This window comes from Misgurnus anguillicaudatus, chromosome 13, assembly GCF_027580225.2.
Source record: "Misgurnus anguillicaudatus chromosome 13, ASM2758022v2, whole genome shotgun sequence".
Classification (NCBI taxonomy): Eukaryota; Metazoa; Chordata; class Actinopteri; order Cypriniformes; family Cobitidae; genus Misgurnus; species Misgurnus anguillicaudatus.
Window position 1 is genome coordinate 1,219,420 of NC_073349.2, and position 288,358 is coordinate 1,507,777.

General features: G+C 38.0%; 4 protein-coding genes and 2 long non-coding RNA genes across 7 annotated transcripts; 5 read left to right on the forward strand and 1 right to left on the reverse strand.

Annotated features, from left to right (window-relative positions):
* The first annotated feature begins 10,504 nt into the window (after positions 1–10,504).
* plcg1 (phospholipase C, gamma 1) lies at positions 10,505–62,936 on the forward strand. Of its 2 annotated transcripts, none has more exons than XM_055189448.2 (33): positions 10,505–10,746; positions 11,354–11,631; positions 28,693–28,845; positions 29,016–29,109; positions 29,296–29,343; positions 31,644–31,728; positions 32,283–32,366; positions 33,255–33,277; positions 35,130–35,199; positions 35,459–35,560; positions 39,321–39,439; positions 39,932–40,017; positions 41,629–41,749; positions 41,917–42,085; positions 42,159–42,281; positions 42,374–42,475; positions 44,602–44,789; positions 44,996–45,196; positions 46,863–46,982; positions 47,156–47,336; positions 49,526–49,603; positions 49,701–49,807; positions 52,255–52,348; positions 52,546–52,612; positions 54,155–54,318; positions 54,551–54,647; positions 55,492–55,716; positions 55,824–55,972; positions 58,035–58,149; positions 58,666–58,827; positions 59,089–59,195; positions 59,282–59,526; positions 60,847–62,936. In XM_055189448.2, the coding sequence occupies exons 2-33, from the start codon at positions 11,418–11,420 to the stop codon at positions 60,884–60,886; spliced, it is 3,933 nt and encodes a 1,310-aa protein (XP_055045423.2). In that variant the 5' UTR covers positions 10,505–10,746; positions 11,354–11,417; the 3' UTR covers positions 60,887–62,936. The 2 variants fall into 2 exon arrangements, with proteins under 2 accessions (XP_055045423.2, XP_055045424.2); XM_055189449.2 differs by having other exon boundaries at positions 49,704–49,807.
* A 31-nt stretch (positions 62,937–62,967) lies between these two features.
* Positions 62,968–81,416, reverse strand: zhx3b (zinc fingers and homeoboxes 3b). The gene is made up of 3 exons (XM_055189450.2): positions 81,162–81,416; positions 67,089–70,384; positions 62,968–63,595 (listed from the first exon to the last, which is right to left on the reverse strand). Exons 2-3 carry the CDS (start codon positions 70,222–70,224, stop codon positions 63,585–63,587), a joined length of 3,147 nt encoding a protein of 1,048 aa, XP_055045425.2. The 5' UTR covers positions 70,225–70,384; positions 81,162–81,416; the 3' UTR covers positions 62,968–63,584.
* A 3,209-nt stretch (positions 81,417–84,625) lies between these two features.
* On the forward strand, positions 84,626–88,224 carry rab5if (RAB5 interacting factor). The gene is made up of 4 exons (XM_055188238.2): positions 84,626–84,881; positions 85,314–85,417; positions 85,513–85,642; positions 87,583–88,224. Exons 1-4 carry the CDS (start codon positions 84,774–84,776, stop codon positions 87,622–87,624), a joined length of 384 nt encoding a protein of 127 aa, XP_055044213.1. The 5' UTR covers positions 84,626–84,773; the 3' UTR covers positions 87,625–88,224.
* Positions 88,225–89,549: 1,325 nt separating this feature from the next.
* On the forward strand, positions 89,550–137,477 carry dhx35 (DEAH-box helicase 35). Its single transcript, XM_055188239.2, has 21 exons — positions 89,550–89,686; positions 90,105–90,232; positions 91,505–91,597; positions 91,759–91,836; positions 91,920–92,024; positions 93,390–93,451; positions 95,087–95,156; positions 95,242–95,301; positions 101,451–101,563; positions 107,812–107,908; positions 108,211–108,369; positions 114,183–114,393; positions 115,434–115,558; positions 115,637–115,691; positions 115,770–115,960; positions 116,137–116,214; positions 116,445–116,574; positions 118,062–118,143; positions 118,327–118,398; positions 118,510–118,621; positions 135,923–137,477. Exons 1-21 carry the CDS (start codon positions 89,647–89,649, stop codon positions 135,959–135,961), a joined length of 2,100 nt encoding a protein of 699 aa, XP_055044214.1. The 5' UTR covers positions 89,550–89,646; the 3' UTR covers positions 135,962–137,477.
* A 108,847-nt stretch (positions 137,478–246,324) lies between these two features.
* Positions 246,325–246,941, forward strand: LOC129430886 (uncharacterized). Its single transcript, XR_008639666.2, has 3 exons — positions 246,325–246,422; positions 246,544–246,643; positions 246,862–246,941. It is a non-coding gene; the product is annotated as an uncharacterized lncRNA (long non-coding RNA).
* A 32,573-nt stretch (positions 246,942–279,514) lies between these two features.
* Positions 279,515–281,223, forward strand: LOC141369358 (uncharacterized). Its single transcript, XR_012373031.1, has 3 exons — positions 279,515–279,762; positions 279,977–280,043; positions 280,149–281,223. It is a non-coding gene; the product is annotated as an uncharacterized lncRNA (long non-coding RNA).
* Positions 281,224–288,358: the final 7,135 nt, after the last annotated feature.

The following is a 288,358-nucleotide window of genomic DNA, read 5'->3' on the forward strand; positions in this document are numbered from 1 at the left end:
CAGTTTGATGATTTTCCTTGCTGTTTAAAAAAGAAAGAAAAACGAACAAAAAAGGCAGTGCACCGTGTGGCATGTCACTTATACCAGAGCGAAGATGGATGCAGAGGAGGTTGACAGTGATCTGGTAGCAAAAAAAAAAACTATGTCTGTTGTATGGCAGTATTTTGGATTTAGGATTACTGACACTGAGCAGTTGCTACATCATGTGGCAATACGAAAACATTTCTAGTTTTGCAAATACACATTTTAGCTAAACTGTTTGTGGATTTTCCTTAAAACCCATCAAGTTGACTCATGATACCATTTAGTATAATCGCAATCGCACATCGCAATATTAGCAGCAATAACCGCAATGGGAAAAATTACCCAAATCGTGCAGCCCTATCCAGAACCACCTCCTACTCTTCTTTTCTCAACGGCGCAAGGTCGCAGGGATCATCTTCCCTCACTCACCGGACTACATTAACCATAATCTGTTGCACCCCCACAGCCATTATCCTTAATTATCGTCTACACCTGTTCCCCATTACCTGGATACTCACTATTAGGTGTGTTCGAGATCATCCGGCACTGCGCAGACCGATCGGCGAGGTTGGAATCGAGGTAGGAGCTAAAGACGAAGCCGTCAAGCCGGACACCTGCTGCTTGCTGTAGTGACGTGTGTGCCGTGATTCCTTTTTTAAAATCGTGAATTAAGTTAATTAGATGGTGAATTTTTTAAAAACACATTTTAATAAATAGTTTCAACCAGAAACATTTTATATTTAATATTTATACTGTATCCCCGAAAATAACGGGAAACAAGCCTACATTATTAAAATACCAATAGAGTTTGGTATTTTCATTTTTATTTTATTACACGACACAATATAACATTTATGCATATTAACATGTTTTTCCTGTTATAAAAACATGAATTTATAATTTTTATTAGTGGAACTGAAGGTTGGATTAAACTTAAAATGCATGTGATCGTTGTCATCAGTGAGGCGACCAATCACGAAGAGCTGTGTCGTCATCACAACTCTTTAAAACCAAATGACAGAGTCACGTGCCATCGGCGGCAGCTCAAGTCGGACAAAATTACTAACCGACATGCACTGCTTCAAGTCAGCTGGCGATCGGTCTGCGCACCGCCGCATGTAGTCGAACACATCTAATGTCTTTATTCATTGTCAGTTCTCGTCTATGTTATGTGTATTTACCCATAGTCTGTCGAATAAAGTTTATTTAGTGTTACCAGTCATCGTCCTCCTCATCCTTCATACACATACTGTGACACATATTACAAAATGTCTATGCACACCTATAGTTCTTGGATGAGTACATGTCAGCCAAGGGGATGGGTATTATTTTATTATTTAAAATTTTAAAGCAGTAGGTGTGCACACAGTCAACATCCAGTACCTGAAAAACTGTTGATGTCCAAAACCTTGTGTAGTATATTTGGTGGTAAGACCAGATTGAACTGTGGCCTTAAGAAGTAAAATAGTACACATGGGGCCCGTTTCAATAAGGAGGTTCAATCAACTCTGAGTTTAAACTTGAACTCTTAGTTGACTTACTCTGAGATAGGAAACCCTGAGTTTTCGGTTACAGATCAGCTGATCTGAGTTAGTTCAATCGACTCTGAGTAGGTTGACTCTAAGGCCTAGTCCACACGGACACGGGCATTCCCACAACCGTGAGTTTTTTCACGCGGTTCGGCCGTTCGTCCACACGAAACCGCAGTATCAGGACACTGAAACCGAGCATATTTGAAAACCCCGGCCAGGGTGAGCTTTTTAAGAAACCCCGGTTACAGTGGTGTCGTGTAGAGAGTAAAACCGAGGGTTTTGCCTTGCGACGTCAGAATGTGCGCCGTTATCCACTGTGTTTGACGTCAAGATTGTGCGCCGCTGACTGCTTTGTTGATGATTCTGTGCAATGGAGGACGTATCTTGCTAATAACAACTGTGCTAACAGGGCTTCTAACATGTATACAGATAGATGCTCAGTTATCTCACTATATTGCGGAACACGATTTTGGTTATATCCCCGCCTGCTGGTGTGGCATGCTCTTGACAGCGCTTGATAGCGTGCTTTTGCTTGATCGTGTGGATGGATATTTAATTTAAACCGAGCATGTGTGGACGGGATTTTTTTTTAGGGAAAACTCCGGTTATAAATATACCCGTGTCCGTGTGGACTAGGCCTAAGGCTGCGTTCACACGGTACCATAATACGGTTGTCAAACCCGTATTTGACTCCTTAAAGGTGCCATTTGTAATAATTGAGGTAAAAGATTTTAGAAAATTAGCTACACGCATCAAAAGAATGAGAAGAAATAAGGGCAAAGATGTCATTAAAAAATGACAAGGTATAGTGCTGCAGAAATATCAATCTGAATTAGCATGCTAAATTACTAGCTACAGCCCGACTGGTGTTGTAATACCAGTTTCGACCATGGGAGGCGGTATGCAGGCCACGCACATAACCGCAGGCCAAACTGCAATACACGAATAAGTCGCGTGTGTGGGAGTACAGCCCTCTACTACTACCGCTGCGTCCGAAGCTGACTTGTTGACTTAAGAAGCATGAAGGCAGCTCAGAGAAATGCAATTCGGACAGCCATGGATTCGGACATGCCTTCCTGCCTTGCAATAGGGTTTTCGGACGTATTTCAGTTAAGGGAAGAGTGCGGAAGAATGGCTAAAGCAAGAGACATTTACCACCACCACAACCATTTGCTGCAGGGAACAACGTTACGCGCTCGGAATCACAAATAAAATATGATAAATAAAGGAACCGAACCAGAGTAAATACTGGCACTGCTTTTCATGAAAAGACAACTAATGGACATGAAAGAAATGAGGTTCGACTCCGAAATGACAACATTTCTTTTCGATTGGTAAGTAAGATGCTGTTAGTATTTCGCTAGAAGTTCACTTATAATAGGCATTGCGATAACCTATGCTCAGCTTGTACATGAACTACGGCTTTGTGCAGTAAATGTGGCTCCATCTGAAAGCAGCTAATGGCGATTCACTTTTAATCAAGAAACCGGCTTCACTGACGAGAAGCGCAATGACTATCACATGCAAATTATCGCACATCCTTAGCTGTTAGCGTTTAATAGTTAGCTCTACGGATCCGATCCGGTTTTCACCCGTTACCTACCAAGCTGATGCTAAAATGTAACATTAGCTAAGAAGCTTGAAATGTCTTCGATGATAATGAACACCAAATGGACGCACGAAACGTAGCGGAAAACATTGCAATTTTAATGAGACCGAATGTTTTTTTTTTGTGACTAATGATAACTTAGTTGCTAATGTAAATCAAACTTGATATATGCTGCTAAATTTGCAGCTGTTAAATTAAAATAGACCAACTCACTTTCTGGAGGTATAGCCTACTGCCCCCGTCTGTTTGGAGTGTGGAGTATGAATAGATTTTTTTTTTGGCGGATATTTTAAATGGTCCCTTTAATGGTGCATTTACACCAACCGCGCTAGAGGCGTGAAGCGCGAGTGATTTCAATGTTAAGTCAATGTGGAGACGCGTTGATGCGCGTCAGGAGGTCCCGCGGCGCGGAATAGGCGTTCGGCGCGGAGCGGAAGACGCGTTTAAGGCGCGAATTGAGCGTTGTGCGCGGTACACGCGAATGTTGCTTTTGTGCATTTTGCGGTTCACGCGAATTTGCGGCTGACGCCCGAGTTGAAAAATTTGAACTTTGGCGGAATTTCACGCCGCGTTAAAGGAACATGCCCAGATTTTGGGAATTTATCTTATTCACCGTTTCCCCCAGAGTCCATACATACATTTCTCATCTCCGTGCGTGCTGTAACTCTGTCTGACCCAGCCCCCGCTAGCTTAGCTTAGCACAAAGTCTGGAAGTAAATGGCTCCAGCTAGCAAACTGCTCCCAATAAGTGACAAAATAATGCAAACATTTTCCTATTTATGTGTTGTGTACAAATAACAAGGTCATATGAGACACAGCGATCTTTTAACAGTATACATACTGGGAACTTTATTCTCTGAAGACGAAGCACTGCTACATGGGCGGAGTGATGTGCACAACTCTGACCGAACTCTCTGCTCCCCACCAGGGGCTTCTCGGATGCTGCGAGCAAATCACTCCGCCCAAGTAGCAGTGCTTCGTGCTTATTGGGAGCAGTTTGCTAGCTGGAGCCATTTACTTCCAGACTTTGTGCTAAGCTAAGCTAGCGGGGGCTGCGTCAGACAGAGTTACAGCACACACGGAGATGAGAAAGGTATGTATGGACTTATCTAACTCTGGGGGATACGGTGAATAAGCTAAATTCCCAAAATCTGGGCGTGTTCCTTTAACCAATCAGGAGCCTGCCTGCTGCTGTGGTGGCAGCCCCGCCCAGAGTCACTCATTCAAGCAGTCACTCGGAGCTATATGACACAAGTTCTTAATTCTATAGGATACAGGAATAAAAAGGACCTCGCTTTGAAGAGTGTCGGTAAGGACTTTGGGCAACCTGGTAAGTTGTAATACACACTTTACTTTTGAGTTAGGTTACGTTTATCGACCCGCGCCGTTTTTTTCCCCCCGATAGTAAGGTTACCCAATACAAACTGGTAACTCAACATCATGCACAATCAACATCAGTCATCTTGCAAACAGACACTCGCACAGCAGTTGCCCCTCCCACAAGAAGCGGAGTTTGCCTCGGACGCGCGTCAAATGCTTGCTTTTTCCGCGCGTCTACTCCGCTCTACACGCGCGAATGCATTCAAAGTGTTCAAGCTGCAAACTAGGCGCGGTAGACGCGATTTTGACGCCCAAAACGCGTTTGGTGTAAACCCTGCATAAGACGGTTCCGTTCACACGCAGTTCGGTTATTTACGGGTTTGACAACCGCATTCTATAACCGACCTCACACCCGTAACTTTTCCATTTTTACAGAGAAGCTGTGCCGTGTGAACGGAATCGCACTGGACAACCAGTTGTCTGTCACGTCATTCGTTGCTCTTTGTGTTAAGATAACGTTGCAGTGAATGAAAATGACTGCAAACTACGTAGCAGAATTGCTCCATAAGGTTAATGTGATATTATATTAACTTCATAGACGCCACAGAACATATACATTACGCATAAAATTGCGTTGTGAAGCAAATCGGTCGGTTTTTGCAGGATATTGAATGTTATTTACAACATTATTAGCATCCATACAGAACTGTGGCAACATATAAAGTGCGCTTTTTACACTCCCGCTCTTTAGGTGGCGCTAAGAAGCTGGTTTTGCCTGCAGTTGGTAAACCATACTCTCTGCGCCACCTACAGAGCGGGAGCGTAACGCACTTCCTATTTGGCTGCGTTAATGCTTTAAATAAAGTTCAATTTCTTGCAAAAACGGATCGATTTGCTTCACAAGTCATTATGATTACTTTTGTATTGGATATATCTGCTTTGGTAAAACGTGCAGTTGCTGAAACTGATTTTATGTTCATTCATTTTGGAAATTAAAACTTTAATAAGGAACCACCCTTGTTTATTTTTCTCTGCACAATGGTAAGCGTTACACCAGCCAGCTGTTTTTGTTAATTACATAAATAAAGTTTTGCCCATTGCATAAATAATACTTTTTTTTAATATTTAGTCTGTCACTATGGTTACAGGCGCCGCGTGTAACTGGCATACGGGTTTGAGGTCGGTTGCTCGTTCATACAGGCAGTGTTCTATTTGTGTCCTTAATTTGCTGTGAGTCTGGAAGGACACTTCCAGACTCACACCTGTAAGTAAATACGGTTTTCACATCCGAAATTTTGTCGTGTGAACGCACCCTAAGTGAAGTCACTTAGACGGTCTCTGCACCTAAGTATATCAAATTGGCTTGATAGTCATTTAAATATACTGTTTAATTTTTTTTCATTTAAGTGTAATTTATAAAAATAAATAAAGCACTAAGGTAAAATTATTTGCACTGGTAATTTGATTATAACTTAAAGACAGCTAAAAAATATTTTACAGTGTACGCAATTAAAAAAGTGCGCAAAGACTGAATGTAATAAAGCAACTAACAAAATTAAACACCGCTACTCCTTTAACCCCATTACTGTCACACCACCCTTTTGAGTGGGGGGGTGAAAAGTTGATTTGCACTTCAAATGAATATAACTCTGGCATTTTTTGGGCTAGAAGCCTAATCTTGGTCTTGTTTTAAAGAAGACAATTTAATGTGACATGTGACATATAGTAGGATTATCAATGTTTTAGGCGCACTCTTATCATAAATTAATCAATTACTCTCCCTACATAATTTATTTTATAAAACACTGAAAATATCTGTATTCTAGAGGCTTAGACCTTTCCAAAGATATATAGTTTGTCACGATTCGATAAACATTTACATCAAAAATATTGAAGTAAAGTCAGGTGTTCCTCAGGAGGAACGGTGACAGTAAAAGGGTTAAAAATGGGGAGGAGACCACAAAAACTATGAGTTTACAGGCTAAAACCTGCTCCCAACCAGGTTAGGTTCACAGAGTAAGTTACTCCGGAAACAGACACTGGTCAAGGACAATAAAGAAGGAAGGAACTCAACATCCCTCCACGTGCGCAGAAACAAAATGCACACCATAACATACGCAAAAAATACATTATGACCATTATTTAATTCTGACGGACAATTTAGATTTCAAATTTAAAATGTAAACATTTGACTAGTAACAGAAACCATGTTTAATTAAATGGGTTGATAAATGTTGAAAGCTGTAACAAGTAGCATTCCCTTACTTTTTAAATCTGCAATAATTTTATTTTGCAAAAAAAAAAAACATCTGTGATTCATAGTGATTCTGACCATCAGTCGCAAGGCCATACAATTTTAAGTTGGCCTTGCAATAGGGTGGACCTGAAGGCCTACATATAATTTAAAATGACTTAATTTTACAATATAGTACTGCTTAAATGAATTACATTATGGTTTTTGAGTCATGGGTTGAATAATTTTCAGATAAGCAAAACAGTGATGTGGGAAAATAAAATAAGAACAAATCAAGAAATTACAGGCATATTAAATAGAAAAGAACAAAGTTACAAATAAATTAAGATCTAACAGTATTGATTATGTACAGAAATAAAATCAAATGAATAAAAACACGGTTTTCATTCTATAAATTAAATATAATTGATCTTTTTAAAGCTATAAAAGTGATTTTCCTTTTGTCTTTTGTAGTTTGATTAACATAATGACTCAAACATAAGCATTTCTTAAGCGGAACTGTCCAGGTGGAGAAGCGCTGATAGTACACTGATGATCAACTGCTCACTTATAATAAATGACAAGCCCAAAAAAATATGCGTTTGCATGATTTTTGAAACGCGCATTGGGCGTGGGCTTTTGAGTTTGGCACGTATACGCACTGAAAATAGTTCACTTTAGCATCTTTGTCGCTCAAATAGTCTAAAATCACCTAAATGTTACTATAAACGGTAAACTTTCTTATTAACAGTATTAGTAAAAGTATGTCAGTATGTTCTTATTACAGCATTTCATACAATATTTTGTAGTTTCACCATATCTACATTTAAGTACTTACAGCCGTAGACTAATAGACCAATGTGACTTACAAGCGAGGAGTATGTCCATAATTTGTTCCAATCCATTCCAACAAAAAATCTTTTAGGCCTTTTCTCAGTGTCAGTTTGTGTAGATATGTTGTTTTAATTGACTGATGCCTTAGAATTCTACAGTTATAGTTTTACAGCGTTTTCTGTTGACTTTACGTCCCGAAGGCAGTCGCTCTACGCATCTTTAACAAGCGTGTATGATGAAGAACACAGAAATGCGGATGACATCACAGTAGCGCGAGAGCCATTCGAAAGCAGACTTCCTTATGACTTCTCGATTCACTCTCGTGATACTATGATGTCAACTACCTGCCTGTCGGTTTTTGCAGCGCAGCGCAGTTAGAATGTGTTGAAGCATTGAACATAAATTATTTTTGTCCAAAAATAGCAAAATTACGATTTAATTTAGCATTGTCTTCTCTTCTGGTTCTGTTGTGAACCACGTGAAGTCACGTGACTGTAATGACGCGGCTGACCTGTTACCTCAGACATGTTTGTGTGATCTGAATGGTAACACATGTGAAAAAAATTTCACTTTAAGCACCTGTGTAGAACCATAAATGTAGAACAATAAGTGGTGCCATATTAAAAATGGTTCCCCAAGCTTTTAGTGCTATTAAGCGTAGAGTGTAGAGACATTAATTAAACAACACAAAATGTAACAAAACACTTTATGTGTGTAACTGATAAAAAATGTAAGAGGAAACGTAATTATTTAATCAAATATCACACGTGAAGGGTCACACAGGGAATTGTGGGAATGTCCTTTTATGTTTTTCCCCATACATTTTTTTGGTGACTTGTATTTTTAACTTACAGAAACCGTCATTTTAGTAATGTTTTACGGCAAAAGTACATTTTAATCCCATTTAATATTATAGAGATTTTTACCATTAAATATATGGTAATTCACACATTTACTTTTAAAAACTGTACATTTCCCTTTATATTACCATAAAATTAAATGTAATGTTTTGTTTTAATTTACCACAGTTTTATGTCAAGTTTTTTTTAGAATTAACGGGTTTTATCGTGGCATTAAAAATACAGTTAAAATTACAGTGTTTACAGCGTCATTTTATTAATGCATGTTTTATAATGATTACTATGCAGATTTTTTGAGTTTTTTTTTTTTAGAATTCCTGTTTTTATGTTTTTAAATCATCCTATTATTATTTTATTATTACATTTCTTTCTGTTACATTTATACTTTAACAGTCTAAAAAGAGCTGTCCAGACTTACATTTCTCTGCAAGTTGTAAGATGTGTATGTGACAAATTAACAGATTGAACTGAAAAATGGAGATTATAAATACTTACAAAGCTTGTTTATTCTGTGGATACAAAAGAGGAAGACAATAAATTTTGTTTGGAAAATGTTTCTGATCACTGGTATAAATCTACTTTGACGGCATTTAATATTAGGCCTCTGTTTGCAATAACAAAGTAAAAATATGACACTTTTAAAAACACATAAACCTTCCACAACTTAACAGTACAAGCCCAAGCCCTTGTCCTTTGTCCTGACAGTTTAATCATAAATTCAGTCCTTCACATGCTGCCAAAACAGCCTCAATAAATAAATAAAATGGTCAGGTGGTGGATAAAACACTGTTGATTATGTCAGTATCACCACAATTTAGTAAAACTAATAACATTAGCCCTTTTGAGAGACAAACAGGCCCCCATGTGGTAAGGAAAGCATAATTCAAAAATATTTTATTCACCTTCTATAGAAACACACACACAAAAAATAATAATCTTGAGGGTCTTACTTGTAAAAAATGTACTTCCCGAAACTTTAGGGTCATATGCCCTGTGCTCTGAACATGCAATGCTATGTGAAGGCAGCAGTCTGCACTTGTGGTTTTGGTTTATAACATCGTTCTGTAAAGTAGCAGCAGAAGTGCTGTGACATGTATTCAGCACAATAGAGAGACAATGTGGATTTATGAAGAATTTAGTAAGAAAACTGCAGAACAGGGTTTTATAGGTAAAAAGCTTTCAGAGTCAGACAGGATCTCTTAAGCAATGTGGGTGTTGAGTACCAAAAGGTTTGAACCAAGGTAAGAATTCCAAGGTAAAGATGACAAACCAGCAAGCAATAGCTGCCATTTCACCATTTAGCAAATACATACAAAAAATAATCAGTGCTCAAAATTCTCTTTACTCAGATGAACAATGGTAAACTCATAACAATGATTTATAATTTAAGCTTTGAGGTACGATTTCCCAGGAAATTGTGTCATTAATGTCATTTGACTTCAACCAACTAAAGAAAAGTACATAATGTAAGCTGCATTTTTTCCCTTTAAACAGAGATGGCAATAGAGAGGCAAAAAAAAACCCCCAGATTGCAGCTTTATCATTCTTATATCAAGTTTCTGTAGACGTAAACTTATTGTTCAAATGATTTTTTATAACTATTTTACAAAAAAAATGTTTGAGATTAAGCAAAAAATGCTGTTCTGCTACTGTACAACTTTGAACTTAATACTGCATATTAAAATACCATTATCCTCACATACTGTAAAGCAACAAGGCAGGTTTTACAATTGGCTTGGATCCGCACATTTAGCATTCACTGTGTGACAATGTATTACTTGCTTAATAACATTTTAAATATAAAATTTGATTACAAATCCTACCAACAATTTTTTACATGTAGTATTGCTGTCTTCTGAATATAAGGGACAATGAAGATTTAGAAAAACTCCTTGTTCTAAAACATTTTCTGTAAGCTGTTTCACAACAATATAAAAATAAAGTTGGATTAACTAAAATACCATGCATCATTTAAATTATTCATGTACTATTTAAAATATAGGGCTGGGCAGTATATAGTGTTTTAGGCGCAGTATGCAGTACGCCTGTGCACGGGTGTAGTTAAAATGAGACGCTGTATCTTTAAGAGGCCGTGTGGTCTTGGTGTTCTGTAGGGATCGGCTGATGGGGGAAGGGCTTTCACACATCGACTCATGGCGGAGAGGAGATATCAGACTCGGTTCGATCATACCGCCGCGGCCGCTACTTAGATCCGCTAAACCCGCGTCTGATTATTCCGAGAAGACGACATGAGCGCAGCTGAGATTGCGGACAGACTGCATGTTGTGTTTCTGCTTTTATTGAGTCAGAGAAGTCCGGCTGCATCCATACACGGTACGACAAAACAATACAATACATGTGTTATTATTATCAACGTTTAAAACAAAATATGATCACATCTTTATATTACATACGTAGACTTTCCTGTCTGATCCAAAACAATGTAGACATCTTTATTCCATGCTATTGATAATGCAAATAGGATAGTGATTTTTTTTCATTGGATTTATTTGTATAAAGTGATTTTATGGATTGTATTCCACTAAACGAGATCAGATCCCGTTTAATGTATTCTAATGAAACATATTAAACATTAGATTACGGCATAAATCTCAGAATTGGTTCTTGTGATGTGCAGTATTTGTGTATCTGTAATAATTTGACATTTGCGTCAAATTATTACGATATGTATATATCTTACATTAACCGTTAGACATCTGTATAATCGATAATCTTTGCCTATATATTTACCTGTCCAACCTGTACATGTGCATGTATCAGGCCTCTCTCTCTCTCTCTCACTCACTCACTCTCTCTCTCTCTCTCTCTCTCTCTCTCTCTCTCTCTCTCTCTCAGTGATGTGTGTGGGACATGCACAGCTACCCACTCCTTTTGTTCTTTGTTGTTTTTCTGATGCACATTTTCTTCTTTATTTTCATAGGTGTCCCTGTTAGGCCAGGGAGGGTGTGAATTTTCTAAAAGGAACTGAACAACAAACAGGGGAAATGACTGCGACTGTGGGCTTCTCCAATGGACCTGTTCCTTGGACGATGAGCGACACTGAAGTGAACGGTATCTACCGTGACCTAGAGCTGGGCACTGTATTGACTCTCTTTTACTCGAAAAAGTCTCAAAGACCAGAGAGAAGGACGTTTCAAGTCAAGCTAGAGACCAGACAGATTATCTGGACCAGAGGAACGGATAAAATCGAGGGCGAAAGTAAGTGATCATTTCTTTAACTCCAGGTGGATTAAATCCTTGTTCGTCACGAGAGGTTTAGAGACTTTGTGTGAAAGTTTATATTCCTTCAATAAGTCTCCTAAATAATTCTTTTTTTGCAAGAGAGGTTGGTGTCACATTAAAAAGCTATATTCTGCTTATTTTATCAAGTATACATTTTGTGAACCTCCATTGTCACTGAATTATTTGCTTACAAACTACACTTATTAAACAACTGCTCTGTAGTTTTCATATCTGACAATTACAACTTGTACTCTGTTTGTGGTACATATTGCAGGCCTAATAATCTTGCTTGGTTTGATATCTGACCATAACCACAGTTCTGGCCCTCACAGCTTCATAACACACTTGGCTTTATCCTTGGTCTTTAAAAGAGTTGAAAATGACATTTGTCTTGGGACACTAAAACATAACAAAAATAAAAGACTAATACAGATGTGTGTGGTTGCTCTGTAGGTCTAGGTTAGGGCTGATTGGTTTTGTGCTAACATGTATAACAGTCGTGTGCTGCTCATCTTGGGTCTGATCGGAGCGTAGGCCCATCTGCACTGCTGTTCTCCTGCAGCAGGAAGCCTCGAACACAGCTGCGCTCTGCTCCGGATGCACCAGCCACGCGAAACAGTAAAAAAAACACCAATTGAGCTTCAGTGTGGTGTGATTGTGTGCATTATGTAACTTTTTAAATAAGACATTTACTAGAGCTCCTGTCAGGACGGATCTAATAAATGGATCAGTTTGATATAAGAAGAGGTTAAGTTATTTGATTTCAAGCGAGGTCAAATGGGATTGATTTATTCTGCGCTAAGAATTGTGCACACATGTTCATTCCTGCTGTCCTCTTGATAAGACGTTACATGATCACAGGAAATTTGCAGCTTTAGGTGTGCAGAAACCTCATGAGATTAAGACTAAATATTGTATGTCTGTTCATGGAAAACATGGACTAAAAGGAAATTTTCAAAATTGTGACTTTAAAAGTTATAATGCCATGCATGGATCAGTTTCTCTACTTTATAATATTTCCTTAGTGTTCTTCTTATATAGTTGAAATTATGATTTGATAATCTGATGCGTTCAGCAGCAAATATATTCCTATATTAGCCAGATTATTGTATTGTAACCATTTAATGTTGTTTTTTAGTTTATGAAAGCAATATTAACCCTTCTCTTTGATATTTAAGGATTTTTATTTAAAGTATTTTAACGGTATGCTGTACACACTTTGCACACTTTTTTTTAGTTTAATTGTAATGTTTTGTCCTCCAGAGCTTATTGTTTTCAGAGCATGTCACACAAGACATATCTTTACAACACAATCAGCTCTTTTATTTGTGTTAATCACATGAATGTATAAATCATTGGCCTACCAGACTATGTGGATGTTAGGGGTGGCACGGTTCACAAAACCCTCGGTTCGGTTCGTATCATGGTTTTATGGTCACGGTTCTCGGTTCAGTACGGTTCTTGTTATTATTTTTTCTTTTAATTTTATCACTCCAGAAATGTATTATCTTATTAATGTATTAATTTTCCATAATTTAGGATACAGTATTAAAAAAGTTATATCATGTAATCATGCACAAACTGAATTTGACTTTAAACACATTATTGGGACCATCTCTGAGGAAAGCCAGGTGAGATTTTGATACAGCAAGAGGGAAGACATTGATGATTTCAACATGCTTTTTGTTTATTTGGCAAAAAAGAGAATGTGTATTGCCATTAGGGGTGGGAATCGCTTGGACCCTCGTGAATCGATCCAGAATCGATTCTTAGGTCCCGATTCGATTCAGAATCGATTCTTGACGTACTAATTTGTATATCTGTGACGTCATTACGTCACATTTGCTCTCAAAGCCAGGTTAATGTTTGTGCTTTTGCTACTAGTCTCTGAACTGTCATATACTGTACTTTAATGCAACTAAGGGATAAATAATGTCATTCTTACATACATATATGTCCTGTTTCTGTTGTAAGACATTAAAACCAGTAAAAATAGTAATTAAATGTGACATATTAATTCTATATGTTAACCGTCATTAACTTCCACGAACTGACGTGCTTCTAGCATCATCATTATACACAGTGATCTGTCATCATAGGTAACATGAAATAAAAAATGTTTCCACACACCAAACTTATACGACACTGGTGCATCCCCCAACTCCGGCATACTTCCTTATCTCTCCCACTTGCCATTTCTACACGTAACATAACCTGCAGTACTACACTCCAAACCAGTCACCTCTTCTTTCGCACGAAAGGGAAACACGCTATCTGAGGTCACACAGGGCATGAGGCTATAGCGCATACCATGAACCGTTGAACCGTGCGACGCACACGCGCTCCGAACCGAGACAAGCGAACCGAACGGTTCGGATTTTTTTCATGAACCGTGCCACCCCTAGTGGATGCGATCTAGAACTTGCAGGGCATAGTGATCTAAAATGTCAAATGTGCCAGGTTATTCTTTACGCTTTGTTGATCGCATTTAAACTTTGCATTGTTAAGTCGGACACCTCATTCTTTATCAGTATGAATTAATTTTAAGCAAGATTATCAGATAAGATTGGTTTTTGGTTGGTTGGTGAGCTAGAATGAAACTAGGCCAAAACTAGTTCCCATGACTCCTCACCAAAGTTACCTGCAAAAAGGCAATCGTTTATCATTGTGTCAGCCATTGATAAAGTTTGCTGTGTGTGCCAGTGAGTACAAATTGTACTCACAACACCCAGGTTTAAAGTATTACAAGCTCTGGTGTAGTCATTTGGACATTTCTGATGGTCCCGTTTTTCCTGTGTTTACGATGCGCAATATAACATGTGTTCATGTTTCACGTGTAAATAAGCCCATTATTTTTGTTTTCACGTGTTTGCACTGTTCTCAAAAACTCTATGAAGTCTCTCCTTTAGAAATACATAACGAGTTTTGATTGTGTAGCTAGTTTAGTGTGTTGTGATTCGACAGCAGCTTAGCTGGCGACTGACGTATTCCTGTGGGTGGAGGTTAGAAAAAAAAACTCTTAAATTGACGTCATATATATGGGAAGTAGAGGGCTGTAGTCCAATCCTGCCGTTCTCTGTAGTCCTTGAAAAGCTTATTCTGTTTATTTAGAAAATATATCGCTTGACTTTGAACTTTAAGCTTTATAATTTAGCAGGTATTATTTGTGCTCTAACAGCAACATTACACACTAACTAAAGTTTGATAAATGGGATCCAGAAAAACGGCCGCTTTAAGGTGGTTCTGTGTTATGGCTGCATGATGTATTGGTTCGCATTTTGTGATCTCGATGGAGAAACATGTAGAACATGCAGAGAAAACAATTTCAGTCTTACACTATATGAGAACAGTTAGTAGACTTAGTATCATTTCACCTAGCAAAAACATGCTGGTAACAATTTAATATGGTTTCAAAGAAGGTTTTAATAACATAATCTGCTCGCTTGACAAAGACATATGTAATGCTATCTCACAACAATTTTCCTCAAGTTGTCATCCCAGAGCTATACAAGCTATACACTTGCTGCATCCCTTACACAAATGAACCATGGTTTTATTGTGGTAAAAGTGTAGTAACACAAAAGTGTGTTTTTTTTTGTGTTAACTGTAGTAAAACCATGGTTAATTTCCGTAAGGGATTTGCAGCATGTACTGTGCAGCTTACCAACAGCACAAAAACTTCAAGTTAACATTACTTTATTTTACATAAATATATGCGCAAAACCGCTTGAAGACTCTTTTTGACTGTTGGTGCAGTTTATATAACTGTAGTTTTTCAATACACATTGTTTTCGTCCAGTTCTGGTGCATGTTCTGGTCACAAAATACACGCAAGACATTACCTTAACAGTAAACTCGGATTACTCATGAGATGCGAGTATCTGGCAAACGTGAGTGTCTCTTTTATCATAAACCCTTTAGACGCGTCTGCAGCAGGCACTTATTTTGACAAGACACATGATGCACACAGGATCTCTCAAAGCGCAGAACACATATTTTGATAAAAGGAACCACACATGACGGGCTACATACATGTTGTGACGAACTTTGCATCGAGCGCCCTAGGAAAAAAGAAGTCACCGGCCGCCACTGGTTAGTGTGCGAGTAAATGCATATAAACAGCGCTTTGTCAACAGCCATTTCATAAGCTATACAACAAAATATGAATTATTCTGACATTAAATACCAGTTAAGAAATTCAGTGACATTTAAGCTGTTTTGTTTGTTACTTTCCTGACAATATTATTCCAGTTATAATATTTATTCAATTCATATTATTCTTTACTCTTTCAGACTCCTATTTAATACATTGTATGCAAAGAGGGAGTGATTGGTTTTTAAAAAAATCAGTATCGGTTGATCTCTAAAAAACATAAGTAATAATTTTCCTTTTTTTAACAGACTTATTACTTTAAATATCTCTTTATTTTCTTTCTTAATAACTTGCACATGTGTGAGTAAATATATATTTTTTTGTGTAATCGGCTTGAAAAAACCTGCGTTTGCCTGTTTTGATTTGAACACCATAGTTAGCATTATCAAAACGATGACATAGAGAGTAGCCTAGTGTTTATCTGAGAGTGTAATGGCTGTATTTCCACACTTGACATTTATCCAATGCAATATTTCAAAATTTTCACTATATCTAATGATAGCTATTTCACGCTATCCTGTATTCCATGCAATTGGGCCATCTTCTCCTGCGAACCCGTAGTGGAAAATGTGACAGTGAGACAGCGCTGATTAATTTTTTATGATTTTTTTATTTGAATGATTTTTATTTAAGATTGGATTTTACAAGAAGATGTTATAGCCTATATGAATCAATTATCACTCAGTACAAGTGCAAATAACTGCTGGATTTAATCTTCATGATAATGTGTATTTAACGTATGATATGGAGTGAATTTGTGTGTGTGTGTGTGTGTGTGTGTGTGTGTGTGTGTGTGTGTGTGTGTGGCATCTATCCTTGTATACAATACTATACAGTTGGTCTATCAGCTAGTTTATTTCTGCATCAAATTATTTTTACTGAACATGGATTGGATCTAATTAATATTGAAACTGACCAACATAATAAGAGAGGCACAAATTAAGCTAAAACAAATATAAAAAGGCAACATGACAACCTTCAAAGGTGGTTTTTGCTATTCAGCATTTCTTTTATTAACGACATTAACTCATTTTTTACATATAATGGATTTCTTTAATAAACATAAATAATGCCAGTGCTATTGCTTTAAACAGAGTATAAATATTGCTACTTCAAAAAAAGTTGGACTTCTTTCCCCCACTAAAGTGCAGTCCGTTTCTTTTATTGTCCAAGACATTTGAGCCAGCTCAACAAAGGTTTTCTGTTGGTGCTTAAGTATAGTGCACACCAGAACATTAAAACATTTTAATTGAACAACAGACATGCAACACATTCCCTTTAATTAACAAACTATCGGTATCGGCTTTCTCATGCTATTTTTAATTCATAAAAAATCGGCCGATAAATATCTTCAATCTCACTTAAGTCTAAGAATCACCATCTGTGTCACCAATTCCCTTTGTCTCCAGTTACGTTTTTTTAATAGATCATAACCTTTGCCTGGGAAGTGCCGCACGTTTTGTGTGTATGCACGCTTTATAAATGATGCCCCTGGTGAAGTCATCCGGTATTTCTCCTATCCCAATGAAAAACAAAATATCACAACATCAGTTTTTACCTGATATTGTGCAGCCCTACTCTGCGTGTATGTCTCAGCGGTCCTGCTGCTGCGTGTTTGCGAGACAGGAAGACACTCGGTTGTGCCGTGCAGTCTTGTGTTTCCTGCTGTGCTGTTTGGGATTGTCAAGCTGTTCTCTTGCACCCAGCCCGAGCTCCTATCTCAGGCCAACTGCCTTTGTCCTGTGTGTGTTTGTCCCAGTCAGAGCGGCTTCCTCCTCAGGATTGTTGTGTTTCTACTAGCAAACTTTTTTATATAATAAGTAACCGATGGGGCGAATGTAGATGCTGGTTACTAGCCCTAAAGAGGTCATATTTTTTGGTCTTATTCACATACTTTGATATGTTGCTCTGTTTGAAAGAACAAAATACTTTTAAAAGTTTTAAACAAAGCAACTACTCTGTTTCTTGGGTCTGGGGTTGATTTTTAGTGGAATGAGTTTTTTTTTTAGAGGGACACATTTTAATAAAAGCAAATAAATTTAAAGGAATAGTTCACCCCAAAATAAAAGCTCTTTCATCATTTACTCACTTTCATGTTCTGATGACCACATGTAAGATATTTTGGGGCTGCTTACACTTGGTATGAAGATGTGTTTACATCGATCGGATCACAAGTGGACGAGAGAGACACATTCTGTTTACACCTGGTATGTAAATCCGTCTCTTTTGTCCTCTTTTGACTGCTTCTGTCCTGTTTACTGTGAGGGGATGGTCTGTGGAGACGGTGGGCGAGTCTCTCTGCTTTATTTAAACACGAGCGGGAGTAATGACGGTTTTAAATGGACACAAACTAATATTATGTCAGAGTCCGCTGCTTGTGTTGTAAGTAAACATGCTGCACAGTGTTATGTATATGTTAGAGCTTTCTCTGATATTTTAGCATACGCTCGCAAAATGAAACCAGTGAAATACGCGGAGATCAGCCGCTTTAGTTTAATCAATGAAAGGCTAAAAATAGCGCCGTACACTGTGTGTTTGTGCCAGAAGTCAGAAAAGATGTAAAACATTGTGTTCAGTACCTCAGATTAGATACAGAGAAGGAGATCTCGTATGGCTGCTCGTATATGCTTCAAAAGCAATCCGATCGAAAGGGTTTTCGACTTCCTCTGAATGTGGTTGAAAGTGGTCGAAAGTGGACGAGCTCAGGACATTTTGATCCTTTTAAATGGTCAGATTCACACAATTATCGTAACTGCATGGGAATTATGGAAGTCATGGAAATTAAAGAGTAACTAAACCTCTACTCAGAGTCTGACTCCACCCACTGGCAATATTTGAAAAATGCAAGAAAAGTGGGCAGACCCCAACAGAGATAGAGGGATGAACTGAGTACGTGCCAAGGGTGTGGTGAGATCGTAACAAGGGCGTGGTGAGATTGAACCTGCTTACGAAGGATCGTACCGCTTACATCACGCAGTACCGCAACATCCAACAGGAAAATTCAACTGCAGTAGCCACTGTTCAACCTGAAGAGGGCAGCACTAAGACGTTTTACACCATATATTGTAGCATTGAAACACTTTATAGCCAAATGTCAAAAAAGTTACTCAAATCATCAATGAACGGCACTTATAAAGCCCCATTCTTACAGATCATTAACTAAAAAAAGTTGGTTTAGGGTTTAGTTACTCTTTAAAGAGGTTATTCTGTTTGTTTATTTTTACACTAAATGTGCATTTATGATGTTAGTGATTTTTGTTTGTGTAATTATTTTAATATATGTAGTTTTAGTTATACATGTACATGAGTACAAAACAGAGAGGGATTTTCTCTTGAATCTAATATGTTAGATTAAGCATTTAGGATGGTACACCTCTCAGAAAATGTACAAAGATGTTTAATGACTATTTAAATAATTGAGATCGCTAGATGACGGCTTAATGTGCTTATTGTTTATAAAAACCTCAATTGTGACCCAAATTGACACATTTTCTTTTGCCTCTAGCTCAAAATTAGATGGTGCGCATTTCGACTTATTTTGCCAGTATTGGCCACATGTTATTGAGAGTTGAATTGGGATACTGTAACTTTAAGATGTGAGAGAGATCTTTGCTCTGTACTTGTGCTGAATGAATGTCTGAGTGTGTGCATCTGGTGTGCGAGGACAAGACCATGGTAAAATGAAAGTTTAAACTTTCAAAACTTTAAATGCATGCAAAAAAAACAACAACTTTCGGCATGAAGATGCATTGTCTGCAATAGATATATATGAAGAGCTTAGTTCCAAAACGTGATAACCGGCATTTAAAAAAAATTGTTATGGCAAAAAATCAGTATTGTATCACGTCAGTATTAAAAAGTAAATGTCTTTTTACGCAAAATCTGATATCCGCCGTGTTATTCTGTCATCTTTTCTCCCTTTTTTCCAAACCACGACAAACGCCAGTTTTCCTTCTCTGCAGAATGCAATAAATCCGCTTAACCAATCACAGCGCATGTTTGTCCACACAATGTTAACAATAATGTCGATGCTTTGAATACACACAGAATCCTAGTTTTCCTCATCTACTTTGTACTTCGTGATCAACAAACAAACAAAAACAAAATAGTTATTTTGATGGCATTGATAAACCTGTTTCACACAACAGCATGAAGCTTCTGTCATGCTAACACATTGACAGCAGGGGACCTTATGAAAAACTTTTCATTATTTTACTTCAAGTCAATGAAAATTGAGCAGGACCAAAACATTTTACAGCTGATCGCTGTAAAAAAGTTTAAAGACAAATAGAGCTGTCGCGATTGGTCAACACAATCGACTGCGTTGACGCTGATAATTTTTATATCAAACATTTTAATAAATTAAAAATAATAATAATAAATATATATATAAAAATGTTTAAAAAAAATTATATTAAAAATTATAGTCGATTCTATTATTTTACCTTTTAAATGTTGTTCTCTAACAACCGTTTCCTCCACACCACTAGAAGGCGTGAACCTTATGTCTATCGTCGTCTCCACAGTGGGCTGACTGGGCTCAGTAAGCAACAGTTTCCAAAGAATGAAGGGGGGTCGAGTGCAATGTCAAATGAGTTAGTAAGGAAAGTTATCAAAGGCCGAAGGGGTCTATGGGAGTACTTCAGATTAGCTGGTAATAAAAGGCTGGTTTGTAAACTCTGTAAGGTTTCGTTGGCATATCACAGTAGAACCAGCTCGATGCATGAACATCTGAACATCTGGAAAATGCAAAACTACCCTAATTTTTTGGTTAATTAACTCATCCGTTTAGGCAGAACTAATAAAATCTGCTGTTCTTTTTAAAGAAAATGATCGCAAGGACTGGAATGGATTGATCATCTCGATTGATCTGTGCCTGCGTTTGATAATGTTCAGGCATCTGCTGCGCCCCGGCCACCTGACTGCAGATTGATCCGCAAAAAAAACCCATAAAAGTACCATGAGAGCGATTGGAAAGCATGCGGAGCAGTCTGCTCTCATGATGCTTTGATATCATACGCCATCCGTTTGTATCGTTACACACATCACAATTAATGGACAGCTATTCCTGTGACGACACAGCATTCTGTCTTCAAATGGAAAAGAAAAGAAAATGAAACCCGTGCATCACTTTCAGGTCGGTTCACAAGCTTGTGAAAATGTATAGCTTTGACTGCTGACACCACCAACTCATAATTTATATCATGTAACTTCAATTGTTTTAAATGACATTGTGCTGCGCTGCGTTTTGAAGCATGGTAAAATATATATATATGCTTAAGAGACATTTGTTGTTTTGTATATGCTAATAATTACACTTATTTATTATTTAAATTTACAAAACCTGCTTAACTGAATGCTTGAGTGTTAAATCGATCAAACACATAACCATACACATCAACTTTTGCTTTTGTTAATAGACATCTGCTGTTTTCTTAAAGCTGACTTTTAATTTACTTACAAGACATTTAGTAATTTTCTAAAATTGCTTGGATTTTTTACTGACATGTAAGATCATCTTTGTCACATTAGATTTAGCCATTAGATACACAGGTACAGATAGGCTATAATATATTATTGCATATTTGTAGTTTGTTATACAATTATAATTTATAACAGTAGCATTTTAATAAAGTTTTATTTTCACACATACTATATTTGTGTGTGATGTTATTTAACTAAAGGTGCACCACTGTAAAAGTCCACTTGGGCACCCATTTGGCCTGCAAGGGCCCTGATCATAAATACACACAGATATATACTGTAAATAAATAGTATGTATATATTAATTAGTGTATACCACTAGACCACTAAATGAATATAACATGGCAAAGATGAATGCACATTTATATATTGATTCAATAGGTTTATAGCATTTTGAAAAGAAAAAAAAACTTAAACTGGATTTATTGCATTTTGCGGATAAAATAATCAGTTTTTATAATAAATCTCTGAAAATCAAATTATTTATTTGAATTTTTTATGTTATTATAAACTAAAGATATGTGAAAGTTTGTAACAGAAAATAGTGGTTCTCATCTATAATGACAAAAGTGCTTGGTTTCAACAAATCTTGTGAGTAAATATATTTTGAGTTCTGTTTTATTTTATTGGTCAGAATATCAAATCTATAACAGTCAGTCAGACCGCAAAAAGCCAATAACAGGTGTGGTTTGACTGATATGGGGGTTTAATGGCCGACATACAGTAACTTGAATGTGACATAAAAGGCCTCAACAACCATTAAAGTAAATTTGGTGTTCACTTTTTCAAGAACATTATGATTTGCCCTGAGAGGAAAAATTACATGCTGAAATAAAAAAAGAATATAATAATTCTGTGGATGCAGTTCTTTTACAATCAAATCCTTTTTTGAATCTTGACCAAGTAACATTTTAATTCAAGAGATAATCACACATGCTTTAATGCATTACACCAACATTTCTTAAACATTTAAACTACATACATCAAAATCTGCAAACTCAAAACAGGGGTTTGTTGTGTGTATTCACTTGTTTACCTAAAAGTAAGAGCAATACACTGCTGTATATCACTTCTTCAGGTTTCAGAAGTTGGTGGGCAGCGCAAAATAAATGATGACTCTCTCTAACCATAATGTACATTGTTAGATAAATAAATGGGAAATTACTGCCGCAGTATACCTTTTTATAAATTTTGTAACCGTAGTCAGATTTTAAAGGTTAGGGTTAGGGTGTTAGGGTTTTTTCCACAGTTTTTCCACAGTTATGCTACTGTCTCTGACGCAAAACATCTCTCCATCCTTTTTTTCATATCCCAGACAGTCAAATTCATCCCTCCAGCAAATGGAAGATTTCATATCATTTTTTCAAAAAACTCTCTCTTGGTTCTTTGTTTTTGAGTTTGTGCTTTTTCGCATGTATTGTTCCGGGTCATGGAGGCCTTTTAGGTAATAAAACAATGTACTTTGCTGAAGTTGCCTGATGGAAAATTGAAACGGATTCTGATTGGTCAGGGTTTTAACTTTTTATTTAAAAAAAAGTGTGTATTCCTGCAGTTTTTGTTGTATGTGGCAGTGTGGATTTGGATGTAACGGTCTATATAACAAACAGAAGTTCTTATTATTGTTTTTGACATTTTCAAGTTATTCGTTCAGGCATTTCCAAGACAAGTGAATTTTACAAGTCTTAATGAGCCTCAATGAGCCTTGTAAACTTAACTTGGTCTCGTGAAGGATATTTACAATTTATCGGTCACTTATTCAGGACTTTTATCTAATGTCACACATCTAGTCATGTGGAGGACGTCTGTGGCAAAATTTATGATGCATTCCTTTCCAACAATGCAGTTAAATTTTGCAAAAACTGGTTTAAAATATTTGGGTTATTGAGACATGTACTTTTAGATTGTAGGAATTTGTGAGATTAAACTTAATTTCATATTTTTTATTTAATTACTAAATGAAACCTTATAGTAAATTTATCTTTTATTAGTTTTTAATTTATAAACATTTTTACTTGCACTTTTGAATGTATTTTGCCGGGCCATTGAGGCTTTTTAGGAAATTTAAACAACGTACCTCACTGGAATAAAGTTAAAACGGATTCTGATTGGTCAAGTTTATCCCAAGCATAAAAGTGTAATGATTTGAGAGATTTAGACAAAGTACACTGTAAACAAAACGCAGCATTTTTGTCAAATCAACGTATACTTTTTGCCACTTTAACTTAAAAATTAATTGAACATTGAATTGACTTGCAAATGACATCTAGGGCAGAATTTGTGATGTGTTGCTTTCCAGCAACAAGGCAGTTACATTTTATGCAAAACTGGTATCAAAAGAAGTTTCATCTTTATGTTGTAGTAATATCTGTGAGGTGCAACTTATTTTAATAAATAAAATGGTTCAGATTTTTACTTGCTTTAGTGCCACAAAAAAGCACTAAAATGAAACGGGCCTGATTATTTGACCCATTTAATCTTAATAGATAGGGTAATGTTAAAAGTTGTCAAAGTAAACAGTCAGTAATAAAAAATGAACAATAGCACAAATAAATACAGCAGAGAAAACATGCAAATGAAATAATGTTGAGGTTTTTGTGTTGATCTAACAGTACTGTACTTTCAGGTACAGAAATGGAATAAAGTGGAATGTTGTCCGTTGTTGTTGTTGTTGTTGTTTGATGTAACATTAAAAACAAACAGCAGCAGGTTTATTTGGGATGCTGTCACTAAGACGAAATACACAGGTCCAATACTGTTACACATGCGTTTTATTTCTGAACTGTTCACATTCCCTAGACATAACATCCTACATTTAGGAGGATAATTGAATTAATCTGGGCTTTTTGAGAATTTTGTATAAATAAGCACAAGAAAGTGCTGTCTGAAGCCCTAAGTTGTGGCTTTCCGGGTGTGCGTGCACACAGAACTTCTCAAACAGGACGCAAGAAGTGCATTAAATTCTTTGGCATCATCTTTACTTGAATATTTAAATTGGCAAGCCTAAAACACATAAATAATAAATGAATAAACTTTTGTGATGATGCAGCACTGGCACGATCAGGCATGTGATCGTTCTGGTAACTGGCTATCAGGCACTCCTTATTGTTGAGCCCTGCTCATGTAAGACACATTTGACTTCATAAACCACATTTCACACATGGGCACTTCCTGTTCCTCCTGATGTGAGAACTTTTATAGTTAACTACTCTTTAAAGGAATAGCTCACCTCCATGAAAATCAGTTTATTTTGACTGATTTAGGTTAAACTCAAAAGAAGTAGCAATGCTTGAAACCGGGGACACCAATTATCTACTTCGTTCCATCTGAACCTGAGACAAAACTAACCATTAAAAACATTGTACTGAGCAGTTCATCAACACAGTAAAGGTGCACACAACACATTTAATTAGGATCTTTCACGGCAGTATCCTTTAATGTTATTATATAGTGCGAACGGTGCTGTATTTAAGGCCCTATCACACTATAGACTTAAAGCACTGCAGTGTTTCTGATGGTGCACTGATTTAAACAATAGTGTTGTAGACACATTGGACAGCTATATAGAGACAGCCAAATCTTTTTGCAACACTGCAGTGCAGAAAACAAAAATGCTTTTAAAGTCAAATTCTTTTCCGTCTGCAAAACAATTTACAGTAGGGTAGGCCTATATATGACCATAAAGACAACTTTGAAATGACTAGGTAACCTATTAACTTTCTTCATGACAGCATTTTGATGGATAGATGTTGTTAGTGGATTCTAATTTAGAAATATTAAAGCGGTGCGCTCAGACTTGCCTTTTAAGGCCCAGTATTTCTTCTCATTTACAAGGCTTTTTATGTTACATATACATGGTTATCTGACTGTAAAAATAATAATGGCCTGATCAGACCTTATCTTTAAAGGTGAATATCCAGTTGAGCTAAAAGTATTTATATTAAACAAATCTCACCTTAGCTGACAAGGAAATGCATAGACTGGACCTCTTGAAATTTCAATTGAATACCTCAGCCTAAAAATGCTGTTTAAGGATTTTGGTTCGCCACTTGGAACAAAAAGATACATTGGTGAAATTGCTCCTCCGGATATAAAAAGAAATCTAATTGATTGACCCATATCATGTCGCCCTTTGTATTGTGATGCATATTGTATCATGTATTTGTTGGTGATACACAGCCCTATTGTTAGTAATAAAATATTTATATTTCCGTAAAGCAGCTTTGCTACCATTTACATTGTGAAAGCTACAAATAAAATTGAATTGAACTTTCTTGATTTGTTGTTACAGTTTTGTAAATATGCATGTGGCATTTTTATCAGCCTACGTATACATAGATTTAGAATAATGAGTGTCTGTAACTGTAATAAACACACTGGAAAACAACTAGATTGTCTTTCCCTTTTAACATGTTTAGATGTTCTGTATAAATTAAACAAAGCTTCTTTGACAGAAGCAGGTTATTTTACATAATCATTTTACTCCACGTAAATTTGTTTGTGTGCTATTGATATAAATTTGAGCAATTGATTTGAATTTTCACTGTCAACGTTTGCTGTTTTTACTATATTATTTCTCTTGTTATACCTGGCTTGTTAAAGGCAGGATAGGCAGGAATTATCTAAAAAAATTTTTTCCAAATTAGTTTAAACTGTCTTTATATACCAATACACAAGTAAATTGTAAGTACTCTGAAAAAGAGAGTATAAAACTCGAGTGTCTGTAGACCTGTCACGACTGTTTTAAACACAGATTATTTCCATTCGGGACGAAACAAATAATTGGCTTGCGCGACTATCACTCTCTCTCTCACGACCATGGCACCACCCCTGTTGCTACAGGAACGCCCACATATGCGCAAACCCGATTCATTTGAGAAGAGTGCACGAGGCACTCTAGGAAGAGCAAAAGTAAGGCAGAGAAAGAGCATTCAGAACTCACAGTACCTACATATGCAGTCAGCGAAGGCAAAAAAGGCAAAAAAAAGGAATAAACGAAGAAATCAAACGAGAGTAAATATCGCGTGGCTTTTCCTCGAGTCGACGATGCGGTAGCGACATTGTCTCTGGAGTATAGTCCTCATCAGAGTCAACAATACTTTAATCACGGAAACTCTTACATACAAAACGCCGTATATGTTATGAATCTTCCACGAAATTCACCTTCATCACAGTGTAACTGATGGTTATCAAACGTGTATCAATGCAACCTGTTTTGAGCTTTGTCTTATAAATATAACTAGCTCGTACCGAATCAAACAAAATATATTCTGGTTCTTCATTCTTCATTGGTTGAAACGCGTTCTAAGCCGTGAAAAAATACCACGGTAAACCCACGGTTCAGACCGCATTACATAAGGATCACTGCACCACTGTTGCTGCATACTGACTTATGAAATTTTTAATTTGTCTACAATTGCACAATTATGGCGATATCCAGATAAATCCAGAGGGGGTGGAGTGAATAGAAATAATTAACTGTGCTTAAAACAGTCGTGAAAGGTCTACAGACACTTGATTCTTATACTCTCTTTTTCAGAGTACTTACATTTTAATTATGTATTGGCATATAAAGACAGTTTAAACAAATATGGGAAAAAAAGTGTTTTAGACTTTTTTAGACTTAAACCTGCCTACTCTGCCTTTAAGAGTTCAGTTCTGTTTTTATTGACACCAGAAAGTGAAAATCGGAAGTAGAAATGGTGCTGACATTTCTTGTTCAAGAAATGTGGATTAATTATATTTGGTGTGTGTGTGTGTGAGTGTGTGTACCTGGTAATTATCACGTTGTGGGGACCAATTGTCCCCACAAAGATAAGAATACCAGTATTTTTGTGATTTTGTGGGGACATTTTGATGTCCCCATGAGGAAACAAGATTATAAATCAAACAGGATGATGTTTATTGACAGGATGAAGTAGCAGAAGGGTTTCTGTGATGGTTGGGGTTAGGGAATGGGGCGGGTAAGGGAAATAGAATATACAGTTTGTATGGTATAAAATGCATTACGTCTATGTCCCCATAAAACATGGAAACCAGAATGTGTGTGTGTGTGTGTGTGTGTGTGTGTGTGTGTGTGTACATTTTTTGAAAATATAACCTTGATATTTAATATTGACTGATTAAGGTCAATGTGAAATCAATAATTGAAATCAATTTCTGATGCTCCAAATCTTATCATTAGATTATGAGACTTTAGCCTGGATTTCACTTATATTCTTATGTTTCATCAAACGTGTTAGCCTGACATTGTCATACTCAATTCTAGTCAGAATTTGAGTCTGATACCGCTCCATTGAGCTAAAATTATGAGGCGTGTCTCAACCGAAAAATGCCTCTCCACTCACTTGGATAGACCTACGACCAATCAGAGCAACGGAGTGTGTGACGCATGTTGAAATGTCGTCTTTTGCAGCCTGACCGAACTGCTAGTAATTTCGCTACAATGAAACTAACATCATTGTGATTATACTAAGTCTGAGTTAGCGAACGTACATCAACACCTACTATGTTTACAACATTTCATTTATATCACAACATTAAGTATTTACTAAGTCATACAGTCAGACTATCTCTTACCATTTGTACGTTAGGTGAACTTCATCCACGACGATAGCTACCCATTACGTTGGCTTGAAAAATATCGGAGCCTAGCATGTCCCTCCACTTATTCAGCAGTCACGATTCCAGGCTTCCGAAAAAGAAGCTGGCAACGACCGCTAATTATATCCATCTCGTCGTGCACGCCGAGTTGCATCACCGTGATACCCATTTCAGTTGCTTCTTTAACTTTGTCCTCCATAACTGCGACCAACTTTTGCCGAATCCCGTAGGAATGACGGCGAAAACATAAACAAATGCATTGATCGCGTTTCTCTGTTCCTCTTTTAAAATCAATGCTCTGTCGATATCTTTTAGAACAGACTCAATGTCAGATTCCACACATCTGAATTCTCCAGTGGCAGCCATTTCATTGTAAACAGATTGAACACACGCGCTCTTTGGTGACGTGTTTGATACGTTACTGTTGATCATCTGTCCATCATCGTATAAAGCCCGCCCTCACAATTTGATTCGTCGGCCACTTTTGGGACTCGCATAGTAGCTCCTCAACGGAAAAACGCCAGACCGATCTTCCCGTTTTTCAAAATGTGGTGGGCGGAGCTAAGATCGTCTGGCACCCAGGCTAAAAAAGTGTCAGTATGCTTAACAAATTTGGATACTGCATGGTACTTGGAACTCCAAGATATTTTAAAGATTACTTTTTTTGTGAGGTTGTAAAATATTTTTGGTAATGTATCAAGCATTTGTCACTGTGTTTCACTGTTTAGAATTAAATACTTTTTCTGAGCACTTTTGCAGAACACTTTTGATTGAATGTCTGTGCTGTCTTTGTATTACAGTTGATATTCGGGAGATTAAAGAGATTCGGGCAGGGCAGAAATCACGTGACTTTGAGCGATATGTGGAGGACTCGACTGCCAGGCCGGACCAGGCCCACTGCTTCGTCATTCTCTACGGCACGGAGTTTCGGCTCAAAGCTCTCAGCCTGGCAGGTACCACACACACACACACACACACATTACATATAACACAAGTCTGCAGTGTTATATTGTTTACTGTATGATATAGTATTCACATAACGTGTGTGTGTATACACAATTGCAATGAAATGCAGCATTATGCTTCAACACGCACCCTTTCAATCCTATCTTTTGTTTGGCAGCTACCTCTGATGAAGAGATGGTCATGTGGGTGAAGGGTTTGACCTGGCTGGTGTCAGATACATTACGCTCCCCCACGCCCCTGCAAATAGAGAGGTGACCTTTGACCGTTTTTTTACTCTTTTCTAGACCCCATTAGGTATTGATTGATGATATGTGATCTATGCGATGTGTACACATATGTCAAGTGAAGTTTTGGCCTATGATCAAGTACAGATATTTTGAAAATCAAGGTTATTAATGGTCAACATTTAAATGTTTTTTGTCATTGGACACATGCAGGTGGCTAAGAAAACAGTTTTATGCAGTTGATCGCAACAGGGAAGACAGGTATGTTCACAAGCATCAACTTTATTGTATTGTATTGTATTGTATTGTATTGTATTGTTTTGGACCGTCAATTTAGTGCAATTATTGAAAAAGTTTAACGCTCGACCTTAGCATGAGACACTAATGATGCGAGTCACAACACAATAACAACACAAATTATTCATAATTGGCAAAAGTGGAACATGCCATATGCTGTGCCATAATCCTAAAGAGGGATTCTGCATTTAGAGAAGTTGCTGGTACAATTGACATGAAATCCAGTTTCTACAAATCTTCAAACTACATTCCTATGCTACACATTGTTATATTGTAACGCAACATTAGGTGTTTTCAACTTCATGCAGCACAATGCAGACCGATTAGTGTACAACTGCGAGAGAGAATTATACAGAGTGGTCTTTTTCCAAATTAGCAAGTTTTGCAAGTGTTTTTTTTTGTGACGAAAGAAGAAAATGCTTCTGGAACACAGATCATCAGTCACAGTTAAACTTTATCAGATTAAAAGGTGCGTAATAATGTTTGGAGATGTGTAAACATGCATAGATATGTGTGAAGGAATGAGAGGCTAACATGGCACAGTGGATGCTCTGCATTGGAGATTTTGATGTTTTCCTGGTGCACAAATGCTGTTTGTTTCCTATCTGTGCGTCTTTATATTTTGGTACTTAAATGTAAAGAAATGGCTGACTCAGAGGTAGTGGGCCTTATCAGTTGAAAACACACACTCGCACACAAACACACTCCTGTTGGGTAAATAGAGCACAGAGACGGCACATCCTGCGACAGGAAACAACATGAGAGCGCGCGCGCGCACACACACACACACATAGAAGGTAAATACAGAGAGACACCGGAGGGGTGGAGAGTATCAGTTTGAGATATATTCAAAAGAAACTTGAGGTTGCTTGTAGATGTGACGGATTAGAAAACATCAGTGAATAAATCAAAAGGAAAAGACAACATGTGCAGTAAAGGTGAACGATCCTAACCACTTACAATGGAAAGTTACCTCAGCAATACAAGCATCATACATCATACAACCATCATACAATGTATATGTGTATATTATGTATATGTATGTGTATGCATCATTTAAAAATGCGCCATTAAGATGAAATAACATATATAAGTCACAGTAGACTATACGTCACGTTTATTTAGATAATTATTTCACAAAATCCAAGCCGAAGAACAGACATTTAATCTGGAAAGGCAAGTTATTCAACTAAACAATAGCAGATAGAACAGCAGGCTGAATAGATGTGTGTACGTTAAAGTAATATTATCAGTTATTTAAACTATAAACCATAGCATACAGAACTTACCTGGAAGGTTAAATAGTCTAAATTAACCGAACAAGCCAACTAGCGTGAAGTTCACATACTCGTCATTCCACATTACAGAACCCATTGAATTACATAAATACAGAAGCAACATATGACGGACTCTCACAGCTGTAGACGGTAATGATGTCTCTTGCCTCATAAATGTCAACATTAATTCATACTGACTTACAAGGCACACCTGACTATATGACGCAGCACCAGGCAAGTCATGATAAAAACCGTGCCTTATAGACCGGAAAATACGGTATTTTGTTTGTTTGTTGATCACGAAGTACAAAGTAGATGAGGAAAACTAGGATTCATTCTGCAGAGGAGGACTGGCGTTAATCACGTTTTGGGAAAAAAGGGACTAAAGATGACAGAATAACATGGCGGATATTGGATTTTGCATAAAATGAAGAATTGCCTTTTAATACTGACCAGATAGAATACTACTTTTGGCGGTAACTTTTTTTTTGGAACCAAACTCTTCATATATATAATAGAGATAATAGATGATTGATTTAATAGATAATTGATAATAGATTTGCACTAGTTTTCTCTGCAGTGTTAAAGATTAGAAACCACTGCATATTTTTTGTTATTTTGATAATGTTTCCTTATTTTAATTTAAGTAAATTAATGCAAATAAAAAATGAAACAAAAGTGACCATTTTACTTGCATACATGCCTATAATTAGTAAATCTAGAAAAACTGAAAGGGACCATTAAAATGATTTTTTTCTGCAGCTATGTATACACGTGTGTATGCATACATGCATATAAGTATACAACATGCAACATATCACAGTGGACATAATCAATTTATATATTAAAAAAAACTCTAGGGGACCCTGCTTTATAGATTTTTGAAAAACTTGAATGGTAAAAACCGATGTGTTGAAATTATTGTGTGTATTCATTGTATTAAACTCTGTCATAATTACTTTCACCTTCATGTGTTTTCTGTTACAGAATTTCTTGTAAGGATCTGAAAAGTATGTTGTGTCAAGTCAACTACAGAGTTCCCAACATGAGGTTCTTGCGGGAGAAACTTCCGGTAACACAAGCAAATCTGGATAAACTGTTATATTTTCATTATATTACTATAAAATAGATATATTACCATACCATATTAGTATGCCCAACTGACAGAGGGTATTATTGACTTAGTCAAAATAATTACCTAAAATCACCCAAATTGTAGCATCTCAGTTGCACATGATTCGTTTTTAGGATATATTTATGTAAATTATTTGTTACATTGCACATTTTTCCAGTGTTTTTCATCGAGCAGAGTAAGTGATATATCGAAGTTGTCAGTGTCTGCTACACGAATGTAACTCATTCTGTGTTTAAAAAGGATGGAAACTTTAAATAAATACGCTGCATTTGCATGCTTAGGACATTGCATTGTAAGAATGTACCGGGAGACTTCAGATAAAAAGCATTGATTGGTAAGGTACTATTTGATCATGAAAATCTGATAACTTTTATATATTCAGTATTGTGTTTGGGCAAACCAATATGGTGGAGTGGTGACTTCTATATTATGACGTCTAGTTCTTTATTGTAGATCACTGGTTGTGACGTGTTTTTAACATGAATTTTTAGGACGGAGAGCTGAGGAATGGAGACGTGTCGTATAGTCATTTCGCCCAGCTGTACCGCAGTCTGATGTTTGACGCTCAAAAATCGGTAGGTTACACATTTGTGTTATTTATGTGTTGGTGAAATGGGGTGAGATTTGAACCCTTCCTCCGTGAGCTCTGAGCCACTTACACCCAAGCAATCATTTGTCCTGCTTCTCAAATGGCCTTTTCGTCAATACTCGCCTCTTTTAAAGATGCTGGATCACTCGGCTAAAAGCCATTAGACCACAGTAACCCCCCCCCCCCATTCACACAGCACAGTTGACCCTTGCTCTCACATTTTGTGCGTGTTATTATTTAAGTTACTTTAATCACTCACATCAAGTTTATTTTATACAGAAATGAATTTATTTGATCTGATAATATATGCAATATTTCAGCACAAATTAGTAATCACTATCGCATACCTTTTCCGGATCTGTTTCACATCTGTTGCGACAAGATCTGCTGACTCTGTAGCCATCGGCTAAAAACCCCTTTCTTCTGCCAACACCTCACTTACTAATACAGAGTTTAATATCTTTTTCTATCTTTATCTTTTAAAAAAAAAAAAAACTAACCCTTGGCTATGTATACTGTGTTAGACCTGATGAGACTATTTCTAGTGCACTTATGTATTGCTGTTCTTGTGTTGTACTAATTGCTTTTGCATTTGTAAATTGCTTTGGATAAAAGCGTCTGCTAAATGACTAAATGTAATAGTTCAATACAAATTAAACACAAGTTCAATCGTTCCTGATGAGTATTAAGTATTATATTATATTTATATTATATTATATTATATTTATATTAATATAATATAATACTTCATATATTAGGTCTGTTGTTTCATTGTTTTCTATCATTTTTAAGTGCATTGAGTTAAATTATCCTGTTTTAAATGTGGTACTCCCCTAAATAATGAGTTTTTTAATGTTTTAATGTTTTTGTATAGATGGAGATTCCACTGCTACAAAGGTACATGCTCACTTTTTCACTCACTCATTAGGTTATGTTGTCATTTAGGTTTTGTTGTATATGGTCTGGGGCATAAATCCCGGGGGGACTGGTCCCGCCCTATCTGCAGGTTGTCCCCCTTAAAAATACCACAAAATACCAATTTCATATTATAAAAATATAAAGATATGTAGTTTAATCCTGTCTGTAGTCTGTTGAATCCTGTATTCTGATTGGTTGAAAAATGTTCCGTTGGTATGCATTATTTTATTTATAACCGTACGCCTAACTGGTCAAATGTCTTAAAAATAGGCACCAGAGCAATGTTTGTGGTAACCGTGGTATAAGAGAAATAATTGACTTCGGTCCTTTGAATTATTTGAAAATAATGCACACCAAAGGTGGTAATGCGGCACGACGCGGTTGTGCATCATTTTCAAATATAATTCAATGGCCCGTCTTCAATTATTCCTTACTTAAACAATGCAAATGTAGCAAAAATGCTTTTTAAGTTTATTAAACATTTGAGTGCCCCCTCCTTTCTCTCATAGTGGATTGGTCCAAAGCATTCAAAACTGTACATTTCCCCCTCCAAAGGGAGAATGGTACGCCACATAAAGTTTCCCAGATAAAGAGAAAGACGTTGTTTTTCATTACGCCAAGTGTATTTTAATCGGCCACACTATGACTATGAGTCCGTCTTATTCATTAAGAGTTTTGATCTTACAAGAGAAAAGGACATAGGGAGGATCAGTTGCGACTGGAATTCACCCACACACTAGCTCGGCAAGAGACAAAGTTCATAAGTAGTTCTAGTAAAACTCCAGATGAATTGATTATTTTTTAATAGAGATGATGCCTTGTGTATTATGTAAGGAATAATTGACGATGGGCTATTGAATTATTCAAAATTAATGCACACATAAGGTGGTAATGCGGATTAAACCGTTAGACCGTGGGTGTGTAATATTTTCAAATAGTTTAAAGGACTGAGTCAGTTATTCCACTTATACCACGATTACCACAGAAATTGCTAAGACATTACTCTGATGGCTATTTTAAGACATTTGATCGCTTAACTTCCGGTAAACTTCTGCATAGAATCAATTACAACAGAGTCCTTTAAGAGAGTCGTTTATTTTTGATAACATGATAAATAAATGACATCTAACTCGTATAAACTATAACACTGAGCTAACATTACAGTCTAAAATTAGTGATGATCTACAGATCCTTGAATTCTCAAAACCTCTCACACAGCGCTGAACTTAGCTCACTATCTCCTCTCGTCTTAAGGAAACCAAAACATTTTATTTTGGATGAGGTGTTTGTTGCAGAGGTCAGTTTAGCCACTAGCCATACTGATAAACACGTACAGAGCAGAAGTTAATTTCGGGCCAGCCGCGTAACCGCCACAACTCACAACTTTTTGACGTTATGGACTTTAAAACAGCTACCTTAACAGCTTTGATGTAATCTAAGTAATTCCTAATGTAAAACATTCAACTGGGATCTGGAAGTCTTGAGCATAATCTTTTGCACATACACGCAAAGCATAAAGGGTAGCTTTACATCTTGTGAAGAAGGCAAATTGTTTGACAGTAACAATTTAAAATTGGCAAAATAAAGGCATTTACCTAAACATTATGTGTTTGGTTGAAACATGGTTGAAGTTTTTTTGTTTAATTTTTTCACTTGATACACAGCAATGCCAGTGACATTTATACTGTCTTTTTTCTTCTGGATTGCTTTTTATTTAGTTTATTTTATACAAATATTTTTAACATAACAAACTAAACTGAATTTAAGATGACGTTTTATTACCTTTTGATGTGGTAAAAAAGTTACATTTTTTCCTCTGAATTTCCTGTAGGTTTATTGAGAGGCCTGAGCAGAAAATCTCACTGGAGGACTTTCAGAACTTTTTAACTGAACATCAGAAGGTAAGCATGTAGTCCATCATTGTGTAGTAGTATAATTATTAATGTGCAATGTGCTTAAGAATTGATAGCCATTACATTATAACCCTAAATGTCTACTGTAGCTTGTCGTTTCTTCACAAAACTTTTTCCACACATAAAATAACATTTAATGAAAATTAATTTTGTTTTTGCACATAAAAATCCATAAAAAAATAAAATGTTGCTACAGATGTATGCTGCTTACTAATAACGGCAATGATTTTTGTGTTTGTGTGCTCAGGAGCTCTGGGCCACGGACAACAACAAGGTTCAGGAGTTCATGTTTCACTACCTGAAAGATCCTCTCCGAGAGATAGAACAGCCATACTTTCATCAAGATGAGGTTACTTTTTTTCCAAAGTGATTTTAAAAACATTCAATTTTGAAACTCTGGCATCAACCATTTATGCTATGAGAATTTTACACACCACTTGCTTTTTTACCACAGTGCCAGTGACGTTCAGTGTTTTTTATATTCTTGAGTCACACATTCATTTGATAACCTAATCTGTAAATTGAAACAGCAGTGTGCAATTTGCAAAAACATACAAGTATTGGAGCCTTGGAACAGTCAGACTCTTTTTCATTAGGACTCTTTATACAGCATGGTGCAATCATGTTAATGATCTTGTCAATTTATATATACTTAAATTATAGTGTTCACAGAACTTGTTACTAAAGGCATTTGCTGTATAATGTTATGTACACACCAAACACGGGGCATCGTTTTACTCGCTCTAGATTACTTGCGGGATTTAACTTCGTGTCATGCGAAATTTTTCGCTCGACTTGAATATTTTCAACTTGGGCGAAGACGAGTTTGAGGTGAATAGGCCCATATCGCGTCATTTGCATCACCCCACGCGAGGACGCATCAGACCGCGTCTTTGCTTTGACTTTGTATGTAATCTACTCGCCCAAATCGTTGAACTCGGGTCTGGTGTAAACCGTCTGTTGCTTGCAATCATTTTAACATGTATTCTGGCATATTTGTTTATCTTATGAGAACCTTAAAGGCGCTCTAAGTGATTTCACTCGTTTTAGACCCTAAAAAGACAATTTTTTGTTACAAACAGCAAACATCTCCTCACTATCTGCTTGCTGCTCGTCCGCTGATCAAACTGTAAAAAAATGCGATCTTTGTAGACAGCCCAGGCTCTACAAACTTCAATATAAACACAGTGGCCAAACCTGCACCACCAAACAAAACAACGTGTTCCAGCCAATAAACGGCAAGAAGGATTTGGGGGTTGGGTTTGGGCGCGTTCAGAAAAGCACGGAAGGGAGGGGAAGGGGGAGGAGTTAACTACGCTCAGTTTGTTTGAAAACACATTTTAAAAATCAACACAATGATTCGCTTAGAACGCCTTTAAACATAAAAATGTGTTGTTATCAAAATTATAGCAGTGTGAAGTTTAATTCGAAAATAAGTTAATTCTGTGAAATAGTGCTGGGCGGTGATCAAAAATTTCTATCAAGGTTTTTTTTTTCAAAAATATGACGGTATTAGTTTTTCCATGCGTGGCTGGTTGTTAACCACATTTTCTACTGACTGAGAGAGGAAATACTGCAGTAGATTGACTATTTTACTGTCATATGATGAGTGAATATTGTAAAAAAATAACTAATGAATTTTTAAAATTACACTATTAGCCTTTTCACACAGAGATTACGGAAAATACACAGATTTTTGGTTCAGAAACCACGTGCGTGCATTTTTGTTTATGATTAGATCATAAGGAGCAAGTGATTCACTGTTCTGTTATGCTGGTGAATGATCTCAGCTTTAGCACAGATAGTGACGAGCCCCTTGATCTCTGCTTCAGACCAGCTTGCAGACATTTCTTGTCGTGTTTCAATCCCTGTGTCAAAGAGCTGAACCATAACTTCTGGATACGATGACATGTGGTTCCTCACTACGGCACGCCTCTTACGCCATTGTTTCTGCCTCTTATCCACACAGAATGCTTTCTGTGAATGTTGCGGCAATGTTACTACCATAGGTCCTCTTTACGGGAGCAATCCCAGAACATTTACGGGACGTGTTTGCGTTCACAGAGAAGACTCTGACCATTTTTACGGAAATTTTCTGGGACCAAAGTGCTGTGTGAATGAGGTTTGAAATTCTATTGAAGTGAAGGAATCAGAACGCATGACAGTTACTATAAAAAACACATTTTACAAGCAACTTAAAATAAACAATCCCCTTCTGTTTTAACTGCAATGTTTAGATTTCTTTAACAACTGAACAGTATGCAAAGACAACTTGCATACATAACATTTAACCAAATAAATAGAAAAGGTATGATACTTGCATTAATAACACTAATGCTTCAAGTTCAAGCCCAGATAAACTCATTTCTAATCAGTTCTTGTGTTTGACCACTGTATATGTTCATAGATGCGCATTTGGCAGTTCAAGAAGCGCAGCTGATCTTTTTACAATGCATACTTAAGTTGCCTGTTTGTAGCATGCATTTTCTTGGGTGCTGATGTTGACTTGCTAAAGCATTCACACTACACATGCGAGCAGCACATTCTTACATCACTGAAGTAAAACGGAAGCAGCTGTTCTGTGCATCATTTCAGTGCAGAGTCGATCCATATATAATATATATGCCCTGATCCACACGTTCAACTGTGTTGATGTGATTGGTTTCATGTTTGTGACGTAGGAAACCAGGGCGACTACTATTTTTAGTCTTTCTTTTTTTGAAAGCTGCAATTTTAAGGAGAAAGTCTTCAGCAATGATGTTTAATGAGGAGTGTGCACGTGGTTTCTCTTAAAGCATATTATAAACTAAACACCACATTTATAGACGGTTTCAGCAGTAACAACATAAACAAGCGGTTGTCGCGGTCCGCACGTAACTTCCGGTAAACTCGCTAAGAATAAATAACAACAGAGTCCTTTAAACATAGTTTATTTAGATAACAAGCAAAAAAGAACTCATAGATTACCTAGGAAACCAAAACATTTGTTATTTTCGACGAGGCATTTGTTCAAGAGATCAGTTTAGTACGGAAGCCGAGAGAGGACATGCACTATTATTATTTTTGCTTGCTTGTTTTCTCGTGATCACGACTTAATTTTTCGTTATCTCGAGAAAACAAAAGTTGTTTTTTCGTGATCTCGAGATAACGAAAGTTGTTTTCTCGTGATCACGACTTAATTTTCTCGATCTCGAGAAAACAAAAGTTGTTTTCTCGTTATCCTGACATGATAATCCAAATGTCATAATGTAATTTCCTGTCAATATAATATTGAGTGTATTTTGAAGTGGACTGCTAATGTATATGAGTTTGGGTCTTCGCCGTAACCACACGTGTAGCTGTGTAGACTTAATAAATAAATAAAGTTGGACGGTTCATGTTCGTGAGGGACCATCTCTAAAGATACTGTACACGTTTGTATCTTCAATAGTATTTAACAGTTTATTTAAATAAATATCAACAATCTAAAAAGTGTGCATTATAGCTGACAACCACATAAACACGTGGGTTTTGTGACTGTTTGTTGACTTTCAGTCATTCCATTTAAATGCTGTTAAAAGTAGAAACGTGTATTGAGTAACTTAAAGACGGTCCCTAAATTCACCACTGTAAAATTGAAAATATTGACATCTAATTCCGCTTGAGCGAATCTTTGATCCAAGTAAAATCTTGTTTGTTCATCAATGCTAATTTAGCAAAATATGCTTTTGCTGTTTACAAACAAAACATCGAGTACACGTAAGCTTTAATCACATCACAAAAATACAACTTTTGTTATGTCGAGATCACGAGAAATTAAGTCGTGATCACGAGAAAACAAGCAAGCAAAAATAATAATAGTGCATGGCCTCTCTCGGCTTCCGTAGTTTAGCAACTAGTCAGACCATTAAAAAAAACAAAACCGGAAGTAAGGTTCGGATCCAGACGTGGCGTCAGCGCACGTGCGTCCGATGAAACCGTCTATAAACAGTACTTAAAACTTGTTGTACACTACAAGGGGACCATAAAGATTTTTTTTTTTTTGTGAGTGCAGAGTACTTATTTCGTCCACTGTTTTTAGTTTTGTGATATTGTTTTTAACGCAAACCTTTATGTTCCCTGGTTCTTAGTTCCTTACATATCTGTTCTCAAAGGAGAACACAATCTGGGACTCACAGCTTGATCAGGTGCGCCCAGAGGACATGAACAACCCCCTGTCTCACTACTGGATCTCCTCATCGCACAACACGTGAGTAAAGCCATGATCATATACAGTATACAGATGATGCAGAATAATATGTGCACTACTAGAATCAGCAACTAGTTTATGAATGTGAAAAGAGCAGAAGTGAATGTTGATACATGATGTCTCATATAAATAGAGATTATTGTGTACTACAAAGAGAAGTTTGAAATGTGTTGTATTTATGTTTCACTGGCTCATTGATTTTAAAGAATCACACTTTCATATTTACTTCTCTTATTCTGTTTTCTCTCTTGAAATAAATGGTAGATTATTGTTTGAACTGGTATAACAAGATTATACAGCACTTAGATTAAGAGACAATGAAAAGTACTCTAAAGAATATTTGGGTAGACACGTGATTTCCGTCTGCATTGTGTTTCATGATCTTTATGTAAGGTGAAGGGTGATTGATCTCAGAGCGAAAGGTGTGCGTGTTGTAAAGTGTATAGTAATGCAGACTGCAGACAGGTCCTGACGTGTGTGGTTTATTTTTAGCTATCTGACAGGAGACCAATTCTCCAGCGAGTCTTCTCTGGAGGCGTACGCCCGTTGTCTCCGAATGGGCTGCAGATGCATTGAATGTGAGTCCATGACAGTCGATTGTTATTATGCACCACCCTTCATTACACTGTAAAAAAAATGCAGCATGAAGTTAAAAAGTCAATTCAACCTACTGGTTTAAGTTTTGACCTGTGATAAGTTGACATAACTTATAATAAGTTGAAATTGTCACAACTTAAAGTAACACAAAAATATATTTTGATTTGACATAAATGCTGCACTTTTTATAGTTATCAATGAACATTTTATATACAAATGGGTTCTAAAATTGTTACTTTTGTGTGGAAAGTAACAGCCATATAATTTTATTTTGCAATATAACACAATTTGTTATGTTTTGTTTTATTTATTTTTGTACATATACTTAAGTTGCTTTATTCCTAGCAGTGCTACATTTATGATAAGAAAGATTGTGCAGTTAGTAGAATGATTTTATTACTTGCATGGTAAAAAGTAATTGTTGGATCAACTTAAATTACTTCAATTGGTAATGCCTACATTTTTTTACCTACATTTTCTTTTTTTAAGTGAAACTTTTTAGTTGCAAATGTTTAAATAGTTTAGGTGTTACCAATTAAAGTCATTTTTAAGTTGATTCAACTTTTACTGTTAACACTTTAAGATCTCTCCCAAGATGTTTCTATGAATTTAGTTTTTGCCTTTAATTCTTTCCCTGCCATTGACGAGTTAACTCGTCATTAAAGGTGCAGTCTGTAAATTTTAGCGGCATCTAGTGGTGAGGTTGCAAATTGCAACCAACGGCTCATCCACAGCTGACCCCTCGCTTTTGAAATGCATAGAGAAGCTACGGTAGATGCCACAGGACAAACATGTTTACATCAGAGGCAACTTATTAAACAAAGTTTGTCCGTTAAGGGCTTCTGTAGAAACATGGTGACACAAAATCGTGGATTCCATGTAAGTATATGTAGATAAAAATGTATTATGCTAAGGTAATTAAAACATAATTGTTCATTATTTGAGGTCTTTATACACCCCTGATAATATACTGTAGTTACATATATTATATTACATTTCTGTCAAAAGATTCTTCTAAAAGTTACACACTGCACCTTTAAAAGAACATGCCAATGACGAGTTTTTCCGTCAATCTGTATTTCCGCTATTGGCCACCAGATCTTGCCCAACTTGTACAACCCGGAAGCAACCCCTCATATCAACAGTTTAAACTCAGTTTATGTTTTGATTATTGATCTGAAGTCTTTCACAAAAACGCAATTATCTCAGCTTTTTGATCAAAATTTGGTATTTTTAAGGAACCCATATTTGAGAGGTGATAAGAAGAGAACAAATGAAGGTAGCATGAAACTTTTTTTTTTAAGCAGTGGGTCATTTCCTTTATTTGATATATTGTATGTTTATATATTTTTTATATATTTTCTGGAAAGCATAAAACTTTTGTGAAAATCATAAAAAATGCTGGCGCTGGCTGGCAACTTAAAAAAAGTAATAATAAAACGCTGGTGGGGAAAGAGTTAAGATCGAATGTTTTAGACATTTTAGGATAAAAATCTATAAAATCTAAGACCGCTTTTTTATATATGAACAAAAACTGCAAACTTCCCAGACTAAAAATGTGGTCCTGTGTTGATTGTTGTGTTGTTTTTTAGTGGATTGCTGGGATGGTCCTGATGGGATGCCAGTCATTTATCACGGTCACACCCTCACCACCAAGATCAAATTTAGTGATGTGCTTAACACTATCAAAGAACATGCCTTTGTCACCTCTGAGTGAGTGTCAATCATTTCTCACTTCTTTTGTTAACCAAAGATAAAGATCATAACAAACCAGTTGTGTGGGTGTGTGTTTGTTTTGACAAAGTTCCACGTTTAAAAATAAAGAGGCATTATGAGGCACTGTTAGGTTTGACGTAAAAGGGGTTTTTCTTTACATACAGGTATCCCATCATCCTCTCCATTGAAGACCACTGCAGTATAGTCCAGCAGAGAAACATGGCCTCCTTCTTTAAGAAAGTTTTTGGAGAGATGCTCTTGACCAAAGCTGTGGACATCTCTGCGGACGGTCTTCCCTCACCCAATCAGCTCAAGAGAAAGATCCTTATAAAGGTGAGTTTGTTACTTAATAGGAAGTAGAGATTATGAGCTCATTTACTTATGATTTGGATTTTTCTGTGCTCAGCACAAGAAGTTAGCTGAGGGAAGTGCGTATGAGGAGGTCTCATCTTCGACGCCTTACTCTGAGAACGACATCAGCAACTCCATCAAGAACGGCATCCTCTACCTGGAAGACCCCATTAACCATGTGAGGACATCGCAGATTATAGTATACATATACTTGCATAAAAATCCTTCTGTAGATGTTGTATTTGACTGTATTTGGTTGTGTCTTCACAGGAGTGGTATCCTCATTTCTTTGTTCTGACCAGCAATAAGATTTATTTTTCTGAGGAGACGTCCAGTAATCAAGGAAACGAAGATGAAGAGGAACACAGAGAGGTAAGGAAACGCATCTTTAGATCACTTTTATGGAAAGCCCGGGACCAGTAGACATGACCAGTCACGTTTTATTCTTAGTCCTGTTGCGTCCTAAAGCCAATAGATGCGTTCTTTGCTGCATGTGGCGCTGCGCAGACCAATCAGTGTGTACCATCAACCACTGCGAGAACGAATGGAAAGCTGTGCTCTTGATGTGATACACTGAACTGTCTGCACGCACCTAATGATATGCTTGGCCATCTGTTAACATATTACAACAAGCGGCAGAGCACATTACCGTATACACACCATGTTTAAGCATATTTTTATGGTGATTTAACATTCAGGATTCAGTTATTATTAGTTTTAGATGTTTGTGATGTGCATTTGATCATTACTGTATCGCTTGTTGTATTATCATCTTTGTTGCACTGCATGTTCATAGAATTAACTATAGCACAAAACACAAACATTTTATCTTGTTATAAATAGCCATTAATGACAATATTCATTCATGGATGTCATTCTGTATTTAATATTTACAGTTTGCTTTTAAAATCGATTAAAAACGTGTATAACACATTTGTTTGTTAACTTGTTCCTTACAATCTGAAGTATTGTAATGTGATTTTATGCAAGTTCCATAATTGTAAGATTTTAAAATACCCCAAAATGACTTTATATACTTTTTTCATATGTGTACTTATGTCATCCCAAATGTTTATCAACAATATTTGAATCCAGATGAATTTGCAGCTTTATTTAAGGTTCAATCCCTCTTTAAAGGGTCGCTTGTCAAATGGTATCATGTCCGAATTATTTTCGGTTTCTGCTTTTGATGACATAGAAACTAGGGGTGGGCCGATCCAATACTTTGGATCGGATATTCGGTCGATCCAGACCTTTTTTTGCTGGATCGGATATCGGAATAACGGGGCCGATCCAAATCCGATTTCTCGTGGTTGTTACTGTCATGCTATAGAAAAGTCTGAATATTATAAAAGCACCATAAACATTTTTATACACTATATTCCTAATATATTCAACAGGTTTATGCGAAAAACAATTGCATATATAAAGATATTTAAGGTCACAAAAACTCAAAAGGCTGGTGCTCGCGGAGTTAATACACTGGAGTAGCGGTGAATTAAACGCATCATGCATCAAACGTGAAGTGCATAAAGGACAGGATGATTCAATTGCATCATTTTTCTCCTAGGATGTGCATCGCACTGAAGTCTTTCATTTTGTAACGGTTTGGGCAATTAAGTAAAAATTTACTTGAACTATTTATTTGCTCAGTCGTATGTCCACTCAAAAACTGTCATTATTAATAAATATTTAAGAACACTTAGAATCTTTTAACTTGTATCTCATTTTAAATGAGTTTTTTACATTTTACATGATATTCTTCAGATTTTGTGAGTATGTGTGTGTATATATTTATGTGTGTACACACACACAAAATTCTAAATGGATCAAGAAAAAATACCAGAATTGGATCGGTATCGGTCGATACTGAGAATTCAGGTATCGAAATCGGATCGGCAATGGAAAAAGTGGATCGGCCCACCCCTAATAGAAACCATGGGTGTGTTTGACTTTATGTGGAACGCGATAATTTGATGTCGGTATGCACAGTAGTAGATGTTCGCATGCGGAAGAAATACCGTCTGCAACATGTCGCTCTGATGTGGAATTAAAGGTGAATACAACAACTTTTATCGTTCCACGCTCTTAAAAAACATCATCAAGCTTTGGCCGTTTGTGTTGTTTAGATTCCTCTAGCGGTGAAAATGACATATTTTGCATTTAAATTGAGGTGGTTGAAAGTAGCCTACTGTTTAATACATTAAAGCTGCAAGTCTGTAACTTGCTCATATCTCTGTTTGAAAAATCAAATTGTCAAATGATATCAAACTAACATTACATGTGAAACCGTACCCAATTGCTCAAATTATAAATAATTAAAACATTACCGCTGCAAGATAAGAATACAGCTTTAGAAAGCAGATTTTTTTAGGTCCTTGTTTATTTTTAATAGATTTTTTAAATATTTAAAAGTTACAGATTGCAGCTTTAACAATAACCTCACATTTAAACAATTCATAAAATAAAAACACAATGTTCTTTCATATTCCATGCAGATCTGTAATGGTATGGACCAGCACGTGACGGAGAAATGGTTTCATGGTAAGCTGGGTGCAGGACGTGACGGGCGTCAGATCGCAGAGCGTCTGCTGTCTGAGTACTGCTTGGAGACCGGAGCACCCGACGGTTCGTTTTTGGTGCGGGAAAGCGAGACTTTTGTAGGGGACTACACGCTCTCTTTTTGGTAATACTTTATCCTGGAGTTTATATGCTAATATAATGCCCCTATACATGTTATACAGTTTAACAACAGCGAGTGAGATGCTCATTTCATTCCAGATTTTAAATAAAAATGTTTTTATACAATGTGTGCTCAGGATTACAGACCAGTTTACTTGTTTATCATTATCATTGGATATTGTAAAATATTTGTTTGTTTCCTCTTGTCAGGCGTTCTGGGCGAGTACAACACTGTAGGATTCACTCTCGGCAGGAAGCCGGCAGCCCAAAGTTCTACCTGACAGATAACCTTGTGTTTGACACGTTGTTTGCGCTCATCACACACTACCAGCAGGTGCCTCTGCGTTGCAATGAGTTTGAGATGAAGCTAACGGAGCCGGTACCACAAACCAATGCTCACGAGAGCAAAGAGTGAGTCACGCATCTGTTCAAAATGATAAGAAATTTTTAAGATTATAGCAGGCTGACTACTGTTACAGTAGCTCGAATGGTAGGGCATTGCTTTAGAAATACAAAAGTCAAGAGTTTAACCCCCCAAAAAACTACATTCCCGTTATACGTAGTATCTGTATGCATCTGTAAGTTGGACGCACGCACATTCGGAGCACAAATAGCTTGTCAAATGTTTCATAAAGACTAAGGGAGACGGCAAACGTGAATCAAAACTGAAAAGAGGTTTGGCAGCAAGGCAAGAATTCAAGAATCTGTACTAACATTGTATACATTCATTTTACACAATAATTAGCTCAGTGTAGAAGTTGATATGCATTAGATATGATTTACTTGTCATTTAGTTTGCTTGTTGTCAAAATAAACTACTGTAAAATTATTCTATGCGGAGGAAGTCTACCAGAAGTTAAAGTCACTAAAATCTTAAAAATTGTTTTAAACACATTATAAATGTTAGAGATATTTTGCTGAAACACTCCTAAAGACTGTAAACTTTGTAGTACTGAATTGCAGAGTTGGATCGTTAAACATTTTTCACCATTTCTGTGTACAGGATTATTTGGGCAGGTTAAAACTGATAAAAAACTTTTAACACAATCGCGAGTATCTATTTAGGTTGCAGCAGTTTTTGAAGAGATGGCAGGGGGATTTCTGTGAGGGGGCGTGGTTTCAGTGTTGACAGCAGACACGCCTCCACCGCTTGAGAGCAGAGACAGGCTTCCCACGGGTACTTGAAATCCTTGAAAGGTTGTGAATCTGGGGGGAAAAAATTCAAGGCCCTAAGAAGTTTTTGAAAAAATACATACATAGAAACAGGTCATTCAAAGTGCTTGAATCTATTTTATGCAAGAAGTTTTCTGGAAAAAAAATCCATATTATTCCATGTGTACATTCGAGACTTTTTAAGCACACGGGCTAAACTGTTTGCTTTATATGCTTATATCTTCTGTAGGCGAATGTTGATTCATACCAAAATGCTTTTTTTGCATAGTTGTATTTGACACATGAAAGCATCTCGGGTTACGTATGTAACTGTTGTTCCCTGAGAACTGCGCAGTGACGCAGCGCGAGTTCCCTCGAAAGGAAACTGTAACAATGTATCTTAAAAGGTAACACGATGTAACTTTGCTCTCACTTGAAATGTGTCCCCACATTTAGTCCTTGAATTTGATGGTTTTGGACCTGGAAAGTTCTTGAAAGGTCCTTGAATTTAGTGTGGGAACCCTGCAGAGAATCTTTCCCATTTTTCCAAGATTTTGATCTCATTTTATTTACTTGGCGTTTTTTCCATCATTCATGTTTGATTTGGTGGTTAATAATAACACATTTTCTGTGGTGTCACAAACTCTTTACAGGGACTACAGACATTTGTTTGTGTCGTTGCTGCTAAAACCTATATTGCTGTAAAAATCAACTTGTTAAAGAAACACGTTGAAATGTAGCAGTATATTTTTCTACAGAATAACATCAAAGTAATTTTCGGGTTTTTTTTGTTCGTTTTTTAAAATGAATGGCTTTGAAAAATACACCTCACCTCTCAGTGTTTTTCCAAGTGTCTGTAGTGGGAGTTTTGTTCAGTCTAATACCAGCACATATACATGTATGACTGTGTTGTTTCTTTATGCAGGTGGTACCACGCGTGTCTGTCCCGCAGTCAGGCTGAAAACATGCTGATGAGAGTGCCACGTGATGGGGCTTTCCTTGTTAGGAAGAGAACAGAATTCAACTCCTTTGCCATTTCCTTCCGGTAAAATCCCGACACCCATTTTTGTTTTTCTATTGTCCTTGTTTGTCAGGTTTACTCACTGTTTTGTGTTTTGGGGTTATGGTTGGCGACTTGAGAAAGGTCCCCCCAATGCATGTGTTAAATGGGCTACCATACATTGGTCATTATGTCACTTATGCCACTTTCTCTGTCAGGGCGGAGGGCAAGATCAAACACTGTCGCGTGCAGCAGGAAGGACAGACTGTTTTTCTGGGCACCTCCGAGTTCGACAGTTTAGTGGATTTAATCAGTTACTATGAGAAACATCCATTGTACCGCAAGATGAAGCTGCGCTACCCCATCAATGAGGAAACACTGGAGAAAATCGGCACTGCTGTAAGTTCAGCTACATACACAAATATGGCTCTGTACTGATTTACCTGAACGTTTCTCGTTCCTTCAGTTCAGCTTGCTGTGTAATGTTTGATATGGGTGGGAAAAATCAATTCACTTAACTAGCAGAAATGTTTTTCCAGAATCAATACTGTTCATGTTCAGTTGTTTATCGGAGGTGGAGTCAGCTTTCTAATTTTAAAGGCTTTTGATAAATGCAGTGAATGCATTTGCATTGGGTGGCAGGAGATCGGTGCATCAGATCTGAACCAGCCGACCGTATTTATAACATTGTGATATAGTGCGTTAAGTAAAATGCCTTTGCTCGCTAGTTTACACACATTGCTTGTAATCAACAAAACACACTGTACATTTTTAACCATTTTTTTCGGCAATGCAGGAAATTTTAGGTTTCTAGTTTAGTTTAATGAAGATATTAATTTTAAAGCATTTTATTTTTGTTTTCTGGCATAACCAACTTGATGTGCATGAGCAGCCTAATGTATCACCATTTCATTTCAAAAATCTTTTTTATATTTAGTTCATTGCAATAAATAAATGTTACAAATTTTATATAAATTTAATCATGATAACAATATGCTCTGCGTTTAATTAAATGCTTTTATTCTGTAGTAGTTACACACATTACTTAATGTTTTATTTTTTAAAACGCATAGCATAATAAAAAATTATGTTTCATTATTTAATTCTCCTCAAATTAAATTTAAACAAAGAATAATTAATGCATGTTTATGAATTTTTAAATGCTCCTGAAATAAAACTCAAAAATGTAATGCATTGTTAATACTATATGACGACTCGTATGCATCGTAAAAAGTCTCTATAAATGCTGAAACTTTTTCCGGGGCGTAGTGTAAAAAGATAAAACGCAGTATATTTTCATATCGAATTGTAATACTTATAGAGTTGCAGTATTAGTATTGAATCGGGCCACAAGTATTATGGTGTATCATCCCAGCTGTAATATTTTAAACAAGAGAACTTAAAAGGTGTTTGGAACATTTCTTGAACGTTAAATCTATGATGCATTTGCTCCACACAATTTACATCTGTGTCACTATATGTTAATATTAAGAAATATCAAATATGTTGTGTGAAGTCTGAGGTCATATATCTTATTTATAGACTTTTCTTATCAGCTTGATCAAAACCTCCTCCTCTTTACTGCTGTATTAAGCCAATCAAGTTTAAAGCGCTTGTTTTAGAGCAGTGGTGGATTGACGGGTGAGTAGGCGGTCCTACATGTCAAGGATGCATCTATAAAGGAGTGTGGTGACGTCTGTATCGAACTGACTGTGAATGTGGTTAAAGGAAGGGGTTTTCAAACTTTTTTTGCAGCCAAACCCACTTGACCTAAATAATTTACTTGATGTTCACCTCTGAGATTTTAAGTTCATATGTCAGTAATTTAATGGCACTTTTGCAGCTAAATTAGCATTTTTTTTTTTTTTTAGCAATAGTATTTCATATAGTTATTGTTATTATTACCTGTTATTGGACCTTCATTTGGTAATTTTCTTTCTGTCCATTTTGCATGAGTTCTCAGTTTTCTGAAATATTGCTTTGAAAGACAACAAACTGTCTGATGTATATTGCACACCAAATTGACAGGATTGAGGGGTTTGTTCAGTCTGATGAAGGGTTTTATCAATATGGCAGAAAACAAAGTCTTGTTGCCAAGTTTGCTAACGGTCCTTGAAACAAATCTTTGGAAGAAATTCAGTAGTTCTTGATGTTCTTTCAAACCAGTAAATGTGATATCCTATTCTGCAAAAACATTTGTGGCCAGAATTTTCTTCAGTGGAAAATAAGTGAATATATATGTACTGTATATAGAGTTAAATGTACTGCACACGTTTTTTCAAGGTGTTTCTGTACAACCTTTCCTGGAAACATCGGAATGCGCTGCCACTTTGTTGCTTACTGACTGTGGTGCCATTGATTTTAGATTTACCTCTATTTGATGTTAGCTGCCCCCCACCTATGTAAAGTAGGTGATTTATGGACAAAATTAGCTGTAAAGTCAACCAATGGTCTGGTCTGCGGTGCTGCTTTTGATCTCTCTACGTTTGAGGACAATCGTGTTAGTTTACTTCCTTGGATATTTGGAAATGTTGTCATGCTAGTAGTGATCATGTCGTACCCTAAGGAGTTAAAGTGTCTGTGTGCAGGAGCCAGACTATGGATCTCTGTATGAGGGTCGTAACCCTGGATTCTATGTGGAAGCCAATCAGATGCCCACATTCAAGGTACCTCTACTCATAATACGCATTGAGGCTTTTTTATATTGTTTAAATTACTACATTAACACTTTTGTGTAATTAATTGTGTGTGTTTGTGTGTAAGCAGTGTACAGTACGGGCCATGTATGAGTACAAAGCCCAGCGAGACGATGAGCTCTCCTTCAGTAAGAATGCCGTCATTCAGAACGTGGACAAACAGGAAGGAGGCTGGTTAGTACAAGACCCATTATGGTTTATGTTTGTGTTGTTACCAACGTAACATCTGCAAATAGGGATGCACTGAAAGGAAAATTCTTGGCTGAAGCAGAATAAAATATAAAACTCCGCCAAATACCAAACAACTGAACAATTTTTGTTTTCCTAATTATTTTGCCAATTTTCTCGCTATTTGCACAAGTTACATTTTCAGAATGTCCTTTGTACTATATTTATTTTACATTATTTATTAATGATTTTTTTTAAATTCCAGCAGTCATTAAAGGGCCTGGTCACTTCTTCCGATCATATAGCTATAGATAGACTTGTTAAAACTGTTTAATGGATATTAATCTGATCTTCTATTTCTGCACAAAATGCAAATAACCTATTCATTACTCCTCTGCCTTAAACTTGCAACAACGCTTAAATAGCACTGTATGTTGAGCAGGGGACGCACGCCTGTGTGCACGATCAAGCACAAGTTTGACAGGAGATGACAGAGGAAAAAGTGCTCAACAAAGCTGTCTAACAAAAAGCTTATTGTTAATGTTTTATTTCTCGTTTAATACAATCGTGTTTGTCATTGTAGGATTTTAGGAAGTTTTTATTACATACTGCTGACGCACTTTGTCGTTCTATGACATGAGATGAAGAAAAAATAAAGGCTGTGTCTCAATCAGCTCACTTGTTCAGTAGGCAGGGCACAGATCAGGGAGTCGGCCATTTTAATAGCAAAATCCTTTCAGTGCACTGGAACGTTGGTTCCCTAAAAATTCCCACAATGCAACGTAAAACCCGGTGAGCATTGTTGAACACTATGTTCCCATATCGGAAATCATGTGACCTTTTATGAAGCTCTCCAACCAAAAATCGTGTGAGGCAACTCAATAAACTTTATGAAATGTGACAGAACTTTATAAAGACAAACATTTATTTTAGTTTTAAATATAAACACACATCGCTAGACAGTAAGGGACCACAATCTACTCAATATTTAAAATAATATTAATTTAAAATTGTAAAATATTTATTACATTTTAAATTTAAGTAAATTCCTGCAATTTTATACACGGATATGTAAGAGAATAATGACAGCATTTTTTACAATGTACTGTTTAAAAATTAAGTCGAGATGGTTTTGCCGGTTGTTGACGAGCAACAGCTGTAAAAGATCACAACGCACTTAAGCAGCCACGTCACAGGAGAATAAGTGAACAGTGTCCCAATGTCAAATGAGCTTACCAGTGCTTGAACCTGAATACACGATATACTGATTCACGACTTCGGAGCTAGGGAACGGATTGAGACACCGGGAAAGTCTGTTGTTCTCTGTGCTTGTGCATTCAGCAGATACCCAGGATCTCTGCCGCTGTGTATTTCACATAATGCTGCATGGTGTTGTTCAGGATGTCTTGATTTTAAATGATATTTGCGTCTTTCTATGACACTTTAAAATGCTTACCAACATGTTTGCTGCATTTGTGCATCTCTCACTCTGCGCTGGTAACTATTTGTTCGCATCATCAAAGACCTCATTGTTCAGTAAAAATTTATTTGACCGTTTCACTTTCTCAGCCGAACATCGAAAATTAGTTTTTTTGCTTTTTTCGGTCGAATAATTTCGGTTGGTGAACATTTGGTTCATCCCTATCTGCAATATATATATAAAATGTATATTAACCACAAGCAAGCATTCACTTTAAAATAAGCAATGAATTTCTGTGAAGATCTATAAAGAAATTCCTGTGCAATTTATATGAATGTGCTTTTACAAATGTTAAAGAGGACCCTATTGTGATTTTGTTATATTTTATTTCTTGCTATGGAGCCACCAAATCAAAATGATGTCATCACAAAGGTTTCTAGATAGAACAATAAAATACAAAGACATTGAACTTACTGGCTAGCAGGGCTCCAGACTAGGGATGTTAACCGATGACCGTTTGACCGATGGTTGACCGTATCAACGTTAACCGGTCAAAGTTGTCGGTTGTCACTTAAAAAAGTGATCTCTAAATTAGGCTATTTTAGACAGTGGACTAAACGCTGCTACAGTTAGTCATCTCTTTCTAAGATCTTTTTGTGTGATTTGAACAAACCCCTTACACTCAGTTTTTCATAACTGGACTATTTGTACTTAATAAAAAACAATAAAAACATTTGGAGCGTGGTCACTGCGTTTGGTTTCGCACGCTCACAAGGTTTGCGAAAAGTAAATGCTACAGGCTATTTTTTGATAAATTCCTTTATTCGAATAGTAAATAAAATTCAGTCTCTCCTAACTGTCTTCCAAATTATTAACATTTACGTAATTTAGGCTAATAGTAAAGTGCAGAGTAAGTTTTGTTTTTGTAAATCCTCAGACATGATTTTACCACTTAATTAAGTTTTATACCTTGATCCAGTTTAGATCACAACATCATATGATGTCTAAATGTAAGAGTGTGTTCTTCACACAGGTGGAAAGGAGACTGTGGTGGTAAAAAACAACTGTGGTTTCCTGCAAACTATGTGGAGGAGATCAGCCCTACAGCTGTGGAGCCTGACAGAACTGTGAGTTTACCACAACACATTTACACAACTGCGCGTGCGTGTGTGTGTGTGTGTGTGTGTGTACAACACTGCACGTTTACACAACTCTGATCTGTGTGTGTTTATTGTTAGTATGTAAAGTCAGTGTGTCTCTGACCTTAACTCTCTCTCTCTCTCTCTCTCTCTCTCTCTCTCTCCTGTACACGTGCACTCGGCAGGCCTCAGAAAACAGTCCTTTGGGAGATCTTCTGAGAGGAAGTGCGGACGTGTCTTCCTGTCAGATCGGTACCTTTCCTTCTTTTCTCATACACACTCAAACTTGTGTCCCTGTTTAAAGCCCTGTTTCAAATTCCCACACAAACACACACCAAGTTATTGATGCAATGCAATGCAAGCAAATTAAAAGAAATCAAACATTTCTCTTAAATTTTATGGTAAATGCGTTGTTCTTCAATGATAGTGGCAAACAAGAGGCACAATTGTTTTTGACATAGTTCAATTTATTGCTGCAGCACTAAAATTGGTTAAAGTCCCTGTGAACAGGAAGTTACGATCGACTTCACTTCTGTATTGTGACGTATTTCAGAGTGAAATGGAATATCACGCAATTTTAAAAAATCGCGGCTGCGGCTTGAGTTTTTCACTCTGAATTAATTAAATACAGAAAAAACTTTCACAAAAATCATAACAACCTGATAACACACGACTATGCTTACTTGTTAAGAGAGACTTTAACATCAGGTTGCATATTCAGCATAATTGATGCCTTTGAATTCAGATGTTTAAATGTTTATTTGCATTTAAGTAAAATCTGCAATCTGTAGCCTTTTTGATGGAAAATAAATAAAAATCAATTATTGAGCAAGTACATAATTTTTTTTACTTTGCTTCGAATTAGGACTGCATAACAATTAATCGCAACTAAACGTTTGCAGAATAAAAGTTTTTGTTTAAATCATATATATTTATGTACTGTGCATAATAATTGCGTATATATAAATACACACAACCTAAGCATTGCTTGAGGTTGTGACAAGCAGTACTGAATAAAAACCTTTAACAAATCTTCTTATTCTCTTCTTATTTTTAACATTTCCAGATTTGGCAAGGTGTATTTACACTTTTGACCACCACAAACATGATATTACGTGTAGACAAATTATACTGTCGAAGCCGATGGTGTTGTGGGCAGTGCTCCAACATGTGGTGCTTTCGCACTTTTGGCGACCCAAGTTCGATTCCCGGCTCGTGGTCATTTGCCGATCCCATACCCCTCTCTCCTCCCTGTACTGTCCTCTCTTTAATAACTGTCAAATAAAGGCAAAAATGGCCAAAAAATATAACTTAAAAAAGACAAACTATACTAAAATGAAATAAAAACTAAAAGTAATGATTTTTAAAAAATTGAAACAAAGTCAAATCTATTTATGCACCTCTAAAAACAACATAAAAATAAAACATTACAAAACTAAATAAAAATAAAAACTAATATTCTTTTTAAACTATAATAAGCTTGCCGCCCACGAACAAGCACATTTGTCAAGATACATATATCTGATCCTCGTTTACATTTTTATATTTTAAAATATATGTATGCATTATATATAAGATCTATATGCATCAATGTGCACCACCCCACACATATTCTATAACCACCACATGGTGCATTACCATCACGGTGGTAAAATACTGCCACCGTCACAGCCCTAATGGCAAAAGTTAAGAATTGCATGTTGCATTTGGCATTGGTAGCACATATACACTGTCACTGTTATAGCACTGAATTATGATTACACAGTTTGTAAATGTGGCTTCTCTCTCCTGCAGCTATAAGAACTGAAGGGAAGGGCAGCAGACCGTACGTCTTTTCTCTGGTTCCTGTAGCCTCACCTCGTACAGGCCCAGTGCTGGACATTGCAGCCAGCTCAATGGAGGAGCTAAAGGACTGGGTGGCTAAGATCCGAGAGGTCACCATGACCTCTGAAGCCAAGGTAAGCTGATCAGAAGCCTGCCAGTCTTTTGATATCAGTTGTCTCCTTTTCAAACCAAATAACTGACCTGTTAAAAAAGCACTGCTTGTAAACCGTAATATTGGTGCATCCCATCACACTCTGATGTGTCCTATCAAAGTATTATAACAAATTTCTACATGAAATTAAAGTAATTGATACATTTCATCCCTTATACTGCTTGAAAGACTAATGATAGTTTCTTGTCCATCAGCTGGAGGAAGGTAAAATGATGGAAAGAAGAAAGAAGATCGCTTTAGAGCTGTCAGACTTGGTCATCTACTGCCGACCAGTTCCTTTTGATGAAGACAGTAAGATGCCCGATGGGTTTATTTTTTATCCAAACTTATTTTATTTTACAACACATGACTAATACCATCATTCAGCTAGCCATAATATCTGTTAGTGTTCACATTCATCTCAAGCATACACAACCTTTTTGTTGCTTTCAGGCCATGTCGTAATTACCATAATTACAAGATGACAACACATGATGTTGTTCACAATTACCAGTTTCTGTGGCAAAAAACTGCTTTGTTTTTCGTTTGTTCACTTTGAGACATTAGCCAAAATTGACGATAGACAGTTATGTAAATAATCAAACCAAAATATTTTGAGATAGCTACCGATCTTCACCATTTTGTGTGTTTTCGCGTGATGGTCAGGTGGTACAAATCTGTGCTCTTAGTAAATAAAGCGTTTATAAGGTGTAATTACAAGTTCAACGTTTACGATTTAAACATTAATGCATTAAACAATTTGGCCTTTGCCAATTGCAAGAATACAAACAACTTCCTGGTGCGGAGTAATACCGTACCTCACAGCACATCTAATACAAGTCAAAGGAGTTGGACAAAAACTACGATAAAACCTGTCGGAAAGCATCTTTTGCAGCGATTTTTGTGTGAGCATATCAGTGAACACCCCTGACCACTGTGTTTTTATTTGTTATTGTCTGGTGTCACACAACCACTTGTAGGGCTGTATTAAAGAAAAATGCAATATGGGATAGCATGCTAAATGGTGTGATATGCAATACAATATTTTCTAAATATTCTAAAATGAGTTTAAATGGAATTAAAATATATTTTAAAAAACGAATAACCATCATACAGTATGTTTCAAAATAAACTGTTTCCTCTCTCTCCCTTACAGAAATTGGGACAGAGCGGGCCTGTTTCCGGGACATGTCGTCTTTTCCAGAGACCAAAGCGGAGAAATATGTGAATCGAATCAAAGGAAAGAAGTTCCTGCAGTATAACCGTCTACAGCTCTCGCGTATCTACCCGCGCGGTCAGCGCCTGGACTCATCTAACTATGACCCGTTACCCATGTGGTTGTGTGGCAGTCAGCTAGTTGCCCTTAACTTTCAGACTGCAGGTAAGAACGGGAGTTGAACTCTCTATTTCTTAATCCAGTTTTTGTGTCTTTAGTGGTGATTCTGTCATTTTGCTTTTGTAATAATTTCTTGGGTTGTCTTTGTTTAGACAAGCCAATGCAGATGAACCAGGCTCTCTTTATGCTGAATGGCCGGAGCGGTTATGTGTTGCAGCCGCCAATCATGAGGGATGACAACTTTGACCCATTTGATAGACATTCTCTAAGAGGAGTGGAGCCAATCACTTTGGTCATAGAGGTACAGACACACTTTTATTGTGCCCACACATTTGGCGGCAGTAAAATTGGTTTCCGATATTTTTACAGTGACATACTTTCATTAATGGCCTAGTAAATGATAAACATTAAGAATCAGTTTCCCGGACGTCTGATAGAAAGCGTTTTAGTGGTGTTTTGGGAATCGCTGTCTTAGTAGCCAGCAAGCAAATTTGGCTAAAACAAGGCAACATTTGGGCTTTCAGTGCAAGTTTAATATGTATACGTTGGAAGCAAACACCTTCAACACCTGTTGACTTTGCTTACCTGATGGAATATAATACTTCTCCAAGTTATTTTGGCAAAAACGGCATGCAACCAAATTCAAGGTTATTTAGGGTAGTGGGTTACTCATAGCCAGACCATTTGGGGTCTATAGTTGGCCATCATTTCACTGTCTGGGCTTTTGTTGCTGGGTATGTGGTATTCGCGGTTTCAGATACTGTAAACACATCATTTAAACTTGTCCCCTACTCTCTTTATATTTCTGTCTTTTGGTGCTGCGTCAGTCATTTCTGTAGCTGCTTTACATCTGGTCACTGTGTTTCTATAAAGTCCCCACCCTTAAAGGACAAGTTGGGTATTTTACACTTAAAGCCCTGTTTTCAGATTGTTTATGATGAAATAGAAGCGTTTTGACTGAAATTTCGACATTTGCGGCTGCCCCGAGAATTTTCGGGTGTTTGTTCTATCACCTCCCACCTCTATAATGTGTGTATAGGTGCACAGGAACAATCATTCCTAAAATGCATTAAACTTTCGTTTACAAAGATGTGAAACTCAGCGAGTGGTCAGGGGTGTTCACTGATATGCTCACACAAAAATTGCTGCAAAAGACGCTTTCCAACAGCTGTTTTAGCATTCGTTGTAAACTTGTGGACCTATTTTTCCAAACGCCTCACACCCGTATATTCTTCCGCTTAGAGCTTGAATAATAGACACTCCAGCCCAGTTGGTGGCGATAATCCACCTTTACCAATTGTAAGATTACAAACAACGTTCCCGGCGCGGAGTAATACCGTACCTCACAGCACATCTAATACTACATCTAATAATAAAGTCAATGGAGTTGGACAAAAACTATGATAAAACTTGTTGGAAAGCATCTTTTGCAGCGATTTTTGTGTGAGCATATCAGTGAACACCCCTGACCACTCTGTTTTTATATGTTATTGTCTAGTGTCACATACCCACTTGTAGGGCTGTGTTAAAGAAAAATGCAATATGGGATAGCATGCTAAATGGTGTGATATGCAATACAATATTTATTTTTTACTAAAATGAGTTTAAATGGAAAACGAATAACCATCATGCAGTATGTTTCATACTTCAGGGAAAGAAAGTATCACAACAACTTCTAAAAGTGAACAGCCATGTTTTACTGTTGCATAGAACAAATCAGATATTTTAACAATGTAAACAAAATAAATCAAATCAACATCACCACTATCATGCTCAGTTAGCAACTAACATTCACGTGCCAGATACTATATCTGCATTGACCTAAAACTTTGACCATACGTTACTTTTTGAAGTACATAATTATAATTTATTGCAAATTAGGCATGGGCCTGTTACTGGTTTCAAGGTATACCGAGGTTTTAAACAGTCAAGGTTTCAAAACCATCAAAATGTTCTGTGATACCGTCTCCAAGGTATGAGCTTTACGAAAATATTATATCTTTTTGAAAGCATATTATAATTTAAAGGCTTTATTTTTACCTCTCATTTGAAAATAACACATTTTAGTGTTGCAATGGCAATACCGCAACACTGTGAAACCGTGGTATTTTTGCTAAAGGTTATCACACCGCCAGAATCTTATACCGGCCCATGCCCATTGCAAACCACCCTCTTGACCCTGCTGGAAAAACCAGCAAGACTAGCATATGTTGTGTTTTGGTGCTGGTGACCACCAGCTAACCAAAACAAATAAACATTTTAAACAAATACAACAAACATAATGTTGCATATTTCACCTTTCAGTTTATTGTTATTGAAAATATGAGATGTTCATGTGTTTTGAATTTGTTGTGTGGTTGCAGGTTTTGGGAGCTCGCCACTTGCCCAAACATGGTAGAGGTATTGTTTGCCCTCTCATCGAGATTGAGGTTTGTGGAGCAGAATATGACAACGCCAAGCAAAGGACAGACTCTGAAGGTGAGGTGGATAAACAACATTTTATTGACACGTGACTTGCGTTAAATGTTCTTTAACTTGGAAATGAAAATGTTGTCATCTTTAAGTCATTAAACCCCTTACTGGATTTCTCTGCTCTTTAAACCAAAACTGAGATAAAAAACATCAATAATGCAGTACAGGCTCAGAAAGAACAGGTTCAGATCAAGACTTCAATTCAGTTTTATTTCTATGCATGCAATGCATGCCTATTAGTAAAGACAGTGAAGTCAAACAAACATCTGTATCAAATTGTTTATTGCATAAAATAATGGATTATAATCAGAACATTTGAAATGTATGGCACAAATCACATATAATAATTTATAAAGGTTTTGTGTACTTTTAAAGCTCGAGAATTGGCAGCAGAACCAAAACTGAAGTAAAAAAATCAGTTTTGTGTCCAAAAATAGAGAAATTGAAAAATAATCTTTTTGGTACATATCCCTCCGAGTATTGAATATTCCTCTGGCTTATTTCTTTTTCTTTATCTTGCAGCGGATAACGGTCTGAACCCCACTTGGCCCAGGAAGCCCTTCCGATTCACCGTGTGCAATCCTTCCTTCGCATTCTTGCGTTTTGTCGTCTATGAGATTGACATGTTCAATGACCAGAACTTTCTCGCCCAGGCAACGTTCCCCATCAACTGCCTCAAAACAGGTGTTGTTTCAAATAAGAAACAAAAATTGTATGATTTCTGTAGCACTTTTTTCTTGCTGGCCTCAACCAGGGTTTGGATGTTGGTCTCTTATTATTCAAACTCCTCCATCAGCGTAACTGCTTTCTTACTTATCACCCATTAAACCCTTTTCGCTTGATGAAAGAAGCCAAACTATACATGATAACCAAGACCAAGTACCAAGAGCAGATACAGGAAGTTCCATCATGCAGTGAAAGTAAAATGTTTTTTTTGTCCTACAGGCTACCGATCAGTTCCTCTGAAGAACAGCTACAGTGAAGATCTAGAGTTAGCATCTTTGCTGGTGCACATGGAAATCATCAGAGGAAGAGTGGGCTATGAGATCATAGTATGTACCGTAGATATGCACTATTTTATCAACCCATTCAGTATGCTGTATTGTGATAGCAACACACTGATTGTTTCTCACTGCAGCATGAGAATGGCGAGATGTTGAGTCCGTTCTCAGCGGCGGGCGCCATGGCCTTACAGGTGGGCCGGGAGCGTATGGGCGACACCAGCTCGATTTCATCCACGTCCTCCATGTCACCTCTGCCTTCGTCTCCGGCTCAGGCGCTGGGATACCGTGGTCGGGAGGGCTCGTTTGAGGCCCGATATCAGTCTCCGTTGGATGACTTTCGAGTCTCACAGGAGGCGCTGTTGGACCAAGAAAGCAGGAGGTATGATGACAATTCTAGCGATTCACACCGATTCACTTTATAAGTTAGTTTACAAAATAATAACGTGACGTTATTGGAACCAAAAGGCGGAAGTCAACCGCTGCAGCACACAGACATTTTAGAGAGCGCACACCAGATGCGCACCTACAGCGGAGCTTACACGAGCAGCACAGAAGGACCGTTTGATTCATTTTAAACTGCATAAAACATTTTGATATTGTCTTTCTCTGCCTTTCTCTGTTCATCAGGGAGAGACGGCACCTTTAATTCACGTCCCGCATCTGACTTGTATTTCAATAGCATTTCCCAAAATCTGTATTGCCTGCTTAGACATAATAACATAAACACAGTTCTGTAAAAATATGCACATAGTTTATCCAGACAGAGGTGCTAGGTGTGCTGCACTGTTCATCGAATCGAAATTGATTCCCATCCCACCCATAATGATGACTGTGTTTGTAAAGAAAGAGATGCTGAAAGAGATGTTTATTCCATAAAAGAGATGTTTATCCATAAACAAGAAACTATCTATGTTAATTGTAATGAATATATAGCCACAGAAGTTTTGTCTTTTTAATGATCATCATTTCTACATTTATTGTGACCATTTCATGTCTGTTGAATTCCAACAAAAGCAAACCTCAGTAGTGAGAGCATGATCAGGGTTATTTTGTCAAATATTTATTTTTGAACTATTCCCAAATTACAGATTAAACCATTAGTATTGTGTGTTGAAAAATGAATATAAACTTGATTTCTTTACAGTTATTCAAAGTCTATAAAATGTTGCATCTTTTTTTGCTATTTGATCAGTTTTTCCCATTTCAGTACATAAATGCAAATAAAAACTTTATTTTATTAGTAGTTGACATAATGAAACGCAAAAAATCATTTTACTTAAACACATACTAATAATAGTAATTTTTTTAAAATCTCAAAATAATCTTGAAGTGGTCTTGTATTTTTTTTCGGGGGCTGTATTTATGCGTTAAACACATTTAGATGTAGTTTCAGTCTTTCTTTCTTGCCCCAACTCACGGCTCTGGTGCCACCAAGAGCCCTGCAAGCAGAATTTCACTTAACTGTCCTCCAAATCATACTTTGTAATTGTGATTTCTGTCCAAAAATTAATTTCAGGTGTACATACAATTCAGATAATTTTCTGTGCTTTTTCTATAATCGTTCATGGGCCAGCATTGCTGTGCACTTATTTATTTACTGTGAAAATAGTGCAGTCTATGAAAAAGACAATGTCAGGCTTCACAAAACTGTGAAATGATGATGGTCTTTTATTCACATGCTGTTTCTTAACTCTTCAAGGATTCGGAGGGCTCGCATCAGCGCCGACAACCGCGCGTAAACCGAGCCGCTTGACAGATGGACAGAACAGACGCGAGGCCAGCGTCAAGGCTCCTTCAGGGCTGATGATGTCAAGGACAGCTGTGAAACCCGTTTCTATGGAAATCATCGTAGCCAGCATTTTTGGACCGATCTCCCTCTCTGTGACTCTACCGCTCGTGTCCACGCGAGTTGCAGAGGGACTTGCGGAGCATGCAGATGATGGAGGAGCCTTTGCTTACAGACAGAAATAAACAAATATCTGCTTAGCTACAATCTGAACCTGGAGCGCGAGGGACAGGTGTATTCTGACGCAGCGTAAAACGCAAGGACAACAGCGTGCTGGTGGACGCTAAAAGATCAATGTTTCAAAATTGAGTGGGGACTGTATCATTCTTCACTTTGAAACTGATCCCAGGTTAACATTTATGGAGTAATAATTCTTTCTTTACTCTCTCTCTCTCTGGCTTATATACAAGTATATAAATGTGCGTGCTCCATGTTCTGCTGTCGATCAGAAAACATCTGCTCTCAAAGAGCCTCTCACTCCAGATTTTGTTTCCGTTTCCAAATGATTATTTGTATTATTTAAGCATTTGTTTTAAAGTTGTCTTTTTTTCTAACATGAAGGCTTGGCCATTTTAATTGTTTTTCAAATTCTTGCTCTTTCTCCTTTCCTCTGTCTGCATCGGACTGAAGTTTGACATAATCCGGGATGCACATTTCATAATCCAGGGTGTTTTTAGACAGAGAGATGGCAGTATAAGAGATCATAGCTTCTTATCAATACGTTAACTCAAAAACAGACATGTTAGTTGTTAGAATAAAATGAAGTGACCAGAGAGCAATATCACTCTCCTTGTTTTGTGTTTTAAGTAGACCAGCTCAGGTTTGGTTTATAAGCCAGTTTTATGCCATGGGAGTGTCGGGAACAGTGTATTTCGTTTACGAACTTGGACCATCTCATTTCACAGTGCTTATTCTTTATAAAATATCTGTGAATATTACTATATGCCTTCTTATTTTAGCAACATTTTTTAAATAACTTTTCCTGAAGGATGTTCAGGTCAAACAGGAGGATTTTATGTATTATTTAGTACCATTATGTGTTAGCTTCTGTGTCTGTGTGAAGAAAGCCAAAGGTAGACATTTCAGTTGATGTATGTATGAAATCAGGACCAAACATCGGTCAGTAAAAAACCTTAAGCATTAATTTTAAGAGAACGTTGTTCTTGACAAAATTCACCTTTGCTTGTAATTTATTTTAGCTCTGGGCAAAAGTTTTTTTTTTTTTGTGGCCTTTTGTTTGGTGCCAAGCAGTCATTGTAATTTTGTATTTTGCCACCATATTACCCAGGTTATTTCAGTATACAGATTTCTACATTTCAGGATTTACCGTTTATGTAAACAAATCAAAACTGTAGGGGTTTAATAACTTTGCAATTTTAAGCATTTCCCGTGTAGCCAGTATAACTTGGGATGTCACTGAACTACATGCATAAAGCAAGCAATGTGGTTAAAAGTATAAATTATTCTGTCAGTACAACATTAAACCTGATGTGGTTTTACTTTATTTTTTGTAATTTTTCCATTTATCTGCTTTAACATAGTTTACAAAAACCCATGTTGACTATGGTGAGGTCAGGACTGAATTGTGTGTGACTATTGGAGAAAAGTCCAGGGGCCATAATCACTTCCTAAACATATAAAAGAGAAAAAGATGAGGCCAAACTATTTTAGAGGGAACGCCGTTCATTTCCCCTGCATTTATTTCTTAAATCTCTGTACTTCCGTAACTCTTTGCCTGTCTGTAAATGAGTTTCTGCTTTTCGCTGCATCATCTTTCATGTGCCTTGGTGTATGTATAGTTAAATACATCGAAGATCCTCTGTTGGACATGTATGCCTTTTCTAGGCTTTCTTGCAACAGTGTTTTGTTACGGATGTTCTTATTTACAAACCAAGCCTTTTCTGTAATATGTGCCTATGCTGTATTGAAGAAAATATACATTTTAATTTTGCTTTTCATATGAAACATAATCAAGCCTGAGAATAAAGTACTTAACAATAGAAGTGATTTGTCTTGATAAAATTGCATGACCCATTGTTTCTAATTGGATTTATTTTGCAAATATCTATACAAAATCACAGAATAAGCCCAGGCCTTCACACGGGTACAAGTTTTGACAATAAATTCATGATTTAAGTTTAATTTTGCTCTCGATGACACTTTACCTACAGCATACATCTAAACCTCTGAGGTGCAATTCTGTCAATCATATTTTAAGAATTACAAAAAGGCTCAATAAGAGCTGTGCAGTGTGTTTCATACAACTGTAAATGAGTCACTCAAGTCCACATTACACCACTGATTATAAAATAACCATTCAAGGAAAACTTCTTTGTGGCTTTTCACCCAGCCTTCTCGTGCGTCTTGCAGACAAAGTCGGTTTCTCTGTCCAGTAAATAGGAAAAAGTAGCTGGCTTTTGAGGGGGAGCATCCCGACATGAATCTCGTACAGTGGGACAGCTAGTAATTCTAGGGCAAAACAAATGTTTATTCGGGGTAGACGTTTTGCCGAGGGGTTCTCCAGTGCTAATGTTTCAATGATATCTGATGTTCCCATTTAAAAGGTATAAAGGCCACGACGTGTGCTGTAATCTTGCTGGGTAATATCCCTCTGCACTTCAACACATCCATTCCTGTCTCCATTCTCCTCATCAGTCCGACCCTATGAAAGAAATGCATGTATTATAAATAAATTGTAAAGGTTATTATTGTAAACTGAAAATAAAGAGAAGAAATTATAAGCTTACAAAGAAAAGTCAGATCATTGCAAGAGGTCATTTGACACCAATGAGGACATTGATTTTGTTAAAAAAAACAACACTTAGAATCCTACTTACTGTGGTTTTAAGGGCCAATCCCATTTCTCTGTCTTACCCCTTCCCCTTACCCCTACCCCTTAGTTTTGCACGTTCACGTGAGAGTAAGGGCTATCCCAATTCTCGTTTTGATCAAGGGGTAGGGCTAAGGGCAAGTGGTAGATACCCCTTAAAACCAAGAATTTCCGCGAGCTTACTTGAAACCAAGGGGTACCCAGAATACACTGCGCAACCGGCAAAAATGGCGTCCAGAGAGTCCCATAAATGTAAGTATTTTCGGCTTAATAATTAATTTAAAAATTACTAACGTCTTGTTTTGTGCTCTACACAGTCCTGTTCATATATATTTGAATTATGTTCTTAATTTAAATGTTTTAAAATTTCGCTAGTTTGCTACGCTAACGTTACGTTGCTGATTTGCACAACATTCCCGTATTTGCTGATTTGCACAACATTCCCGTATTTCTCTAACTAGCCATGAATGGACTGCATGCTTGTCTACAGTTTTAACTAAATTCCATTAACGTTAGCAGCGCATTTCGTTTGATATCAGTGCATAACACTACTTGCTTTGGAGACATCGGTACGTGCTTTACGTATACCGTCCTGTATCACACAGGGACGCCAGAAGAAACTCGGCGGCTGATTCACTTTCGCTTACACTTGCACTCGGCATCTTGGAAGTTTGTGATCAACATTTGTCACGTCTGGTGATGTTGCAGCCAGCAAACGTCGATGTATGATGACGTAACCGTAACCAAGCGGTGTCTCATTTCATAGGGGTATGTTTTCACCCCTAGCGCTTAACACTTGGTTTTGAGGAACAAGGGCTAGGGGTAAGACGAAGTGGTAGGGGAAGGGGAAGGGGTAAGACAGAGAAATGGGATTGGCCCTAAACCTCACATTTTGTTACTGTACTAAAGAGGTCACTAGAGGGCGATAACCTGACCTAACTGCACTGGCAACAGAATGAGAATCCACACGGACACGGGTATATTTATAACCGGAGTTTTCCCTAAAAAAAAAATCCCATCCACACGTGCTCGGTTTAAATTAAATATTCATCCACACGATAAAGCAAAAGCACGCTATCAAGCGCTGTCAAGAGCATGCCACACCAGCAGGCGGGGATATAACCCAAATCGTGTTCCGCAATATAGTGAGATAACTGAGCATCTATCTGTATACATGTTAGAAGCCCTGTTAGCACAGTTATTATTAGCAAGATACGTCCGCCTTTGCACAGAATCATCAACAAAGCAGTCAGCGGCGCACAATCTTGACGTCAAACACAGTGGATAACGGCGCACACTCTGACGTCGCAAGGCAAAACCCCCGGTTTTACTCTCTACACGACACCACTGTAACCGGGGTTTCTTAAAAAGCTCACCCTGGCCGGGGTTTTCAAATATGCTCGGTTTCAGTGCCCTGATACTGCGGTTTCGTGTGGACGAACGGCTGAACCGCGTGAAAAAACTCACGTTTATAAAAATACCCGTGTCCGTGTGGACTAGGCCTAAAAAAGCAGGTAAAAAACACGCTGGCCATGTCTGTGCCTTAAAGGCCACTTCACATGAGATGCAGTGAGTGGTAAATTGCTGCAAGGCTGCCAGTTTCTCTTGTGCTGCTTTCAAACCACCTGGAATCTGCTGCTTTCACCTTAAATTGATAAAGTCCCTTTCACTTTCCCCATGTTACGCCTTTCATCCAGACTACTCCAGCTTTTTCAACCCTCATAACTGGCGAAGTTCATAAATGCTGCAGACCTTGTTTCAGTTTAAGAACTCCATCCAAGTTTGTCTAAACTGCAGCGCAACCCTGGAGTCTTATGTAAACCTACAGCTGGCTTTAACATGACAAAAAAGTGAAACTGATGTTATTCAGTTAAATGGAGGTTTGCAACGGAGGTTTTTCTCAAAATAGTAGTGCCACCAACTATTATAAAAGCTATATCAGATTGTTTTTAACATGGATCCTAATGGGGAAAATGCCTGTTTTATATGTATGTTTGAGTATTGTTGTGTTTGAATATCAATGTCATGTTGTTTATGTTTTATTTCAATTTAATCAATTTAAACTTGACCAGCTGTTTCACGCTTGTATGAGCATCACGTGTGCACAGTCCACTCAGCATTGAAGCAGCGGTTAACCTTCCGAGCTTCAACATAAAGAGTTTAACAAAGCTTATATAAAACAACGGGTGGAAACTCAACAAAAAATTTGAGAAATAAAAAGCATTTCACTGCTACCAATAGGAGCAGTGCAAATGAGTTTGTTTTGTTAAAGACAAGGATGATATTCAGTACACCCATTCTGGAAACACAGGGATTTACACAGCCGATATAAAAACAAAATATATAAACGATAAAAACCGAGCACATCATATGCATTTACCTGTGTGATTTATACTGCTAAGTTTAATGATTTATACTGAAAGACAAACAAACAAGCAGTTCTTCCAGTTTTCTGTGCCACCCTACCACTATTCTGTGTAACAGCAGCAGCTTCAGAAACATGACAGTGCTTAGATCCCTTGTGCTTCACCAAAAAAGGAAAATTTGACACAATAGAACACTTTTGCTTTTTTTGCCGCAGAAATAACTGCGGCCAATGTGAAGTCATTCATAGACATCAATTGTATTTGTTCTAGTGTGTTATCGCACTGAATATACGTGGTCAGTGGAGAAAGACCTTTGGTGTGTTAATTAGGGAGACATCTACAACATGGCGACTAAAAATGTCTGAATTAAAACTTGAGTAAAACTTCTCAGGAGTTCTAAAACAGTTGAGAAGGCTATGTGTGGTGACATTTTGTCTCATTTATGCAATAGCCCTAGACAAGCAATTGTTAAGGCAGCAGCACAATGTGTTATACAGTCAGCAGAATTCAGTCCAGTCATGACTGTTGACAATGCATAAATGCAAATAAGAACATTGATGAGAATGACCCAGGGTTATAAATTTCAAGTGTGAGAAGCTCTTCTAAATGCTGAGTCACAAAATAAACAACAAGCCAAGTGCACCTGGGTGCAGTCTTGGGTAGATGCAGTCATGCACTATCCTACGATTAAATTATACCATAGACCGAGCAGACTGTGCCATGATACACTGCATGATTTTCTGTGAAATCTGTCAACTCTTACTGATCAAAATCCGCAGACTATTGCAGACTTTCACCAACTATTGTTGACTGCAAATCGGGGAAAAAATCTGAGCAAAAGTCATGTAGTGTATTCCAGCCATTAAGACAATGTTGTTATATAAACACAATATTATTTGGCACAACCTGGGTACCAATTCATGTGTCCAAACAGAGCATTTATAACATAACAAATTTACCTTGTTTAGTGGATACTGTATCTGTTGACTCTGTGGCTTGATCCTTTGAGATTAGGCTGCTTAGTGGCTGCTCCACTTCATCTTCTTGGTCTGAAAGCTGTGATACTTGAGCAGTTTCAGTTAGGGTTACTGCAGACAATGATCCAGACTCACTATCCTCCACTAAAAGTGGTGTCTTAATAGCAAACCACCGTCGGACTGATTCCTCACCCAAGCCACTTGATTTGACAATCTCCTCCAATTTACTCTCATCGAGCTTTCCATAGGCATTCAGGTGTTCCTTCAGCACATTAATGTTAGCCTTCTGGAAGTCTTCCTCATCTACCATGGTCTGATAACTTTCAAGCCACTTGAGCTGACCATTCTTTAAGACGTAGCGGCAACCTCCAAACCAGCGCCCCACCTCTGGTCGTGGTAGGCCCGTTTTTTCTGCCAGTTCATCGTACTGGGGACTACTTGGCCAGTGGGTCCGTGCAAAGACTTGCTTCAGCAAGTGGAGCTGTTCAGGTGTTTTTTTACCTCGGTATAGAGACATCTGATTTAGACTGGTATCAGAAATAGATGGCAGCACTTCAGTTGCCTCAATGAGCTCACTTTCCTCTAGCTCATCTTTTCCATTAGATTCAGTTACTTTCAACATTTTGAGATTGATTTTGATAGGGTTAACTTTTGGCTCAGTCTCCTCCTTCTGTTTCTCCTCTTTGCCTTGTTGCTGTGTCTCCAAGGAGGGATCCTCTGCTTCGTGTGTCTGTTCATTGCTTGTTTTCTCATTTCCTTCTCCATCTTCAGTTTCTACCCTCTCTGCTTCCTCTTTTTTTTTCTCTGCTGCCACCCTCCTCCGCCGCTCAGCAAACCAGCCATGGATCTCACGACGAGTCATCTTTGTTTCTGCTCTCAACCTGTCAACTTCTTCACCACATGGTTCTGGGTCTTGTGCAAAACTAGCTTCTAAAGCATGCACCTGGTGAGGTTCACGCTCTTTATACCGTATAGCGGTAAAATCTGGTGACTGGGGTCGTGGATGACGTTTTGTGGGAGTTGGTGGAGATGTTGTCTGTAAGGGATTGATGGGTGATTGCTGGGGTGTTTTAGGCCTCTCAGGTTGTGTGCTGTTTTCTGACAGGTCTACAGCAACAAGTGCAGCAACAGTCTGACCACCAGCACTTGACCTAGAGCCCTTTAGATTACGGTAATGGTACCGACGATCACTGAACCACTTTCGTACCTCGCGCACAGACAGACCGGTAAGGCTGGTAAGCCGGTCTACTTCCATTTGATTAGGAAACTGGCTAACTAGGAAGCTCTTCTTTAAAGCTGCCAACTGTTCCTGAGACTTTTTGGCTTTGTTAAAGCTGGGGTCCAGAAGATTCATGGTGGAAAAAATACCAGAGTTCGTAGAGATAGGGCGTGGGGAGTCTGATTTACTTGGTGTTGTGCTATCGGTGGCAATTGTTGACATGAGGGTGTTAATATCACTTTTAATCTCAGATTTGCCTTTATCCTGACTGGACCTTTTTACTGTATTACCTTTACTTTGAAAACAAGTGCCATTAGTACCAGATGTATTGACCTTTATATTACTCTTGTTGTTTGACTTTGCAGTGCTGCTAGAGTCAATACTGATTACACTAGCCTGGCTACTTAAGCTGCTAGTACTACTAATACTGCTTGAACTGCTGCCAGTACTAACATTACTGCTACTGCTGCAATTTCCACTGCTGCTGCTACCAACAGTGCCTAAAACCATGCTGATTCCTTTGTCAGCTACTAGGGCCGCAGCAGGTCTTGTCTGCATCATAGGTTTAGCAGCAGCCTGGGGCTTTGGTGTTACAGCAAGTGTAACAGGGGCACTGCTGACCTGAATTCCATTAGTTATCATAGGCTGGGTGACAATTACCCCTCCTTGCCCAACCAGACTACCCTGTAAAATGTGAGGGATGCCAGTTGTTCCCAGAACTGTGATAGTTGGCTGAGAAGTTGTCTGGTGGGACTGGCGTTGCTGCTGGCCAGAGGAAGCTGCTGTTTGGATAATTGTATTGAACATCTTTCTGCGGGCATCCTCAATCTCCTCTGGAGACCAGCTGATTCCTTGTTTCAGTCTCTGTGCTGTAAACCAGATCTTGATCTGTTCTTCAGGGTACTTTGTGACAACTGTAAGGTAGCACAACTCAGCCTTTGTTGGATAGGGGAACTTGCTAAAAGATGTCTTTAAGAAACTGCTATTGTCCATGGATGCACTGTACGTAGGAATGCTACTGAGAGGAATCATAACTTTTGGAAGATTCCTGGTACTTGATGATGAGCCTGCAGAGGAGGAGAGGGATGAGGTGACAGTGACTGGAGCAGACTGTTGGTTAACACTTCTATTTTGCAAAACAGACACAACTTGTGTAACAGCTGTCTTGAGTATTGGTAAAGCCCCAGAGCCATTAACAATCTGTATGGCTGGTGACAAGGCAACCTTGTTGGCTGCTCCATTGTGTACAATAGTGGGCACATGCGTTACAGTAACAGCAGGAGTTTCATTTTTTTCCACCAGTTTAGTAATAGATGAGGAAGGATCATCAGTTGCAGAATGAGAAACTATAATTCTTTTGTGTTCTGATTTAGCCTTGAGCATTTTCATGATTGGTGTCTTGGTGATGGAAATCTCAGTTTCTTTAAAGCTAGTGCTTTCATAAGGTTCCATGATAACACTCTGCTCTACCATGAACCTGTTGTCCTTTTTTTTTAGTTGAAGTGTGGTGGTTATTGTACTGGGATGTACACGGGCATTGTGCAGCGCTAAGCCTTCAAATTTTGCAGCTCTTACACCACAATCCACACAGAGAAAACAAGGGTCAATGCGAAAATCTGGATGTCCACTGTAGACATGATCAAGGAAAAGGTTTAAGTCCTGGGTCTCAAAGTTACAAGGTCTACAAGTATAAGTGCCACTGTCCTTATTCATATCACCTGCTTCTTGTCCAGAGGACTCACTTAAACTTGGACTGCCTTTTCCACTTGTCTCCTCCCTGAAAGAGAAGCCAATGTCCTTAGACAATGGAGACGGTATTTCCCTTTCAAGGTCATCCTGAAGATGCATGGTTTTTACAGGAATCATGCATGGAATGGTAGACTTCCTCTTGCTAGCCATGGTTCTTTTGGAGCAGTGTCTAGTAAGATGCCCAATGAATTATTGCTGTTATCCACTCTTACAGGCATCCATTAAAACCTCGGTGAGGGACATGATCATTAGTCCATCATCAGAGTATTCGATGTAGCATTATATGTATTCAAGACCTCTGAATATCAACCTGGAAAAAAGCAAAAATTTGACATGAGAAAATCTTGAAACTACATATTAAAAATAAATAAATTAGATACGTAAAGGGGCACTGCTGACCAGTAGTACTGGCTTATGGACTACAATCTTAAAGAAGTCATTAAGTCATTGAGAGTGTTAAAAGATGTCTGTGCATATAAAAGATCTGTAAAGTTGCAAATATTAAAGATTCAAACCCCTGCAGTTGGACGTCATACACTTTGCAAGTACACACTGGCCCTTCTGATTCACAGCCTGCAGTGACCTATGTTTTCATAATTAAAGAATTTCTTATTGATGATACAAACGCAAGTTTTGAGCAGTGTAGAGTAGCGTGTTGTTTGTCATTTCTACGATCACAAATGCAGACATGGCTTTAAGTTTTATTATCTTTACCTTACCAATCTTTTACTTGGGGGGGGGGGGGGTAACAGTATTTCGTGCAATCTGACTTATATACAAAGTTTAAGAGTTGGATTCCTCATGCTAAACATGGGCAAAGTGTCAAAAAAGCAGTTGGACGTGTTACAGAGTATTACGGTGTCGAAAGCATTTCGCCAGGGTTCGTACAAGCTTCGGAAAGTTTGGGTACATCTTCCATATCATGGGTAGACATTACCTAGAAGAATCGGTACAGCTGATCTGTCTTTTTTAAAACTGATCAAACTAAAGACTCTTCGGCGATATGAAGGATGTAATACTACTCATTATGTACTCAAGATTAATACGAGATAAGCAGAAACCGCGTGTGGGAGCTTAAAGTTGATTGATCAGCTTGGTCATATGCATTTTCTGGCTTAGATTCAGGCTTGTATTGATAAGATATTAAAGACAATATTATCTCCTTTCATTATTGCTTTGGGAGCTGATCTTCCAAACATGGCAAGGAGCGTCACATTTCAGTTTACGCACTTGAGGTTTTCGGCCAATCACAATGCACTGGAGGGCTGGCCAATCAGATCACACCGCGCTTTCTCAGAATGATGAGCTTTGTACAAATCAACAAGTTACAGAATGGCGGGGCATAAAGCTGCTACAATAATGTACAGTATGTGAAAAATAATGCATTTTTGAACCATAAACGAAATAAACACATTACACCAAATACACAATATAATGTGATTTTTAGCAACAGAATATTGGCCCTTAAAGTTTTTGCACTTCAATGTATGAATGGCTATTTTGTCATTTTAATTTGCAGTACTAGATAATACTTGGCTTCACTTCAGTAAGGTTGACAAAAATGCAAGCGCAAGATGTTCAGCTGTCATACAAGTCTAGTCTACCACAAGATCAAAGCTTTTTCATCTCATATATTTAAACACCAAAAGTGATACCAGAAAGACAAGCCAGACGGACAAAACATCTTTTCTGTCAGACAGAAATAAAAAGCAAGAGCAGCTGAGATAAATATGACAAACACAATGGGAGTTAGACTTTCTGGCTAGCACGTAAAAGTTCACTTGCACTTCCGATCAAGAGCGCATTTTGTATAAAAGGTGCATGTGTAAAACTAATATATCATTAACATTTATATTGTGTCTAGATATCTGATTAATCTAATACAGAATGCATCTTATAAATGCCTTTGAAACTATTTATATTGTGAAAAGTTCTATATAAGTACATTTGTATTGAATTAAACTGAATTAATAGAAGTGCTTCAGTTAAGTTAGAGACAATGGGCTCTATCTTACACCCGGCGCAATGCAGCGCAATGCGCTGCCCAGAGTCTTTTGCTAATTTCCACCCTGCGCAATTATCATTTTCACGTTTAGTGCCACGTTCTTTAAATAGCAAATGCATTTGCGCCCCCTTTTGCGCCCATGGGCGTTCTGGTCTGAAAACGAGGTGTGTTAAGGCGCATTGTTGGCGCGTTGCTATTTTGAGGCAACTAAAATAGACTACGCCATTGACCAACAAAAACTGCTCTAAAGTCTAAAGTCAATGGCGCAATATGTTTTTTTTTGTTATTTAAAGAGCGCATTAGGAATATGCGCCTAGAAACGGGATGACAACGCGGGTTTGCTTAACACATACATGAATGCGCAGCAGTACAAAACTGCTTTTAAATATGAAAAATTAAAGGATTGAATGTAAAAAATTATTATTGAGTCTCTTGGACATAAATGAGGACTAATTATGAGACGTTAGAAGGTGCAAAGAGCTGCTTCACCTGCAGCCTGGTAAGTAAATAAATGCTTTGCTTTAAACAAATGCATCTATTTCTAAATGTTTTATTTAAATTCTACCTCACGGATTTATTGTATATGATGACTCTGTACCTGTGGATATGGTGAGATGAGAAACATTTTTAAGTAATGCTTAAAAAAACTGACGCTGTCCAAGTGCTGAACCTTGCAGAGAACCGTTTGTAAATTCTTTATCTCCTGTTTGTTAGAAATAAAGTATTTTTAGAGTACAAACCTTTTCTTACATACTTGTACATTATTTTTTTGATGATATTGGATAGCCATACATTTAAAGCAATTAAAAGCCTGATTTTTTACTTCCATGACTAAAAGAAAACTGTTTTTTAAAGGTTTTAATGAAAAAAATAACAGTTTCAATACAAATGAAAAACAACACAATTATTTAACATTAATCTTAAACTGGGGATCTTCTTCCTCCGCTTAGTTTTTCAGTTTACAAAGTCCGTCATCTAAATAGGGATTAGACATAGCGCCAGCGCAAACTTGCTTTTAAAGGGGATGAGAGCTGAGACTCTCATTGGTTTATTTCACGTTACGCCCAAAATACTCCCATTACAAACAATAGGACCAACCCTTTTTGACCATGCGCTCGGCGCACAAACCATTTTTCTCGTCGTTAAATTAGCAAAAGTGGATTCGGACACACCCATTTAGACGTTGCGTTGTGCGCTTTAGACAATGCGCTTAGATCGTTAAAATAGGGCCCGATGACTCACGTCATTTGCAACTTTGCAGATCGTTAACATGTACTAACACACACTTACACACCAAAAGAAATGTAAAATCATGAACAGGAAAATAGGTGCTCTTTAAAATATTGAATTAAAATATTTAAGAACTCGCACAACTGCGTATAACGAGTTATTTGTTTTCTTAGACCTATCAAGTAATACAAATTTAAAAAAAAAACTAAAAAAAAAGGTAATTTCTAGCCTTTATGCAAATATTTAATTTGTAAATATTTTTGATTAGATTTAACACTGTTACAATTATCCTGTTACTATTATATTAAAGCTGCAATTCGTAACATTTTTTGGGTAAAAATAAAAAAAATTGTTCAGCAAGTCTCTTTACCTTTGCCCAATTCATAACGGAAGGCTAATAATAATAATAATAGTTTTGTAATTTGACGGAAGGCTAATAATAATAATAATAGTTTTGTAATTTGATTGGCCGGGTCTAACACAGCTAACTAACTGTTGACCACAGCATATGACACATTTCATATATATGTGTCTGTGAATTACTGAAACCCCACATTACCAAATGCAACACCCAGATGTGACAAGCTGTTTACACAACAGAGGTGTTGTATAGCAGAGTGGGGTCTTATGAACGCTTGTGGAATATCACACTGCAACACGCCTGTTTGTTGTCAGAAGATCAACTACGCATAACAAGAGGACGCTCTCAGTCAAAAGATGTTGCAAAAAAAGGCAATGAAATTATATCTGTGCAGCTGCTAAACCTGTTTCTTGCCTCTAACTAAATTACAGGCAAGAAAAAATTGACAATTTACAATCCATATGAGATTACAACTCTGCACAAATAGATGCATGCATATATATATACAGGGAGTGCAGAATTGTTAGGCAAGTTGTATTTTTGAGGATTACTTTTGTTATTGTACAACTACAGTGCTCTTGGTCAATTCAAAATGTTAACAAACCCTCAAACCTGAACATTTAAGTAGTAAAAGTGAAGTTTTGGCTTTCTTAACAGAATATTTCTATGTACATCATTATTAGGCAACTATTAGTGTGCAGAATTATTAGGCAACTAAATGAAAAACAAAGATTTTACCATCTTACTTGTTTTTTTTTTCAACTGTTAAAGTGAGAATAATAAACAAACTCTACATTTACAAAAAAAATTAATAAAACAATAAAAATATATATATATATATAGACTCAGTGACCAATATAGCCACCCTTCTTTTCGATAACAGTCACAAGCCTTCCATTCACGGATTGAGTCAGTTTCTTGATCTGGTCTGAACCAACATTTTGTGCAGACGCAACCACAGGCTCCCAGACACTGTTCAGAGAGGTGTACTGTTTACCTTCACTGTAAATGTCCTGCTTAAGAAGGGATCAAAAGGTCTCAATAGGGTTTAAGTCAGTTGAAGAAGGGGCCATGTCATTAGTTTTTCACCTTTAAGGCCTTTGCTGGCCGGCCACTCGGTTGAGTGCTTTGATGCGTGTGATGAAGCGTTGTCTTGCATAAAAAAGTCTTATTGACAGATGTAGATTTTTTCCTGTACCACTGCTTGAAGAAAGTGTCTTCTAAAAATTGGCAGTAGGTCTGAGAGTTGTTTTTTATTTCCATTTTCAACCCAAAAAGGTCCAACAAGCTCATGTTTAATAATACCTGTCTGTGCCTGCCTGCCTGTAATGTAGACGACACTTTCTTCAAGCAGTGGTACAGGAAAAAGTTTGCATCTTTCAAGAAGACTGATTATTTTGTAAGACAACGCTCCATCACATACATCGAAGTACTCCACTGCATGGCTGGCCAGTAAAGGCCTTAGAGATGAAAAACTAATGACATGGCCCACTTCTTCACCTGACTTAAACCCTATTGAGACCTTTTGATCCCTTCTTAAGCAGGACATTTACAGTGAAGGTAAACAGTACACCTCTCTGAACAGTGTCTGGGAGGCTGTGGTTGCGTCTGCACAAAATGTTGGTTCAGACCAGATCAAGAAACTAACTGAATCCGTGAATGGAAGGCTTGTGACTGTTATCGAAAAGAAGGGTGGCTATATTGGTCACTGAGTTTATATATATTTTTATTTTTTATTGTTTTATTAATTTTTTTTGTAAATTTAGAGTTTGTTTATTATTCTCAATTTAACAGTTGAAAAAAAAACAGGTGAGATGGTAAAATCTTTGTTTTTCATTTAGTTGCCTAATAATTCTGCACACTAATAGTTGACTAATAATGATGTACATAGAAATATTCTCTTAAGAAAGCCAAAATTTCACTTTTACTACTTAAATGTTCAAGTTTGAGGGTTTGTTAACATTTTGAATTGACCAAGAGCACTGTAGTTGTACAATAACAAAAGTAATCCTCAAAAATACAACTTGCCTAATAATTCTGCACTCCCTGTATATATATATATATATATATATATATATATATATACAAATAAAATAAAAGTTGTTAGATTTTTTTTTATATTTGTTTTTCCATGACAATCCATATAGTGCATTTCTATGATTTCAGTTCTCCAGTGGATCAAAGTCAGATCTTGCAATGCTAATCAACCAGACCTTAAGGTGCTGCCATAAGCAACGAAATGAAGATACATACATTTTTAAACCGACATTATAATGGATTTTATGATCCGAGTACTTAAAAGGTGCTTCACAATGCCATAGAAGAACAATTTGGTGCTGAATGGTTCCATAAAGACCCCTTAACATACAAGAAAACGTTGTTTTTTAAAAGGTTCTTTTTGGTGAAAAATATTATTCAGATTATAAAAATATTATAAATAATATAAAATAACCTTTAACTGAATGGTTCTTTGAGGAACCAGAAATAGTTATTCTTTGGCATCACTGCGAAGAACTTTTTTTTGCATGTGTTTTGTGGCATTGTACCATTTAAGCCCATCTTCATCTCCAAAGTTAATTTATGAATATAATTTGCTCTACAAACTAACTTATGATGTATTTATTTGTAAATGAATGTAAATACACAAAACATTCAGTGTTTGCAGTTCACATGCTTAATTCTTTGGCAATGTGTGTTTTAGTCAGGCTTATTGTTTGACTCATTAGCTTTGCACGCAAGCTAAAAATGTCAGGAAAGTAACAAATCACTGATTGCATAAAATAATGAGCAGCATAAAATAGGATATTTCTCTTTTTATAATTTGACATCAAAGTTGAAAGTGGGCTTTCCACATTTCTGTGTGACAGTCGAAAACACTTTCGACCGGATTGCTGTTGTGGTGTAGATGCGCATGTGGTCGAATGTATTCGAACAGCCACAAGAGCCCGTCTACTCTCCACCAAATGTAATGTACTACTACTGAGCACAATGTTTTTTCTGTAGGTCATGACTTTTAGCACAAACCCATCTTTAAGCTTTCATTGATAAAACTGAAGCCGCTGCTCTTCTGCCGTTTTCATTTGTTTCATTTTGCAAGTGTGAAATGTCATATACGTTTGCTTTAATTTAAACCTGTCATTTCACCCGCTCGCATTTAAACTTACTGAGGGACTCGCCCACAGTTTCTCCACAGACCATCTCCTCAAACTAATCAGGACAGAAGCGGTCGAAAGTGGACAAGAGAGACAGATAAAATACCAGGTGTAAACGTGAATGTGTCCCTCTCATCCACTTGTGATCCAATTGACCAAAATGCATCTTAAAACCAGGTATAAACAGCCTGTGAGTTTGGGCTGGGGTGTGAGCGTGTATGCACATATTTTGCGGAGGGGGCGTGAACTGTTGCAGGAAGCAGTGAGGTGTTTCAGCAAGGAATTTTTTTGCCTTGATTCGTCCCCACCCCCATCACACACACCCTTTTTCTACCCACCCTCATCCAACAATCACACAGCCGTAACCCCCATGTCGTCGTCGTCCTCCTCCTTCGCTCCAAAGAACCACCTCACTGGTTTGCTCAAAAAGACTCTGGAATGTTCCACCATGAGCTGTTTAGCAAGTGGTCAGCCTGAGAGATGAGCTGCCATTTGCATTGAGCGACTCTTAAATAAGCTTCAAATACAAATTTTCCATTCGAAATCCCATAGTACGAAACCAATGCCTTCATTGCCAAATAATAAACAATTAAACTAGAGAATGTAACCAATTACTTAAGAATATCAAGTAATGAACAAACCCACCTTAAATGATCACAAGTCTTTAAAGAAGCTTTAAAAATTAGTTTATGAAATAAAAATGTCACAGCAATGTTTTAACAGCAATACTTCAATGTAATGCACATTTGTTTGTTAGTGCGCAGAAGTTAATTAATTCGGTTAATACTGTAAGCACTCAGGGCATACTCATACTATGCTCACCGTACCCAAGTAAGTTTGACCCCCAAATTCATTTTTTTTAACTACTGTGAGCACCCCGTACCATACCAGGATGCATACATTTTAACTGAACTAAGTATTAACAGTCCGGCACGTATCATTCTGAATATCTTTGATTCTCTGTAGGACATGCAAATAATCAATATCGCTTGCCCGGTGTCTAAGCTGGCCGATTCTAACCCATGTGCTTGTTGTAAGAAACGCCAGCTACCCCCCCCCCCCCCCAAATACAGCTTTCAATAGTCAGGGCTGAGAGCGTTACATAGATTTTAATAAAGAAAACTGTACTCTCACTTAACGTTTCTTCTTGTGCTTCGGCAAAAACACACGTATCCCATCGTCAGTGTGCCTGCTCCCCTCCCCCTCTCAATGTCTCACTCCCTCAACAAGTTCAGCCCAGTCTGCAGGGAGACGGGTCGTCAGCACCACTGGTGTGTTACTATCCCCATGGCAACCACCCCCCCACACATACACTGCTTCAAACACACACAATCACACACTAATACTCTCACTGGTTTGGGTTTTTTCCGGACGCTACAGTAGGCCCTAATCCTACGTTTCTGCATTTGTGAGGTGCGAATGTTCTCACCAGCACACTCATTGTGAATCATTTATCGTAGCCCCTCTTCCAGAGTGCCAGATCACAATATGTTGGCTTTTTAGGTAAAGCACATACTGGTGCACAATATCCAATGTAATGTAAGAATCTAACCCTAGCTTGGGCCAATTTACTTTTTTTATTTCTATTTACAGTTCATTTTGAAAAACAAGATATAACCAGAGAGAAAAGCAGAGAATACCAGTGCATTCTGATTCTGACTCAGATTTCACTGAAAATCCAACAATAACTGTAAAAAAAACAACAACAGCACATCATTACCAAGAGTTCAAAGGCACCAAACAACATTTGGCTTTTCAGATGCAGAATGAAGGTACAGATGACCAGCACCTAAGGTGTTAAGGTTCAGTTAAAAAGGGGAAAAAATGGCGGCACACCACACGCTCTGCTGTCCAACTTAAAATGGCTGACATCACAGTCTCTTAACCAGCGAGGCAGCGCAATGCCAGCTGACCAGAGCTGATACAACGCACAGTGCAGAGACCTGCTGCCCTGGTCCTGGATTCATACAACTGCATGCCTAACCCCGAGCCAAATCAATGTTTCCACTTTGCAGGTTATGTTTAGAGATATCTTATAATATATTAAAATCCCACCTGGATGCTGGGAGAAAGGCAAGTAAAGTAATAAAAGAATTGCATACCACCAATAGACCCTTTATCTTGATACAAATACACATTTCTTGTTTATGGCGCAACGTCATCATACTTGTTCGCTACATCTTGATTTGTTAGGTGTTCACTGATGGTTTTGGGTTTATTTCCTCCTACAGCAGAAAAATGATATAAGTATTAGTACACTCTGCTCTGTTGTTTCAACCCATAATTATATGAACAAATTTGGACTCAAGTGTTGGGTTATAAATAACCCTATGCTGGGCTGTTGTTACTCAACGATGTGTTGAAACAACCCAGCATTTGGGTTAAAATGAACCCAACTGTTGGGTTTGTCAATATTTGACCCAATTATGGGTTGAAACAATAGAAAAATTTAGTGTGTACATAAAAACAAAACTTATTACCACAAGAATACATTGACTGTCACTGTTAAGATAAAGATTTTCTTTCTACAGTAATCTCTCTCATTCACTTAATTGTCTCAAACAATTGTCATTTAACACACAGAAAGAGTTTTGTTTTACTAACCAAGACTCTGTTGAGGTTTAGATAACTTTCAGTTAAGTTACCTTTTTAAGCTAAGAAACTGACTTCATGATGTGATGAGACTGCGAGATTGTTTTTCTGTTTATCACTTTCACGCTGTACTTTACTGACCACATTACACTCCTAAACTTTTAATAAAATATTAAAATGTGATCAAGAGAAGTGTTGTCAATGGCTGACACACACAAACACAACTCAGACAACCATACACGTGTGATGCTGATAATCTTTTGATTACGAGGCCTGGCCAAAATACTACCCTACACTCTAAAAAATTTGCTGTAATTTTGCAGCTGGTTGCCAGTAACTTACTGTAGTAGAAGATAAAGTCAAAAAATGTTTCATGTTCATTTAACTTTGAACAAAATGTTGCCAGTAAATAATATAAATGTAAAATCTACAGTAAGTTACTGGCAGCTAGTTGCCAGTAATACCCATTAATACTGTAATTACTACAGACATTTTTTACAGTGTATCATTATATATTTATATTCTTAAAAATGTACATATTTCAATTTACAGATTAATTACTTGAATTGCTTTTACACAAGAGAGTTTATTATTGATGAATGACTGACCAACTGGACAGTATATCAGGGTTCCCACACACCCTAGTAGTTAACTTCAAATTCAAGGACCTTCCAACGACTTTCCAGGTCCAATACCCTCAAATACAAGGACTAAATGTGGGGACACATTTCAAGTGAGAGCAAGGTTACATTGTGTTACCTTTAAAGAGACATTGTTACAGTTCCCTTATTAGGGAACTTGCGCTGTGTCACTGCAGTGATACTTTGTGGACGCCTCCAGAAGTAAGTGCATCTGAATGTGTAAATCAAATTTAACCAATGGTGAGGCTTAACGACAAAGACAGGGTGACGCAGGTGCCAGGAAGTATATCGCTATCTGAAATATAGCCAAAGATGCCGTTACAGGGACGCAGGAAATATGGCAAGGGAGACGCAGCGTCTCGTTCCCTTCTCAGGGAACAACAGTTTCATACGTAACCAGAGACGTTTTCATTTGTCAAACACAACTATGCAAAAAAGCATTTTGGTATGAATCAACATTTGCATACAGAAGATATAAGCATATCAAGCGAACAGTTTAGCATGTGTGCTTATAAGTCTTTTTTAAAAATATTTTTTATGATATTATCCTACACTACACAAGGAAAAAATATGGATTTTTTTCCAGAAAACTTCTTGCATAAAATAGATTGAAGCACTTTCAATGACATGTATCTATGTATATATTTTTCAAAAACTTCCCAGGGCCTTGAATTTTTCCCCCCAGATTCACAAACTTTCAAGGATTTCAAGGACCCGTGGGCAACCTGGTATAAGCATGTGAATTAGAAACACTTATAATAAATTTGGATACTTAATAATTATTAAACACATAACATAAAATAGACTATAAATAAACCACAATAAATAATTTTAGTTTAACATGTCATGAATCTCTACACTCGAAAACCATATAACGTTACAGCACTTGTCTGATAACACAGGTAACGTCTTACAAATCAACTTTTAATTGTACTTGCATCATACATACTAACATTATGAAGTATAACATATTGAATATTACCCCAAACTACATCACCCACCTCAAGTAGTCATTACACACACACACTTACACTGATAGACTTTGTTTAACTGTTGTAATAATGATACACTGTGGCGTTGGTGTTGTAACAATAAGTCAAACTCACCCGCGCGCACAAGCCAAATCCTGTCACCGACGACCAGCTTCTGCAGTCATACACAAAATTAAAAGAGCTAATATGTAATATCAGCGTGTACTGATGAATGTAACGCAAAGGCCTTCCACTCTTGTTTATGTCCAGTCTAGCTCTGTGCGTGAGCGTGTTAAACACAGACGGGAAAAGAAACTCGCGCAGTGCGTCACCATCAGCAGTGTCATGTGACTCTACGCGTCACTGACGTTCGACGAACAGCCGAGGATCATCGTTTGAGGCTACTCCAGCGACTGCAAAGACCTTAAAATTGTATCATTATGGGGCGGTTTCCCGGACAAGGATTAGCTTAAACCAGGACTAGACCTTAGTTTAATTAGGAAATATAATTAGTTTTAACAAACATGCCTTACTAAAAACATTACTTTTGTGCAGTTTGATGAAGAACAAAGGACACTGATGTATTTTAAAATATGTCAGTGGCACTGCAGACCTTTTTTTTTTTTTAGTTTGGATAGCTCTTAAATTTATTTTAAGTCTAGGACTAATCTAATCCCTGTCCGGGAAACCGCCCCTACATCATTTGTATGACATTTATCAAATGCTATAATATTTAAATCTGTTTACCACTGGCACTGTGTTTGTATGTTCACAGAGTTACAATAAAAAGGATAATCTTTTGAATTGATTAGCCTTCCACAACCATAATTTTTCTCCCCACAACTATTTAATCTGTAATAATATAAGCACAAATTTCTCTTTTATAAGAATTGGTTCAATAACGGTATTTAACATGAAGAAGGGCAACTTTTCTCATATGATGATTTTATCTCTCATTTTAAAATACCAGTTACTCTTTTGTTCTTGGTTCCATCCCATACAATCACATTAAGAATACCGTGGAGCACTGGGAAAATATTATATTTGGCTTTACTGATTATTCCAGAGAAAATGAAAAATGCTTTAACTTAATTAATTTATATTTAGATACTTTTGACCAAATCCTATATGCATAATTGTAGGTTTACAAATAAGAAACCTAATTTTATGATTCTGTTGTCTGTATGATTAAATATTATTTTAATTAAAAAAATCTATAAGACCCTTAACTTGAGTGAGCGTTACAGTACTTTTATTTGATACTCAATTTAATTGATCTCTTTTTTATTCTTCCCCTGCTTTGCTTTGTTCCATGTCCATTATTTTATATAAAAAATCTTGTTCAAGCATGCATCTCTCCTGAGTTGTATTGTGTATATTTACCTGACTCTTCCTTCTGTAAAGTTGGATTGTCATCTCATCTGTTGTCTTTATCGTCATCGTCTTCATCTGTTTTTGGAAAGATAAGGAAAGTGTTTGTTACTGTGACTGTCAAGACGTGTATGTGTGGAATTTTCTGTTATCATCATAGCATCCTCCTACCATCATATCAACCCATCTGCTTGTGTTAACATCTGTGTTTTTAATAAACAACACTTCTGTTTTTACTACTGTGTACTCTGCCCTCTGTATTCGTTAACATTGTGTACATAATAGTGTAATTGTTTTATATCAATGATTTATTTATTCTACATCTGTACAAATTTGTATAGCTATTCTATATGACTAATAAAAAAGATCATCTTTTGAATAGCCTACACAAATAATTAGTTATTAATTTCCACATGCAGAATAGCTACTAAATGTAGGCTATGACATATAAATGTTGTGCAGGAATGTTAAAGTCTGTAGTTAAAGCTTTGATACCAGGTCATAATATAACCATACATAATATGTAAGGAATAATTGACGACGGGCCATTGAATTATAAGAAAATAATGCACACCAAGGTGGTAATGCGGCACGACGCGAAGCGGAGTGCCGTTACACCGCAGGTGTGCATTATTTTCAAATAATTCAAAGGACCGGAGTCAATTATTCCGCTTATACCACGGTTACCACAAACATTGCTCTGGTGCCTATTTTTAAGACCTTTGAAAAGTTAGGTGTGCGGTTTACAGAAAAATAATCAACACCCATAGAACATTTCTCAGCCAATCAGAATGCAGCATTCAACAGACCCGTGGTATAAAACATAATATAATATGTTTATTGGAGCCAATTATTCTATACAAGTCCTGTATTCCTCATGGAATAAATATATAATGGATCATTATTATTATTATTATTATTATTGTAAAGCGCACGTCTTTGTTCTCTCGGGATTTGATTAATTCATCTTATCACTTGTCTAATCTATGTACAGATCTATAGGTCAAGTAATTAAAACTCAAACATAGAAATGAATCGTTAAAGATGTGCATTATCAAGTACCGCAAGAAACTCTACTTTTAAAACCCTACATATCCCATGATGCATTTGTGTAGTGGTTGTGGATGGATCTCGCGAGACCTTAACCACAACCCATTCAGGTAAGGAGATCTCCCAACTATTTTTTTCTATGTAGGAAATTTAAAGGGACAGTTCACCCAAAAAGAAAATTCTGGCATCATTTTCTCATCCCCATTCTTTTTTTTCCGATGAACGCAGAAGATATTTTGATAAATAATGGTAACCACACAGCTGGCTGTAACCATTGGCTTCCATAGTAGGAAAATAAATATGATGGAATTCAATGGGAACCATCAACTGTGTGCTTACCATCATTTATTAAAATATTTGTCTCAGCATTTATCACAATACTTTCATAATATTTGTTTTTTCTACTATGGAAGTTAATGGTTACAATTTCTGGGTGAACTATCCCTTTAATGAGCAATAGAAAGTTAACAAACATAAAAAATCATTAGACTCGACAAGCATGATAAAACAAGAAAAAGAAAACAAATAATAAAACAATCAGATGTACAAAATAAGAAAGTAAAAAGGAAACAACAAATAATGCAAATCATGTGTATGAATAAATCAGCACTTTTCAAATTTTTCTGAAAGATCCAAATAACCCTAATCCTAAAAAAAATCATAAAAAATAAAATAAAAAGTAATTGCAGAAGTGAATTGTATTTAAATGAATGTTCCTTGTTTTCTTTGATCAAACAAATATCTACTAAGAAGCTGATATAGGTTTGTTTCGAATTATTTTCCACTTTAAAATAGAACATAAAAATAAATATGTGTCTACTTTTTTACAGTCTATGGTCTAAACACATTGTTTAAAAATAAATGATGTGCAATTGAAATAAACAATATTAATTTCCCCAGCCATTAATTTTAATTATTTGTCTATGTAACCACGCATCTGTATTTATGCAGACATTTGTGTAATTATTGTTTTTGCAGGTTTTATCCTGCATACAAAAATCATTCTAAAATGCATTTGACAATGCCACCAAATTATACATTTTGCACTTGCCACCACTTACCCGCAGGTGGCGCACACTTGTGACGGAACACGTACTTCTCAGGGCCGTTCTGTGTTTTCATTGGCTAAGCGTTGAGACGTCGCATTTACTCATTGGATGCGCTGACAAGGTCATGACTCCTGCGCGCATGCGCAGTGCTAGTTTTTTGAGCTGAATCAATGTGGGTCGAACAGCGTTGGATCTGATCGACCGTAGATCTTACAATCTACTTAAAGACTTAATTTAACAATCCGTTCGTTTTACTGATTTTAGGCAGACTGCAAACATGACGAGCAGCTCAAAGCGGAAAGAAGATATGCATGTGGCTAACGGAGGAGTTAAGCTGTCCACATGGAGTAAAGCTATCCGCTGTAAAGCAGTGTGGGACGAGAAGGTCTGATATTACACATACAACACACACTTTAGTTCACACTTTAGTGTCTCTCTCTCTCTCTCTCTCTCTCTCTCTCTCTCTCTCTCTCTCTCTCTCTCTCTCTCTCTCTCTCTCTGTGCGTGGGTCTGTCTGTCTGTCTGTCTGTCTGTCTGTCTGTGCGTGCGTGTGTGTCTGTCTGTTTGTGTCTGTCTGTCTGTCTGTTTGTGTCTATCTGTCTGTCTGTCTGTGCGCGTGCGCGTGTGTTGAGGTGCCGAGTAGGGATTGGACTCTTTAAAAGATTAATGCTGTCATGTGTTGCTTACTCTTTATTTTCATCTATAGAATAAGAAGTTTATCTTGTGTAAAGTGACAAGTCTCAGTTTAGTAATTCCGTATAGATATGATCATGCCACCATGATTTTATTGATTTTTTGCACCTATTGATTTCTACAGGATGAGTTTTTAGATGTTGTCTACTGGTTTCGACAAATTATCGCCATCATACTGGGGGTAATATGGGGGATTGCACCACTGAAAGGGTTTCTGGGAATAGCAATGTAAGTACTCGGGTCCTAAGCCTTAACATTATTTTTGAACAAATCATGAAGTCATCAATGATTCTTTATCTTCTGTTTGTCTTTATTTCCCTCAGATTCTGTGTAATCAACGCAGGGGTTCTCTATGTGTACTTCAGTAGTTTCCAGCAGGTAGATGAGGAAGAGTATGGAGGAACATGGGAGCTCACCAAGGAAGGCTTTATGACATCATTTGCTTTGTTCCTGGTAAATATTTTCCTTTAATGTTTTAACCAGATTTTTAAAAGTTACCAAAAATAATATTTAATATTTTATTTAAATGGGATTGTTTTGTAGCCTGGCTCCGCCCACCTACGTGCTTCCGCTTAATTTTCATTTTGCTTCAGTACTACGTCTGGGACTGCTGTGTAGAGTTTCGTTTTCTCCTGCAAAAATCTGCAGGACCAATCAGCGAACAGATGGGGGTGGCTAAGAACGATGACGTTGAGGTCGTGCGTCAGTTTGAGTTGTAGTTCAGTAATGGCAGCGGAGAAAGACGTGAGAAAAGCTATTCGGTCTGTTGTTGCAAAACTGCCGAATATATAGAAGTTATAGCCGGAGCAAGAACAATGTTTGCTAAGTTTTGTTTGTCTGATGATTATTCTTTCTTGTTGTTTCCGGACGGTTTTTGGCGTTTATGTTTGGTGAATTAGCTAGCCTTGTCATGATAATTCCATATTAATGTCTGTTTTTTTTCAACTCGAGGGTCCCGCTTTAAAGAAATTATTTGGTCTGCCCCAGCCTGCCCGCACCATACCATAGACATACTAGGCGGTTTAATGTAAGTGAATTCAGGCTTTAATTCAGCCTAAAAGTGCTTGGAAACAGCCATTAGATTAAATCTCCATGTAAGCTAGCAACAACGTACGCTTATGAACTATAGAAACCAGGATGGTCATATTTATATAGAGATAGGATACTGATAAACATTTTCAACATTTCAAGCAATAAAGATACAAATGGTCATTGGAACACAAAACACTTAAAAACATTTGAACATTATTATGTTATTATATTATATTATATTGTTTATCATGGGAATAGTCTCTAAGTGTGTGCATTGATACACCTTCAGTCTATGTTAGGTGCTTTATTTTGATAGGTAAACTGTCTCTGTAGCATTAAAAGAGGAAAAGCTAGAGGCGTTTGTGTTATACCTCCATCTGTCCAGGTGTGTTACGCAGTCTTTTCTATTTTTTAAAATATCACTAAACAAGTGATATTTGCCTAGATATTTTCAGAGATGATAGACAATATATATTATTGAAAAATAATTAATGAAAACTAGGGATGTGCAAAAAAATCGCCTGCGATTCTCATGGTTGTTTCGTCAGTGGAGCCGGTTCCTTGATTAGTGGTGGGTCGCCGTCGGCTGCTTTCAGATGGAGCGGCATTTGTTGCACAGAGCCGCGGTTCACAGAGAAGCTTGCCAAAATTGCGTTCATAACCGAGGAAAATCGATTTCGATAATCTATGCGATTTTGCCTGGCTTCTCTGTGAACTACGGCTCTGTGTGGTGGGTGCTGCTCCATCTGGGGGCAGCTGATGGTGATTTGCTACTGATCAGGGAACCGGCTTTACTGATAAAACACGCATGAGAATCGCAGATGACAGCCCTAATAAAAAACCCAATTTTAACAAAAAAAATTGGCATTCAAATTATTTTTAAAATGTTCCAGCACGACATTCCCAGAACACATCAAATGATTAATGTAATGAGGTTGATAACACACTGTGGCTGGGCATTTGCCTCGCAGAGATTTATAAAGTATAAACCATTATAAAGGCTGCACATGATCGTCGTGGGCGTTTCGTCAGTAAAGCCGGTTCCTTGATTAGTAGTAAATTGCCATCACCTGCTTCCAGATGGAGCAGCATTTACTATACAAAGCCGTAGTTCCCTGACAAGCTGGACCATACTGCATACATATCGCAGGTGATACGTCCGCGATACTTAATGCAAAATTGCCTCGATTGTCTGTGGACTACAGCTATAAGCCATTGTTACTGGAACATTTATTCATCAAGAAAACAACATGCATGCAAGAGCGGAGATCCCTTTATAGGTGCATAATGTTAACCTCGCAGTCCATTCAATATAAACATTGCAAACTTTCTGATCATGTTGATTTATGTTTTGTTGTCAGGTGGTTTGGATAATTTTCTACACAGCACTACACTACGACTGAGGATGTACAGGAAACCCATAGACTTGGAGAGAAAAACACAGACATTTATTTAATGTTATTTGGAAGGGCTGAAGCGAGCTACATGCGCAGTGGTATATGTTACCAGCAGCATGGACGAGCCTTGAAGATTAGGTGCGTAGTGGGTACATGATAATAACCTTTCAAACCCAGGGGTCATTGAATTTTAAGCTAATATTGTCCACTGCACTGCCATGGCTAAAGGGTTAATACTGTTATTTCTGTTTGTCTATTTTTTGTTTCAATGCCATTGTATCAAGTAGGATTTAACTTAATTTTATGTTTCATGATTAGCTTCCAACACAAATTGTCTTTCTCTCTTAAGACCGGTAAATCAAATAGCCGTCTGTAAATTCTGTACAATTTCATTTTATTGAATCCATGATGTATTAAAGTATGCATTTCTGGTCGATGTAACACTTCTCAGTATTTTATAGTATATTCACTGAAAAGCGAATGTTCTGTATGCTTGTTATGATTCATAAGATATAACTGAGGCTGTAGAGAGACTATTTTCTGGATGAATTGTTTTGAAGAATAAAATAAAACTTGGGTATTGTTTGCCCCACAGTTTTTAACCGATGTTTTGCTGATCTGCTGTTTTGTATCTATCAATTGTACGTTTGTAGCTTTGGTTTGTTCTATGATTGTTTTCAGAGAAATCCTGGACCTCAAGTGAGTTGATAGTGCACTCCAATAATATTGACACTTTTAGTAAATCTGAACAAAGGGGTCTGTGAGAAGATGTCTTTATTGTAACCTTAAACATGAACAAAAATGCTCTTGCTTTAAAGGATATCAAACAATGGCAAACACAAGACAGTGATATCTCAGTGATATCCAAAGACATGTAATAAACAAATATATTTATTAAATCTCTCGGGCACAATTATTGTCACTTTTATGAATTCTTAGAAGTAAAATATATTTGCAGCATTTGATTTACATTTTTTTAGTTCACCTGGGTGACAATGAACAAAGTAATTGTTCAACCATCACCTATAGTCATTCATCACAATAGATAAGACCAGTGAGATAGAGGAGAAGAGGAGAGTTCTTAAAAATGTGAAAGATCTGAAGGGATTCTGTATGGAGGTATGATCTCTGATCTCCTGTCATGTATTCTCCAACCTCATCAGACACAGGAAAAGACTGTTATCTTGCTTTCTTCATATTTACTAATGGTGCCTAAAACGAAAACTTCTCAATCTCTTTCATAAACACCTTAAGACTTTCTAACTCCTGACCCTTCTCATAATGGCAAAAAAAAATACAGCCAAAATATGTTTTAAATATATGCTAAATACATTTTGTAGAAAGCAAATCTTAATTTAATAAAAATATTTTGTTTTAACCTTTATATATTAACATATATTTCAACATGTATTTCAGGAGCAACAAATACATTTCTAATTTTTCAACCCAAAAATATTGGCCAAAATATAAAGATTTGAATAAAAATGTATAAAGTATAAAATGTATAAGTATGTATATAATATACAATTATAAGTATATGTTTTGCAGTTGAATACGTATATATTTAATTGTTACTTTTTTGTTCACTGGTTTGTAACAAAGTTTTTCCTTCAATGTGAGGTAAATATATAAATATATTTTAATAAAAGATTTTAAAATATACAAAATAAATGCCAAATATATATCGATTAAAAATACATTTTGTAAACATTTAAAAATATATTTCAGTAAAAAATATATTTTTTGCCATTTATTATATTTTGAAATATATTAAAAGTATATTTGAATAGCAGAGCTTCAATGAGTGGCCTAGCTGGGTACTTTTTTTATATTGTTGAACCATAGAAGACAATTTTTCCTACTTTATTTATTTATTACTAGTATTATTATTTTAGTTTTATAAATTATTATACATAGAATGATGCCTTTATTTGCGCTCGCAGAGTAATTCGTCTCTGTCGCCCTCCAGCGCTCGAGTGAGAGTTTAACGCCTTGATTACGTCACTGGAGTCAATGACGTAGTACATCATGGCTGCGCCCCACTCCACCATGAAATTCTGGAAACCCGGTAAAATTCACACCACATCAAACCTAAACACGATTTGTCATAATCTGCTTGTATGTCTGTTTTAGCGTTTTACTAATGCACACTGAATGCATGGTCTAACAATGGTGTCGTTTATCGTGCAGATAACATATTGATTATTACTGTTCGCTACTGCAGCAGGCACGAGCATAACATGATAATCACGTGCCTCCTGCATCATATTACAGTATGTTAACACACAAAAACACGACTAATACACTTTCATTGACTAGAAGTACAAGATCTGCTTTAGGAACATTATTTTCTCTCTCAGGTGCAGAATTGACCAAAAACCCGCTGAATCTCGCGACTTTCAATGAAGTTGATGCTCATGGCATTGTTTTGTAGATATACTGATGTAAATATCTGTGGATGAATGGTTGATCTGTGGTTTTGACAGGCTCTGAGGCTCCTGGTGTGTGTGAGGAGAGGGATCTGTCCACTGAGACCACTGGCTCCCCCATCGTCTTTAACCCACACACTGCTCTCTCCATAGAGAAACAGAGGCAGAGACTGCCAGTTTTTAAGGTACCACCTGCAAAATTGTGCAAAATACAGATACATATGTATCATATACAAATATATATTCACTTGGATACTTCAGAAAGTCTGATACTGTACTGTGTATGGCATTATGGGGCACTAATACAGAAATAAACCTTGTGACCTTTTTTACCAAAGTATGAATGAAAAAATGAACTCTCATCATACAGTGGGTGTGTTACTGGTCACTGTAGAGAAAAATCCTAATGTCATTAGTCATCATGACTCAAGCTCATAGATTGAAAAAGATGCGATTAAAGTGTTTACCTGCAATTATATATATATATATATATATATATATAAATATATATTAATTCCTCCCAAGGGTTTTTGTCCTTCTAGGACTTTTTCCCATTGGGTTTTTTTTCCTAGAGGGTTTTTAATCCCAGGGAGAGTCAGCCAACTTTGGCTTAACTTAGCACTTTACTGTATACGTTACATTATTAATATGCTCGCTTGTACGGTTTAACCGCTTTCTCTACTTCTTATATTATCTATTGATTTTCTGTGTTCTCCTCTACATCTTCTCATGTTAAGCTGCTTTGCAACAATTAACACTTGTGAAAAGCGCTATATAAATAAAATTGAATTGAATTGAATTGAATTAAGTTTGATATACGCGCCGCATTTTAAATGCTGCACAGATTGATTGACAAATTGCATCAAAGTTTTACAAGAGCATGGGATATTTTATATGACTATTGGGGACACACCTAAGTACTTGCTAAAACAGTCTAAGACTGGACACAACAAACATAAAGATCTTAAAGAGTGTTTCTTACATAAATGATTTTTTCTGTGATTGTAAACAAAACTGCGGACAACTAGAAAATGATCAAATTACATTGATAATCTGTGCGAAAATTATTAGGTGTGTCCCCAGCTTAATGAATACCTGTCTGCAATTTATTGTTTCAAAACAGCATTACAGAACATCCTGTTTTAACTCATAAGGAGTAAATGTCGTTTGTTGTATCTGTAAACCGATTGTGTTTTGGGGGTTGTTTAAATCGCAAACAAGAGAAACTTTCCTTAACAAGACCAAGGTCTTCTTTCACACCACCGAAAATAATGTCATGCATAAAACTAAGGGAAGTAGTACTACCATACCAAATTCTCCAGAGTCTACCGAAAAGTGGGATGAGAAAATTAGGAAATTTGTGACCCCCAGCAATTGAATCTGATAAATGTTTTTGATGTTTAATGTAACACAGTCTGGCTCGTTTAAGCATTTATGAATGCTGTTTTTGTATCCAGCACAGAAACAATATCCTCTATCTGGTGGAAAGCTTCCAGACTGTGGTGATTGTTGGAGAAACTGGATCTGGAAAAAGCACACAGATTCCACAGGTCTGTCCAAAGTCTTCAGCCAATCAGAGATTAGAGTTCAGGAATCAACCAATGGCAACCTTGAGAAATGATATCAAAACAAGCAGTTTGTCATTGGTAAATTCTTGTAAACGTTCATAGAGATTATCCATTAGTCATGTAATGCAGTTTTTTTCTGATAGTATTTGTTGGAGGCAGGATGGGCCGCAGAAGGGAAAGTAATTGGTGTTACTCAACCTCGACGTGTGGCAGCAACGTCTGTATGTATTTCTATTTCTCCCTAAAATCTCAGATGAGCATAAACATGGCTGCTACATGTGTGTAAATGTCTGCATATGTACAGGTGGCTGGTCGTGTAGCAGAGGAGAGAGGGGCGTTTCTTGGGCATGAAGTGGGCTACACCATCAGATTTGATGACTGCTCTGACCCTCACGCTACACGTATAAAAGTAGGCATTATTGATTTTCTATTATCACAGATTATTGCACACCTATTTCATTTATAGGTGATTTTTAGTAAATATTTTTTCTTACTTCGAGAGTTTGGAGAAAAACTGCGAATTGCTGTTGAAATGTTTAGGGTTTTTTGAGGTGCCAACGTGTATTATTGTAAATTTTTGTATGAAAGACTTAGTAAGTCATTTATTTTTGTATGCTAATTTAACCTGATAAGGATCACTGTGCCGTACACGGCACACCCCCTCCCTTGCACATGAGGCTGCATAAACGTCATTGTAACTTTGAAGCATTAAATCTTCAAAATATACAGTCATGCGGCACAACGTTTAAAAGCTTAGACTCTCAGGATTCCATTAAGCGCACAGTCATAAAACTGTAATCTAGTTGTTAGTTACCTGTACCGGGCGGCGCCGATTTAAGTTATTTACTTACCTTCAAAATCTTTCCTTTATCCTCTTCTGTGAAATTGTCCAAAACAAATTGTTTATAAATTCCCAAAAGTCCAAGGAAATGGAATATCCATGCCTTTTGGCATTGTTTATCATTTCGCATAACTTTTAAGAAAACTACAATTAAAAAATTATATTCAACCTGCCAAAGTGGCTAGTGGGATTGGCTTTCTTACCCGCCACAGCCGAAATCTACCCGCATTTGGCGGGTTGGCGGGTGTTAATGTCAAGCCCTGCCTCTGCCAATCAGATAAACTTTATTTTAATCAGATTTTTATTTTAAAATATTATTTTTTAAATAGATGACTGAATATTGAAGGAAAAGCAGCCACTAAGAGCCCAGATTAAATGTGAAGTGAACGCCTTCAATATTCTTTAAAATTTATTCTAAGGTGAAACTTCAAGAAGCTTTGTGATAAAATGACACGAGTAAATTTTTTTTCTAAGCAAAGAGTTTTGATTTATTTTGGATGCTTTTAGTCACCAACATAATTCCCACAGTTCCATTGGTGTTATGCCATAGTTTGGATGAGTTTATTATGTAAGCAATAAGGTACGAGAGGCTGTGCTGTATTGTGAACAAGTAACGGCTGAGGGGCATTGTTAGGCACGACGCTTCGCCCAGTGCCTGCTGCAACCCCTTCAGCTGTAACTTCTTCATGAATCAATACAGCACTCGCCTTGAGTACCTTCTTGCTTTTATAAAACAGTAATGTGAAAAAAATATAAATGAAGAACGAGTGAGCATTCTTAAACCCTTGACTGGTGTATATTAAAGCTTACCATCAGTCCTCAAATTAATGAATTAGTACAACCAGGTATTATCCTGTACACAGCCTTGAAATGATCTTATCCACCCTAAGTTTTAAATCAGAGTTTGTATCTTAATTGTCATCTGTATGTCAGTTTCTGACAGATGGGATGTTAGTTCGGGAGATGATGTCTGACCCTCTGTTGAAGAAATACAGGTAAAACATAGCAGTGATGATCTACATTCTGGTTTTCAAAAGACAAATATTTAATTCATTGATTTCTATTATTCTAATATTAATGAATTAGCAATGTTTGCTCCCTGAAATTTTTATGGGATTTTTTAAGGGCCATAATTGTTTTCTAACTATATAAACACAAAGCCTGGTGTCAATTTATGCCAAATACTTAAAGGAACACGCCCACATTTTGGTTGTGCCGCATGGGCGGAGTGATCTGCTCGCAGCACACGAGAAGCCCCTGGTGAGGAGCAGAGAGTTCGGTCAGAAGTGTGCGAATCGCTCCGCCCATGCGGCAGTGCTTCGTCTTCGGGGGGTGTGGTTCTCAGTGTGTGTGCTGTTGGGGGATCGCTGTGTCTCATGTCACCTTGTTGTTTGTGCACGGTTTGACTATACAAATCACAACACATAAATAGGAAAATGATCGCGTTGTTTTGTCGCTTATTGGGAGCAGTGTACTGGCTGGAGCCGTGCATTTCCGGTCTTTGTGCTAAGCTAAGCTAGCGGGGGCTGCGTCGGACAGAGTTGCAGCGCGCACAGAGGTGAGGGGGGTATGTGTGGACTTGTCTAGCTCTGGGGGATACAGTGAATAAGCCTCCCAAAATATGGGCGTGTTCCTTTAAAGAGGTCATCAACTGGCTTATTTTATTATCGTGTAATGTTCTCTGTGGTCCACTAATAGCGTTAAAAAGGTTTTTACATAGAAAATGTCATAATTAGTAAGTTAGTAGTTGTAGTTATGTAGTTAATTTTTTTAAACACTTGTTTTTGTGGGTGTGCCACATGGAAGACGTGAAAGTAACCAGCCACTGCTATTATTTTTAGAGTTTTAATACTTACAGGATATTTTTATTGTACAACAACCTGTCAAAAGATCAAGGAGAATTTCACTTCTCAGTTCACGACCTCTTTAAGTAATCACATGCTTTTATCAGTATAATTTGATATTATTAATCATTGTTAAGTAGGTTTATTTTGTTACAGTGTTTGAAGAGTGTGTCTGTTTGAAAATGTAATCTGAAAAGTTCCAGCTATTATGTAAGGAATAATTGAGAACAGGCCGTTGAATTATTCGACAGTAATGCACACCCAAGGTGGCAATGTGGCATGACTCAGAGTGGAGTGCTGTTACACATAATGCCGGGTGTGCATTATTTTCAAATAATTCAAAGGACTGGAGTTAATTTTTCCACTTATACCACGGTTACCCCAGAAATTGCTAAAAGGGAATATATCATGAAAATCTCACTTTTTCCATGTTTAATTCGGTCCCCAGTTCTTGTATTAACCTAGAAAATGTGAAAAAGATATCAGAGATCAGCTCATTTAAAGGTTCATTTGGAGGCAATCGAGACGTTTTGGCTTCACTTTTCAGGGCTTGTGCGGCACGCTTGGTTTATTGAAAAATAGTGCATACCCGTGGAACATTTCTCAACCATTCAGAATAAAGCATTTATTAGCCCTGTGTTATAATCCTAATTAATGCTTAGCCTGCACCAAAACCCCTCCACCTATTTGTGTCCATTAGAGATCCAGCTATAACGTGAATCATTATTATCACCTGTAAATGATATTATGGCATATTCAGATATTGGTGTTGTTGTTTTTATGCAGTGTGTTAATGTTGGATGAGGCTCATGAAAGAACGCTTTACACTGACATTGCCATTGGGCTTCTGAAGAAGGTCAGAGTTCATTTCTTGTATTTTTCACATATGAGCATTGTAGTGTATTTTTTCCTCATTGATTTCTCTCGCGTTTATTCTACAGATTCAGAAGAAGCGTAGAGATCTGCGATTGATTGTAGCCTCGGCCACGCTGGATGCCAAGGTAAGTGTGGACTTTGAGTCTCTGAGAGAGAATAAAAGATGAAGATGTTCAATAACCTTTTCTTTGAGAAGCTTTAAGATTAAGTCTTAATTTCACTCTATTTGTCACAATGATTTTACCAAATCCTTCAATCTCTAACCCACAGAGAAACATCAACCTGCGGAAATAAAAGTAGCCCAATTTAAAGGGGTCGTTACATTAGGAATCCAATTTGCCTTGATCTTTTGACATATAGCAGTACTTGGTATAATTACATCGTACCAAATACATCCTGCAATCATCATTACTTAAAACGCCCTCCTTTTCAATAACGAAAGCATTTATCTAAATTTATCTTTCTCCAGAAAAAACGAATAAAAAATAGCTGGATTAGAGACGTATAAAGAGAGATAGATTTTCAGGTCTGCAGCCTCCCCCTTCTCTGACTCAAAGAAAAAGACGGCACATCATTGTATCGTTGACTCCTCCTATTGGCGTTCAGTCACTAAACTTCAGTCAGAGAAGCAACTCAAAGCGATCTGAAGTAGTAGTTGTTTACAATCATACAACAACGATTTTAAAAACAATAACGCTACGATTGCAATGTCAAATGCCACAGCGTTTGTACACACTTGTCTGTGTTCGCTAGTAATTCATTTAAATGCTTCCTTTAGTGGTAAAAACTTTTACCGTTGTGCTTGTGAGATTGTTTTGGTGTCTGCGACATGAATAGAAACACACTGGAAAAAGTTCATAGAAAGTTCATAGTCTCCCTACTAAAAATCCAACTAAGACCAGCATAAGCTGGTGAGCTGGTTTTAGCTGTTTCGTTGGTGTAGCGAGCTGGTCTAGCTGTGTTTTGGTCACTTTTTAAAGGTGCAGTGTGTAACTTTTAGAAGAATCCCTTGACAGAAATGCAATATAATCCACTGTTTTATTATTAGTGGTGTATAAAGACCTTTCATAATGAACCATTATGTTTTTATTATCTTAAAATGAGCCGTTTTTATGTACACCGAGGTTCCCCTTACATGGATGTCGACATTATGTGCTGCCATGTTTCTACAGAAGCCCTTAATGGACAAACTTTGTTTACAAAGTTGTCTCTGACGATGACGTGTTTGTCCTATTGTGGCTAGTGTAGCTTCTCTATACGTTTCAAAAGCGAGGTATGAGCCGTGGACTGCACTTTGAAGCTTCACCACTAGATGGCGCTAAAATTTACACACTGCACCTTTAAGCTGGTCTAGCTGTGTTTTGGTAACTTTTTAGCTGGTCTAGCAGCTGGACTTAGCTGGTCAGGCTAGAAGACCAGCTGACTCACCAGCTTAACCAGCTTTGCCAGGTGGGGAGGGAGGACCATCTTAAACCAGCTACTGCCACCTTAAAGCAGCTGGAGCCACCTACCATCTTATGCTGGTCTTAGCTGGATTTTTCAGTAGGGCTGAGAAGCTATTAGGGGTGCGACGAGATCTCGCGAGATTAAGTGTGTCTCGCGAGATTTCTTGTGGAGGTGAAATGCTGGCCGTTTCTCAAATAAAAGACTGCATCCTTCGGAGGTCGCATTTTTAAAACTGCATTTACTTCATAAAGACTTTCTTATTAGAGACTATTAACAATTATCAAGTTTACTAATAATTTAGTTTATCAAAAATTGTTGTAATATGCTCACGACTTGCGAATGTAATGCTCAGTTAATGATCTGAAATAAACCTTGATGACGTATGCAGCCTGCATATGCGACCTCTGGAGGATGCAGCTTTCTGTTTGACCCTTTTAGGGGCCAGTTACACCAAAAGCGTTTATGGCAGTTGCAGGCGCCTTTTTTAAATGATATTCTATGGGCAGGGAGCATTTGCGCTCTGTTTATGCGCGCTGAGCGCCTTGCGTTTTTTTGCCGCCGACCACAGCACACGCTTTTGAAGGAACGCTGAGAGCGGAAAAGCGCCCAACATCATTGTGTCTTTCCATTGTCCAATCGAATGAGGGGAGAGGCAGGCCTTATGTTGTGGTGAGGGAAGTTTACAGTTGCTTTGAAGAAGCGGACTCCACTCGCTCACTGTCTCCTGCATGTTTGTGCACCTCTTACCTTCAAACAAGGTCAGAGGAAGCGTCCTCTTTTTAAAGTTTCTGCAGATATGACAGTTAACAGCAAAAGAGCGCACGCTTCAATATTTGATTGAGAAGACAGCTGACTCGGTGGTTGCTTAGCAATATAAAAATCCGCGTCGCACTGTTTTTTTTTTTTTAAAAAAGGCAGTGCGTCGCACCTTGCGTTTCGGAGTGTTTAAAGCGCGGTTGGTGTGATTAGCCCCTACAGTGCATGCATTATATTCTGTCTTTTACTGCATTTGCTTTATTGTTTGGGTTTCCAATAATGTTCGTTTGGGAACTCGTGTGAAGTCTGAGACGTTTTGTGTTTGTTGATCAGTGTCAGATGTGAAGTCTCAGCAGATAAAACCCTCACACAGAGTTTACATGATTTAATGTCTGCATGTTCTTGCTCAAAAATGACAGTAGCTGTATCATTTCTATTGTAAAGAAATGGACGTATATTAAATATTCAAATGGATTTAAACATTGTTTGGCTAAAAATAAGCGTTTCTCTCAGTCTAAAGTGAAAGTGAAAGTGAAGATAGCGTCCGCGAGACGAGTCCACTATCGCCCCCTGCAGGCATTTGTTATAATATATACATAATGCTTTTTATTTATAGACCACAAATGTAATGTGTTTGTTAATGTAATGTTGTTTAATGTAACTTGGTTTTAATACTTTATTTGAAAAAATTATTATTGCATCTTCGTTATTATGTAATTTTAAAGGCTACTGCTCACTTGGGGCTATTTTTATACCAAAAAATAACAAATTACTTCATTATCAGTTAGAAAAATAATTGTTAGGGCCAGTCCTTGATTAGTTAAAACATTTAAAAATAACATGATTTCAGTTTCTTATTCATTTATTTTATCATTGAGGGTTTCTTAAAAAGTGTAAAAATTTCGTCTCGTCTCGTTCTCGTGAACCCAATCTCGTGTCTCGTCTCATCTCGTGGATCAAGTGTCTCGTCACACCCCTAGAAGCTATATTTGTACTAAAACTGCAATAGTAGCAGGCTATCATGGCTGTCAATCACAGAAGTGTGCGGGACATCGAGCAAAACGCTCTTAAGGGAGAAGTACACAAATCAGGCTGTTTTTCTGTAAAAAAAAAAAAACGTAATAGTATAGGTATACCTAGGGGAACATCATAAAAAACGCATCACAACCTCTTAAGTGTCATCAAACTAGGGCTGCAACAACTAATCAATAAAATCAATAATGAAATTTGTTGGTCTGTGATGTCACATGCTCCTGCACCACAGTCGGACAGAGCAGACACGCGGGATTCATACAGTGCAAGCTGTGCATTTATAATTAAAGTCAGGAGCTGTTTGTTCATACAACGAGAGCAACATGTTTATGAGGTGCTTCTTCTAACCGTGCAACCAGCTTGTTTAAAAGCAAGCCAGTGTTGCCAGGTCCTCGCCATTCGTCGTAGTTTTGTTGGTTCATTCACATTGTTGTGTTCATTCACATTGTTTCTAGATAATTGTGCAGAGTGATCAAATGCATTTTAAAGGACAAGTTGGGTATTTTACACTTAAAGCCCTGTTTTCAGATTGTTTATGATGAAATAGTACGGTTTTGACTAAAATTTCGACATATGCGGCTGTCCCGAGAATTTTTGGGTGTTTGTGTTTCACCTCCCACCTCTACAATGGGTCTATAGGTGCACTGGAACAATCCTTCCTAAAATGCATTAAACTTTGGTTTACAAAGACGTGAAACTCACCGAGTGGTCAGGGGTGTTCACTGGCTGGTGTGCTCACACAAGAATTGCTGCAAAATACGCATTCCAACAGGTTTTATCGTAGTTTTTGCCAACTCCATTGACTTGTATTAGATGTGCTGTGAGGTACAGTATTACTCCGCGCCGGGAACTTTGTTTCTATTCTTGCAATGGGCAATTGAATGCGTCTTTTGCAGCGATTTTTGTGTGAGCATATCAGTGTACACCCCTGACCACTTGGTGAGTTTCACGTCTTTGTAAAAAAAAGTTTAATGCATTTTAGAAAGGATTGTTCCTGTGCACCTATACACACATTGTAGAGGTGTGAGGTGGAACACAAACACCCGAAAATTCTCGGGGCGGCCGCATATGTCGAAATTTCGGTCGAGGCCGTTCTATTTCATCATGGACAGTCTGAGAACAGGGCTTTAAGTGTAAAATACCTAACTTGTCCTTTAAATAATTGCACAAAGCTTCATTGGCCAAAAAAGTCACAAAAAAATTAATTTGACAGTTTTTTTGGCCCTGACACAAAATGACTAGCTAACAATCACTTTACTAATGATATCAGGAGCACATGTGAAAGTGCTAGTCAGGTGAAATCAGGACTGGAGTTGAGAACCACTGCTATAGAGGGTATGCACGGGACGTCACCTTCGGCGAAAGTGACTGCGGTTACGCCCACTGAGTGGCAAAAGGCAGAATTTGTGTACAGTGTGAAATCAGCAAAAACACAGTGAAAACGCGTCGAAATGAGAAAACAGCTGTTGTGTGATAGACTGTACTAACAGATTAAACAAGAATGCGGAGCTACCGTTTTAAAGATTGCCAAAAAACACAGAAAGTGTTAGAAGTAAATTGATCCGAAAGAAGTAAATTGATCGTTCACGCCAATGTCCACAGACCACAGGTGGGTTGACCTGTGCTAGGGTCACTATCAAGTGCAACTAAATTTAATTGTTGCTGATAATTGACAGTTATACTGACATTTTTACAGCCGCCACTAGAACAGCCAGCCATTTTGTCAAATGTTTTGCCACTCAAAGGAGAAGTTAATCAGTAACAGCAGACATATGTCAGGTATGTAAAATTTTGGGATAAAAATCCTATAAAAAACATGAAATACACATAAATAAATACTCTTATTCTGTGTAATTACAAAGTTTTGTCAATGAGCCTTCATTAAAAACATTCATTATGATGAGCCTTGTGTTTTACAAATGTGTGATGGTTTAATAGTGTTAGGCAAGACAAACATATACATCAGGAAAAGCAATGTCTGGTCATATGCCAATGTCCACAGACTACTGGTTGTTTGGTAAGTTGTTAGGGTCACTGTTAAGGCCAACTAAATTCAATTTAAGCTGATAAGTCAGTTTTCCTGCCGTTTTTCGCAGTAGCCGCTATGAAAACCAGCCATTTTTTGTACGTTTTGCCACTCAATAGGGTGAGCTCCAGCGTGGTCACGTGGAAAGTGACGTCAAATCAAGTCAAAGTTTATTTATATAGCACAGATTTAACACAACTGTAGTTGATCCAAAGTGCTTTACAATAAAACAGTTAAAAAATAAAAGAAATAGAAATGAATAAAAAACAACAATGAGGATCAAATTAAATATCAAGACAATCAGACAAAGTTGTAAATACATAGTTGGAAGTGCCAAATTATAAAAAGATGTGCACATGTATATAAAGAGATCTGTACAAGAACACAATTAGGTACCCATACATATACACACAATCAATGCAAACCCTCTATTAAAGGAGAAAATTGCTTCCAATCATTGTGTTCTTTTTAGCAATGGTTATCTCCATGTCACAAAGCAATAGTGATATCAAAGTGTCTCAAAATCATAAGACTGAAATTTTGGAAAAAATTATTTCACTGTCAATACTTTTATCCACCACTGTATTCTTCTTCATTTCTAACACAGAACTCTAAAAACTATAAAAAAGCAGCTCATTAAATGAGAAAAGACATGATCCACTTAATCATATAATAATAATAATCATAATAATAAGACAGGGACATTAATGAAAATGGATCACAGACATTTTACAATTAGCAAACATCAGCAGATTAATTGGTCTTGTTGATTCACCCTTTTATCACCACACTTTTAGACACTGTCAGTCCAAATCCGATTGGAATCCAATCACATTTAGAATGCGTGAACAGACAAAAACCGCATGAAATCTGACGTCATTGCCATAGAAACAGTGCAGATAATCTGGAACACAGCAGAATGCTGACAGTGTGAACGAGGCATTAGTTGTGTGTGTGTGTATATGTTGTAATTGCTTCTATTATCCACAACTAATACAGTTAAGTATCTGACAGAAATTTCAAGATTTCTTCAACCTAAATGAGTCTGGAGACCCAAGCAAAGACACCTGTGCCATTTTGACAGTTGAGGGTCGAACTTTTCCTGTGGATATTTTCTACACTGTCAGGTTTGTGTAAACATTTTACTCAGAAACCTCTTGTTTTATACAGAAATACACTGTCTGTCTAAAAAGAGGTTGCATAATCTAATATTTCATTGCTTAAGGGTTTTCCACCATGTTTGTTAACCCTGTAATACATACTCTATATGTGGGTCAGAAATGACATGGGCTGTTTGTTGTTTTGAAAGTTTAGTAATTGTGCTTCTTCTGACGTTCATCCTCAGTTTACCTATATTTGATCATGTGAACTAGTTCTTTCATTTAGTTAGCTGTTTTAAAATGTTAAGGGGTTTTAAAATTTGTATAATTGCCCTTAGAATGCATATGTGTGTCACATAAGATTCACATTTCCTATGTTCCTATAAACTATGCAAACTATATTGTAAATAAAAAAAGTAATAGCTGAAATGTTCACTTGGCATTTTTTACAAAACAGATTCCTGACCATCACCCTGCGATGCTTTTTTAAACAGTATTAAAGAAGTTCTCGTCTCTTCTGCCATAGATAGCATTGGTAATGAAAGAGAGTAAAGTTATTGTTAAGTAAGGGATAATGTAGAGGCAGCCGGTAGTTATCGGGAAATAAGCCCCGACAGTGTGATCAGGACCCAACGCGAAGCGGAGGGTCTTGTATCACACTGAAGGGGCTTATTTTCCCGATAACTTCCGGCCGCCTCCACATTATCCCGCCTATTACACGGCTACTTGTCACATAAGAAAAAATATTTATTGGCATATTTGTTTTAAATTAACATTTTTATCCTTCCGCGAAACTTTGCACAGATGCATAAAATGATCGTAATACCTTATTAAGATCCTCTGCTTTATACTTGTCTGTCTCAATTTTTTTCTCTTTTAGCCAGTCTTTGAGAAGTTTTAATTCAATTCAATTCAATTCAATTTTATTTATATAGCGCTTTTCACAATACTCAATTGTTTCAAAGCAGCTTTACATTAATAGAAGCAGTAAAAGCACAGAAAAATGACAGATAGCACAACATAATACACAATAGCATAAGCTGTCAAATTTGCTGAGGCTATGACTCGACATTATGAACGAGCGTATTACTAATGTAACGTCTAGGAGAAGAAGCTAAATTAAGCCCAAGCAGGCTACCTCCCCGGGGTAAAAAACCCCCTAGGAGAAAAAAAACAAAAACCCCGGGTTGTTGAGCCGAGGAAAAAAAAATAAAAAGTCCTAGGAGGGAAAAACCCTTGGGAGATATATATGTATATAAACACATATAAACGGATAAGGAGATTAAGCGGGGATTAAGCGGGGTTTAAGCGGGTTCTGCCGGTGGTCGATGGTCAGGCATCAGCTGGGCATCACAGTGATGAACGACCAGTAGATCAGAGGTGAGTCGACTTTCACATCTACCGGAACTGGGTCTGTTTGTCCCATTGTCCTCAGGGTCGAGGACAGGACAGGGAGAGAAAAACAAAATCATATTAGCGTAGGGGCCGTTCACATGTAATGCAAGTGTCACACAGTGATGTGGTTTAATCAGCTTAGTTTCAGACAGACTAACTATTGCGGCATAATTATATTATCCACAGTTGAGGATTTTGCAAATTGGGGGCCCACTGCGACGGTATATATGGTAACTAAGGGTCACCTTCTGATTTTTAAGAGAAAGAGAAAATGAAACCTGTCGACCCGTTTGACTAAGGCCTGTAACCCCACTGTCGTCGTTAATGCAGGTTCAGTGGCAAACGGGTCTATATTGCATGCTATTTACAAGATCATGAGAAAACGCCAACATCGCAACCTGACCATACGTGCCAACCCGTTTGACTAAGGCTGGAGGCCCCACTGTCGTCGTTAATGCAGGTTCAGTGGCAAACGGGTCTGTATGGCATAGTATAAACAAGACACAAAAAAGCGCCAAAATCGCAACCCGACCATACGTGCCAACCCGTTTGACTAAGGCTGGAAGCCCCACTGTCGTCGTTAATGCAGGTTCAGTGGCAAACGGGTCTGTATGGCATAGTATTCGCAATATAAAGAAAGCGCCAAAAGCCCAACCCAACCGTACGTGCCAACCCGTTTGACTAAGGCCGGATGCCCCACTGTCGTCGTTAATGCAGGTTCAGTGGCAAACGGGTTTGTATGGCATACTATTCACAAGAACACGAAAGTTCCAAAATCGCAATCCGACTATACGTTAAGATAAGGTTTTTATTTATTTATTTGGTTGGTCTGTTTTATGACCGCGAGTGCTTTGTTCGGTACAAATAACTATTTCGAGTTAAGTACTTTTACTAGACAAATTATGCGAATGCTTTGTTGAAGAGAAAAGTTTTAAGTCTAGATTTAAAATTATCGACTGTGTCTGATTCTCGGACATCGGTTGGTAAATCATTCCAGAGCTTAGGGGCTAAGTAGGAAAATGACCTTCCACTTTTAGACACTTTTGATAGTCTAGGGATAATCAAGAGACCAGAATTTTGTGACCGTAGTGTGCGTGATGGATTGTATTCTGATAGTAATTCTCTAAGGTATGAGGGTGCTAGGCCATTTAAAGCTTTGTAGGTGAGTAGTGATATTTTAAATTGTATGCGATATTTAACTGGTAGCCAGTGTAAAGATGCCAGAATTGGGATTATGTGGTCGTACTTTTTAGATCGAGTAAGTACCCTTGCGGAAGCGTTTTGAACTAGCTGAAGCTTGTTTACTTGATTTGCATGGCATCCACCGAGTAGCGAGTTACAATAGTCTATTCTAGAGGTCATAAAAGCATGGATAAGCTTCTCTGCGTCAGATGTAGACAGTATATGGCGTATTTTCGAGATATTTCTAAGGTGGAAGAATGCTGTACGGCAGACGTTGGCGATATGACTATCGAAGGATAAGTTGCTGTCGAACATCACACCTAAGTTCCTTACCGTGGAAGATGGCACCACAGTGCAGCCATCTATGTGCAACGTGTAATCTGACATATTATGTTTGTAGCGATTCGGTTCAATAATAAGTATCTCTGTCTTATTGGAGTTCAGCTTAAGAAAGTTATGTGCCATCCAGTCACTAACATCGCTAAGGCATTCTGTTAGCTTAGAAAACGTGTGTGTTTCGCTGGGATGTGAGGAGATGTAAAGCTGGGTATCATCCGCATAGCAGTGAAAACTTATGTTATGTTTCCTGATAATGTCTCCTAGAGGTAACATGTATAACGAGAACAGGATAGGACCTAAAACCGATCCCTGCGGTACACCGTATTTAACCAGGGAGTGATATGACTCTTCCTCGTTTACATAAACAAAGTGATAGCGATTGGTTAGATACGACCTAAACCATGCTAGCGCCTGACCACTGATACCAACATAGTTTTCTAGTCTATTGAGTAAGATTGTATGATCTATTGTGTCAAAGGCTGCACTAAGGTCTAATAATATAAGAATTGAGATTTCACCACGATCGGATGTTAATAGGAGGTCATTTGTAACTCTAAGCAACGCTGTCTCTGTGCTATGGTGGGGCCTGAATCCTGATTGGAACTTTTCATATGTACTATTATTTGTCAAAAATGTGCGTAACTGGCTTGCCACTACCTTTTCTAATATTTTCGAAAGAAAAGGGAGATTTGAGATTGGTCTAAAGTTATTAAGCTCTCCCTGATCAAGCTGTGGTTTTTTAATCAGCGGTTTAATAACTGCTAGTTTGAAAGATGTTGGAACGTATCCTATTTCTAGCGATGAGTTAAAGATATTTAGAACCGGGGTTGACACTACAGGAAATACCTCTTTAAGTAGTTTTGTGGGAACGGGGTCTAATATACAGGACGATGATTTGGATGACGTTACTAGTTTAGAGAGCTCTTCTATTGTAGTAGGTTTAAATGAATCAAGATGTTCGTGAGGTAGTCTAGTGTTAAGTGAACTAACGGGTAGAGTGGTGGCTGCCTGTGTAGCTACGATGTTTTCCCTTATAGCCGTAATTTTGTTAGAAAAGAAGTTCATGAAGTCGTTACTATTGTGTTGGAGTTTACTATTGGTTTCTGTTTGTTCTTTGTTTCTAGTCAGTTTTGCAACGGTGCTAAAGAGGAAACGAGGGTTATTATGATTCTCATTTATAAGCTTGCTAAGATAGGTAGATCTGGCGGTTTTAATAGCCTGTCTGTAGTGTTTAACACTATCTTTCCATGCTGCACGCCATACTTCTAATTTTGTGCTTCTATAATTTCTTTCCATTTTCCTAGTTGCCTTTTTAAGAGCTGCGGTGTGATGATCATACCATGGAGCTGGCGGCTTTTCTTTGATTCTCTTTTTTCGAATGGGAGCAACGGCATCCAATGTGTTAGAACAGACATTGTTTAGGTTTTCTATTACAATATCTAGATCATCACAGTTATCTGCATGTTTAATTTGGGACAGGTCTGGAAGAGTGCTAATAAAGCTATCTTTAGTGGTGGAAATTATTGTTCTGGCTAATCTGTAGCATGTTGTGGATTGAGTGATCCTATCTAGAAGTACAGTGTATGACACAAGGTAATGGTCAGAAACTGCATCACTCTGAGGTGATATTTTGATGTCATTAATATTAAGCCCGAGTGACAGAATTAAGTCTAATGTGTGCTTACGAGTATGCGTTGGCCCTGTCACGTTTTGTCTAATATTGAGAGAATTTAGAACATCCATAAACGCACGTCCTAATGCATCTTTATGGTTATCCACATGAATATTAAAATCACCAACGATAAGAGCTTTATCTACAGTGACTACAAGCTCAGACAGAAAATCTGCTATTTCTTTAAGGAAATCTGCCTGGTGGCCCGGAGGTCTATAGATTGTAGCTAAGGCAAAAGAGAGCTGTGTGTGGTTACGATCAGTTATTTCCATATTTAACAACAGTCGTTCAAATGATTTAAATTTTAGTTCAGATTTTGGGTTTACTTTAAAAATTTTGTTGTATATTGTAGCTACACCACCCCCTCTCCCCTTTAACCTAGGTTCGTGTTTATAATAATAGTCTTGTGGGGTGGATTCGTTTAAACTAATGTAGTCGTCTGCTTTAAGCCAGGTTTCTGTTAAACAGAGTGCATCTAAGTTTTGGTCATTAATTATTTCATTAACAATAGGTTCTTTATTGGTAAGCGATCTAATGTTAAGAAGGCCGAATTTTAACATTCGAGGTTCATCTTGTAATGTATTGTTTTCTAATTTTATGTTGGTCAAATTTGTACGTGATGTGGCAAGCGGTGCTCTGTATTTGCTTGTTCGGGGAACAGATACAGTTGACATGTGTTGATATTCTGGTCAGATCGACTCGAACTTCTGGGATATATGTGATCTAGACATATCATGCCAGCTAACAGACGGACAGTTAAGCTGATCCGTCTGTTTCCTGACCTGGGCCCTGGATAGTCATACTATATCAGAATTAAGAATATTAATCAGGTTTCTGGTGAGTATAGCACTTCCTTCTGATGTCGGATGAAGGCCATCTCGGGTTAGGAGAAATGGTCTACCCCAGAAATGCTTCCAATTGTCTATAAACCCTACATTATGCTGAGGGCACCACTTTGACATCCAGCCATTGAGAGACACTAATCTACTATGTGTTTCATCTCCCCGGTAGGCTGTATTTTTTTGTGTGTTGGCTTCATAGCTGTCATGCTCTCTTTTGTCAAGTTCAGTCTCAGTAAGCTCTCTGTGTCTTGTCGTTGTTCGTTCTTCTATCCACTGTTTAAATGTTTTGTTTTTTCCGTACATGTTAAAATTAATGTCAAAATTTTCCATTCTTAATTGTGGTTGTCCAGTGTTTGTCACAAGATGGCGCCAAACAGTAATCTTTATTGGTTTTTATTGGCGCGGAGCGATTTTAATCATACAAGTAGTACCGGCTATGCGTTATAACTTTGGAGCGGTTATTATTTGAAAAGAACGAACCTGCAAATGTCTCAACTGACCAATCAGAAACAAGCATTCCAGAGAGCCGTGTAATAAGCACAGTTATTGCCCTTTAAGATCATGAGAAATGTCAAACGACCCTTAGCTTTTAACCAATACTCTACATAATTATCTTAATGTACAACATAATATATGTCATATTTATTTATTTATCATACGCTTTTGTCCAAATACACTTAAAACCAATAAAGCATTTAGGTTTTTGATTAAAGCAATAGTTTACCCAAAAAGAATTACCTCATGATTTACTCACAATCAAGCCATCATTATCAATGTATATGATGATCTTATTTAGACTAATTCAATCTGTTAAATTATAAAATGTCTACTGTTTTTTTCTCCAGTCCTGTCCCAGACTATGTGAAGGCTACTGTGGAAACTGTGCTAAAAATTCACGAGACAGAGGATGATGGTGATGTGTTAGCATTTCTCACAGGACAGGTATGTACTATACTGTTACAACAGACTGACATATAAAATAGTTTTGTAGACACACTAGTATTAGTCAGTCCTTGCTTATATTTTAACTCTGCTACTAAAAGCCCTAGCATCTTTAACCCTATATCAAGCTGATATTTGACTGATCACAACAACGTATTTTCACCCATTATGACAAAATTACTGTATGTTGAAAAAGTACTGAACTCTAAATGATAGAAAAAAATGGTATGTTTGTTATTATTTGCTTTTGCTAATGTAGCTGTAAATTAAAATGCTAACCATTTGATTGGTTGTATGTTCAGGAAGAGGTGGAGAAGGTGGTGTCCATGCTCCAGGAACAGGCCCGAACTCTGTCCCGCTACGGTATGAAGAAGCATCTATGTGTGCTGCCTATGTACGCTGGGCTGCCTTATAAAGAACAGATGAGAGTGTTTGACAGGTTGCCCCCTACTGTCAGAAAGGTAAAGTGCACACACTGTAATATAGGATGCATCCCAATTCGAGGCCTTGATCCGGTCTAGCCTACGGAGGGAATTGCGCCACCTGCTGTTCCTGCCCACCGACAGACGTTTTAGACTTTTAAAAAATAAATATGGAGCCAGATTTATCTTATTTTATACAATATGACACATTGATGCAGACACCGTATTACAGCAATAATATTGATTCACATCATTAAAACTTAATTTATAATAGTAAAACAGTGACAAGGACCTTTAATTTGCAAAATTAAATTCACAGTTGTGAATGTTTATTTAAAAATACCCAGATGTCACAGGTGCGCATTAAATCTTGGGATAGAAAAGGCTGTGAAGGATCCATCTGATATAACGGAGAACGCATTTGGAGGCCTCTTCTGGAGGCTTTTGAATGAGCCTCCGATTTGGGATAACCCTCGTCGTTACGCTGTGACGTCATTGGCCTTTAAATACGGCCTTCGGAGAAAGCAGCCTTCGAATTGGGATGCACCAATAGTCTATATAGTAGAAGCTGCGTTTTTCTGAATTTAGGGATTGGTGACATAGGGTCTTTCATAAAGGTAGACCGATGGATTGTTTTTTTTGCAATTAATCAGCACCGATAGTTTATTGGTGGAACATCGGCTATTGGCAAAAATCCATGCAGATAGTTGTTCCGAGTATATCATTATTAAGGGTGTCACGATTTCGATTTTAAATCGAAATCGATCGAAATTAAGTCATAACCTCGAACTTCGAATTAAAAAATGGGATCGTCGATGCTGCCACGCCCCCATTTCAAGTCCGGTCGGCTTGCCAAGCGGGGGAAAATAAACTCTCAGAAGTGTCTTTAAAAACATCCATCCAGCGGAACGCGATTTATATTTTAAACACAAGGGATGTATTGCTACAACTCCTTGAAATGCATATCATAAACAGGATTACTACCTAGTGATCTGACTTCGGAGTTCGGACAGAGCGCAGCTCTCTGCACGTGCACGAGAGAGCCACCAAGATGCAGCGGGTTCTATTTTAAACGAAAGGTATAGTTTGCCTCAGCTCGCATGAAACGCATGAAACTGAACAAATACGTAAGGATGATTACTTTAGTTTATGTTTAGACTTTGGACAGATGCGAGAGCGCGTGCACCTGAGACAGAGAGAAGCGCAGCTGCTTATGACGCACCGGTTTTATTTCAGATAATAGGAGTCCAAGACGCGCGCATTAAGTCTATCTGCGTGCAAGAAGGAATTCTCTCTCTACAAGCTCTCTCGCATAAAGTAAAGCCCACTAACCCCCATGCGAGGAAAAGCACGCAATGTGCATGTTATGTGAAACTATAATAATTATAATAATAATAATAAAGGCATATAATTTTTTGTCTTAAAAAATTCTTTTAAAAATCGAGAATCGAATTGAATCGTGACATCAGAATCGAAAATGTAATCGAATCGAGGATTTGGAGAATCGTGACACCCCTAATCATTATGACATAATTAATTTGCTAAATATATGCTGCATTAGCAGAAAAACAACAGCAGGAACCTAAGTTTGTCACAAGGCTGACAGGACGCTAATATTACTAAATTGAATTATTATAAAAAAATTACATGCAGAAAAATCCAACCCAAAGGTTTAATGTCATGATTATTACCATCTATTTGCATTAGTTTATATGCAGCTGTGTACTTTTATCCATGATTTTGCCGGCTAAGCTGCATATTTTAGGTAAATAACTAGAGAAAGTGAACTATATGCAGCTGCTACCTTAACATATTCAACAAATCAAAATCTGATTTCATTTCTTTCTTTATCATTACTGCAATACATCTTTTGTTATTTTGATTATTTAATCATTAAGTGTAAAAACAGAAACAAATAAAGTACAAGACAACACACATAATATACCAGTGGTAGTATTTTACAGAACTATTTACTTCAATACTTATTAGTTATTAGTAATTAGTAGTTTTAAACAGGCAATTCTTCACCCCTTGTTAAAAAAAACTAATTTGGATCATACAGTATATCACAATTATAGGCCAATTTCTAAATTGCCTTTAATTTCTAAGATTTTAGAGAAAGCGTCTATTCACAGCTATATTCATTTTTAAGTACTTGTGATATTCTAGATACATTCCAGTCGGGCTTTAGGACCTGTCATAGCACAGAATCGGCACTGCTCAAGGTTACTAATGATATATTACTATCGTTGGACTCTGGATCACATCTGTTGTTCTGGTTTTATTGGACCTGAGCGCTGCTTTCGACACAATAGATCATGAAATTCTCCTCAGTCGTATGGAGCATTGGGTTGGTGTGCAGGGTATAGCTCTTCAGTGGTTTGCTTCGTATTTAAAAGGTAGGACAGATGCTGTGAACTTGGGAGATTTCTCTTCCACATCGTCCCCTTTGGTTGTGGTGTCCCTCAGGGGTCAATTTTGGGACCGTTGCTGTTTTCACTTTACATGCTTCCTCTAAGCAGTGTTTTTCGGATGTATATCACTGCTATGCAGACCATCTCCAGTTTTACTTTCCTGTGAGCTTAGATAAAACCTGTTCGTTGGATAAAGCACAGGAATGTTACAGTGACATTATGGACTCATCACTTAATTTTAAGAAACAGATTGGTGCTGTTGTCAAAGGATGCTTTTTAACCTACGATCAATTGCTAAAGTAAAGCATTTTTTATCCAGTAAGGACCTAGAAATTGTGGTTCACTCTTTTATAACATCTAAGCTTGACTACTGCAATTCGCTATATATCGGTCTACCCCACACTCTGCTTGGCCGCCTACAGTTAGTGCAGAATGCAGCGGCAAGGCTTTTAATGGGGGTGAGAAAGAGAGACCATATTAGTCCTGTACTTCAATCTCTAAATTGGCTTCCGGTCAAATTTAGGATTGATTTTAAACTTCTCTTGTTTGTTTACAAGGCAATGTCAGGGCTTGCCCCCCAGTATATTAGTGACCTTATAGTTCCCTACTCTCCTTTTAGAGCTCTCAGTTCTTCCGATCAACTACTTTTAAAGGTACCTTGTTGTAATTTAAAATCAAGAGGAGATTATGCTTTTTCCGTGGTAGGTCCAAAACTCTGGAATAGTCTCCCATTCCATGTGAGGTCAGCTCCATCAGTAACAACTTTTAAGTCTTGTTTAAAAACTCATTTATTTTCTTTAGCGTTTGAATGAAGTATGTTTGTTGTGTTGTATGATTTTAATGTTATTATTTTGTAAAGCACTTTGGGACAACAGGCCCTATTTTAACGATCTAAGAGCATTGTCTAAAGCGCACAGCGCAACGTCTAAATGGGCATGCCTGAATCCACTTTTTGCTAATTTAACGACGGGAAAAATGGTTTGTGCGCCGAGCGCATGGTCGAAAAGGGATTGGACCTATTTTTTTTAATGAGTAATGGGAGTATTTTGGGCGTAACGTGCGATAAACCAAGGAGAGTCTCAGCTCTCATCCCCTTTAAAAGCCTGGCACTATGTCTAATTCCTATTTAGATGACGGACTTTGTAAACTAAAAAACTAAGCGGAGGAAGAAGATCCCCAGTTTAAGATTAATGTTAAAAAAATTTATTGTTTTTTACTTGTATTGAAATTGTTATTTTTTTATTAAAACCTTTAAAACCCGTTTTCTTTTAGTCATGGAAGTAAAAAAACAAGCTTTTAAATGCTTTAAATGTATGGCTATCCGATATCATCAAAAAAATTATTTACAAGTATGTAAGAAAAGGTTTGTACTCTAAAAATACTTTATTTGTAACAAACAGGAGATAAAGAATATACAAACGGCTCTCTGCACGTTTCAGCACTTGGACAGCGTCATGAGTTTTTTAAAAATGTTTCTCATCTCACCATATTCACAGGTACAGTGTCATCATATACAATAAATCCGTGAGGTAGCATTAAAATTTTTTTTTTTAAATAGATGCATTTGTTTAAAGCAAATCATTTATTTACTTACCAGGCTACAGGTGAAGCAGCTCTTTGCGCCTTCTAAAGTCTTACAATAATAATCTTTTACATTCAATCCTTTAATCTTTCATATTTAAAAGCGTTTTTGTGCTGCTGCGCATTCATGTATGTGATGAGCAAATCCACGTTGTTGTCGGCGGATATTACCGGATATTATTAATGCACTCTTTAAATAACAAAAAAAAATTGCGCCATTGACTTTAGACTTTAGACCAGGTTTTTGTTGGTCAATGGCGTAGTCTATTTTAGTTGCCTCAAAATAGCAACGCGTCAACAATGCGCCTGAACACACCTCGTTTTCAGACCAGAACGCCCATGGGTGCAAAAGGGGGCGCAAATGCATTTGCTATTTAAACAACGTGGTGCTAAATGTGAAAATGATAGTTGGGCAGGGTGAAAACTAGCAAAATACACTTGCGTCGCGCATTGCGCCGGGTGTAAGATAGAGCCCAACGTTTGTTGTTTAAAAAATGTGCTATATAAATAAAGTTGCTTGCTTGCTCGCTATTAATATAATTGATATATTTTTATTTATACATTTATTTCATTTAGCATATTTTCATGGTTCAGTGCTGTTGTTTTATTACTTTTGTATTACATTTCAGCACTGTTTCACTTTGAGTGTTGTGTTTTTTTTAATCCAGTGTCCATTTTAAAAACTATCAGTCGACTTATTGATTATCAGCAAGTATGGACCAACTTAGTTATCTTTATCGGTAAAATCCACTATCGGTCAACCTCTAATCATTTCTATATTACTAGGGGTGTGAGATGTTTACAGTGCATGCATTAAATTATTCTGTTTTTATAGGGGTGTAACGGTTCCTGTAAAGAATCGAACCATCCCGTTATCCTCCCGTGGTTCGGCAAGCACTTACACCGTGGTGCACCGTGTTTTATTCGACCATGCATTTCTAATATAGTTTGGTGAAAAAACAACGCATAAAATTGCTAAAATATGGTGCTGAATAAGCTCTATGTGTGTTTACGTGAGAGTACCTGTCCAAATCTGTTGCCAACCTTACAGTTCCTCCTTACGTGTTGGTGTGTTTCGCATCGTTTAGCGTGGTGATTGAAGGAGAAAAGCTGCTAATAGAGGCACCGGCAGCTTCATTTAAGTCTGCTGCAGCAGCGATGTTCAAGAAAACAAGGACAAAACTGTAAAATTCGCGAGTGCCGTATGCTCAAGGCAATACATATAATATGACGAGTCGCTTATTGCGCCGTCATCACGAGGGTGTTGTTGATAGCACGCGATCACAGGTGAGACCGAAACCACACGCGTTGCCTTCTGTGTTTAAATGTTCACAAACTGATCTTCTTGTGAAAAAAACTTGAAGATAGTGGCATAGAATATTAAAAGTAACTCAGTGTTCTAAACTATTTTATATTCATTTTAAAGTGCACTGTAAAGTTGGTACATGTAGTATAATAATACAAGTGCTCTTACGTGAAAATGTGTTAAAAAAGAGGTTAAAAACTGCTTAGGTTTTTATTTTTGTAAAGAAGCCTGTTGTGACCAGTGTTAGGTGTTTGTAACCCAATATATATATATACGGCATATATACTTTTACGGCATGTGCTTTTTTGTTTGGGTTTCCAATAATGTTCGTCTGGGAACTTCTATAAAGTCTGAGGCACATTGTGTTTGTCTGTCTCAGTGTGAAGCGTCTCAGCAGTTTAACCCCTCGCTCTGAGTTAACATGATTTAGTGTCACCATGTTCATGCTGAAGAATAACAGTGACTGTACCTTTTCTATTGTAATGTGTCTATCTAACACAGAAATAAAAGCATGTTCTTTTAATCAAATGTAACCTGTTATTTTCTTTCAGGTGGTGGTTGCAACAAATATAGCCGAGACGTCTATTACCATTAACGGCATAGTGTTTGTGATTGACTGTGCATTTGTGAAGCTGAGAGCGTATAATCCTCGAACGGCCATTGAGTCACTGATTGTTACCCCCATCTCTAAAGCCTCCGCCTGTCAGAGAGCAGGAAGAGCCGGACGCAACCGTGCAGGGAAGTGTTTCCGTCTGTACACAGGTACTCTTTTATCATTTTGATGCAGTTTTAATGAAAACTAGAATATTATTTATTATCCAATTGACAGATTAAAACAGATAAATGCTAAAACTAGATGAAAGAGACTGTATACCCTACTATACTTTACAACACTACACTCTTCTCTACTGTATAAGAATTGGTCAAAATTCTACATTTAAACTGCAAAAAAGTTTGTCTTTTAAAAGTTAATTGATTTTATATAATGAAATATACATAAATTAACTAGTTGTATTTTTGCTGCTTAAATTGAAATTCAAGAGTTGAATTGGAAGAGGCATTTTAGTTTTGTTCTGCTTTACTTTATTTTGCTAAATTGCTAGGGGTGTAAATCATTATTTATTATTTCATTATAATGTGATACAAGATCGATTTTTCCAACAGCGATGCGATATTTGCAGATACATTAAACACTTATTTGATGCTATTATGATTCAATTAATTTATTGATATTTTAAAAACATGGTACAAATGCAACCAAAATATATAACATGAACGTTTAATTAAACTCTTTGAAAATGACACAATCTCTGTCCCAACTTTTACAACAACAAACTAACAAACAAAAAATAAATACACTTTTTAAAATAAAAATGAATCATGAGAGGCAAAATGTCACAAAAAAAGCTTATGATGGCAACAGTCAAAGTCTTTCAGTATTTTGTGGCAAAATTTGCAATAGTAACAATCCTCACTGAGGTAGTTGTAGAAAAAATGAATTAAATTGAAAATAAAAAAATAAAGCTGTTAAACTTAAGCATTTGATCTGTCACACAATATCAGATCTAACAGTCAAACAAGTGCTGCAGTGGTCTCTTTTAAGAGATTTATCTTTCGATCAACATGTTCGTGAGAGAGGACACAGCGTTTTACATGACAATATCACCTGCAGTGCTAAACACATGCTCGTCGTTGTATTATGCTATATTGTTCTGTACTGTATTATGTAGTTTATAAATTATAGTGACAAACTTGCCTTTTCACTCTGTGCTTTATCCTTTGTGTCTGGTTGGCTATTTTAGAGGAGGATTTTGAGAAGTTGCCCGCGTCTACAGTGCCAGAGATGCAACGCTCTAATCTGGCTCCAGTCATCCTGCAGCTAAAAGCTCTCGGCATTGACAACGTTCTGCGATTCAGCTTTTTGTCTGTGAGTTTTTGTCTGTTGTGTGTGATATAAAAAGTCTCTCAGCTGTCGATCTGTTTCGCTATTATGTTTTTTTTTCAGCCTCCGCCGGCCCAGTCCATGGTTCAAGCTCTGGAGCTGCTTTACGCTCTTGGAGGTACTGCAGAAGGACGCCTCTGTTTTCTTCACAATTTTATCATTTTAAGTTGATGATGTTAAGCTCTTGACCTCACAGGTCTGGATCAGTATGGGCGTCTCACTGACCCAATGGGCATACGCATGGCTGAGTTTCCCCTCAGCCCCATGTTTGCCAAGATGCTGCTGGAATCGGGAAACTTCGGCTGCTCCAAAGAGATCGTCACTATAGGAGCCATGATGCAAATACAAAACATTTTCACGGTGCCACACAGTCAGAAAAAATCAGCTGTAGGCAGTTTCACTTTTCTACTTTACTATTTTACTGTTTTATAAACCAGATTAAATTATTTCTTCCAAGCAGACCACTATTTGTGCTAAGTTTTGCTTTACATACCAAAAAGATGTGGTCTCTGTGGTTGCTTGACACAGTATTTCTGTCTTTGTTTTAATTTTTGTAATGTTAGGCGCGTGAACACAGAAAGTTTGCCGTGGCCGAGGGTGATCATCTTACCATGCTGAATGTTTATGAGGCCTTCATTAAGGTAATGGCATTCAAACGTTTTCCATTTTAAATAAACAATTTCATTAGCAATCATACTTATTTATTTATTTGCCTGGTTGCTAATAAAACAGGCAAAACTGATTTAAGTACAAACTGATCTGCTCGTTTAAAGCATTTTGGATGGTCATCAAAAGTCGAATTTATTGTAAGATAAATCCTGATATACTTGACAAACCTAATGAAAGTTGTTCATGTTCGTCTGTCTTGCAGCATCAGAAGAGTTCCCAATGGTGTTCGGATCATTTCCTGAACTACAAAGGTCTCATGCGTGCCAGTATAGTACGAGAACAGCTGCGACACCTGCTCAATAAGTTTAAGGTGCCTCGAACATCCAGTGAGGGTCAGTTATCATTTCTTTGTCCTGTATGAAGTATTGGTTAAACTGTTTTGTATTATCAAGGGGGAGGGCAGAGTCTGGGGAACAGTTACTCCCCATTATGAGTAATAATCAGGCTCAAAACAGAATTCACACCTGCAGATTTCCGCTAAAAACTCAGATTTAAAGTTGCCATGAAACGGAAGTAGCGGAAGGTGACATGTATCCGCGTGAAATGGATTCTGAAATGAAATAAGGTAGGGCTGGACTTGAATTTGTCTATCGAGAACCGTTTGGATCGTTTGAAGTTTGCTATTTGTTAATCGCTGCAATGTTTTTTCATGGACCCCGCCCACCTGCCATACCATATGACGTAAAGAGTAAAGAGAGATCCTTTCCAGGAGGGGAGGAGATTTGCGTTTTTGATTAAAGATTATTAGGGCACATTAAATAAAAAATAACGCTCAGATAAGTCATTCGTAAAAATACCACAATATTCTGAAACAAATTATTCATTCAATTTAATTTTGACTTTAATGCCCACCATTGACAAGCACACATATCCCGCGCGTGTTTGTGAGCAGTCATTAACAAGCAGTACAGAAACCCTGCACGTGCTGACGGCTGTGACCGTTTTTAAAGATTTTATTAAGATGTCAAATAAATCTTTGGTGTACCCAGAGCACATATGTGTATATAGTTTTAGCTCAAAATACCATATAAATAATTTATTATAGCATGTTAAAATGGCAACTTTGTAGGTGTGTGCAAAAATTTGCCTTTTTGGGTGTTTCCTTTAAAATGCAAATGAGCTGATGAAATTCAAACACTGATCACAATGATGGAGGTTTGTTGCAATTAAATCTCAATTGTGCTTTTCTCTGCACTAAATGGCAATGCTGTGGTTGGATAGTGCAGATTAAGGGGTGGTATTATTATAATAAGAGCTCCTTATGACATCATAAGGAGAGCCAAATTTCAACGACCTATTTTTTCACATGCTTGTAGAGAATGGTTTACCAAAACTAAGTTACTGGGTTGATCTTTTTCAAATTTTCTAGGTTGATAGAAGCACTGGGGACCCAATCATAGCACTTAAACATGGAAAACGTCAGATTTTCATGCCATGGCCCCTTTAATGATAGAGAGCACAAACCATTTGACTCTGTCATCTATGTGACACGGCACTCAGCACATGATCATTTCAGATCCGTTTTCAGGACGAATACTCGTTTAATGTAAAGTTTACATTGCATTGTAAAAATGATGAAAATTGTAATGTTATGTTATTTTAAACCCATCTAAGAAGTTATCTAAAATCTCCCCTTCAAACTAGAGCCCCAAAAGTGAAGTATTGGTTTGTTGTTTCGTCAGACCATATTGTCTGATTTGATTTATTGTCGTATCAGTTGTTCGTCATATTAGTTTGTAGGACTGGTATATCTGCAGTTACTGGTAATTTCTGACATTGTCATTAGTTTATATTATGACATTTTCTGTCCCGTTATAAGGTGACCCGGATGTGATACTCAGATGTATCGTGTCAGGATTTTTTGCCAATGCAGCACGCATGCATCACTCCGGCTCTTACAGGTCAGTTCACCCACACATGAGCTTTACACCGTCTCATTTTTCTATCATTTATCTCCATTTCTTGTTGTCATCCAACTCTTAAAGTCATTCTCCAATTTGTTCTTTGCATGTATGAGTATTTTTCTGTTAATGTTGTAGCCTACATACAAACAGTGTTTTTTTTATTGTGTTTGTCATGCACAGGACTCTACGAGATGACAGAGAACTGCACATTCATCCTGACTCTGTGCTTTATGGAGAAAAACCTCCCAAATGGTAAAAACATCTTCAAATTGTGTCTGTTTATCATTAGAGAAAACTGTGTTGATTTCTGTCATTCAGTATTAACTTGAATATTTTCTCTCGTGATGTGTCTCTGGGTCTCAGGGTCGTCTTCAACGAGGTGGTTCAGACCAGCAAGTACTACATGCGTGACGTGACAGCAGTTGAGTCCTCCTGGCTGGTGGAGCTAGCCCCTCACTTTTACAAGCAGGCCAAGGTAAGACGCACCAAACTGACGCTGGGCCTGTGTTAAAAATTATTTTGGGTCGATCTAGAGTCAGATCTATTCTCTGTCGACTGTACTGAAAGCAGACGTTTATGTGCTGCACCTCAGTTGTTCTGTCAGAACATTTATTAAACTAAATTTTAAAAATAAGAGGAAGAGGGGGAGAGAGAGATGACTGTGAAACTGATACACACGTGGTCGACTCATCATCTAAATGCGGCTGTTTTATTCAGCACAGTGTTTCCCATACATTGACATTACCACAACAAATAGACTATGTACACACAAACGGCGTCATTCACCATCTGTCTGCAGCGCTCCGCCGTGACTCAGAGTTCTGCTTAAAAACCTGCAGATCCAAAGAGAAACACTAACATCATTTAATATTAAATTACAATGTATTTGGCACAAATCAACTTTAATATACAAACAGACTTTACCTTAGGCTGTAAGATGAATGGAAAAACACTGCATTAATACAGCAAAATACAGGATACTAAATAACAGATACAGGGCTCCAGACTAACTTTTTTTCACTAGGAGCAAAGTGGCCCCCAACTGAAAATTTTAGGGGCACAACCAGAAAATTTAGGGGCGCACACCATAAATCAACATGCTAACCGAATCTACTAATTTCTACTAATGCAGAAATTACAATAAGCTGTTTCAAATGCACTTTTGAAGATGCAACAAGGTAAACTGACAGCACCATCGCTGTCATGACAGTACAAATAGTAAACAGTGGAAACAGTGGAAGTCAAAGTCTTTACGGGTGACTATAGGGTGTCTGTTAGTTCAAAATGTATATTTAGCTCATCCTACCCAACAGTTATATTCACAGACACTGAAAAGACTGGATAAGTGCATTAAATGTTAGGCTTTAGTTCTTCAGTTTCACTAGTGTGCTATCTATTAGCCAGTTATTTTCTCAGGTAGGTACAAATTCCTAATAATTCAAAGCCAGGGCTCCAGACTAACAAAACTGGCAAAAAAGTAATTGTGAATGAATTTTGTATGACACCAGCATTTTAATGAGTATGTGTGCGTGTGTGTGTGTTTGTGTGCGTGTGCGCTCGTGTCTCATTGATTATTTCATTGCTCATTTTATTGATCATTGACGTGCCCCTTCCACGTTTAATGTATAAAAAAATACGGAGGGTGGGGGAGGCAAATTTACTGGTCGCACATGTGCGACTGGATGTAAAATTCAGTTGCACACACTCAAAATTTTGGTCGCAGTCTGGAGCCCTGAGATATAAGAAAGCAATTTACCTACATCATATAGAGCATATTTATTAACATTTTATCACCTGCTGTTACAGTTTTTCTTAATTGCTAAAACACTAAAACCCATTGGCTGAACAAAGTTCTCAGTTGCCTGAACTCATTTATCTAATTGTGCAGTCTGTATTCAATACCTTAAATCATTTCACGTCATAAAACACAATTTGCAGATCTCACTGAGACTTTTTAGCAAAACTCCAAACACATACTCATTCTCAAAACACAATCTGCACTCTAATGCACATATCATGCATAATGCTAAACACAAGCGGCAACAATCACAAATAGAGCAGCACACATGTCAATGATTAAACACAACCACTCAAAATGGATTTAACCTGTTTCAAATGATGTGACACAACCAATATAAAGCCAGTTCACTGTTGTATACGGTAGTAAGTGTCATGTTCATCCTTAGTTTATCTCTCAAAAGTAGATTTTTACATCAGTAAAAACACAATTATATGTGTCAGTATTTTTTGATGTAAACTGTGGATGAATTTACATTTGAACCATTTTTTACTGTAAACAAATTACACACATTGTGATTTTGAAAAAATATAAAGTACAAATAAAAATAAAAATTAGAAAGGTTCACTGTACACTGTAAAAGTCCAATTCTTTGTAAAAATCCAAATTTCAGGATTTACTTGACAGTAATTCAGTTCACATTCATGCTTACAGTAACAGATGGTCAACAATTTTGCATGACATGCCTTGCACAATGAACTAATTCCTAAATGTTTTGAGGTGTAAGACTATTCAACAGAAACCAGTATAATGTATTTTCATGAAAATTAAAAAGCATACAATTGTACATAATCATCTGCTTGATTGTATCAAAGCATTAACAATTTGTCAGGTCAATGAAAATTAAACTGTAAAAATGTGCTTCTCCCTGAAAACTATATGTTTTGAACAATGTGTTTTCTATTTTTTGTGTATTGTTTACTCACTGTTTGATAGTGTATATCATTTTGATCACTTTGTTTATGGATTGAGAGTAGTGTTTGATTTTGAACACAGGTAAAACTGTTTTGAGAGCGGTGTTTGATTTTGAACAGAGGTAAACTGTTTTGAGAGTGGTGTTTGATTTTGAACACAGCTAAAACTGTTTTGAGAGTGGTGTTTGATTTTGAACACAGCTAAAACTGTTTTGAGAGCGGTGTTTGATTTTGAACAGAGGTAAAACTGTTTTGAGAGCGGTGTTTGATTTTGAACACAGCTAAAACTGTTTTGAGAGTGGTGTTTGATTTTGAACACAGCTAAAACTGTTTTGAGAGCGGTGTTTGATTTTGAACAGAGGTAAAACTGTTTTGAGAGTGGTGTTTGATTTTGAACAGAGGTAAAACTGTTTTGAGAGCGGTGTTTGATTTTGAACACAGGTAAAACGAGAGTGGTGTTTGATTTTGAACACAGCTAAAACTGTTTTGAGAGCGGTGTTTGATTTTGAACAGAGGTAAAACTGTTTTGAGAGTAGTGTTTGATTTTGAACAGAGGTAAAACTGTTTTGAGAGCGGTGTTTGATTTTGAACACAGCTAAAACTGTTTTGAGAGTGGTGTTTGATTTTGAACACAGCTAAAACTGTTTTGAGAGCGGTGTTTGATTTTGAACAGAGGTAAAACTGTTTTGAGAGTGGTGTTTGATTTTGAACAGAGGTAAAACTGTTTTGAGAGCGGTGTTTGATTTTGAACACAGCTAAAACTGTTTTGAGAGTGGTGTTTGATTTTGAACGCAGCTAAAACTGTTTTGAGAGCGGTGTTTGATTTTGAACAGAGGTAAAACTGTTTTGAGAGCGGTGTTTGATTTTGAACAGAGGTAAAACTGTTTTGAGAGCGGTGTTTGATTTTGAACAGAGGTAAAACTGTTTTGAGAGTGGTGTTTAATTTTGAACACAGCTAAAACTGTTTTGAGAGCGGTGTTTGATTTTGAACAGAGGTAAAACTGTTTTGAGAGCGGTGTTTGATTTTGAACAGAGGTAAAACTGTTTTGAGAGTGGTGTTTGATTTTGAACACAGCTAAAACTGTTTTGAGAGTGGTGTTTGATTTTGAACACAGCTAAAACTGTTTTGAGAGTGGTGTTTGATTTTGAACACAGCTAAAACTGTTTTGAGAGTGGTGTTTGATTTTGAACACAGCTAAAACTGTTTTGAGAGTGGTGTTTGATTTTGAACACAGCTAAAACTGTTTTGAGAGTGGTGTTTGATTTTGAACACAGCTAAAACTGTTTTGAGAGTGGTGTTTGATTTTGAACAGAGGTAAAACTGTTTTGAGAGTGGTGTTTGATTTTGAACACAGGTAAAACTGTTTTGAGAGCGGTGTTTGATTTTGAACAGAGGTAAACTGTTTTGAGAGTGGTGTTTGATTTTGAACAGAGGTAAAACTGTTTTGAGAGTGGTGTTTGATTTTGAACAGAGGTAAAACTGTTTTGAGAGCGGTGTTTGATTTTGAACACAGCTAAAACTGTTTTGAGAGTGGTGTTTGATTTTGAACGCAGCTAAAACTGTTTTGAGAGCGGTGTTTGATTTTGAACAGAGGTAAAACTGTTTTGAGAGCGGTGTTTGATTTTGAACACAGCTAAAACTGTTTTGAGAGTGGTGTTTGATTTTGAACAGAGGTAAAACTGTTTTGAGAGTGGTGTTTGATTTTGAACAGAGGTAAAACTGTTTTGAGAGCGGTGTTTGATTTTGAACACAGCTAAAACTGTTTTGAGAGCGGTGTTTGATTTTGAACACAGCTAAAACTGTTTTGAGAGTGGTGTTTGATTTTGAACAGAGGTAAAACTGTTTTGAGAGTGGTGTTTGATTTTGAACAGAGGTAAAACTGTTTTGAGAGCGGTGTTTGATTTTGAACACAGCTAAAACTGTTTTGAGAGTGGTGTTTAATTTTGAACACACCTAAAACTGTTTTGAGAGCGGTGTTTGATTTTGAACAGAGGTAAAACTGTTTTGAGAGCGGTGTTTGATTTTGAACAGAGGTAAAACTGTTTTGAGAGTGGTGTTTGATTTTGAACACAGCTAAAACTGTTTTGAGAGTGGTGTTTGATTTTGAACACAGCTAAAACTGTTTTGAGAGTGGTGTTTGATTTTGAACACAGCTAAAACTGTTTTGAGAGTGGTGTTTGATTTTGAACAGAGGTAAAACTGTTTTGAGAGCGGTGTTTGATTTTGAACACAGCTAAAACTGTTTTGAGAGCGGTGTTTGATTTTGAACACAGCTAAAACTGTTTTGAGAGTGGTGTTTGATTTTGAACAGAGGTAAAACTGTTTTGAGAGTGGTGTTTGATTTTGAACAGAGGTAAAACTGTTTTGAGAGCGGTGTTTGATTTTGAACACAGCTAAAACTGTTTTGAGAGTGGTGTTTAATTTTGAACACACCTAAAACTGTTTTGAGAGCGGTGTTTGATTTTGAACAGAGGTAAAACTGTTTTGAGAGCGGTGTTTGATTTTGAACAGAGGTAAAACTGTTTTGAGAGTGGTGTTTGATTTTGAACACAGCTAAAACTGTTTTGAGAGTGGTGTTTGATTTTGAACACAGCTAAAACTGTTTTGAGAGTGGTGTTTGATTTTGAACACAGCTAAAACTGTTTTGAGAGTGGTGTTTGATTTTGAACACAGCTAAAACTGTTTTGAGAGTGGTGTTTGATTTTGAACAGAGGTAAAACTGTTTTGAGAGTGGTGTTTGATTTTGAACACAGCTAAAACTGTTTTGAGAGTGGTGTTTGATTTTGAACAGAGGTAAAACTGTTTTGAGAGTGGTGTTTGATTTTGAACACAGCTAAAACTGTTTTGAGAATAGTGTTTGATTTTGAACAAAGGGTAAAACTGTTTTGAGAGTGGTGTTTGATTTTGAACACAGCTAAAACTGTTTTGAGAGTGGTGTTTGATTTTGAACACAGCTAAAACTGTTTTGAGAGCGGTGTTTGATTTTGAACACAGCTAAAACTGTTTTGAGAGTGGTGTTTGATTTTGAACACAGCTAAAACTGTTTTGAGAGTGGTGTTTGATTTTGAACAGAGGTTAAACTGTTTTGAGAGCGGTGTTTGATTTTGAACAGAGGTAAAACTGTTTTGAGAGCGGTGTTTGATTTTGAACAGAGGTAAAACTGTTTTGAGAGTGGTGTTTGATTTTGAACAGAGGTAAAACTGTTTTGAGAGCGGTGTTTGATTTTGAACACAGCTAAAACTGTTTTGAGAGTGGTGTTTAATTTTGAACACACCTAAAACTGTTTTGAGAGCGGTGTTTGATTTTGAACAGAGGTAAAACTGTTTTGAGAGCGGTGTTTGATTTTGAACAGAGGTAAAACTGTTTTGAGAGTGGTGTTTGATTTTGAACACAGCTAAAACTGTTTTGAGAGTGGTGTTTGATTTTGAACACAGCTAAAACTGTTTTGAGAGTGGTGTTTGATTTTGAACACAGCTAAAACTGTTTTGAGAGTGGTGTTTGATTTTGAACACAGCTAAAACTGTTTTGAGAGTGGTGTTTGATTTTGAACAGAGGTAAAACTGTTTTGAGAGTGGTGTTTGATTTTGAACACAGCTAAAACTGTTTTGAGAGTGGTGTTTGATTTTGAACAGAGGTAAAACTGTTTTGAGAGTGGTGTTTGATTTTGAACACAGCTAAAACTGTTTTGAGAATAGTGTTTGATTTTGAACAAAGGGTAAAACTGTTTTGAGAGTGGTGTTTGATTTTGAACACAGCTAAAACTGTTTTGAGAGTGGTGTTTGATTTTGAACACAGCTAAAACTGTTTTGAGAGCGGTGTTTGATTTTGAACACAGCTAAAACTGTTTTGAGAGTGGTGTTTGATTTTGAACACAGCTAAAACTGTTTTGAGAGTGGTGTTTGATTTTGAACAGAGGTTAAACTGTTTTGAGAGCGGTGTTTGATTTTGAACAGAGGTAAAACTGTTTTGAGAGCGGTGTTTGATTTTGAACAGAGGTAAAACTGTTTTGAGAGCGGTGTTTGATTTTGAACAGAGGTAAAACTGTTTTGAGAGCGGCGTTTGATTTTGAACAGAGGTAAAACTGTTTTGAGAGTGGTGTTTAATTTTGAACACAGCTAAAACTGTTTTGAGAGCGGTGTTTGATTTTGAACAGAGGTAAAACTGTTTTGAGAGCGGTGTTTGATTTTGAACAGAGGTAAAACTGTTTTGAGAGTGGTGTTTGATTTTGAACACAGCTAAAACTGTTTTGAGAGTGGTGTTTGATTTTGAACACAGCTAAAACTGTTTTGAGAGTGGTGTTTGATTTTGAACACAGCTAAAACTGTTTTGAGAGTGGTGTTTGATTTTGAACAGAGGTAAAACTGTTTTGAGAGTGGTGTTTGATTTTGAACAGAGGTAAAACTGTTTTGAGAGTGGTGTTTGATTTTGAACACAGCTAAAACTGTTTTGAGAGTAGTGTTTGATTTTGAACAGAGGTAAAACTGTTTTAAGAGTGGTGTTTGATTTTGAACACAGCTAAAACTGTTTTGAGAGCGGTGTTTGATTTTGAACACAGCTTAAACTGTTTTGAGAGTGGTGTTTGATTTTGAACACAGCTAAAACTGTTTTGAGAGCGGTGTTTGATTTTGAACAGAGGTAAAACTGTTTTGAGAGTAGTGTTTGATTTTGAACAGAGGTAAAACTGTTTTGAGAGCGGTGTTTGATTTTGAACACAGCTAAAACTGTTTTGAGAGTGGTGTTTGATTTTGAACACAGCTAAAACTGTTTTGAGAGCGGTGTTTGATTTTGAACAGAGGTAAAACTGTTTTGAGAGTGGTGTTTGATTTTGAACAGAGGTAAAACTGTTTTAAGAGCGGTGTTTGATTTTGAACACAGCTAAAACTGTTTTGAGAGTGGTGTTTGATTTTGAACGCAGCTAAAACTGTTTTGAGAGCGGTGTTTGATTTTGAACAGAGGTAAAACTGTTTTGAGAGCGGTGTTTGATTTTGAACAGAGGTAAAACTGTTTTGAGAGCGGTGTTTGATTTTGAACAGAGGTAAAACTGTTTTGAGAGTGGTGTTTAATTTTGAACACAGCTAAAACTGTTTTGAGAGCGGTGTTTGATTTTGAACAGAGGTAAAACTGTTTTGAGAGCGGTGTTTGATTTTGAACAGAGGTAAAACTGTTTTGAGAGTGGTGTTTGATTTTGAACACAGCTAAAACTGTTTTGAGAGTGGTGTTTGATTTTGAACACAGCTAAAACTGTTTTGAGAGTGGTGTTTGATTTTGAACACAGCTAAAACTGTTTTGAGAGTGGTGTTTGATTTTGAACAGAGGTAAAACTGTTTTGAGAGTGGTGTTTGATTTTGAACAGAGGTAAAACTGTTTTGAGAGTGGTGTTTGATTTTGAACACAGCTAAAACTGTTTTGAGAGTAGTGTTTGATTTTGAACAGAGGTAAAACTGTTTTAAGAGTGGTGTTTGATTTTGAACACAGCTAAAACTGTTTTGAGAGCGGTGTTTGATTTTGAACACAGCTTAAACTGTTTTGAGAGTGGTGTTTGATTTTGAACACAGCTAAAACTGTTTTGAGAGCGGTGTTTGATTTTGAACAGAGGTAAAACTGTTTTGAGAGTAGTGTTTGATTTTGAACAGAGGTAAAACTGTTTTGAGAGCGGTGTTTGATTTTGAACACAGCTAAAACTGTTTTGAGAGTGGTGTTTGATTTTGAACACAGCTAAAACTGTTTTGAGAGCGGTGTTTGATTTTGAACAGAGGTAAAACTGTTTTGAGAGTGGTGTTTGATTTTGAACAGAGGTAAAACTGTTTTGAGAGCGGTGTTTGATTTTAAACACAGCTAAAACTGTTTTGAGAGTGGTGTTTGATTTTGAACGCAGCTAAAACTGTTTTGAGAGCGGTGTTTGATTTTGAACAGAGGTAAAACTGTTTTGAGAGCGGTGTTTGATTTTGAACAGAGGTAAAACTGTTTTGAGAGCGGTGTTTGATTTTGAACAGAGGTAAAACTGTTTTGAGAGTGGTGTTTAATTTTGAACACAGCTAAAACTGTTTTGAGAGCGGTGTTTGATTTTGAACAGAGGTAAAACTGTTTTGAGAGCGGTGTTTGATTTTGAACAGAGGTAAAACTGTTTTGAGAGTGGTGTTTGATTTTGAACACAGCTAAAACTGTTTTGAGAGTGGTGTTTGATTTTGAACACAGCTAAAACTGTTTTGAGAGTGGTGTTTGATTTTGAACACAGCTAAAACTGTTTTGAGAGTGGTGTTTGATTTTGAACACAGCTAAAACTGTTTTGAGAGTGGTGTTTGATTTTGAACACAGCTAAAACTGTTTTGAGAGTGGTGTTTGATTTTGAACACAGCTAAAACTGTTTTGAGAGTGGTGTTTGATTTTGAACACAGGTAAAACTGTTTTGAGAGCGGTGTTTGATTTTGAACAGAGGTAAACTGTTTTGAGAGTGGTGTTTGATTTTGAACAGAGGTAAAACAGTTTTGAGAGTGGTGTTTGATTTTGAACAGAGGTAAAACTGTTTTGAGAGCGGTGTTTGATTTTGAACACAGCTAAAACTGTTTTGAGAGTGGTGTTTGATTTTGAACGCAGCTAAAACTGTTTTGAGAGCGGTGTTTGATTTTGAACACAGGTAAAACTGTTTTGAGAGCGGTGTTTGATTTTGAACAGAGGTAAAACTGTTTTGAGAGCGGTGTTTGATTTTGAACACAGGTAAAACTGTTTTGAGAGTGGTGTTTAATTTTGAACACAGCTAAAACTGTTTTGAGAGCGGTGTTTGATTTTGAACAGAGGTAAAACTGTTTTGAGAGCGGTGTTTGATTTTGAACAGAGGTAAAACTGTTTTTGAGAGTGGTGTTTGATTTTGAACACAGCTAAAACTGTTTTGAGAGTGGTGTTTGATTTTGAACACAGCTAAAACTGTTTTGAGAGTGGTGTTTGATTTTGAACACAGCTAAAACTGTTTTGAGAGTGGTGTTTGATTTTGAACACAGCTAAAACTGTTTTGAGAGTGGTGTTTGATTTTGAACACAGCTAAAACTGTTTTGAGAGTGGTGTTTGATTTTGAACACAGCTAAAACTGTTTTGAGAGTGGTGTTTGATTTTGAACACAGGTAAAACTGTTTTGAGAGCGGTGTTTGATTTTGAACAGAGGTAAACTGTTTTGAGAGTGGTGTTTGATTTTGAACACAGCTAAAACTGTTTTGAGAGTGGTGTTTGATTTTAAACACAGGTAAAACTGTTTTGAGAGCGGTGTTTGATTTTAAACACAGGTAAAACTGTTTTGAGAGCGGTGTTTGATTTTGAACACATCTAAAACTGTTTTGAGAGCGGTGTTTGATTTTGAACACAGGTAAAACTGTTTTGAGAGCGGTGTTTGATTTTGAACACAGGTAAAACTGTTTTGAGAGTGGTGTTTAATTTTGAACACAGCTAAAACTGTTTTGAGAGCGGTGTTTGATTTTGAACAGAGGTAAAACTGTTTTGAGAGCGGTGTTTGATTTTGAACAGAGGTAAAACTGTTTTGAGAGTGGTGTTTGATTTTGAACACAGCTAAAACTGTTTTGAGAGTGGTGTTTGATTTTGAACACAGCTAAAACTGTTTTGAGAGTGGTGTTTGATTTTGAACACAGCTAAAACTGTTTTGAGAGTGGTGTTTGATTTTGAACACAGCTTAAACTGTTTTGAGAGTGGTGTTTGATTTTGAACAGAGGTAAAACTGTTTTGAGAGTGGTGTTTGATTTTGAACACAGCTTAAACTGTTTTGAGAGTGGTGTTTGATTTTGAACAGAGGTAAAACTGTTTTGAGAGTGGTGTTTAATTTTGAACACAGCTAAAACTGTTTTGAGAGCGGTGTTTGATTTTGAACAGAGGTAAAACTGTTTTGAGAGCGGTGTTTGATTTTGAACAGAGGTAAAACTGTTTTGAGAGTGGTGTTTGATTTTGAACACAGCTAAAACTGTTTTGAGAGTGGTGTTTGATTTTGAACACAGCTAAAACTGTTTTGAGAGCGGTGTTTGATTTTGAACACAGCTAAAACTGTTTTGAGAGTGGTGTTTAATTTTGAACACAGCTAAAACTGTTTTGAGAGTGGTGTTTGATTTTGAACACAGCTAAAACTGTTTTGAGAGCGGTGTTTGATTTTGAACAGAGGTAAAACTGTTTTGAGAGTGGTGTTTGATTTTGAACAGAGGTAAAACTGTTTTGAGAGTGGTGTTTGATTTTGAACACAGCTAAAACTGTTTTGAGAGTGGTGTTTGATTTTGAACACAGCTAAAACTGTTTTGAGAGCGGTGTTTGATTTTGAACAGAGGTAAAACTGTTTTGAGAGTGGTGTTTGATTTTGAACAGAGGTAAAACTGTTTTGAGAGCGGTGTTTGATTTTGAACAGAGGTAAAACTGTTTTGAGAGCGGTGTTTGATTTTGAACAGAGGTAGGGCTGCACGATTCGGAGAAAAAATCTAATTGCGATTTTTCTGCTCAAAATTGCGATTCGCGATTTCAAGTGTGATTCATTAGTATATAATAAAAGAGGTACATCCAGGTTTGTTGTGGTGGTTTTAATAGCACCAAAGAAAGATGCTGTGCTACTGTTTATTTTAAACCTCTTAAACATTGTACCAAGTTGTCTGCAGGACTTTGCTATTCTGCAGACAAACTTTTTTTTTAATCTAAGAACATTAAAAAAAATACAATTTAAATTTTTTTTTTTTTGAAAGTTTTATTTAAAATAACATATAGGCCAATGTATTTTGGCTGTCACTACAACAATGCATCTGACAAGCAAATATTTAGTTTTTCTTTTAATCATAAGACTATACTCATCTTGTTTTACTTTTCAGGCATCTGTAATAAATGTAAATATATTAGTTATTAGAATCTATGATTTAACATAAGCAAAAAATACAAATAAAAGACTGCACAGTCCTCACTGTAGGATTTTAAATGTGGAGCTGCAGAAGCTTGTTCAGTTGAGAGTAAGGAGTGATTTTAATTTTTGGTGTGTAATAAACATTTCTGACACAGAAAGCACCAGGTTACTGTCACTTTAAGACACAAGACAGCTTTAAAACTGCTCTGCTTCAATATAGCCTACTGATAAACATCCAGCTGTTTATGTTCACTTAGACAAGAAAGAAAACGTAAGTTTAGTGATCACGCGTGTGCTGACTGCTCTCTGTGTGCGCGCTTCATGAACCCTAATGCCTGTAAATATTCAAAGCGGCGCAGATGTGCGCGTGCAAGAAAGTATAATGTACCTGTTTCGTCTGCTGTGTTCCGGGCTTTAATGAAACTTGCTTATAGTCTGATGAGGCGCTTGTCATTGTTTGCGATGCATGACGAGAAACGGACGTATATACACCTTTCTTTAAGTCCAACATTACACAAAAGGGAAATGTTTTCGCGCATTTCTGTCCTTTCATTTGCCGGTTAATGAGTTATAATGCGTTTTTAAAATGACTGAATCCAAAATCTGCCAACTTCATGACATTCCGCGTTGTGCAGTTAATTCCATTTGTATGCATTTCGCGATTCTGTCCGTGTTTTCCGCATCGCGGAAATCATTTGGCCGTACACTTTGTTGAGGAGTTGAACTGCTGCTCGCGCTCATGTTTTCCAAATGGTGTGATGACATGTAGTCAGCACCTCAGTGTTCATGCACTCTATTGGTCTAAACTGCATCAAACGTAAAATGCGCATGAAGCGAACTGTCAAAAACTGCGTACTAGATGATTGTTATATTTAATAGTTTTGAATCGAAATAATCGCATTTCTTGCGATTCGAAAATCGCATCCATTCACAACGCGATTTTGGTTTAAAAACGATTAATCGTGCAGCCCTAAACAGAGGTAAAACTGTTTTGAGAGTGGTGTTTAATTTTGAACACAGCTAAAACTGTTTTGAGAGCGGTGTTTGATTTTGAACAGAGGTAAAACTGTTTTGAGAGCGGTGTTTGATTTTGAACAGAGGTAAAACTGTTTTGAGAGTGGTGTTTGATTTTGAACACAGCTAAAACTGTTTTGAGAGTGGTGTTTGATTTTGAACACAGCTAAAACTGTTTTGAGAGCGGTGTTTGATTTTGAACAGAGGTAAAACTGTTTTGAGAGTAGTGTTTGATTTTGAACAGTGGTAAAACTGTTTTGAGAGCGGTGTTTCATTTTGAACACAGCTAAAACTGTTTTGAGAGTGGTGTTTGATTTCGAACACAGCTAAAACTGTTTTGAGAGCGGTGTTTGATTTTGAACAGAGGTAAAACTGTTTTGAGAGTGGTGTTTGATTTTGAACAGAGGTAAAACTGTTTTGAGAGCGGTGTTTGATTTTGAACACAGCTAAAACTGTTTTGAGAGCGGTGTTTGATTTTGAACAGAGGTAAAACTGTTTTGAGAGCGGTGTTTGATTTTGAACAGAGGTAAAACTGTTTTGAGAGTGGTGTTTGATTTTGAACACAGCTAAAACTGTTTTGAGAGTGGTGTTTGATTTTGAACACAGCTAAAACTGTTTTGAGAGTGGTGTTTGATTTTGAACACAGCTAAAACTGTTTTGAGAGTGGTGTTTGATTTTGAACACAGCTAAAACTGTTTTGAGAGCGGTGTTTGATTTTGAACAGAGGTAAACTGTTTTGAGAGTGGTGTTTGATTTTGAACACAGCTAAAACTGTTTTGAGAGTGGTGTTTGATTTTGAACACAGCTAAAACTGTTTTGAGAGCGGTGTTTGATTTTGAACAGAGGTAAAACTGTTTTGAGAGCGGTGTTTGATTTTGAACACAGCTAAAACTGTTTTGAGAGTGGTGTTTGATTTTGAACACAGCTAAAACTGTTTTGAGAGCGGTGTTTGATTTTGAACAGAGGTAAAACTGTTTTGAGAGTGGTGTTTGATTTTGAACAGAGGTAAAACTGTTTTGAGAGTGGTGTTTGATTTTGAACACAGCTAAAACTGTTTTGAGAGTGGTGTTTGATTTTGAACACAGCTAAAACTGTTTTGAGAGCGGTGTTTGATTTTGAACAGAGGTAAAACTGTTTTGAGAGCGGTGTTTGATTTTGAACACAGCTAAAACTGTTTTGAGAGTGGTGTTTGATTTTGAACACAGCTAAAACTGTTTTGAGAGCGGTGTTTGATTTTGAACAGAGGTAAAACTGTTTTGAGAGTGGTGTTTGATTTTGAACACAGGTAAAACTGTTTTGAGAGTGGTGTTTGATTTTGAACAGAGGTAAAACTGTTTTGAGAGCGGTGTTTGATTTTGAACAGAGGTAAAACTGTTTTGAGAGTGGTGTTTAATTTTGAACACAGCTAAAACTGTTTTGAGAGCGGTGTTTGATTTTGAACAGAGGTAAAACTGTTTTGAGAGCGGTGTTTGATTTTGAACAGAGGTAAAACTGTTTTGAGAGTGGTGTTTGATTTTGAACACAGCTAAAACTGTTTTGAGAGTGGTGTTTGATTTTGAACACAGCTAAAACTGTTTTGAGAGCGGTGTTTGATTTTGAACAGAGGTAAAACTGTTTTGAGAGTAGTGTTTGATTTTGAACAGAGGTAAAACTGTTTTGAGAGCGGTGTTTGATTTTGAACACAGCTAAAACTGTTTTGAGAGTGGTGTTTGATTTTGAACACAGCTAAAACTGTTTTGAGAGTGGTGTTTGATTTTGAACAGAGGTAAAACTGTTTTGAGAGCGGTGTTTGATTTTGAACAGAGGTAAAACTGTTTTGAGAGTGGTGTTTAATTTTGAACACAGCTAAAACTGTTTTGAGAGCGGTGTTTGATTTTGAACAGAGGTAAAACTGTTTTGAGAGCGGTGTTTGATTTTGAACAGAGGTAAAACTGTTTTGAGAGTGGTGTTTGATTTTGAACACAGCTAAAACTGTTTTGAGAGTGGTGTTTGATTTTGAACACAGCTAAAACTGTTTTAAGAGCGGTGTTTGATTTTGAACAGAGGTAAAACTGTTTTGAGAGTGGTGTTTGATTTTGAACAGAGGTAAAACTGTTTTGAGAGCGGTGTTTGATTTTGAACAGAGGTAAAACTGTTTTGAGAGTGGTGTTTAATTTTGAACACAGCTAAAACTGTTTTGAGAGCGGTGTTTGATTTTGAACAGAGGTAAAACTGTTTTGAGAGCGGTGTTTGATTTTGAACAGAGGTAAAACTGTTTTGAGAGTGGTGTTTGATTTTGAACACAGCTAAAACTGTTTTGAGAGTGGTGTTTGATTTTGAACACAGCTAAAACTGTTTTGAGAGCGGTGTTTGATTTTGAACAGAGGTAAAACTGTTTTGAGAGTAGTGTTTGATTTTGAACAGAGGTAAAACTGTTTTGAGAGCGGTGTTTGATTTTGAACACAGCTAAAACTGTTTTGAGAGTGGTGTTTGATTTTGAACACAGCTAAAACTGTTTTGAGAGTGGTGTTTGATTTTGAACAGAGGTAAAACTGTTTTGAGAGCGGTGTTTGATTTTGAACAGAGGTAAAACTGTTTTGAGAGTGGTGTTTAATTTTGAACACAGCTAAAACTGTTTTGAGAGCGGTGTTTGATTTTGAACAGAGGTAAAACTGTTTTGAGAGCGGTGTTTGATTTTGAACAGAGGTAAAACTGTTTTGAGAGTGGTGTTTGATTTTGAACACAGCTAAAACTGTTTTGAGAGTGGTGTTTGATTTTGAACACAGCTAAAACTGTTTTGAGAGCGGTGTTTGATTTTGAACAGAGGTAAAACTGTTTTGAGAGTAGTGTTTGATTTTGAACAGAGGTAAAACTGTTTTGAGAGCGGTGTTTGATTTTGAACACAGCTAAAACTGTTTTGAGAGTGGTGTTTGATTTTGAACACAGCTAAAACTGTTTTGAGAGTGGTGTTTGATTTTGAACAGAGGTAAAACTGTTTTGAGAGTAGTGTTTGATTTTGAACAGAGGTAAAACTGTTTTGAGAGCGGTGTTTGATTTTGAACACAGCTAAAACTGTTTTGAGAGTGGTGTTTGATTTTGAACACAGCTAAAACTGTTTTGAGAGCGGTGTTTGATTTTGAACAGAGGTAAAACTGTTTTGAGAGTAGTGTTTGATTTTAAACAGAGGTAAAACTGTTTTGAGAGCGGTGTTTGATTTTGAACACAGCTAAAACTGTTTTGAGAGTGGTGTTTGATTTTGAACACAGCTAAAACTGTTTTGAGAGCGGTGTTTGATTTTGAACAGAGGTAAAACTGTTTTGAGAGTGGTGTTTGATTTTGAACAGAGGTAAAACTGTTTTGAGAGTGGTGTTTGATTTTGAACAGAGGTAAAACTGTTTTGAGAGCGGTGTTTGATTTTGAACAGAGGTAAAACTGTTTTGAGAGCGGTGTTTGATTTTGAACAGAGGTAAAACTGTTTTGAGAGTGGTGTTTAATTTTGAACACAGCTAAAACTGTTTTGAGAGCGGTGTTTGATTTTGAACAGAGGTAAAACTGTTTTGAGAGCGGTGTTTGATTTTGAACAGAGGTAAAACTGTTTTGAGAGTGGTGTTTGATTTTGAACACAGCTAAATTTGTTTTGAGAGTGGTGTTTGATTTTGAACACAGCTAAAACTGTTTTGAGAGTGGTGTTTGATTTTGAACACAGCTAAAACTGTTTTGAGAGTGGTGTTTGATTTTGAACACAGCTAAAACTGTTTTGAGAGTGGTGTTTGATTTTGAACAGAGGTAAAACTGTTTTGAGAGTGGTGTTTGATTTTGAACACAGCTAAAACTGTTTTGAGAGTGGTGTTTGATTTTGAACAGAGGTAAAACTGTTTTGAGAGTGGTGTTTGATTTTGAACACAGCTAAAACTGTTTTGAGAGTAGTGTTTGATTTTGAACAGAGGTAAAACTGTTTTGAGAGTGGTGTTTGATTTTGAACACAGCTAAAACTGTTTTGAGAGTGGTGTTTGATTTTGAACACAGCTAAAACTGTTTTGAGAGCGGTGTTTGATTTTGAACACAGCTAAAACTGTTTTGAGAGCGGTGTTTGATTTTGAACACAGGTAAAACTGTTTTGAGAGCGGTGTTTGATTTTGAACAGAGGTAAAACTGTTTTGAGAGCGGCGTTTGATTTTGAACACAGGTAAAACTGTTTTGAGATATGTGTTTGATTTTGAACACAGGTAAAACTGTTTTGAGAGCAGCGTTTGATTTTGAACACAGGTAAAACTGTTTTGAGAGCAGTGTTTGGCTTCGAACACGGGTAAAATTGTTTTGGGCCGAAAGTTTCATTCTGCAAGTCCGAGGTTTTGCAAATAGTGCTTGAAGATGAGGTTTTGTGTTTAATGTTTTCAGAAATTGGAGCAAGGTTTTAGGAATATTGTTTTAGCAATTTGAGAAAAACTGTAAATGATAATTGAAAGACAGTAAAATCTGAGCAATCTTGCTTTAAAAGTAGACTTGGAGCTGACGCATGTGATGTCTTCTACAATAGCCATATTTTTCATGCACAAAGAAAGGAAAGAAACCCTGTAATATCCAGTTTTAAGGTCTTCAGGTTTTTCAGCTTTGCTGTCATGTTTTGCACAATACTAGCAATAATAAAAGAAGAGTTTGTAAAATAACTGTTAGTAAAGCTCTGTTTATACGGATTAAACTTAACAGAAATGTATAAACCAAAAAGTTGATCAACCTAGAAAAGTGGTCCCAAGACTCAAGGCTGTTACCACATCCATTGGGGGTATCAAAACATTCAAAATTATATGCATGTATATTTAAAAAAAAGGGGGGGGGGGGGGGTAATTGGGCTGTTTCTGTTCTGTTTTTGTCTATTGTGGTTATAGCCATGCCAAGACTAATATAGGAAAATTTGGACAACTGTACAACTCAAAAAATAAACAGACTTTTACTAAATAATTTATGTAAGAAATGTTGGCTTCACATTTGTGCTTTTGAACCCTCATTTACTTTAATTATAAGCTTTTACTATAACTAAAGTCTACACTGTTAGTGCTTAACTCTTGAACCCTGGACATTACATTGAAGTTTCAGATTTTGTTTGCTCTAGTTAAATACTTTTTCCTGTTGAACTTAAAAAACAACAACAAAATAAATACATATCACTTTTCATGCCTCTTTCCCTCTTCTTTTTTTAGCATGGGTCTCTAAACAGCAAACGGGCCAAAGTCTTCTGATCTGACGACGTCTGTGTCTCCAGGGGTCAGATGAGGCTCTTCCTGTACAGGACTTGAACGCTTTGGTCAAAAATAAGGCTGTAATATAAGAGGAACACTGTGTTACTTTTGTATGTACAAATGCATATTATACAGTATATGCTGTCATTGTCATCTTTGTTGTTATTACTATTTAATAGCTTTTTGTGAAGGTAGAGAGCCAGCGAAATGACTTGACTCTTTACTCTTGAGAGTGAAAATTCAAGGTGAGAAAATTCTATTTTGATGGATAAATGGATGTGGATGGACAAAACCTTACCCTAATTATAATAACCAAATTAATAGCCAATGTTATAACAATAATAAGCTGTTTTTTATGAATTATTTCAAACCTTCATCGGAGAAATACTGTGTAGCTGAAACGTAGTGGCCTTTTTACCATTATGTGCCAAATATTATAAAACCACAGAGCATTTTCTAGTGTATATGGAATGTGCAATTAACCGTAGTTACAGTATAAGCATGTGACGAAAAAGTGCCATTTTTATATTGGTCCTTAAAAATGAGCCTTGTTACACACCTTTAGTCACTGTGTAATATCTTGTAGTTTTTTTTCATTCAGTGTAAAGCTTTATTTAGTCATTTCCTAAGGAAAGATTAGCCATGAGACTATAGTTCTTTACATATGGTGAGAGTAAATAGCACAGTGAATGACATATGCCTCAGGGAGGAGTTGATTTAATGCAAAAAATTAATGGACATTTCACAAAATGGTGCATGGTGTCCCACACTCTCAGAAAATAAGGTACAAGAAGGTAGTTGTCACTGGGGTGGTATTTTTGCAAAAAGTGCACATTTGTACCCAAAAGGTGAATATTGGTACACACTGGTTCCTCAAAGGTACATATCTGTACCAACATGGTGCATATTAGGACTTTTTTAAAAGGTACTGTTCCAGTGACAACTTTTGTACCTTTTTTCTGAGAGCGCACGTCTGGGAACGTGGCATTTGACTGGAGGGCTGAGGAACCGGTCGAGTCACATTAATATTATGTCTTTTTTAACTTGAATGAGGCAAATTATACTGTGACATGTTGGTCCCCTAAACTGTATTACTCTCATGAAAACAGAGTTAGAAAGAAAAGTAGATGAAATCTGTTTAAAATATAAAATCTACTTTCAGGGGTTCTTGTTTACCAAACTTTGCCAAATTTCTTCATACAGTATACATGGATGTATATATATGTATGTGTTTATTCAGTTCAATAGCTTTGAGTACTATAGGTTTAGCTTGTTTAAAGATGTACAGTAATGGTGGAAGAAGATAGATTAGAAATTAGATTCTTGCATGTTCAATGAAGTCTTTAAAGATTGAAAATCTCAAAAGTTTCACATACTGTATGTGGGAAATAACATATTTAAATGTAAAACATGTTATATGTGTAAAATGTAATCTTACCCCATTTTTACATTATCCCAATGTTCCAATCCAAAGGTCTTTACTGTATATGAGGAAATAAAGTTCATATGAAAATAATTTGCAGTGTTTCATATGGGGATAACTTTTTCAATTTTAATTGTTTTATTTATAATTTCTTTCAATTACAGTCAGGGTAAAATGTTTATTGGAGCATGTTTGTGCAGCCTTATAAAGATTTCAATTGATTCATTTAAATAAGGCTGGAGCTTGTCACTACCTTAGTTATCATTTTTAAAGGTAATTTCTGTAGACGCCATAACTGCAAAAACATATGAAAATTTGCTCAATTTAAATGAAAGATTCTTTAAAAACAAATTAACCTTCCATGACCACCACATGCCCCAATTCTTGATAGTTGTTATAGTGGCATTAACTCGTTTATTTAAGCAACATTCACACAGTTAAACAAATAATATAATGCAAATAATAATCACATAATAACTACAAATAATTACACTGTTAAACACAATCATTAAATAGAAATAGAAAAATTAGATAAAAATACAAATTTTCTCAATGCTAAGTTATTACTATATTTTAGTTGGTTAAACCACCACAAATATTTACAATTTGTAAAGCATCAAGGGTATCTGAACTTTACCAGAAGGTGTCACTATTGGCATGCATTGTATAATGGTTTCTTATTAATCACATAGAGACAAACTTGTACTCAAATCAGTTGCCATGTGCTTTTCTATCCCTATTGTCAGTTTTAATGACTCAAATAAAAAATGCATTTCTGAAATTTCAGACATGATTCAGACATTTGATTGCAGTTTTAGGTATAAATTGAACAAACCTGATGAATTTTTACTTGCACTTGTAGGCTTTGAGCTGTTGTCAAAAATAATTTATTCTTAAAATAATTTTCAAACTCAAAAACTATACTATTATTATTTAATTCAAAGTATTGTAAAATCAGAATACAGAAAGTTGAAATGTAATTTGATTTGTCAAATAAATGCGAAAGCAACAAAGCTCCATATATGTTACAAAATTGAGAAAAGAGAGCCTAGTCTAAGTGGTTTGATTGCTGAAAACTTTAAAAATGTCCTGTTTATTAGTTTATCTGAATCTGACCAACTCAGAGAGTCCACATATATAGTTAAAAAAAAAAACAATCAAAAATGACCACATCTGCAGTATTAAAGTAAATTTATTTTCTGTCAGACACAATAACATTGCGTGAGAAGAACATTTAGTCAACATCTGACGTCTGCACGGAGATATAAAGTCCAGATATAAACTTAAAATATCGACCCTTTTCTCTCTGAGAGGTCTACAAAGGCTTTTGACCTCAATAAAGGTTTCTTAAGCTGATAAACACCAAAAAGACTATATAGAAATAAAAAACATCCTGGTACACTCCAATCCACTGGGATTTTATATCTTTTGTAACTTCAAAGTAATAAAATAACTCTGCTCTGCATGGATATTAAACAATTGTATAAAGAAATATAAATATATATGTTAACTATATGTACGCAGTTATTGGCAATTGATTTCATCTTTCTATCAGATGAGAGTATTTTTTATATTTTTAAACAAAGATTTATTAATAATCAATGTTTTTTAGGACTGAACCACAACTTTTATTTTGGTAACAGATTTTTGTCTCATGACTAATGCAGATATGTTAATTGTGAATTCAGGTAGATTGGGACAGTTTTCAAAGTCATCTAGTAAAAAAGTGTCTAAAACATACAAAGAACGTACATAAATAGACTACATACACATTATGTTATAGGAAATTGTGTTACAAAAATAAAACGTATTAAACATTTTGTGTAAATCATATGATTGGAGGTGTGTGGATGGGAGTTGTTTAAGCTGAATTAATGTGTGTGTGTTTGTTTGTTTGTGTTTGTGAGTGTGTGCGTGCGTGCGTGCGTGCGTGCGTGCGTGCGTGCGTGCGTGCGTGCGTGCGTGCGTGCGTGCGTGCGTGCGTGTGTGTGTGTGTGTGCGTGTGTGTACACACGCGTGTAGAGAGGGATGTAATCAGTCGTTCAGCCACCCGAGCTCTCGGCCCGGTGACAAATCGAAAGTGTCTCGCTGTAGTTTATTGCCCTGATCAGGTCAAACGAAAAATATTGGAGGTCTGGGCGAGGAGACAGTTCCGTCTGCCGCAGATAAATGGACTGATCATTTCTTATTGAGAAACAATTTCTAAAAGGTAGTTTACAGCATGACTGAGGGAAGCAGGCGGCGCGGAGCTTCACTGCGGCGCGATGCTCCTACCCTGACCCTTCCCTCTGCCGCTGGAATTAAATGGATAGAGAGAGGGCGAGTTTCTGATGGCACAACTCCACCGCACAGACACTCCATTTATTATGAAGTAGGGGCTTCTGATGAAGTGTAGGCAGAGGGCTTCTTCTTCTTTATTTATTTATTTTCTCTCTTTCTCTCTCTCAGGTGAAGTACAGGACTGGCCTTCAGGCTTCTACTCTAGAAATGGATAGAGGGAGGCAATTGAATTTTACACTCCCCTGGTTATGATTAATGCGCGTCTGTGTGGGTGCGCAGCGGCGAGGTGAGGCCACAGGATGGCGCTGTTAACCTACACGCGTTTGTCTCGAGCTTTCGCGCCTTTGCTGCTACCCCACTTCGTTTGCTATTTAATAAAAGTGTGTGCTTTGATAGCGACGATAAAGTTCATACTTAAAGTTTTCAGTGACCCTGGGAGGTAAGCGCTGTCCATTTTTTTTGCAAATGTTATATTTAACTCAGATTTCAGTATAATTTACATGTGTCAGATTTTTTGGCGTTTCTTATCATTTTCTTTACGTTTTGCTGTTTGCTGCTTTTGATCACACCAGACTCGTATGCAAAGTTTTTTTTAATTAAAAGATAATTCACAAGTAACATTTTCAAAATGTTAACTTTATTTTCTGGTGACTTTTGTAATCAGTCAGTGACGTTTCGATCTTGTTTTGGTCACATGAGGTCTGGTGCTACACATTTGCTTATCAGAATTCACCAAACCTGAGCTGACATGCATTAACATGTATATGATGGCAGCAGAATGCAAAGATCTTGTGTCCTGGGTTCTGTCATTTTCTTTATCCATCACAAGGAGATTATTGTATAACTAAAGTAAACTTGTTTTTTAATTAGTTTCTTTGTATTAAAACCATTGTTAATTGTATAAGAGACACTTGCTTAGGAGTAAGTGATGCCACATCGGCAGGGTGCTATTGTGCCATACATCAGGGGCTTTCAAACTGGAGTTTATGAGGGGTCCCTAGGTCATTTCAGAGGAAAATGGCAAGGCAAAAATTGTCTAAAAATAGTCTACCAAGCATTATTACCTTTTTTCTACGTGATTTGCATTATTACTTAATTTCTATGTGAGTGTCATAAGTGTTTATCTAGGTACATAGGTACATGTTTTTTTTATCAAAGTGCCCTTTTTCTCAATCGCTGGGGTTTGTACGGTAGCACAATTTTAATGTTTCTTATACATACAAATGGATATATTTTAGGAAGAGGTCCCTCACAAAAAGTTCACCATATTTTTTTTGTGGCATCATAAAGTATGAAAACCCCTGCCATACACCATTGCTTAGTAGTATTAGTAATCTGATGGGAGGGCCAGTACATATCACGTTATTAGCACTTAACCCTTTATAAAAAGTTTAATAAAACCCACACAAGGTGCCCTTATTGGACTGCATAAGAGGACCTTTTAGTCTTACATATTCTTAGAGAATACTTATAAAACTGATTTTATCTGTTCCGGGTCAATTTGACCCGTTTTGATTTTTAAGTTAACCTGTGATTTTATTCTTGAAATTTTGTGACTTTTTCTTATTTATAGCCACGAGCATGCAAGCAAAATTAGGATACGCTGGAATGTTTCGAAGTGTACGCAATTTTGAGGTTTGCTGTACTGTACAGACCCAAATTAAATGTATGTTTTCAGTGTTTGTTGTTATATTGGTGTTTTACCATCCTGAAATGTGGTAAAAATGCTGCTTCTCACTCTTTTCAGTACTGAAAAGAGTGTTTACATACACGGATGGTAAAAGTGAGCTATCATTTCTATGTACAATGTATATAAAATACTACTTGAGTTATCTTTTTCTTCCAGACATTTTGTCACTTTTTTCTCATTTAGGGCCATAAACATGCATGCAAAGTTAGGATACACTGATGCGTTTTCAAGTGTTTTTTTTTTACCATTTAGATGTTCGCGGGTCAATTTGACCCTTTTTTTTCCTCACTATTTTCAGTACTGATAAAGACTTCCTCAGACATAGAAAAGTAAAGTGAACTATCATTTCTATTTTCAATGTATATTAAAAAATTGAAGCCGTTAGGATGTTTTGTATGTTAAAAAAACTTGTTGAAAATTTTTTTACATGTTAAACGTTATAAGAGTTTATTTTCAACATTTGTTAAAACAAACATGTTAAAAATTCTGGTTAAATGCATTTTTAAAAATCATACTTTTTAATATTAAGTATGACCCGCTCCATCAAAATAAAAAATCGAACACAATACTAGGGTTAAATATTTACATTTTTACAAAAATGCATTTTAAAGTAAATTGATCCTTTAATGATTGCAGAAAAAGTTTGACTCTGTGAGACGCTGACATGCATCACATGTGATTACCTGCATTCAGCCTGAATGTCTCAGCAACATGTAAAGAAGTTTATTGAGGATCTTTAGTAATGAAAGGATCAATATATATTATGATGCTCAACACAAGAGACAGTGGCAGCTTTAATTTAGCATTAATAATGCAGAGGAACAGAGCGAGTGGATTTGTGTGTGTGTGTGTGTGTTTGAATAATTGTGTACTGCATGTCCTATCGTGTGCATTTTGAATAAAATGTGTTGGAGCACAGTGATGCAGACGTTGTAAAGTTCAGACATTTCTAAAGTATTTTAGGATGTTAAAACGGAGGTCTTTATAATAACAGACATAAGCTTAAACAACACAGTTCGTCATGCGTTTTATTTAAAATCTTTTTGAGTGCTTTGTGGGCCAAAATTTGGCTAATCCAGCCAGGCCAAGACCTTGAATCAATGCTTCAGCTCGACACAAAATGCTTGCCCATGTAAGGAAAATGGACAGCGCAGTCTTTTAAAGGGATATAGGCAGATAACCGGACATACAAACAATGCAAGAGTGACGGGCTAAGAGCATCGAGATTGAGGGAGAAATCAATAGAAAATCAGCGTTTTGGGAGGGCCACTCATTTATCAGATGACACGGTTAAATAGCGTTAAGGCACTAAAATTGAGAAAAATATGTCCCATCCCAGCCATCGTATTGATCACGCGTGAATGGGCTGGTGGAAGGCTGAAGCTACTAATAAAATAAGACATATCTGAGGGGGAATCAGCCAAGAATCGATCGGCATGGTGATCAAGGCCAAAAACATCTTCACTGGGATTTAAACCCTGATACTCTGACCCCCCCACCCACAAAAACATGCTTACACACCTTACACAACACAGGTTAGCTGGATGTTTGACAGGGGTGATTCTTCTCAACGCCACCTATCTCGAATTGACCAGAATGGCCCGCTTTGTTCAGTTTTACTGCCGAAAGTCATATCCAGTGCTCAAGGTTACTGAGAAACCATTAACACAAGCTCAACCTTTTGCCACACTGTCCATCAACATCACATTTACTAAATTTACACTACCAGACACAAGTTTGGACAGTCTTGACTGAATACTTATGATCTTAAAACCTGATCTTCAAGCAAAATTACTTATCTACACTTTTTAAAGCATGTGAACAACTAAATATTTTAATAAAATTGTTGTTGTAGTGGAGACTGATAGAAATGAATTGATGCAAAGTTTGGCTACTTTGAAGAGGCTCAGACACAAGATTCAATTCTGTATATCCGCATAACATTGTTGCATATTTGGCAGGCACAATTTCTTAAAGCAAATTAATAAATTCTGTAAATCATATCACACTGTCAGAAATAAAGGTACAAAAGTTGTCAGTGGGACAGTACCCTTTAAGAAGGTCCTAATATGTACCGTTTAGATACTGTACATTTAGGGGCGATTCACATTTCATTTCCGTGGGATAGTCACAAAATTTTTTGCTCATTTTTTCGTGGCATTCTCACAGATCTCCGCATTTTTCCGTGGCCTTGCTACGGACTGTCTTTTTCCGTGGCATTCTCATGGATTGGTTACTCAACTGTTTTGTCCTATTTTCTTACCATTGTCGCTTCGGTTTAGGGTTAGATTTACATAAAATGACATCCTTTCCCAAACCCAACTCTAACCCCAACACCAGGCGACAAATGTTTAAAGTTTAGAAAATATAAAAGAATTTTTTTTATAAACCAATACTTAAAGTGACATCCTAACGCAAATACCAAATCTAACCCTAAACCGAAGCAAAAATTTTGAAAATAGGAAAAAGCAGTTGAGTAACCAATGCAACGGAAAAAGACAGTCCATAGCAGAGCCACGGAAAAATGCGGAGATCCGTGAGAATGCCACGAAAAAATTAACAAAAAATTTCGTGACTATCCCGCGGATCTTTGTGAGATCACGTTGATAAAAACCACTGCTTTTCCTCCTTATTTCCAACATGCTTTTGATGGGTCATTCTGAAAAGTTGAAGTATTTTTAACTGACTGCGGCGCCACCAGGCCTAATAAAACAGCATGTTGCACTGACCGCGTTTGCCCGCACTTGCTGCACATCTGCATTCAAAATAATTTTGCACGCTCAAAAGACGCAAAATGTGAAGCGTAAAAGTCCCAGTATGGTAATTTGAGGTACTTATATGCACCCTTCAGGTACAGTTGTGAAAGGGTACTGCCTCAGTGACAGCTTTTGTACCTTTATATCTAAAAGTGCATTAAATGTGTTCTTTGTTGTAGACCCTGGAACCTTGGCATTTCAAGAACCATGCTGTACCAGTTGGGCTAAAGATTTTAATGACTTTAACATTATTATAAAAAAAAGAAATGTATGTCCCATTTACAAGCTTACTTACATAATAAAAATTTTAAAAATAATAACCAACTTCAATGATGATTTTGCTTTTTGGATCTGATCGCCAACATACAGTAAAGTATGATGTCATTTAATGCTTGGAAAGACCATATTAGGTTATTAACCAGTATTTCAAGCTACGTTTTACTCCATCTGCCAAGTTATCGTAATTCAGCCTATAGCAGTATGGAAATTAATATCGGTCTGAGTTGGGTTTGAAGGGGACCAGCAGGGTCCCTGTGGTTAGACCACCTCTAGTGCTTTACTGTCTTCACAGCTCCTTCATTACCTAAGTGCTTTATGCCTGATTTAATGGGTGCCTCTCTTTGCTAGTAAGTTCTGCACATGCTTTATGACTGTTGTGGCTTGTTTCGAGTAGTGATTTTAAATCAAGGGATGTAAAACAGGTCCTTCAATGAAATCAGGGGCAGAAGTTAACGTGTGTCAGTAGAAAATGAGACCTCTGGGTGAAAGAGTTGAGCTCGCAGATCATTTTCAATCTGTCATGTCACAGAGTACTAAACAATAGTATTTAAGTAAATTAAGTATTATGTAATACAAATAGGTGTGATTCTATAGCATGGTATGTGTAAAACTGTACCATGGTACAACATTTCATGACACTGTTGATTGTGTTTTATATTTACACTGCAAAAAAGGACTTTCTCACTTAGTATTTTGGACTTGTTTTCAGTAAAAATATCAAAAAATTATTAAATCCAGATGTTTTTTCTTGATGAGCAAAATGACTCAGGAAAATAAGTCTAGTTTTTAGACCAAAAATATACAATTTAAGTGAATTTGTGCTTAAAACAAGCAAAAATATCTGCCAATGGGGTAAGAATTATTTTTTTTCTTAAACACTTAATTCAAGCTAAATTTTTTCACCCCATTGGCAGATGTTTGTACAGAGCCCCTAAGGGGACATGGAGCAAAAATTACATAAAGTTTATTTTTCATGTGCTCACGTGAAACTTTCATGTGCTCACGCGAAACCTTCATGTGCAGAATTGTTTTTAAAGTTTAGTTTTGCGTGCTCACGTGAAACTAAACTTAAAAAAAATCTGCACATGAAGGTTTCGCGTGAGCACATGAAACTAAACTTTAGATTTTTTTTACTCCAATGTCACCTTAGGGGCTCTGTATATTTGTGCTTGTTTTAAGCTCAAATTTACTTAAATTGTATATTTTTATCTAGTCATTTTGCTCATCAAGAAAATACATCTTGATTTAAGAATTTTTAGATATTTCTAATGAAAACAAGACAAAAATACTAAGATAGAAAGTCATTTTTTGCAGTGTATAATATTAGATTATAAAGATAAGGACTTTGCTCTCTCTCTCTCTTTCTCTAAGCAAAGCATTAATTTCAGGCATTCCTAATTATTCATCAGAATTTTCTCTAGTTCCCAAATTCCAGTTTATCCTTTCCAAATTCTCCAAATGGGAAAGAAAACATCCTGCTTCTATGGAAGGGAAAGTCTTATGGGGGAGACTAGTGTTGTCAGATGAAGTCACTTGATAATGATATTTTGTGGTTTTACTCATTTTATGTCATCATTGATGATGCACATAGATACTTGAAAAAAGACATTTCTTAGGAAATTCCATGAAACAAGCTGTTGAAAAGTTTCTGTAAATGATTTCCTGTTACAGGACAGTGATTGTAGAAAATGACATGGAAAGTGTTGGAAAGAGGTGATCATGTCCTTTTTCCTTTGGTACCACACAAGTTCGGTCTGTGAGTTTCATTTTCATTATTTTTCTCATTCAGTGAGAAACGCAGAAGAACAAGATGTTCTGCTGCCTTTCAACCCCCCCACCAAAAAAACAAAAACAAAAAAACCCCACAGCAAACAAACTGGTGTGATAATTCCACACAGGATCAGATCAAGCAGAAAATGTGCAATGCTAAACATCTTCATTAGCAAAGCCGTCAGCACAAGAAACAGCTTTTTTACATTTCTTTAAGCACAACTGTTGTGCAGTATATGCTTTCCAAGAGTTCTGTGTTTGCAAAAAAGGATATGCGGACGGGTGGGGTGGCGCGAGGGGGTCGAATCCACCAGCTGGGCCGAAAAATTGAATATACAGCTTCATTCCACAGTTATTTTTTCAGTTTTACTAAAATTGTTTAGCCTGGCAAAAAATTCTGCTTGGCTTTTGGGTTTCTGGTAATGTGTCCTGATGATGATTATGGAATCAGAAATCCAATAGGAAAATAATTAGGAAATTAAGGTGCGATCAATAATGTTTGCTTAGGCCTGCTGCTGTGTTATGGTTGTCACTCCCTTTCTGTCGAGACCCTCATCCTAAATGTCACATATGAGTTGGGGCAATCAGAGCAAATCTGCACTAACCTCTCCTCTGTGGATTTAGCTGAGGCTTTTTTCAAAGAAATAGCAATTTATATTTGTTGACTGCTCAGCCCAGACCAACTTCCCAGTGCTCTTGCTGGCCTGCTGGTATTTGCTAATGTTTTGCTTCATGTATTCCCAATGTTTTGTTTACTTCACTTTTATGAACTTATTGCTTATTTTTTATTTCACATAATAAGATAAGAAAAAGCCAGGTCAGGCTATTTTAATCTAAGCAATGGCCAGCATAAAATTGAATGGTTTGCGTAACCAATAAGGCAAACGCCAAATTAATGCAAATCCAGACCTTTCAAAATGGTCCCTCGCTGTAATTGGTGCAGTACAACTTCAAACAGTACATCTTTGCACCTAAGGAGTTCATTTTAGTGTCTCAATTGGGTAGTACATATTTGTACCAAATGCATACATATCTCTACCTAAACACATATTAGGACCTTTTTAAATGTACTGCCCCATTTTTTATACAGTATAAACAGTATCAGTATCAACCATCACGTGCAAACTTTACACACAAGACCTCCAAATATCTCCCTCTTTATATAAAAAAAGTATTTTTAAACAATTTGGGGCGGTTTCCTAGACAGTGCTTATATAGTCCCAGACTTTTTTAGCTGTTTCAGTCCATATTAAACTCCATTTCATGTTTTCTCTACTTTTGTGTCCTGCATTTCCGCCACACAGCAAGACTAAACAAAGTAGACCTGTTGCCGGGGGCGTGATGACAGCGTGCTCCCTAATCATATGGGCGTTGGACGAACTTGACAAAATGTCACATGAACTTGATCATTTTCTTATGTTCAAAGTCCTCTCTTCAGCAGTATTTAAATACACAGAAAAGGAATTACTAATCTCTACCACGGTATAACTTAAATCAAATGTTCTTTAAAAGATAAAAATGACCTTTTATCTGTAGTAACGACTCTGAAACATTAGTAAATTACGAGTTAATTGCGAGGACTCAGTGTGCTTCCCTCCCCTCTCTCTCTTGCATAACAGTGAAAAGTATTTTAACTCTGCGTTCCTCCGCGTACTTTCTTTTTCACGTAAAACGTCAACAGTTAGGGATGTTACTATCAGAGAAGATGGCTGATCGAGTTCATCACAAGTGACTTAAAGGGACACTTCACCCATTTCCATTAATCTTTGTATAGTTAGAACCCCAGTCATGTTTTTGAATGGTCGTGCATCATTTCCTCAGTTGCCGCTGAGACAGGAGAAATACAGATTTCAGTGTTGCACTTCCTTCTTTCAATGATGTAAACATCATCATTTTGCATCATTGAAAGCAGGCAGTCCAATATCTTTGCTGAGGGGGTGAGACTACAAACACCCCTTTTCTCGGTCAAATAGGCACCAAATTTGAAATGTATGTTACATTTCGACTACAAATATGACACACTTTCAAAGAAACAGCTGGTTGGATTAAACAAGGAGTTACTGGGTGGTGGGTCATTCCTGGGTTGTGCTTAGTCACTATTTTATAGACAACAGATCAGATAATATGTAAAAATACCATTCAGTTGTGTAAAAATGCAATATTATGTGACAGAGTAAAATACGATCATGTCACATATATGCTTATCGGCGTGTGACATCATCACCGCATCAGTCTCTCAAAATCCTGTGGAGAACACTTAAACATTTTCTAAAATGTATATATTTTTGTTTTATGTGTACATTAAATGTAAGGAATTAATGTAAATAAAATGTTTTTTTTATGTACATGCATACTTAAATGTGTTTAGCATGCATCACGAAACTGAATGAACTCGGCTACTACAGGCTAATAATGGAGAGGTCGAAGCAGTGGCACACAAACAAAAGGAAATTTAAAAATTATTGGCAAAATGATTTCTTCTTTACAACAGTTACCTTTGAAAATAAACTGCATAAGTTATGCATAAACAGAGTAAAATTAGAAAATTAAAAATTAGGAAAATCGAGGGAACTTTAATTTTAATATAACACAGGAACATATACTTTCGGCCCACGGCCCTCAGTCAGGTTTGATTTTTGGCCCTTGATAGGAAAAAGTTTGGGCACCCCTGATCTAAAGAGTCTAAATCTTTTTCCACTTTTGTGTAACAGAAAAGTTCTTTGGATCTTAAATGTTCTTTATGGAACCATTTAACCAAACATGGTTCTTTTATGGTTCTTCTCGCTGTCTCCTGGGTTGTTTGTGCACCTTTCACCCTTGATCAAGGTCAGAGCAAGCGCCCTCTTCTTAAAGTTTTTTTAATATAACAGTAAACAGCAAAACAGTTCTCATGCTTCAATATTTGATTGACAGGACAGCTGCCTCAGTGATTAAAAAGACTTCAAATATAAATTGACTTAAAAAAGCCTAAAATTTCTTCTGCTCCGTAGTTCCTAAATGACATGCAAAACAACTCTATCCAGTGTTGTTACAACCTGACTATTGTCATGACAGGTGTACAGGGCTATCTAAAAAACCTTTGAACTCTCGGTCTATCATACCTGCCACTTAAATCTCTACAGGGGTTTGGGGTCCAATCGAATCAGGCTCAGTTCTCAGGTCTCGCTAGGGTCAGGCACATTACGCAGCAGGGCATGTTCAGGGCGAGACCCGGATACTTACGGACTGGTGGACAGCAGGCATCCTCAACCGTGATCCTTGGAAGTCTTGGCCCTCAACCCACTAGCCTGCACTGAAACGGGCCCCTTTTTCAGTGGACGGAGCGATCGTGTCCGCAGCCTGTTATTTGTCCTTGTCTAATTACGGCAGCGGGCTGCTGCTCCCTGCATGCTGATGAGTAATGGAGAGGGCCAGCAGGGGGGAGCACTGGACGGGCCAGCACAGGGTGATTTGTGGGCCAGGCGCTCTGTCATCGGCTCGCGCCCATTTGTCTTGTTAAGGCCGGGGGAGGCAGAGGAGACGGGCCGGGGGGTGAGGGCTGCGTAGCGCGGGGCGCTCCTAAGCAGAAAATAGTTTAAGATTACTTTTCATTTTATGGCACTTTATGCCGTCCTTTGCCACAGTTTTGGATCAGTGATGCCGAGGTGATGTAAAATATGATGGGAGCCCTGACGGCTGCTCCTTTGTCTTCTGTAAGCAGCTTTGTTTCTGTCTTTGTCAGCCTGAGGATGCTCTGATGTGTTGATTTCAGATGGAGGATCTCTGAGGCTTTTTTAGAGCTGTCGGTCAAACAAGTGAAATAAATAAAACCTACACAATGCCCTTTGTATTTTTTCTGTCTGGCACCAACTTACAGATTTTTACCAACTGCTATGATTTTTTAAAATTAATTAGTTGTTATGTGAATAAGTTCTGTGCCATTAGCCATGAAATAATGAAGCATTAAAGCAATTCTTTATATTACAGTCAGAGTCTAAGCTATACTTTGAATGCAACAATGAACATCTCTGACAGGTAAATTAAAAAAATCTAATCTAACACTAACACCTGAGATTAGTGGGGTCTATCTTATTGCCGTTTAGGGAAACAACTAAAATATTCATTTGAGAGTTTTTCTGATGCTTTTTTAAAAATGAACCATACCCTTTTATATCTAAAGCTCACATCTTTCGATTCAGGCTCCCCAAGTGCACTAAAAGAGCACTCAGACCCTCTCTGAAAGCTTATGAAAAACTCTCATTGGGGGCCATGTCTCCGTAACTCCTGTATTGATTTTCAGGACTTTTTCCTCTTCCACCCTGCTGCTCTCCTCCGTTTTTTTCCAAGTAAATAAACACCAGATTTGTCATGTGCATGTCGGTGGAGAGGAGTACAGGGGCTACTAGGCCCAGGTCAGGTCTGGGTCAGAAATGATTCATTCTACCATCTTATGGGTGGAGAGTTGGAGGCTCAGCCTGTGGCACTCCTCTCCTCACCCCAACTCCCTGAGCCACTCCGGTGCTAAATCACTTCCTGTCAGCCGGGCTTATGGAACAATGCAGCCCCATCACCTCCACCGGCTGCCGTTTCCTCTGTAGTTAGAGCAAAGTACGTGGCTCAGGCTGGCTCGACGCCCTGTACACTTCCTCATGGGATGGCTTCTAGGGCAAGCTTTTGGAGAAAGAGGATTCCAGAGCAACCCAGACCAGCAGATGACAGGGACTAACCAAGTCATCCAGGAGTCGCCATTGTTCAGCGTGCTGAAATGAAGCAGACGTTGGGGACATTGTCTGCATCAAGGGTTAAGACTTGTAGGCTGATGTTGCCTTCAGGTGCACCTGGAAAGCTCATTCTTCTTAGTCTAAGTATACTGCTTATTAGTCTTGGTTGTTTTACTGGAATTTGACTTTTAGACCGGTGGACAGGAATGAATACAGCCACATCACTTATGTGTGCTATCTGAGATAAATTAATTTCTTTGCATAAATTAAGCTGTTTAGTTTTAAATAAACCACACTGTAGGCTTTTCCAGGACCACTGAGATCTACCAGCACTCAACAATGACAAAATGATTGAGGTGACCAATCAAATCAAAGAAGTTGTGAGTTACTGGCCAATCAAATCAAAGAAGTTGTGAGTTACTGGCCAGTCAAAAACTGTTCACACGGAGAGTAAATTCTAGTGTGGCGCTTTTAAAAGAGTGTGTTAAAAATATTGTACAAACTGTTTTATGATAGCAATGTTTAATGATCAATAAAAGTATCCAGAGACTACACGAATCATGTAAAGTATACACTTTTGGTTCAGAACAGCGTTTTGCAATGTAATTTGTAATTGTCAGCATGAGGAGACAAGAAGCATTAACAAAGCATTACTGAATACATTTAATAGACTTTGTTTCCTGGCTTTCCTGATAGCTTCCCGTAAATTCCATTTTTTTGTTATTTTGTTTTAAAGCAATTATTTATTATACTCGAAGTGACTCAAAGCAAACACGGTAAACCATGTGAACATGTTTATAGCCTAGAAATATTATTTGCCAATAGCTCAAAATTGTGTCTCTTTAGTTTTTATTTGCCAGGGTCATGCCCCTGAACACACATAGCAAACTCAGTTGTTGAACCTTACATTTCTAAACATCTGCATATGGCCCTGGGTACTGCCATTCATACCAACTAATACTGTATTATAAAAGCACAAAAATTGCAAAATCATTCAGAACCATATCCACCTTTCCAATGTCATGCCTATCATCTGTGTGTACTTTAAAATTTCTGAGGCAACAACATAAACAATTAGCTTTTGTGACCCAAACTTAACTTCTGGTAAACTTCGGCAGAATCGGCAGTCTCTTTAAAGTAGATTTTTTAAAATAACAAACAAAATAAATAACCAATAAATTATATATACTGTTTTTTACATGTACGCAAACATGGTCAAATGCACAGCCTTGCAAAGTATCGACGGGTTGCACGGCGACGTCATTTACTGGTTGCGCGCGCAACCGAGAGGCAGAAAGAAAAGACGTGCATTGTGTTGTAGGCTAGTAGCTGTGTCTGTAAGTCAAAATGCCAAGGAGTTGTTGCGTAGAAAATAGTACCAACAGAGTCAGTGCTGGGTGCATGATGTTAACATACCAGTAGATGCGACTATTACGTTACTAGCCTAACATTATAATTCATACATGTATCACAGTAACACTGCAAAAATAAAGACAGAAAAACAGATCCAACTAAAATCAAGTAACCCTGTAATGTCTGTAAACCTGCAACCCGTCTATTGTTTATTTATACACAGATGTTTGACGGATGCACATTGCGACAAAATGCAATTAATAAGAAAGCATTTAATGTGGCAGATTCTCTCACTCTTTTAGCAACAGATCTTTGAATTCTTGCCTGCTGCCAAAGCTTTTTATTTTCGACAAGGTATTTGTTACAGAGGTCAGTTAAGCCACTAGCCAGGGGTGCATTTCCCGAACAACGACGCAACTCGCTGCTGAACCAACATAGTACGATGCATAGTTGGAAAAACTAACTACCCTGTTTTGACTGTTTCCTGAAAGCATAGTAACTTTGTCGCACATTCGTCATTTGAACCATGTTGGTTCAACAACATAGTTGATGATGTCACTTGGGAGGTGAAGTGCTAATTAATCTGTGCAAATCGATTTAATGTGGGATTATTGATGCAAAATATATTGCATCAGAGAACTGATTTTGTTATCGTGATTTAGTTATCTGTTGTTTATTTTCAAGATATTTAATTCATACGCAAGTTTCCTCTTACGTCACTCCTCCCAGGGATTCCCCAGGGTCTTAAAGCTCGTAGGGTGCGCACATGGGCAGTTTTCCAATGCAGCGCTTTAATTCTGTTTAAAAACTTAAAGACATAAAATTATTTTTAAATATATTTATAATGATGGATATAGAATGTACTACATGTTTTTTGCTGATTTTGTTCAAAAGCATGATTAACATAAGTCTACATATTATAATAACAAGGAACGATGCTTCTAACAACAGGTGAAGAGCTGTTGTTCAAACCACACAACTTTGTGATGCAGTTTGTGAATGTTCGCTGGAACGATGGTTTCGGGGAAACACCCGCATCGGTGAACTATGCTGAAACGATGGAACTTGCGACTGTAGTTGGCTAACGATGCTTTCGGGAAACGCACCCAGACCGATAAACACACATAGACGCGCATGCTGAAACCATCTATAGGCTGCATAGGTGAGACATGTCTCTTAAAAGAAATAAAAACAGGTAGACTTTCATGTTGACAGGACCCTTTTATCGCTTAACTACATAAGAGCTTTCCTGTATTCCAGCTTTTTGGAGCAACTGTTTTTTAGAGTTGGCTCTGGGAGCCCAATCAATCATGTCTCCTCAGTAGCAGGCAGATCAATATGTCAGAACCCAAACACCACGAACATGCTGTTATGATAATGTTGGCGGTGATCGCGTTACAGTGCAGTGAGCAGAGGATCGAACCTGAGCTGTCAGACGGGCTGACAGAAATCATGAATCACTATTAGAACGACTGCTTTTCCCCTTCAATCTCCCTCTCTATCCTTTGATTTCTGCATGTGAGTAAAATGCAACATTTGCTGCAACATTTACACAATTAACATGCAGAATAAATTTTCATGTTACTGTAATTATCCACTTTGAAAGTCAAAATACATTTCTTATTGTGCACGTATTGGTTCATGTTATTCCGAATAAAAATATATTTTATCAAAATGCTTTAACTTTTTTCACACATAAATTGACTTTTTTAGTTGTTGTCACGAATCCCTTAAACTTTTCTAACTTTTCCAGTCTGTTATTAGGAATATGAAAAAATAGCCACATCAGAATTTCTAAGTTAAATGGCCGTTCCAAACATTGGAGGAACAAAGCAATTTGATTAAAAATTTGGTTTGAGAGTGGAAAACCTATGAAGAAATGCAGCAAAGTTTATGATTTTCAGCTAAAATGATCTCAAATGTTTTAAAATGGCAACAAAAACACGAAACACTCGGAAGAAAACAATCAACTTCTGTTTGAACAGACTAAAGGATAGTCAGGATTCAGCCTTTCAAAGATGATCTAAAATGATCTGTAAGTATACTGTGACAGTCAGAAGACGTCTAATTGAAGCTAAGCTGTTTGCAAGAAGCCCCCGTAAAGCAGCATGGTTGAAATAAAGACGTGCAGAATCACATCTGCTGGCCCAAAATGGTGTAATATGTTGTGGCGTGATGAGAGTAAAATTGTGCTTTTGGGGTCTAGTGTTTATCAACAGAACCTGGGTTCTGAATTCAAGGCACAGTACACTGTAAAGACAGTTAAACATTGTGGTGCAAAAGTCATGGTATTGAGATGTTTTTCATACTATCTTGTTGGGCCTTTTTATCGTAGGCTATACAAGGGAACATGGATACATCAGAATACGTGAAGAGATTATGTTGCCCTTCGCAGAAGAAGAAATTACCCTAAAATTGTTGTTTCAACAAGACAACAACCTCAAACCCACAAGCAAGAGAGCAAAATCTTTGTTCCAGACAAAAAGGATTGAGGTTATGGGGCCCTATCTTGCACCCAGCGCAATTGACTTTGTCAGTGACGCATGTATCATTTCGTATTTTGCACCGGCGCACAGCGGGTTTTCCCTCCACAGACGCACGTCGGCAAACTAGGGAATGAACTTGTGCTCCCTGGGCGGTTCAGCGCAAAAAAGGAGGCGTGTTCCGGCGCGAACCATCCCTGATGCTATTTTGCAGTTTCAAAAAACAATTGCGCCACTGACCAAAAAAAAAAATAGTCTAAAGTCAGTGGCGCATTGCGCGTAGTTCATTATGCTATTTTAAGGGCGCATGCTTGACCATAATGTATAGCGTGCACAACGCGCATTGCTTATCTAATCTACACAGATGCAACAGTTATTTTTGCAAATCATAAATTGTTACAATAAAAAATATTAACACATGAGATAAGGGAAACCATTGTGCTGAGCATTGTGGTGATAGTTTTTATGTATTGTGTGGCTGCGTTAAAAAATTCTCATGCAAATAACGATTACAATATTTTCATAAGTTTGTTGTGTGGCTGTACTACATTTATTTTATGTAAATAATAATTAAAATGTTTTCATAAGAAACCTTAATGTATATGAACTTGATTTGTAAGTGTACTTTGGGATTGGACTGCTTGCGTTTCCGATTTCAAAGCCCCCAAACCCTTTCAGCGGTGAGTGTGGATGCAGCGATGTCCTCTGCTGGCGTCAGATCATGTGTAGAGACAGATCCACCTCCCGTTACACGGCGTGCCTGATTTATGCTGGCAAGCTTGGGTTTCCCCCGTCTCCTGACATCATTGTAGCGTTTGGCGCAACAATGGGGATGCCAGCTGATGGCTATTTCCTCTCACGCCTGTTTAACCGACGCTGATTTGGGCGGGTTTCTCCTATCCCCATACAAAACAACTTCTCTGTCTTTGACTGCTCTTACAAGAACGTGGGTCTCCTCGGCTGTGAACCGCTCCTGGCGTGCGTCTGGTAAATCCGTCATTATAATAGCAACCCGCCATGGAACTTGCGCCCTTGCGTTTAAAGGGAATGTTGGATAGCGTTCTGATTGGTTTATTTGACGTTACGCCCAAACCACACCTATAAATAATGAACCTACTTCAGACCAACCCCTTATTGATTTGCGCCTGGCGCAAGACTTATTTCTCCCACCGGGAAAATAGCAACAGCGCCCAAGATCCGCCCACAAAGTCACTTGCGCTTCGCACTTGCGTTTCAGATCGTTAAAATAGGGCCCATGGAGTTGCCAGCTCAATCCCTTGATCTCAACCCCATTGAAAACTTGTGGGGTGACATAAAAATGCAGTTTCTGAAACAAAACCAATAAATTGATTGGGACTTTGGTTCCTGGGCTGAAATATCTGTTTATAGGTGTCAGAAGTTGGTTGACTTGATTTGACACAGATGTGCAGCAGTTATCAACAACAATGCTTATGCAACTAAATATTAGTAATTCAATAGTTCAAAGTGAAGTTACATCTTAAGAAATCTCTTCAGTTTTTAAGTGTCTACAGAGAAAAATGTTGACACTAGTTTTTCTTTACTTCACTTTAAAACAGGGATAGGCAACTTCGATCCTGGAGGGCCGGTGTCCTGCAGAGTTTAGCTCCAACTTGCCTCAGCACACCTGCCTAAAAGTTTCTAGTTTGCCTAGTAAGACCTTAATTGGCTGCTTCAGGTGTGTTTAATTATGGTTGGAGCTAACTCTGCAGAACACCGGCCTTCCAGGAGCGAAGTTGCCCATCCCTGCTTTAAAAGAACAAGACAGCCCAATAATGGATCTTATATGAACTATTGTAAAAGTACATGAAAGTTGGAAGACATGAAGTACTGTACAAGCATCTCCACAGTCCATATGTTTGTAATGATTAGCCAGTGATGCAATTTAGTTGAGTTTACTGTACGGAATTTTGCACATTTTGGATTCAGTTCTTTTTAAAATACATTATAACTCAAATTCAAATACTATTTGACATGGTTTCATTAATCTGCAAATAAAATGACGTAAATGCATAGATAAATAAAATAAAGAAACGCGTGGAACATTTTCCTTTTGTGTAATGTTGGAGGTAAAGAAAGGTAAGTTTCTTGTCATGGAATGCAAACAATAGCTGATTTTCCATTATCCTTTAAATTGTGCAAATTGATATTACGAATTTAAAATACGCTCAATGTAAACACTGCAACACTTCAAAAAAACCTATAAGTTTCTTGATATAGTCAAGTAAATTTTTGATTATTTTTTTGTGATAGTATCACGAATTTCCGTGCTTTTTGTGATCGTATAATGAATTCCTGTTTTCGTGTGATTATCACGAATTTCCGTGCTTTTTGTGATCGTATAATGAATTCCTGTTTTCGTGTGATTATCACGAATTGGTTACTCAACTGCTTTTTCCTATTTTCAAACCATTGTCGCTTCGGTTTAGATTCGGTGCTTGCATTAGAATGTCACTTTATGTATTGGGTTTATACTATTTTTTGGCATTTATTTTTTTATATGTCGCCTGGCGTTATAGGGTTAGAGTTGGGTAGGGATGTAATTTTATGTAAACCCTAAACCGAAGTGACAATGATAGGAAAATGGGACAAAACAGTTGAGTAACCAATACGTGACAATCACACGAAAACAGGAATTTGTTATACGATCATGAAAAAACGCGGAAATTCGTGATAATATCACGAAAAAAGAATCACAAATTTACGTGACTCTGTTTTTGCCAAAATAACTTGAAAATGTATGATGTTCATGTAAGCAAAGTCAACAGGTGTTTAATGTGTTTGCTTTCATTTCTTTCACATAAACGTCGCACACCTGTGTACGATAGGTGCATAGGAGAGCAGGACAAGAAAGTCCAAATATTGTCAAATGAAAAAAGAGAGGTCCCGCACACTATCCACTTGCAAAAATAGAAATTGCTTTATTGCTTTATTTCATTTCTTTGACATGTTTTAAGCGTATACGCATGTCTATTTTTGGGCTATGGTTAGACATCTATTAGACTTTTAGTCAAGACCAATACCAAGACAGGCCGACCAAGTCAAGACCAAGACCAGTGCAAGTGACTGCATTAAAACACTTATGATAAATAGTGGAAAATGCATAATGATTAGGCACTTCTTGTCTGTGTGTGTGTGTGTGTGTGTGTGTGTGTGTGTGTGTGTGTGTGTGTGTGTGTGTGTGTGTTTGTGTGTGCGTGTGTGTGTGTATGCCATCAGAGAAGTTTAAAAAATAACCAAAGGCATTGCAGAAATGTGGGAACTTATCTTTGTCTATAAGCAAATAAAAGTGAACAAACACTAAAGAGCTGAAATCAACTTAACCATTTCAATGGCTTGCCATTTACTTAACACAATGCAGGTGTTTTTAGTAATGAAATTAGAAAAATTGTCATTGGGAGAAACTTAAACAATGCTTAAACAATGCCAACATCATATGCCAAACCTACGGAAGCCGAGAGAGGCCATGCACTATTATTATTTTTGCTTGCTTGTTTTCTCGTGATCACGGCTTAATTTCTCGTGATCTCGACATAACAAAAGTTGCATTCTTAAGATGTGATTAAAGCTTACGTGTACTCGATAGAACGTGTTGTTTTGTTTGTAAACAGCAAAAGCATATTTTGCTAAATTAGCATGGATGAACAAATTAGATTTTACTTGGATCAGAGATCGCTCAAGCTGAAATAGATTTGTCAATATTTACAATTTTACAGTGGTGAATTTAGGGACCGCCTTTAAGTTACTCAATACACGTTTCTACTTTTAACAGCATTTAAACAGTCACAAAACCAACGTGTTTATGTGGTTGTCAGCTATAATGCACACTTTTTAGATTGTTGATATTTATTTAAATAAACTGTTAAATACTATTGAAGATAGAAACGTGTACAGTATTACTTTAGAGATGGTCCCTACATTCACGAACATGAACGTCCAACTTTATTTATATATTAAGTCTATCTACACATTAGTGTGGTAACGGCGAAGACCCCAACTCATATACATCAGCAATCCACTTCAAAATAGACTAAATATTATGAACAGGAAATTACATTATGACATTTGGATTATCATGGCAGGATAACGAGATCGTTTTCTCGAGATCATGAGAAAATTAAGTCGTGATCACGAGAAAACAACTTTCGTTATCTCGAGATAACAAGAAATTAAGTCATGATCATGAGAAAACAAGCAAGCAAAAATAATAATAGTGCATGTCCTCTCTCGGCTTCCGTACAAACCTGAATAAATGCCATCAGTTGTGGTCTTGACCGGTCTCTAAATAAAATTCCGAGTCCTCTTTGTCCGAGACGAGACCGAGTAAAAATGCGGTCGATTCCAAGACGAGACCAAGACCTTTAAAAGTGGTCTTGAGACCGGATGTATATGCTTTTTGGAGCTCCCACATAATGACATAAAGTCATATACATCTGCTATGGTTTATTATTTGAACTAATCTGCTCTTGATAAAGTTTGTTCAATAGAGATGGTTGAACAAAGAAACCAGGTTGAAGCTATGAGCTCTGGCATCCAACAGACAATGTGTTCTTCAAAACCAGCATAGAAATGCGTTATGGAGTAATAACTGGATAAAAATATGATTATATAAATTGCGGCTTCTATGATAGGAAACAATGCTTTTAAGCTGGCCAGTTGCAATCGCCTATTTTTATGATGGCCTTGCTTTTAAGTAGACCTCAATGTAATTTCAGCAAGGTTTCATCAGCCTGGCCAAGCTGTTTGTTGCTAATCCGATAGGTTTCCTTCTAAACACCTGCTGCGTATTCCTCAGACAGTGAGCAATCTAGCTCACCAATTAGATGGGAGATGAATTTCAGTTAATGCACGCATTTAAACCCAGCAAAACGATCACACTCGCCGCAACAAAGCTAGCGGCGGTAAAGTGAGTGGCGCTAGGCTGGTCTCCAGGGCTCGGGTCCGTCTCCTCGGCCTATGTCAACAGCCGTTTAACCCGGTAGACTGGAACTCGATCCACCTCTTGCCTCCAGCTCATTAACCTGAAATCCGTCGAAACGGTCTGTGAGAGTGTGGATCCAGTTACTGTGCTAATGTTATTTTACCGCCTAACATCAAAGCCAGCGGATGTTAGCGTGTTGGACAAATAGCCTGCACTATTTGCTCTAATAGCCAGCGGTGGTGATGTGTCTATGTGCGTACGCGTGCGTTTAAGTAATGTGTTCTTTTGTATGTGTGTGCGTGAAAAGGAGGGATATTATTGTAGTTTACAGGATGCAATTTTCTTTAATATAAATGTCCTAATGTAATTTAGTGGCAGGCGCGCGCTTTAGCTCCAAGCGCTTGCCGAGTCTATGTTTCTGCTGACTATCTGCTTTGGCAATTTCCATGGATGAGTGCCTCTCTGGGAGTGCATTATGCATCACTCTCACTCGCTTAAAGATTAGGCGTGTACTGGAAAGGCATTACACAAACAAGGAAATATGCCTTTGATTAAAATATCTTTTATCTTTTTATTGATTAAAAGGCACAGTTTGGTAATAGAGTGTGTCTGCCCCTCCTACTGGATCTTATGTTTGTCGTATAGTCTGAGCTCTTTAATTGGTTTTATCTCCACTAGAAGAAGAGTCTCTTTCTCAGAGATACAGTTTACTGGCCCTGTACTTAAGTTCACACAGTATAGGGTGAAATTGTTTTTAATAAGAATCAAATTATTCAAAATAAGTGTTTGTTTAATACATGAGCTGACAATGAACGATTTTTAATCTTTGTTAAAGTTAATTCATTCTTTAAAATTGTTCATGTTAGTTTGTTTGGAATTAACTAATGATAACAGATCAATTTTCTTTACTAAGTAATAACAAGAACTAATAATAAAAAATATATTAACAAATGCAATTTGTTTTTGGTAATCTTCATAAAGATATATAACAAAAATCAAAGGGATAAGGGGATATACCAGCATTTAGGATATTTTACATTATGATGTACAGGCGTGTACAGTAAATCAACAATACTGTCAGTAAACAAAGTATTGTTTTCCACAAATTGGTGGAAATTCGTAGGAGTTGTGAACGTGGAAAGTGTCACAATAAAGTACCTCATATTAATATGTTATGTGTGGCATCGATGCATCATATCGTTAAACATTTGATCAATTCTTCGATTTATATCTGTCATGCCACAGAAGAGAAGAGACAAGGAAAAGCAAAACTTGGTAAAGTTTATTAAAGCAGGACTGCTAAAGAGCGGTAAACATCAAGCTGATAAATAACTTAGCAAGCAGATGAAAAGTCTTGCCTTGGGAACAGTCTTTGTGTTTGCAGGTATGGATAGTTCGGCAGAGCTGGATACCATGGAGGACGAGAAGATCCTGAGCTTCGGTAGGGAGCACAGGTGAGTAAACTGTGGGAGTCTGTCATGCAGGTAAATGACCAGATGAGGAAGTGAGGAATAAAAGCTGGTTATAAGGGTGACGGTTAAGGTGTAATCAGAACTGATGTGAGAAAGATCGGGTTCATTGGGTTGTGCCTGGTGTGTCTGACTCTGGCCATTTTTCAATCCGAATGCTGCGTCCTCTAAAGCAGTGGTTCCCAATCCTGGTCCTCGAGGCCCCCCTGCCAGAAAGTTTTAGATGTCTCCTTATTTAACACACCTGATTTAACTCATCAGCTCGTTAGGGAGACATGTTTACCATTTTTGGAGTAGGCTGATAAGTTGAATCAGGTGTTTTAAATAAGGAGACATCTAAAACTTTCTGTCAGGGGGGTCTCGAGGACCAGGATTGGAAAAATAACATGTTTACCATTTTTGAAGTAGGCTGATAAGTTGAATTAGGTGTTTTAAATAAGGAGACATCTAAAACTTTCTGTCAAGGGGGCCCCGCGGACCAGGATTGGGAAACACTGCTCTAGAGGTCGTATTTGTAGGCTACATACGTCATCAAGACTGTCTTATTTCAGAGTATTAACAATGATAAAGTTGACTTTTATTGTTATATGCGAATGTAATGCTAAGTTAACTTAAATAAACCAGGCTTGATGATGTATGCAGCCTGCATATGCAACCTCTGGAGGCTGTAGCCTTACGATTGAAAAACGGCCTCTGCGACAATATTAATTGCTGCGTCCCAAACCACCTACTTCCCTATATAGTAGGTGAAAAGCAGGTGCTTTAGTAGGAGAACTGTGCATTCGGTAGACACTTTATTATCACGTGAACCCCTGGGAGAGGAGTCACCCAAACAAAGCAGAAGAAAAAGGAGGGCCATCGTCATATTAAAAAATGCTGGAAACCGATAATATGGCTCTATTCAAATGCAAATACCAACATGATCTCACAAAGTTCCGTGGAATAGTCACAGAATTTTTTGCTCATTTTTCCGTGGCATTCTCACGGATCTCCGCATATTTCCGTGGTCCTGCCATGGACTTTCTTTTCCGTGGCATTCTCACGGATTGGTTACTCAACTGCTTTTTCCTATTTTCAAACCATTGTCGCTTCGGTTTAGGGTTAGATTTGGTGTTTGCGTTAGTATGTCACTTTAAGTATTGGTTTATACTATTTTTCTGATGTATTATTTTATATTTTCTAAACTTTAATTAATTGTCGCCTGGTGTTGGGGTTAGAGTTGGGTTTGGGTAGGGATGTCATTTTATGTAAATCTAACCCTAAACCGAAGCGACAATGGTAAGAAAATAGGACAAAACAGTTCAGTAACCAATCTGTGAGAATGCCACGGAAAAGAAAGTGGAAATATGTGGAGATCCGTGGGAATGCCGCGGAGAAATGGGCAAAAGGTTCTGTGACTATGCCACGGAAGTCCTTGTGGTTAAATTGCATTTGTTTAAAAGCATCCAAGTTAACCGCTCACCTGTTGTCATGTATCAACATGGCCAAAATTCCATCTAATTCAGTACATACTGTCACAATATGCGATTTTAGGGAATGTATTGTTACACCCCTAATGTTGTAGATATAAAGTTTTTTTAAATGTTGTTGTGATTTTCAGCACTGTTATCAAAGCTTTTCTGATATTTAGTACAATAGCACAAATAGGATATGATGCGTAGGCCACATAAGGGAATCTGTATTGAAGAAAGGTTTTATTACTGATTTATTGTATGTGTTATATGATTCTCCCCTGTGACTAATTTGTCCTTATTACTGTAGTAGTATCTGGTTCTCACAGGCTATTTGTCATAAGTCTTCCCGTCATGTGGGATCACGTGGCCAATGTAGAAGCAGAAAGCTGGAATGATAAAAAAGTGTATATATGCAAATGGGACACGACCAGTGCCTTTTGACTTCTTTTCACTTCTTTTCATAGTCACTTTTTTGTTCTGTTAAGTATTGTAACTGGAGTGAAATTTGTTACATTAAAGTTTCCAGGGGACTAAAGCAGGGACGCCTGCAGGATTTAATCTCAGGGTATGCCCAGTAATGCTGCCAAACCCCACAAAGCACACATTTCAGAGAATGCGTTAGACTTATCATTGTCCATCACTTTTACAGACAGGGACGTAAAAATTCCGTCATAATTAATTACAACCAGCCGTTTTAATTTGAATGACAATTCGATATTTAATAGCTTTTGTTTTCGGTCACATTTTTACTTACAGGGTGAGCAAATAAGCTAGAATGTGCATTTATTTATTTATTAGGGGAACAGAAAAATAGAGAATGTATGTGCGTCTCTTTACAAGTTCAGCACCAAACTAAAAGCATATCAAGACAGACTTAGGCAGACTGTTGTCATTAAAGGTCTTTCTTTGTTTTGAAGCTTTGATTGTGTTTACAGCAAGCGTGCCGCACAAGCCTGAAAAGTGAAGCCAAAACGTCTCGACCGCCCCCCTGTGACTGGTCCCAGTATAGGTAATAAAGCCCGCCTCCCCATGTTATTCAATGGTTCTTGAGACCAACAAAAAAATTTAGTTACACTTCAATTATCTTTTTTCCGAAGCTGGTTTCTGCCATTTACTGTAGTTTTTATCACGCTGAAGTAAATTCAAATGTTTGTTTTTAAAATAAGTTTGTGTTTAGTTCGTTATTTAATGATATAAAAACAGTGGTGTCACGTCATGATTGACAGCTGTGATATCATGTGATATGCGCATTCTTTACTTTCTGCTCACTACTGCGCAGGACTGGTCCCGAAATCGCTACTGCGCAGACTCAAGAGCTGGCGGCTTCACTTTTCACCAATGGAAGAGAGCGAACAGGCGTCGTCCATCTTTTTTTACAGTCTATGGTTTACAGTGTGAAATATAACATATGTTCATGTTTCACGTATAAAAAACTTGGTATTTTTCACACAATTTACTTATCTCTCTAGCGCTGTTTTCACTGTCCTAAAAACGGTCTGATGTCTTCCTTGTTCTATGAAGTCCCTCCTTCAGGAATACGTAACGAGTTCTGATTGTGTAGTTTGTTTAGTGTGTTGTGATTCGACAGCAGCTTACCGTGCCGTTACCTTAGCTGGTGACTGATGTATTCCTGTGGGTGAAGTTTAGTCAAAAAACTGTTCTAATGACGTCATTAAAGCAGGAAGTAGAGGACTGTAGTCCAAACCGTAGTGATGGTCGTTTTCGAAGCACTGCTTCATGAGGCTTCGAAACATTTACGAATCAGTGGTTCGGAGCGTGTTTCAAACTGGCCAAAGTCACGTGATTTTACGAGGCTTCATTACGTCATAACTGTTTCGAAACGTTTCGAAAATCCGATGGTTCACCACTAGGGGGAGTTGATCACATGACCAGTGTCTAATATGTTTCGGTGAACTCGAGTCAGTTTTATTATAAAAGTTCATAAAACATTTATCCTTCTGACTAATAAGGCTGCCATTTTGTCTATTTATTGTTTATAGACAGATTTAATGACAAAAATGTGCATAATTAAAAGGGTAGTTAGTTTTAATGATTTGTTTGCCCTAAATAAAACTAAAAACACATAACACACTTTTAACTATGTCTTAATTAAGTTAAATAATTTTTTAAACATATTTTAATAAAAATCTTGCTATTATTTTGTAAAAAAAAGTGTAAAATGTTTGGCCATATCTGCTTTACACTATTTTGACCAGCAGGGGTCGCCAGCGTGTGTGGTGTTTCAAACTGCTTCGAAAAACTGAACCAATTTTCGAAGCAATTGGTTCAATTGATTCGAAGCTTTGAAAAGCTTCGTTTCTCCCATCACTACCAAACCGACCATTCGTTGTAGGCTTTGAAAAGCAATTTTTGTTAAAAAAATATTGCAATACAGGTATTATTTATGCTATTATAGCAACATTACACACTAACTTGGGTTTAATAAATGGAATCAGGAAGAACTTGTCCTTTAAATTTAGTTTCAACCTCGGACAGACAACATCTTGTGAAAGTTTTAATTTCATTCTGTGGGTTTGAGTGGATAGGTGTGACAGCAAGTTTCCCTTTTTACTCGAAAGGCTCCTCCACCACACTGGAGTGTTTTTCGACTTCATGCAAAGCTGCACAGACAGATCAGCGAATGACCTCAATGTAACACGAGACCGTTTCGAGACCAGTGCTTACTAATCGCTCTCGCTGAGCTCTTACGTCATTTGCCGATAGGTCTCCGCTGCGCTGCATGAAGTCAATCACTTATGCACAGTTTTTACCAATTTCCTAAATGCACACCTATTTTCCTTAATCTCTCTTTCATGTTTATGTCATAATCAGATTGAACAATCAATAATTTCTCGCTCGAGATTTTGCGAGATTTCCTGTGTTCACAGTCGAGACTCTGGTTGAAAATCTGTTTGTGTGTGGTATGCTGTCTTTGACACATCATGGCACACCACACACCATAGGAGCAACATGGTTAAATCTAGAATTTTTTATCCTTATGTTTGTGGTCTATCACATTTTGAAAATCTTATAAGATGTAAAAAATCTTTTGGTGTGTACCGAGCATAAGTTTTCTAAGTAGGACGACAGTACAAATCTTTCACATAAAGAGAATTGATAAATCAAGAGACTGAATCAGATGCTGAGTAGCTAGGGGTCACTGATCAATTTGTAAAAAAAAAATAAACTGGGTATTTACAGTACACACATCCATTCATTAAATATCGTTCGGAATTTAATTTATTTACTTGTAACTGAAAAAAGTAATGCCGTATGTAACGCTGTTTATTTATAATGCCGTTATTCCCATCACTGTCCAGGACCGACGTTGTCTACTCCAGTGTTTCTCAACCCTGGTCCTCGAGGACCCCTGTCCAGAATGTTTTAGATGTCTCCTTTATTAACACACCTGATTTAAATCATTAGCTTGTTATGGTGACATTCTGGAAGGGGCTAATTAGTTGGTACAAGTGTTTTAAATAAGGAGACATCTAAAACTTTCTGGAAGGGGGTCCTCGAGGACCAGGGTTGAGAATCACTGGTCTACTCTATGCCCTGCTCTATGCTGTAGGCTACGCATTAGTCTTTATTTATACTTTTTCATTGTTGTCCGTGTTGACATGCAGGCTGCTTTAAGGCATGTTACTGCTTTAAAGCAAAAGCCGAAGAAGCAGCTGCCAGTTGTGTGAGTTATTGGTGGCCGCTTATACACTGCTACTCTTGTCATAGCCTGAGTTGTTAAATATCTCTTCTCAAGTTGGTCCATCTATGTTTTTATCTGAACATTTAACAGGAAATGTGATGATTTATAAAATATTTGAAACATGAAATAAAATGACAATATGTGACCCAATAACTGATAATGATTAGTTGGGAAATTATTAGATGGGAAATTATATTTAAATTCTGCAGAAATACATTTAATTGTCATTTAAATAATTGTTTAAAATGAGAGAGAGAGAGAGCAGATAAAACATATGAGATATTGGTTGGTGCATGAGGAAGAGAGATGGGCCATTTGAATGAGAACAGATGGAGATTTGCTCTTTAATTAACCCGACAAAATCAGGAGGCTGGAACTAGGCCTCAGCCCGTGAAAAACACTCCATGTCGCACGGCAGCGCATCGGTGGGAGAGTTATCGGACTGTCCCCGTCGCTACCACCGCTAAAATCCCTTTCCCCTTTGCGCACACTGTATTTTATTTCTCATTAGCGTGAGGCAAACTGCTGGGGGATGAAATTTGCTAACAGGAATTAAAAGTGCATTAACACATTGGGGAGTTTCAATTCTGCTAATAGTTTTATTAGTGCTTTGACCTTTCAGTTCATTAGAGAGGTTGATAGGAGAGTGAAAGAGAGAAGAGAAGGTGAGAGACGGGTGTTTAACACACAGGGTCACAGCACCATGGGTACAGGGTTGCACAGCAGCACAGGATTTTATTGTAGTAACAATGCTCTATATGTCTGCGAGACAATGACTTGGACCTGGAAGACTCTTTAAAAATAAAATGACAGTTTCATGGTTTTAGTCCATGCTTGTTAGTTTTGAGGCTGTGCTCTTTGGTGCCAATGCACACCCAGCTATCAGCTGTTGTAAAGAAAGTGGCTGGAATTTATGTGTTTAAAGGGATAGATCGGCCAAAAACGATATTAAACCCATGATTTACTCACCCCCAAGCTGTCCGAGTTGCATATGTCCATCGTTTTTCAGACAAACACATTTTCGGATATTTTAGAAAATATTTTAGATCTTTCTGTTGATTAAATGTAATGTTACGGGGTCCAGCAATAGTCCACGACCTTCAAGTCCAAAAAAAGTGCGTCCATCCTTCACAAATTAAATCCAAACGGCTCCAGGATGATAAACAAAGGTCTTCTGAGGGTAATCCGTGCGGTGTTGTTGTAGAAATATCCATATTTAAAATGTTATTAACTTTATTAACTACCTTCCGGTAGCGCCGCCATCTTAGAGTCATCCGCATGCAGGATGAGCGCTTACGCAGCATACAGCGGTTTCTCTGTTGCTGCTCTGTCCCCCGCCCTCCGAATTTGTCATACGTCACTAAGAAAAGTGCGTACACTACGCTAATACTCTCTCCTGAGTCTAAGATGGCGGCGCTACCGGAAGGTAGTTAATAACATTTTAAATATGGATATTTCTACAACAACGCACGGATTACCCTCAGAAGACCTTCATTTATCATCCTGGAGCCGTTTGGATTTAATTTGTGAAGGATGGACGCACTTTTTTTGGACTTGAAGGTCGTGGACTATTGCTGGACCCCGTAACATTAATCGCAAAAGCAAAGTGGAATTGCTCAAAGAAGCGGTGTACTATGTGAATCTCTCTGATAATTAATTGCCAAATGTGATAATGAAAGTTTACTCAACATGATTGATGTGTTTAAAAAACTATACTCCTACTTCAGAGGATGGAAATGACACGGAATACGATCAATCCGGAACATCCAACTGCGATGCGATGAATGAAACACGCAGTATAAACATGAAGGGCCCTATGTTAACGATCTGAAACGCAAGTGCGAAGCGCAAAGCGCAAGTGACTTTGTGGGCGGATCTTGGGCGCTGTTGCTATTTTCCCGGCGGGAGAAATAAGTCTTGCGCCAGGCGCAAATCAATAAGGGGTTGGTCTGAAGTAGGTTCATTATTCATAGGTGTGGTTTGGGCGTAACGTCAAATAAACCAATCAGAGCGCTATCCAACATTCCCTTTAATCGCAAGGGCGCAAGTTCAATGGCGGGTTGCTATTATTATGACGGATTTACCAGGTGCACGCCAGGAGCGGTTCACAGCCGAGGAGACCCACATTCTTGTAAGAGCAGTCAAAGACAGAGAAGTTGTTTTGTATGGGGATGGGAGAAACCCGCCCAAATCGAGGTTGGTTAAACAGGCGTGAGAGGAAATAGCACAATTGTCTCATCAGCTGGCATCCCCATCGTTGCGCCAAGCGCTACAATGATGTCAGGAGACGGGGAATCCCAAGCTTGCCAGCATAAATCGGGCACGCCGTGTAACGGGAGGTGGATCTGCCTCTACACATGACCTTACGCCAGCAGAGGACATCGCTGCGTCCACCCTCACCGCTGAAAGGGTTTGGGGGCTTTGAAATCGGAAACGCAAGCAAGGTCCAACCCCAAAGTACACTTACAAATCAAGTTCATATACATTAAGGTTTCTTATGAAAACATTTTAATTATTATTTACATAAAATAAACGTAATACAGCCACACAACAAACTTATAAAAATATTTTAATCGTTATTTGCATGAGAATTTTTTTACGCAGACACACAATAGGCTACATACAATCTATCACCACAATGCTCACCACTATGGTTTCCCTTATCTCATGTGTTAATATTTTTTATTGTAACAATTAATGATTTGCAAAAATAACTGTTGCGCGTTGTGCGCGCTATAAATTATGGTCAAGCATGCGCCCTAAAAATAGCATAATGAACTACGCGCAACGCGCCACTGACTTTAGACTATTTTTTTCGGTTAGTAGCTCAATTGTTTTTTGAAACTGCAAAATAGCATCAGGGATGTTTTGCGCTGGAACACGCCTCCTTTTTTGCGCTGAACCGCCCAGGGAGCGCAAGTTCATTCCCTAGTTTGCCGACGTGCGTCTGTGGAGGGAAAAACCCGCTGTGCGCCGGTGCAAAATACGAAATGATACATGCGTCACTGACAAAGTCAATTGCGCTGGGTGCAAGATAGGGCCCGAAGTGTTTTGAGTTTACTGATTATAAGAATTATGACATGGAGAATGAAATTGATCCAGAGAACCATTTTTATACAAACAATTGCCACTGTTAGTATTACACTAACGGACAATTCAAATCTACTATAAAAATGCACAATGCTTTATCAATAATACACTTCAACAGTCAAAGCTTGTATACCAACTTTGGGGAAATTAAGGACTACTTAAAACAATTTCCTAACTATTATTGCCTTCTCAGAGACTTGGTTAAATGTAAATAGAGAATGTGACACCAAACTTGATGGGTATGATTTATACAATGTGAATAGAACTAACAAAAAAGGAGGTGGTGTAGCTTTATATGAATGTAGTGAGTTTAATAGTAAAATAGTAAAAAAATATGACAACAAAAATAGACAATATTATGGAATGTGTCACTGTGGAAATAATGGTTAAAAAAATGCAAACGATCCGGGTAAGCTGTATATAGGGCTCCAGGGTCATGTATTGATACGTTTAACAGTAAAATTGTGGAAATGTTTGATATGTCAAAGGTAACCTTTGTTTGTGGTGATTTTAACATTGATTTATTGAATGCATCTAAATTACAAACACATAGAGACTTTATGGATACTATGTTTAGTTTAGGTTTTTTTTCCCACTATTATAAAACCATGAAGAATTACAGCCAATAGTTCAACACTAATTGACAATATTTTTACAAATGTAGTTGATAGTAGAATAGAAAGTGGTCTCCTTATAAATGATATAAGTGATCATTTACCTGTCTTCAGTACACTTCAACATTTTCTTCAGAATAAAAAAATAAAGAAACAAGGGGAATATAATTTAAATTGACTTAGAACTAAAGCTTCCATAAAAGCCTTTAAACATGAACTAAGTGTACAGACTTGGAATGAAGTCTACTCAGTTAATGATCCAAATGAATCTTATGATAACTTTTTGTCTATTTTTACCCATTTACTCAACAAACATTGTCCTATGCGCATACAAAAACAATCAAAGTATGAAGCTAAACCCTGGATCACTAAAGGACTCCAAAATGCATGTAACAAGAAAAATCTTCTATATAATTTTTTTAAAGAAAAAAGAACAAAGGAAGCTGAACTTAAATATAAACAATATAAAAATAAGTTAGTGAATATATTAAGGAAAACTAAAAAGCAATATTATAATAATTTATTAGAGAAACATAGAAGTAACATTAAAGAGACTTGGAAGGTACTAAATAGTGCAATTAAACGAAATACTAAGAAAAGTGAATATCCTAGATACTTCTTAAATCAATTGAAAACTATAATCAATCCAATCGATATTGCTAATGAATTTAATAATTATTTTGTAAATGTAGGAGCCAATTTAGCAAACAACTAGAATCAAAGGCAGGTGTGGAAGTTGACATAATTAAATCAAATACAAGCTCAATATTTCTAAAATCAGTAGATGAAATGAAATAATAAATATAATAAATAAATTCAAAAATAAAAAATCAACTGATTTTAACGATAAAGATATGGCAATAGTTAAGGAAGTTATGACATTTGTTGTTAAACCATTAACCTATATTTTCAATTTATCTCTCCAAACTGGTGTTTTTCTGGACAATATGAAAATAGCTAAAGTCATCCCTATTTACAAAAATGGTGACAGCCATTTACTTTCAAACTATAGACCAATTTCTCTTCTTTCACAGTTTTCAAAAATATTAGAAAAACTATTTGAAATGAGTTTAGATAGTTTTATTAAAAAATATAAATTATTAAGTGATCATCAATATGGTTTTCAAGCAAATCGATCCACAGAAATGGCTGAAATTATTATTATTAGTTCTTTATTTGACAGGGACAATGGACAGTAATGATACTACCCCAGAATTAGCTACAAAGCTAAATTTCATCTGCTGTCCCTGGGCAGGATTACACCAATTCATCAGTAAAATACAATACAATTTAAACACCACAAAATAAAATACAATTTAAACAGTAATATACAGAGAAATATAAAAACATGTTCACTACATTATATAATTAATGATCACAAGCCTGAAGTGCCTTCAACCAACCTTTTAAATGTGATTTAAACTGCACAAATGTAGTGCATTGTCTAACCTCAGTTGGTAAATTATTCCAGGTATTAACTGTTGTTACAGAAAATGCTGATCGACCAAACTCAGTCTTTGCAAAATGCGCCTCACAATCGCCTCTGAACGATGCTCTTGTCTGTCTTATATTATTGGTGCGTAACGAAATAAATTTCTTTAATGGTGGAGGTGCAAGATTATTTACAATTTTGTACATTAAAATGCATTTGTAAAATGTAACAAAATTGCTAAAAGTAAATAAGTTATGCCTCTGAATTACAAGACAGTGATGGTATCTAACAGGTTTCTTATCAAACACTTTTATAGCACGTTTATATAAACTATGTAAAGGTCTAAGAGTAGATTTTCCTGCTTGTGACCAAGAAGTAATGCAGTAGGAAAAATGAGGGAAGATTAAAGAATGCAGATAGGTTTTTGCAGCGTCTGTTGAAAGTTGATTCCTTATAAATTTAAAATTTCTAAGCTGGGGTGTAACTGTAGAGACTATTCTTTTTACATGTTTTTCAAATGTTAAATGGGTGTCTAATATGACTCCAAGGTATTTAAAATCAGACACAATTTGTAATTTGTTATCATTTACAAATATCTCTGGTAAAACATCATCAGTTTTCCTAATCTTAAAATACATACAAGCAGTTTTGTTAACATTTAGTGATAAGGAACACTGGTTTAGCCAGTCCGAAATTTTGATCATGACAGCAGATAATTTTTGTGATACCTGTTCATGCGTTTTGTCGTGTACATAAATCACAGTGTCATCTGCATACATTTGAATAAATGCTTCAGGACAAACAGCAGGAAGGTCATTTAAATACAAACTAAAAAGTAGGGGTCCTAATATGGACCCCTGAGGTACCCCTGTTGAGCAGTATCTGGTTGAGGATATATGTGTGTTAATCCGAGTGCATTGTTTCCGTGATCTAAGGTAAGACTCAATCCATTTCATAGTTTGCAAAGAAAAGTTAAAATGTGTTAATTTAGATAATAAAATATTGTGATTTAAAGTATCAAATGCCTTTTGCAAATCAAGAAACACTGCACCCACAATCCCTCCCTTGTCTAATTTTGATCGTACTTGCTCAACAAAATGACATACTGCAGTCTCTGTAGAGTGCCGTTTACGAAACCCAAATTGCATGGGGCACAGTAAATTGTTTTGTGTATCTAAAAAATCTACAATTTGTTCTGTTACTACTTTTTCTGTTATTTTAGATACAACTGACAAAATTGAAATTGGTCTATAATTTACTACATTTAGTGGATCACCTGCCTTAAAGACTGGAGTGACTATCCCAGTTTTCCAGCAGTTTGGAAAAGCAGCTTGCTTAATTGATAAGTTCACAAGGTGTGTAATTGGGACTAAAAAAATTTCACAATTTGTTTTTATAAAATTACAATCTAAACCATCTATATCTTTAGCATACGAGTTTTTCAAAGTTTTTATAACAGTCAGGATTTTATTCTGTGACACTGTTGTTAAGTCAAAAACGGATTCACTAGAATTAACAAAATCAAGATCTCCATACCCAGTGCCAAGTTTATCAGTCAATCTGCAAACTGAATCAACAAAGTGATTATTAAAAGTTTCTGTAATTTCATCAGGTTTAGTAATTATTCTACCTTCAAGAATTAATTTTGAACATTTGACATGTGATTTAGATTCCTTCTTTATCAGTTGATTAATAGATTGCCATACCTTTTTACCATTTCCTTTAGCCTTATTTAAGATATCAATAAAATATTGTGCTTTAGCCTGTCGCAATGTCTTTACCACCTTATTCCTTAAGCTATTAAATAGAAGTCGATCCTGCCGCGAACCAGATTTTATAGCATTTTTTAAAATGTTGTCACGCTTTTTCATGAGTCCCCATACCTCCTCAGAGATCCATGGTAGGTTATTCCTTCTATGCCTGTTTCTAACAAGTTTTATATATTTATTTTGTTTATTTTTTATCTCGTCTATTAACGTTGTATGCGCTGTCTCCAAGTCTTCAGTGGATAAAAGGGGTACCCAGTCAATCTGTCCAAGCTCTTCTTCGAACATACTCATATCCTTTTTAGGTATTCTAAAAGAGCAGTTCTGTTCATTCTGCGCAGTTTTATGATAAACAAACCTACTTTTATTCAGCTTCCTAGATATAAGGGTTAAGTTATGATCTGATAAACCAGTTAGAAAGTTAAAAGTCTTAATAATTCTTTCTGGTCTGTTTGTAAAAATAAGATCTATTAAAGTTTGCGAAGTGGCTGTAATACGTGTGGGAGTCTCAATCATTTGTGTAAAATCATTCAGTTTAGTTATCTCCTTCAATTTCTTTTTGGTCTTTTTATCAGACCAGTTAATGTTAAAATCACCCATAACAATACACTCTTTACGTGTGTCTAATTCTTTAAAAAGACTTTTAAAATTATCATAAAATGAAATGTCGGATGAAGGCGGTCTGTACACTGTAACTATGGTAAAAGACATTTGCGACGATAATGTCATTAAAACAGCAATACATTCAAATTCATTGGAGCACTCGAGGTGGACTTGTTCACAAGTTAAATAATCTTTAACATAAATAAGAAGCCCTCCTCCTCTACCAATTTTTCTGTCCTGTCTAAAATATTTGTACCCAGGCATCGTCAAAGCAGCACTAGGAGAGTTTTTAGTTAACCATGTTTCAGACAAGCACAAAAAGTCTAAATTTGAGTCCAAAAGCAGGTTTTCAATTTGTTCATGTTTTGATAACACACTACGAATATTTATATGTCCACCTAAAACACCCTTTGGCTTCGCCCTACGGTCCCAAATTACTTTTGAATGGTTTACCGTTTGAAAGTATTGCAGTTTCCGATGCCTCTCACCGGTCGTTCCGTGTTTGCGAGTCAATGAAGCTCGGTCGGCCAGTTCACAATGGCCAGTCGATGTTTCTCCACATGCCCGATCGGCCAACTCACAATGGCCAATAGATGTTATTTCACACGGAAGATGACTACCTTCCGACCGGTAATGCTGCGTCTTAAAATACTTCTTGCCATTCGGCACTCGACTACAGGTAGCTCCCCTCATACACTCCAACGGCACCTTCGAGACGTGTTCAACCCCAGCTCGGTGACTGGCAGCCTTCATGTGAAGCCCAAGCGAATCTTCATCACTCACCAGTAAAGCACCTACAGTATGAGACCTAGATGAATCACCAACCCGCTCCAGCGGACCAGTCAGTCCACAGCCAGGTCTGCCCTGACCATAAACATCCATCGCTGGCAGCAGAACCCCTCCGGACAGAGGGCCGGTGGCCCCCGCTGGGATTTCGGATAAGTCCCAAGCACATACCGGCGGAACAACAGCCATTACAGAAAGCTCAGGTGATTCTCCAGCTTGTTCCCATAGGCCAAGCACAGATGTCCACCGACGTCAGCAGGGCAGCTTCAGGTGCGCCGCCAACAGCTGAAGCAACACATCGAGCATGCCCGGTGTCACCAGGGCCTGGGTTAAGTTGAATATCACCGGCGAGGAGAAGTGTTGTTATCAGGTAAAGCAATACCTTTCTCTGAGGCAACGTAGATCTATCCCGTGTGGATTTCTTCGAAACAGTCGGTGTTAATGCTTTTCCGTGTTTTAAAACAGAGGAATATGAAGCAAACTGGCCCAGTCTGTTTAAACAAATTAGCGACTGGTTCTCGTTGTAGTGTACACGAGTAATCCAACAACACTGGACTGAAGCATAAAGAAGGGCAAACATATATCCGAGTATTATAGATCTCTGTATAAATCTAGACTTATAGAAATGCTTTAAAACCGTAGAAAACTTAATCGGCGAGGTGTTAAACTGAGATCGTTTGTTAAAATAAGATCGTTCTAATTTAGTTCTAAGAGCGGCTCCTGCCACGCAGCCTCTTAGAGACGCCATTGTCACTATTATCTGGTTGAAAAACTGTTTTTTTATTATTAAAAAAACTTGAAATATATGGCATTAGGCGTGTTGCATTAAGATGGATTAGTGACTATCTCAGAAATAGATTTCAGTTTGTGCAATTAATCAATGGCAGGTCTGACCTACAGAGTGCTACTTGTGGTGTTCCACAAGGATCAGTCCTTGGACCAAAGTTATTTTTATTATATATTAATGATATTTGTAATGTGTCTACTCAATTAAATTGTGTTTTATTTGCAGATGATACAACTTTGTTTTGTTCAAATCAAAATTTGGGACAGCTTCTGGACATAGTGGAAGCAGAAATGAAAATGTTAAAAAAATGGTTTGACGTAAATAAACTGTCATTAAATTTAAATAAAACTAAATTTATGTTATTTAGTAACAAACAAATAAATACAAACGTCCAGATTAAAATTGACAATTTTGAACTAGAAATGGTAAATAAAATTAAATTTTTAGGGGTCATTATTGATCATAAGATTAGTTGGAAACCCCACATAACTTATATAAAGTCAAAGATTTCTAAGACTCTGGCTATTCTGTCTAAAACAAAACATATTCTTGATTTAAAGGCCTTAAAGGGGGGGTTTAATGGTATTTCAAGCATTCTGACTTATTAACACTGTTATAGAGTTGTTTCCTCATGCTAAACGTAGGCAAAGTGTCAAAAATGCAGTTGGGCGTGTTTCAGAGTATTTCTGTGCCGAATGCACTTCGCCAGGGTTCGTAGAAGTTTCGGCTAATTTTTTTCGATTACGGTTCTAACTGACGTTTCAGGGGTTTTCGATACGTATCACTTCTTTATATGGGCTTCCGCCGGAAAACTTCCCCCGGAAAACCCCGCCCAGCCGTCAGTCAGCGGGAGACGCTAGAGCTTGCTAACAGCTTATCACGCCACTCAGCTTTGTTTAATTTCAAAAGTCAACAATGGCACAAGAAGAAGTGTGTTTTTGGATGTAAGGAGAAGACATCCAGCCTTATGGAAACAATGGATATAGTTTATTATCCGGATTAGCAGCAGAGTTTTGCGTGTGTGTTTGATGCTGTGGATTTTCAGAACCGGGTCATGACGAGTTACACGTGGCAAGTAAGACTTCTGTCTTATGTTGGAAATAGTCGCGTGTATATTATATAAATGACACGAACATGTAGTGAATCATAAGTTAAAACAGTGTTGTATAGTGTTGCATGACTCGTACTCGCTCCTCCCGTGTTATAACTCCTCCTTCTTCATTTTTTCGTACGTTATCGGAAAGATTCGGTAAAGCTAATCTTTCTTTTATAAATCTGATTAAACTAAAGACTCTTCAGAGATATAAAGGATGTCATGCTACTCTATAGGTACTCCAGATTAATTTCAGAAATGCAGAAACAGCGTGTGTTACGTGAGCTTTAAAAATACTTTACCAGGCTCTAATAGTGCCTTATGTGACCTATTGCGTACAGATTTGGGGAAATACATATAAAACAATAATAAAACCAATTGTTATTTTGCAAAAACGTGCAATGCAGATTATAAATAAAACAGATTATTATCACCCAACAGAGAAGTTATTTATAAATTCCAATCTATTAAAATTTGATGACTTAGTGGAATTTAAAATAGATAAAATTATGTTTAAAATATTAAATAATAAACTTCAGATGAAATCAATCTCCTATGATCTTAGTGGAACTCTTATGTTAGAACTAATGTCAAACAGAGAAGTCTGTCAGTTCAAGGAGTTACACTGTGGAATAGCCTCGATGACGAGATGAAAATATGCAAATCCATTAGTAGATTTAAGAAATTATTTAAAAAAAAAGATTACACTATATAAAGCAGATCAAATTTAGTTTTTTTCTTTAAGTCATTACATGCAAGATGAATTTGGGTCTTTGTGTTGTGTGTAAAACAAATGATATGTAAAAAGATTGGCGTAATAAGAATAAGCTTCAGCCAATACCTTTTCGGTCAATCTTTTCTTTTTAATATTGTTTACATTGTAATTTAATGTTTGTGTTTATGTTTGCTTTTTTTTAAATTGACCGAAATAAACTTTAACTAACTAACTAACTAACTAATAATGCAAAGTAATGCGGTCAATATTCAGTTCAGTTTTATTAATATAGCTCTTTCACCAACGCACAGTGATTTGAAGTAGCTTAACAGTTAAAAACATGCCAGCATAATGTTTTAGGTTTTAATTTATTAAGGAGCAGTTCCATTTAAAACATGTAGAAACAAATAATATGGTCTTTATGGCCTCCAGTTAACAAGCCTGCCGTTCACTGAAGTTTCAGAGACATTACAAACATATCCATATTTAATGAAAGAGGCAATTTATGAGTCTGTTGCTAAACAACTATTACATTTTAAATTCCTATATGTGCCAGCTGTTTATTTTGTCTACTTTTTGGTTTCCACAAAATGGGCTCAACAATAATAGTCATGTGCTAACAGTTATAAAACACCTTAAATTCATGGGGTGTTTTATTCTAAGCTATAGATTTTGTGATTTTGTGTTTATCTTTACTCTTGAGGCTGTTTTCATTGAAGAACACCGGACAAGTTACAATACAATTTGCTTTTCCTTGTTGGAGGTAATTAGCACCTTAAAAAAATTAAATAACATTGACGGTGGCAATCAATAAGCTTGATCTATTGTGAAATTAATCCTGTTATCGACAAAACATGGAAACCATACAATTAAGCGAATGGAGAGAAGAAACAAGAAATGTATGCTGGAGATGGGCCAACAAGTGAGAAATAGGATGCTTTTTATCTCGTTGGTTCAATGTGTAGAAATCCTATGAAGGCTTTAATTAATTCATGCATTATTAATGAAGACTGCAGTGAGAGGCTTAGGATTATGCACAAAGAGAAAGAAAACACAATTAGTGATATCAGCTTAATGATTTCTACATGTCCCCAACCACCACAGTGTATTTATTGTCAATCTGAACTGCATGGACTAAATGTGCTTGATTGCATCTGTGTGCTTGTGAGCATGTGTGTTTTGTTTCTTTTTGTTGGGGTGTATGCTACCTGCTATACCTGCTAAGCATACTTCATAATAATAATAATAATAATAAACTATTTATAAATCATTACATTATTATAGAGCTTTTCTGCAGCACTCCAAGTGCTATACATATGAAATGGGGATTCTCCTCAACCACCACCAAGATTTTTACCAGATTAAAGAAGTAATGAAGTGTGTTAGATTGTACATAAAAATATTAATGACACGCTAAAGATATTAAGTGTTTCACTGTACTCAAATTAAAGGACGCAACAAAAAGAATGCACATTTAAAGAGATAAACTTCTTATACATAACTTTATAGTTTAACTTAACCTTTTACAATGCAGATGACTATTCAAAATTATTTGAATACTGGGAAAAAAGCCTGATTGTTTAGAAAAACTATACGCACACTCTCCTCAACAAGCCGTATGATTCAAGATACAACTTATGTTTTTTTACACTACAGGATCATGTTTGACTGTAATACGGCCCAAAAAGTAAGCCAATAGCATTGAAGAAATCAGCCTCATACTGTAAATGGTCTGGTAATAAGGAATTGTTGGTAATATTTTTCTCTGCCGCCCTCGGTTTGCAGGCCATCAGTGTGCTGAGGGTCCTATAGGCTGAAAGAGGAAAAGACAGAAGAGGAAGAAGAATTGCCTCTCAAGAATTATGAGCTATTAAATCACAGCCAGGAAATCTCAAGGTTTCTCAAGAGTGCTGCACAAGGAATCTTCAGGCCCAAGAAATATTGTTTATGGTTTAAAAGCCTCGCAGATGGATTTATAAAAGTAACATTCATCATGACCGAAAAATGGAAGAAAACATTCCTGAAATAAATACTCACTCTATAGGTATACTTGTCACCGGGACAGCACAATAACAAGTGAATTGGAAGGAAGATCCTTCATCCATTGGCAACTGGCTGTTGTGGGTCCAAGCGGATCACTGAGCTCTGACTTTAGTGAAAAGTCTGGAAATCAGGACAGCCATAAAGCACAGCAATGAACTCTGGCTGTTAATGGTTTTTACCCCTTTTTCTGTCTGTGTGCTTTCAAAATCAAATGCTACATCAATTTTTTCCATCATAATGTTGATGGTAAAACATAAGGTTAGAAACTTGTAGATTTTATAACACGTAATGTGACCACCTTATATCAATCAATAACATATTATAAGTGTTTCCAGGCAGGGATTTTCCCAGCAGTAGACTCAATATTTAAGATCTTGTGGTCATATTCCAGTTATCTTATAAAATGCTCAAGCTTTCTTAGAAAATGTGATTTCCAAAGTTTTGATTGAATTTTTTTATAACAGTATAACATTGCTTAAACGGTTTCTTGAAAATTGTCAGAGTGAACTTTCATGGAGTTACTGTATATTACATTTTATGTACAAATAGTACATACACACATTCACATGTACATCTACATTTAGGCATACACTGTTAAAAATGTGTTTACAAAATTAAACTATAAAATAACAGCCTCATGCACAGCATTATGGGAACCAGAAATCTGAAGGAAAAATCTGAAAAAGGTAGATGAGGATTTCTGGTTTCCAGAATGCTTTGCATGAGGCTGTTATTTTATAATTGTATACTGTAAAGATAAAGTCTAATGTTTAATGTTTATTTAACTTTGAACAAACTGTTGCCATTTAAATCTACAGTAAGTTACTGGCAAACAGCTGAATAACTACAGCAATTTTTTTACAGTGTAACATTTGGTTTTATCCAAAGCAACCCACAACATTAAGGAAAACTAATGCAATTTATCTTAGTGAGGCAATACATGATGGTTTATGATAGTAATGGTATATGAACGGGAGAGTGATTTTTTGCCCTTTTGTCAGGGAACCACAAGCAACTAAAAAAATCTGTGGTTCTGGATGGGTGTACAATCCCAAAATTATTAAATTATTAATGTAAGCATGTAAGGTAAAGCATGTTGGTACAGTGCAACCAATAGAGAGATGAAGAGAGGTGTGACATGCATTCTTTTGGGCCCCTGGAAGACTAGACTAAGATGCTAATGCAAATCTGCATGACATAATGTCTTTGCAATGTGATGGTCAACTGGTAGTTTCTGGCAGTTCTGGTTAGTTGGTTGCTGAGCCTATTTGGTTTGTGAAGTTGTATAGACCTAAGGCAGGCTGGAAAGAAATTTTGTCTTAGCTAAGTTGGCATCTTAGCGGGGATCTTCTGGTTGTTAAGAAAAACATTTGGGTGTGCCTGTGAAAGGGCTTAAGCATGTTGTGTACATAGACTATAGAAGTGGTCCAAGTACTGATCTTTGAGGAACACCTCTGACCATTTGGGCTCAACATGGACGGAAGGCGAAACAGAGACTGGACCCTTTGTAACTTTAATTGAATAGCCCTGCTCGTAATCTACCACTAGCATGAGACAGAATATTTCAGATTACTTATAATTTTTAATATGATCAGACTGAAAATTTTGCTTGCTTGTCGTCTTTTGGGCATTGTAAAAAGATTGCAGTTATCATGATGGGCATAATTTTACTCCTCAACTTTTCATTAATTTCATTTACTTGAACTTGTTCTGCAGACAACAGTAAATACATTTGTTAACACTGTGTCTGAAATTAATAAGTTTCCCAAAACTTTAACATAAGTATAGGGGTGAGTCAGGCACAAACTACACAGGGATAATTGTAACACGGCTACTTTACATATTTCTACAAGGCCAAGCAATCTGTGATTTTGGTCTTTTTCTCTTGCTGTCAAAAGATGATCTCATGTGAATTTATGATAAGTTTTTATGTGTTTTGGTTAAGACATTGAACAAAGTGTTTTTTTGGAGGCATGCAAGTAAATTTCTTAATCTTATGTTTGGGTGTGTAAGTCACCAAATTTAACCTTATATTATTTTAATCACTGGCTTGTTACCTAAACATAACACCATTTTGAAACATGTCAGCAACTCCTAGTAACTGATAGCTGAGATTGAAAACATTTTTACACAGCGGGGTTAGTTGTAACACAGTATTATAATTAAGCCTCAGGTGTACAATGATAATGGATACCGGCGTGTCACAGAGGCTATAAGAACCTAGTGAACAACTTAGGTGTTGCCCAGCCCGCAGCTCTACACATGTCTGTTAGCAAGGCACCGCTCGCCAGTGCCCGGGAGGATCCAACACTTCTGGTAGAGTGCACTCCCAACCTAAGCAGGCACGGTGTGCCCTGAGCTTGGTAAGCCAAGACGATAGTGTCCACTATCCAGTGAGACATCCTCTGCTTTTTATAGGCAGCTTTTCCCTTCTGCTGCCCTCCATAACAGACAAAGTGCTGTTCTGAGGTCCTGAGGCTATGTTCGGTCCACGTATATCCGCAGCGTGTGGACCGAACAGAGCAAAGCCAGGGTTGGATCTACCTGCTCCATAAGCAGCACTTGCAGGTTCACCACCTTATCCTCAAATGGAATGGTAGGAACCTTGGGCACGTAGCTGGGCCGAGGTCTCAAAATCACATAGGAGTCAGTGGGCCTGAACTCGAGGCACGAATCACTTACCAAAAAAGCATGCAGGTCCCCTACTCTCTTTATTGAAGCCAGTGCAGCAAGAGCAAAGTGCAGGTCCCAAGAGGGTATAGAGGGAGGACGAGGTAAATTTTATCTCCTCGCCCCCCTAAGCAAACTGACGACCAGGTCGTGCATATACCTATCGACCACAGGCGGAAATCCCGGGTGGGTCGGGGGGGACAGGACCCCCCCATCTGAGGGTTGTCCCCCCCTAAAATATAATTAAAATATGTGTATTGAAAATTATTTAATGATTTATAATACTTAAAATAGTTGTGTAAGAAGTAAAACAATACAAATGCAAACGGAGCAACAACAAAAACGTTGTAAACATTTGGATTCCCCCCTCCCTTGCCTCACAGTGGTTTGGTCCACTGCCAGCACCACACAGTCGGGTGGTTGAGAAGTGTACGGAGCCGACGCGTTAATCAGCTATATACACACAAACCAACGTTTCCCACCACTTATCAGTTTATCCTTATGTGTTTTAAAACTGGTCTATTTGTACATATGAACATGCACATATTTCGTGTTATGAGAACAGAAGCAGATAAACGAACAAGAAAAAATTTTTATGCATTCATGCCGAGGTGAGGCAGAGCTGAAAGTAACAAATTACATTTACTCACGTTGCTGTAATTGGGTTTTTTTTGTGTGTACTTTTACTTTTTGAGTAGTTTTTAAAATCTGTACTTTTACTTTTACTTAAGTATGTTTTGTTTAAAGTATTGGAGGCTACTTCGCTACATTTTAAATCATATCCGTTACTGAGTGAAAATAAAACAAAAAAGCAAGGTGATAAAGAAGCGCCACGGATGATTGATTGATGGGGGGGGAGGACGCGCAGAAAGAGCCATGGAGAGGGACGAGACAGGCGCGGGCTAATGCAGACCCTCAATTCAATTCTGATGAAAGAAACCCTTTGACGCGAAGCGATTGTTTCATTCAAGCTCTTGAATTGCCGACCGGGTTTTTAGCCTGCACGACGCGTTTTTAATACATGCGCATTATCCTTCGAGGTCTAGCAGCTTCGCGTCAAGTCAAACACAACTTAAGAACGTCCTCGGGAATGCGCAGTTCATTAGACATTGCAGAGAGAGAGAGAGAGAGAGCGCGAGAGGGAGAGATTGAAAGACATCGGGTACACAAGTCAGGGAAGCTAGAATACAATAAACGTGTAAAGGATAAAAGTATTATGGCATCTCATGATATGCTCATTTAAACTAGGTATATAGTTTAGTAAAATAATGTATGTTACCAATACATCAATTACAACCTTACTATAGTGATTGTATTTAGCTGCTGACCTCATTATTTTTGCTTCAAAAGTGCATAACTCACCTGTAAAAATCATTAAATAATTCCATAACTGTTTCTTAGTTATAAAAAGGCTTTTTATTTTATTAACTTTTTGTTATTGCACTTTCATTGTAAAGATGTTCCTACAATTAAAAACAACTAGTTTGAGATTTATATTTCCTTGTCTTTTTTGAACTATACTAGAAACTAGGGGTGGAACAATACATGTATTCGGTGCATGAATTTAAACGGAGAATACACGGTATGAAAATAAAAAAAAACTTGCGTGCAAAATAATTAATGTAATGCGGAACTACTGTTAGATACGCGGGTTCTTTATGGACAGCTAATCTGTTGCCCCGCTTTAGCTCTGAAGCTCTGATTGGCGCCGATGCAGCCGAGCTCCGCCTATGTATGCGCTCTATCAAAGCCCGTCTACATTCTGGCACTCTGCAGTTTTTTGTCAGGTCGAAGCCGGTCCAGTCAGTTAGTGAGCAGCGATAGCGAGGATGGCAAGTGGTGTTCTACAAGAGTTAGGCGCTCCGCCAGCCTCTTTAAGATCGCAAGTTTGGCAAAACTTCAGTTTTCCAGTCAGTTACAATAGTACAGGCGAGAGAGTGGTGGAAAAGACGAGAACTTTGCGTCTGCGACTCGGCGTTGTTCAGCAGTTGTTAGGTATGTGAGTGGAAATACATCTAATCAGGGCTCTCAAGTCTCACGCATTTACCTTGACACACACGCATTTCAGTCAGTTCAAACGCCACACTTTGTATTTCTCACGCTGAGAAGTAGGAGATAAATTGTCCTGCTATATACAACAGGCATACGCAGGGCAGTTCTGTCGAGTTCAGCTGCTTTTAGTTTTTTAAGCGTGCCATCAAATCGCTCTCGCGTTACTCTGACGTCATCCACTTGTCGTTTCTTGCAGCACCTCGTGAAGTCGTACACACCTATTAATTCATCCTACAAGCCTATGTTTTTGTTCTTTAGTACATTGATATGAAATAAAAATGTAATTTTAAAATGTATTTAGGTAACACTTGTAATACATTTGAACCCCTATTTGTATGAAAGATGAGTGCAAGATTACTTAAAGTGGTATACATTTTTGAAATACGAGATAGTATGTTAAATGCATTTCAGTTCAAATTCATGTCATCTCAAAATAACATTGATAAGGACACCTATGTTTTTAAGATTAGCTTAAGTACTAAAAAAAATGCATTCTTCATTTTTGTTTTGCTTTTCCCTCCATTGTACCGAAAGTGAATCGAACCGTGGCGCCTGAACCGAGTTACGAACCGAACCGGGACTTCTGTGTACCGTTCCACCCCTACTAGAAACCTCTCCCCGCTGTAAAAGAGTAACTTTTTACTCTGAGTAAAATTAAAATGACTTACTTTTTACTTTTACATGAGTATTTTAGATCAGTAACTTTACTTTTACTTAAGTAAAATATTATTAAAGTAACTTTACTTTTTATTTTATTACTCTTTTCACCTCTGCATTCATGTGTATTAAAATTACATTTGCGTCCGTTCATAGAAAAAGAGAAACGTTTTCTATCTGTACACATTTCCTTGCAAGTACAATTTTGCCTGTATTATTGGTGTCCGCTTCAAAAATTGTTCTTGAAAAATTTTATGTTTGTGTCCCCCCCAACATTTAGATGAAATTTTCGCCTCTGCTATCGACTTACCTACTATAGGATTTTGGTGGGCGGAGATTGCAGCAGTGTACACTTTAAGGGTGGAGGGAGACAGCCATTAGTCCAGCCCATGCTGTAAAAACGAGAGCACAACACTGACCAGGTATTTTCGGGGGTCTTCTCCACAAGGAGAACACCAGTTGATTAACAGGTTCCACTTCAAAGCGTAAGCATGTCTCATAGATGGCCCTCATGCTGAAGTGATGGTGTGCACTACCTGCTGTGTTAGGGCACTCAGAACCTCCACCACACATGGAGTTTCCAGAGGTCTGGACGCGGGTACCATAGGATGCCCTGTCTCTGAGAGAGGAGGTCCATCCTCAGAGGAATACGCCAGAGGGGGGCTGTCATGAGAAGTAGTAGTTCCAGGAATCAGGGGCCTCATTTATAAAAGTGCGACGTAGGAACTATCCTACATTTCATCTAAGACCATTTCTGAAATGATCTTACGTGTGATTCAGAGAAAAAGAGCGTACGCACAAAAAAACATGCGTATACGCCTCTTTTCCAGATATGCGGTTTATAAATCAGAAATTATCTGGAAATTGTGCGTAGCTGAATGCTCTTAGATCTCCACTTTGTAAACGCCCCTTATTTAATTCATTAGCCTATAAATATGAAATTATCAAAGGCCAAATTCTCTGACTGCTACAATGGGGAGTGAGAAAGAAAACATATTTGTTTTTAATATTTCTAAACTCTTACATGGAAACTTTATTGACATCACTCGAGTTAAGGCAATTATTAGTGGACCTTTCAATTCACGGGTTTCATGTAAATATAGGTTTGCACATAAACATAATATTTGTGTCTTAATAGTTTTGTTTCAGTTTGCCATGCATCCTGCGTGTAAAAATAAGTAAAAAGTAAAATTCAAAGATCGTATCTTAAACTGTCAGAATATATTCCATATGGATTCATTTGGATTTACAGATGATTAACATTAAAATCAATGCATGGGAATAATTTATATTAATTTTTGAAATACCCTCCACTCTTAAATGTCACATGTCCCTTATTGTAGATCAAGGCTTTACAGTTTAGTTCCTTTCACTTCGTTTTAATCATTAAATTCCGTCGTTTTAACTTTCATTCAGTAAAGCACATGTTCTGTAACATTACATGTGTGTTAAACACCGCAAAACAATTTTGCTATATTTTTAAATATTTTTTTGGAAAAGATGACGAACTAGAAAATCATTTTCTGAACCTATAGCTTGCGCGCCACCTTTTTGCATCAAAATAGGCCTACATTTTAAAATATTAAAATAGGCCAATATATTTTGTGTAGCCTCTTATGGAACGTCTGAAATTGCACAAGGGTATTTGTTCCTCAGACGTTGCACAATAAATGTGACATCCAAATATATTCATTATAAATCGTAAATGAAAAGTGAGATTCGAATGAATGTCCGTTAGTGAACTAATTATATACACATTATTTATATCGTAATTCGGTCAGAAACGTCAAGATTGTGAGATGAACAAATCGTTTTGGATTAAAAGGCTTGGATATTCCAATTTGTTTTGGACAATTTCACCGAAGCGGATAAAGGGAAGATTTTGAAGGTAAGTAAATATCCTAAATCAGCGCCGCCCGGTTCAGGTAACTAGCAAGTAGATTACAGTTTTATGACTGCTAAAAATCATATTATGCTTTGTGTGTGCGCTTAATGGAATCCCGAAAGTCTAAGCTTTCCAACGATGTGCCGCATTGACCGTATATTTTGAAGATTTAATGCTTCAAAGTTACAATGACGTAATGCAGCCTCACGTGCAAGAGAGGGGGTGTACCGTGTACGGCACAGTGTTCCTTATCAGGTTAAAATATATTCTAAAACCTTGTTGAATTATTTTAGAGTAGGGCCTTCTCCTATAGGCCATCCACAGTTCATTCTTGTTCATTTTCTGTGTGCATAATTTTTGCATGTTTTTTATTACGTTTCCATTCTGAATAAATAAACAGCGCAGTTTACATGCTTCGTCCTTGTTGCATTAGTTCATTAGTTCAAGATAATTCTGAACAGATTTCTGTACTTCAAACAATTCTGAATTGTAGTTGACAACGTCATGTCCCACTATTAAAACATTGTCGGGTTTACATTGGGCTCAGGCTCATAATTATAGTTAATGTGTCAATCAGGGCGGGCTCGGACACAACTTGCAGGAGCTTCGGTTATGGTTTTTGGGCCCGATTTAAGCTCTAATACAGATGATGTTGATGCTGTAAAAGTTTCGAATATGCCTACCTGCAATACTGCAATACTGCCACAAGGAAACGTGCGTATGTCAAGTCGGAACCTGATGTGGAGGTAAGTTCTTTTCCAAGTCAAAGACAAGTTTTATAAATCCGAGCGTTGGAGTGGATTTGAGCGTACGCATAGTCTAAGATCAAATCTGTGTAAAAACGCTTTATAAATGAGGCCCCAGGTTCGGTTGGGCCAGTAGGGATCTACCAGCAAAACCTGCTCCTCGTCCTCCCTGACTTTGCACAATGTCTGTGCGAGAAGGCTCACTGGGGTAAATGCATTTTTGCGCATGCCCTGTAGCCAACTGTGTGCCAGTGCATCCGTATGTTTCCAGTGAACGGTCTCCAGAGACACAAACAGATGTACCTGTGCGGCTTCGAACCAACTCCAAATCAGCTGAACCGGGTAGGGTGAAGTCGGCATTCACCTGGGAGTGATGCTCGCAAGAGCTCGTCGGCGGCACAATTTAGCGTATTTGGGATGTAAATGGCTCAAAACGACCTCAGATGCTTCTGACTCGACAGAAGAAGATAACGAGTGAGTTGCGACATGCGACGGGAAGGTAGACCACCTTGCCGGTTGATGTGATATGCGCACATGGGTGTCGTGTCGCCACACCCATTTCAGGTCATGCAGTCAATGTTGAAGCAGTCTCATATAGCAAACCAAGCGGTGTTACAGCTGCTGCAGCTGCCATATGAACCAGGAGCCTCTGAAATAACTTTAGTGGGATTGCTGTCCTGCATTTGAATAAATTCAAGCAGTTGAGCACGCTCCTGTGTAAGGTGTGCTGTCTGTGCGACCGAGTCTAATTCCATACCGAGATAAGCAATCTTGCTCTTCTCCCAGTTGACCTGAAGGTCCCATCGTACACAGATCCAGTAATGGTTGTAACATACCACCTTCTTGGGTACAATGAAGTGAGGGCTGTAAAAGCCTGACCTCATATCGGCTGGAGGGACTGGCTCTATTGTGTCCTTCGCTAGTAGGACCACAATCTCCACACATAGGACGTGGGCATCTGCATGTTTCACTGGAGTGAACTGGGTGCCCCTGAACTTGGGTGGGTGCCGGGCAAACTGAATCACATAGCCGAGTCTGACAGTTCGAAGGAGCCAGCGGGATGGGCTGGGAAGGGTTAACCACACTCCCAGATACTGAACCAAGACACCGCAGACATACCCGCAGTGGGGCAGCTGGACAGAGCACAGGTGCTTGACTCGCGGCTCTGCGTAGATGCCCAAGGTGGGGTGTAAGTGTATGTTTTGGCACTAACCTGACTCTGTATTTGGACAGATGGATCGTGAAGATACCGTAGTCCCTAGATACTCAAATGTCCAGTCATGTGTGCTGGTGAAAGAGGTGGATAAAGATGATAGAAGTCCATACTGTTCATCGTTCTCCGATCCCTCTTCAGACCCAGAGATGGGGGAAACTGCTCTTTCCTTGAAAATTTGGGTACCACCAGCTATAAAAGCCAGCAGCGTAACAGGCCTTCCCATGCCCAGCTCCACTACGCTGCTTAGATGGTGTTTGCTGCTGCGCGTAAGCAAGGGTGGACACAGGAGGACACCCTCTGTGACGAGCCAGCTGAGCACGATGGGGTGCAGCAGCTTTCCGCCAGGACAGAATGTGATGAATGGCCTCAGTCTGCTTTTGGGTGGCTGAGAACTGCTGAGCAAAGCTCTCCACCATGTCGCTGAAGAGGCCAGCCTGGGTACGGGGCATTCAGGATGCAGGTCTTTTCGATGTCTCGCATATCCACCAGGCATAGCCAGAGTTGGTGTTCCTGGACCACGAAGGTGGACATTGCACAGCCCAGGGACAGCTACATAACCTTTATCTCACGGTGTTCAGCCACAACTGCAGGGTCATGGCCACCCTCATGGAGATCACCACCACCTCAGCCTGATGGACCTGCAATAATGCCATGGTGTGCAGAGCAGAGGCAGCTTCCCCACATGCCCGATAAGCACTGCCAGTTTGACTGAATAAGCGGTGGCCGGAACATTTGCATCGCAACCGACCGGTCTACTGAGGAAACCACGTGTACCCTTTAACTGCCCCACTCTGGAGGGTGGTGAGGGAGGAGGAAATGTGAGACCATTTTCAGCCAGCAGAAGGTGCCATCCATTATCTCGCTAGCTCCTCATGCACTTCCGGGAAGAAAGGCACCAGGGCGGAGCACTGTGGTGCAGTGCGAGCCAGCCCGAGGAACCAATTGTCATTGGAGGGGCCAGGCTCTGGTGGTAGAGACCACTCGAGTCCGACCTGCCTGGCTGAGCATAGCTATCATTTCCATGTCGATTTGAATCGCGCCACCTGTCCTGAAGGTGGCAACGCATCCTTGTCTGCAGAGCCGATGAACTCGCCCTCCGCTCATTTACGGGAGACCCAAAGGATAGGGACGGTAACCCTGTAGGTAGCCCACCAGTTTCCTTCGCATCTCAACTGGCTTCAACCTTGAGGAGTGAGGGGCCTCGATGGGTTGTTCCCAATCGGGGAAGCCCTCACTGTAATCCTCAGCTCAAATCCCCGTGCAGTTCTTTTGGAGGAAATTGCTCTTGTAGCTGCTGAAGCTGATAGGGGTAACTGGCCAACGCCAAAAGAGTTAAAGGCCCGGTACCGCTATAATGCTGTAACGTCAAGACTTATAATCTCTCTCTGTCTGTGTGTTACAATTTAGCAGGAGCAGAACAAACAACTGCTCATCTCTAAAGCAAAATGCAGTTCAGCTGCCGCCTGTATTTATACTCTACCAGTGGAAAGTGGCCAGCATATGCAAATACGTGACATCGAAGTGACTGACTGAAATGAACTAACACCTGTGTTTTTTTGTCTTAACTGTGCAGCCCTTTCCAAAAAAATTATTTATATGCATAGATACATAATACAAGGATGGTTAGATAAAGGATCATGGATGGATGAATGTGTGGATATCTTCTATAGGAAGATAAAGAATATCCCTATCTTTAGTATATAGACAGAATTTTATTGAATTATTGTGTTATTAATTTTTTAACAGGTGTTACTACAAAACATCTGTTACAATTAACCCCACCTATGAATTAAGTTGTAACATTTGCACTACTTTCACTTTCGGTGTAATTGTACAATAACGGTAGGTCCCACAAACAACCTTTAAGTGTTCATTTGTAGCAGAGATGTGTATGTTGATTGTGTAAAAAAATTATTAATCTAACTTAAATATTTTTTAAATGATAGAGCCAAAGCCAAAAAGTGCTACTTTGTGCCCCACTCTCCCCTATATGTTTTAGGTGTTGTAATAATACTACGTTTTACTAACATTTTTTCCGCTAAACTGTGTTTACTGCCTCCCTTTCCTGATTTCATGAATAAATTATAACATCTGAGTACTTCAGAGCTCAAGCAGTCCAGCATTTAGATATTTCATTGATATTTAAAGTGGGGTTGTGATTTTGGGCCGTCATGAACAGCATATGAGCAGCAGAAGATATGAGGTCACAATTATGGCACATCCTTAAAGTGCCATATAGAGAGCTGGATATTTATACAAAAATAGCCATAAAGAGAGAAACATGGAGGTTTTGACAGAAAAAGTATAAACCAAATCAATAAATAATTCTAGTTCTATCTATCTCAGGTATTTTTATCCAAGGAAAATTTCATGAAATCTGACAAACAAGCAGGAAGAATAGTCAGATGTTTAGCCATACTTTCAGTAATTCTTTTTTTTGTCATTTTGAGGAGCTGGTCATTCACAGGACAAAAAAATAAAATTGCATCATATTTTAAATACAATGTATGAGTAAACATATTTCATGTGTAACTGTAGTTTAGTTACTGCAAGTATTAGAAAGTTTTAAAATGACCTCTTTTAGCCTGAATTGTGTAATCTGTTGTGAAATATATTTTAAATGTAACCTCTGATCCTTCTAACGGAGGAAAATGTTTATTTTTTAGCTAAAGTTCCTGTAAAATGAAAGAACTGTCTGTGATTCACCCAACTGAAGAAGAAAAAATAAACACATTAGGTCTCAAAAAGGGTGAAATGGAAACGAAACGCATGAGAATTCAGGAGGTGGAGCTGTGCGGGCAGACAGATGGTTGTGTAACGCAGAAAGACAGAGAGAGAGAGTGAGACAGAGATATTGCCGGCATTGGGGTGTTGGGGGCTGGACGGGCAGCAGGCAGATGTGTGTGTGATGGATGGTCTGGCCAGGCAAGGCCGCAGATAAGAGTGCAAACAAACTCGGTAATAAATGAACAGGCCCAAGCAGCGGTATTGAGGCTGGCTCCTCATGCCGTGATGCATGCCGAGGGAAGCCGGCGGCAATTTGTAATGGAGAAATGAGGGAGCTGTCAGATGAATGAAGAGACAACGCTCAGGAGAGGAAGAACAGGACGGGCAAGTGGGGGCCGCGCTCTGCTCTGTGTGTCCGCTCACCAGGGGGGTAATCAGGGCTACACGGGGCGCTAATTCACCCCATAATGAGACTTGCTATCATGTCATATCATTGCCGTAGGTGTGAACCCACAGATGAGAAAGAGATAAACACTTTTTTGAGGATCTATGGGATCCATGACTAAATGTTTAGATGCATGTTTAACTGTAGGGAAAAATTACAATACAAGATTTTTTTATATTTATGCATTTGGCAGATGCTTTTATTTAAAGCAACTTTATTACAGCGCACTACAAGGTTTACATTTTAGCAGTACAGTATGTGTGGTCCATGGATTCGAACCCACAACCGTTTGTGCAACTAACGCAAGTGAAGAGGCTTGTTGGAATTATTTCATTTAAAGCTGCAATCTGTAACATTTTGTCAGTTAAAAAAAGACCAAATTCAGTTATTGAGAAAGACAAATAAAACCTGAGTTCAAAACTGTCTCCTTACCTTGCTCCAATTTACAATGGTAAGCTAACGGTTTATAATTTGAGTGGTCGGTGATGGTGATAGAGATGCCAAAACTTGTTCATATTCTTTTAGTCTTGAAATTCTATAATGACTTAATGGGTTCTTTATCAAGATATCTGATTCTTGATTGCAAAGTTTGGTATCTTGGTAAATCTGAGTACACTTTGAGATATTTTTGAGGTCTCTATCGATCTTAAGACAATCTTAATTAAGTGGTAAATTCAAGAAGCAGAAGTTCTTATTCGGCATGTGCTTGATTGAGTTTTGTATGAAGGTTAGATATAAAAAGTGAAGATGCGATCATAATTTGTGACTTACTCTAAAAGTTTAATATTCTCAAGGCACTCTTTTGAGTTCTTTGGATGACAAACTACTCCAGTTTAACTCTCTGGAGAAAACTCAGCTCAACCGTTCAGTTCTCTTAGAAACGTTCTTTACAACACTTTCTTTAGTAAATGCATTATAAGGGATTGGCTTTGAGGCTCTAGATATGTATTCCGAAGTTACTTGAGGACATGAATGGCATATCTAAGATTCCTTCATAAGGCTCTCCCGAGAGCTCTGTCAGTGTGGCATCTGAGAATTTAGCAAAAAAACTTCATGTTTTTCAAAACTTCAAAAAACTTTCAAATTGTTATACAAGTTCTTTTAAATGAGGTATATGTTGCAATCTATAACTTTTTTGGGGTTAATAATGAACAAAAATCAGCAAAGTACCTAACAATGAGTGTCTCCTTACCCTAATTCAATGTGAGCTTATAAAAGAAATAATAAGTTGGCCAGATCCTGCAGCCCATTTGATTTTGAATACATGTAAATGTAAGCAGCACTGTTTAGGGCTGTGACGATGGCAGGTTACTTAGCACTGACAGATGCTCTGAAGTGCCCAAGCGCTTTGAAAAGAAGGAGGAAAGCAGCTTGTTTTCCATGTTGTTTTAGGTGCAAAATGTGAAGCAAATGTGAAGCAATTGAGCATACTGTATGTGCTTGGCCATTTCGGTGGGTGCTTAGACGAGTCCCGGAGCACCTACAAGAACGGCGCCTTTGTGCATGTTTATTGTAGCACTTCCATCCGTGAAACAACACACGGTTCAAGTGAGTTCAACCTTATTGGGGCAATAATATTTTCAACCACGATAAAAAAGGGGTTCTGATGGTGTTCTTGTAGTTCAGATGAATCGTTTTTGCAACCTTGACCAAAAGAGAATATCTTGCCTCATAGACCCCTTCACAGTTCACGTCACAGGCGGTTCCCACTGCGCATGTCAGGGTCAGAAAAGTCATTACAGCAGATTGAGTTGCGTATTATTCGGTATTGTCAAAAATGCCTACTTGCGTCGTGGGCTTTGAAAATCGCACCAGGTCTGCCGTTAAGTTTTTCGGGATTCCTGCAGAATCTCAAAAACAAAAAAAATACAACATCTGTGCTGCAAGCAATTAAACGTGCAGACTGGGCAATTCAAAGATCAAAGAGGCTTGTGTTTGTATTGCTCACTTCATTTCAGGTTAGTCATCATTTTTCAGCCCTGTTAGATTAAACTAGCCTAAATGGTATGAAACATTTGACCCCATGCTGCACACGCTTCTGATAGTCATTCAATGTTTACAAACCTTGAAGGGGTCTATTGTTCAGCCCCCAAGCCAGTGAGTCAACACTGATATCAGTCACCTTCCCTTGCAAATAGCAAGCTAACCCTGAGTCTGCTGGCCATTTGCATTCACACAACCTTAAAGACATCTTTCTGGGCGAGATTGTTCTTTATAGTTTTCATAGTTTGTGAAGTGCACACCACAGCGGTAGTTATGACAACCGTCACAGCCCTAGCATTGTTGCCTCACAGCAAGAAGGTCTCTGGTTTGAGCCCTGGCTACAGGTAGGTCAGGTACCCTACTCTATGGAGTTTGTATGTTCTCCCTGTGTCAGTGTGGGTTTTCTCCCGGTACTCCGGTTTCCTCCATCAGGCCAAAAACATGCAGGTTAGGTGAACTGGAGATGTCAAAATGCCCCAAAATGCCCCCTCAGCTCAACTTGCATATGGATTAACCAGTTCTTGCCATGAATATAGTCAGAGATGCTGGAATAGCATTAAGAACAAACAACATAAAGTTACCTGCAATTTTATGTTTTAAACAGAGGTGGCAACAGAAAGGCAAAAGTTATCGATATACTTGAAATGAAAATAATTGCTACAAATGTTCACATTTAGAGATCTGAGGGCAAGTGTGACACACTCCTTCTTGTCTGTCACTGTCAGCTGCTTATACAAGAAGACTGAGGTGATAATTTATTACCAGCGTCTGTGAATAAGAGCATCACACTAAAATCCCTGGGTAAGTGCTGTCAAAAAAAGACGCACACATGCGTGCGTTTTCACACAGCCAAGAGAAAACATTTGAACTATGGCTTAAAAATAATGAGTTGTGATTTAAGCATTTAATGTGATGATACTAGTTGTCACATCATTTTTATTCTTGATACATATTTAGGTATGGACCAATCAATTCAGCGTCAAAAACCCACTGCTTAAAAATGTTTTTAGATGCCATCCTAAGTTCATAACAGAAACTTTAAATTTACATTAAAGCATTTTGTAGAAGCTTGTTTCCCAAACCTATTTTGTCAGTAACCATCCTGATTTGCGATTCCTGATGACAAAACCAGTAATAGGATCTGTGTGATTTCTCAAAAGTTTTTCTTAGAAAATATTGTGCTAAGGTCCGCTTGAGGTCTGAGATGCATAAAAATGGGTCTGTTTGAAATGTAAACATATAGGTTTGAAATATCTTTTATTACCCAAAAGAAAACTCAAGCGCCAGTGCATAAGAGAATGATTTTCTGAAAAAAAAAGAGAATCTACAGATAATACGACACTTTAACGATAACTATAAAGAGAATTTTATTACCGTTCACATCACCGGATGATAGCGATAACTTTATGTTAATTCGCTAACACGTGCCGTACTCATTTAAATTACTTGCCTTCAATGGCATTAACCAATACTGCATATTTCCTGTAATAAAAACTTTTGCAATTGTTTACATGTCACTGAATGTGTAAATATGATCTTGTTGCATTAACACAGTGGCTATAACCAGCTTATGTCCTCAACACGCTGCATTTTGCATAACTCTAAACAGTTTGTGTAATCTAATATCTTACCTTTTGGCGTAGTCAATGTAGTAGAATAAAAATCATTACGTAGTCAATTTCACAGCAACTGCAACAGCGCTGAATACCCGAGGTAATGTTATAGACCTCAGCAATGAGCTTCTCAACCGTGTCATCTGTCATTTTAAATGCGTGTGCAATGGTTCATCGTTCATCAGTTGGGGAAAAAATCACTCAGAAAGTGATCCCAACGATTACAGTTGTGGTGTGAACTCAGCTATTCTATTTAATGTAAAAGAACCTTTAAACCTATATTTTTATAGTTATCATTATAATGTGAACGGCCCTTAAACCCTCTTTTATAGAAAGCTATATGTCAGAACTGCTGTTCTGTATTTCATTCACATGATGTCATAAGTTCACAGTGGCTCACCAACAGTGTAGTGTATCATAGGGATGATTTGCTGTGAGTCGGAGGTTCATGTCACACTCTGTTGGCTCAATCATATCAATATATATTTGGCCAGTTGTCTCAGTCAAGGCTGTTCTATATCTTCCCTTGACACACCTTGTTTTCCTCTTTACCTACCTGTCAAAGGAAAATTATTTTCCTGCTGTGAGATACACAAATGTTTTTAAACAGTTTACACAATGCTTTTATAAACAAGTTTTTTAACAAAATGTATTGTTACACTATAGTTGCACTACATTTTAAGGTAGCATGTTATAGGATCATTTATGCATTTGGCAGACACTTTTATCCAAAGCAGCTTGGAGTGCATTTTATTAGTTTTTCCAATCGCTGGTATCAAACATATAACCTTTTGCGCTGCTAATGCAATGCTCCACCAGATGAACTACATGAACAGAACTTGCTAAACAGCTTGTTTTTGGTGATACACTGTAGTGCGCACGAGTGAGCTGAGCCAATAATCAGACATGTTTTTAGAGGTTTTTCTGTTGGATCATTTGATTCATTTAAAAAATAATATTATATTAAATACATTTAAGAGTTACAGTCAACCTACAGTGCAGACAAAAGTCTTTGGGCCCTATCATACACCCGGAGCAAGGGGAAACGCAAGTGTTTTTTGTTGGTTTCAGCCTGACACAGTTATCACTTTCACGTCATGTGCCACATTATTTGAAAAGCACATGAATTTGCGCCCATTTGTGTGCCCATGGGCGTGCTGGTCTAAAAACGAGATCAGGCACATTGTTGATGCTTTGCTATTTTGAGGCAACTGAAATAGACTGCGATCTTTAAATAACAAAAAAAATGCACCATTGACTCATTATGGCGCATTCTTTTTTTGATATTTAAAGCAGGGCTTTGAACCAGAATTTTTTCCCAATTGGTTAGTTCCGAACAAAAAACGTATTTTAACGTTTCCGGTTTTTGGTTCAACCGTAAAGTTGATGTTCCTGAACCGGTTAGAACTAAAAAAAATTCCCGAACCGGTTAATAACGTTCCATGTCAGTTGTGGGACATACAAATAAGATCATTAGCACTTAAATTATTAGTCTACATAATTTTCCTTCAGTCTCTATCTTGTCATCAAACAATTCGGACATGCCTACATTTATTGAGTGCCTTTTAACACGCGCACACACACAGACGGAGGACGAATTCCAAACGGCACTTCGAGAAGAAGATGCAGCATAAACAGTCGCTCCACATAAAGTGAAAATTATGCTGTTTTTCAGTGTTTTATTCACCAAAAGTATTAGTTAATGTAGTTAATGGACTACAGTATGAGACACAGTAGCGCAACCCTTTCTTAAGTTTATAAGAGTTCTGATCTTTGAAGGGCATATGGATCATCACGTTTGATTGGAGTTGAAACAGACACATTCAACCACATGTGCGTACAGAAAATTGCTCACTTTAGCGTCTTTTAGCGGTTAAATTGTTTAAAATCACTTAAGTGTTAACATTTGCAAGCCTTTGAAACACGTGTAAATGATCAACTTTCACCATATTTAAATTTGTGTATTAAATGATGTTTTATTAACAAAGTTCGGGAGGAACATGTCAAATAAAATACCTAAGTGACTTCAGCTGTTTTCAATCAGTAGTCAATGGCACCAGCTGCTTTCAATCGGTAATCAACAATACACCCAATCAGCTCGAAAGCAAGCCATATATAAATCACAGTTGAACTCACTGAAAATCCTTCGCATCTTTCAGAATCCCTCCTCCACCCCGTCTCCTCTCACTTACCAAGTTATTTCCTTAAGAGGGGGGAGGGGGATACTCTGTGTTTCAGGCTCATTCCCTGCTCAGAGCCCTCTCCCCGGACAGCACGCCAAATACGTTTATTAATTTAATTCTTTTAACTTATTTGTAAGTGTGAACTCGTGAATCTGTGAATCGCAAGTGAGCTGAACCGTGGGTCGTGATCTGTAGGGATCACGGAACAACTGTTATCCATTACACCACTAATTAGTATTAAAAAACAAACATGTTGAGATATTTGGTAGCCTACAATATTTACCTCTTATGATTGAGCATTAGAGACTTGGGCTTGAGTAGGCTACTTGCTGGTGGCAAGCTTCTCATTTCTGCGATGAGTCAACGATAACCGGAAGTGAACTTCATTGAGTATTGCACAGAAATCCTGTCAAACAACGAAAAAAATAACGGTATTAACCGGTTACCATTATTTTAAATAAACGTTTCGTTTCCAGAACATATATTTTTTGAAAGTTTCTGGTTTAGTTTCTCAATACACTTTTATTGGTTAAGTGTATTGGTTACGTTTTGTTCCTTGCAAAACATCAAAAGTTTCTGGTTTTCGTTTTTGTTCTGTGAACCAGTTCAAAGCCATGATTTAAAGAGCGTGTTAGTACATTTTTTTTAAATGCTACCCCACAGATTTATTGTATATGATGACTTTTGTAAAAAAACAAATGCAGCGTAACTTGGTTTTGCAAGTCAATTCAATCTACTATTTTAAGTTTTGACCTGTGATAAGTTGACACACAAAAACTAGTTTAAAAATAGTTTAACTTATATTTTTATGTTACTTTAACTTAAAAAATAATGTTGATTTTTACAGTGATCTGACTTTTAAAAGTGGATAGGAGATGAGACTCTTATTGCAAGTTCCCCAATACATACGGTCCATGAAAAAGTGTATTGGGACACATCATAAGTGCACTTGTGTTGTGCGCTTTAGGCCAGGCTTTCAAAGCTGTAAAATACTAATTTATTTGATGTGTGAAAAATTACAGATATTTATATTTAAATAGTAAAATTTGATAATATGGTTAAAGAAACCCCATTGACAACCTACATTAAGTTTTCATACAGGCTTACAGTCAAAGCTCTCATTAAACATTGCATAAATGATAATATCTGAGTATAATAGTCTGAGCTTGATTAGAGAATATTTCATATTTTTTTAAAAATTATTCCATAAAATTGGCTGTGAAAACCAGATTAAAATCTCAAAATCAAATTCTGAGATAGCAAGCAAGTTTGAATTCAGTCATTAATTTCACTATGATTTTAATATTGTCATGATCTTATATCAGTATTAAAGACCTTAAAGTTATATTTTTACAGAATGTTCTTTACAATGTGTAGGATGACTTTGTGTAAAAAAGAAAAATCTAAAAGACAAATGACTTTATCTGGATTATCACAGGCAGGGTCACAAATTACAATGACATATACATTTTTTTTTGAAGCTACAGTGTTTATAGTGTCAAACATAACAGGAGTGTTTTTTTCAATATTTGAAGTTCTGTTTATGTTCTTCAGCTGTGAGAAGACAAGAAGCCCTATAGCCACCCAGAAACGTGCAGTGGGTCCGCCGACAAAATGTTACCATCCCGCTGCTGTCGTCGCTGTGCTGTTGTCACGTCTCGAATCCGAGGCTAGCGGAGGCTGGGGTGGAAAAGAAAAATTAGGGCCTACACCTGCGGCGGCGTAATTAATGCCATTGTCACCTTCCAAAAATAAATCAGAAGCTCAACTAGACTTTCCTGTTTAGGGTGAAAATCTCCTCCCGCTGCATTAAAATTAATCACCTCCCCTGCTGTTACCATGGAGTGGAGAAAAAACGGCCTGCTCCTGCGTTTCTCCGTTCAGTAGTAAAAATAAACAACAAACATGACACACCTCCACGAAGAACATGGATTAATTAGCCATTCCTCTGCCGCTAGTAAAAAAGAAATGAAATTTCCAAACAGATCTGCATTGATGAATTGGTAAACCTTTAGAATTCATTTGTCATACTGAGAGTGCGTGTTTGTGCTTTGAAAAGGTTACGGGTTGCCTTGGGACAGGATATTGGCGACGTAGACGGGATGAGTTTTGTTGTTTATAGGCACGTGGAAGAGTTTGGACAATCTGAATCTCGAGTTGATGACCTTGAATGAATATCATTTATTCAGTGGACACAGTGGGTTTTGGTTTAGATAGTCAGGAAGTAAGTACTACAATTTTACAAGCTTGACGGCCTTTGAACGAATGTGTCGCCACTCTGATTTTTCAATATTCTTTCTCTTATTATTTTCGGAGCATAGCTGTTCATCGAAAATTTCGCAATCGCCACCGCTGGGCTATTTGCTCGATTAGTCCGTTTCTCTGTTTCAGGCCAAACAATTAGAAAGTCATTTATTTTCACATTTCAAAGTGATGAGCCCCAAACAGGCCTTTATAGATCTTTCTCTTCTCAATTGCGTCTATTTGCATAATGGGATAGAATGGTGCTGAAATGTGGCCCTGTGGGACTCACTGAAGATTGAGAGACAAGATACCAGCCGCAGCATATTTATGTCTGTTTTGGGGGAAATTAATGGTGCATTTTCACCTTATATAATGTTATTTAATGGTGCAATTCATCTAATAAAAAGAGAACAGTTTTTAAACATTTATGTTTTTTGTTTTTTACATATGAGGAGGCCCAGCGGGTCTGTACAAATATTTCCCTCTGCGTGGCTGCGGTTTTTGCGCTGCAGGCTCTTTTACTGCATTGTGATGGATGATTTAGCTTTTCTCTGTTTTAATAAGTTGCTGTTTGGAGAGAAATGCATCTGAACAAAGCATTTCCAACAACAGATGCTGCATTTGATTTGCATCAACGAAAATTTTAAAAAGTATTATAAGAATTGTACAGTAATTCTGTTCAGTAAGACTATCAAAATTGTGACAAATGCAAGACAATTTATGTCATTTCTATATAATATTAATGCTTTAAATAAAAAACATATTAAATATAACATTTTTATTTTTAGATTCTCTCTTTTATAGCAGTTACCCTTCATTTTATTACCTTGAAGGTATTGCGGAGGATTTTCTATTTCCGGGTGGATCATCAAGACTATTGGTCCTCCTAGTTGTCAATCAAGAGTGTTGTGCAATTGCATTTTTTAAAAAAGTGGAGAAGGCGGTTCTTTTGTAAAATTCGAGAAAATCCTCCGCTATACCTTTGAGTAATACAAATAAAGACATTGTTGATATGCAATAAGAGAACAGATGTTTAAATTTAATGTTTAATGTAGCTTGAAATTACTTATCCATGTTAAGAATCCTTTTCTTTTAATGGCAGAATTTGGGCAAATCTGAGCTCCCAGAAATTGTTTGGTTCTAGTCTAAAGAACCAGATTACTGGGTTCTTTTCATGGGAGAAAAAGCAGAAGAATTAAGTAAAAAGCTCACTTTGCTGTTTGCTTTATCTCATTGCTGTCTACGTGAAATATTGAAATATGATAAAGAACTCATTTGTGATTTTTCATTTCATTCTGTCAGAGGAAGCAGTGATGTATTGAACTTCCAGCAGAGCTCATGTTGCGAACCTAACACCACAGAAAGAGAAGCCAGCTTCATTTTTGATGTATTGCCCATCAAGGACACACCCACCTGTCCTTTCTCTGTACACCCTCACTTGTCATTTTCTGATTTCTTTGCAGGTGTCCCTCTCAAACATTTATTCCAGAATGTGTGCCAACTGAAAGTTTTCATTTACTTATTCACATGGCTGTGCCACTTGGCTGGATCACATGCCAAATAATGCAAAGCTAAACATTCAGCAGTACCTAGATATCACTATCAGGGTCAATAAAGATCAGCAACAAATCAGCAACATTCAACATACAGGAAGGGCTTGTTTTGCTATTATAATTTAATCAAAGCATCACAATTACTATTGGTCTTATGCACCTTTCATAACTACTCAGAACAGTCTAGAAACCACCCAGCAATGTCGTGTACCCACAGCACACCAGTGTTATTTATTTAATTACATTAATATATAAAGATGCAGTGGTATGTATTTTTATGATGATACTTTTAAACAGACAACCTGGCAAAGCTGTGGTTTTCTAAGAATGTTTTCTGCTAATACTTTGTGTAGAAACCATCATAATTGTTTGATGTGTGTATGTTTATGCTTGCGTGCACACATACAGTATTTGCATCCATACATGCATGTGTGTGTGTGTGCTCTGTTTAGTTCTCTGGCTCCAGCAGCTGTTTTCTCCTCCAGCCTGAAGGTAAAGCTGTTGAAAGGCACTTTAGAAATTAAAAGAGTTTCACTGCACTGTAATGTGGCTTAAATGATCCAGAAAACACAAGATATATTGACCATTTAATGAAACACACACTCTCCCTCCATGCGCTTTCTCTGTATTGTTCTTCTAACTGCTTCGGCATTTTGAAATGTAATATATTATTATTGTACACGGCTTATTTTTACGGTTTGCAATCATACCTGCAAACTCACAAGAGGTGAAAAGTGTGACAAGGTTCTTAATACAATCTTTGTAGGGGAATAAAATCTATCCTCACCCAAAATAAAAATTGAGAATATAACATGTAAAAAAACATTCTAGTGCACTTTGACAAGAAAATAACGGGAAAAAAACAACACTTGCTTCAAGTGAAAAAAAGCACATTACTATTACTTTTTTACCACAATTTGTTTGAAACACCAGCCAACATGTTTTCATTTTATAAATACAAAAAAATGCTTTGAGCAGTATTTACATAAATTAAATCAACACAGTATAATCAATGTAAATTATCAATTTATATTTATATTTGTTAAAGTCATAAATTAGCAAATGTAAAATTGAAAAAGTGTTACATGGACCTACATTGATTATACTGCGTTTGATTTTATTTAACTCATGTGTAGCATGACAACGCTGTAATACGGGGATTGGCTGGGAATATAGCTGCCTCGTCGTCTGTATAGGTCAAGGAGGAGGTCCCATTTGAGAAAAGTAACTATTAAATTGCAAAGAAAAAAATAAATTACAGTATTTTGCCCATCATGGAAGAAGAAGTCAGTTTTATTATGGTTAATTTTCTTAAATAAGACATTCTTGATGACGTGTGCAGCTTTAAAATGGGTCCTCCGGATGACGCAGCCTTTGAAATGAGCGATATCTCCTGGTTGGAATAAGTATACAGGGCGGCTGCTGGCCAAATGGGGGCCCTAAGCGGACTTTTACTGTGGTGCCCTCTATAGTTACAAAATCACTACAATATGTGTAAGAATAAAACTTTATTAAAATGCTGTTTTTATCATCTATTTTGACAGCAACACAAACAGCAGATCTCTATTAATAAAAGCAAAAGTTGGTATGAATGGTTATGTGTTTGGTTGATTTAACACTTAATCATTCAGTTAAGCAGGTTTTGTTCATTCAAATAATAAAAAGGGTAATTATTAACATATACAAAACAACAAATGTCTTTAGCATAGATATCTTTACCATGCTTCAAAATGCAACGCAGGACAATGTCATTTAAGGGGATCGCACATCGGCCACGCAGCTCAGCGCCACGCCGCGCTGTCTAAAAAAATTTAACACATTGTTTTCTATGAGTATACGCACACCGGCGTCGCCAGGTGGCGCCTGTCCGCGCCGCCCAGCTGTGACTAGGAAGTTGCTCAAATCCCTGTAGCGCCACACAATGCCACTCACATAGTTTAACATTAAATAACATCATATTTGTCCCAAATCATTAACGATTAACATTGGCTGCTAACGTATATGTTGCATTTTGAAGTAGATGCTATCTGACGAAGCTTGCGCTATTTAATGTGCATTTCCGGTTTACGCTACCTCCAAGTTATCCTAGACGCGACGCTGAGCTTGCGCGGCCGGTGTGCGACCCCCTTTAAACAATTGAAGTTACATGATAGAAATTGGTACATGTGTCAGCAGTCAAAGTTATACATTTCCACAGGCTTGTGGTCTAACCTGAAAGTGATGCACTGGTTTTATTTTGGACTTTTCCATTTTTGGACAGAATGCTGTGTCTTCCCTGGCCTAGCTGTCGATCAACTGTGATGTGTGTTACTGTGCAAACGGATTGCGTGTGATATCAAAGCATCACAAGATCAAACTACTCCACATGCTTTCTAATCGCTCTCATGGTACTTTTGGTGGAAGATCTGTGCAGCGACATCGCACATTTGTTCATCTGCAGTCAGGTGGCAGGGCATGGCAGATGCGGGGATTATATACAAAATACTGTATATAACGTCATATAGTTTGTATGTATGTTGTTCCAATTCATATTTTTACAGAATTAAATGTTTTGATTTTCTGAGCAACCGAGATGGTGCCCCCCGGGGGATTTAGTCCCCTAAGCAAACTGTGTACGCTAACTTCAGAATCAGCTATTTTGTGACTGACTTTTCAAATGTTTTAAAATTAATACTCCTTATACCGAAGTTTAATATGTACCTGCGGGCCTTATTTATAGACACTGCGGTCTGTATTTGGCCCTTGCCTGCCAGTTGCTGTTGCCCATTCCTTGCGTGCTAAGCTTAATAACAGGTTGATAAAAGTTTGATGCGGTAATGTTAGGAAAAAATGTATCACGACAAACTTAACAGACTACACTTGATTTGGCAAACTTTTGGCATCTAGTTTCTAAGTTATGGGTCAATTTTAAAGCATAACATTGTTAGAAACAAACTTACCTCAGAATTGCTGATGTATACCGCGAAAAGTTGTCCATGAAAAACAGAGGAAGCCCTTATCTTGGTTTTGAATGCTGATTGGTCTATGACCTTCCAATTTCTGACTGACCGACCGACCAACCCCCTCACCCCCCCCCCCCCCGAAAAAAATCTTTGGATCTCCACAATTCACATTAATGACATATTTTGATTAAAAATGGCAAAATTTTGTTGAAAAGTGAGTAGTTTGCAGGTATGTGTAATGCAAAATTAAAAACAGAAGAAGACAGAAGAGAAGGACTATGCTATAAGTCATTTTTAGTTTCTTGCCAAAGTTGCCTTTAGTGTGTATTTTGAATATAATAGTAAACGTTTTGTGTAAAGCTGCTTTGCAAAAATTCACACTGAAATTTCGGTCAGTTTAGTGGAATGAAACGGTAAGTTTTCTGTGTTGGTACATTTGTTTTGTATACTTTGTATGTGTAGTTAACCATAACATCAGAGCATTTCTTAATAAATTAAATTAAATCAGATTTCTCATGCATTTCCACTGATTTTACTTTTTCAGTCATAAAAAAACATTGTTTTGGCTCTACAGTGTTGGCCTAGCTCTTTTTACAGAAATGATTTTGAATCAACAATAAACTGGATGGGTAAACTGGACTGACAGTTTACAGGTCACAGGTTTGTCATGAGACCTAAGGGGTTCGCACACCGGACGCGCAGCTCAGTGCCGCGCAACGCCACGTCACGTCTAGGACAACTCTGAGGTATCTTAAACCGGAAGTGTACATTAGATAGTGCGAGCATAGCCAGACAGCGTCTACTTCAAAATGCAAAATATACGTTAGCAGCCAATGTTAATCGTTAATGATTTGGGATAAATATGATGTTATTTAATGTTAAACTATGTGAGTGGCGCTCTGTGGCACAACAGGGATTTGAGCACCTTCCTGAGTTGTAGCTGGGCGCCGCGTCCAGGCTCCACGTGTCGGCGCCAGTGTGCATATATTCATAGAAAACAATGTGTTCCATTCTTTTAGAACAGCGCGGCGCTGAACTGCGGATGGGTATCAGCATTGTTTCCATGAGTAAGGCACTTTACCTCAGGTTTAGCTCATATTATTTTATTACTAGAAATATTCTTTTTATGGGACATATCAGCTGTAAACAAATCATTTCAGACAGCTTTAACACAATAACCACCCATAAGTAAGTATGCATATTAGAGAGAGTTTGGGGGGGGTTGTGCTGGATGCCCACAGGCTCTGGCACCACTGGGACGCTTGAATCCCCCCACACAGGGCTTTATTGTGACTCAGAACCCTCCATAAGACATATGAAATAGTCTGCTTTCACACCTTTAGCACACACTGAGGGGCCTAAAAGGCTAAATTTAGGTTAAAGATGGATAAAGATCTGCAATGTTTACACAGAGGTCACTGTTTCACTTCTATTCTGAAGGCAAAGCATTTGACCCCTGGTGATTTATATTGTTTTTATCTAGTTTTAATATAGAGAAAGATTATAATAATATAAGCACAGTATATTGGTTACCAGAACCTAAAATATAAGTGTGATTTTTGTAATAAGTGTCAGACCAACTTGGATTTTGTTCTATTCAAATTCAAATTATTTTACTATTGCAGGCAAAACGCATGACCCTTTCTTTACCTTACACTCTTATAAATAGAGGTGCCTAAAATGTTTTTCACAGCAATGCCGTAGAAGAACCATTTTTGGTTCCTCAAGGAATCGTCCAGTCTAATGTTCTTTAAATTTTTCCTTCTTACCTTTTAACATTCTACAGATACTTCTTTTACCACAAAGAACCTTTAGTGAGCCAGAAAGGTTCTTCAGATGTTCTTCAAAGGTTCTTTATGGAACCATTTAGCCAAAGATGGTTCTTCCATGGCATTGAAGCACCTTTTGTGTACATAATGAAGTCTTGATTGATATTCATTTGACAGACTTACAGTGCATTTAATTTTGTACATTTGTTGTATTTGTTTGTGTGATCACTGGGACTCAAACCCATGACCTTTTTATTGCTATGCAATGTTCTACAAATTGACCTACAGCTATGTTATCAATGTAAAATGTAACTTTTTCCAGGCAATTATCATTATACCACTACTGAAAAAATATATAATAAAAAAATATTAAATATTTATAAAATCACTAATATTTTTTTCAATGTCATTCATTTAAATGCTGATTTAATGTGAATTAGCGTTGGGAATAAATACATTAAACTCTAAATACATTCATTAAATACAAACTTTATTTAAAGAAATGTCACAATACAAAATATGATATAGTGGAATTAAATTTTAATTAAATGTATAATTTTTAATAGAATAACATCAAAACACATAAGGTTCAAACACAAACACAAATTATGGCAATATCTTACAGTACAGTAAGATTATGATGAGACTTATGACGCTAATAAAATTCCATACTTGTAATGTTTATTTGGAGAATCAGAGGATCCCATCCTGTTCAAACCAATCATGGTCAATTAAAGGCATCCTTTACCTGTCAGGTTGAGGCATTGCTTAGGGCTAGCAAGTTACTAAAGTTTTTTTGTAAATCTCTTTGCTTGAGATATACAAAAAAGGCCCTCATTTTCCTCAATGCTGTGGACTTTTGCTAAGCTCTTCCCTCATTGGCCGATTCGCAGGCTGTGTGACGCCCTCTCCAAATGTCACAGGGAGCAGCTCATGCGGCATTACACGTTATTAATCACCCGTTCACTGCCTCAGAGTCGGAAACCTCGGAAAACAGGAGCAGGAGACGTAGGCAGGGATGGGTAGATGTGGTGGAAAAGGCAGGGGAAGCGATGAGGGTTAGGAAGCCACAAATAACCACAATCAATCATCCAGCAGTCAACATTTTCACATGGTGCGGCAGCGGCAGTATTGGCAACTCTCAAAGTTCTCTGGAGCGTTCTCGACAAAACAACCCCCTCGCTCAAATCACGCTGTCAGCAATAATATGGCAGGTGCGTTAACTCCCACCACTCCAAATTAGGACCTGCAAGATTTGCAGAAAGTGTTTTTTTCCCATCATAACTCAGGATAATTAGAAACGATATCAGAGGTTATGGAGATGTTAATAGCTGGGGGTTTTCTTCTGAAAACTCTCTGTAAACTGTCAGTGGGTTCACGGGCCTCGTGCTGAATAAAGCTCGCCAACTTTGACAGAAAGATGGACCCGCCGGTCGGTCTCCATTTGAAGATCTAGCGATGACTTCAAAGTCTAAACCCACACTGTTTTTTTTAACTAGATTAATGAGATGCGGCTAACGTCTGCCGTGATTTGAGCCTTACAATTGGAAACGATTCCTGGTTTTCAGTAGAGTTTTAACATCTTGGGAATTTCTTAAAAGTAGCTGTTCAGTTGATTTGTGAGCGGGTTCTGTCAAGTCCTACAACAAACATTTCAGGCTTATTTTTCTAAATGTGGTTTCACAAACACTGAAACTAGTAACTTCAGTTCATTTGTAAGGTTTTCAACTGTGAATTTACAGGGACAGTTTATAAACAAACACACATTAAAAGCCTGTAGTTGTTTACTTACACTTACACCAAGTTGTAGTTGTACTGTACGATAGCTTTGTCTGAAAGTAGAATTTAATTTTTTTATATGTGATATAAGATCAACAGCTGATAGGAAGATTATCCAAGTAAGTATTATTCAGTAAGTATTCATAATAAAGGCTTCTAAAAGTTTGAAATATGTTGCACGACATTGAGAATGTTCTTAATGATTTATAACAAAATGGTTTTATTATCCTTATTTATCTGTTTTAATGTCTAAATTATACTTTTGTGTTCCACAGAAAACATAAAAGCATATTGGTTTGATGACATCATGGTGATTTTGGATGAAGAAACTCTTTAAAGCAATGAAGATCTGACACTAGGGGGCGGCAGAAGGCTGGTTTGTTTGCTCTATATGATGTCCTTCACTAACAGGATTTTGTCCTGCCAAAATTGTAATATGCTGAAAGATAAGGTCAGGTTAACACGCTCAGTTTATTTGACTTTGAGTTCAGTAGTGTCATTTCTAATCCTGTTTTGATGAACGTAAGTGAACAAAGTAAATAGGTGCATACACACAGTAGATCTTCCGTAAGTAGATTTTTTGTAAAACACAGTAAATGTAATAGTAGATCTTTAAGGGAAGTTGCTAGGTAATTTAATAATGTTGTGTTTGCATGCAAGAACAGCTAGATTATATCAGTGCTCTGACACACCTAGTTGACAGATTAATATGACTTGTATGCTTTTGAAGTTATAGAGAAAGTGATATCAACACTAAATATAAGTAGAAAATACAGTAACAGTAAACATATATGTGTAAAAGGAGAAAGAACAAAGCTTGACACATTATCTCTGTCGTTTTCATGGGAGTAGAATTGACGTGTGTTGTTAAAATGCACAGGAATTTATGAATCATACTACAGAAATAATAATATAACAATATATCATATGAAATATAACAGCATTAACAACTTAAGCTAAATGTAAAATATTAACAAACACATAAAAAATAACTAAATATTGTGAATATTATTACATGTATTTTACCACTATAAAGATGAACAAGGATTTTTATTAAAAATGTATTAACAGATGGAAAAGGTTTTTTCTATTTATTTTAAAATATCCCAATTGTTATATTAATATGTCCTTCATGCAATAAATGTATTGATTTTTGGTTTTATTGAATATCTGTGGGCATTTACATTTGTATAAGAGTTGTAATTTATTTTATTTTGTCTAATTACAGTAATATAAATAATTTTGCAGCTACAAATCGTATACATTTTCTGGCAACATTACGTTTAACTGCCAAAAATTAAATGGCCCATAGATGAGCCCGGTTTCTCCCAAGCTTTATTTTTTCACATTTGTGTTTGTATTCCTTGAAACAGTTGCCTATGGATTGCACAATGGACACGTATTTATAGCTATTAAACACAAATATCATCTTACTATTACAGTATGATTTCTGTAAACAATTGTTTTAACAATTTAAATCCTTAATGTTTTATACTGTACAATACTGTAACGGGTATAAATGTCTGAAAAGTTTGCACATTGTGAAATGTATAAAATTCAATTAAATAAATTGATTTAGTTCAGCCCTGCATTTTTTTTTTACAATTATTTTAATTGTATAAAACGTGTGGGACAATTCCGATATAGAAACATGGATTTGTTGAAATTAAATCTCGGTAAAGAAATGTTGTATGTGTTCAAGACAGGTAAGGTATGAGAACCACTTATACTTGCCGCATGAAATTATGTTTTACACAAACTCCTTCAAGAGAGTATGAATTATTGATAAGCAGCAAGATATAGCATGGGTACAGTTTATCTATCTACTATATGTCTAGTGTACAGGTACAATTACTATATTAAATTCTAGATATTTCCATGTTCTGAGTGGTTAAAATTGTATTAAAAATACTATTTGTCCATCGGTCCACAAGTGTGTAATACACAGACATTGTGTCAAAACCCATGTAGAAGGAATACTGCATTACAGAGTTTATTCATAATGTAAGAACATTCAGGAGCCAAAGGCATTTATATGTGTCTGGCTGAGCGTGAGTGTGTGTCTATAAACGTTCCTGGAATGATCAAATTAACAGAGAAAACTGAAACCATTAGGGTCACTTCATAGTGTTGACTGTTACATAAGCATTATTACACATATTAATTTAATCTAGACAGCTGTATATCTAATGTTTACTTACCACCAAATTTATTATGTTTTATCTGTGCAAGAAAAGAAGTAAATGACTATAATACTGAATCACATATTGCATGTATTTCATAAAAAATAAATATATACATTTGTGTATGAAATAAAAGGTTTCTCTAGGATGCTAAAAGACTGCATGCATTGTGATGTTGTGATGTTGGTGGAATTACCTGAATGTCCTGCCGGTGTTATTCTTTATTTCCTCCTAATGTTACTGTCAAAATGTTGATGTGTATAGCTGGGTAGTTAAATGTTCCTTATTTCCCTCTGTCTCTCTCTCTCACACACACAATAGCGGTGCTGAAACACCAGGATGATGAACAAAAGTGAGGCAGAGAGGAAGAGAGAGTCAGTCAGATGCTTTCTAAGTGATCAGTCTTTAATCTGATCTCTATAATGCTTATGGTGATTTCTTTCTGCACTTAAAAAATGAAGGGTTCCTTATAGGTTCTTTGTCAGGATGTGTGATTCTATAAAGAACCTTAATCAAAAACTGTCTTTTGGAAAACAGATTCTTTGTAGTGCAAAATGTTCTACAGACTATGAAAAAGAAAAAATGGTTTTAAGATAAAAGGTAGACCAAAAATGACTCTTCTAGGGCATCACACCTTTATTTAGCACCTTTATGTTTTAAGAGTGTCTCTGTATTCGAATTTTTCTGCAGATCATGCACTGCTTTAATTAAACAAGTGTCTATAACTGATGCATTTCATCATTCACGCAAACTGCATTTTAATGCTACACATAACATTACATTTACTGGTGTGTAATAGCTGTTACATGGTAATCTGAGCCAAGGGTCTTAAATGTGAAGGAGTGTACAACAACATAGATGTATAACTAACTAATTCTGAATGTCACATTCATACATGAAAAGGTTGAAATTGTAAACTTTCCTAAATTTTTCACAGCTTACAGTGAAGAAACAAATTGTTGTGCTTGTAATATTTCATAAAAATGGAACAGCTATATTTGCTTATTTGTGCTTTTAAATTTTTTATAAATGTATCAGAACAGAATGTACATGGTATTTGTTATTGCCGTGTGATCAGGAACAAGAAGTGTATGTGTATTTTAGCTGACACGTCACCTGCTTCACCTCTCTCTCTCTCTCTCTCTCTCTCTCTCTCTCTCTCTCTCTCTCTCTCTCTCTCTCTCTCTCTCTCTCTATCTCTCTCAATCTATATATTTAGTTTATGATAACACATAAAGTGTGTCCTCGTAAACCAGGTTCATGTCATTATACAGATTTGTAAATCATTTATCAGAACACACACACACACACACACACACACACACACACACACACACACACACACACACACACACACACACACACACACACACACACACACACACACACACACACACACACACACACACACACACACACACACACACACACACACACACACACACCACACACACACACACACACACACTCCCATTACATTCCCATTATCCCATTATCCTTTACTTTGCTGTATGATGTGAATCTCACGACAGAAACGTTTGCATGTCAATACAACAGATGCAGTATAAATTTGTGTGGCCAGAACAAACTAAAAATCAACCAAACTTTATTGAAAAAACTAAAAATTGTCTGCCTTGGTTGAATTGAAACATTATTTGGCCTTTGAATCTAAAGACTCCCAACTGTTAGTCCTGTATTTGGCAGTTGGTCTTGTATTTACATTTGTGACACTGGATCATAAAATAAGTCATAAGGGTATGAGATTTATATATAATCTGAAATAAAGCTGAAATAAAGCTAAATAAGCTTTCCATTGATATATGGTTTGTTAGGATATGACGATATTTGGCCGAGATACATCTATTTTAAAATCTTGAATGTAAGGGTGCAAAAAGAGAAAATAACCAATAAAGTTGTCAAAATGAAGTTTTTAGCAACTGTATCCACTCACAAAATAAAGTTTTGACATATTAACATTAAAATATCTTCATGAAACAGGATCTTCACTTAATATCTTATTGATATTTGGAATAAAAAAACAGTGTCGTGTTTACCATTTTGGGGGCCCTAAGCAAAGTTCAAGAGCCGGGGCCCCCCATGCCCCAGCATTGCCCAAGGTTTTTCATTTGAATTGCACAACAATAATATTCAGTAAATAGAATTAAGTGAGATATATATAAAGCGGGTTTATTTTTGCTTTACACTGCTTAAAATAACACTAAATTGTTACAGTTTGGTATGACAAAAATTCTTGGTTTAAAATTTTTTTCATGTCCCTCTCAGTTATATCTTTTGCTTGCAAATGTCTTATAGGATGTACTTAAAACAATGTAATTAATACTGCAACTTCAGTGTCTGACATCTCACTAAAAAAACTAAATGAGGAAAAAGAGGAAGCATTAGATTATGATTCAGACTAATCTAACAAACTGAACTAACAAACACCAGCAAACAACATTGTAAGTTGGTTATTGCTTGAATGTATGGATGGGAAGCACATAACTCTCATGTTCATATTGTAAAAACAGTTTCTTGATAAATAAAACAACAAATTCAGACTGACTGAATCTTATATAACAATAGTTTCTGTGTATGTGAGATGTGATTTGATAGTGAACATTGTCCAGGAAAGTTATAACAAAAATATGATAAGAAGCATCATTCTGACCCTACAACACAGAGCAAAGGCGTTCACTTATGGGATTTGATGGCTGATGTGTGCGTTACAGAGAAAAAACTCAGACATCAGCAAAATTAGATTTTTCTTGGGATTTTGTGCGCGAGAGAGAGACTGAACAGTGTGATGTTGTAGTCATTTTCTTTTTCTCTGTCTTTTCTCAAATATTCTTTAGCATAGAAGTGTTTCTGAGTGCATTTAAAGTGTATTTGTACTGTATAAGGATGAAAAATTAATCTTGCTTGTCACACCAGGCCAGATGTAAAGAGGTTCAGTATAACCACAGAGCTGTACTCAGCACTCCACGTGTGTCAGAGATCTGGACGGTTTAGTCAGATTTTCTGGTGCCAGTAAAGGTGAAATCATATGAGACCAAACACAGCAAATTAACTAATGATATTAACAGAAGGGGCTTCTCGAAAACAAAGCCCAGTAGTCACAATTAAGGCGAACTGTTATGCCCTGTGCCCATACAAAAGCATGCTGCTTACAAGACATATCAACATGAATCAAAAACCCAGGCGATGCACGCCAACCAGCAGAACAGACGGCCGAGTATGTTTCACTGCAGGTGTCTGAGGGAAAAACCCCTCACAGTGTTTAAGATACCGCATACAGGTCGACAGAACCTGAGCCACAGGAAATGCACCCGCTGTACACACACTCACTACTACTGTATATCTTCAGCAGGGTGTGTGTGTGTATCGAATCATGCTGATGGGCGAAAATCTGAAACATCTGAACCTAGTTGGTACGGCAGCGATTTGTCTTTGTTTGTACCTCATTATGCAAAAAAACTTGTAGAAGAGTGCAAAAAACAAGAGAGCAAGCTGCTTTCACATATGGTAACTGTTGTGTTTTTTGTAATGTCAGTTAGGTACCTGTGCTTATTTAAGCCTGCAAGGCTCTGATAGTTAACTGGGCAGGCTACTTGATAAACATAGGGTTAAAGACATACTATGCAGTTATTTTACCTTAATATAACAGCTTCAAAGTTATTTCGGTGGTAAACAAAGATATAGTAGGGCAAATCATCCTCCTGTTGAAGCTCGGGGAGGACGCTTCTAGCAAAACCAGCAATGCAAGCTTGAGAGAACCGCCCCCTGACAAATCTCGCGAGAATCACGACTTGCTTTACGGCAACGACATCACACACGTTAGGCTTGTTCGACTTTGTGTGGCGCTGCAAGAACCGACCGCCGGATGACTTCAAAGTACCGCGAGAATGATCCGAGACGGCACTTTGACGTCATCCGGCTGTCGGTTAACTTGAGACGTGAGGCTAAACAATTTATAAGTTAAGAAAGCGCGTTCGGAAGAGAGTAGGAAAAGAGAATCTGACCGCGTTAGGAACCGGACAAGAGTACCACTCGGTCAGGTTTTTACTCGTTGGCGTGAGCTAAAAGACAGCACTGGATGCAACAGAGATGCTGATCTGGTGATCTTGTTGATGGACTAGTAAGTAAATCTCTTATTTGTAAACTATTTTGCGGTCTATGTTGTATGTTGTTGCGCTTGCTTGTAGTATGTCATGCGATTATCATGACAACAGTTGTCAATATCTCACATAATTATCAGGACATAAATAAGCCTAGAGGTTGAAAATAGTGTAAACATGCACAATTTGCAAACTATTATGATAAATAGCAATAATCATGAATAGTGACATTATAACGAACAATGTTATGAAATAATGCAACGTACACAATTAACTTTGTCATGGCATTTTGTTATGTTTACTTGTGATTTAGCTGCAATCATGTAAAAACATTATAAGCCACAAACGCTGTAGGCTACTTTATTATTATATGCACTCTACACTTGGAATAAACTTCTTATTATCCTATTACCATCATCTGTAGTTTAGTAGACTACTGTATGCACTAGCCTAATATTTGTATGAAATTGTGAAACATTACCTGGTCATTATATTCGGAGGTGTACTAGAGTGGGAAATTACGACTAAATTGTAGTTGCAAGTATTCTCCAGCGACTCTAGGGGTCGCTGTTTGACAAAAACGCCGAAAATGCATAGAGCGCCTTTAATTAGTATGGACCTAGTTGGTAGTTATATTTTGGCTAAAAAATTATAACTTTCAGTTACATATGTATAACAAGGCATTGTGTCGAGTAGCGACAATAGAGGTTTACTCTTGGAAACCAAACGCCTCTGACCTATTTTTGAATAAAGCCAATGAACTTGGCAAATGGCATTTGCATGTCGGACTCCGCCATGGACATCCGGTATAAAAAGGATGGGATGTAGTTCTGAGGGAGGAGCCCAGTTCTGGTCCATCAGCGGACAGTTCAACATTTTGGCAGGAGGGACTTCGACATTGTGTTGAGTTGTGACAATAGGGGCCCCTATGCTCTGGATCCCTATACACAACTGAGCTTGAACTGCGTCACGATGTAAAGTGGGGCAGACATGGGCAAGTGCAGTGTGCCTTGTAATGAATGCTCACCCCCTTAATCTTCCAGCCTAAAAGAGGCACTCTGAGATAGGAGTGGACACTGACCAAGAAAGGCTAGCTTGTTGCCTTTTCTAATTTCGTAATATCCTGCCTAGCATGTAAAATGCTGGGAAGCCCTGTGACCTCTTGGAGGAGGTCTACGGCTCCTTCTCTACATATGGGTCCCTCCCATTGGTGGGGTGTGGGAGGGACCCATATGTAGAGAAGGAGCCGGAGGCTGGAGACGGAGCTAAATCCATAGAGAGGACGACACAGACTTTAACAACCGGGAAGCTGAAAAGGTGACAAAATAACATAACAAACTATAAAAAAACAATAACATACAGTATTACCCAAATGGGAATTACACACATAAAGTACCTGCACAAGTAAAGGGGTTTACCAATCAGGAATACACACAAATACAAGGCCTATCAGAAAAACTCTTCAGCTGAGTCTTCTACCGAAGGTGCTGGGGTGACCGTCTCAAGTTCCATAGTCAAGGTTGCTAGAAATTAGATTACATTCTTATTTTTCATACATCTCTCTGACTTACGTAGACTTATAGTAGCATGTGCCGCTAAAGGCCTCATGCAGCAGTTATTAAGTCGATCAGATTTGTGAGTCTACCTCAAACGCAAAAAATCGTACTTGGCAAGGACATAGAAAGCTAAAAATGTCAGATATCAAATCCCCTGGACTGCCACCGTACCAAATTTCAAGGCCTCATGACCAGGGTTCTAAATTAACTTTTTTGACCACCAGCCAATGTTGGTCAAATTTGGCTAGTGGAATTGCTGATTGGCTGGTAACTTTAGAAAGTTACTAGCCAATCAGCATTTCCACTAGCCCAATTTTTTCCTGTGAAAATAAAAGAATGCGACAATGATTATTTTTTCTTTTGCATAAATGCGACAATCCTGACAAAACATGACAACACTTTTTTATGATCAAACATAAGCTTTCTTCGTTTCTCTGTCAATAGACATAAAGCTTTACACGTTCTGCAAAAGATAAATATGTATTTAAAAATATTTAAGTATCTTCATCATACCTAACATTATTAACATGTTTGGAGGCATAAATGGCATAAAATGTTTGGAAATAATGACAGCAGGGAAATAATGACAGCAGAGAAATATTTTCAACATTATACAATGATAGCAATGATTAATAACTTATTTTTACAAGAATATTTTTGCAATATTTTAAGTCATTTTATAACTAAGTGTTTATGTAGTGTCCTAGAGTTAAACTAAATATTAATTTCATATCTGAAACTACAGAACAGTATAACACATACATCTGTGGATTTTCTCAGCAACAATGCAATCCTATAGACTTGACAAGAGGTTTCCCTGAGATATTTCCTCTAATGTTTGAGACCTGACAGGGTGAGGATGTAGTTTGTCTTACCTCCCTTAAACTCATCATCTTTCCTTCCTGCTTCCCTTTCCCTGCCTTGCACAATACATTGCTGATGTCCAAGGCAATAATGATCGAGTCACAATAAGATTATCATTATTATTTAGAAACTTACTTCTTGTCATGTTTTCACAATTACTCACTCGCGTGGCGTCACCTTTTGAATGCAGTTGCGCGCAAAGACGCGCGTGGACATGGATATATGCGTGCACGCATCAGTGCGACTGCTTCGTCGCTTTTACAATCGTAAATTGGGTAACAACATTGCACATAGATCCGTTTTTGCATCAATTATCTTTATAAATGAATACACTAGTTAACTGCTAAAATTTAAACTTGAGATTTACACAAAAGATTTATACTGTGGCACGTGCCCAGTAAAAGGGGTCTGGCGACACCCCTGTCTTTTAGTTTATCCTCCCTGCTCTGCCCGTTTGTTCTCCTTCTTTCTTGTGTTTTCTGGTGGACGCGTTCAGTTCGTTTCCACGGTTTATCGCGCTGGTTTCGCTGCAAAATGCGCGCAGCTAGTGGGCGTATGAAACATCATCACGTAGCATTACGGCACAAACAGTGTTCATGGGAAATGTATTAAGTACTGCCAGAGGGATAACTGACCGAGAACAGAGCTTTATGTATCATGCATGCAACGCCTCATGCATCACCGGCCAATCTGGCTAGTAAGTTTTTATAAACACCTGCCAAAATGAATTTTAACCCGCATTTGGCGGGTTGGCGGGTGTTGATTTAGAACCCTGCTCGTGACCTTTGAGCTCTGAGTTATAGAGCGTCCATTTACCATTTAAGAATATTGGCCATTCCTGTCTTTTTTGGCCAAATGAGTGCTTAACAAAGCCGAGGGGCCACAGAACTTCGGACGCAATGTCGATGGCAACTGATGATAAATACATGTGCAACTTCGAGGCCCTAATGCCCACGGCGGTCAACTGTGCCGAATTTCGAGGCCCTACTTTAAACCCTGGATTCTAAAGCATCTTATCTGCCACCTAAAAATATAGGTTGTTTATGTCTTTTGGGGGGGGGGGGGGGGTTAAGCACCGTATAAGGCGTAGGGGATGCGAAACTCTTTATGCCGTCTCAGGGGGCCCGTGACAAGACGTCCATGCCCGATTTCGTGGCCCCAGGCCCTAACGCTGCCATTTTTGTACAGGGAAGCATTTTTGTACACAAACTACCTGGTTCCCCTTGCCCGGGGATTCGAGAATCCATCCAAAGGCGATGGAGCAAATTTCTGTGGTCAAGCATAAGTCGACCTGTTTGCGTCTCAAGAGACAACTCATTGCCCTCTGTGGTTTTCTCTAACACATTCTTCCCCCTTGGGTTTGGACACCATGGTATGTCTGTATGCCTTTCCCCCGATCACTCTGCTCCAGGGAGTTCTAGAGAGAGTTTGCCAGGAAAAGATCAGTCTCATTTTAATATCCCGGTACTGGCCGGCCACAGTACGCTTCTCGGATCTCTTAGCTCTTAGGATCTTCTTACTCAAGCAGGGGGCACAATATATCACCCCCGCCAAGAACTTTGGAAACTGTGGGTCTGGCCTCTGAACAGTGGCGCCCCCAGAACATTTTAATGGGGGGCAGAGAGGGCCATATCAAATCATGGGGTGACAACAAAAAATATTCAGTGTATATGAGTGTTATACTTATTTACTTTGGTTTCTGGTTAATGTAACATTACAGTATGCTTTTAACTAGCAATGAATTGCTCTGTAAATAGTTTAGTCCTTTCCAAATTGACATAGGAGGATATATCGACTGCCTTCCCCTTTATTTAGATTTTTATAATAACCCTACATTTGAGTGTAAATGTATTGTTAGTGTTTAATCTACCTACACGGCACGCATATTTCCTAACTGTTCTACATATGTAAATTTAAGAGCCCATGAAGTCCATTAAATGTTAAAAACTGCTAATCCAATAATAAATTGATAGTTTTGGTCAATTATACCAAAAAAACATATATAGTGATCAAATAATGTGGAAATAGCCTTTTTGCTAGCTATTTTGCTAGGTTTCTCTGGGGAGAGTAGGCTATTTTCCAGCTTTATCGGCTTCCCCTTCATGTCTGGAGTTTACTTCAGGTAAAATTAAAACTATTCTACAGTATTGGTTCTGCAGGCTTTCCCCTTCCATATCAACAGAAGCTACATATTTAATGCCATGTTAGGGTATTAGAAGAGTACATAAGGATATCCAGCCTCTAAGCAAACTATTAGCAAATGGAGTGTAGAAGCTATGTTTGTAGCACATGAGTTGCGTGAAATGTCTTCACCTCTGTGAATCAGGCACCCTCTACTTGGAGTATGGCATCTTCTCAGGCTCTTCTACCTTTTAATATGTAAAAGGAAATTTCTTATATATATGTTTGTTTTTTATTAATTGTAGTTAACTCTTTCCCCGCCATTGACGAGATATCTCGTCAATTAAGAGAAAACGCTTCCCCGCCAATGACGAGATTTTCCGTCTTTCCGCAAGGTGGCGCACTTCCGCAACTTATACAACCCGGAAGTATTGCCCTCTGACAAGCTGCTGCATGTCCGTGTCTGTTTTAAAGATCGCTCTGAATGGGAACTCTATTACAAAAGCTGATTACAAAAGAACTACTCAAGGTAGGATGAAACGGGTTTTTTTTGTTTGCTTTCATTTGGTATATTGTATGTTTATATATCTGAAGAAGAACATTTTCTGGAAGGCATTAAACTTTGGTGAAAATCATGAAAAACGCTGGCGCTGGCTGGCAACTTTTTTTAAAAATGCTGGCGGTGAAAGAGTTAAGTGTTCATTCAGCTTGCATTTAATTTGTGTCAGAAAACAAATGTTAACACATGTGTTCTGCATAGATACACAACATGATCATGGTTTTATATTCCTGCTTCTCTCTACAGCGTCATTTTCTCTCTTTTTCATACATTATTTCCATAGACTGAGAGATGTGTAGAAGCCTTTTTTGATTCATTCATTACTAAAAAGGTTAAAAGCACAGCATTGTTCTGAAAAATGAAGCTGTTAAAATGAGATTCCTCTTCGCTGTCAGTTTTATTTCTGGTGCTATATGAATGTATCTATTATAAAACAGCTTATCTAATGTAAAAGGTCATCAGGTTGTGAGATTAATTTGTCAGTTATAGACACTGGACCGCTACTTTCCTCTCATAAGCTATTTCTTGTTTCTCTCTACCTGTGAAAACTAAAAACTTTTCACATCTTTCCAGCTCTGTGGAACACAAAAGAACACAAAAAAGATCTATTCATCGATAAGGATGGAAAACTGATTGGTATTCAAAACCAGTTAAAATTTTAACATAAACTTAACTCAAATTATTTTTACATTCCTGCTACTAAATATCTGATATAGTTGCTAAAGAAAAGATTCTGAGCCATCAGTTTGCAATCTGAACAAAATACAACTGTATTTAACCCTTAAAAGATCCTAGGGACATTTTGTTCCATTCTAATTTTATTTGTAAACCATTTTGACTGTGTTGAATGAATATTGCCCAAATTTGCCAGAGGTTATTCATTTTTTATTAATTTTAGAATTTTGGTTTTAGTTTTTAAATTAGCTTAAAATGGCTAAGCTACACAAAAACCAAACACATGTGATCCTAGGGCCATAAAATGCCCCATTGAAAACCATTATAACTACCATTTGTGACCCCCCATTTATCTTAACATAAACTACATGTTATACTTTATACCATTTCATGCACACATCAACATTTCTACTTTACCACTGAAAAGATAAACCTTTGATTTTGAAAAATGGTGTGTGGGTAAAAAAAGTGTGTCTGAGTGGTAAGGGGGTGTGGTCGGTGTTGAGTGGGTGCATTTCCAACATATCTAAAGTCTTCTCTCTTTGAATGCCACGTTCTCTGTTACACTAATTTAGTAATAAAAACGATAAGAGGCCAGAACCGAAACAAAATCTTTCTTAGTTTTGGTTCTTGCTCATGTTGTTTATGCAGGTACACTGCTATAAGTATGAGCAGTATAACAGGAGTAATGAAAATGGCAAGGCATTACAGCACACATAAGGCCAAATAGTCATGCACTCTGTGAGCGAGGATAGGTCCTCATCTTCCTCCGAGGATTCAGAGGCAGAAGTAGACCAGCTGGAGTCTGATCCATCAGAGGATTCTTCAGAAGACTCATCAGAAGGTAAGAGCGGAGGTGAGATGGATGAAGTGGCGGCAGAATGGATGTCATAAATGGAAAAATCTTCTGGTCTCCAACAAACACTGAGACACTCCGCTACGTCCCAGCAGCTAGAGATTTGATCCCGGGGCCTACACACTATGCCACTGCCCGAATCAGTGACCTGAGCTTTTCATTGCTGTTGATGCATGAAATCCTGCAGCACATTCTGGTCATGACGAACCTGCATGGGAGACACTCAATTGCAAACTGGAGAGATCTTGAAACAGAGGAACTGCAGGTGTATGTGGGGCTGCTCATTCCGGCCGGTGTTTACAGATCAAAAAATTAATCAACCCTCAGCCTCTGGAGTAAGAAATCAGGACGGACCATTTTCTGTGCTACGATGTCCCACAAAAGGTTTTACCACATCAGCCGAAGACTGTGGTTCAATTAACACTCTGGGGTCGGCTGCGGCGCGGGCCGCAGAAGTCTCTTTATTTTTCAATCACTCCGCAAAGAGACTTAGATAACTCTGCTGATTTTGGACATACAGATATGATTTATACATCATTTAAAACGTTAAAGTGTCTATTATTTTTCTGTCCACTCCCAATAAAAACAGAATGTTGTGCTTTTTGCAAAATTAAGAAAATAAACATGATGCGCGTTTTGTTCTCTCTCCCTCAGTGAAGTCATTTCAGAAACGCATCAGAAAAATTTACTGTAACTTAAAGAATACATGTCATAGAAACAAAACATAAATGTCTACATAATGCTTGGAATGTCAGCTTTTAAATGATGTAAGTAAGATTGAAAACATATATTGTCATTCGGTGTAAACTGTATGAGAAGTAGGAGAGGGACCGTCTCTCTAATGTTACCTGATTATCTGTAATGAGAAGAGATCGCCACACCCCCGCGCCATTGAAGTGAATGAGCAGAGACATCCATATGCATAACTTGTGCCTCTTGCAGTCAATGGATACGCAATCCACAACCCAGTCTCTCCATTCCTTGTTGTTTCATCCGATTAAACCAAAAATGACATCTAAATCCTTATTTACTTGCGTATGTGTGTCAGTATCTCCAGACGCGAGTGTTTTTTCTTATTCTTTCGTCTAACATTTCATGTGAGGGGAAACGCACATACACAAACACACGAGTCAGGAAACTCGACGCGCTTTTTGGTATTCTTATAAAATACGCGATTGCAAACAGTACAATCCTTATTTACTTGCGTATGTGTGTCACTATCTCCAGACGCGAGTGTTTTCTTTGTTCTTCCGTCAAACATTTCACGCGAGGGGAAACGCACATACACAAACACACGAGTCAGGAAAATTGACGCGGTTTTTGGTATTCTTATAAAATACGCGATTGCAAACAGTACAATCCTTATTTACTTGCGTATGTGTGTCACTATCTCCAGACGCGAGTGTTTTCTTTGTGCTTCCGTCAAACATTTCACGCGAGGGGAAACGCACATACACAAACACACGAGTCAGGAAAATCGACGCGGTTTTTGGTATTCTTATAAAATACGCGATTGCAAACAGTACAATCCTTATTTACTTGCGTATGTGTGTCACTATCTCCAGACGCGAGTGTTTCTTTGTTCTTCCGTCAAACAGTTCACGTAAAGGGAAACGCACATACACAAACACACGAGTCAGGAAATTCGACACGGTTTTGGAATTCTTATAAAATGCGCAAACAATACAATCCTTATTTAGTTGCGTCTAAGCGTATATCTCCGCACAGCACGTTTATTAAAACAGGATCACTCGCGTGTGCACACTTTACTGCTTTCATGATCAACACGTGAGGTAATGGCGGCGGAGGTAAACAAACATTGATAAGTTTATCACGCTTGTCCCTTGTTGTGTTTCTACTACAGTATAATGATTACAAAAACACAAATAAGAGTCCAAACAACGATAGGCTTTTTACTGCACAAAAGTAAACCTCTCGCTGGCCAACCAAACACAAACCCTGTGTTCACTTTACGATGGCCAAACAGTACCTTTACCATGATTAGGCTACTATGGTTTTTAAAAGGTAACTTATACTTGTGAAATTAATATAATATCAATAGAAATATATATATATATATATATATATATATATATATATATATATATATATATATATATATATATATATATATATATATATATGTAGGTTTCCAATAAATGAAGCGCTAGCTTGACGCTTTATCCACTCCCTTCGTCCACAATCCACATCCAATAATCCACAATACCACTCGTATAAAAAACTGTATCCTTTACTTGCAACAAAAACTTCAGCACAGGAATATTACAGTAAATAAAAGTGATTATTTAACGATCAAAGAGAGAGAAAGAAAGGTCAAAAAACTATGCGGCTCCATCCGCCTGCCTGACTTATTATTAGTAAAACGTCACAACTTCCGTTTACCACTCTCGCGAGAGTATTAGTAATCAAAGATCCGTGCATTTCAAAGGTAAACATGCATTAACAGTTATTACTCTCAAAATATCCCCAAATAATATAAATGCACTATAAATGATCCACATACATTTTAGATAATTACACAATTAACTTATTGCATAACTGTAAATATTAACTACATTAAACTGTAAATACTGTAAATATGTCCTTCAATTTTCTCCACATAAAAGAATGATGGAAATTACTATTTAACACATAAATTAAAATTATTTATCAAATAACTGCATTTAGGCTCCTACATTACCGGCCCCTAATTGTTATCAGTGTCCTTGAAACAATTACTCAAAACTTAAATTAAAGGAGCCTACATGCTAACTAACAAACTATCTAAAGAAATCTTCTTGGACTTCGCCCTGTCCAAAATAAGGTTTTTCTTCCTTTTGGAACAGCTTATACATTGTCCTCAGATTCTTGAAGAAGACATAACTTTGTTATAGGGCGACAAAGCTCATTGCTCTTAGTCTTGACTTTCACTTGACGAACGAAGCCTTTCTTGTCAGGAAAAATCTCCACAATTTTTCCAAGTAGCCATGAATTTCTGGGTGATGTATCATCCACAATCAATACTACATCACCAACACTGAAGTTTCTTCCAGGAGTGAACCATCGTTGCCGTTCTTGGAGCTGCATCAGATATTCTTTGCACCAGCGTTTCCAGAAGACATCCGCGAGGTACTGGACTTGCCTCCATCTGCGATTAGCATACTGATCATCCTTGCTGAACACTCCTGGGGGTAACTCGGGCTTGACCTTGAGTAACAACAGGTGGTTGGGCGTTAAGGCCTCTAAATCATTGAGATCTGGAGATGCTTGGGTGATTGGCCTGCTGTTTATGATGGCCTCAGCTTCACACAGCAAGGTATGGAGACCTTCTTCATCCAAAAGTTGTTCCTTCACTGTGATATTCAAAATTTTTCTCACTGAGCGGATCAGCCGCTCCCAGCTTCCTCCGTGGTGAGAACCTGCTGGCGGATTAAAGTGCCACTGAACTCCCTTCTCTTGCAAGTTCTTTGCTATCTTGCTGGTGTTCCATTCTTTTATTGATTTTTTCAACTCACTGTCAGCCGACTTGAAATTGGTTCCATTATCAGAGTACATCTCTTTGACTTGTCCTCTTCTTGCAAGAAATCTTCTAATTGCATTGAGGCAAGCATCAGTGTCAAGTGAAGATGCGACTTCTAAATGTACCGCTCGTATGGCAAGACATGTAAAGATGACACCATATCTCTTTATTTGCCCTCTTCCTCTTTTCACTAAAAATGGACCAAAGTAGTCAACACCGACTCTTGTGAATGGAGGACTGTCGGGCAAGACTCTGCATCTTGGTAGATCAGCCATGATTTGCTTACCGGCAGTTCCGTGTAGTTTCTTACAGCTGATGCACCTGGACAAAAACTTTCTAATAGCGCCGTTTGCTCCAGGGACCCAGAATCTTTGACGCAGCTGTGCCAACATATGATTTCTCCCAGCATGGGCTGTAACATCATGAATGTGCTTCAGCACAAGCATCGTGATGTGTGAATCCTTCGGCAAGATGGCTTGCTGCTTGGAATCCTCTGGCATTGCTGCGCGGCTCATCCTTCCACCAACTCTGATGACTCCGTTTTGAAGTACAGGGTTCAGCTTGTAAAGTGAACTACTTTTCTTTACCCTTTGATGTTCCTTAAGCATACTCAAGTCTTCTGTGAAGCTTTGTTTTTGACAGTATTTCACAATTTCTCTTTCTGCTACAATCAAATCTTCACAGGTTAGGTGTGTTCCTTTGAAAGCTTTCTTGAACTGATTAATTCTGCTTTCTCCGTGTGAGTTTAGTTCCTTTCTCTTTTCTTTCAGTTCCTTAAGCAGATCTTTAAATTTCAGAAACCAAGCCACCGCGCGTTTTAGTTTTGTCCAAGATGAGTAGTATGTCATCAGCTGTTCCGTAGCATCTTTGAGCTCTTGCGTCTGAATAACATGTGCTTGAACTACCTTTTTAACCTCAGAGTCATCAATGTCTAGCATTCCAGGATCTGGATTTCTGGGCCACTGGTCTTGTGCACAAAGCAGGAAACTTGGTCCTGAAATCCAGCTTTCACTTTTCAAGAACGCTTCAACAGTCTGTCCTCTCGAGACGTAATCAGCAGGATTCAGATTGGTATTCACGTATCTCCACTGTGAAGTCTGAGAGTGCTCCAGGATTGTTGTGATCCTATTTGCAACGAAAGTCTTGAATCTTGTACCTTCGCTGTTCAGATACTTCAGCACAGCCGTGCTATCTGTCCAAAAAATTGATTCACTAAGTTCCAGCTCCAACTCTTTCTTCAGAAGCTTGTCCATCTTGATGGCAACTGTGGCTGCAGTTAATTCCATTCTTGGTATGGTTGGGGACTTTAAAGGCGCAACTCTTGCCTTTGCCATAATCAAGGTGGATTGAGCTTCACCACTTGCAGTGCGTAGCAGTAGGTAGCTTGTTGTTCCATATGCGTCTTCACTAGCATCAGCGAAATGATGTAACTGTGCAAAGACTGGCGCACCAAACTGCTTTGGCTTAACACATCTGTCAACTCCAAAGGTCTCAAGCTGTTGCAAATCAAACATCCACTTTTTCCAACTCTTGATGACATTATCAGGCAGTTCTTCATCCCAGCTATACTTCTGCCGGCATAAGTCTTGCAAGATTCTTTTGGCAGGCAATACCACTGGGGCAAGAAAACCCAATGGATCAAAGATGGAACAGACAAGGGAAAGCAGGCCCCTCCTAGTGTGTGGTCGTACATTGAGGTTGATTTTGAACTTGAACTGATCCGTTTCTGTACACCACTGGATTCCCAGTGCTCTCTCCATAGGCAAGTTATCTGCATCCAAATCCAAATCCTGAAAACCCTGGGCCTTTTCCTCTTCAGGAATGGAGCTGAGCACCCTTCGACTGTTACTCGACCATTTTGTTAGTCGAAATCCACCTTTTGACAACATGCTCCTCAAGTCAGTGCAAAGTGTTATTGCCGTGTCTTCATCTGTAACTGACTTAAGACAATCGTCTACATAAAAATTTTTCTTCACTGTTTTGGCAGCTTCTTGACCAAATTCTTCCTCAAAATCTGTTGCACATTTCTGTAGTGCAAAGGTTGCAATACTTGGGGAAGACGTCGCGCCGAAAATGTGGACCAACATTTTATGTTCGACAAGCGCCTGCTCGTAGTTCCCATTGGGCCACCAAAGAAACCTGAGGAAATCAGTGTCTTCATTGCTGACTCTGACCTGGTGGAACATAGCCTCTACATCAGCCATGACTGCAACTGTCTCTTGTCGGAACCTTAAGAGGACCCCCACCAGGGAGCTTGTTAGGTCCGGTCCCTGCAGGAGCTGTTGGTTCAGCGATGTTCCTTGAAAGCCGGCTCCACAATCAAAAACAACACGCAGCTTTTGTTTAACTGGATGTCTAACTCCGTGATGAGGCAAATACCATGTTCGTCCCTCAGTTGGTTGATGTTCAATGCTATCCAGCTTTACTGCGTAGCCCTTTTTGAGGATGTCGTCCATAAATGCAACGTATTCTGCATGAAAATTGACATCTCTGGAGAATCTTTTCCGTAGATTCAACACACGTTGCTCTGCGACTGATCTGTTGTTTGGCATGCACAATGACTTGTTCTTTACCGGCAGGCAAACACTGTAATGACCATCCACAAGTTTTGAGGACTGAGACACCATGTCCATAAACTGGTAATCATCTTTGGACATTTCAAGGTCTTCGCTTTGTCCAGCGTCAGAGTGGCCCATTTACTGTCCAGCCTAAAATTGTTCTTACGGCATATGGGCCATCATCCACGCTGCTTATCACCTGCAGTGGCTCCATCGCCTTGGGAACATTTGCTCCTATGAGTAATCCAACCTCTGCTTGGATAGTGGGAAGTTTTACCTGCTTTAGATGAGGCCAACTGTCAACATCCTCTTGACGGGGAATATTGTCTTTGGTTACAGGGATGTTTTTCTGTGAAAATACCTCTGAGAGCTCAATAAAGTGGTTACCATCCAAGCCACTGATTTCCATTCCATTCACAATGCAAGTGTTAACAATAGATTCATTCCCCATTGTTTGCAACAAGATGCTTGTATTGCGTCCGTTCATACCCAGTTGGTTTATTAATGACTCCGTAGCGAAAGTAGCAGAGCTACCTGGATCCAAAAATGCGTACGTTGTCACCGTTTTGGTTCCCTTTTGTGCTTTGACACACACTGGAATGATTGCAAGAGCACAGTTTTCCTTACCGGCCCCGATGACAGTAAAAGTTTCTTTCATGTGTACAAGGGCACTTGAAACAGATTGCTGTTCACAACGCTCGCTTGCCGTTTCTTCTCGCAAGCCTTTAGTGTTCATGTGCAGCAGTGTGGGATGAAGTCGAGAGCATTCTTGGCATTGAGTTTTCTCTTTACAGCTGTTACTCATATGACCATGTTTCAAACATGCAAAACACAGACCCTTGCTTCGCAGGAAATCAATCTTTTCTTTATGCGGCTTGTTCTTGAGTTTTCTGCAGACTGTGAGACTGTGTTGCTCTCCCTTACAATAAACACAAGGCTTGCTGTTTGCGTCCACTGAGACATTTTGTGTTTTTGGTGTTAGTTGTTTGTCATTTTCAATTTTGAATTCATTTTCAATTTTGAATTTGTTTTCAGTCTGGGATGAGACAATAGCTGCTGTAAATACTTTCTTTGGTTTGAGTGACTCTGCATATTGTAGGTTTGCTCTCTGCTGTACTGTGTGTTTTGGCCTGGTGGTGGTTTCTTGTATGTTCCCATAGAGTGGGTGTAAGATATATCTAACTTGCTTGTTGACAAATTCGACAAAATCCTTGAACTTCACTCTATTTCTTGTTTTTTCTTGTAGGTCGCATGCAGACTTTCTCCATGCTTCTTTTAGTTTATATGGCAACTTGTTAGCCAGTGCCTTTATGTTAGCGGTATTGTCCAAGTCTTCCATGTAGCTTATATCAGTCATAGTGTTGCAGCAGCCTGTGAGGAACAATGCAAAAGACTGAAGTGCAGCGCCATCTTCTGATTTGATTGTCTGCCAATCCAAAGCCTCCTTTATGTAGGCTTCTGCTATCTTGTAGTCATCACCAAAAAACTCCTTCAGCAATTCTTTCGCTTTAGCATAACCTGCTGAGGGTTCCATGTGAATGCAGCTTTTTACCAACTCATGTGGTTGTCCACTTGTGTACTGCAACAAAAACTGTAGGCGATCACGACTGTCACCAGTGCGACCTTCAACTCCATGTTCAATAGATCTGATAAAGGATTTATACTCAAGTGGATCACCCTTGAATGTTGGAATGGTGAGTTCAGGGAGTAATGTGGCCTTGTGATTCTTCACAAGGTACTCAGTGACATCAACTTGCTGTGAGAGAGCCTTACATAAACTATCAAGCACAGGTCCATCATTGAGGTCCATGTTTGATGCAGGCAGGGCTCTTTGCGGCTTTGCTAACTGAACATTAGTTTCGAAGTTGGACGTAGGCCGTGTGTGCTGTACTGGTGGTTGGTAGGTGCTGTTCACCTTTGTTTCAGCGATCCGTTCTTTAGCTTCTATACTGCTCTCGGATGCTTGTGTGCATTCGTATTTTTGCAAAACTTCCATTTTTGCATCTGACTCAGCAAGAGCAGTCTGCATTGCATGCATCTCCTTTCTAGCCTTTATCGCAACCTCTATTCTTTTTTGCTCAGCCTCAAACTCCGCCTCTCGCCGCTTTTCTTCTGCTTGCAGCTCAGCTTCTCGGCGTCTTTTTTCTGCATGCCAGTCTGCTTCTTCCTTTTCTATGGCTAGCTTCTCTCTTAATGCTGCAGCCTTTGCCTTTAATGAAGCACGCTCCATTTCTGCCTTTATTCTGACTGAAGATGATGATGACACACTTCCACATCGTGATCCAGGTCTGCTTGAGCGTTTTGTGGTGGTTTTTGATGATGTAGACCTACTGTCTGTGGGCATTACGTGTTTATCAGTCTCTGCAGCCTGCTCAGAGCGTTTCATGACCTCTTTCATCCATTCCTCACATTTCCAGAAGAAATCATTTATTGACTTATTTTTAAGATCAAACCAATTCTTTTGATCATCCAGGAAGTCTTCTTCAGACATAAATTTTCTCAAACTAGAATTTAAGTCAGAAAATTCTTGCTGCAAACCACTGAAATCCACACGCAATTTGTTTTTAACGATGTCAGCATTTGCATCATCTTCCATTAATTGCTCAATATGCTTTACCATGCTTGTTAGCTGGGATAGCTTATACCTGCGTGCATGAAGTTGTCTAGACTTGTGTTCTTCTACAGCCTTCTCAGTCATTTTTACTGTCCGTTTTTCACTGTCTTGTTCATCCATAACGAGTGAATGTTTCCACACTTAAATAGTGCAAATGTCAAAACCGTATATTGAGATTAACGCACACACACTGCGTTTCACTTCGTCGTTCAGCCGAACGGCGTCTTTTTATTTATTTATATATCTACGGCGGCGCGCAGAGCAACCGCACTCCTCGTGCATTTAAGTTACGATCCGCCACAGCAATCAAAAAACAACTTACAGATTCACTGTGTAAGTTTCCTCCTTCCGTCCTTTGTCTCAAGTCAAGCCTTTTCCAAAGTCCAATAATCCGTGAAGAGCCAAGTTTTTTGACTAAATGTAGGTTTCCAATAAATGAAGCGCTAGCTTGACGCTTTATCCACTCCCTTCGTCCACAATCCACATCCAATAATCCACAATACCACTCGTATAAAAAACTGTATCCTTTACTTGCAACAAAAACTTCAGCACAGGAATATTACAGTAAATAAAAGTGATTATTTAACGATCAAAGAGAGAGAAAGAAAGGTCAAAAAACTATGCGGCTCCATCCGCCTGCCTGACTTATTATTAGTAAAACGTCACAACTTCCGTTTACCACTCTCGCGAGAGTATTAGTAATCAAAGATCCGTGCATTTCAAAGGTAAACATGCATTAACAGTTATTACTCTCAAAATATCCCCAAATAATATAAATGCACTATAAATGATCCACATACATTTTAGATAATTACACAATTAACTTATTGCATAACTGTAAATATTAACTACATTAAACTGTAAATACTGTAAATATGTCCTTCAATTTCCTCCACATAAAAGAATGATGAAAATTACTATTTAACACATAAATTAAAATTATTTATCAAGTAACTGCATTTAGGCTCCTACATTATATATATATATAAACCCCTTAGACCCCAGAGGGTTATTGTAAACATATAGGCATATAAAGGTATACAATTTTTACAAATTAAATTCAAATTTAAAATGATTGTTTCAGGCAGAAGTAGTTTTAAAAGATTGTCTTGTTTAAAGTGGAATAAACATTGATATATGATATTTTTAGAACACTTTTTTGGGAAGATGTCATTTTGTGGCCTTTTTTTAAATAAAATCTGACCCTTTTTAAGAAATAACAATGCATCAAAATTAATGTTGCCACCAATCTTTGACCCATCCCAGGGTCTAATAATAATAATAATAATCAAATGATAGTTAAAATGTTATTTTCATATTTAGGGGGGGTTTTTACATAAAAAATGGATAATGTAAAGAAACTAGCATATAAAGAGTTAAAATTTCCACAAATTACTTAATATTTTATATGTATGTTTCAGGCAGAAATAGTTTTCAAGGAATATATAATTTATAGTGGAAAAAAATATTGATGTATAATATTTTTAGAGCAGTTTTTGCGAAGTTAAGTTTTAGGATCACAAGTGTGAGTTTTTTCTACGCACATGAATTTCTTCTTATACTTCCAGGGTCTAATAATAATAATAATCAAATGGTATTTCAAATGTTTTGTGTTTTTTTTTTAATGTTGTGTAATATTGTTTAATGATGTATAATATTTTAGAGCAGTTTTTGGAAAAGGTGTCATTTTATGGCCTTAGGGACTTTTTAATGGGTTCTCTTAAGAGGTTAATGTATTTAAAAATCCATATAGACTAAGAACCATAACTATAAAGAAAGCTATAATGTTAACTAAACTACCCAGGTGAAAATGTAGTACACTTCCACAGTGTACTTAAAGTGCTTTATTTTCGCACACTAATTTTGTACTTAATACGTACTTCACTGTGCTATTTTGAGACCATAAATATGAACTAAAATGTGCTAAAAATGTATTTAAAAAATTTATTTAGGTACCACTTGTAGTAAACTTGAACCAATCTTTGTATGAAAGTTCAGTTCAAGTTTAATACAAGTGTTAACACAATACATTTTTTAATACAGAGATAGTATGTTAAAAGTGCATTTTAGTTCATATTCATGGTGTCTCAAAATAGCACAATGAAGTACACTTAGATAATCTTAAGAACATCTTAAGAAGTAATAAAGATTATTTTTTTGTATATTAAGTACAAAATGAGTGTGCGAAAATAAAGCACTTTAAGTACACTTTAAGTATGGAAGTGTACTACTTTTTCACCTGGGTAGGCCACATCTACGAACAATAATGTTATGTTTATTCTAAGCACACTACTGTTTCATATTTCAAATGCACAAGCCCTTAAAATTGATTTTGATTGGCTGCCAATGTTTTATTGTTCATCAGCTGGAAAAAAAAATATCTGAAAGTGATTTTAAAAATATTGTTTATCAGTATCTTTATCATTATACTCTGCTTTTCTCTTAAATTATAAAATAATTTAAAACTTTAAAATCAATACTCCAGCCAAATATAAAATTGAGACATTGAAATACTCCTAATGTGTTTATCTGAAAGACATGTGTATCTTGGATTGCTTGAGGGTGAGTAAATCACGGGGTCATTTTGATATCTGGCTGGAGTATCCCATTAAGGCTTGTGAAACACTTGCTGGTTGTAAATATAAGATTAAAATCTATAATAAAATAATAGAGCAAACATTAAAATATGTTTTTTTAAGAGTGTAGTAAGGGCCAACAAATGATGTTAGAATCTGATTAAAATTATTCCTTATTTCCATTACTGTTCAACATTTGTATCCTTTTCCATCTGGTATGAGCAAACATCTTGCTGTGTCGCCACTCAATTTGCAGATATTACATGTCTTTCTCTTTTTCATTCTCTTAATCTTTATTTCCACACTCTTTCTTCCCTCTGCTGGTGCGGCATTTGATTCTGTGCAAATTAATTGCTCATCATATGGGATGCGACATGCGATTAGTCTCAATCCAGATAATAGCGTGTGTGTCTTCACCGGGGGAACGTGCTGCCAATTTGCTCGGCATGCATCTGCCAAATGACTCGTGTTTACACACTGCATCCCTCGAGGGAAGTTTGTCACGATGTGACTTCTTACATTTCAATAAAGCACTGGCTCCTAGACAAAGAGAAAGGCACACAGCCCTTGTTCCAGACGTCTCGCTACAGACTGTTACACTGTGGTTCCACTGGAACAATCGAGTGGCACAATATAACACACACACACTTACAGCAATCCTGTGTCTGGCCCACACTGTAATAACACTGGTTTTTGCGCGAGTATGGTTATGTGATGATGGCGAGGTCAGTAACTACCATAGACATTCTCAATATTCAGGCTTCCTTAGTGTCATGAAGTACAGTAACACTGTAAACATCAACTTGGCAATTGGCATACATTTTTTAGAAGCAGCTGATTTTTGATTTATTTTTAAAATAAGTACGATTTCACATTACCAAATAATTAATATATGATTGCACTATTGAATGATACATTATATTTACATTTACATTTAGTCGTTTAGCAGACGCTTTTGTCCAAAGCGACTTACACATGAGGTAAACAATAGAAGCAATTATAGCAACACAAAAACAGCAATAAGTGCACTGGAAATAGTCTCATCAAGTCCAACACAGTATACATAGCCAAGGGTTGGTTAGTACATTTTTTTAAGAAAGAAAAAGGAAAAATAGTAGCCCATTGCAGTAGTCCAGCCTGGACAGGACAAGAGCTTGGACTAGGACTTTCCTAGCATGCTCATTTAGGAAAGGTCTATTTTTCCTAATTTTGTAGAGGATGAATCTACAAGAGCGAGCGATGCTAGCAACATGCTCCGTGAATCTAAGCTTATCATCAATGACCAATCCCAGGTTTTTGGCTGTCCTGGAAGGTGTGAATGTCGAGGAACCTAGCTGAATGGAAAGGTTGTGCTGAATCTTTGGTTCAGATGATATGACAATCAGTAAAGCTGGAGATGGTGATCCTTCGTCTAGAGTGAGATGTCCCTCAGGCATGCTGAGATACGGGCATAAACTGTGGGATCATCAGGGTGGAACGACAGGTGGAGTTGAATGTCGTCCGCATAGCAGTGGTAGGAAAAGCCATGTTTTCGAATGACAGAATCCAGGGATGTCATGTAAAGAGCAGTGGTCCAAGCACAGAGCCTTGAGGCACCCCGGTATTGAGACGTTGGGGTTCGGAGATGTCATCTCTCAAAGATACCCGAAATGACCTACCTGAGAAGTATGACTTGGATGATACACAAAACACAACTTTGTAATACTGTATTTACATGTCAAGAGCTCAGATGCAAAAGCTGCTAAAATGAGATAATTATATTATAAGTTTATCAAATACTGTAGCTTTAAATTAACTTAATCCCGGACTTAAGGCCATTCAGAAATACTGTTTTGTATTTGCAGAATCCTTTAATTGCACAGAAGAATTAAATGAATGGCAATTGGCATACGAATGTCGCGGTGCAAGAGTTTTTTATCTTGCTAAAGGATGTTTACAAAAAATATTAGGATATTGAGCTTTTATCCCTTATTGAGAAAAGACAGTGAAGCGTTGACTTTAGACGTTTTTGGAAGTGGAGATGTTCAATACAGTCAAATTTGTTAAATACCAATGAAACTACTTAAGTGCCATTAGTGAAAATAAGACATTTCAATTACTGACTAATAAAATTATCATTGCCATTAAAGTGAAATTACTAAAACTAAACATACGGTAAGAGCCTGCAACTGAAAGCCCTAATGCTGTTTGTACTCAAAAAGTCAAGCAATCATAACTTAAATTTTGCATTTTGGATCCATAAATTAACTATCTTTGTTCATTTAACTTATTAACTTACAAAAAACATAAACTTAAAATATCAAGTGCAATTAACTTAAATTTATCAGTTCAAAATGCTGTGAGGAATGCCCATAAGCCTTGCACCTGAAATAATAATTAATAATTAATGAATTAATAATAATTAATTTTGGTCAAAAAACCAACTGATGGGGCACATAAACAGCTGTAAATAAAATGTTAATAAAAAGTTTTACACTCTTTGTAGCATTAATGATGTTTTTTGTTGTAAATTCTATTTTTATGTGAAGTCACGGTTCAGTTTATGGATATCCCAGTGAAGCTGTATGACACCCAGTGTTGGAAATGATACTTTAAGAAAGTAATCAGTTATAGTTACTAATTACTTCTCACAAATAGTAACTAAGTTAGTAACTAGAGACTGCTGCCCGAGGACCGGGCTGCCTGTGAGTGCCCTAAAATGCGGATGGGACACAGCAGCAGGTCCCGCTGCTCATTGAGAAGAGAGAATGATATGTGCTTTCATGTCAGTCTCCAAAAGTCTCCAACCACGCCAGAAAAGATCGCTAGATTTGTCCTAATCGCTTTTTTGAAATAAACGCACACACGCACGCACGCACGCACGCACGCACGCACGCACGCACGCACGCACGCACGCACACACACACACACACACACACACACACACACACACACACACACACACACACACACACACACACACATACTCGTTCCTGAAAAATGTAACACTGTTAGTAACGCTGTTTATTTATAACACCGTTATTCCCATCACTGAGGGCACCAAAAGTGTTTATTTTTATGCAATGCCTATACTATATTTTTTGCTTTTCAAAGTCTGCAAGATTATTATATTATCATTGTTTCACCTCCCTGTCCACAGCTTTGCCAGATCACACTAGTGACCTATTTTGGACTTCAACCAATCAGTTGCTATATTTTACAGTATGTCCCTTCATATGCTTTCTTGAAAGCCTTCCATCACTCAAACAGCCTTTTATACAAGGAGTAAGATCAAATGCTACGTGATAATCGGGGGTAAGAACTACTGGAAGATTGATGCTGCGCCCTTTTAGCTCTATGAGACTTGTCAAATCCTTTTGTCTCACAATCTCTCAAACTCTTTTACTCAGGCCTGAGGGAGAAATACAGGAGGTGGCTTGTTTAGCTAGTAGCTAGACGCTAGCAAACCACTAACTCAAACGCTCCCCTCCCCCTGTACCCGCTCCAAAGCCAACGCTTCATCCACCTTTCCCCCATTAATCACAACATCCTAATTAACAGCACAGGCATCCCTGGTCATCGTAGCCCTCTGAGAACACAGCTGGTCCTGCACGAGGGACCATCTGATGTGGATCTATCGCCAGGGACGCCATTCTCCAATGGCATTAGAACAGAACGTAGAGCCAAGAGGAGCCAAGTTAGCTTTTTAGATGTCAGGCGTGATTCACAAATCCAAATAGACAGAGAAAACGTGCCAGATTCAGATGCACGCCGGAAGTCTTTAGAGTTGTAGCCTTACAGCATTAGAAATGCTACAAAAAGCCCCATTGGACAATTCAAAAACACCTTTAATTATGGCAATTATCTGTAAATGCAATTTCATGTTTAAGACACCTTAAAAGTAAACTATTTTACTATTGGTAACTGAAGTGGATCAAAACCTTTCTTAAAAGTTGTCTTAAAACCAGTACCCAATACCCGATCTTGTATAAAGACAACTTTGATGAAAGCTTTTGATCCATATTTTTTTTTTGCTTTTAAATTAGGCATTTTAACATGGAGGTCTATGGGAATTGACTCCCTTTTGTAGCCAGCATCTAGCGGCCAGTCGAAGACTTGCAGTTTAAATCACTTCTGTTTTGACTTTATTTAAGAGATCATAAGGTTGCCCCTCAGTCTAAACACAGTTGCTATCTGTATAAGTTGTATTAAGTTGTTAAAATACATGAAAGAACCATAAGGTATTAAAGAACATTTTCTGAAAGGCAATAAACTTTTGTGAAAATCATAAAAAATGCTGGCGCTGGCTGGCAACAAAAGAGTTTATGTACCTTAATACACATCTTATAGATTGCTTAATTATGGAAGCATATTGGTAGCAAATTTCAATTTTAGAATGTAATATGCAATATGGCAATGCATTTCTGTATTTAAATTGACATTTTACATGCTATATGCACAATGTTTGGTGCAAAATGAAAATTAAAAAATGTAAGGCCCCGCCTTGACACAGTGATTCACAGGCAGGGGCGTGGTCAACTCGGAATGCATTTTTTTATAGAATTTTGCTACATTCATTGCGCGCTATGTAAATGAAAATGCAATTCCATGTCCTCTACCCCGTAAATGGCAATATATTTAGAAAAATTACATTTAAACGATGCTACTGTGTTTGCTTGACCATGTTAAACACATCTAATCAGTTCAGGTAATACATTTCCAATTTAATTTTGCAACTTAAAAAGCATAAAAAATGCATTTAAAACAGGACTGTAGGAAACGGCAAACATTGCACAATGAAAAATTTAAATTTAAATACAAAAATACATTGCCATTTTACACATTGAATCGCCATATTGTATATTACATTCTAAATTTAAATTTGCTACCAATATGCTTTCATACTAAATAAGCTCAAACAGGGAATAGTTTTCTCTCACAAACAAATCATTTAGTTTCAAAAGCATTTACTGACCTGCTGGAGTTGCATGGATTACGTTTATGATGGATGGATGTGCTTTTTGGAACTTCAGAAATGCAAGTAAGCTACTTGGTAATACCATTACAAAGCTAACTATTATTTAATATAACTCTAATTATGTTGAAAAAATACGGCATGAGGATGGATAAATTATAAAAACGTATTTTGGAGAACTTTTACTAACTTATTGTGGTTAAACTTGTGCCTTTTTTGACCATTTAAACACGTGTTTGTTATAAACATTTTACTTCCTTTTAAATCATTTTTCCTTGCATGTCAGTAGATACATGAGAACCTGCACAATTCAAAGTTACCGGCTCGCTGCAGGGTTTGCAACAGAAGACCTTTTAAATCCACTAGATTTGTTTGTAACTACATTTATGTTGATTGCATGTGTTGTTTTGGATCATCAACATTTCAGCACCATTCACTCCTACTATGTGTGGTCTGGCACCTTCGGTGCACCATATACCTCAAAAATACTTTTTGCCAAGTATAACACAGGTGCTCTAGAACGTCTTTGGATGTATCAGGGAGTAGGGGGCGCTACTAAGCTGACTGTGAGACCAGCTGTTGTGCCCCTCAGCAGCAACCGTTTGAATACCACCCTCGCTGCCATCTGTTGCACAGTGTGGCCGCCAGCCTGGCAGGAATTGCACACACTAATGCCCGCTTCCGCCTCTGCCACCAGACCACCGTCACGGCAACATCACGAGCTTCATTCATCTCCCTGCAGGGGGAGCCGCCTCGCACACCTGTCAGGTAAGACACAGAGAGAAAACACAAACAAGATAACTTGCGGCGTATCTGCAATAACAATCTTGTTTGACATCAACGATCAATCTTAATTTTCAAGAATTACCATCCGATATTCTGTCAAATTCATGATCCAGATTGCAGACATTTCTCTTTGTGGATGAAAGGTCTCATTATGAAAGTAACAAAATTACATGAGGGACAAAATCGTTTGAGGAAAAAGTAAACTACAGTAGGTAAGGACATGAACTGGAAATATAGAAGCATAGTTTTGAAATTGTGCATTAATGTTCATTTAATGCGAGACACTGTCTTATTCAGTCCACAGACTTCAAGTGTAAACTGAACAAATTATTTCCTTAATGCGATAAATGTAAACTGTTTGATGCAAATCATATTTCACAAAGTTACACATTTTCTGGACAAAAATATTCCAAGTTTTATTCTCAACATGCATCTAATGTTTGATCCTACCCTCAAGAAAACTAACCATGGTTTTATTACAGGTAAACAAAAAGGTTTTGCCAATGGTAATCAATGTAAATCGTGAGACTTGTGTCCAAACCTTGCGAGATAATGCAGAAACTTATAATTGTAAGTTAATTAATGGATATGACATATTTTTGGAGTAAAACAGAAAGTGCAAACTTTTTAATGTATTTTGTAAAACGTCTGCAACTGCTTTTATCACATGATTAGAAACAACATTTATTGTGTCGTTCATTCAGGGACTACTGAATAGACAATAATGCACGTGCACATGCTACATGCACAAAATGAAAAGTTTTTTACAGGTGCAAAAAAATTCTGCTCTAAAAGTTTCAGATAAGTGTAACCTAACATAATAATGTTTAAGTTCACCAAATGTAAAAATTTAGAGTTTTTAATATTTTAAATAGCCTAAATAAAAAATAAAAACGTTATTGCGAAATTGCTAACACTACCTGCATTGACAATTTTACACTTGCTAAGTGTGTCTCATCAGGTGAATTATTCTACATGCTCGCTTGCGATCTTCACACCCACTAGAACAATTGGGCAAAATACAGGAAATACGTCATGTATGTAGTCAAGTGGGCAAGTGCAAAGACCGCAAGTGTGGGTACTTGAACGCAGCCACAATCAAACTCACCAAAGGATCCTCTACAGTCTTTAAAATCCCTCCACCACCCCTCCTCCTCTTACTTACTCTGCTTACAATCACTAGATTGATCTGGGCCACAATCACTAGACTAATCTGGGCCACATATCTCCCACCCACAACTGGCCCAAATGTTGTCTGCCATCATGGATCCAGTGCCGTCATTGCCACACCTGGCCCATACTTGGCTGACATGTTGCATGCCAGTGCGGGCAGCACGCCAGCAGTGCCATAATGAGGCCACATTTGACCCTAGTCCGTCTGCTATGTGGGTCTGTGTTCAGACCAATTACCAAGCTCAGAGCCCTCTCCCAGGACAGCATGCCAAATATGTTTACCAATTTAATCTATCTGACTTATTATCTATTCTTATTATCTAAACTTTTAAAAAATGTGTAATTACTGTACAAAGGATTTTATTATAATGGGCATTAATAATATGGCAAAGTATATGGGGTTGGTTCATCGTATCGAATAAAAAAAATGTTTAATGCGTTACCCATCCAGAGTGTCGACTCTGCAGAGTGCTCTTCATTAGCCACCGCCGGAACATGCTACATGTGAGACTCCCTTTTTCCCTCGCTTCGAAAGGAAGGCTCACCCAGGAAAACACTAAGGAGTGTAACAGATCGCAAATCACAACATTTATAGTGAAAGAGCTGCATGCATTTTTCTGTTGTTGAGTCGCCATAATGTAGGTAAAAAGGTTGTCCCTATTTTCTTAATGAGTAGTGGGTGTGATTTTGGCGTAACGTGCAATAAACCAATGTGAGTCTTATCTCCCACCCCCTTTAAAAGCCAGTTGCGCTTACGCCATAGCAAATTTCCTATTCACATGGCAGAGTTTGTAAGTGGAAAAAAGCGTAAGAAGGACCAGAATCAGTTTAAGATTGATGTTTAAAAAATGTGTTTTTTTTTAATTATTGAAATGGTTATTTTTGTGTAATAAAAGCTTTGGTTGTCCTCAAAAGTTGTTATTTTACTCATGGGGCCCTATCTTGCACCCAGCGCAATTGACTTTGTCAGTGACGCATGTATAATTTGTATTTTGCACCGGCCCACAGCGGGTTTTTCCCTCCACAGACGCACGTCGGCAAACTAGGGAATGAACTTGCGCTCCCTGGGCGGTTCAGCGCAAAAAAGAAGTCGTGTTCCGGCGCAAACCATCCCTGATGCTATTTTGCAGTTTCAAAAAACAATTGCGCCACTGACCAAAAAAAAACTAGTCTAAAGTCAGTGGCGCGTTGCGCGTTGTTCATTATGCTATTTTAAGGGCGCATGCTTGACCATAATGTATAGCGTGCACAACGTCACACACTTTGCTTATCTAATCTACACAGATGCAACAGTTATTTTTGCAAATCATAAATTGTTACAATAAAACATATTAACACATGAGATAAGGGAAATCATTGTGGTGAGCATTGTGGTGATAGTTTTTATGTATTGTGTGGCTGCGTTAAAAAATTCTCATGCAAATAACGATTACAATATTTTCATAAGTTTGTTGTGTGGCTGTATTACGTTTATTTTATGTAAATAATAATTAAAATGTTTTCATAAGAAACCTTAATGTATATGAAATTGATTTGTAAGTGTACTTTGGGGTTGGACCTTGCTTGCGTTTCTTGGGTCCGATTTCAAAGCCCCCAAATCCTTTCAGCGGTGACGCAGTGGACGCAGCTATGTCCTCTGCTGGCGTCAGGTCCTGTGACGAGGCAGATCCACCTCCCGTTACACTGAGTGCCCGATTTAGGCTGGCAAGCATGGGATTTGCCCGTCTCTTGACATCATTGTAGCGCTTGGCGCAATGATGGGGATGCCAGCTGATGAGACAATTGTGGCTATTTCCTCTCACGCCTGTTTAACCGACGCTGATTTGGGCGGGTTTCTCCTATCCCCATACAAAACAACTTCTCTATCTTTGACTGCTCTTACAAGAACGTGGGTCTCCTCGGCTGTGAACCGCTCCTGGCATGCGCCTGGTAAATCCGTCATAATAATATCAACCCGCCATGGAACTTGCGCCCTTGCGTTTAAAGGGAATGTTGGATAGCGTTCTGATTGGTTTATTTGACGTTACGCCCAAACCACACCTATAAATAATGAACCTACTTCAGACCAACCCCTTATTGATTTGCGCCTGGCGCAAGAGTTATTTCTCCCGCCGGAAAAATAGCAACAGTGCCCAAGATCCGCCCACAAAGTCACTTGCGCTTTGCGCTTCGCACTTGCGAGTAATAAGTCAAATCAGCAGGATTTTAATTGCTGAAAAGTATGGTAACATAATGACTGTAATATACAGTAATAATTAAAAAAAATATTAAAAAGTAATTTATTAATTTAAAAATATGGAAAAAAGATTTGCACTCTAAAAATACATAGCTATATATAGCTACTCTTTTCAAAACACTCACAGTGCCGCTTCTCCGGGGGTCTTCATATTTGTAACAAATAGGTTTTACTTAAAAATTGATCTTTTTGTGTCATCAAATGTGACCCAATCTGTAAAAATCCAGCTAAAGTCATTTTTTTATGATTTACTTTTTGATATATTTAATATTAAGTCAAGTACACATAAAGGGTTACACTTAATTGTGTTTCTTAAGGCCATTTTATTGTCGAGAAAACAAATTGTAATTTGCAAGAAAACGCATTTTTATTGAGTCTAAACTTTTAATGTTCTCTTCTTTTGATCGTTGCTGAATGTAAATGAGAAGGTCAGACCCAACACAAGACCATCATACTGTGTAGACCACACTTGAAGTGTCATCATGCCTTCCACTCCTGTGATCATGACCTCATTCAGAAACACTTGGCCCTGAGAGAGGAGTCAAGGGACCTGCGATGTAACGCAGATGACCCCTAGATTCCCCTGATGTGTACACTAGATACATTTAACACTTCTATTTGAATGGTCCTAAATGCCTTTGACTACTACAGTATGTAGAGTACATACATACAGACGATTCCATCTTAGTCAGCCAATTTGCAAAGCATTATGGGTTATCAGCTTTTAGTCCACATCTATAGATTTAGCAGATATAAAGAGTTTAACAGATTATTATTATTATTAATTTACTTGCCTATTCTTTCAGGAAAATGGCCCCATAGTATTACTAACATTATCTCATGCTCACAAGAGTGTGAATTATTATCTCTCCTGCACCCAGCGAGTCAAGGTTTGGTTGGTTAACTTCTGCAGTTAGCACTTTATTGAGATTTATTTTTTGTCTTCTGTAAAGTACTAAAATAAAGTATGTTTGTCCAAGTCAAACACTTCCAGGAGACAATGTGCCAGCTGAGCAATTGCCATTAAGAGGGAAGAATATGATAAGTTCTAATTGTCTAATTTCCTCTAGGTAGCCTATTAGCCATTAAAGTGTAGAAAATCTGTCTTGATGTGACTTTAGGGTTTGTTTCGATAGGAAATATAACAGGACAGTGTTGACTGTTTAAAATTAAAGCTTGAAATGTGTGTATGTGTGTTAAAAATGAGGATGACTTGGCCTAGTAGTTGGTGGACATTGAGTGCAGTTCACATCATTTCCCGATCCTGTTCCCATTCCCATTCCTTCTTCCCGTCATTTCTTGCACAAAAAGGAGGCACATTTGGGAGGATATCCAAACATGTTTTTCCTACCGTTGCGGGACATGCACATATTTATTTCATTTTTCCTATTGACAACCCATGTGACAGATAGCAGATTGATGAAGAAAGCGGCAATTAGCAAATTAGGTTTGCAGTTGTGATGCTGGTGCTGTCGACCTCAGCAGCAGTGTCAGAGGTGGGGTGTGAGAAGAGGGTAGCTGGGAGTAGAGATGAGGGGTGGGGGGGTGTGGAGGAAGTGGGGAGGGGGTCCTGTGGCAGTATATTTATTAGCAGCTGTCAGCAGTGTGACACTTTGATGAATGGTGGTGTGTAATCAGGAGTGCTCTCCGACAGCCTGCGCTCACAGCCTTCTACCTGCCAAACACACACATACATGAACACACACACACACACACACACACACACACACACACACACACACACACACACACACACACACACACACACACACACACACACACAAAGATCCTTTTAAGCTTCACAAACAAGAGCATTCGAAAAACATGTTTTTCCACTATAAATGAAGTGAGGAGTGATAATAAAAACGTCTTGTAAATGAGAAGATAAAAAGTGCTACGTTTGTTATAATTGTTCTGATGAAACAACTAGGTGACCTCAATTAATCATTTGTGATGTTTTACTTGCATTATGTTGGATTTAAATAGTGCCTGTAAAAATAGGACTGCACAAAATACTGACGTGATCAAAAGTAGCAATCCCAAAATTTACCATGGTTTCCATGCTTCCAGGAGTGAGCAAGTTACAAATTTAGCATTTTACTGAATTAATGCTGCGGCCACAGTAAACTTGTCGTTCCATATTTTCATTCACATGCATGTACGTTTATGCAAAAACTTGCATTTCGGCACGTTCCAAATTTCAAGTTTGGTGAACTCTGACCTGCAAATGCGTTAGATGGGAAGACGTGTGACCAGTAGATGATTGACACGTCACAGTGTGACCTTCTTTGGTGGTTATACCATTTTGTATAATTAATAATAATAAAAAGAAACAATAATGGTGCAAGCGTGTCAGAATCCCTGATGTCCATAATCCACTTTTGCAAGACCCACCCAATTTTTAAGATTAATGATATTGAACCACTCACTTTTTCTCTAATATAGCACATTTCATAGTTCACTTGTCAGAATGTCGTCAGACCAATCCATTCGACTAGAGGAATGAATTTCGTGTTTTTACTACTTTTGCTTGCTGCACGACCACAACACAACAATATAAACAAAGCTTTTAGGCTATAAAAGCAATTGTTTAATTAAAAGGCACCAGAATACAAGAAAATGGCATCTACTTCAGTAAATGTTTTGGACCACTCGGATTTAAGATGTTTCCAATCTCAAAATTAGTAACATTAAAAGTATTTAGAAACATTTAATGAGGTGTTCAGTGACAAAAAAAATGCAGTTCCATACATAATCTCCAATTTGAGTTGGGAAATATCCTAAATCTTAGTTAGCATTAATTCACAAAATTTGCTTTGACGTATAGATCAAACCTGTGTCATTTGTGCTGCTAATGCAAGGTTCTACCAGCTGAGCTATGGGAATTTCCAGCTGCCAGATGAAACCCCAAACTGAGGTTTTTGTGGCATCGCCACATCGCTGCCTTTAGGGGCGCTAATTTAGAAAACACTCTTATGGGTTATATTTCAGTGACAATCGATCGATATAATTTTATGATCATGCTTATTATCATGGTGGGATTAACCTGGCCCACGCCTTAAACCCTGATTAGATTTGTGCCATTTATACCATCTCTTCCAACTCTTCTATTGGAGAAGAGAACTTGTCACTGTGAAAGCACAACAAAATTGCACGTGTCTGTTTTATAATAAATTTTCTACTAAGCAAAATAAGATTAACAGAACCCATCAGCAGCAGAATTCATCAGATTGATGTTCAGTATGGCAAGCCGTTTTAACTTTTATTCATTCGTAGGATATGAATTTGTGATATCAACAATTCAATTTTCACTAGTTAAAATTCTAATTCTTGATATCAGATATTACATTTCTACTAGTAACAATGGCAATTCTTGATATCAACAATTACATTCCCACTAGTAACAATGTTAATTCTTGATATCAGCAATTTAATTCTTGATATCAACAATTACATTCCCACTAGTAACAATGTTAATTCTTGATATCAGCAATTTAATTCTTGATATCAACAATTCAATTCTTGATATCAACAATTCAATTCTTGATATCAACAATTCAGTTCTTGATATCAACAATTCAATTCTTGATATCAGCAATTAAGTTATTGATATCAACAATTAAGTTATTGATATCTGTAATTGTATTTTCACTAGTGAAATGTCACCATAGGTTGCCATTCAAATCCAACTGTTGACATCAACAATTACACCTTCACTAGTAACAATGTTAATTCTTGATATCAACAATTCAATTCCCGACATCAACAATTCAATTCCTGATATCAACAATTCAATTGTTGATATCAACAATTCAATTCTTGACATCAACAATTCAGTTCTTGATATCAAGAATTACATTTCCACTAGTAACAATGTTAATTCTTGATATCAACAATTCAATTCTTGATATCAACAATTCAATTCTTGATATCAACAATCGAGTTCTTGATATCAAGAATTCAATTGTTACCAGTTAAAATGTTAAGTCTTGATATCAATAATTCGATTGTCACCAGTGACAATTTTAATTTCTGATATCATGAATGGGATTGTTACTAGTAAGAAAGCCATTTTAGATATCTGAAATGATATTGATATCAGAAATACAATTTCAGATAACAGAAATTAACATTGTTACTAGTGACAATAGAATTATTGATATCAAGAATTAACATTTTAACTAGTAACAATTTAATTCTTGATATCAAGAACTCCATTGTTGATATCAATAATTTAACTCTTGATATCAATAATTGAATTGTTGATATCAACAATTTACATTGTTACTAGTGGAAATGTAATTCTTAATATCAAGAATTGAATTTGAATGGTAGCCTATGGTGATATTTCACTTGTGAAAATACAATTACATATATCAAGAATTGAATTGTTGATATGAAGAAATGAATTGTTGATATGAAGAATTAAATTGTTGATATGAAGAATTACCATTGTTACTAGTAGAAATGTCATTTCTGATGTCAAGAATTACAATTTTAACTAGTGAAAATTGAATTGTTGATATCAAGAACACAACGAATAAAAGTTAAAACGGCTTGCCATAGTTCAGGACCATGATGTACATGCATTGAAATGTAAGGTCATCAAGTAAGGCTGACACATTGGCTCATTAGCCGTGTTCACACTACCGGGCCACAAGCGGGCGTGCTAGTGTTTGCATTGTCACTTCCGAGGCATTATCGTACCTCGCCGGTGCTAAGTTGGGGCTAGAGGCCAGGGTTTTCTGGCCCGCCGAATACCTTGGACCAGAGCAGGCCTCTCGTGGCTAGAGGAGTGGTACATAGGTGAAAAACAATAACCAGGCATATTTTATTTTATGTACATCATTGTCTACCATGTAGACGTATGGCAAAGAGAGTAGTCAGGAGATTAGTGATGATGACAGCATGTTGGATGTCTGTGCTATGAATAGTGTGAGTAACAAGCAACATCTCCAGGTGCTCCTTTGAGAACCAGGACAAAAAAGTTATGTGCACCCCTGCTTATTGATCTGAGATCAGTTGCGAGATTGCTTGTTGCAACCAACATAAACTTCAAGAGTATACTGCAGCCAGAACAAACATCTCCATCTTCTCATCTTGGCTTTCACCGTGCAAACAGTCGCCTGGGTTCTTTCCATTATGTTTGTTGTATGATGTGATCTAACTCCTGTCTCCTGTCAGACTGATCTGACTTCATCCTAACACTGAAATGGGCGGGATTGTGTGACGTTAGATCCAGGTAGGCATATTGAGGGCGGGGTTTACTGAAGTGCTGCCGCGCTATTGGCCTGACGCTCCAAACATGTCTTGATTTTGGCTTTGCAGCTGGATTGGCTCCGTGAGGCCGATAGTTCAAAGCCCTGCTGGGATGGTCTCAGGTCCCACCAAACCTGAAGAGGAAAAGCAGGTTTGCCTGGATGGTAAGTTATAAGCGAATAAGAGGGAAAATTATGCTGCTTTGCTTAGTCTCACATTTTCTCTAATAGTGTCATCAGATTTCTCACTCAAGCCTCTTATGTGTTTCCAAACTGCCGTCATCAGCTTGCCAGCACGAGAGTACGCACAGGCGCGCAGGTCGGAGCGTGCAGACGGCGCGATGCCCGCAGAGAAAAGAAAGATGACAGTAATAAAGTAAAAGTGGGTGAGTGTCGTGTCAGAACACAACCGCTGTGAAGTGTTTTAAAAAGTGTGTGTGATTTGTGTGTCACTGAAGTGCGTGTCTTTTCTCACAAGCGTCTCAGCAGGTTGTCAGTGAGGCCTCATGGGTGATTATGACACTCTTGACAGCTTGTGCATGTGAGAAAGAACAGCAGTCAAACTCATGCTAAGTCCTTCATATTTTTATGTTGAATTACTTAGATTGCCAGAGGTCATCCAGAACTGCAGTACATGTTTGAACTGTAACGTACGACTGAAACAAAGAGGATGCAACAGGTGAGCCAATAGATTAAAGTTCATGTGTAATTTATCAATTTCAGGAGACATAGTACAAATTGTTCTTTAAACATTCTCAAAGGATTAGTCCATTTTCTTAAAAAATCCAGATAATTTACTCACCACCATGTCATCCAAAATGTCGATGTCTCTCTCCGCTCAGTGCAGAAGAAACCATGTTTCCTGAGGAAAACATTCCAGGATTTTTCTCATTTTAATAGACTTTAATGGACACCAACACTTAACAGTTTTAATGCAGTTTAAAATAGCAGTTTCACAGGACTCTAAACAATCTCAAACGAGGCAAAAGGGTCTTATCTAACGAAACGATTGATAAAAATATGCACTTTTAAACCACAACTTCTTGTCTTCCTCCGGTCCTGTGACGAGCCAGCGCGACCTCACGTAATAGGTCATCACATCAAGAGGTCATGGATGACGTATGCAAGACTACGCCCCAGTGTTTACAAGTGTGGAGAAAGAAGACCGTTCCGACGTTGTTGTATGTCGAATGATACTAATTTATATCTTTGTGTCAGTTTATTGTTTATATTGTTTATATTATTTATTTTCATATATGTAACACGTGACCTTTCCACGTCATTATACAATTACGCGCGGTCGCGCTGGCGCGTCATAGGACCGGAGAAAGACGAGAAGTTGTAATTTAAAAGTGCATATTTTTATGCAAACGTTTCACTAGATAAGACCCTTATGCCTCGTTTGAGATCGTTTAGGGTCCTTTGAAACTGCAATTTTAAACCGTATTAAAACTGTTACGTGTTGGGGGTCCATTAAAGTCCATTTAAAATGAAAAAAATGCTGGAATGTTTTCCTCAAAAAACATAATTTCTTCTCGACTGAACACAGAAAGACATCAAAATTTTGGATGGCATAGCGGTGAGTCAATTATCTGGATTTTGTTTTTAAGAAAATGGACTAATCCTTTAATATATTCTCAGTTATTATAATGTCATGGAAACCTAAACATAAAATAATAAACCATTAACATGCAAAAAATTGCACGTAATAAAGGGAGACTTCTGTACATGCCGAAATAAAAAACATGTTTTGCACAAATTAACTTCCAATTTCTATGTGTATATATATATATATATATATATATATATATATATATATATGTTTGTTGTTTATTACTATGTAAAAAACTATTTATATGCAAGATTTCTTAACACATCAACTATAGAGGCATTCACATTTTAATGTGTAGTTTAAAAAAACTCGCCTGTTTGATTAAAAATAGCCAGTCTGGCCTTTTAACCAAATGAAATGGATTCATTTTGGCCAAAAGTTTGTGTTACTTGTTATGTTGTCAGTTTGCCATAAAGCAAATTGAAATATTTGAGCTGCTGCCAGGAAGGAAGGCACAATGTCACTTCATTTCTGATGGTTACTGAATTATGTAAATGTGTTTAAATAGCATCATTCACTGAAGGGTTATTCACACTGATCCTAGTTTTCAATGACAAAGTGACCTTAAGTTTTTCCTACTTGGTGATTTAGTGAGTGACAGCAACTATTGATTAAATAAATTTAATTTAATGCAAATGAGCAGCTACTGCTTTGCATACGATTGGATTTAAATATGGCCTCTACAAATAGGAGCACAGACAGCGATCTGCCTCCTGATATATACAGCATCAAGTAGAAGCAACTACCAGCAATCAACAATAAGACTCATACCCCTTTTTTACCAGCAGTGGCTCTGTGTCGGCACAGAAACTGGAACAAACACTCGCCCAGACTTGCCACTCAAGTACCGGCGCATGTTTTCACCTTAAAATGGAGCCGAATGCACCAAGTGAAGAGAAATGCAGGGAGCAGGACGATGGGGGGTACGTGGGGTGACGGAGTCCGGGGAGTGAATTTCGAGGGGAACGGAGTTCCACCTCATACTGGTTAGGATTTTTGAAATCTAAAAAATTACTTCCCATTATGAATTTTTTATTGCAAACAAAATTTTATAATGCATCATCAAATTTGTCACATGGCACTTCCGGGCGATGTATCGGTTTCATTTAAGACTTTTCCTCGTATTTAAAATATCCATCAACTAAATATAGAAATTTTCATTCTCTACAAAATGTTATACTCTACAAATTTTAATCTTTTGTTTTTTTGAACGCATCTAAGAAGTCAATTGAAATATCTCAAACCTTCCCGTATGCGTCCCCACGGTGAATTTCTGCTATTTTCAGCCCTGGTTATACTCTATATTATATTGTTACATGTTACATAACATAATAAGGTTACCTGAAAACACAAAGTAACCAATAATAAAGTTTTAGCTTATGTCCGGTATAGTCTTGTGCTTTTGTAAAACATCTTTATAACATCAGCATAATATTTAGAAATACATAAAATAACCCATGATGCAATTTTATTTGGTAACATGCTACTGCTTTCAACATATACATGTAAAGTTATTGAACATTTATTTAGATTACTATGTACTTGCAGTTGCTTTAAATCATTTTACCATGTTTTTACATTGTAGTAGTAGACATTGTGAGTGTTTGTGACATAAGTTACAAGACATCAACAAACACTGTTTGAGGTGCTATTTGACTATAGTTTCAGATTAGGTTCAAGCTCCAGTGCCAGCCCTGGTGGACAAGGGGCATCTGTGACCTCCAGAGATTTTGCATACTTTATGATCTTTGTTCTTAGAGTAAGTTGATCCCACAAATAAATGCTCAGGTCACATTTCAGCTAAAAATAGTGAAAAGAAGCAAGAATTTCTATTTTACCAAACTAAAATCACGCCTTATTATTTTAGGATCATTATAATTTTTTGAATTAGCTGTAAACAATTATGCCTTCACCATACATCTAATAATACAAAACAAGTGCTGTCGCTTCTTGGAGTCTATTTAAAAGCAGATTTTCATGCATATGCAGTATAAGCCTGTTGAATTTAAGCCCGCGTGTGTGTGTATCTCTAGAGGGAAAAATTCCTCCCACACCTTTGGCTCTAAAAATGCAGTCAAGCGGACTGTAATCCGTTCTCCTGTGAGATGCCTCCATTTGCAGGTATGTATATCTGCTCTCTGGACTCTTTTCTTGTAGGTTATTAAAAATATTTTAAACGGCTCTCCATTCATCACTGACAGCCTGCACACGCATCATTCGCCTCGGGCCCCCAGGGGCCCCGCATCGGACCAACAACTGCCCCGCCTGGAAGAGACGGTGGGAAGATTAATACACGTCCTCTCATTGGCAGCCGGGCAGGTGCCAGGGCCATGCTACTTACATCTGTGATCAGCTTGTCTTTACATGTGTCCATTGACGCATTACATTTAGACAACAGACTAGACATAAACGCCTACAGCTGTTTAAGTTCATTCGTATACACACAATGCAGAGCTTTCACATTTAAAAATTTGATCAGTATCTTTTCTTTATTTGTGCATGTGTTTACTTACCTATTTTGAGTTTCCAGAACTAAAATAAATTAGACTAAATTGTTCTTTGGAGACATCTATACTACAAAATGATTTTTAAAGTGTACAAAATTCCTTTAAGTTTTTGTACATTTTTAAGTGTTCATTGTGCGGTAAAGGTTTTGAGAACTAAAGTAACCACTAAATACGGTACTCAAAGTTTTTGTTAATCCTACTATGCAGTCATTTGGGCATTGCCCTGTGTGCTTACCATTATTTATCAAAATATCTTAGTTTGTGTTCAACAGAATAAAGAAACTCATAAAGGTTTAGAACAACATGAGGGTGATTAAGTGAGGGTGAGTCATTTTTGGATAAACTACCCCTTAACTTTGTAAAACAAAATCTACGATTAAAATATGTAAAGTTAATTTAACTCTATCATGATTCATTTAACACTTATGTGATTTTAGGGGCACACAGGTTCTTTTATAGGTTCTTGTACTTGCACATCGTATCACTTCTGGGTCTTCAACATGAGGTCCGGAGACCCTTGGGGTTCCATGGTGGTATTACTGGGGGGTCCTCTAAATATTGTTTGCATCATTTTTTTTTTGTAAAATGAATTTAGGTATCAAACAAAAATGCATTAATAGGTTAATAAAAAAAGAAAGACACATGTGTTTTAACCTCTTGAGCTTTGGTTTGTCTTTTTTTCAGATTTCTACCAGCTATTTTGGGGTTATGAAGAACCAATAAATAAATATTTTTCTTTAAACATAAAGCAGTGTATTTGTCCATGTATGTGGACATCCAGGTCTTAGGAGGTTAAATGATAATGAGCAACTTTAATATGGAGTGGCAAGGTATAGGGTATATGCATGCAAATGATCCAAGCTCTATTCTGTAGTGGTTCAAAACACTGCCACACCGTTATGTCAATCTACATAATCAAATAACTAAATGGGTCATACTTAAAAAGAAAATATTGCATTAAGATTCAAGAAGAAAGAGGACATTTATAAATGCCAACAAAGTTGAAAATACAAGATGTCGCACGCTGATCTGTAAGAAATGAAATATAAATAGTTGTATTATAAGATTTTATAATTGTGTGTAATTTAACAAACATAATTTAACTAACTTATCAGTTGTCAAAATAGGATATAACTTGATGATGATTACCTACTGTAGTAATATGTTTGCCAAAATGTCAGCAGATCATTACGGTTGTTCACTTTCAAATAGAGTGCTGTCTCTAAACCAAACCACAAAATCTCTTAAAATCAATAGGTAACCATTTTCCTTAATTTTATTGGTCTTAAATGATGGCTGTAATTTAACCTTTAATATTACAAATAAGTGTCATTAAAAAAAGGAATATTCAATAATATCTCACGGTAATTTGTATGTATTTGTATTAATTAGTACAACCACATTGGTACAAATTTGTTTCTCTATTGTTTTTTTTATGATAATCATGCATTTTTGCACAATTAACTTGCAACTCGTGCAAAAATATATACGAACTGACGTGAGATCAGGCTAGAATATGTGAAATGTAATATGGAAAATGTAATCAATATTTTTTATACTAAATCACAATTCCAGTGAAACATACATAATGTTTTCAAATATAGCTTTAATAGTAACGCTTTACAATAAGGTTCATTAGCTACTATTAGTTAATGTATTAACTAACATGAACAAACCATGAGCAATACACTTGTTACAGTATTTATTCATCTTTGTTAATGTTAGTTAATAGAAATAAAGCTTTTAATTGTTTGTTCATGTTAGTTCACAGTGCATTAACTAACGTTAACAAGATTTTATTAAAGTATTAGTAATTGTTGAAAATTAACATTAACAAAGATTAATAATGCTGTATAAGTGCAGTTCATTATAAGTTCATGTTAACTAATGTAGTTAACTAATGAACCTTATTGTAAAGTGTTACCGCTTTAATTATTTAAATGAAAAGACACTTTGTTTTTTTACAGTGAATTAAATAAGGGACATGAGACCAGAAGATCCTAGAGACTTTTGGACTTGGACCTATAAGCTACCCCATTGAGTGCTTTAGTGAGCACCCACAACACCTTTGTATCATAACCACAACACAACACTCACAATTCTTTAAAAAATGTGTATTATTATTATTGTTATTAGTTTTTAATTCAGTATGTGGTCTTTTTCCACTTTATGACCGACACACACACTTCATCACACTCTCCTGGCATCTGTGCTGTGCTGTGTAATTTTTCTACTTTTCTTTCTCCTCTCCCTTTTTAAACGCATGTCCTCATTTTTAAACTATCTATCATGTCCGCACCAGTGGGGGCTTTTAAACTGTGCAATTGGCACTTTCTCGGCTGCTGAGCTGCACTGCTGTGGAAGACACAAATCTGGAATACACCCTCCTTCACGCCGGCACGACTTCTGCCACACACACACACACACTCCACAGCAGTGAACACGCATTAAGCTATTGCTTGATTCCCTAGTAAGCTATATTGAGTTTTAAAACCTCTCTAAACTTTTATTTAGACTTTCAGTTTTAAACTTTTAATTAGGGAGGGTCGGTCCCACCCAAATCCCCTCATCATTTGCACCCTTACTGTTATGCTCGGTGAAAATCAAGGCTGCAAGCGCTCGAGTGTAATAGACAACAGCATCATTTCATTCTCACATGGTACCAGCCCTCATCCTCATTTCCGCCCGCTTTCTGACATATGTTGACCAGCTCGGAGGTGTAAGGGTGTATAAACCAATGCCGGGGGTGAGCTTGATAGGAGGGGCTGAGACAAACACACACACAAACATAGACACACATACACACACAAATCAAAGTGGCACTGTCAACGGGTCTGGTCCGTCGTTCTTAGGGGTGTGATTTTCTCAAAATGAACGACAAAAGTGAGACGATCCCTCGATGCTCAATCTGTTCCACCGACAAGTCGAAACAAACAAAACCATGGGGCTTCTCGTGGAGGGTGTCTGTGTGTGTGCGTTTTTCACACTCGTCGGCCTCAGTCCTCTCATCAGCACAAACAAAGGTGTGAGGGGAGCAAGCATCTGGCCAGGAAGTGTGGCGGCACTTGTTCTCCGTGTCTCTCTCTTCGCGCTCTCATGATCTCATGGATTCACCCCCGCCTCCCCAACTCCATATGCATCAACCAGTGGAAATCTGTGAAATCTCTTTAACTATGTTTAATTTATTTCTATGATTTACTTACTGTGATGTTACAGAGTTGATGAAGACAACCGGCAACATAGTTGTAAGGGGGCTATTAAGATCCTTTACAGTAAAATTGTTTTATGGCGATCACACATAAAAAATCATAGAACATTACTCTAAGTTCTGCACAAAACTCTTAGTTTGACACAGTGCATCTACTTTTTACTTTCTTTTTCCAAACAATTTAGGCTGGACTTTTTTCATTTTCCCAAGGCTGAAATTAAAGGGATCTGCTCCCTTCGGTCAATAGAGGGCGCTGTATACCCAGTTGTTTGTGTGTCTTGTATACCTGTTATGAGTAGTTGTGTATTCATTGGCCTGTGAGCAAACTGTCTGTTGCCTCGTACCAATTCATGAATCGATCATCCAACGCTAACTGGTTGCAAAGTATTTATGTGCTCATTTAAACATTCTGTTAATGCATTTTAGTTTTTCACTAAATAAACTCAGATTTGGATCAATATGCATGGATGTAAATGCATGGAGTTTTTATTTTTTATTTTCTAATAATTCAGATTCATGCTTCTACAATTTTGAAAAAAAAGTTGTGAGAGCTGTCATTGGGGCCTTGCACTTTAAAAAAGTACACATCTGTACCTACAGAGTGCATATTTGTACACTACTACATAGGTACATCAAAGGTACATATCTGTACCTAAATTGAAAATATTAGGACCTTTTTTCTCCCCACACTCTCAGAAATAAAAGTACACAAGTTGTCACAGGAACAGTACCTTTTCAAAAAGGTACACTTTTGTACCCAAAGTGGGCATATTAGTACTTCAAAGGCACATATTTGGTAGTTCAAAGATGCATATTTGTACATAAATGGTACATATTTGGTCCTTTTTTAAAGGGTACTGCCCCAGTGACAGCTTTGTACCTTTATTTTTGAAAGTGCAGGGAGAGCCTCTGTACTTTTTTGACAGTGTAGACAGTGTCTTTACAATAAGATATTAGCTATGAAATACATTGCATTTATCCAAATTTTACTAGCTGGAATATTAGTATGTGACTTACCGTTCACTGACTATAGACGGTTTCATCAGACGCACGTGCGCTGACGCGATACACGTCTGGATCCGAACTTTACTTCCGGTTTCGTTTTTTTTTATGGTCTGACTAGTTGCTAAACTGATCTCTTAAACAAATGCTTCGTCGAAAATAACAAATGCTTTGGTTTCCTAGGTAGTCTATGTGTTGTTTTTTGCTTGTTATATAAATAAACTACGTTTAATATACTTTGTTGTTATTTATTCTTAGCGGAGTTTACCGGAAGTTATGTGCGGACCACGAAAGCACTTGTTTATGTTGTTACTGCTGAGACAGTACACTTCAAAAGGTCCTTATATGCACCATATAGGCCCAGATATGTATACACTTGGTATCAATATGCACATTTGAGGAACTGATATGAACCCATTAAGTTCAAAAGTGTACTTTATGAAAGGGTGACACTCCAGTGACAGCTGGGGACAATTTTTTGACCTTTTTCTAAAAGTGTGTCATTGAATCTCTTGCTGAAGACTGACAGTGAATCTCCTCATCTTAAAGGTTATTCAGGCATGTGATCACACCTGTGGATGTTTATTTTGTGTTTTAAGGCTACTATCAATCCCAGCATATTTATTTATGTACTGTCATTTGGCAGTTTACACTTCGAAAATAAAATGTTAAAGATCTTTGGAAGGTAAAAAAATGTGGAGGCAAACTTTCGTCTTTATATTCACTTCAGTATCTTCTAGTCAGAGGCGCAGCATAGATTTGAGTCAATTAAGGCTAAACGATGAGTTCAGAAATGAACTGTTGGCTGTATTTGTCTGAAGCTGAATAGAGCAAGATGTTTCACATTAGCCTATATGAGATCGAGAACAATGAGACTAAGATTGGCACTTATGGAGGAGGGAGGAGGCGGTAAATTCACTGCTATTAACCTCCGTGCACCCGCTCTCTCTCTGTCTCTATTTCTTTATCTATCTCACTCTGTTGCACTGCTAGAAAGGTGCTTATTATCTAAATTAGTTCATCGTACACTCCTGGACTACACCAGTCATTCACAGGCCCTGCCATGATGAAGTAGTGCAGTTTAAATCAAACCTAAAAGCCATGTGGATCTCTAAAAGTCCAAATGATCAGGGCATGGAAACAAAACTTTGTGATGCTGTTAATTTTTTATTTTCTCTCTTAGGGCTAAATTGAGCAACTTAATTTAGTCCAGGAAAGTGAACAGACTTTATTTAAAATGTGATCCTTTGTGTTAAATAATAAGAAATGCAGCATAAATGATAATACATACAAATGAGAAAAGTCAATTTATAAAAGGCCTGCACACCAGACAGATTCAGAAACAGATCTACTGATGTATGATACCATTAATATGTCATATATGCATTCATTTATACCATTCTATCATCACATGTTTTGCAGTTATGTATCAGGCTGGTCCTTTTATATGGATTATATACTGTATATGGAAAATAAAATCTCACTCGACCCTTAATGCAGTCTATGCAAATGCAGCTGTGTTTGAATTGGACTTGTTCTAGAAACACCAGCTGATCAGAAATTGTCAAATGTCTTTAAAATGCCCTACTGCTGCCAAATGCCAAACTACTGTCAAATGCCTGATACAGGGCAAAGACTTACAGTGAAACTTGCAGCTCTGTATTTCGTATCGACTGATATGCCACAACAGACATGGGCATTTGTTAATACATGGTGTTATAGGGGCTTTTTACACCTGGTCAGGTGATAGCTATCCAATCGTAAAAAGACAATGTGTAAATGCCCTCTGAAACATTTTCGAGACGGATTTAAATCCGATCGCTCAAACCACTTCAGGAGGTGGTCTGGGATGTAAAATACATCTGGTTGATGAAACCACATCTGGCAACGCATAACTCCTCCCAAACGCAAACACGTCACCCAGAGGTTAGCCGGCAAAGAGGCAAACAAACAAACGTGACATGCTTATTGCTTTATGGAGCGACGACAGCTGGTAAAAAAAGATTTCTACAACCAATAAAAGAGTCTAATGACAAACTTAAATGATATTAAACAAAGAAATAAAACTTGTCCCCTGCCCAACATACAGTACAACATACAGTAAGTGCTGCCTTTTGTTGCATAAACATTGTCTTAAGTTTTTTAAGGCGGAGTAATGAAGAGTGTATTTGCATTTTGCGCGGGAGTAGAAGATCGGCTTCATATCAGTTTTGCCAAGACACATTTACAGTATGTGGCCAAATGTAAATGGAACAGTTTACACAAATCATATAGCTATACGATCAAAGAAAACACATGAAGTGACCAGGTGTAAAAAGGCCCATATATTTACGTTCATTCACAATTTCACAATCACATTTTTGGATTGATTCACAGATTATGGAACATTCACAGGAACAAAAATTCTGATCTCTCTATTTCACTTGTATATAACTTAATGGTAAAGGATTGCGTTAGCAGTGCAAAAGGTCATGGGTTTGGACCCAGGGAACACACGTATTGATAAAAATGCACATCTTGTAAGTTGCTTTGGATAAAAGTGTCTGCCAAATGCATAAATTTAAATGTACCTGCCGCTTCTCAGCCAAAACTACTGCAATCCATTACACACCGTTCAAAGGGTACTCACCTCAATGGCTTTTCCCTCATTTTGTGTCCTAACCCTACCCAACCCCGAAGCCCCGATACCTTTCCCTCTTGTCCCAAGTATCAATATTTCATAAACTTACAGTGACAAATTTATTTTAATGCGCCTTCCGCATCGACGCAGAGATTGATCGGCCAATCAGGATGGTGGCACGCCGGCGTGCGGAGTAGTCGGAGGGAGTCGTACCGCATACATTAGTCAAAGACAGACGACAGAAAGAGGGAAAAGGAGGGAGAGAGATCGAGAAAAAGAGAGAGGGGGCCAGTTGCCAAACCAGGGGAGTAGATTTATCATAGTTATGGCTTTCTCAGGCATCCATTTTCCTCAAGCCTGTTGACAGGTAGTATCTGCACAGGCCTTAGTATTGATTGACTGTCTTTTCTCCAGCTCAAATGGGCTTTGGTAGTAACGTCGCTTCTGTGATCTGATCAGGGGCCACCGGTACTACACTCCAGTAATTGGTGGTTAAGAGATCCTAGTGGGCACCCCTTTAGGCTGCTTTTGGGGAATTCTCATTTTGAGTTTCCACATAATCTTTTTTTAGACCACTTTTATTGGCAGCCAAAAGAGAGAGACAAGAAAGTATATGGCAAGACACAGAGGAACAGTTCTGAGATTTGAACCTGTGCCTCCAGCATGAGAATCAAAGCTTAACATATCTAAAGCATGTACTGTATGCCACAGCTTTCAGCGACATCAGTGCAGACTGCCAACAAAGTAATGCTGTTTGTTGTTATTTCATGCTTTTTACGGATCATATATAGTGACATATAAAAAGAACCTACGAAAAATCTTTTAGCATAAATATCAAACTGCTAAGCAGCTAATTGCTCACGGTCAATTGTCTTTTTGTTGTGGTTTGGACAGACATTAGTGATTGTCCTCCTTTTACCAACAGGCTTTTACAACTAACTTGTGTTGTTGAAACCCATTAATTAGTCATCGTACAACAGAAGCAGGCAGGTCATTGTAAATGACTTATTTCTGCTTATTAGACAGATGTGCATGAAACGGAAACTGAGGGAATGGATTATCTTAAACGCTACTATTTGCACACTCAGCAGACTGATCTTCTTCATTTGAAGAGAGCATTTACCTGAAAGTGGACCATCAGTGTCAGGACTCTGCCTTGAAGTCTTGTGTTATATTTGTATTTTGTCATGGTGGCAGAGTTCTGGCAGTCCCAGGCCTTATGTGGAGGTTCATGCCTTGTATTTGTGTTTGGCATGTCCCTCCGGTGTCTTGTCTTTTGTCCCCGCCCCCTCGTTCTCCTGCTTATTGGTAATCATTAGTTTATTCCCATCACCTGTTCCCTCCTCGTTATCTTGTTTAGTTTCTCTTATATAATGTTCTCTTGTCCTTGTTTCAGTGCAGGTTCATTTTGTATTGTCTGTGTCATCCAGTATTGTGGATTCCAGTAAGGAAGTCTAGTCTTGTTAATCTGTCTAGTTGTGAGTCTAGTTTAGTGTTTAGTCTTGTCAAGCTCATGTTTAATGTGTTTACCCCCCTCGTGGGCTTTGGTTTTGTTTTGTTTATTATTAAAATCCTTTGTTAACCCCTTCATCGTCCACTATTGGGTTTATCTGTGCTATCCCTGACAATCAGACTCCTAATGTGCCACATTAGGCAAGGCAAAGGCTATTCCAAACGAAGCTGGTGTTGTATTTATGGGGATGTTTTGAAATGTTTGGACATTTCTATTCTTTGCACTCAGAACAGCTTATTTTGCAAAATAGCTATTGATTATACTTCACATTTACAAGAGGAAGTTGCCATGCTTCACCTGGTCAGGACACATTATTTTAATAATTAAGTTAATGTGCTCATTATGGGATTTTGCTTTGTACAGTTGCTGTATCCAGCAGCACCTCTATAATGTGTCCAGTGTTAAAATGAGTCATGTGCTCTGCAGGGGCAACAGAGTCACTAAAACAATCTTACAGCAAAAATGAAAAAATGTTCTTTTGACAAATTTTATGTTTGTAAGAATGTTCCAGTTCCCCAAAATTTCTTAGGAAGTTCTCAATAAGGACATGCACATTTTTATTTATCTATCTTTTTTAAAGTTCAAGATGTTATTTACATTTCTTTAGAAATGTAATTCTGAGAGTTTTTTTTGGTACCCAAAAATAGTTTGTAAACTAAATTTAGGAAAAAGTTAAAAATCATTTTAGTTACAATTTCTTTAAAGCTTGGGTTTATACTGTAATGCATTATAAATGCATTCTTAATGTATAATGATGCATTCATAATGCCTAATAAAACTTTAATATATGTTGTATCATCGGTAACTCTTTAACATTTGAAATGTTGATTTTACATTTTGTTTTACATGTACCTAATGCGTCAAACATTCAAATGTGTCATATAACCCTCATGATATCTTGCTGTTTAATATCTGATTCAACTTATCTTAATTAAAAAAAAAAAAAAAAAACATTATGATTGCACATCATAAAGCATTTTTAGTGTTTATAAGACTTTGCATTTGTCACTTGTCGCTGTAAAAGACCACTTATTAGAGTGATAAAATATCATACAATGTCAAAACAGACATAACCATGTGGATTTAACAATGTATCATAAAAAAATTTTTTAAGTTCTAACCACAAAAAGTAAAGTGTTATTATGCATAGCAACTGTTGTTAAGATTATTAATCAGATGATACAACATAAGGCTTTTTATAAGTCATTGTATTAGGAATATTAATTAAAATGCACTATAAATGCAGCCTTTATAGAATGTGTTAACAAATTTCTTAAAGAATGTTTTGTGAATCAGATAATACGTCTCTGATACCTTGAGATATACCCTTGAATTTCACTCCAGCATCTTTATTCTCTGCATCTGATGTCCACTGCCACCCAAAGTAATCTAAGAGAGAAAGTTTGTTGGAGGTTGGCACACACTTGTCTCACCCCAGAACTGTCTTTTATTTAGCTTGTTTATTTATTTATTTATGTTAGCTTGTTTAATGATTTTATTTACTATTTTTTTTGCATTTGTATGTCTCAGTCTGCTCGTGCATAGTAAAGAATGACAGAATGACTCTTGCTCTGCTTAAATCATGTGATGACAGAGCGAGACAGCAAGGGAACGGTATAAGAGACAGACTTCAGAATGAACCTATCAATCCGGCTTGCCTATTATCTAGTGCGAGATGCATCTCTATATGAGACGCCTAGTTAGTGAGCTTGTTTAAAATTAATAAAAACGGTGGTGGCAGCGGCAGCTCTGGTTATTGATTAAGGCATGTCAGAGAAGGCAGTGCTATTAAAAGTACAAACGATGTGCCATGTTTAGCACGGCCTGTCATTTGTGGAGTGAAGATGGGTACGAAAGAGAGATTAAAGGCTTATCTTATTTTAAACAACTTTAAAATAAAGATTAGGTCATTATAGTAGATTGAAAAGTAACTTCTGTAAAATTCTGCACACATTAAATGTGCGTGTTAATTGATTTTGATTCATGGGTGCCACAAGTTCAGCAAACTATAAAACTCTCACCCCATGTAGTTAGACGACACATCAATGTGACTGATACCATGGCAAAAAATGTGTAAATGAGTTTATGAGTGTGACGATTTGAAAGCGTCCTTCCGTTTATGCAGCTTTTTTTTCTAGTTGCTCATTTTTTGTCTTGTATGTTTTTATTTTGATAGCGAGAGACAACAATTGAATTAAACAAATTATACAATATCATTTCCACAGCTCTAGATTCTTAAGTCCTCAGCTTGAGAGATTGACTGAGATGGAAATGGAAAGAGAAGAACGGGCAGATGGAAAGGGGATGAAAGAGGTAAAATTAATATAATCTGCAAACACATGTAGTTTAGAGAAATGCAAGACTTCATTATGAAAGAGTGAGTAACAAAATCTGACAATATATGAATTTATATGGTATATATGGTACGTGTAATGTTTGTGAGAGGTTTTTTGGAAGATAAGGGTGGCGTGTGCATTAATTTATGCTTGAGAGGACCAGTCTGTGTCTGGATACAGAGCCCATCTTCACCCACAGCTGACAACCCATCAATTTTTACATGCATCTGACAACAACAAAACACGGGCAGAAGATCCAGTGATGCCCGCAAGACACCTGGTGTTTTATACATATTTAATACTCTTATTTTGGTCGTCCCCATTAGACTGCTGCAGTAATGAGAGCAGTGTGAGCTCACATGAGGATCAAAGGTTTGCTCTGATGGATCGGCCTAAACAAGTCCAGAATCAATATACCACAGTCAGTTTTTAAGACATTTCTCAATTACGAAACCTCAGAAAACTCTAAATATGATTTAAAAAACATTTTATAGTAAATTAAACTGAATAAAATTAAACATTTTCTTTTTTGATATTATTGTACAAAACTGATTTCATTAACTGCTTTCAAAGCAAGATGGGTAGTTTTTTTTGAGGGCTCTTCAATTGATGTCATTGACTATTTGTCTCTGCTATCTTTGACATCACAGTTCAGAAAATTGGTTAGTAAAAGACTCTGAACCTTCTTTTTGTGCCATTAGCCAATCAGCATTTCACATGACATCTCAATGTATTAAAGAGCTCCCTGATCCAAACGCGCACATACTGTATTTAAATTCTCCATGCAGCGGTCAAAGATAATCTGTTATGGTCACCGTTGAGTCTGATGAGAGTAATTATGTATACATTAACTAAATTAATCAATACAGACAAAGCAAGATTTTTTTCACCAAACCTTATACAAACATTTGAGAGGTGCTTTGTGTGTGTGTTGTGTATTTACTCATGCGGTTATGTGATACAGTGTGTCATCTGGCTCAACAGCCCCCATGTGGGAGATGAACAGAGGTGTGTGTGTGTGCGTGCAGGAGCTGAATCAGCGGGAAACGGCTCCTAATCACCGCTGCTCATCTGTTAATGAAGTTAATGAAGAATGTGACAAAAGCCAAAGCTGCTGAGATACGACAAGTTCCAGCACACTGACTAGAGCTTCTGCTTGCTCGTCCCTCCACGAGCTCCTCTGTCATGAATCTCCTCGTTTTACACCCCTCTCTCGCCCCGCTCGCACATCTTTCAAAATTGCTCTCCGTTCATACACTAGAGTTCACTGGAGGCCAAGCGTTGGGTCGTGCGCAGGAGTAAAGGTCTGTTCAAAACAAGAGCAAAGGATGTATTGTGATCTGGGCCATGAGGGTCAGTGCTCCGGGGCCTCTGACAGCAGCAGTTTAATATTTCACCTTTATTTGTCATCATTGTGATTTTATCATTAAAATGTATTTGGCTTCTAAGTACAGAAAGAGCACAATTATATAATTTCTATAACAAAACCATCTATGCAAAATAACATAAATACATTTATGTTATTTAATGCACTCTTAGGTACAAAAGCTTTTCAAAAAGTACATCATTGTACCTTGCATAATAATATGACAGGGTGCATATTACTACCTCAAAGATACCAAATCTGTAACTAAATGGTAAATATTTGGACCATTTTAAAGGGTACTGTCACATCCAGTGAGATCTTTTTCTGAAAGTGTAGGTTCTGTAAATCAGTGGTTCTCAAACTTTTTCGTTGTGTGGCCCCCCTGTGCACAGTGCATCCCTTTGTGGTCCCCGAAAGAAACTTTATGACATACAACGTTACAAAACTTTAAATTAAATTATACACTATACAGGTGTTTGTTAGTAGCTTTATTTTTCTGAGATTTAATTTAACACAGAATTTATGATAAATTAAATTTTTTTATAAAATGTCATTAAACTTGGGCCCCTTTAGCATCATCTCAGGGTCTCCCAGGGGGCCACGGCAGGGCCGGCCCAAGGCATGAGTGAACTAAGCGGCTGCTTAGGGCCCCGTAGCCACCAGGGGGCCCCAATAATTTTTTTGTACAATTAAATATTATTTATTTAATAAATAACTTATACAAGAAATATTAATGAATGAATAAATACGAATGAATAAATGAATAATTCAAGACAAGAAAATTCTGATTTGCAGACAACTGCTGCGTGTCTGTATTACAAGCGTTTAAGTCATGCGCAATATAGACACCTCGCATGAATTGACAATTCGCCCAGGTGTGGGTCACTGTAATAAATGATAAGCCATGTCACAAAAAAGGATGTATCCCTCTGGTGCCGAAAAGAGAAAGAAGAAAAGGACAGAGGAGGAGAAAACAAGAGCAAGATAAAGGTATGTTTACATGATTATTTACAGTATGTTTAATTTGTGCAGCAGCAGCTAGTGGTGTGACAGATCGCAGTTGACAGTTCGGCTCGCATGCGATTTGCGGATTAATAGGGAAAGTTTATGGTAACGCTTTAGATTACAGCCCGGAAAGTACTGTGTAAATACTGCGAATTTACAGCATACATTTCTGTAATTATAGTGTACTTATAAAGTACATACGTGTAATTTTAAGGGAACAATTTATAATATTTTGGGAACAACATAACGTTTTTATGCTGCACCGTTTGTAATTCGTCCTCCGTCTGTGTGCGCGAGCTTAAGAGACAGTTTAAGAGTCTTAAAGAGACAGTAACCTCAATTAACCTAGTTAAAGGGGTCATATTATGAGATTTTTTTTAAGATGTAAAATAAATCTTTGGTGTCCCCAGAGTGCTTATGTGAAGTTTTAGCTCAAAATACTTCACAGATAATTTATTATAGCATGTTAAAATTGCTCATTTGTAGGCCTGAGCAAAAGTGTGCCGTTTAAAATGCAAATAAGCTGATGAAATGCAAACACTGATCACAATGATGGTGGTTTGTTGTGATGGAAACTCAATTGTGCTGTCAAGTACTTTTTTCTTTCTCTCTTTCTCTCTGCACTATGGCAGTGCTGTGGTTGGATATTGCAGATAAAGGGGGCAGTATTACTGTAATTCGCCTTGCTACCTACCTCACAAAACAGAGACAATCACTTCTGTAGCTCTAATTTTTTTTATAATTATTAATAATTATATTGAATTCATACAATAAAGATAGTGTTACGATTCATTTGATTTAATTTCTGTACCTAATGCTAATTTTAGACTTTACTTAATGTGCAACTTTGTTCTTTTTATAAATGTTTGTCATTTCTTTATTTTTTAATAAAAAAAATTGGTGGGAGGGGGGCCCCAAACAAAACTGCTTGGGGCCCCTAAGAGGCTTGGGCAGGCACTGGGCCACGGCACTTAGTTTAAGAACCACTGCTGTAAATACTGTAGTCTATTGGTTCATAGGTTCTGTAAAGCACCAATTCAAATGATAATTTATAAAATAATAATTTTTGCATCTTATAAACTTAATCTCTTAATCTTTTAAAATCTATTCTGTAGGACAAACCTGCTAAGGTAACAGAAGAAGATCATAATTTCTTTCTCATTATGTGTTTAATCAGCTGTGTAAACTGTAATATCTGTTTTTCGATGATGCTTCATTAAGAAAGACAAGGTTTTAATGAGCTTACTAAGTCACTAAGATGCTAGAGCTGAAGCAGGTTTATGAATGAAGCACCAGTTTACTGTAATTCATCTAAAGAACGGCTATTTTAATAAACGATTTTTCGATCATTGGTTTTAGGCTTGTTTTATAGTATGGATTTTACTTAAGAAACCCAATGGGATATAGGAGAAATACATTTAATTCAAGGACACAGATGGATCAAGCATTTTTTGATTTTAGATATTTAGATATTTTTACTGGGAAAGAAGATAAAATGCCGATTATAGTTGCATAACAGTCATTAGCCTGTACTGTATAATGTTGGCAGTCATGGCCTTGGATTGACTGTAATACTGGACACAGGATGTGTAGGCAGGGGCTTCCTGTACCTCTGTCATCATTCTGTGTTCTGACTACAATCAGATCTGCCTTATTTAACACATTTAATGTTCACTGCTCAATGTGTGTGTGTGTGTGTGTGTGTGTGTGTGTGTGTGTGTGTGTGTGTGTGTGTGTGTGTGTGTGTGTGTGTGTGTGTGTGCGTGCGTGTGCGTGCATGTGTGTGTGTGTTCACTATCTAGTCTGCACAAACACACGTGTTCACATCCAGGATCCACCTGCGATATGCCCCTCTTTGGCCTCACTGATCCTGTGCCCTCTGCTTGCTGGAATTGTGCTGTACTCTGTAAGGGCAAGAGGTCAGAGGTGAGGGAATATCACTACTTTTGGGAAGACTGTACAACCCAATTTTAGGTAATGTACCTGACATAAGCTTAGTGAAAGGGACAGACAGTTAAATCTTTGTGCTACCAGATAATTACAGGAAATTCCTGTGATATGTTATTTATCAAAGTCCCATAGAGATGTCAAGGCGGAAAAGGAATTCAGATTACATGAAGTTGAATGTAGACTGATGGATTCATTTAAGTTAAATAATTTAACATATCACTGGGCATCAAGCTAGGCCGTATTCAGTCTGTCAACATTAGGGAACTTAAATTTAATGAGAATAGACCTTTTGCGTGTTTGCAAACAGAGATTATGTTTTTTGTGGGCGGAGCCCAACTGGTGGCAGAAAGTAAATGCTTCTCAAAAGCTGTGTGAAGTGTTTGAGCATTAAACTGTGATTTTTAAGGATCCGGTGTTCTGTAGAAGTCTGTTTCCCCAATATTTCTCTTAAGTGTAATGTTTCTTATAACGTTTTCACCAAGTTACGTTTATTTTTTAAATAAATTAAAAGTTTAAATGGCTTGGCTACTAATTGTGTGCATGTATGTAATGTATATGTATTGTTCTTTATTGGTAAATCAATTATTTTTACAGTATGAATCGCTGAACTACTTATAAGAGCAATACTATTATGTATTCTGTATAATATCATTTATTAAATATTTCATCTTTTTCCTGTTTTCAATTTCTTCCTTATATTTTTAGCCTACGTGTTTGATCTAAAACTATTATGTTTACATACAAATTAATTTGTATAGGCCTGTTTATATTATTAACACTTTACATCGTGTGTGTGTGTGTGTGTGTGTGCTACACTGTCAGAAAAAAGGGTACGGTTGGGGTCCATTTGTGCCACTTAGGGTACAAATGGCGAAGTTGTACCCTCAGTGGGTCATAGTTGCACCTTAGGGTACTAAAATGTACCATTTAGGAATAAAAAGGGTACAAAAAGGTTTCCAACAGTCAGAGGGTCCATATTTGGACCATATAATCTCCAAACAAAGGTACAATTACTTGTGTAAGCAGTTTCTTAATATTATTGTCTCTGGGTCACAAAACTTAGTTTTAACAATATTTCAGGCGATAATACATATGTATAATCTTTACATCTGCACTCATTTAGTGAAGATAGCGCCTTTTAAAAAAAATGCTTAGACAAATTCGGAAATACCAGCGGGCCGCAGTGCTCGTTCACCTGTTGAGCACAGCCTGATCTTGGCCACTCCTATTGTTTGCTGCTGGCCTTGATTTATCTGTGTCTGGCGGTCAAAAATTACATTTTATTTGTTTTGGATATCTCTAACCAACAGTCTGGTCTCATGAATCTATTATTTGTTTATTTTATACATATTAAGTCTCGTATTGTTGTTATTATTATTTTTGGGCAGACATAAAATGTATAAATAGATTTTTTTTTATTTTATTTTTTTTTACACTGTCAAAAATAAAGGTACGAAGCTGTCACTGGAGCAGTACCCTTTAAAAAAGGTCCTAATATGTACCATTTAGGTACAAATATGTACCTTTAAAGGTACATTTTGGCAGTTCAAAGTACTAATATGCACTCTTTGGGTACAAAGTTGTACCTTTTTGAAAGGGTACTGTCCCAGTGACAACTTTTGTACCTTTATTTCTGAGAGTGTACTGGAATTTGTTTTTGTCTGTACTTACTGTTACACGAAACAGAATAATGAAGTGGTTTTAATATTGCAATTTAACCAGTTAAAAAAAAAATACGTTACTCAACGTCGAATTTGTGTTGTCCAATGGGGTTGAAGTTGAACACCGCGAGGCGCCGTGATTATGCACGCAAACAAATTTGGGACGACGCGACGGTTACTCGAAATAATGGCGGTCTCACTTCAGTCACTATCCACGGAGGATATTCTTCAAAAATAAGAAGCTGGAATACAGGTCACCGAAGATGAAGCAAAGAAATTCAGAGGTAAGTTTAGTTTTAAGTACTGTGAAAATCCGTTGGTTGGTTCTCTTCCGAGTTCTGTTGACTTAGTGAGTCGACCAACCTGACGCAATGAGGGGAACATTAAATACTGGCCTGACAAAACCAACTTATTGATTTTTGTTTAGTTTGTTGTTTTTATTATTAAACCATAGCTTAATATATAACTTTTAGTGTAACTTATACGCAACGACGTCCGTCACGGAACGCCACAGTGTTGTAACTGTTACAGCCACAATGTTGTACAGTTAACGTTAAACCTAACATTAATTGACTCATAGACTTAGAAATTTAGTTTCCAGCATGTTCTTATAGAGGGGTTGCAAGTTTACAAACATTGCAGGGTGCGCGCGCAACCAAGAGGCAGAAAGCCCGATTGGTGAGCTGATCTGCTACTGCAACAACCTTAATTATTGAAGCGTTCTTTATTGTTTGTATATAAATAAGACTTGATTTTAGTTGTATCTGTTTTTCTGTCTTTATTTTTGCAGTGTTACTGTGATACATGTATATTATAATGTTATAATTATAATGCTAGTAACGTAATAGTCGTGTCACAGGTGACGTTTATTTGAACGACGGGCGGAACCCGGCTTCCACATTTTATTGGGACGACGGGCGGAATCCGGCTTCCACACTTCGTTTCCGGGGTTTCCCCAAAGGCAAAATTAAGCCTGATCATGTTCAGGTGGGGCAAATTAATACAGCGGTTGCTAATAGGCTAACGAGGAGAAGAGTCAGGGTATAAAGACACCTTTGCAGACATTAAACGGGGTGTCGTTGGCATACGTTGTGTACGTTGTGTTGCTGCTTTGCAGACGGATAACGATGGTCGGATCGATCTCCAGGGGAAGGGAGTGAGAGGCAGTCAGCGAACGTAGGGGTATTGTGGAGTTTATGTAAGGAAGAGTGGACACAGAGCCGTCGAGAGCACCGTGAACAGAGGTTAGTGGCAACTAAGCGTGAGTAGCCGCTGTGATACTTCTCTGCAAATGTCTTGTTTGAAAGATTACCCTGGTGTGTGTTCTTGTGTTTCGTGAGGTCCCTGGCCCCACTGGAGAGGAGAGCGTGGGTGAGCCGTGGTTGACCAGAAGCGTGGACGAAACACCGGCCGCCAGTAAACCAGTGGCCCTGTGGGAAAGAGGAAGTGCAGGTGAGCCAGGGAAGTGATAACCGACACGCTGGGCTTGTGAATACCATACATCTCTCCCTCCCTTGGGATCCAGCTGTTGCCCAACCGATCTCTCGAGGTCGTCGTGGTCAGGTGGCAAGGACGATTTAAAGAATTCACGTGACGTGGTATAAGAGTGCTGTGGGTGAGTTTCACTGATTGATGGTGTTTACGCTTGACTTGCTGTGCGTATGCTGTGCTTATAGCGTTCGAACTGCCCAGCCTCCGACGAGACGCGAGATGGTGACATCTGTTGCGGCCTGAATCCTATAGAGAGAGAGAGAAAATCAAGCTTTGCGCCCGGGGCGTGACAACGAGAGCTTCGCCTACTACCTACCTGAACCAGTGAAGCTCCGTGTGGGAACGAGGATCCCCCGGCACTGTGAGTAACGCAGCCTGTGCAATAACCTGTTCTGTGCTTATAGCAGCAACCTACCTGAACCAGTGGAGCTCCGTGTGGGAACGAGGATCCCCCGGCACTGTGAGTAACGCAGCATGTGCAAGAAGCTGTTCTGTGAGAATAGCAGCAACCTACCTGAACCAGTGGAGCTCCGTGTGGGAACGAGGATCCCCCGGCACTGTGAGTAACGCAGCCTGTGCAATAACCTGTTTTGTGCTTATAGCAGCAACCTACCTGAACCAGTGGAGCTCCGTGTGGGAACGAGGATCCCCCGGCACTGTGAGAAACGCAGCCTGTGCAATAACCTGTTCTGTGCTTATAGCAGCAACCTACCTGAACCAGTGGAGCTCCGTGTGTGATCGAGGATCCCCCGGCACTGTGAGTAACGCAGCTTGTGCAATAACCTGTTCTGAGCTTATAGCAGCAACCTACCTGAATCAGTGGAGCTCCGTGTGGGAACGAGGATCCCCCGGCACTGTGAGTAACGCAGCCTGTGCAATAACCTGTTTTGTGCTTATAGCAGCAACCTACCTGAACCAGTGGAGCTCCGTGTGGGAACGAGGATCCCCCGGCACTGTGAGTAACGCAGCCTGTGTAATAACCTGTTCTGTGCTTATAGCAACAACCTACCTGAACTAGTGGAGTTCCGTGTGGGAACGAGGATCCCCCGGCACTGTGAGTAACGCAACCTGTGGACTAATCTGTTCTATGCTTGCAGCAACTACCTACCTGAACCAGTGAGGCCCTGTGTGGGAACGAGGATCCCCCAGGGCTGCGGACATCAGTGGAGGGTGTGCCCTGGTCTGTCTGTGTTCGATTCTGCCTCCAGGAGAAGCGGAGCGCGCCACGGGTTGTTGAGTCAGAGCCCCGGCCCCCAGTCTTTTCCCCAAGTGGCCCTGGAGGCAAAGAAGAGCCATTAGTTTTAAAGTTCCCTTTTTCCCTTCCCCCTTTCCCCTTTTAAATATTTAATAAAGTTTGTTTTAATTATAGTATACTCGTCTGTCTGGTCATTGGGGTGGTCTTGGGAAACTCCTCGAGGTGGAAGAGTTAAGAGGGGCGCGGCCCAGTAGCATATTCGGGTCCGCCCCCGGCTGTGACAGATTTGGCGTAGTCGGCAGGGTTTCCACCTCGAGTTGAGCGACCAAGGTCCTCCAATGGCCGACGACGAGTTGCCCGAAGCCCCGCCCCGTGTTGTGCCCGAAAGGCCAGAAACCCCACCTCGTGTTGTGCCGGAAAGGCCGGAAACACCACCCCGTGTCATGCCCGTATTCCTGGGAAACCCCTGGGTGCAGAAGTATACTGGGGTCGAGTCCGAGGTTCATTTGACGGAGTGGAGAGCCCAGATCGAGTATCTGGCCGGCCTTCAAGGGCTGAGCGCCAGCCAACAACAGCAGTTTGTATTAAACTCACTAGGAGGAGAGGCCCGGCGAGAAGTACAGGCCGCCCCCGAAGCCGTTCGAGTCACCGCCCAGACCATCTTCCACTTCCTCACTGAGCAGTATGGTGACACCACCCCTGTGGCCGTCCTGAGGGCGCAGTTCTTTAATTGTAAGCAGGGCCCCCACCAGTCCATTCGAGCCTTCGCCCTGAAGCTGCGGGAGCAGTATACACGCCTACAGCGACGACGAGATCATGGGATTGGAGATGAGGAGACCCTGTTAAGGGACCAGTTCCTGTTAGGGCTACGAGAGGGCCCCCTACGACAAAATCTCCGAGTGCAGTTTAGACGAGACCCTGAGCTCACGTTTGAGGACCTGAAAAAGGAGGCCGTGGCCTTGGAAGGCGACCAAGCGGAAGCCAAGGAGGCCCCCGTATGTGCAGCAGTGAGTGGCCCGGCGGCAGCCTCGGAGGTATCAGACTGGAAACAAACGTTGAAGATGGAGCTCTTAAAAGACGTGCGAGATCAGATGGCCGAGCTAACCAAGGCCCTGGTAGGGGAACTGCGCCTAGGGCCGGGAAGGAGAGAAGAAGGGCCCGCCCCCCGAGAACGGACGTACTCTGAGCGAGGTCGGGATGGGATGAGGCGGCCCTGGCAGGCGAGTCGCCCTAGGTTTGAGTGGGACGAGCAAGGGAGGCCCATTTGTAATCGGTGTGGGACCGCCGGGCATGTGAGTAGGCAGTGCGGACCACGAAGAGCCTCCGAGGGGGGTTTTTAAGACGACCGGCCACAGTGGGTCATGTGGTCGGCGCCCCCCAAAGTGACCCCCATAGAAGAATGGAACCCAAGGACGGGATGGTTGGGCTTAGCCCAATAGTAGAGGCCCAGGTATGTGGCACCACGGTGCGCTGTCTCGTCGACACTGGTTCTCAAGTGACTTTGTTTTCAGAAAGCTTGTCCCATGAATTATTTGGAGCCCACCCCGCACACAAGGTTGAAGCGCCCTGGCTTACCCTGAAGGGGGCGAATGGCTTAGAGATCCCCTACATCGGCTATCGACTTACCGACTTTGAACTGTATGGAGTACGAGTCCCGCAGAAGGGGGTCATCATTGTACAGGACCATTGCCTTGGCCGGCATCGAGCCCTCCTGGGTATGAATGTCCTCTCGGAGTGTTGGGAGGAGCTATTTCGGGCTAGGCCCGTTCAGACAATACCGAGGGCCGAGCGGCCAGGCTGGGAACGAGTAGTGGCCGACTGCAGGCGAGTGCAGCTGGCTAAGAACCAAGATGGCCGAGAAGAGGTTGGTCGAGTAGCATGTCGATTCGCATTGTCGGTGCCAGCAGAAAGTGAAGCCATAGTGTGGGCCAGGGTGCCACAACAGCGTCGAGGCTCTGAGAGCTGGGTGTTGGTGGAACCGCATGAAGACTGCACACAGGTGAGGGTGGCCCGAGGACTGACGGTAGTACGACGAGGCCGAGTGCCAGTGAAGGTCTGCAATGAAAATCCCTACCCAATATACTTACACAAGCACCAGCGGCTGGTGACGGTGACGTCGGTCGAGGGACATCAGGTGCGGGACAAGGAAGATGTGAGTTTCCGGCGAGTGCACCCTGCAGTAGTTGAGGTAGCACTAACGCAAACCGTAGGAGCATCTAGGACGAGGGAGAACAAGGTACCGGCCCACTTGACAGGGGACTCCTTACGAGGAGAGGACCTGGAGCAGGAACAAGTGGAAGAGCTACAGAAGCTACTGAAGAAATGGCAACACGTGTTTGCCACCCACGATGAAGACTATGGTTGCACGACGGTAATACGACATAGTATCCCTACGGGAGAAGCTGCACCAAGTCGGGAGCGGTACCGACCAATACCCCCCACCCTATATACTGAAGTGAGGACCCTTTTACAAGGTATGTTGGAGCAGGGGATCGTGAGAGAGAGTAGTAGCCCATGGGCGGCACCGATAGTGCTTGTCCAGAAGAAGACCGGGGCCTGGAGGTTCTGTGTGGACTATAGGAAGTTGAACAGCTTGACCAAGAAAGATGCCTTTCCCTTACCTCGTATTGAGGACTCCCTGACAAGTTTGACCAAGTCGGCCTGGTATTCCACCTTGGATTTGGCCAGCGGGTACTGGCAGGTACCAGTTGAGGAACGGGACCGAGAGAAGACCGCCTTTACTACGCCATTTGGTCTTTTTGAGTGGGACCGGATGCCCTTCGGTCTTTGCAACGCCCCCGCCACCTTCCAGAGACTGATGCAACGATGTTTGGGAGGTCAGTTATTAGAATCTGTGCTGGTATACCTTGATGACGTGATTGTGTATTCCCCAGACTTCGAGACTCATTTGCAGCACCTGGAAAAGGTATTCCGAGAGATGGAGAGGTATGGGTTAAAGTTGCAACCGGAGAAGTGCCACCTGCTGCGCCGTAAGGTGCAGTTCCTGGGACACGTGGTGAGCGCAGCTGGGGTGGCCGTTGATCCCGGGAAGGTATCGGCAGTTCGGGACTGGGAGGTCCCCAGGACTGTAAGGCAAGTGAGATCATTCTTAGGCTTTGTCGGCTACTACCGACGATTTATTAAAGGGTTCTCTAAGATCGCCAAACCCTTGAACCAGCTACTGGTCGGGACGGGACGACCAAGGGGACGAGGATCCCCCACGGTGGGATGGACCCCAGAATGTGAGACGGCCTTTAGGGTCCTGAAACAAGAACTTTTACAAGCCCCGATTTTGGCGTATGCTGACTTCTCTCAACCCTTCCTTCTCTATACAGATGCCAGTAATCTGGGCCTGGGAGCGGTGCTTGCACAGAAACAAGATGGAGTGGAACGGGTGATCGCCTATGCCAGCCGGAGCCTCCATCCCGCTGAACGAAACGACGCAAATTACAGTTCCTTCAAGCTCGAACTGCTGGCGCCGAAGTGGGCCTTGAGCGAGAAATTCAAGGATTACCTCTGGGGAGCCAAGGTAACCGTGGTCACCGATAACAACCCTCTGGTACATTTGCAGACAGCCCGGTTGGGAGCGGTAGAGCAGCGATGGGTGGCCCAGCTAGCCAATTACAACTACCAGCTGCAGTACCGACCGGGCCGGGAGCACACCAACGCCGACGCCCTCACCAGGTTGACAGCTAGGGCCGATTCTAGGGGCCCGGCCCCATTTGAGGGAGAACAAGGAGAGTAAGTACTGATGGTCGGCGTAGTGGAGGCACCTGGGAGCCAACGGGAGGCAGCACCTGTAAGTTGGGGATGGGACCCCCAGCGTTGGAACGCTATACAGCAGGATGATCGAGAGCTGAGGAATCTGGGCGAGTGGCTTCGGCAGGCCCTGCGACCGACCCCCGCCGAGAGACACGCCCAGACAGAGGTGGTTCGAAAAATACTGGGACAATGGTAGAAATTGAAGTTGAGTGAAGGTGTATTGTGTAGGGCCATACGGGACCCGGGGACCGACGAGGAGGTTAGCCAGATTGTGGTACCGGCCAGCCAAGTTCGGGCACTGCTAGAGGCCTACCATGACCAGATGGGACACCAGGGGCAGGAACGCACCATGTCGTTGCTACGCCGACACTTCTATTGGCCAGGAATGGAGACTTCCGTGAGTACGTTCATTCAAGCATGTCCCCGATGTACTCTGTTTAAACCCCGGCAGGAACCCCGAGCACCGATGGTCCCAATCCTCGCAAAGGCCCCCCTCCATATTGTGGCGATGGACTATCTGACCCTGAGTCGTCCCAAGGACCGGTACCAGAACATCTTAGTGGTGACGGACTTGTTCACCAAATACGCCTGGGCTATTCCCACCCTCGACCAGACAGCAAGTACCACCGCCACAGCATTATGGAGGGCAGTGTTCCAGCCATTTGGGTGCCCTGAGTTCCTGCACTCAGATCAGGGCCCGAACTTCGAGTCCCGCATCATCCGAGAGCTATGCCAACTGTACGGTTGTGTAAAGACCCATACGACCTCGTACCATCCCCAAGGAAACGGAGGGTGTGAACGCTTCAATCAGACCCTGTTGAGTCTGCTGGGCACTCTGGACCAGAGACGCCAGGATGATTGGGTGAGTGCTTTGCCGAATCTATTACAAGCCTATAATAACAGCGTGCACAGTACAACGGGGTATGCCCCTACGTACTTGATGTTTGGAAAACACATCCGCTTGCCCACAGATCTCCTATTGGGAGCAGCGGGAGGTGAGAAAGAAGGGAACGTGACCGAGTGGGTGGGACGGCACCACCATCGTCTCCACTTCGCCTACGAGCAGGTCAATAAGAAGATCCAGGCAGCCGGGGAGAAGAACAAGAGGTTGTATGATAGAACGGCGCGGGATGCCCCCCTGCTCCCTGGAGAAAGGGTACTAGTCCGGGACAATCGGCGACTAGGCGGAGGCAAGCTGAGTGATCGGTGGGAGGCGAGGCCGTACATTGTGCAACGGCAGCAGAGACCGGGACAGCCGGTCTACACGATCCGGCCCGAAGGGAAGCCTGGGCCGGATCGGGTGGTCCATCGGAATATGATCCGCCCTTGTCCAAATTATCCCCCACTAGCTACAGAGGTGGCTCCTAAGGAGCCGGAGGCTGTTACCCCCTGGTATGGAGGGTGGGTCATCTTTCCAAGAGGCCCGGCGGAGGGGCTGGCCCGAGTGGCCCCAAGGGAGCCTGAGAACTTACCTGTCGTAGTGGGTCCAGTGAACGATGTAGCCCCAGAGGCTCCAGGAGAGCCGGATAACTTACCTGCTGAAGGAGCCCCAGAGGCTCCAGGAGAGCTGGATGACTTACCTGCCAAAGAAGCCCCAGAGCCCCCACCACAGCGCCCCCAGCGTGAGACCCGGGGGCGGCCGCCCATCCGGTATGGAGAGTGGGTTACAGGAAGCGGTTCTAGGGACTAGAACCATTTCGGCGGGGGAGGATGTCACAGGTGACGTTTATTTGAACGACGGGCGGAACCCGGCTTCCACATTTTATTGGGACGACGGGCGGAATCCGGCTTCCACACTTCGTTTCCGGGGTTTCCCCAAAGGCAAAATTAAGCCTGATCACGCTCAGGTGGGGCAAATTAATACAGCGGTTGCTAATAGGCTAACGAGGAGAAGAGTCAGGGTATAAAGACACCTTTGCAGACATTAAACGGGGTGTCGTTGGCATACGTTGTGTACGTTGTGTTGCTGCTTTGCAGACGGATCACGCTGGTCGGATCGCTCTCCTGGGGAAGGGAGTGAGAGGCAGTCAGCGAACGTAGGGGTATTGTGGAGTTTATGTAAGGAAGAGTGGACACAGAGCCGTCGAGAGCACCGTGAACAGAGGTTATTGGCAACTAAGCGTGAGTAGCCGCTGTGATACTTCTCTGCAAATGTCTTGTTTGAAAGATTACCCTGGTGTGTGTTCTTGTGTTTCGTGAGGTCCCTGGCCCCACTGGAGAGGAGAGCGTGGGTGAGCCGTGGTTGACCAGAAGCGTGGACGAAACACCGGCCGCCAGTAAACCAGTGGCCCTGTGGGAAAGAGGAAGTGCAGGTGAGCCAGGGAAGTGATAACCGACACGCTGGGCTTGTGAATACCATACATCTCTCCCTCCCTTGGGATCCAGCTGTTGCCCAACCGATCTCTCGAGGTCGTCGTGGTCAGGTGGCAAGGACGATTTAAAGAATTCACGTGACGTGGTATAAGAGTGCTGTGGGTGAGTTTCACTGATTGATGGTGTTTACGCTTGACTTGCTGTGCGTATGCTGTGCTTATAGCGTTCGAACTGCCCAGCCTCCGACGAGACGCGAGATGGTGACATCTGTTGCGGCCTGAATCCTATAGAGAGAGAGAGAAAATCAAGCTTTGCGCCCGGGGCGTGACAACGAGAGCTTCGCCTACTACCTACCTGAACCAGTGAAGCTCCGTGTGGGAACGAGGATCCCCCGGCACTGTGAGTAACGCAGCCTGTGCAATAACCTGTTCTGTGCTTATAGCAGCAACCTACCTGAACCAGTGGAGCTCCGTGTGGGAACGAGGATCCCCCGGCACTGTGAGTAACGCAGCTTGTGCAATAACCTGTTCTGAGCTTATAGCAGCAACCTACCTGAATCAGTGGAGCTCCGTGTGGGAACGAGGATCCCCCGGCACTGTGAGTAACGCAGCCTGTGCAATAACCTGTTTTGTGCTTATAGCAGCAACCTACCTGAACCAGTGGAGCTCCGTGTGGGAACGAGGATCCCCCGGCACTGTGAGAAACGCAGCCTGTGCAATAACCTGTTCTGTGCTTATAGCAGCAACCTACCTGAACCAGTGGAGCTCCGTGTGGGAACGAGGATCCCCCGGCACTGTGAGTAACGCAGCTTGTGCAATAACCTGTTCTGAGCTTATAGCAGCAACCTACCTGAATCAGTGGAGCTCCGTGTGGGAACGAGGATCCCCCGGCACTGTGAGTAACGCAGCCTGTGCAATAACCTGTTTTGTGCTTATAGCAGCAACCTACCTGAACCAGTGGAGCTCCGTGTGGGAACGAGGATCCCCCGGCACTGTGAGTAACGCAGCCTGTGTAATAACCTGTTCTGTGCTTATAGCAACAAACTACCTGAAATAGTGGAGTTCCGTGTGGGAACGAGGATCCCCCGGCACTGTGAGTAACGCAACATGTGGACTAATCTGTTCTATGCTTGCAGCAACTACCTACCTGAACCAGTGAGGCCCTGTGTGGGAACGAGGATCCCCCAGGGCTGCGGACATCAGTGGAGGGTGTGCCCTGGTCTGTCTGTGTTCGATTCTGCCTCGAGGAGAAGCGGAGCGCGCCACGGGTTGTTGAGTCAGAGCCCCGGCCCCAAGTCTTTTCCCCAAGTGGCCCTGGAGGCAAAGAAGAGACATTAGTTTTAAAGTTCCCTTTTTCCCTTCCCCCTTTCCCCTTTTAAATATTTAATAAAGTTTGTTTTAATTATAGTATACTCGTCTGTCTGGTCATTGGGGTGGTCTTGGGAAACTCCTCGAGGTGGAAGAGTTAAGAGGGGCGCGGCCCAGTAGCATATTCGGGTCCGCCCCCGGCTGTGACAGTCGCATCTACTGGTATGTTAACATCAGGCACCCAGCACTGACTCTGTTTGTACTATTTTCCACGCAACAATTCCTTGGCATTTGAAATTACAGACACCGCTACTAGCATACAACACAATGCACGTCTCTTCTTTCTGCCTCTCGGTTGCGCGCGCAACCAGTTAGTGACGTCGCCGTGCAACCCGTCTATTCCCGTGCCCTTGTTCACTTGGGACGCGAGTGAGCACCTGGTATGATTTGACGCATCACGCATGTATTTCATGTGTCTGAATTTAAGTTACATAATAAAGCTCTTAACGTAAGTCAGAGGCGTGCCACTGCGCAAAGTGGGTCGGCTCGCTGTTAAACACATAACAAGAAACGTATAACAATACTGTGTTTTTTTATTACTCTGCCAAGTTGTTCAGAAGTTTTTGTTAACAGTAGTCGAACACGAATTCACACAGTAGGTGTATTCGCGCTGCGGAGACCGCCAGATGTATTAACTGTCTGTTACCTCAAAACTAAAATCGAGTGTAGACTGCTCTGTATGCTTTTTAATTACACTTGCAGTATTTGATGTCATTCACAAGCAGTTCAAATGCATTACTTTATAATACACAGACTTAGGGGTGGGCGATAAACCGGTAGATATGATAAACCAGTAGAAATTTGTCAACCGGTAGAGATTTTGGACTATCGGAAAATTAAATAAAAGTTTAAAGGCATTGATTTTATTGTTGCTGTTATATCATTGCTCATACTGACCACTCTTTCCTTTTTACAGAGAATGAGGTTGATGGTGAAACAATAGATTGTGGCCTAACAGAGAACATGGTTTCATCTATTTATGGGGTAAGTGAATTCATTTGTAGTTCAACAAGTTTATTAATCAAGGGCCACAAATATTTGACATAGGGTATGGGTATATATTGTGGTTAGGGCTGCACGATAAATCGCATGCGATACCACGCGCATCACGTCAGTAATGCCGGTTCCTTGATTAGTATTAAATCGCCAACAGCTGCTTTCAGATGGCGCGACATTAAAGGAATGGTCTACTCATTTTCAATATTAAAATATGTTATTACCTTAACTAAGAATTGTGGATACATCCCTCCATCATCTGCGTGCGCGCACGCAAGCGCCGGAGCGCGCCGCGACGCCACGACAGCATCCAGCCCAGCCCCATTCACCCAATGGCACCATCCAGAGACAAAGCCAGAAGTGACCAAACACATCAACGTTTTTCCTATTTAAGACGAGTAGTTATACGAGCAAGTTTGGTGGTACAAAATAAAACGTAGCGCTTTTGGTAGCGGATTTAAAAGAGGAACTATATTTTATGGCGTAATAGCACTTTTGGGAGCACTTCGACTCGCCTGAAAAGTCCGCTCCCCTTCTCACTCTCGTAATGGGAGAGGGAGGGTGTTACTGCGCCAGGTCGAAGTACTCCCATAAGTGCTATTACGCCATAAAATATAGTTCCTCTTTTAAATCCGCTTACAAAAGCGCTACGTTTTATTTTGTACCACCAAACTTGCTCGTATAACTACTCGTCTTAAATAGGAAAAACGTTGATGTGTTTGGTCACTTCTAACTTTATCTCTAAATGGTACAATTGAATGAATGGGCCTAAGCTAAACTATCGAAGCGTCACAGCGCGCTCCAGCGCTTACGTGCACGCACACAGATGATAGAGGTATGTATCAACAATTCTTAGTTAAGGTAATAACATATTTTAATATTGAAAATGAGTAGACTATTCCTTTAACTGCACAGAGCCTTAGTTCTCTGACAAGCTGGGCCATATCGCATACATATCGCAGGCGATACGTCCGTGATAATGCGAAATTGCCACGATTGTCAGTGACCTATGGCTCTGTGCAGTTAAAGCTGCTCCATCTGAAAACAGCTGATGGCGATTTAATACTAATCAAGGAACCGGCATTACTGAGGAGATGAGCGTGACAAACACATGCGATTTATCGTGCAGCCCTAATTGTGGTATGAAAAACTAAAGAAATTTTCACCTCAATCTTTCTAAATGTCATTGGAGATATAATTTTGTCTGTGAGTGCATTTTCTTAACCATTTTCTTTTTAATCATAAAAATTTATAGGTTGGTGTGGTTTGAAGTAAAATTTGTATTTCTTCTAGTATCATAATTATGCACATTTTATTTGGTTTTAACAGGAGATTGTTGTCAATGGGAAGGATTCATCCTCTATTCAGGGTCATGTAAATGTTAATGGAAAATATGAACATATTAAAATTTGAATTTATTTTGAAATTGTATGTTCATGTAAACTTTCTCTTTCTTTTAATTTTCAGTTGTGTGATGAAGTTGACAGAATGCATTCAGCTTAAGCCAGCGCTTCAGGGAGGGCTTTACCAGTCTTGTGCCAAAGGTGCTTCACTTCCCAAAATCTACAAAGCAAGAGTTGAGATGCTTGCAGATCTACCAGGTACGGACCAATTTTGTTAATTTGTAATGTGTTATGCTCATCAAGGCTAAATATTATTTTTAAATAGGGTTGGGAATTAAATTTTTTTTGCAATTTGATACTTTTGTTTGTGGTTTCGGTTTTGATTTGCTTTTAATTCAGTCCAATATAAAATTATAAAATTAGCATTCTGTATTTGCTTTCTGAAGAATAATTTAATACATTTTTACAATAGATGCTGACTTTCGTGCGACTCTCACATCCTTAAAGAGAAAGCAGAGAGATTCGTCACACTGGGAGAGGTATGGTACAGTTTGTTAAACTTGTAATGCTCTGATTTGATACATTCTGTTCTGATAAATGGTGCATTTTTTTACTAATAGATGTTTAACCTTTTTATCTTACAGTGTGATGCTGATACTCCATACCCAACTATACAGTTGGTTGAAACTGACTGGAAAACGGCTTTCTCCAAGAGGGTTCAAGTTCTTGTCAAAGTGGATCAGGTGGAGGTGTGTCAGGGAATGGGAGTTGAAGAAGGGATGCAGTAATTGCAGCTTTCAGTGCTTACTATGTTTTCAACTTGGCTTATCCACCCTGCATGAAGAATACACTGACCTTCTTGCAGCATGCCATAGCCAAGATCATTAAGGTGGGTGGCAAGCCCCTTCCAACAACTGTCACCCGAATTATCAATATCCTGTGCTGAACATGCCACAACATTATTCATGCACAAGGTGCAGAAGAAAAACCTTCACCTTAATGAAACTAATTCACCTACATGTTGGTATGGTTCACAACCACGAACTAAATTTCAATATCATATGTGGACTAAATAGCTGTAAGTCATCTTTTACTGTATACAAGTCTTTCAGATGTCATGTCTATCATAAACACAGGAAACTTGAAAGTGAAGGGTTCAAGGTAATAGTAGATGGTATTAAACAGACTATTCACGGCGTATAATACCAGTGGTGTATGATTCACACTTTCATGCATACACAATCAAAGTTGACCCTGATCGGATTTTTATAAAACCAGGGCAAGAGATGGACTTCAGGCCCTTGACACATACTCTCTTGATGATAAAATGTTTGTGATCCTCAAGAATATTTAAGAAGTTCAAATGAATTGTGTAGTACATGTGTAGTTGTGTGAAATGTGTGGTGGTGATAAAATGTTTTTTTTTAAAATTTAAGAGTATAAAGTTAATGAATTGTGTACTGTTGTGGAAAAAACAACTGCTTTGTGATTTTAAGGAAAGAAAATTTGAGTACTGTTTTGAAGTACTGTTTACTTTAATGTTATGTTTTATATAAAAAACGAAATGACATGTTGTACTTTTTTTGAAAAAAAAAAAAGCTTAACATGTGATGCTTGCTGTTTAAAACTGTATATTTAAAAGTGTATTAACTTTTGATCCTGCTATGAGACATTTGTAATACAGTGCTTAATGTTCATATGAAAAATGTGAGGATTTTTAAAAAATATTTAATAAATGTAAAAGAACAGCATTTTGGCCTTTTTAATGTGCTGCACAGTCTAGAGTACAAATTTGCCATTGTAAGGTACAAAAGGCTTGTCACTAGGGCAGTACCCTTAAAAGCACAAATTTGCACCTTTTATGAAGGTACATTATGGTACCATTGGAGTACAGGGTACAATTTAGTCACCAAAGGTACATTTTTGTCATTGAAAGGTACAATCAGCAAGGGTACTTATATGTACCTATGGTAAAGGGTACAATGAGTGTACCTTTGAGGGTACTGCCCCAGTGACAAGCCATTGTACCCCAAAAGGTACAAATTTGACACCTTTTTTCTGACAGTGTATGTTTATATATTTATTAGTAAACATCATAATTTAGAACAAACAGGAAGAAGATATAGGCTAAGATATAAGGTCAAAAGAAGTAATAGAAAACGAAAAAAATACGAAAACTTTAATAAATGGTAATATGAATGAACTAATTTAAATCTTTAATCTTTCTAAATAAATTATAAACGTAACGTGATGAAAACACTATAAGAAACACATAGAGGGATCAGACTTCGACAGAACACCGGATATCTTCTCTAATTATTTTATATTCAAATTATTCAAAGATTTTCAGATGATTTCATCACTCCAGTCTGTCCGGTTGATGAGGGCTTATTGCAACCATAAACACCTACATTTATCTTCAAATGGTGTCTTCGACGGTATACTACAAAAATGAAGGTCATATATTTTGCCATTCCTATTCTGACACTCAACAGCACAACAAAACATTTTCTAGTGAGTTATATTGTTCGTTTCACTTGTTTCTCATTCATTTCCACTGTTTTTCTGCCACCACATGCGCGTGTGACGTAACTGTGACGTCGACTCGCAAAAGGTCTATAGGACCAATAATAAATATATTGAACATTAGTACTGACATTATTCTGATGAGGAGACAAGAGGCCATTTTTAATAGATGTCAATAGAGAGTTTACTATAAAAAGATGTTTTATAATATAACAGACAATTTAACTCTTTCGCCGCCATTGACAAAGATATCTCGTCAATTAAGAGAAAACGCTAACCCGCCAATGACGAGATTTTCCGTCTTTCCGCAATACCGCTATTATCCACCAGGTGGCGCACTTCCGCAACTTATACAACCCGGAAGTAGTGCCTCACGTGAAAGAGAAAGAACTCTGTGTATGTTTTAAAGATCGCTATGCATCTGATCTCTATCAAAAGTCCTTCGCAAAAATGGAATTATCTCAGCTTTTTGCTCAAAATAGGTGTTTTTGAAGAGATCTACCCATGTTCCCCGTATTTTTTTAAGTAATATAAATAAAGTTTGTTTTAAGTATACTTACGCTCTCTGTGTGTCGGGTCATTGGGGTAGTTTTGGGACCTCCTCGAGGTGGAAACTGGGAAGGGGCGTGACACACGACACCTGTGGTCCGCTCCGACCTGTGACATATTGAACCATGTTTTTATATTTTCATAAACCCCTGATGATAGAGTCTAGATATCAGAAAAATATAGTATACTCTTTACTCTATACTCATGCTGTGTTAGACAAGGGAAAACGATATGACCAAAAATATTTTTGTAGGATTTCTGTGAACTAAAATGCACAAAGCAATAATACCCCAAAAATGGAGAAGGGATGATTCTTCTTGCAAATAATATTTATTTTATTAAAAATTTTATATGCGCACTTTTGAGGAAGAAACACATTTTCTTTGTTATGGACTTGACAATTCTGAAATTTGCACTTAACTCTTGAAAAAATAAAAAACCTTTAAAAGAAGTCTTTGCATTGATATTTAACCTGATAAGGAGCACTGTGCCGTACACGGTACACCCTTGCAGGGGGGGGGGGGCTTGCACGTGAGGCTGCATTACGTCATTGTAACTTTGAAGCATTAAATCTTCAAAATATACGGTCATGCGGCACATCGTTGAAAAGCTTAGACTTTCGGGATTCCATTAAGCGCACACACAAAGCATAATATGATTTTTAGCAGTCATAAAACTGTAATCTAGTTGTTAGTTACCTGAACTGGGCAGCGCCGATTTAGGATATTTACTTAACTTCAAAATCTTCCCTTTATCCGCTTCGGTAAAATTGTCCAAAACAAATTGTTGATAAATCCCCAAAAGTCCAAGGAAATGGAATATCCAAGCCTTTTAATCCAAAACGATTTGTTCATCTCACAATCTTGACGTTTCTGACCGAATTACGATAAAAATAGTGTATACAATTAGTTCACTAACGGACATTCGTTCGAATCTCACTTTTCATTCACGATTTACATGAGCACAAACATCCCTGACATATTCCCTAAAGAAAATAATTAATATTATTTCCCTGTCAAATTTGTTAAACATCACCTCAACAGGTTTTCCTTGCATTCTGGCCATAACAGCAAAGTGTGTTAGAGCGGTCACAGGATCAGAGCACAATATCGGCCAGTTTCAAACCGAAACTTCAGACTTACGGCAGTCATAATTAAGAAAAGTATTTATTTTATAACACTGTTCGCAACTGAATTCAAATGAATTATTAAAATTAAGTGATTTAATTATTTTAAATGTGAAAACTTGGTTAATCTTCTGCTTTAATTTAGATGGACTGAACTTGAGCTCTTGTCCTGAAATGCGGTAACATACGTCCAGTTACCTTCTGCTGTCTCAGCAGTAACCCTGAGCTCAGCGCTCTCACCCCGTCACATGTTCCTGTGTAAATCATCCTCTTATCTCACTGATAGTCTTCAGTTCTCCTCAGCGATATGCACGAGAGCGATGCTTATCAGCCTGCTGGTGAAAACAGAGTCATGAGGGGGCTGGAGATCAGGACACTGAAACGACCTTGAGCCGCTGAAGGGTTGGAGGGATCATGTGGGAATTTGAAGCTGACTAGTGGAATTCCTTCTGTGCCAAAGAAAATCAACAACAACAAAGACCCAACAATGGAGCGATGTGATCTTCGTTGTGATGCTTTTATCATCTGCTGACTGTCAAATCGCTACGGGAGCATGACACTGCAAACATCTGAAAAGTTTCTTAATATGAATTTTGACGTATTTATTCAGATAAATCCCTTAAACAAACAAACAAAAAGTTATATCATAATTATATTATAATTTAAATAATTTAGGAAATATAATTTCAGGAAATTTATCCACAATGACTTTTTCTGTTTATTTTGTATAATGCTTCACATTGTAAGCAAGTATAATTAAGTTATTAAGTTTGGTTGTTACAAGTTAGCTTCTAAAAGCAAAAATGTGATTATATGCAGTTTGCAAACAGTGTTTATCTGCCAAACAGTGTACAGAAAAACAGGCAGGTGCGCCACTTGCCAATAAGAGCGTAGAAAAATGTGTGGTTGGGGCCTCTGCCACACTCCTGCACTAATATCTTTGGGGGCCCCAATAGTGTGTGGGTCCTTAGAATTGTCCTACCTTTCCCCCGTTAGTGATCCCCTAAAAACAGGTATAACTAAGGTCATGTGATCATCAATATGTCAGCACCCACCTTTCTGGGTATGTGATTTCCTTTACTCAACTGAACACAATTCAGTTTTTATTTAAATTTTTTATTTAATAAATTAGTTTTTTCACACACACTACCATATTTAAATTTAATAATAGTATGTGTTTTTTGTTTTTGTTTCAATGCTCCTTAATAAGTTCAAAATATTAGTTGATTTTCAAACAACACCTATCATTTCGCTTGACAATACTGTCAAGGGCCCCGGTATAGTCGTGCATAGGTCCTACGGCGTAGCCACGACAGCGTAGGTTCCGCGTCGGTTTTCATTTATACTTTTGCGTCGTCCTCCTCGTTGACGTGCAAACACACGCGCAAACCACTGGTAGGCAGTATCCACGCGTGTAACCACAGTAGCAGTGCGATGATCAGAGAAGAAGAAGCTTGGCAAGTTAACCCACAAACGAAGAAGAAATAGCAACTTGTTGTGTATGATTTGAGAAGACCAGCAATGATGGAAGTAAATAGACGGCGACTTTTGATGCAGTTTGAGTTAAATCACTCCTCAACTTGGCTCATCTTTGTTTTCACCGTCACAAACAGAAATACCTATGATGCAGTTTTTTTACCTGACGGAAGGGGTTCTGGTGCACCAATCACGGCGCTTGCGGTCCGCGTAGATCTGATGCGCTGTTAAAATTTTTGTGAGGTGCACGTCAGGCTACACAGAGCTACGCACAGGCTATGGATAGCCTACGCCGTAGAACTTACGCACGAGTCTATAAATCGCCCTTTATTAACTCACTGCTGTTTGGACAACCCTGTATCACGAAATTATGTACCTATAGTCACGTAACTTTGAATGTTTTCCGTGACACTATAAAAATCATAAATTATAAAAAATAAATCATGAAAAAAAGGTATAAACCAATACTTAAAGTGATATCCTAACGCAAACACCAAATCTAACCCTAAATCGAAGCATCAATGGTTTGGGTTAGGGTTGTTTTGTCCTATTTTCAAACCATTGACGCTTCGATGTATGGTTAGATTTGGTGTTTGCGTTAGGATATCACTTTAAGTATTGGTTTGTACCTTTTTTTCATGATTTATTTTTTATAATTTATGATTTTTAAACTATTGTCAAATGGCAATAGGGTTAGAGTTGGGTTTGGGTAAGGAAGTCATTTTATGTAAATCTAACCCTAAACCAAAGGGACAATGGTAAGAAAATAGGACAAAACAGTTGAGTAACAAATACGTGACAGTGACACGTACACAGAAATACGTGACATGTTCACGCAAAAAGGCAGAAAAAACATGTAGGTGTCATGGAAAACACTCACAAAATTTTGTGACTATAGGTATGTAATTTCGTAATAATCGGTTGGTTTGAATGACTTTTAAATATTATTATGAAGGATGTATGTACTCTTCCGACATTTGTTGCATTGAACTCTGCTAAATAAAATAAAGAAAGATTACGTGTGTGTGTGTGTGTTTAATTAAGAGAAAAGCTGGATGACCTCCTGGTTCTGTATTTGATCTCTCTTTGTGTCACAGGCCTCTCATAAAGCACAAAAGTTCTGCTTCTTCCTTCCTCTTCCATTGTTAGGCCTGAATGGGGAATCCCTGCTCTCGGATGCTGTGCACTTCCTCACCTCACGGAGCGCTCTGCATGAATACTGAGGCCTCAATGATTCCTGAAAGGAACACACAAACGTCTGGGTGAAGGACAGACTTCACTTCCTCACTATCTGTGTACTAGTGATACAACATCAGGCCAAAATCAACACAATTCCTATCTTTCTCACATATCTTCCAGAGTTTGTGCAGTACATGAATGATGGATAAAAAAATCTATTAGACTTACAGTTAATGAAAGAACGGAGCTTTATGTAGAGACCAATATACTTGAAGCTACAGCAAAACACACTAAACACTTGCTAACACTTTATTTAAATAGTCCACTTTAGACATTAGACATAGCCCCCTTCACTTCTTTTTATCTACTAAGTGAAAGGGGCTCAGGACTGGTTTGGTTGCAAATACTCATCACAATTCTGATGACAGAATTTGCATTTTTGGGTGAACGTTCCCTTTAAGTATCTTTACAACTATATGTCAACTTACTCTACCAACCCTAACTCTACACCTAGCGTTCTACTAATGCGAGTTAGTTAACATGTAGTTGCTTACAGTTATTTATAGTTAGTAGAATGTCTAGGGTGAACTATCAAAACAAAGTGTAACCAAACACTTTAGCAACCCCAGCATTACCCTGCAACCTTTCATACGCATGTTATCAGTGAGTTTTGCCCAAGTAAGCACAACTCACATTCTTCATCATGATGTCACATCAACAATAAACTGCAAAACAAGCGTTGCGAAATATCCGGAAAAAAGGCGCTTGAGATTTTAGCAAAAAACAATATAGTAAAAACTAGCATGCTTATGAACTTTTCTTCATTTAAAGAAAAAATTCTGAACATATGCTAATGACCTCATTCATGGCTGTAATATAATAATCATGCATTTGAATTAAACATTTTTGTTTTGGGTTATATTGTGATGGTTGTGGTCAATGCTCTTTATAGTAAAGTTTTACTTATATCACCCATTTAAGTTTGTATCACAAATGTTACATAACTCTGCTCCACTGTAAGATCAAACGAAATAAATAACCAAAGACATGACGTGAGGTTAATGTGTAATTATCTCTTCTGAAAGTGATCGCATTACAGCGGACAGACGTGCAGAAAGCTCTCACGGAGCAATTAAATGCCTCACACAATTAAAACCCTCACAATTGTCCCTGCTGTGCGAGTTGTTAAACACCAGTGGGGTTATTGTCTGTCTGACAAATGGTGTGGAACCTCTTTTGCTCAATTCGGCAGCTTGCGTTTGGGTCTGAGTGTTTTCCTGAGGACTGTGTTCTGTTATATTAACAGAAAGACAGCGAGGGCTGCCCATTTGGAGAGGCTGTTCTCTTGGCTGTGATGGTTCCCTTGACTGCAATTTAACTTCCTTCTGTAGTGCTGGATCAAAAGTCATTTGCTTTAGATGGCTTGGTGTAACTCCTTAATGCAGCACATGTGCTCTTCTGAATATAGGCTTTGATTCTATACGTCTGTACGGGTTCCTCAGTCACAACCTGCCAGCGAAGAGATTCAAACAGGAAAAAAAAGTTAACTCACTAACCATTAGTCCAAGGCTGCCCTAATGCATTAAGCAAAATGTTTTTGTGGCGTTGCCTGCTGCCAGTAGGGTGCTAATTTATTTAATGCTTCTACAGTGATAAACGTATTATACTGTCATGTATAAAAGGGCAACAATACAAACCTGTACAACCGAACACATCAACTCAGCATCACTTCTCAGACCCATGCTCTCTTTCAATGCTCACCAGCAGGTAAAAGCAAATTTTACATTTACTCTGATTTTCCTTTGATATATTAGTATTTTAAGGGCTGTGTCAACTATTTTTATAGCTGCTATTCTTGTCGTATGGTTATTCAATTCAATTCAATTCAATTTTATATATATAGCGCTTTTCACAAGTGTTAATTGTTGCAAAGCAGCTTTACATGAGAAGATGTAGAGGAGAACACAGAAAATCAATAGATAATATAAGAAGTAGAGA

Bases quoted from the DNA above. Each gene is read 5' to 3' on its own strand.
- dhx35 (XM_055188239.2), top strand. From the start codon at position 89,647: ATGGCTGCGCCCCACTCCACCATGAAATTCTGGAAACCCG. The intron at 107,909-108,210 runs GTATGTACTATA...TTGTATGTTCAG, and splicing joins TAGCATTTCTCACAGGACAG to GAAGAGGTGGAGAAGGTGGT. The intron at 114,394-115,433 runs GTACTCTTTTAT...TGGCTATTTTAG, and splicing joins GTGTTTCCGTCTGTACACAG to AGGAGGATTTTGAGAAGTTG.
- zhx3b (XM_055189450.2), bottom strand. From the start codon at position 70,224: ATGGCTAGCAAGAGGAAGTCTACCATTCCATGCATGATTCCTGTAAAA.
- plcg1 (XM_055189448.2), top strand. From the start codon at position 11,418: ATGACTGCGACTGTGGGCTTCTCCAATGGACCTGTTCCTTGGACGATG. The intron at 31,729-32,282 runs GTAACACAAGCA...ATGAATTTTTAG, and splicing joins TCTTGCGGGAGAAACTTCCG to GACGGAGAGCTGAGGAATGG. The intron at 42,282-42,373 runs GTGAGGACATCG...GTGTCTTCACAG, and splicing joins TGGAAGACCCCATTAACCAT to GAGTGGTATCCTCATTTCTT.
- rab5if (XM_055188238.2), top strand. From the start codon at position 84,774: ATGACGAGCAGCTCAAAGCGGAAAGAAGATATGCATGTGGCTAACGGA. The intron at 85,418-85,512 runs GTAAGTACTCGG...TATTTCCCTCAG, and splicing joins GGGTTTCTGGGAATAGCAAT to ATTCTGTGTAATCAACGCAG. The intron at 85,643-87,582 runs GTAAATATTTTC...TTTTGTTGTCAG, and splicing joins CATCATTTGCTTTGTTCCTG to GTGGTTTGGATAATTTTCTA.